General features: G+C 54.6%; 8 protein-coding genes and 2 long non-coding RNA genes across 19 annotated transcripts; 7 read left to right on the top strand and 3 right to left on the bottom strand.

Moving 5' to 3' along the window:
• Positions 1-1,018: 1,018 nt before the first annotated feature.
• Positions 1,019-33,464, top strand: LOC109439145 (granulocyte-macrophage colony-stimulating factor receptor subunit alpha-like). Of its 2 annotated transcripts, XM_088794851.1 has the most exons (13): positions 1,019-3,863; positions 6,241-6,371; positions 7,398-7,484; positions 9,509-9,651; positions 17,682-17,808; positions 17,929-18,058; positions 18,661-18,848; positions 21,238-21,371; positions 24,955-24,978; positions 26,844-26,979; positions 28,029-28,131; positions 30,009-30,090; positions 32,198-33,464. In XM_088794851.1, exons 3-13 carry the CDS (start codon positions 7,418-7,420, stop codon positions 32,357-32,359), a joined length of 1,296 nt encoding a protein of 431 aa, XP_088650977.1. In that variant the 5' UTR covers positions 1,019-3,863; positions 6,241-6,371; positions 7,398-7,417; the 3' UTR covers positions 32,360-33,464. The 2 variants fall into 2 exon arrangements, with proteins under 2 accessions (XP_088650977.1, XP_088650978.1); XM_088794852.1 differs by lacking the exon at positions 6,241-6,371.
• Positions 33,465-38,473: 5,009 nt separating this feature from the next.
• Positions 38,474-61,119, top strand: IL3RA (interleukin 3 receptor subunit alpha). 2 transcript variants are annotated; one of them, XM_088794924.1, is made up of 13 exons: positions 38,474-38,631; positions 41,709-41,837; positions 48,163-48,281; positions 50,868-50,991; positions 51,451-51,583; positions 51,680-51,858; positions 52,247-52,351; positions 53,556-53,671; positions 56,355-56,384; positions 57,425-57,533; positions 59,449-59,554; positions 60,471-60,552; positions 60,865-61,119. In XM_088794924.1, the coding sequence occupies exons 2-13, from the start codon at positions 41,738-41,740 to the stop codon at positions 60,937-60,939; spliced, it is 1,278 nt and encodes a 425-aa protein (XP_088651050.1). In that variant the 5' UTR covers positions 38,474-38,631; positions 41,709-41,737; the 3' UTR covers positions 60,940-61,119. The 2 variants fall into 2 exon arrangements, with proteins under 2 accessions (XP_088651050.1, XP_088651051.1); XM_088794925.1 differs by lacking the exon at positions 52,247-52,351.
• Positions 61,120-62,596: 1,477 nt separating this feature from the next.
• SLC25A6 (solute carrier family 25 member 6) lies at positions 62,597-65,642 on the bottom strand. The gene is made up of 4 exons (XM_074323825.2): positions 65,511-65,642; positions 64,404-64,890; positions 63,604-63,744; positions 62,597-63,163 (listed from the first exon to the last, which is right to left on the bottom strand). The coding sequence occupies exons 1-4, from the start codon at positions 65,619-65,621 to the stop codon at positions 63,006-63,008; spliced, it is 897 nt and encodes a 298-aa protein (XP_074179926.1). The 5' UTR covers positions 65,622-65,642; the 3' UTR covers positions 62,597-63,005.
• On the top strand, positions 64,354-76,836 carry LOC109439148 (uncharacterized). The gene is made up of 5 exons (XM_088795065.1): positions 64,354-64,947; positions 65,217-67,046; positions 70,825-70,897; positions 74,253-74,334; positions 76,716-76,836. The coding sequence occupies exons 1-2, from the start codon at positions 64,354-64,356 to the stop codon at positions 66,147-66,149; spliced, it is 1,527 nt and encodes a 508-aa protein (XP_088651191.1). The 3' UTR covers positions 66,150-67,046; positions 70,825-70,897; positions 74,253-74,334; positions 76,716-76,836.
• On the bottom strand, positions 69,744-89,177 carry ASMTL (acetylserotonin O-methyltransferase like). Of its 2 annotated transcripts, none has more exons than XM_074323820.2 (13): positions 89,045-89,177; positions 87,869-88,000; positions 86,783-86,830; positions 84,286-84,350; positions 83,062-83,123; positions 81,661-81,769; positions 80,741-81,086; positions 78,181-78,343; positions 76,684-76,868; positions 75,318-75,447; positions 74,431-74,574; positions 73,321-73,443; positions 69,744-70,105 (listed from the first exon to the last, which is right to left on the bottom strand). In XM_074323820.2, exons 1-13 carry the CDS (start codon positions 89,132-89,134, stop codon positions 69,885-69,887), a joined length of 1,818 nt encoding a protein of 605 aa, XP_074179921.2. In that variant the 5' UTR covers positions 89,135-89,177; the 3' UTR covers positions 69,744-69,884. The 2 variants fall into 2 exon arrangements, with proteins under 2 accessions (XP_074179921.2, XP_074179920.2); XM_074323819.2 differs by having other exon boundaries at positions 81,661-81,847.
• On the top strand, positions 78,540-91,950 carry LOC141569655 (uncharacterized). 2 transcript variants are annotated; one of them, XR_016019954.1, is made up of 11 exons: positions 78,540-78,835; positions 80,726-81,376; positions 81,693-81,789; positions 82,279-82,749; positions 83,041-83,158; positions 83,249-83,463; positions 85,011-85,298; positions 88,149-88,210; positions 88,401-89,507; positions 90,724-90,801; positions 91,817-91,950. It is a non-coding gene; the product is annotated as an uncharacterized LOC141569655 (long non-coding RNA). The 2 variants fall into 2 exon arrangements; XR_016019955.1 differs by lacking the exon at positions 78,540-78,835 and having other exon boundaries at positions 81,086-81,376; positions 82,541-82,749.
• P2RY8 (P2Y receptor family member 8) lies at positions 91,786-126,037 on the bottom strand. Of its 4 annotated transcripts, XM_019719378.3 has the most exons (3): positions 125,165-125,906; positions 111,129-111,309; positions 91,786-96,111 (listed from the first exon to the last, which is right to left on the bottom strand). In XM_019719378.3, exons 2-3 carry the CDS (start codon positions 111,236-111,238, stop codon positions 95,004-95,006), a joined length of 1,218 nt encoding a protein of 405 aa, XP_019574937.1. In that variant the 5' UTR covers positions 111,239-111,309; positions 125,165-125,906; the 3' UTR covers positions 91,786-95,003. The 4 variants fall into 4 exon arrangements, 3 of the variants coding, with proteins under 3 accessions (XP_019574937.1, XP_019574938.1, XP_019574939.1); XM_019719379.3 differs by lacking the exon at positions 111,129-111,309 and having other exon boundaries at positions 125,165-125,898; XM_019719380.3 differs by lacking the exon at positions 125,165-125,906 and having other exon boundaries at positions 111,065-111,271.
• LOC141569656 (uncharacterized) lies at positions 111,326-123,085 on the top strand. 2 transcript variants are annotated; one of them, XR_012493376.2, is made up of 4 exons: positions 111,326-112,039; positions 112,231-112,325; positions 120,788-120,865; positions 120,983-123,085. It is a non-coding gene; the product is annotated as an uncharacterized LOC141569656 (long non-coding RNA). The 2 variants fall into 2 exon arrangements; XR_012493375.2 differs by having other exon boundaries at positions 111,326-112,325.
• Positions 126,038-145,164: 19,127 nt separating the features above from the next.
• On the top strand, positions 145,165-154,547 carry AKAP17A (A-kinase anchoring protein 17A). 2 transcript variants are annotated; one of them, XM_074323434.2, is made up of 6 exons: positions 145,167-145,300; positions 146,546-146,645; positions 146,935-147,712; positions 148,257-148,405; positions 151,398-151,638; positions 152,722-154,547. In XM_074323434.2, the coding sequence occupies exons 2-6, from the start codon at positions 146,551-146,553 to the stop codon at positions 153,655-153,657; spliced, it is 2,199 nt and encodes a 732-aa protein (XP_074179535.1). In that variant the 5' UTR covers positions 145,167-145,300; positions 146,546-146,550; the 3' UTR covers positions 153,658-154,547. The 2 variants fall into 2 exon arrangements, with proteins under 2 accessions (XP_074179536.1, XP_074179535.1); XM_074323435.1 differs by lacking the exon at positions 146,546-146,645 and having other exon boundaries at positions 145,165-145,300.
• Positions 154,548-158,614: 4,067 nt separating this feature from the next.
• On the top strand, positions 158,615-174,925 carry ASMT (acetylserotonin O-methyltransferase). Its single transcript, XM_019717777.3, has 8 exons — positions 158,615-159,158; positions 163,318-163,492; positions 165,535-165,664; positions 168,612-168,680; positions 170,051-170,169; positions 171,875-172,015; positions 172,292-172,414; positions 173,870-174,925. Exons 1-8 carry the CDS (start codon positions 158,760-158,762, stop codon positions 174,079-174,081), a joined length of 1,368 nt encoding a protein of 455 aa, XP_019573336.3. The 5' UTR covers positions 158,615-158,759; the 3' UTR covers positions 174,082-174,925.
• The last annotated feature ends 71,365 nt before the right edge of the window (positions 174,926-246,290 follow it).

The raw sequence follows: 246,290 nt of genomic DNA on the forward strand, positions 1-246,290 counted from the left end.
TGTCTGTTCTATCTGTAACCCCCACAAAGAGGATCTGAGAGTACAGGTCCCTCCCCACCCTGGCCAACAGCTCTCCTTGCCTTTTTCATCGCCTCCCACCGCTTGTCTCAATGCATCTGTGAGACTGGGTGGACTTCAAAACGTGTAGAAAACAGGGATCCTGAAGAGCCCTGTTACCAGTAACATTTAACTTAAAACAGAGATTGGCTACGGTCTCATTTGCTGTTCCTCTCCTCGCTGGGAACTCTGCTTCACCTGTGGCTGTTTAACTGGTAACAGTAACCTTTTTGAATTCCGTAACACAGCCTGTGGGAAGTTAAATGTTCATAACACCCTAACTCTCCCCAAATCATCTGGCCACCGATTCCGTGTGTTTGTGCTGCAACTAAAACTTAACACACATTGCACCCATGTAACGAAACTTGTTTCTAGGTGTCCCGTGAATCTGCCTGCTGGACAAGCTCTCTCGTGATTGCCAAGAGGTATAAGGTTTTATCCTGTTACTGAGGATTAAGAGACACACGAGGTCAGACAATTACGTTCGCGAACTCATCCTAGAAAAAGTGCTACACACCTCACTGCTGAATATCACTATGGTCACCTTCCAAGTCGTCCCCTTGGGAAGCTATGCACTGACGCCAGTGCCTAGGCCACCCTTCAAAGCAATTTTGGGACTCTTTTTCTGGAATGGCCATCAGAGCTGTCGTCGTATTACCCTTGGTGTCCTGAATGTCATCCAAATGTCTGCCTTTCAATATTTCCTTTATCTTCAGGTAAAGAAAGAAGTCACTGGGGGCCAGATCAGGTGAGCAGGGAGGGTGCTCCAATACAGTTATTTGTTTACTGACTAAAAACTCCCTCACAGACAGTGCCCTGTGTGCTGGTGCATTGTCGTGATGCAAGAGCCATGGATTGTTGGCGAAAAGTTCAGGTCGTCTAACTTTTTCACGCAGCCTTTTCAGCACTTCCAAATAGTCAACTTGGTTACCTGTTTGTCCAGCTGATACAAATTCATAATGAATAATCCCTCTGATAGCAAAAAAGGTGAGCAACATTGTTGCAACAAGTTCGCAAACTTAATTGTCAGACCTCGTACAATGAACGACATGATTAAAATGTAGAAATGGATACCTTTTAACTCATACAGACACCTGTGAAACTATCACCACCATGCAGACGGTGAAACTCCAATCACCCCATCGATTTCTGGGAGCCTGTGTAGCCCCCACACACCTCCTTACCAGCCCCCATAAGGCAACCTTATGATTTTCAAATGAGGGTCGTGCCCCCTTCTCTGCAGGGGACACGTGCCAACACGCCCAGTGGGGTCCTGAGATTGTGCACACGTTACTATGTTTCCTATCCATACACACCTATGATAGAGTTTAATTTATAATTAGGCACCGTAAGAGATTAATAATAAAACTAATAAAATAGAACAATTATAATAATATACTGTAATAAAATTGTGGGCCTGGGGTCACTCATGCTGTTTCTCTGACAAAGGAATGATTCACGTCCTGGGTGGGATGGCGTGCGATTTTATCACGACACTCAGAACAGTGTGCAATTTAAAACTGGAGAATTGTTTATTTCTGGAATTTCCCATTTAGTACCTTCCAGGCGGGAGCGGACAGCAGGGAAGTGAAAGCGCGGAACGCAAAGCAAAGCCACAGACGTGGGGGGACGTCTGTGTCAGCTGACTCATCGAACATCACGTCTCCTGCCTCTGTACTCGCCAGACAAACAACTTCTAGTTTTTGCAATTATCTGAGTTATTTTCTCTTTTGCCACATGAAGTGTAAGTAAGGTTTCTCTCCGTCGAATGACTAGAAAATCCGATCACACTGCAAGCTGTCACCCTCCTTTAGTCATTATTTTGTGTTTTTTGGAGACACATCACGCGGCATTGGCAGGTGTCTTTTTAAATTTCGAAGGCACCCGTACACATATATAATGACACGTTTATAATTCGATGTCTGTATACACGACAGAGTGTCCAGCCCCAAAAGAGCAGGTTCCATCTGTCACCAGCCGAGCAACGGAATGTTACTCGGCTGTAAAAAAAAAAGGTGAAATATTGTCATTTGCAACGACAGGGATGGACCTCGAGGGTGTTACACTGAGTGAGATAAGCCAGATGGAAAAAGACAAAAACCGTACGATTCCCATTGCTTGTGGAAAGCAGAGGAAAACAGAGTTAAAACTGGGTGATGAACAGTGGTTTTTCTCATGCTGTCCCTCTGGCACGTCCTAACCCAGCAGCTGAACGGGAGACAGCCCGGTATCATTTTTTTCTAAGAAGGTCACAGCTGCCATGAACCCCAAAATGCCTCCGTTCACGAGTGCCCTTTAAAAAAACAACAAAACGCTAAAAATGACTAACCCCCGACCCCAAAGCCTGCACCCTTCACTGTGGTCTGGGCTTCCGTTGTCAACCTCGTGTGTACCGCTGTGTTCTAGAACATTCTAGACCCCCCAACACCTTGAGACCATTTCTGCTAGGCCCCCTAGCCCTCTTGGTCTCCTCGAAGCCTCCCGCTTACTTCTGGGTCCAGGAGTGAAGGAATCGTTCACCCTTAAAATAAACAGCACGATGCTAATGGCTGCAAAGTAACTGGGGACGAAAGACTGTGTCCCCTGTCAGGTACAGCCACCTGCAACGCCCCTCGCCGACACCACGTCATAACGGGGCTTGACCGGAGCAAAGGAGGGGCTGAGCATGTCTCCTGAGGACATGTGCAAACGATGGCACTCGTGTGGGAGGGCACGCCAGCGAACGGGTGTCCCATTATGCAGACGCTTGGGGACAGAAATCACGGGAGTGTCTCGGTGTTCCAACATCTCCGTTGACGAACATTTCGGTTCACAAACGCCGAAAACCCAGAAGTAAATGCTTCCATGTTCGAACACGCCTCGCACATCGAACGTGTCACGTGGCTTCTGCTGAGGGCAAGATCCTGAGGCCCAGCTGTCGGCTGTTTTCCAACATTTCAGAACGCGAATGGTCTTCCGGAAGGGGTTACATTCGGAAACCGAGGTACCAAGGCACCTACTTACAACGCGGTACCCTCGTAGGGTCCAGGGTTTCCTGCTGTGTCCTGCCCTCCTGCCCCAGGGAGCGGGGTTCTCACAGAAGAAGGAAGGCACGTGCTCGCAGGCCGAGAAGGATGCTTTACCAGGAAAGGGGAGCTTTGTCGGCCGGTCAGTAGGACTGCATGCCCTGGGGTCCGTCCGCCCAGCTCAGGGGACCAGGACGAGAAGGACACACACACACCACCTACGAGACCCTGACACTGAAGAAAACTCAGCTCCCCCTGAGTGGACAGAGCACGAGCCGGTGCTCAGATGGAGGCAGGAACCCAGACCCTGGTTTCCGGGACCACCCCACGGGGAGCAGGTGGACACGTGGCCAGACAGACCCGTGCTGCCAACAGGGGGAACTCGGGATGTGCGTGAAACGGGGCTTGAGACAGACCGCTGGCTGGGCTAAAACACTTCCTGTCCACCAAGATAACACTGGGCTGCTCACGCACCCAAAATACTCAGTTGATGGAAGATTACGTGTTTCTCAAAAGGCTGACCTAGGAAAGAATTCTTTGCAAACAAAAGAGAGAGAGAGAGACAGAGAGGAGAGGAGAGCGTGGGTCCAGACGGCCGGGCCTTCTCAGTCTCTTTTCCCTTCTCGCTGGGGAAACACTGCTGGCTGCCTCCAGGACGGCTGCCGGGGGCCCCTGGGGGAGCTGGATTCCTGCAGAGCTGTCAGCACCCTGTGCCCGCCACCCCGTGTACCAGGCAGGGAAGACAGCACCTTCAAAAAGCACCCAAAACGGCCGCGAGGGGTCCACAAGGTTGACCCACCCGTAAGTCGATTTCCCCCATCTTTACGGCACTGGTAGGATGGGGTGGGGGGGTTTGATAAGAAGGGAAAAGCTGCACCAGCTCATGGTTCACCCACGGGAAGGCGGGAGGGGAAAACGGTGGGACTGTGACCAACAGGGCTTTGGGGACAGGCGAGAAATGGGTCGGTGGACGCGTGGCATGTGTGTTGCTGATAAAATGCTCAGCGTTTTACGTGGCACGTCGTAAGCGGTCGGGTATGTGGCAGACGGTACGTGGCGTGTGTGGACCCTTATGTATCCGTGAAACATTTCCTTCTGGGATTGCGTAAGCGTGATTGTCCTCAAGGGTTGGTCTTGGATGCCGATGGGTAGAGGACCCGATGACCCGGGAACAGGTGGAGGGGACTCAGACTCCATTAGGCAGGTCTTTGTGGGCTGCACAAGCTGCCCTGTCCCCCAGCTCCCGGCGAGGTCCCAGAAAGGGTGTGGGGCGTCACCGGGAAGGAGAGAAGCGATGTCACCCACCCTCCATCGTGACCAAGCAGAGGAGGGCCCGCCCACGCCCAGCACCTGCTCACGCCCTCTGCCCCCTCAGCCAGTGGTTCCTCCAGGGGCCACACGGAAGGCCAACCTCGGTCCCGGACACAGAGAGAGCTCCATCTATGAGTGGCCGCCAGGACTAATAATGAGGGTGGAGGTATCACACAGTATCACCCTGCATTGCTTTGCTGGCAGTTCTCTGCATTCACTTGCTCAGGCGGCCATGGCAAAGGACCCCAGCCTGAGCGGCTTGCACAACAGACATGTATCTCTCCCCGTCCTGGAGGCTGGAGTCTGAGGTCCAGGTGTCCCAGGGCTGGTCCCCCCTGAGGCCTCTCTCCTGGGTGTGTGGACAGCCATCTGCTCCCCGTGTCCTCACGTGGTCATCCCTGTGTGTGTGTCTGTGTCATCTCCTCTCCTTATAAGGACACAGTCCTGTTGGAGCAGGGCCCACCCTAGTGACCTCATGTCACCTTAGTCCCCTCTTTACAGACCCGTCTCCAAGTACAGCCTCCTTCCGAGGTCCTGGGTGTTAGGGCTCCAACATATGAATTTTGGGGAGGGGGGTACAATTCAGTCCATAACAACAGGTGCCCTGGACCGGAGCATTAAAACCAGGTCTTGGGGTGCCCCTGTACCCCCACATGTTATCGCCTCCCCTTCCTTGTTGGGAAAAATTTCAGCAACTGCCATTTTTCTCTGGGGGTGCAGACCTGGAAGGATCCCAAGATGATTTCCTGAGGTCGAGTTCTGCTTCCCATAAAAGGATGAGCTGGGAGGAGTGTGTGTGGCCACACAGAGAAGGAAATCTGCTTGGAGGAGGAAGAGTCTGTGACAGCCAAGCTGCCCAGCTCGCAGAGTGGGGCTGCAGGAGGGTGGTCCCCCACACATAAAAGTAGGAAGCTGTGAGCCAGGAGGCAGGTGACGTGCCATCCCACAATGTGCCTTATTTTGAGCTAAAGGCCACCAAGAACCAGCTGAGGCAGGGAAAGCTCGTTACCCCTCCATGGCTGCCTAAAAGTGGAGTATATGGGCTCCCCCTTCTGCAAAGGAAATTTACAGTAATAAAGGACATTTCTGTTTGTAAAGATGTCTCTCTACCAAGAAGATAAGAGCTGCTCTCAGAGACAGCGCTTATCACCCCAGAGACTCTTATCTGTATAACCAGACAACTCCTGTCACCCATGCATTTCCTCCCCTCCCGACCCCTTCCCATAAGAGGCCTCACCCACCCAGAAACCCAAAATCCTTTGTTGAGACTAAGATGGTGCATAAGACTCCATCATCTGGTCACCTTCTTGAGTCATATTATTCTTTGGGTATGTATGTAATTAAAGCTAGTTTTTCTGTTAACCTGTCTTTTATCAGTTTAATTTGCAGGTACCAGGCACAGAATCTAAGAGGGTAGAGGGAAAAGGTTTTTTCCTCCCAAATTTCCACACTCCCTCTGTCTCTCCCTTTCCTCAGCCTCTTCCCTCAGTCTGTCTTATCTAGGAAGACTTCTCACTAGCTAATGAGACACAGGACACAAAGGAGCTTACCTGTTCCCAGGTATGCAGCTACATTGGTCTCTCACTGCCTGAGGTTGGCAACTGTCTCCTGAAAGGAGAACAAACACAATACCCTGAGGGTCGCCGGTGGCCTCTGACGGGTGCTGACTCTTCATCGACGGTGTCTGATTCTCGGCCAGTTCATCTACAGCCTCACTCTTGATGACCTCTGTTCAGCCAGCAAGGTCATTCCATCTCTTTGTGTTCAGCCCTTGCTAGTCTGTAGGGTTGTGAAGCTATGAGGGGGGGAAATCTGTTCAAATGAACAAAATCCTGGCGTTTTACTCACCAAAATCCTCCCTCGGCAGCGCTTGGTGTTGGAATTCGAAGCTCTTCCAGGACCTCTCACCCCTTCCACTCCCCAAACACTGCAGGCTGGGCTCTGCCACTGCCTCCACCGAAACTTTGGGCACCGAGGGCACGGGTGGCCTCCCTCCAGGTGAGGTCCTTTCCGTTTCTACCTCACCTGGCCTTTCAGCAGTTTCATCCAGGTGGTGACCCTCCCCCCCCCCCAAGGCTCCCTTCCCCTCGGCTTCTGCAACAGCTTCCTGGTCCCTCTTGGTCACCCCCAGATGGCTTCCAGGCCACACTTCTCACCACGTGGACACAGAGGCAGGTGATATCCCTAAGCCATAGTTCTTCTGCTGTGATGCTGGAAATGTCCCTACCTGTTGGGATGTTTGGGAGTACAGGAAAATGGGCACGAGGGGCTTCATGCACAAAGTGGCTGCTGTGGACCAGCAACCTCATCATACATCCCTTCTTTCACTGGGGGGCCTCACCTCTCCTGCCCCTCAGCCAGCACTTACAGACGATCACCTTAAAATCACCTTGATACCCACTCTGGGTCCCCACATACACATCTCAGAAGCAGGAATGTGGGCCAGTGATGACCAACGCCAGTGGGCTGGGAACACACACAAAGGGCAGGACCCCAACAAATCTCGATCCCAGTTTGTTGAATGCTGTCACCACAGGTGTAGATTCATTGCTGCTCTGGAGGGGGTTTCAAGCAGAGTTTAAAAAGGTGGCCTCATTTCGCCAGAGGACAGTTCCCAGGAGAAGACAATTGTAACGGCAGTCTCCCCCCACCCCCCCACCCCGCAAGCTGACAACTGGAAAAATATAAAACCCCAGCACTCTTTCTCGTCGGCACAGCTGTCCCTATCGGGCTCTGTCCTGGCAAAACTTCCCTCTGCCAGACTCTCTCTCCCTGACTTTCAATAAATCTCATCTTACTCTTGCAGAGTCTCGTAAATCCTTTCACGGTCTGCAAACGACCAGGGGTTAATTACACGCCAAGACAGTAACAGCTAGGCACTGATGGGACGTTGTAAACAGTGGGGTCTCGGGAACCACCAAAGAAAGGGCCCTTTAATTACGGAGGGGTCGTGCTGAGAAGGGCGGGCTCCTGCTGGGCTTGGAATCTGACGTCTGAGCAGGTGTCTTCTCTTTGGATGCTTAGGTGCAGCTGCGGGGCTCGGCATGGCGTCCTTGTTGGATTTTGTAACCCTCCTCGTGCTCCTGAGCTCAGCGTGCGGTGAAGTCCCTGGTAAGTGCAGGCGAGTCCTCTGGGGTTTTGTGGGACAGCCACACTCCTACCACTTGAAGGGGACCAAGGTCCCCTGACCTGGAGCCCCTCCCACCTGGTAGGGAAAGGGGTCTCCTTGCAAGTCAGACTCAGGCGGATTCTTTATCCTCCTGCAGAATCAAAGGGGAGGAGACGTCGCCTGACTCCAGTCCCAAACCCCAAACCTCAACCCCAGTGGGTGTGTCAGACCTTCTGCCCCTAGTGGGGGAAAGTCCTTACATACAAAATCTCCTGCCCACCCAGAAAACCTCCCCAAGTAGGTGGAAGAGAAAGAAAGCCATCTCATTATTGACGGAGCACAAAACCAGAGCTGGCCCCGGCAGAAAGAGTCCAGCTGGTTATGGCGCTAAGCGGGCACTGCCCATTCCCTCCGGTGGGTTTGCATTGGAGCCAGGTGCCTGCTGAAGGTGGACGTCTGTCCTCCCCAGACATGGGCACAGGCGTTCACATCTCCGAGGAGCCCATTTCCGAACTGCTCCTTGTCTTGCAGGAAACATTTTGCGCTGAGAGCCTGTCCACAGGTCTGTCTAGCCAATTCAAGGATGTCTGTCCATTTGTAAAAGGACAGAAAAACTCAGAAAGGAAAGGAGATTCGGGTGAAAGACTCTCTCCTCGTATTTTTAACGGGGAGAATTAAACCTCTACGTACTGTTTGCCTCCCCTATGGCAAGCCTGTCATGGCCCACACCCTCCACTCCGGATGCCCCCCCCCAGCTCAAAGGGGTTCCCCTGTCCCCTCCCCCATCCTGAATGCCTGGGAGGGAAGCCGCCCAATTAAATCAAAGCACGGTGGTGGGGGGCATGGGTGTAGGGGGTCAAGAGGAACAAACTTCTAGTTCTAAGGTGAGTCCTGGAGATACAGCGTACGGCCTGGCGAGTCTAGTTATACTGTGTGACACTGTATACTTACAATACTGAACTGCACATTTGAAAGTTGCCAAGACAGTGGATCTTAAAAGTTCTCATCACAGCAGAAAGATGGTGTGGGGACAGAGTCCCAGAGGGCAGTTTCCAGGCTCTCGGCCTCCCGTGGAAAGGTGCTGGCTCGGGAAGTAGCTGGTCATCAGCTGTGATTGGATGGCCATCGGCTGTGACTAGTTGGCCATCAGCTATAACCAGTGAGCCACTGGCCACTAATATAACTGCCGTGGCTGCGCTGGTTAGTTGGTTGGCAGAGAAGCGGACAGCGGATTGCAGATGGTGTGGCTTCTGCTTCCTGTGTGTCCAACCCAGGCACCAGCGAGAATACAGTGGTGTGACTCCCCTATCTATGGCTCCATGGGTGTTCCTTTTTGGCCTCACCATGTCCTGCGTTCCTGTGCGGGGAGCGGGAGCTGAGAGCCTGCGTTACAGATACTTTGTAACCCTCTGTGGTGCTGGAGCTGATCTACACTTGCCCTGGGATCGCTTCACAACATATACAACGTAGCATCATGTTGTAAACCCGGAACTAATAGGAAGTTATATGTTCATGATGTCTCAATTGAAAAACATTTAAAAAGAAGTCTAGATGTGGATGAATCTATACATCATAATTTATAGGCTGAATAGAAATAATTGACGCCCACCAGAAACACACAGAAACACATAATGGCCTGCTTTGCACCCCCACCATCAATGTACAGAGGGTCCCCATTTCTCCATATTCGCTAGAACAATTATTTTCTTTTTAAAAAGATGATGATTCTAGCTAACCTTATGGGGATGAACAGGCACCTCAGCGTGGTTTTGATTTGCATTTTCCTGATGACGAGTGAGTCTGAGAAACTTTTCAGGTGCTTATAAATTTCAACAAATTGCTCCCTTCAAAATGGTTAATTTTATCTTGTGTGAATTTGGCCTCAATCAAGAAAAAACAAAAGCATTTGATCCATCCTTCATGCTTCCAAAATGCCCCCCCACACACACACACTGTAATTATCAGTGTCACCTGGGGGGAGGGAGGGGTCTTGATGCTCGCTGAGTGTTCTTTCATTTAATGACAGCACAGGAGAATGTATCTCCCGTTATAAACATGAAGCTAGATCCAAGGAAAAAGATGTTAATCTGGAATAACAGGAGAAATGTGACTTGGCAAGAATGCAAAATAGACACGCGCCCCAGCTGTCCCACAAGTCCGATCCCACAGGTGAGTGCTCAAGGCTCATGCCTTATGGCTTTTGTCAATCTTCAGTTTCCCTGTAAATTGCCTCTTGAGTCCCCTCCCTGCTGCAGATTCCCACTCCCATTGCTCTTCTTGGAGAGGAAGGAAACATTTCCTCTATCCTCTTAGGTTCAGTGACAGAGGCCTGCAAATTAAACTGACAAAAGACAGAGGAACAGGAGAAAAGGCATACAGATTTGTTCTTATATTTCATTTTTACATACATGAAGCATCACAGAAGAGAACTGAACATGCAAAGAAGTGGTTAGACTAGGGAGCTTCTACAACTGCCATTTTAACAAAGGGCAGTGGATTGTGGAAAAGTGAGTAGATTGTGGAAAAGTGAGTAGATTGTGGAAAAGTGAGTAGACAAAGGAAAGGGGGGAAGGTTGGGCTTCTGGGGCTGATAAATTGCATGGATGTAATGTGGGAAGTGGTGGTGCCCTGGATGGGCAACAGGATGGCACAGAAGGGACTCCCTCCCATCCATGGTCGGCTGTGAGTGGACAAATGAAGCAGGTCCAATATGGAACTAGGACTGGCTCTACAGGATAAAAATTGGCCAAACAAGCTTTTGTTTGTTTGTTTGTTTCAGTTTCCTCTTTGTTCACATTGGTGTAGAAAAGCTATTTATTTTATGAACCCAGGGGGTGTCCTCATCTCATAAATCTTATGTGTTTTGGGGGGGGGAGCGTTTGCTTTTCTGAATTGTATCGCATAACTTGTAAATAATGCTACTGTGTCTCTCTTCTTGACTTTCACTTTTCATTGTGAATTTGAGATGGCTTTGAGAGTAACTAGCCTGGCATGGTCACCCATGCATTCTTGCTTTGTTCCTGGATTTCAAAAATCGAGTGTTGCAATACGAATTATGATACTGCCCGCTGAGGCAGAGACCTTCTTTGTCACTACAAGAGGTTCATTTACGTTCCTGAGCTTCTAGTGCTGCTTCCCCTTCTCTTGCACGGAACTTGTATATTCTTGAAAATGTTTCTGACATTCTCCTACAGCGTTCTTGTCTTACCGAAACAGACTCTGGACGATCTTAATGGATTTTAAAAGGAAAACAACCTTGAATTCAGGTTGTGGATATGAGTTTAGGTCTTACTCTATTTTTTTTTTTTTTTTTGTCTTACTCTATTTTTTTTTTTTTTTTTTTTTTTTTTGGTCTTACTCTATTTTTTTTTTTTTTTTGGTCTTACTCTATTTTTAAGGGAACATTTTCATTTATTCTTTGTGTCATCTCAGTGGTCTTCGATCAGAGTTTGACTAGCTCCATGAAATCGAGTGTATTTGTGCTTTTCTTTACATGTGTCAGCAGTAGACCAAAGACCCTCACCTGTGAGTTTTCAGTTTTAATAATCTCTGGTTCATTTCCTTCCTCCTGCTGTCCACAGATTTGTGTGGAAGATTTTCTCCTGGTTGGAAAAGAAAAAAAAAAAAGCCAGTTTTTGGAGCGGCGGGGAGGTCATAATTTTTTAAAATTAAATGAGTGGCTGAGTACGCCTTCCTTTTTAGTTAGATGTGTTGGGCTGACACTGGTTAGTAACATTATCCACATTTCAGGAGTGCAACTTTGTAACACGCCATCCGCGTATTGTATTGAAGGCCACCTAACTTCTCCTAGGAGTTACTTAGGGGAAGGCTAATTATTGTTTTTAAATTGTTGGACCTTTTTTTTTTTTTAACTGAGTGTTTTGTTGTAGACTCAGGAAATGGTGCTGTGCAATTTTGGGTCATGGGTTTGGGTTTCTATGAGGGTTAATTTGAGGGGATTATTTGCCAAGGCAGAAAGTCCCCAGCTTCTGCTTCCAGAAAGAGGGGAATGCACCTGGCCCAGGTCCCTTCACTGGCTCCTTCCAGCCTGTTACTTCTTCCCCTCCTGGGGACCTGGCCTGCCTCTTGCTGCTGGGGTGTCCCTAGCCTCCCCTAAACCAGACCTGATTGTCATCTTTAATGCCTTCTGGGGTGTCTTTTTACTCAGAGACCAATTGGATCCACTTAGGTGATTGGCGATGTGGCCTGTTTCATCCGTCTTCTAGGCCCTCATCTGCCATTGTCTCTTGTCACTGATTAAGGAACTCTGTCCCTGAGCAAGTTTCCTCTCTGCCTCCTGCTACAGTATCCAGTCGCCCTCTGTATCCGTGGGTTCAACCAAGCCAGGATGGAAAATATTTGAAAAAGGAATGCTACACTGTTGCTCTGTCGTTGGCAAATGTTACATTGTTCCTGTGTAGTTACGCTCTGGTGGCGCGTCTGTACTGAACAGATGCAGACTTTTTCTCTTGTCATTGTTCCTGAGATGATACAGTGTAACCACTCTTTACGCAGCAGTTACATTGTATCCGGTGTTATAAGTAACCTAGGGACGATTTTAGGTCTACGGGAGACTGTGCGGAGGGTCCATACAAATACTGTGTCATTTTCCATAAGGGACGTGAGCACATGTGGACTTTGATGTCTGAGGGGGGACCTGGAACCACGGCCTCTCCGATGGAGGCGGAGAAGGGGTGGTGTGGGGGAACAGTAAGTAGGCCTGCCTTTGCTTGTGAGTTTTTCCCATCAGTTTGGTACATAGACACCGTATGTTAACGCTACTCAGATTTCCCCTAGTTTTGAAGAAATCCCCATGTGCCTACTTCCTCAGCAGACTCGTGTCTGACCTGCCATGTGAGGGAGTGGAGGCCACGTTTATTCCCCGTCCACTCGGCCACACTTTGCCCCAGTAATCGGGGATTTCAGCCGCAGGATATGGGCATGCTGATTTGTTTTTTTTTAGACACCATACTTTTTCCTTTCACGTCATTTTTCAACTTTTATCGTCAGTTGTGTTACCAGGTTTATGATGGGCATTTAATGTGTAACATTGTATTTGGTGGGTTGCCGTCAATGCTTGTGAGAGCCCTGCCATGTGTCCCCCCTCCTGCCATGTGTCCCCCCACACCTCCTGCCATGAGTCCCCCCACCCTCCTGCCATGTGTCACCCCACCCTTCCTGCCATGTCCCCCCCTCCATCTCCTAGTTCCTCATTTGGTCCCACTCCAAGTAGGAAATTAGGGGAAAGATACTACTAGGGAAGTATAATTAAAAATAAAATCTCTTACTCAGCCATAAAAAGGCGGGAGGCGCTGACACTCGCTACATCGTGCATGGACCTTGAAAACATGCCTCTCAGTGACAGAAGCCAGACACACAAGGCCACCATGTGTGGCTCCCTTTACGGGAACCGTCCAGAACAGGCTCCTCCACAGACAGGAAGTGGGTGAGGGGCTGGGGAGCGGGCTGGGCAGGGATTGCTCTTGGGAACGGGGTGTCTTTTTGGGGTAGTAAGAATGTTCTGGAAGTAGAGGTAAGGGTTACACAACATCATATGTGCTCAGAGCCACTGACTTGTACACTTGCAAAGGTTAAAATGGTCCATTTGATGTCACGTGTATTTGACCACAATAAAAAAGTAATAATTTTTTTTAGAAAACAGCTAAAGCACAGAACACAATACAAATGCATCTATAAATCAATACATAAATGAGACCTCCTGCCAGCCGAGAAAGCAGGGCTGTCACAGAAGGAAGCAATGAAAAGCTCACGGCCATGACAGGCCACCTGCTCACGAGACCACAAGGCACAGGCCATTTCACCTGTTACATGGCCTGGAGCATACAACCCAGTACACACACATTAATGGTCTTCATCCAAAGAGAAACAACACTGGCACCTTTCCTTCCACAAGTGGAAAATTATGTCTTAGAGTAAAACCTTCACAGAGTCTGTGAGGCAGGACCCAGCTTCTGGCTCCCTCTGCAAAGGGGGTTGTGGGCCCCAGGATGCATGCCTGGGATGCAAAAGGGCCCGCAGGTCCTTCCACTTTTAAGGAGATTGACAGGCTTCTCAGGGCTAAGAGACAGCCAGGCTGCCTCACAAGTTTTCCAAAGGAAATGCTGATGAGAAAGGGAGGGCATTTCCTTTCCCTTTTGGAAGGGCAAGCTTTCATTCGTGTGTGTGTGTGTGTGTGTGTGTGTGTGTGTGTGTATTCACCCTGGCAATCCACAGTTGAGATGTTTTGGAGAGTCTTTGCTTAGCTAAGAAGGTCTTTTTTTCCTTCAGTTTGGCCACGATCACCCCCAGCTATGTTAAAACTTCTTTTGAACCCTTTTCCCCCCTAAAACGTCTGCATGGGTTGCTCCACAGCTGGCTCCTGTTTGGCAGCTCAAAGCCATGAATTGGCCGGATTTTTATGTCAATCGCACGTTTTCCAGCCTGGCTGTTCTAAGGAATTCTTGGTTATCTGGGTGGCTCAAAAGTTTTCCTCTTGCAAGGAGCTGCCTTCCAGCCAAACCCCTTTGCTTCTTCTAACATCGTGCCCTCCTTTTTTCAAAACTTACTTTTTCATTTTATTTCATGATTTCCAAGCAGCTGGGTTTTTGTTTGCTTTTTGTTTTTGGATCAAATGCTTTTCATAAGAATGGGTTTCTCTAGAAATGCAACTAGAATGTGTTCTATTTTATTTCCGTGTTCCCATGGCACAATCGTTTCCTGGACAGTCTGTTTGTAGCCTATTACTCATCTATGAATGAGGGGGGGACAACCCAGGCCTGGCATGTACCAGGGAGGGAGTGTGTGAATCTGTGACTGACCTGTTGTCACCTAAGTGTTCCCAGAACTCCCTTCCAAAAAGTGAGCTGGAGCCCAGACTCCTGAGTGCAGGCCTGGCAGGATCTCAACTGCCCCACAGCCAATTCCCTTCCATCCCTGGACACTTGTGGGGAAATACAATTAAAAACAAAATCCCCTCCCAACCCAGAAAACCCCTCCACAAAGGTTCAACAGAAAGAAAGCCATTTTACTTCTAAATGAGCATTAAACCTGTGGAAATAAACACAGACCCCACCCCCCCACCCCCAAGGAGAACAAGCAGAGGCTGTTTACTCAAAGCTGGCTCTGGAGAGAGGGGGTCAGCCATCATCACTTGCATTTGGCAGAGCCTCAAAGTCAGGTAGATGACTTCCTAGTGGTGTAGGCGTGGAAAAACACGTTTATCCACACTCTTAGGTTCTGTGAATGGGGTGTGCAAATTAGACTGACAAACGATAGATTAATTGGAGAAAAAGCATACAAATTTTATTTGGTGTTAAAATTTGTACATGGCATGGGAGGGAAGTGTTCATAGAAAGAAAGAAAGCACCCCCCCCCCCAAAGAAGCAGTTATGCTGAGAGTCTATTTTTAACAAAGCACGATCAATTGTGGTGACGTGACAAGACCCAGGAAAGGGGTTTTCGGTTTCCAAGGGCAGCATATGTGGGAGGGTAAATATGTGAGGAAAATTATTGGAAGACAAGGGTTATTTTAATTAGTGTGTAGGTCCATCCCGATGCTTCAGTCAGATAAGGGACCTTTCGGAAAAGCATCTTTCTGCAGCTGTTGCTTCTCCATTGCCTCCAGCTCAAAATAATCTTTCTGCAGCGTGACATGTTTTGGGGTGGCATGCTGTGCCCCCTCCAGTGGGAGAAAGGAAGTCTCGGCTGTGTCCTCGTGGGAGCTGTGGTGCTGGAGGAGACAGAGGCAGCTGACTCGAAGGGTGCATATTGGCTTTCCTTCGTTTGCTGCTAAGTTGGAAGTGGGAGCAACATAAGGGAATTTTTCAGTCGGTATTCAAGATATGCCCACTATGGGCCAATGGGACATCACGTTGGTCTTCCTGTTTTCACCAGTGGCAGCAGTCGGCTTTCTGCAAATCCGACTGATATGGCAGGCTGGCTTCCTGCGCTGGTCCCTGCTGGTTGTGGGTCAGGGTTTTCTCATCGTAGATGACACAGCCATCGCCCGTTTGTCTAGTTGAGCTCTCACACCAACACGTGACGTACATCCCAGGCCTTGGGCTGAGAGATTGCAAAGATGGAAGGAAAGTTCCCCCTTATGTACAAGTGAAGACACCCCGTTGCATTTGTGTCCTTGAGATGACATTGCTAACTTGCATCTATCTTCACGACTGAAGGTGGATTTTGCAATTAGGAGTCAGGTGACAGTTGAAGTCAGGTCCACTTGCTCCTGGGACATCCGGTGGGAGATGGGACATGATCTTCCTTCATGACCACTTTTCAAAGAGATGCTCCCAGGTCCTTGGGGAAACACATCTGAGTTGTGGGACTGGATGGAAGCTTGTTGAGCATTTGGCTTCACACACTGGGTACAGCTGTCAACCCAGGCTGCCCAGGCGTGAGAGGTCAAGGGTGAGCTGTAGGGCACCCAGTGCAAAGCCCTGAGCCTGGCTTCAGTGTGGGGTTGTTCAGGGAGAGGGGGGGAGACTAAAGATACTCAGTTTGGCTCTGCCCCCACGGTGTACATGGGAGCTTCTGTAGCCTGAATGTGTATATCCCCACAAAATTCATATTTTGCTGCCCTAACCCCAAACATGCTGGTGTTAGGAGCTGGAGCCTTTGGGAGGTTATTAGGTCATGGGGGCAGTCATAAACCCTCTTAGGTTCGGTGCTGGGGGCCTGCAAATTAAACTGACAAAAGACAGATGAATAGGATTAGTGCCTTATAAAAGAGACCTCCCAGAGTTCCATTACCCCTTCCTCCACGTGAGGACACAGTGAGAAAATGCCATCTGTGACCCAGAAGGAGGGTTCTCACTACACACTGAATCAGCTGGTGTTTTCATCTGGGACTTGCAGCCTCCAGAATGGTGAGAGATGCATGTCTGTTGTTGCAGCTGCCCAGTCTGAGGTATTCAGTGATGGCAACCCGAACGGACTAAGAGAGAAGTGTTCTCTCCTTGTGTCAAATCTCTGACATAGGCTTCCTGCTCTTCAGGGCCTGGGCCTTCCTCCTTTAGGTACTTTCACGGATACTTCAGTGTGGTCAGTGGAAGAGGCAGAATTAGGCCCAGTTATGCAGCTCAACACTGATGTACAAATGCGTCCTCTGCAGATGTCATCAAAGCAGGGGCTAGCTCAGTGGGCCTGGAGGTGTCAAACACACACACACACACACACACACACACACAACACAACCAGTGCACCAGACAAATTAAACAGGCAAGAAGGACTTTATTTAAGACTAGGTATTATAACAGGGGAGTGATTCAACTCAAGTGTGAATTCACCAGGGGCTGGGGATTTATAGCCATTTGATACGATGAAGGAGAGGATAGAAAATTACTGAGAGGAACTTGGTTAGGTATTGAAAGGGTGGAAAAATAAAAAGTTTTCCCTCTACTCTCCTAGGTCTGGTGCCAGGGTCCTGCAAATTAAACTAACAAAAGAGAGATTAACAAGGGGGGGCGGGAAGCACATAATTTTCATTTGATGTTAAATTGTACATGTACACAGAGGCCTTTCTGGAAAAATAGTTTAGACCCAAAGAAGTCTCTCGATCTACCGTTGTTCACAAACTACAATAAATTTGTATAGAAGTGAGAAGAAACAGGGAAGGAGGTTTTGGCTTTTAGGGACTGTAAACTGTGGGAAGGTGAACATTTGGGGAAACTAATGGAAGGTAAGAGTTGTTTTAGAGAAATTTGTTATACATATTTCCTCTTGGTGCCATCTCTGGGCTGGTAAGTGTCTAGAATTTTCTTCGGTGGTAAGATTGATTCTGCCTTTCCTGGTAGAAAAGAGGGAGGGCCCCTTCACAAAGGGAAATGTATGCTCCGTTTTTTGGCAGATAGGGGAAAAGCAGAGGGCCTTCGTATGCGTGTGTGTGCTGTTTGTCAGTTGCCTTCAGCTCAAAATAATCTTTATGCCAAAGTAGCGTCTTTGGGGTGACATTGTCTGAGCAGCTATAGAATCAAAGGTGGGGGGATTTTCAATAATCTGATGTAGTAGGATTCTTTGCCAGAACGGGGCTTGGCAGGCCAAGGCAGGACCTGGCTGGGAAGGGGACTCAGACGAGTCTGAGTACAGTTTGTCCAAGGAGCTGGGGGAGGGCGTCCCTCATGGAACTGTCACGAGATCGAACAGCTCCAAGGGAGCTGGACACACAGGTTATATAGTTATGATTGTGTCTCTTCCAGGTCAAAGGCAACAACACCTACTTCTGCATCTTTCCCAACTGTGTGCTGCATAGCGGTGCCCTCCTGACCATCAATGTCACTGCGGATGGGGACGTGTTTCAGCACAAGCTGGCCTTTCATAACTCAGGTGACGTCACCTTCGCGGGAGTCTCAGCTTTCCTACAGTGACGAGCCTCGACTCCACCGTGCAGGTGCTGGCACTGGTGGTGCCGGTGGAGCAGCCGGTGACATGTGCTTGCCTTTCCAGGCAAGGAAGGTTCCAGAGCAGTCAACTTCTCCTGCCTCATTTACAATATCCGGTTCATGAACTGCACCTGGATGCCGGGCCCAGCCGCCCCCGCCGATGTCCAGTACCAGCTATATGCCTGGACCTCCACGTAAGCCAGGCGCCTGTGGGACATATGTGTGGGCACCCTAAAGTTCAATGCTAAAGAAGGCACAGGCCGGTTCCACACATGAGGGATGTTTCCTCCAGGGCCTGGGGGCATCTCTCTGAAATGTAAAAAAAAAACACAAAAAAACAAAAAAAAAAAAACCTAGAAAGGAAATGAAAGGAAAAGCGTTTCACTTCAGCTGTCTCCTGGCTCCAAATGAAAACCCTTCTCTGGTCCTAAAGGGATGAAGAAATTAGCAACTTTATCCTGAGGACATAAAGGGACAGGAATGTCTCTGCTCAGATCAGGAAAAGGGCCAGATTTCAACCCGGTTGCAACCTCTTGGCGACCGCCTGGGAAACACATCTAATTCTGTTTTCATGCTTATTCAGGGATAAAATTGTCTCTCTCCTGGCTTTTCCTCGGTTTCTGGGTTGTGAGGAAGAGCTTTTGTTGTGGATGATATGTCCCCAACACGATACGCCCTCCACCTTTTTTTTTCTTTGTTCAACAAAGTGTAATCCCAATTATAAAAACGTGGCATTGGGTTTGTGCGATGACCGTATGTAACCCCGCCTTTTTCTTGGCCCCTTTGGAACTTGCAGGTACGAGGATGACGAGGTGGAATGCCCCCACTACCTCGTTGGCTCGACGGGGACACACGTGGGCTGCCACTTTGATCAACTTGCCGAACCCAAGTCGACAGATAATTACTTCTTCTTGGTGAACGGAACCAGCCAAGAGACGGCAATCCAGTTTTTGGACTTTACTCCATTTAAAGCCACTGAAATGGGTAAGACAATTTCTTGCCTTGCCTCCCCCTCATCTCCCCCCCATATACCCATGTGAGCCATCTGCTTTCACTGCGTTTTGGTTTGTACCAGGACTGCATGGGACGATGGGCTGGGTCCCAGAACAGCCCAAGCAAGATCTAGGATCTAGATTTGGGGTCTGGAGCCACGCAGAGAGGGGGGGTCAGGTGGGGGGGCATGATTCTGCCTTCGAATGGGATTCAGGAGAGACGTATACTGGTGTCACGCATGAAAGATGTCACATACAGCAGATTCTCATTATTTGTGGCAGTGATATTCTTGAAATTTCCTAAAACACTGAAGTAACAATCATCACTGTTAGGGAAACATACAGGATGTCTCTGGTCACAACGTTTTCATCAACTGGTCAGCATATACTGCGGCACCTCGGTTTTCTAACGTAATCCATTCCAAAAGACCGTTTCAGTTCTGAAACATTCGAAAACCGAGGCACGGTTTCCCCATAGAAAGTAATGCAAAATGGTTTAATCCATTCCAGACCTTTAAAATCAATGCCTAAAACTGCAAATTTAGCATGAATGTTACTATCTAATGATACCATAGATCCATAAAATTTATGGCATTTGTAAACCGAAATGTTTGTCAATGGAGACTTTTGAAAACTGAGGTACCACTGTAAACTTGTTTGACGTGTGTTTCTGTTTAAAGACACCTTATTGGATATACATTGTTGGTGTGTTATCTAACACATCAAAACTGTCAAACACATGTATTTCTCTGTAAGGCACCTCACAGCCTTCTTGTGCTTAGGAGTGCAAGGAAAGAAAAAAATCTTTTCCTCTACCCTGTTAGGTTCTGTGTCTGAGGAGTGCGAATTAAACTCACAAATGCTAGCTTAATAGGAGAAAAGCATATAAATTTCATTTTTATTTTTAATTCTTACATGCCCAGGATGGGGTTGGGGCTCCATAGAAAAGAAATCACACTCCTCCCCCCAAAAAAGTTTAGATTTAGGGACTCATATGACATTTTAACAAAGAGCAATGAATTGTGGTGTAGATAAAGGAAAGAGGGTCTTAGCTCCCAGAGGAAATTAATGGAAGGTAAGGGTGACCTTAGTAAGGTTTCTCTGAGCAGGCCCATCTCGGTGCTGACTTTCCACCCTCTTTTGTCCATAAAACTTGCACAGAGAGAATTCATGGCTGTCCTCACTTCTCAGATAAGGGAAGTTCCGGGCAGGCATTTTTCTACATCTGTAGATTCTGAATTGCCTTGAACTCAAAATCACCCATACACCAAAGGGTCATATTTTGAGGTGACGTGTTGCGATCTTGTACAGAAACACTAGACGGCCTAGGGGGCCATGTTCAACAGAGAAATCACCAAAGAAAAGCACAAAACTGCACTCACACACACACAACCACAAGCACCCCTTGTTGGCAACCTGAGAGCTGAAATGAGAAAGCAGAGTGTTGCCCTGGTTGATCTCAGCTGGGATGAGGCATGTCAGGTGACACATTTTCTGCCAGTCTGCAAATGTCTGCAAATAGTTGTGAAAGCCCCACAAGTACTGGCTTGGGGCTTACAAGTAAGAGAATTTGCTGATAAGGACTCTGTGAGTAAACAAGAGTGAGTGGATATCCTAAGAGTAAAGTCAGCTTGTCCCAAACGTGCCCAGGCACGAGGTAGGGAAGGTCCTGATGCCCAGGCAGTGCTTTTCTTCCTCGTATGACCTGGGCTTTTTGCGAACAGAGCAAGGTAGCAGGTCACACAGCCCCCTTGGATCTCTGGGGACCCTCTAACCCTGAGTGTAGGCGATTGTGTGTCAGAATTTCATTGGCATTCCTCGTTCCAATAAAGGCGTGTTTTTGGAAGCCGTGCTTCTGGCAGACACTGCGTCCTCGTAGCATCTGGTTCCAGACTAACCGGCTGGTGGATTGGGTGGCGTCTTTTTTTTTTTTTTAACTTAGCTGAGCTCGGGGGTGACTGCAGGGTGACAGGAAGTGAGCCCGTTTTGGTTGGCTCCGTGTAGATAGTGGTTGACTTAAGCCCTCGGAGTTGTAGGGTGTCCCAGAGGAAATGAGGGGTGGAAAAGGAGGACATTCCCATCTTCTGGCATTTCTGCGTGGGGTTCCAGAAATTCAACAACATGGAGGCAGAGGGCAGGTACCTGGGGTTTCACATAGCACGAAGGGGCCATCCTGAGATGCACGCTCAGCTGACCCAAGGAGGTCTTGCTTCCTAGGCCAGTGGTGTTTTGCTTTCATGCAGGAGAAACAAAATGGGACAAGTTACTAGTAAGCTACGTTCTGCTAGGTAGGACTCATCTACTTGATTCCACTGCATTGTGGATTTATAACTTGGCATTTTCTTATTTCTTTTTCTTTTTCTTTTTTTTTTCCCCTTTAGAAAAATACAACCCACCAGCAAACCTCACGATTAGCTATAATGGATCCCATCACATCGTTCGGTGGGACAACCCTGAAATACGATTTGACATTTCAAGTTACATCTTGTGTTATGAACTGGACTTTCAAATAAAGGTAGGGACCCCAAACCGCTGCGAAGGGCCACAGATTGATTGTGTCCAATGCTTTCTCCCATTTGCGGTCGAATTCTCGCTAAGGGACTGCATGCTGCTCCAGAAAGTTCTCCCACGTTGGTCCTTCACCCTCTCTTTGCCATGAAAGTGCCATCCGTTCTTCTTTTTTGATGAAATCCAAGGACTGGTTTTTCTTTGGTCCCTTATCCTACGGTGTCATACCCAGCGCATGAGTTTGCTTAGCCCAAGGCATCGCAATGACAACAATGTTTGAGTCTCAGAGTGGCACAGTTGGAGCTCGTACGTTTAGGTCTTTCATCTACCTCGGGATCATTTTTCTATTTGGTGTGAAGTAGGGGGTCCCACTGCATTCTCTTGCATGCGGATATCTGGTTTTCCCGGCAACGTTTGTTGAAAGGGCCGTCTTTTCCCCGTGGAGTGGTCTTGGTGCCCGTCTCAAAAATCATTTGACCATAAACAAAGGGTTTATTTCTGGGCGCTCTGTTCTCGTCTGTGGGTCTGTAGGTCTGTCTTTGTGCTATGACCACACCGTTTTGGTGACTGTAAATTTGTAGTGTGTTTTGCAACCGGGACATGTGGTGTCTCCAGGTTCGAGGCTCTTTTTCAAGATCGTTTTGGCTTCTCGGGGGCCTTGGCAATTCAATGTGGGTTTTACAATCAGCTTGTGTAATTCAGAAAAAGAAAATGTTGGTATTTTGATAGAGATTATACTGAATCTATAGATCAAGTTTTGGGGTGTTGTTATCTTCACAAGATGAAGTGTTCTGGGGCATCTTTCCATTTATTTCAGTTTCCTTTCATTTATTTCCATAACGTTCCACAGTTTTCAGCATACCAGGCTTGCTCGTCTTCTGTTAAAGGGACTCCTGAGTATTTTATTCGTTTGGATGCTCTTGTCATTGGAATTGTGTTATTTTCAGACTGTTCATTGCTTGCCCCTTTTATTAACCTTTTTTCCTTTTAAATACACTGTATTTTTCAGAAGAGTTTTAGGTTCGCAGCAAAATTGAGGGCAGAGATTTCCCATGTACCCTCTGTCCACACCCACACACATCCTCCCCCACGGTCCGCCTCCCCCCACTGGATGAGACATTTGTCACAGTGGATGAACTCACACGGACACGTCCTCATCACCCAAAGTCCACAGTGGACACGAGGGTCACTCTCAGTGGATCTTTTCACTGTCTCCACACTTCTGCGTTTTGCCAGAATGTCCTAGAGTTGGAATCATTCAGCCTGTATCCACTTTCATTATGTTTTCAAACAAAATCTGAAAGTGGGCTGGGAACAGTGACTCGTGGGGAATCCACTCCTCACTTTCAAGCTGTCCACTTCCTCCCCCCGTGTCTGCGCCCCATCCCTCCCCCTCCAGGTTAAATGAGATTTGGGAACCTGAGATCTGGACTTGTCCCCGACTCTTGGAGCTGAGGACTTCTCACCGGTCACACATGTGTTGATTTCCCATGGCCCCAGGCCTCATGCCTGCGTCCCTGTCCTGGAGGTCGCCCTCTGATTCCCACAGGGCCCCCCACAAGCCCCGGGACCTGCTGTCCTACCTGCCTCTCCACGTGGTCCACTCCTTGGCCCCTCCCCCCACGTCTCATGCCCGGGCCTCATCAGCCCCTCTCTGCACGGCCCACATCCCTTTTCATCGCTCGGTGGGGCATTCTCGAACGCTCTGCTGGTGACCACAACGTCCAGTCCAGGTGTCAAGCGCTCATCGCCAGGAGCTTGGAAAACACAAGTTGGGTTGTGTCTCTCCTGAGTGAACACCCTTCCCAGAGGTTGGGTTTGGGTCTTGCAGGAAAGTCAGGGCGCTGGATGTGACCACCACGAAGCTGCAAGGTCTGCTCCTGCCTGTGGGCAGGCACCTCGCCAGTGTGCACGTACATGACCTCAGACAGATGACCTCACCTGTGACTTCACTCAGGTGACCTCACTCAGGTGACCTCACTCAGGTGACCTCACCTGTGACCTCACTCAGGTGACCTCACCTGTGACCTCACTCAGGTGACCTCACCTGTGACCTCACTCAGGTGACCTCACCTGTCACCTTGGTTCCTCAGGTGATCCCACACTGGTTCCTCACAGGTGACATAAAACAGGTGACTTCAGACAAGTTACCTCACACAGGTGACCTCACACAGGTGACCTCACACAGGTGACTTCACACAGGGGACCTCACCTGTGACCTTACATGGGTGATCCCACACTGGTTTCTCACAGGTGACTTCAAACAGCTGACCTCACATAGGTGACCTCAGCAGATAACCTTTCAGATGACCTCACACAGGTGATGTCACACAGGTGACCAAAGACAGGTCTCTCACATGAGGGAGCTCACACAAGTGACATCAGTAGATGACCTGACACAGGTGACCTCACACCAGTAATTGCACACAGGTGACCTCTGTCAGGTGACAACACGGATGACTTTAGGCAGATGACCTCAGGTAGATGACATCACATAGGTGAGCCACCTGTATTCTCTCTGTTGTCACACCCCCATTCCCGGATCCCTGTCCCATCTGCCCCATCTCTGTGAAGACTCACAGTTTAGGGGAGCCTCTAGCATGGGCACCATTTCCTCTGACGCCAGGGCCCCACCCACAGGGGATGAGTGAATTGCCAACCTTCATGCCCAGCCGGTGTACAGCCCTGAGTGTCCTCTGCCCATCAAGCCTCAGGCACCAGGAGTGCCACGAGCAGCTCACCTTTGGTAGTAAGCTCCCATCCAGTTTCCCACATGGCACCTCATGTACACATTCAGTAAATACCCCTGACAGGATGACTGAGGGTCTACTCGTTCCTAGACGTTGGCAAGTTCACTGACGCAGAACAAAATGCTATTGTGGGCTCTCCATTCTCCTTCACTCATAATATCCCCAGAGCAGAGTTACCAGCCAGACGTAAATTCACAGGAAGTGTATTTGGTGTTGAGGAAGAAAAATGTTTCCTCAACCCTCTTAGGTTCTGCATCTGGGGCATGCAAATTAAATCAACAAACGGTAGCGTAAGGGGAGGGGGGAAAAAAAGCAAAGTTTTATTCACATGCATAGGGCAGCTCAAAAAAGAAGTGACTCCTTAAATAGTTGAAGTTAGGTACTTATCTACCTAACTTAATAGGGGAAAGGGGGGGAAGGCTTTTTTGGCAAGACAAAATGGGTTTCTTTAGGAAAGACAGAGGGGTTTCGTAGGAGAACAAACTGGAAATAAAGTGTGATAAGGTCAGTTTATGCAGTCATGAGTGATCTTTTCAATCTTCTTTGTGGCCATAAAACTCCCCAGGAGACAGAACTTATGTTAATTTCACTCAGCTTTCTTTCCCGGGAGGGAGGTGGCCCCAAAGAGGGAATTTTCAGCATTCCTCATTCCCAGAAGTTTTCTGCTTTGGGTCAGAAAAGGGAAGCTTCTGGAAGGCATTTTTTGGCATCTGTTGAACCTCAAATATCTTCAACCTCAAAGAACCTTCACACCAACTCTGGGGTTCCAAGTGGTTCCCCAGGTTTGCGTACAAGGCTGAAAACACAGCCACTTATTTATGCTTTCTGCTCTTTTTACAGGGCAGCTCCTCCAAGAGAGATCCCGTAAGTATGGTTTTTTTTTCTCTATGACATGCCTTTCTGGGGCTCTAGACAAGTTCAGCCCTCACTGTGACCACTGCACAGCGCAGCTGTGGGCCACCCCCAAGCCCCTTAGCAGTCGCCAGGCTTTGGCCTTGGCTGGCGAAGCTGTTTTCTTGATGCCTGAGCTCACGTAGCTGGTCATCTTCCACCCGTGGACAGAGAGACATCCCTCTTTGAAATGCAGCCCCCTGAACCTTTTCAGCTCAGACTGTAGTGAGAGGAACAGTGTCCCCCCAAATTCATGTCCACCTGGAACCTCAGGATGGGACCGTATCTGGAAACAGGGTCTGTGCAGATGGGACTGAGTGAGTGAGCTAAGGTGACATCATCCTGAATCAGGGGGCCCTGAACCCAATGACAGTGTCCTCATCAGAGACAGAAGAGGAGGGACACAGACACAGAGGAGACGCCACGTGGAGACAGAGGCAGAGGTGGGAGGGAGGCGGCCACCAGCCCAGGGACGCCTGGAGCCCCCAGGAGCTGGAAGGGGCAGGAGGGACCGTCCCCTGGGGCCTCCGGAGGGAGCACGGCTACCTGCCAGGTGCTCCATCACTTGGGGTCCTGTGGTCTCACCTGGCCCACGGACCACACTGGGAGTGGCCTGGAAAGTGGAAGGAAGGTTAGCAGCTGCGTGAGGCTCCCATGGGGCCACATCCATATCCTCTCAGCCTCACGTCCTGCTCAGATCATGTCTGAGGTCCAGCACAGCTGGCGTTGTACAACCAGCACGTGTGCCTTCCCGCTGCCCGGGGACCCTCCTTGGTGGCCGGGCCGCCTCTCAGTCCGTCTTCGTTGGCTGGCCCAGCAGCTCTCCAGATGCATGTCTGCCCCTTGGGTCGCTGCCCCAGGGCCATTGTGGCTGCGACCGAAGACAGCATGCGACCCGCTGGGTCTAAGGGGAGAAGCCCAGCTGATGAAACGCACAGGTTTTGGCCGCATATGTGCGAGGGCGAGAGAAACAAGCTTGGGTCCTTCAGCCGAGAGGAACAGCCAAGAGCGTGTCCAGGGTGCTTCAGGGTCGTGCAAACGGCCGTGACTATCCACCTTCAGACGTTGCCTTGGAGGAAAGGTCATGACCTCCAGAATGCAAAGGACGGCAGAACTGCGTCTGCCCTGCTCCGTCGCCTCTGTGACAGGAATGAGACTGGAGTTTGCACAGGAAGGACATGCCGTGACATTCTCAGGAAACAGCCCTCATCCGTGCATGCGTCCCCCCAGGACCTTCCCCAGAAGGACCCCCCGGATATTTCTGCTTTTCCTATCGACCACCAGTCCCCGGCATCCCATCCGTCTCTCTCTCTCTCTCCGGCCTCTGCACACTCACAAACCCTAGTGCCCTGGTGTGGATGGTGGGGCCTTCATCCAGGAGGACACCTCAGTCTGTGCAGGAACCCACTTTGTTGTCACCCAGAGCAGGAGCTGCAGTCGCCCTCCAGGGCCAACTGGTGGCGAGGGGGGATTCTGATTCACAGTCCACCTGTGCCGCCAGAATCTGTGTCTGGCGGGGTTCCCTCCCCACCTTGCCGTGTGTAGAGTCAGAGCAACTGCAACCCCAGCTCCCAAGGGCGTGGGGGAGTCAGCCCCAGATGCAGACGCTGCACAGACAGCTGTGAGTGCCAGGTGGGGAGAGGGGGCCCCCGAACATCCCTCCCCGCTGGGCATCAAGATGGGGCAAAGGAGGCAGCAGCTCTGCTGCGGCCAGGTGGTCAAGACTCTTTCCTGCCAGGACGTCCTCAGACATGATGTGACTGCCATGTCTCATGCCTTCTGCTATTTCAGGGTTTGTCACCAACGCAGGTCACAAACGACCCTCTTTTCTTTGAAAGGTTTTCCAAAGAGGAAGTGATAAAAACGTGTACCTGATTCCCAGTTCTGCCGCGAGAGCCGAGAATACCTTTCGAGTGAGAGTGAAGTACGCGTACAAAGACCTTTGGAGTGACTGGAGTGTCACACTGCACTTCGGTGGGTGCCTGTCCCTGGGCTGGTGGCTGCCTCCCTCCCATCTCTGCCTCCGTCTCCACATGCCGTCTCCTCTGGTCTGTCCCTCCTCTTCTGTCTCTGACGAGGACACTGTCATTGCTTCAGGGCCCCCTGATCCAGGACGACCTCATCTCAGACCCCTCACTTAGTCCCATCTACAGGGACCCCATTTCCAGGCCCCATTCAGGGTTTAGGACGTGGACGTGTCTTTCATCTCAGCGTCCCTGGGGCCCACCGCGGTGCCCCTGCCAGCAGAGGGGACCAGGCTGCTCCTGCCTGCTCTCTGCCTGAACACACCATCTGCAGTGCTTCCTGGTCCCCCGCACCCCCTCCCATGTTTCTGGGGTCACCCTGTAGGAAGCCTCTGCCAGACTCAACCATAGGGGCACAAGCCCCTCTGTGTTACCCACTGAGGTGTCTCTAAGGCCCCAGAGGCTGCCCCCCAGCCCCAGGATGTCACCCCAGGCGTGCTCCCACTTCCGAGGCCAACAGGGCACGAGCTCTAAGCGTGCAGCTGCTGGATGCCTAAAAGCCATACAGGCTGGTCACCCCCCAACCACCAGCACCACCTGAGAGGAGCTACCGAAGGCACACGTGAGCCTCCCAGCTGTAGGAGTGGTCCAGGGCGCACACACCCATCCGTCCTTGACATGTCACAATCATGCGTTCATTCCTTTGTGTGTTCAGTGCAATGTTGCAAGTCAATACCCGCTGAGAAGGAAGGCATTGTGCCCTCACGGGGGGGGGGGGGGGGGGGGGACGGATTTGGTGGGTTCTGTCTTGCGAGCAGGGCGTGGAGAGGGCGAGGACAGCACCCGAGGAAGGAGAAACTCTTCCCTGCCTGTGTTCCCAGCTCCCTCTGATCCTTATTTCTTGAAGTGCGCTCTGCCTCCGCTCCAGCCCTGCTTCCTCGCCCCCGGCTTCACCCCCAAACCCAGAGTCTGAAAGTGAGGTGGGTGGGGCTCGTGTATGAACCCGAGGGCCGGCTCAGTCCTGACCCGCTGCTCCTCTCCCTCCCCCGCACCCCGCAGGCCTCCCAGAGCCGGACTTCCGGGGCCCCCCTGTAGCCCTGGTGGGGCTGGTGGTGGGGGCAGCGGCTCTGCTCATCACCGTCCTCATGTTCCTGTGTACGAGGTAAGCCCCCCCCCCCAAAACAACTCCGAACATGTGCGCAGGGAAGGAGGCTTCGCGGGGCGGACCCACTTGTACGGACCGGCCACAGGGGCGCGTCCACAGACCGACGCAGGTTTCAGACCCGCTAGGGCTGGGGAGGCAGGGCGGAGGGAGCGCTGCCTGCTACGCGGTTGCCTGCGGCGTCAGCCGCCACGCGCGGCCACACATCCACAGGGGTTCTCTCCAGAGGGGAGGGCTGAGGAGTTTCACTCTGCTGCGTGCTGTGGGCTGCGCGCTGCGGGCTGCGCTTGTAAGTAATGATGCACGGAGCCCGTTTGACACGGAGCTGAGCTGCCCTCCCAGAGGGCCGGCCAGGCACGTCTGATGCCTCAAACCTGTGCAGGTGAAAACAGGGCAAAGTCACCTCAGGACGGGGCCTTAGCAGCCTGGTGTCCCAAAGAGCTGTTTGCAAAGACAACAAGAAAGCAGGTGTCGTGACTCCAGGACGGATGCCTCTGGGCTGAAACTTATAAACACTGTTTAGCATCAGCGTCCCTGTGTCACGTTACCTGCACCAATAGCAACGCCTTCCTTCTGTGATGTCACTGTCCCCTCCCTTTGTCATAAACACCCCTGGCCTTTGTGTCCCCATCGGAACACTGTCTGGGCTTCTGCCTGAGTCAACGCTTCCCCAATAGCTATTCTCATGGATCTCAGATAAACGCTGGTCGCCTCTCCCTTTGAAAGCCCCTTCACGGTTAGGTGACCACATTCATTATTTCGGGCCTGGGAGGATGCCTGCACAGTCAGTAATAGAAGGATTCCAAGTGAGACACAGAGCCAGCCGTCCCTGGGAGAGTCCACTCGTGTCCCCAGCTGGCGCGGAGGTCCCAGCACGCACAGAAATCACGAGCTCAGCACAGAGAGCGAAGGGACCCCCTGTGTGCCTCGCTGACCTTCAGGTTCAAGGGGCAGCGAGAAGCGTTGCGGTGCTCAGGACGGCCACGTGGGGGCAGCACCGAGGCCCATGCCTCCGTTGGGAGGTACAGGGCGTCGCGGTGCAAGGGGCGGGTCCGGGTCGGGCCATCAATCCCGCAGGCAGGCTCAGGGCTCCGCCCTCTTCCTGGGCCGCCTCCTCACACACGTGCCCAGTCGGGGTGACGTCCGATGAACGCCCGCCCACCCCCTGGGAGTGTCTGAAGACCCTGGCTGCAGCTGTGGATGGGGTGGGGGCCTCCCCTCTCCCCCAGGGTCCCCCGGACCATCCGAAAGGAAGGACTGAAATGACCCTGCTGGAGAGTCCTGGGCAGGGGTTTGGCAGACTCTGGGATTTTGGAGGATGTACGGAGCTAAAAAAAAGCCGTGGGTGACACTTGGAAGGACTTGGGGTCCCCTGTCAGTGCTTGGGAAGTCCTGGGGTGTCTGACATGAGAACTGTGGGCACTCGGAGGGTTGGGGTGTCTGGAGGGTGCAGCCCCCCCCCCCCCACGCCGCACTTGGGCAGACAGGCGGAGGCCTCAGGGCAGGTCTCGGGGTGACCGGACGGGGCCAGTGGTGGCCGGCTGTTCTCAGCTCCCCTGTGCACCATCTGCTGCAGGAGGGGTGCAGCCGGGTGAGGGCGGGCAGGGCTCCGTGCTGGGGGCAGGCGCTCCCTCCCGCGTCAGCGGCGCCCCTGCGAGCCAGGCTGCTGGCCGGCCCAGCAGACAGGTGCACACTGGTCAGTGCACCCGCTCCATCAGGCTGCGGCCACGCTTCGGGGCTTCTCCGTGATGGCGGCCGGGTGCATGCAAACCGGGCCAGGCCATGGACACGTGCCCTGGGTTTGTCTAGGAAGGGACAGCGCCCCCCTCAGGGCTCAGGCTGCCAGCGTGCAAACCCCGTCATTGTTTCTCTTTCAGGTTCTCGCTGAGACAGAAGCTATTCCCCCCAATTCCCCAGGTGAAAAGGGAGGTGACTGGCACGTTTGTGTTCTTGCCTGAGGTGAGTGCCTCTGCCCTCTGCGCCTTCTGGCCGTGGTGTCTTTGGGGTACGGTGCCCCGTGGGCAGGGGTCCCCTCTGCTCCCCGGGCCTGAGGGCTAGGTCCGCCCCTGTAGCTGAGGGGTGAAGGCAGGGGGCAGAGGGCAGGGGATGGGACCTCAGCCATCCACCTGCTGTCTCTGCAAATGCCCATCCACCAGGGCCCTGGTGGCAAAAGTCGAAATACGTCACATAGGAAAGAAACAGGTCTCAGAGCGAAGGACTGTTTCCTTGGTGGGAATTTCTGGCTGACCCTTGGTCTGTCTCTCTCTCTCTCTCTCTGTCTCTCTGTCTCTCTCTCTGTCTCTCTCTCTCTCTCTCTCTCTCTCTCTCTCTCTCTCTCTCTCTCGTTCTGGGATCACCGTGGAGACCTGTATCACCGTGTCTCCAGAGCCTTCACTAGTCACCTCTGCAAAAACCGTATTTCTAAATAAGGTCCATTCACAGGTTCCACAAGGATGTGATCTTTTTGAGGGGGACCCACGGTTCAACCCACGATATCCGGTTACCTGCCCTGGGGGCAACCAGACCCACCCCTGCTCCTTGGAGGTTGAGGGACCCTCTGGGGGGCGTTCGTACTTGTCCCGTTTGATATATGTGCTCCCCTGTGACAAAGGTGAGACACCCCAAAGTTCAGGCCTGAAGCCATTTCCTTGGGAAGCCCTCCCCAACCCCTGGGAGCTCCCCTGGGGTGCCAGGAAGCCTGTCTCCCCTCACAGCAGAGTGTAAGGGTCCTGGATAAAATTGGGGTGCAGCTATGGTTTTCTGGGGCTGCTTAGTATATCTCAGTGATCGACCCAGCAAGCTTTATTGAGTAGAAGAAATGAAGGCGCAGACCAGCCGCCTACCCAGGGTCCCTCTGGGCTGCACTGGCTGCCCCCCAAACCTGTCTAGGTCCCTCTTTCTCAAGTGTGGGATCCAGGAAACGCCCCTTCTGTAAGAGCCAAGAGTGGCCGGTGGGTGGATATCAGGGTCTTTCTTTCACAGTGGGCATTTGATACGTGAACGTACTGCCCCAGGCTGGCCGACGCCACCCCCTCTTAAATTTAAGGTGACCTCTTCAAGGAAAGCAGCACCCACCTGGTTCCCCGTGGCCACCGGCATGTAGGGTGGAGGAAGCCACTGCTGTCCTCAAAGGGAATTTCTCTGACCCTTGTGTCCTGGGGGCTGGGAAGCCCACGTGGGCCTTGGAGGTGGTGGCCCGGGGCCGCTGGACGGGCTGGGTGCTGGACGCTGGACCCTGGGCCAGGGGAGGGGCAGGCAGGGTGTACAGCAGGAATCATGAGCGTGAGGGTGGGACCGACTGTCCCCAGTCAGGGCTATGTGTCTGTCCCCAGAGGAAGGTGACTACCCAGCTCTCCGTGTCATTTCCAGCGGCTCAGGGACGAATTCACAATGTAAAGGGCACAAAACTCAGGGCCATTTAGTGCATTCACAGTGTCGTGCAACCGCCATTTGTAAATGGTTCCAGCACATTCCACCCCCCAAAAGGAGGCCCGTCCCCATTAGCCGTCACCCCACGTCTCCCTCCCCCAGCCCCTGACGACACGCACCCACTTCCTGTCTGTGGATGAGTCTGTTCTGGACGTTTCACGTAAATGGAGTCACACAGTGAGTGACATTTGTGACTCGTGGCCTAAGGACATTCCCCTGTGTGGATGGACCACATTTACCGTGTTTCCCTGAAAATTAGCCCCAGTTAAGTCGTCAGCCAGACGGAGGTATCTGGTACCTTATGACGATGCTCCAGAAGAAGATGACATGACTGTATTGGAATAAATGTAGACTGTTGTACATGAAAAAATAAGACGTCCCCTGAAAATACGCTCTAATGCATCTTTTGGAGCAAAAATATAAGACCCGGTCTTATTTTTGGGGAAATATGGTATAAGACCGGGTCTTATTTTGGGGGAAGCATGGTGTTTGTCCGTTCTCCCACTGGTGGGCATCTGGGCTGCGTCCATCTCCTGGCGACAGTGCACGGTGCAGCTCTTACTGCGGTGTGCTCGGTGGCCCAGCCAGGGACCCGAGTGGGTGGCCTCACCGGTGCTCTGCATTTTCTCTCTCTCAGGTTTCCTGGGATAACTATCAGCCACCTCTGGGCTCACAGGAACCCGAGGACATTCTCACGGTGGAGGAAACGCGGTCCTCTGCGAGTGGGCACGCAGAAATTGGGTCGGCCCCCCATGGCTCCGAAAACGTCCCTTCCGAGGGGCGTGCACTGGCTGTGTGAAGAGTTTCTGACGTGACTCCCCACACACCGTCCCCTCGCAGCCCCGCGGCCTTTCCGCCTGCTTGCTTCCGAGTCCGCTGACGGCGGGCGGCCACCTGGCCAACGGCTCTGAGGGCCGTGGCGGATGGGAGTGATGCCAGCTCAGATTTGGAACCACCTGTCCCACTGAGCAGTGACCACCTGTCCCACTAAGCAGCTAGCGAATGTCCAGGTGATAAGACAGGGAGACGATTGATGGGCTTCTAGAAAGTTCCAGAGTGGATCCCCTTTGGTGAGTGGGTATGCGTTGGATATCCTTGCAGGTGGTCACCAGGCTGTGCACAGTACAATGGCGGTGACAGGGTGACAGGGACGAAGGACACAGACTCCTGGTGGAGACGCCTCTGCATTCCGTCACTGGTGTCGGTGTGGGCTCCTGGGTTCCTTTTGTAAGCGATGTGGGGGTGGGAGGTACACTGCCCGACGCCCCTTTATCTCAACGGCCACATGCTGGACCGTCCACGAGGGATGTGACATAGGCGAAGCTGCAAAGGAGGAGGCAGGATGAAACGGCCAGACGTGACGTATCTCCACGGCCTCCCAGGCTTGGGACGGTCCCACCGGCTGTGGACAAGGCCCTTGTTCTGAGTTCACCATCTAAGAGGATGCAACACGCAGGAAAGGTACAGAGATGCCTGCGCTGGTGCAGGACGGTCCATAATATTCAAAGACAGCACCAGAATGTCAGGGGTGGTTTTCTTCAAACTTCAGGGAATTTGTTTGCATTTTTGACTCCAGAAGAAAAAAAAAAATCCATTTTTATAGAGAACATAGGCTAGTGCCTTGGGGAAGAAATCGCGAGTGAGAAGCAAGTTTTGACATAGGAAGGCGCAAATGACCGAATGTTAAGTGGAGACAAGCAAAGACAGTGCTGCACACACACACACACACACACACGCACACACACACACACGTACGTGCCTGTGGCTGCTGTGTCGGCATTCTCGGGTGTTCCCTGCCTTTGTGGGATTGTCCCAATTGCTTGGAATGCACATGCGTTCTTTCCGTGGTGGCCGGTGTGGGGGTGACTCCTGTTGCTATGAAATAAACTCTCCTCACAAGCGCCTTTCTCCTGGAAGAAGACATTCTGCACCACCTACTGCCCACCCTGGGGAAGTCACAGCGAGGGCAACGGGAGTCATTCCTAGTAGCAGGAAAGCAAGTGCAGAAGTGGGCACCCCGAGACCAGGAAGACGCCCGCCCAGCGGGGTTCAGCGAGTGGAGGGGCCTCTGGGGCTTTGTGCCCAGTGTCCCCACGTCCCGACTTGGTAGCTGGGCACCAGGGTCTCAGGATCGGAGGGGAAACCTGTCCCCAGAGAAGGAGGCGTGTCCGTCCCCATGTCAGAGGTGGAAGCCGCCCCGTCAGCCATAGCAAGTATTTAGTCCACATTCTCTCACCTGGCAAGTGGTGGGGGCGGGAAGGAGGTGACCTGTGTGGACCCCCTTCTACTCATGTCTGTTAGGATTCGGGAACAGGTGTCGTCTACATGTCATCTGTGTAAGTCATCTCTCAATCACCTGTCATCGCTCATCTATCGATGAATCTATGCATTTATCTATCATCTGTGTATCTGCCTTTTGATCTATTGATCTCTTTATCTGCCTTCCTCTCTGTCGCCGTCCCTCCCTCTGTCTCTCTCTCACCGAGGCACAGGGTTTCCAACAGCCGCCTGAAATAGCGGACATCGCACCCCCAGGCCTCTAGATGAGGGGCGAAGACGCCCAGCCTCCTTGCACATTTTGAGCCAGCGGCACGAGGGCGAGGGACACAGGGACAGGATGAGGGCGACCCATGCAGACCACAGGACACTGCTGTTTATGGCCACTCGCTGCAGCTACGTGCTGACCCTTTGGGCCGGGTCTGCTGGGCTCCTGCCAGGTTGCCAGGAAGGGAGGGAGGGAGGGAACGATGCAGGCAGAGACGCCGTGGGAGGTGCCTGCCCGTGTGGGGACCTCGGGGTCCCATCAGAAGTCTCAACTAGGGAGAAACGGGCGTTTCCGAGGGGCTGTGCTGCTGATAAGGAAGATTGCATTTCAAAGCATCCCCACTTAGGTCAGGACAGAGCAAAGGGCACGAACAGCCAGCGTCTTGCAAGAGACCCCTGGGCATCGAGCACAGAAACGAGGACGCCCCCATTCTCCTGGGGGTGGGGGGCGGGAGCCGCCTGCTATCACTGCGGCCGAGACCTGACGTGTCCCATGTTGCAACCCTAGCGAATTGCATCCACAAGGCGTTGTCTGTGGTAACCCCCCCTGCGCCCCCCCAGGGGCTGGTCTCCTGAGATTATGGGCAAGACACCGCAGCTTCTCTTTCTGAGCTAAAAAGATAAGTTTCTGAGGAAACACTACCTACGGCTCTGTGAATGGACATGACCCTGGGGACGGGGGGCGGGGGGGCTTTGATTTATCTGGATGGATTGAAATTAATCAGCTCCTGGGATGTCAGCCCAAGGCCATGTCGCAAGACCGGAAGCTTCCGGAATGGACGGGTCAGCTGTAGACGCGGGTGGCTTGGGAATCACACAGAGTCCCATGTCCTGTTTCCTGGGATGGGGGTCAGGGACCCAGGCTGGGTTCCCAGAGGCCGGGGTGGGGAGCAGGGCTGAGTGTGGGGAGATGAGAGAGGAAGAATGTTGTTGTTATGTGACTGCTGGGGAGGCTGAGATAAATGACCACAATCCAGGGGCCTTAAACTCAGTCACCCATCCTCCCCCGTCCTGGGGACCAGGAGTGTGCCCTCAAGGTGTCCCAGGGCCACCTCCCTCCGGACGCCCCAGGGGACGGTCCCTCCTGCCCCTTCCAGCTCCTGGGGGCTCCAGGCGTCCCTGGGCTGGTGGCCGCCTCCCTCCCATCTCTGCCTCCATCTCCACGTGGCGTCTCCTCTGTGTCTGTGTCCCCCCTCTTCTGTCTCTGATGAGGACACTGTCATTGGGGTCATGTTCTATTAGCACACGTGACCTTGTTTGGGATTAAGGTGTTTGCAGATGTGACAAAGGGAAGGATGTGACATGAGGTCGTCCTGGCTTAAAATGGGCCCTGAACCCGATGGCAGTGTCCTCGTAAGAAAGAGTCGGCCTCCGTGCCCCAAAGCTGCCTGGTAAACGGCACCAGAAGAGCTGGAGGCCCGGGAAGCTGGGCCACACAGGTGTGTCTGCATCTCTCAGAAGCCCATTCCTTGCTCCGGTCTCGGTGCTGGGTGTGCGGGCCCAGCTATGGGGCTGCTTTGGGGTGTCACTTCCCAGGGTCGTGGGCAGGGACCGGGGGCCGTTTGGAGCTGTTCAGCCGCCTGGGAGCATGCAACAGCCGTCTGGAGTGGCAGCTGGGTGGCGCTGGGCTGTCACTTGCTGTCCCTGGTGCCAGTAGACGCAACGTTTTCAGGAGGCAGGCTCCTGCAGCCCTGCCGTCCTGGCAGAGCTGGCCGTGTCCCTGTGCGGGTGTGTCATGTACCCTCGGGGCTGCATGCAGGTGCCCCTGGCTGGGTCGGAAGGCCCTGTTGTGGTGTCTTTCGCAGCCAGTGGCCGTGTCCTGGCCTCCCCCACTACCCCTTCCCATTTCCCGTTTTCTCTTCCTGTGTTGCCCACACAGGACCCTGCCCTTCGAGGGCTGGATTTTCTGCGCACAAAAAAGCTGTCCAGCCTCCAGCCCCCCATTTATTTGTCCCAATCGTCAGTTTCGCTGTCTGGTCCTGTCTGCTTGTCGGAGGCACCAAGCGGGTGACAGAGCAGCTTGTTGCAAGTCGGTGGCGATGGGAGCTCGAGGTGGAGGTGGTGTTTGGTCCTCCAGCCGGAGACGTCGGCATTTACCCCAAAGGTGGCTACACTGCCTGACCCTGGATATGCCGCCAGCCTTGCTGGGGCCCCCCGTGCAGAGATGCCCCACAGACCAAGCCCTAGCCTTCCTCGGGCTCACAGCCAACCCGAGCTGGGCTGAGCGTGTGGCTGCACCTGGGGGCCGTCCTGTGTGAAGCGGCCGTGTGACCCGTGCTCTGTCAGGGGCCCGGCCCTCACCCACCCTGCCGCGTGCCCGGTGGCCCTTGGGTCTGCACCGCCGACACTGGGCTGTGTCTCGACGCCCCCACAGCCGGGGGCTCAGCTGGCATCCTCGGGTGCCGAGCCCATGAGCCTTCGTCCTTCTGCCTGACCTGCCACAGTGCTTTTCTGTGGTGTCCTCTGCTTTCTTTCTGCTTCGGCCTTTTAGGGGGAAAAAGGGAAAGAAAAGAAAAAAGAAGGAAGAAACATAGAGGAAAAGAAAAAAAGAGAGCGAGAAAATAAGAAAAGAAAAACAGAAGAAAAAGGACAAAAGACAGAGAATACAAAAGAAAGAAAAAGCCAACAAAGAAAGAAGGAGAAAGCATGAAAGAGAAAGAAGGAAGGAAGAAGAGAGCAGCTCCTTTGCTCGCCCTGGGCACCAGGTGTGGCCGCAGAGCCGTCTGACTCAGTCTCCGGTTGTGGCCACCCCTCCCTTATCACAGCGTCCCCAGCAGCAGAGAGGAGCTGGACGGACGTGTCGTAACAGGGGGCGACCTCTCGACCTGCCTCCTTATCTCTGGGCAGCCCCCCACGTTTGCCAAAGACCCTGGTTCCTCCCAGTGCATCTGCAGGTCCCCTTGTCCGTGGTCCCCTCCCTGCCCTTCACTGGCCGGTCTCTGTCCCCGGCCCTTCAGCCTGTATGTCACAAATGATGCTGTGATATTAATCTCCCTGGTATATGACACAGTCACAAAGTAACTCATCAGCTATAGTATATACATGGTACTATCGTGTTGATGACAATAGTCTGCTACAAAGTAACGCAGTAATCAGCCAGCTACATTCATTCTATATAATGAATGACACTATTGTATCGATTACAATCGTGTTACAAAGTAACACACAGGAATAGGTGAGCTACAGTTGCACCCCATACCTCCTGTATGTAGCAGAATTGCCTGAATACTTAACCAGATGTGCAACACCCCTGAGCGGGGATGAGGGAGAGGGGGTCTGGTCCATCCCTTCAGGGGAGAATGGTTTTCGTCTCCACGTGGGCTGGTCACCCACCAGGAGACGTGATCTGTGGCAGGTGGACAGTTGTATCCTGGACCTCGAAATTGAGGGCAGGGCTTACGACCACAGGAATGCTTCCTCCCCCTGTCCGGAGACCAGGAGTCTGCCCTCAGGGTGTCCCAGGGCCACGCTCTCTCCAGAGGCCCCAGGAGATGGTCCCCCCTGGCCTTTCCCAGCTCCTGGGGCTGGCGTCAACCTTGGGGGTCCTTGGCTTGTAGACGCATCTCTGCAGACGTCCGTCTTCACGTGGCTGCGTTCGCCCTGTGTGTCTGCCTTCCTGGGGCCGTCTTCCAATGAGGGCACCGGTGACACTGGCTGGACAAGCCCCTGTTCCAGTGTGACCCCCCTCGTCACTTAATGAGCGATGCCAGCAAGAGCCTTGTCTCCAAATACGTTCTTGTTCTGAGACTCCAGCTGGATGTAAACTGAGGGAGACACCATGCAGCAGCCAGCCTCTCAGGTGAGGGCTGCAGAGAAGGGGGGGTGGAGCTGGACCCTGAGGACGATGACGGAAGAATTGCTGAGGGGGGGATGGCCAGAGGGGCTGAGCTGAGCAAAGGGAAAAGCAGATCGCAGCTGGGAAGGGAGGCTGGGGCCGTTTGGTGGGCGCCACAGTGAGGGCTGGCTGTGACGCCACAAGCCCGGGCAGCTAGTGACCTGGGGATACAGGGTTATCGCCCTGTCCCCGAGGGCGCGAGGTGGCCTTTTCCAGGGCACCTTGGAGGAAGCTGCCCAGGCATTTTGCCTGGGGTTTTGACAGCAGGAAATTGCTTAAGCAGCTCTGCTCGGTGATCGCTAATTAGGATTATAAAGAGGAACAATTGAAAACAGCACAGAAAAATACCACTTTTGAAAGGGGGTTCATTTCAGAGAAAATGAACAGCTGCCCCCACCCCACACCCACCCCTGGCTGACCCCAGATTCTGAGAGAGACAGAGCGAGCGAGAGGCCCGGAGCAGGTCAGCACTGCACTGCCCCTCATTGGGTCGGTGGTTAGGGGTGGGGCCGCACCCGCAGGCTATAAACAAAGCTCAATTGGGAAAAACCAGCTTTGCTTTCTGTTCGGTGCCTCCAGCAGAGCTGGAAACGCAAGACAGAGCGAGGGGCTCTGGCGGGGACCCCAGGCCACCTGGACCAGAGCCGGAAGGGGGCTGCTTCTCTCCCACTGGACTTGGGTCTGGACCCCAGGTAAGACAGTGGGGAGCAGGCGGGCAGGCCAGCCCCGGGGGGCGGGGGGGGGACCCCAGCATTGAGGCAGAGCTCGGTCCGTTCCACCCACTCCGCTCCGGACTCAGATTTCATGCCCAGCTAGGATGCTCCAGGCGGCGCTAGTCACTGTTACGGGGATTACGGTTTCCACGGTGAGACGCAGGACGTGTGGCGTTCCCAGTGGAGGGTTACAATGGATTTGTTGCCACGTTGTCCCATTGTGTTTCTTCCTGTTGCCGTTTTGTTTCTTCCTGTGCAAAATGTAAGCTTACTTAGGAGGCTCCCGTGCTTGCTCTTTCTACTGGAGGGCGCTGGCCCAGGCCGGCCCAGGGGCTTGTTCCCCCCGTGTCCGGGCAGCCTGTGGGAGCAGCTTGGGGACCGGGCCTCGGGGGCCGTGGTTCACAAAGGTTAGGGAGGCTGATTGTCCCAGAGCGATGGTTAAAGCACACAGCCCTTGTGGCTGTGTTATTTATTTCCAACGGCCCAAAGGTACACACAGCCATCAGTGGGTGACCAGCTACACAAAACGTGGTCCATCGACACAATGCAGTATTAGTCAGCCAGGAAAACGAGGGAGGCGCTGTCACTTGCCACCACGTGGAGGGACCTTGAGGACACGATGCTCAGGGAGTGACAGATGACAGATACCCAAGGCCACCCAGCATGTGACTCCAGACAGCGGGTCCTCCTGGACAGTGAGGGCCATGACGTGGGGGCCATATTTGGGGCGGCCCCGCTGTAGGGCGCTTACCCCTCCCCCCCGTCCCGTCCCACTGGTGTCATGGGCTGCCTCACAGTAGGGGCTGCACACCCCACTCCTGACCCCCACCCCGCCTGGCCACGGGCACGTTGAATCTTAGAGACGCGAGTCTTGGCCGCCTCTGAGCCTTGTGCCCAGGGAGCCATGTATTGGCCCGTGAATGCGCAGCCAGAGTCCCCTGCAGCCCCCCTTAGGGCCGTCCCAGGACAGAGCCCCCCCATAATCACAGCTGTTCCCATTCTCGCTGATGTCGACGTGGCCTCACGCTCCCTCTCCAGGCAGGTGGGGAGGGAAGCGTTCTGAGCCCCCCCCTCACCTCGCCCCTTCTCTGCCCACTTCTGCCCCATCTCCAGCCTCTGCTGTTTGGCGTTCGCCAGGCCCCCTTTCCTTTCATAATTTGGGGGTCAGCAAGGTATGGTGACACGGTTACTGCAGTTCGGTTCTTTAGAGCGTGGCAAGGCAAGATGCCGATGGGCAGAGGGTCACTACACTGCAGCCGCCTGTACCTCTGGGAGCTGACGTCACCACCTCTGGGAGCTGACGTAACCCCAGGTCACAGCCCCCGGGACACCCACGGGACAGCGGCTACTGGACCCGTCCTCCTTAACTAAAGACACGTCCTGGGTTGTTTCCATGCGTAAAATTCTGATCTTTGTCTCCTCACGGGCTTGTTGCTTTGACCTCCTATAAACAGTGCATTAAAATGTCACATATCAGGGTGATGGGTGAGGGGTCACCCCCTTATACGTGAGTCTCATGCCTCACTCTCCTCACCCTACTCCCTGTGATGACAAGTCCTCTGTCCCCAGATGTCCCCAACTGATGGGCCATTCCGGGTCGTAGCCATTCTCCTGTCCCAGAGAGGGGTGTCTGGGGCCTGTCCCTGGCTCAGCAAGAAGCCCTCTGAGCGTCAGCATCTAGTGTCACATTTGTGTGAAAGTTGGCGCGAGCTGGGGACCATTGCCTGTCCCACTGTGGAGATGTGAAGTCCCCTGGGAGGCCCAGGACAGGGTGAGAGGCACAGGAGAGACCCCCGATGGAGTCTGCGTGGGGTCCCAGGATGGGGGGTCCTGGGAATGAATGCCTCAGTGACGGGGAGAGTCTGTGGTCCCCTCCTCCCCCCTGGTCAGCATTGTACTGAGGGGATACTCTGAAGGGCCACGTTTGGTGTGTGATCCTGGGGGGCACAGAGAGCCTGCACCCCGGTGACCAGGCTGCCTCTGAAGCAGGCCAGCACCTCAGGCTTTACTGTGGGGTCGCTGCCTGTGTGCCAGGCCCACGCTGCCCCTGAGGCGCTCATGACGTTCACAGAAGATGACTCTGGGTTCACAGCTGTGGGCAGTGCACCAGGAGACCCTGTCACACACCACCCACTGGGCCAGGAGGCTGGCCACCAGGGGAGGGTCCAGCAGAGCCATCCTGCCGAGGGGGCTTCACGGGGACCCTGGAAAAAAGCCCTGGCTGGGACGCTGGTGCAGGACAGGCTTCCGTTACCGTAACTCGGTCCCTTCAGGAAACTCAGTCTCTGTTGATTTCAGACTTTTAATTACACTTCCTTCCACAGCTTTGTCCTTACAGCATTTCCTGGTGCTTTGCACGGTGTCTGCTTTCCTGCTTTTTGGATGGGCCGGAGCCCAGCGCGACCTCAAACCCCCGGGGCTGCTCTCTGTAAAGACAGGCTGACCTACACATGGGCACACACATGTGTACATGGCACCTGTGCACACACATGCACACGCCTGCATGTACACATACACATGCAGGCACAGGTGTGTGCAAGGCACACAGATACACACAGATGCACACACTGTATACACAGGCATGCACACACGTGCTTACACTCAGGGACATGTATGCACGCAGGTGCCTGGCATGCACACACTGTGTACACATGCACACATGCACACACAAGACATGCACACACGTGTGTACACTCAGGCACATGTATGCACGCAGGTGCCTGGCATGCACACACTGTGTACCATGTACACATGTGCACACAAAACATGCACACACGTGTGTACACTCAGGCACATGCATGCACACAGGTGCCTGGCATGCACACACTGTGTACACATGTGCACACAAAACATGCACACACGTGTGTACACTCAGGCACATGCATGCACACAGGTGCCTGGCATGCACACACTGTATACACATGCATGCACACACATGCACACACACGTGTGCAGCTAGGTGTGTGTGCAGAGACATGAGCAGGCCACACAACCTGCCACCTCCGTCCTCCATGCCGATGCCACCCCCACGGGTAACTCTCTCTCTTCTCTTCCAGCACCTGCCCTCCCAGCCTCCCGTGCAACCATGGCCTTGCTGTGGCTGGCGGTGTTTCTGGCGCCTGCCTCCTGTACGGTGCACCCAGACCAGGACGGCCAGCATGCCCAGCTCCAGGTTCTGTCTGCAGGTCTGTCCCAGTGCTTTGTGGTTTAAACTGTCTGTGTTGAGATCCCTGTAGACTCACATACAGCCGAACGAGAGAATACACAGGCTTCCCCGGGACCCCTCCTCTACCCCCCAAAAAAGGTAGGACCGTGTCAAAGCCAGGGCGTCGCAGAGCTAGGGACAGTCAGGATGGGGGTGGCTCGAGGTCTAGCGTGTGCGCCTTACGTCTGACAGCTGTCATCCTGTTGTGGGGGAGGGAACAGGCTATGGAAAAACACGGTGATGGGTGCGATTCTGTCCCCACTACATTCATGCGCTGAAGTCATAGCCTCCAGAAACGGGAGTGTGACTCCCTTCGGGCGTAGAATCTTTACAGATGGAATTAAGTTAAGAGGAGGTCATTTGGGGGGTGGGGGGCTCGTCCAATATGACTGGGGTCCTTAGAAAAAGAGGAAATTCAGACACATGTAGTGACAGGGGCAGAGATTTGGGTGATGCAGCCACGCGCGAACACACGCCAAGGATTTGGGGCAGCCTCCGGGAGGAACCAGCCCTACTCCTTCCTCCTGGACACGTGTGAGAATCTTAAGTGTTGCTTGTAAAAGGTGCTGTCCTCTCAAGCTTTGAGAGGCAGGTGAACCAAGGAGGTGCCCCACTGGTTTTAAGCCTGCGGGAAACCCCACCAGAGCCATGGGGCCCCCAGCTGTCTCTGTGCCACGAAAAGGGACTCCGCCCAAAGCCTGGGCGTCTGGGACAACAGCCACCTGCATGTTTTCAGACAACCATGCCCTGGGCGGCCAGAGCAGGCACCTGCACGGGCAGTGGTATCCTCTCCGTGGCCAACACTGGACACCACAGTCTGCCTGTTACAAGAAAGGACGTACCCCATATGTGATGCCCCAACTCAGGGCCCTCCCAAGCCCCCCCAGCATCTTCATGTGCTTTGCTTTACCTGTCGTCACCTACCAGTGAGAGGCCTTTCAGAGTGACAGGCCACAAGCGTTTATCTGAGATCCATAAGAATAGCTATTCGGGAAGCACTGATTCAGGCAGAAGCCCAGACAGTGTTCCGATGGGGACACAAAGGCCAGGGGTGTTTATGACAAAGGGAAGGGTCAGTGACATCACAGAAGGAAGGCGTTGCTATTGGTGCAGATAACGTGACATAGGGACGCTGATGCTACACAGTGTTTTTAATTTTCAGCCCAGAGTCATCCGTCCTGGAGTCACGACACCTGCTTTCTTGTCTTTGCAAACAGCTCTTTGGGACACCAGGCTGCTAAGGCCCCGTCCTGAGGTGACTTTGTCCTGTTTCCACCTGCACAGGTTTGAGGCGTCAGACGTACCAGGACGGTTCTCTGGGGTGGCTCCATTTTAAAGTGGTTCCGTTTCTATTATTTTTCTTAACACTCTTTACAGTCTGAATATTGTAGAATAAAGGAGCCGTTTTTTGAAACCTGAAAGGGTCGTCCCCATCGACTCTTGGCATCAGCCAGGATGCGGTCACAGCCACGCATTTTGCAACCGTCCGAAGTCCATTCCTTTCTTAAAGAGTAGAGACGAGCAGATGTTGTTTCGTGCTGGGCTGGGGAGGGTGTGACATCTCCCGGGGGTGCTATCTTTGTCACCTCAGGTGGCCGTCAAAAAATACCGCAGGCTGCAGTGCTTAAAAAGAGACACTTAATTTGTCACAGTTCTGGAGGCCGGACGTCCGAGATTGGGGTGCTGGCGTGGTGGGTCCCCGAGTAAGAGCCCAGATCTGGCCTTGTCTCCATGTCGTCTCGTGGAGGGGGATGAGCTCTGCTCTGTTCCCGTCACGCGGGCCCCACCCTCAGGACCTCGTCTCACCTGAATCCCCTCCCAAAGGCCCCGCCCCACAGGGCCACAGCTTCCACATATGAAATTAGAGGACACACACGTTAGCCCATAAGAGCTGGCGTAACAAAGCCACAAACCTGGGGCTTAAAACCACAGACATGCATCCTCCCCCAGGCCTGGAGACCAGGAGGGTGACATCAAGGTGTCCCAGGGCCACGCTCCCTCCAGGGGCCCCAGGGGACGGTCCCTCCTGCCCCTTCCAGCTCCTGGGGGCTCCAGGCGTCCCTGGGCTGGTGGCCGCCTCCCTCCCATCTCTGCCTCCGTCTCCACGTGGCGTCTCCTCTGTGTCTGTGTCCCTCCTCTTCTGTCTCTGATGAGGACATTGTCATTGGGTTCGGGGGCCCCCTGATCCAGGACGACCTCACCTCAGATCCCTCACTCAGTCCCATCTGCAAAGGTCCCATTTGCAAACAAGGCGGCCTCCAAAGGCCCCAGGGGTTCACAGAATGACCCGAATCCTTCCTCGAGGCTCCCATGTGAGTTTGTGGGCGATTGGTACAGGGCAGAGCTGGTGGCACCACACATCACCTCTGTCCCACCGCACGGAGCAGTCGGTCACGGGGCTACAAGCAGCGACGAGGGGGACGACAGGAGGTCCCCAGACATGTCAGAACCCCACCCCAGGACCCAGCATGATCAGGGCGCCTCTCCTGCTTTGTGCCTTTGTGGGCCCATCGAGGGCTTTGTGCCTTTGTGGGCCCATCGAGGGCTTTGTGCCTTTGTGGGCCCATCGAGGGCTTTGTGCCTTTGTGGGCCCATCGAGGGCTTTGTGCCTTTGTGGGCCCATCGAGGGCTTTGTGCCTTTGTGGGCCCATCGAGGGCTTTGTGGTCACTTCCGGCCGTGGGTAATCTAGGAACGCTGACCACAGGCAGGAAGTGAGTCGCTCTCTAAGACAGTGTGTCGAAAACTGAAGGAAGCGGCAACGTGCTCTACGATTCTGACACTTTCCCTCCCAGGTCCCTAAAGCGTCAGCCTGGGTCAGGTCGCAGGACAGCGGCCATCGGCCGAGGACACATGGGACAAAAGGTGTTGCAACCTCTTTTCCCTTGAGTGTGAATGATCTCCGGGGTTGCCATAGAATTCTTTTCCCAGGGTAAGGACGTGTGCTGTTACGCCTAGTTTGCCGAGTTTTTAATCCCAAATGGATGTCTTTTTTTTTTTTTTTTTTTTTTGGTCTGCTTCAGTTGGAAAAAAAATATCAGTTTCTGTCTCCAGGGAGAATTCTTATTTATACTGCTGGTTAAAACGAGCTTGCTTTCCTGTAGTAAGTCTCTTGGGCTGCGACATTTGGGAAGGGATTTTGTGTCTACATTTACAAGGGATAGCGGCCTCTAGTTTGCTTGTAATGTCCTTGATTTTGGCCTCCTGAAATCAGTCAGGAAATGGTTCCTCTCCACCCTGTTTTCTTTTTTCTTTTTTTTTTTTTGATGTTTTTCTCAGTGTTTCTTGGTTCATTGTCTGCTATTTTCCTGATTTGTTCTCCATTGGTTATTTTTTAGTGTCCCATTTTTTTTTCCTCTGCCATTGGCTCTTGTGGCTATAGCTCTCTGTTTCATTGATTTCATGGCTGCTCTGGGATTAAAATATGCATCGTTGATCTATCACATACTGTCCTTAGATAAAATTACGAGATGTCACCTACAACGGAAAATACTTGAAGCAGTTTGCTGTTATTTTCTGTCTCATTCTTTATGCTGTGTCATGTTTTACCTCCACCCCGCTTGTGAAGGTGACACTATACTGGGATTGTCCTTATTGAAAACAATTGTCTTCATTAAGTATTTACAAAACGACAAAATAGTTTACCGACATATTGACTATTTCTGGTACACGCCCTCTGTGTTCCTGTTCACCTCCCTGGCAAAAGATGCTTTCAGTTTTTGTTAGGCTGAAAATTTATTTTCATTTATTTCATTATTCACCTTCCATTTATTGCTGGGTGTCGAGTTCTAGGTTGACAGGGGGTTTGTAGGGTTTTTTTGTTTTTTCTGTCTTTCAGCATTTAAAGATAAAATTCTGTTATCTTCTGTGTCCCATTGTTTCTAAAGACAAATCAGCAATGATTCTTATCTTTGTGCTATAATATATAGCGTATCTTTTTTTTTCCTCCTCTGGTTGTTTTTAATATTTTCTTTACACCACTTTTTTTTTTTTTAAAAGCATTTTCATTATGATGTCTCTTGGAGTTTTTGCATGTTTGTTTGTCTCTTTTTTGTTTGTTGATGCCTGTGTGTGTGTGTGTGCACGTGTGTGTGTGTGTGTGTGTGTATGTATGTGTGTGTCCTGTGAAGGCATTTTGAGTTTCTTGGGTTTCTAATTTTCATTAAATTTGGAAAATGTTCAGCCATTCTTTCTTCAAATATTTGTCCATCCCACTCTTCTTGGCTACCCAAATGTTTGGATGCTGAACTATTTTGGATTATCACACGAAAAACTGAGGCATTGCCTTTTTTTTTTTCTTGGTGCTTCCACTTTCCCTTGCTGTGATTTTGAGTTTCAGGGAGCTTTTCTTCTTCAGGGTGTCATCTGCATTGAAGCCAGTAAGTTTTTCCATCTCAGATATTCGATGTTCTTCCTCTAGAAGTTCTGCTTGTTTCTTCCCTTACAGCTTCCAATCCTCACCATTACTGTGTTCATGTTTTCCTTTAAGTCCTTGAGCATATTTACAAGGGCTATTGTGTTGTCCTTATCTGTGATTTTCATCAGCTGTCGTCTATAAGACAATTTCCTGCCCAATCACAGGCAGCACACACACTTCTCCTTCTCTGTGTATCTAGTAATTGTTTATTGGACAGTGTAAGTTTTAGGTTGGTGAGTTTACGGGTGTGTTGTCTCCCTTTAAAGATGTGGAGGTTTGTTTTAGCAGGCCACGACTTTGTCGCTGGGTCACCTGTTTCTGAGGTTTGTTTGGATGATTTCTCAAGCCGAGTCTAAAGTAACGTTTAGTCTAGAAGTAGCTTCTCCCAGTACAAAGGCAGGACTCTTCTGGGGTCTCTAGTAACTCCTCTGGGAGTTCAACAAGGAATCTCCACCCTGTCTGCTTGGAACTTGAATGTCGCCACTTCTAAATAAATGCTCAGAATTGCTCAGCTGTTCAGAGTCCTGTATCAGCTCTTCTCCAATGTCTGAGAAGAATCGATTTATGCATTTTGTCCAGTTTTCCAGTGGCTTATGGTGACAGATAAATCTGAGACTAGTTACTTTGTCAGCTCTTGAAGAGTATTTTCCACCCATGAGCCTTTTAAAAAAGGCCCCAGGATTGAGAACCATAGCTCCATGTTTTGTTCAGAGTAGTGGATAATTGCCAGTATCGTGCAGTAAATGTTTTTTTTATGTATTTGTATTGATTGTGTTGCAATTTGTCTGTATAGATTTTCTTTTTTATCTTTTTTTTTTGCATTACAGTTTTTTGTTTTGTTTTTTTTTAATTTGTGATCCCTACTATAATTGGATGAAAAATAGTCACCAATAGTCATAGGTAGACGACTTTCTATTACATCACTCATATCTGTCTAAATGCTATTTAGTGTTGGGGCAGAAGTGAATATAAATTTTGTAGTGTAAGAATCCATTAAAATTTACATTTTCAATTTATAAGAAATTTTCCTAGGTGAGATTTTTTGTTTTTTGCTTGTTTTTTTTGTTTTGTTTTGTTTTCGTTTTTGTTTTGTTTTTGGTTTTTTGTTTGTTTGTTTGTTTTCTAAGGCATAAATTAGGTTAGGAGAAAATAGTGCCAGAAACCAAGGGTATTCCTATGGTTTGGTCTTGCTCATGCCGCTAAAGTTATTGGTCTTGACAACTAATCGTGGTACTTATAGTTAATAAACAGTTACTTCCTCGAAATCCTCTCACTGAGGGGCCACAAATGAATCCGGAAGAAGGTGCCTGATGCACTTTTGTAGCTTTGAGTTACTGGCAAAAGGTGACTGAGTAGCAGCTCCCACGTCCTTAGAGAATCCTTGCTCACAGGCGTTGGACGTGGTGAGCTGCCTGTGGAGACTTCCTTTCACGTTGACACGGGGGAATGAATATGTGGGCTTTCATTGCACTTCAAAATCTCGTCTGCCATGAAGTGATCTCTCTAATAAGACAAGCGTCCATCAGATACCCTACCAGCTGAATAATACTGAATCTTAACTATAATTTAATATATATATAGTCACAGGATGTGGGGTACAGCACAGGGAATAGAGTCAGTGGAATGGTAACAGCTACATATGATGTCAGAGGGGTAGTAGATTGGGGGAGGGGGGTTATCACTTTGTGAGGGGTGTGAAGATTGTGTTTTCCGTCACCGAGAGGCTGAGTGTTGGGTCATGGGTTCTGCCAGCTCTGGCAGTCACGTGGCCACAGAGAAATCTATGTCTCAAGGATATTGGCTCACTTGGTGGCAGAGGGACGTTCCCAGCGAGAGGCTGCTTCAAACCCCTCGGGAACCTCTCCTAACTCGAACTTATGAACATTTCAGATCCAAAGTCACCAATTGAGAACTTCAGAATGCAGACAAGAAGCAAAACGCTTTCCTGGGATGTCATTGGAAATGTTTCTAACGTTGAATGCTCCAAAAACTCCAACTCCCCCACAAAGGTAAACCACCTTCCCTGTATAACACACTAGATGGTTCCAACTCTCGGTGAACAGAGAACCGGTGGATGTAAAGGCTGAGCCTGTCTCTGGCATCATGGAGACCCCCATTCTGCCCTGGGCTCAGCTGCAGAATCTGGGGTGAGTCCTGCACAGGCTACGAGGCTCAGGGCTGGTCACCTGTACGATGTCTAAGAGGGTCACAGGGAGAGGGTTGGACCATTGCAGGTAGAGGACCAAGCCCCATTGGACATGAGTTCTCAGGAAGCACTGTTCCCCCCCCATCGTTCACCCCACCCAAGTCCCCTCCTGTGTTGTCTTCATCTGTGACCGTTGTCACAGGTCTTGGGGACTGTGACACATCTCATGGGCAGCCACATGAGAATTCAACCTATTCACAGCTCAGAGAGTCTCATGAGGAGAGAGACCCCATCGGCTTCCGTGAGAATAAAGTGGGTCTCCTCAAATTTCTCTCAGTTTCATACAGTCCAAATCAAAACCCTCACTGGTGTGCTTGGGCGGTCATAACCGAGGACCACAGACCAAATGGCTTAAACAACAAGAATTTATTTCCTCCCCGTCCTGGAGGCTGGAACCTGAGATCCAGCTGTCCCAGGGCTGGTCCCCCTGAGGCCTCTCTCCTGGGCGTGTGGACGGCTGTCTGCTCCCCGTGTCCTCACATGGCCGTCCCTCTGTGTGTGTCTGTGTCCTCATCTCTACTTATAAGGACACAATCCTATCGGATCAGGGCCCACCCTAGTGACCCCATGTTACCTTTGTCCCCTCTTTACAGACCCGTCTCCTAACACAGCCCCATCCTGAGGTCCTGAGGGTGAGGGCTCCAACCTGTGGATTTTGGGGGAACACAATCCATTCCCTGACAACCCCCAGTGAGATTTCAATAGAGCTCAACAAATTGACTCTGAACGTTTTCAGGTTTTCTTCTGCCTGACTAATCTCTGGGTCCTTCCTTCTGATTTCGGTGACATTCATTTGTTTAGGTCTCTCTCGGGTCGTTAGAGATTTTTCCCAGAATTCTGATAACCTCTGGTTATGTGCTCACGTTCAACAGTCAGGAACTAAAAATCGAATGATAGTGTCTGAGCAAGTGTCCGGTGTGAGGTCTGAGAGGTCCACTGTCAGCTGTTCTAGCTGAGCAGATAAGGAAGAAAGCCTGATATCAGAATATTTGGGGGTTTCCTCTTTGGCTGACCAGAGAGCACGACTCCCGTCTTCTTCCTGGACAGAAAAGGCTCGGCTACCAGCATGCTGGTAGGTCAAGTGGACAAGGGGACTTAGCACAGTCCAGGAGAGATGGTCCCTTATCCTTCAGCCAAGGAGAGTTGGTTTCTTATCCTCAGCCAAGCCCGGACCCCATTCTTGATGATAAGGTCTCCTTCCCTGCACCCCCCTTTCCACGAGTCCCGTGCATGAAGGCCACCGTTCTTTCCCTGACTGCTGATGCTTAGAAGCTCTGCTCAGTATACGTAAGGCGTGTGGCAAAACACCTGTCTGCCTCACATTTTGTCATTCTAAACGTTCTCTTAGACGCATTTCTCGCAGGTAATTTCCTGGGTCAAAAGATGACGGACTATGTTTGTGACACTTTCCGTGCATTATCTAAGAAAGTTTTATGGATCTGTCTTAATGTGTTAGATCACAGAGGTGCCAAGGTTGAGCACACCGTGATTTTAATCAAGCGTTGCTATGACGTGTTCCCCTCATCTTTGTTTCATGTCCGTTTCAGGTTTTATTTTACCACTTGCCATCTTTCTTTGTCTTACTTCTGTCTTTCGAAAGGCATCCTCCCTGCATTTATTCATTTAAGTGGAATTGTGTTTTTATGCACCTTTTCCTGTAGCTTCTTTTATTAATTCATAAACTTTATTATTTAGAGCAGTCGTATGTTCACAGTGAAACGGAGGGGAAGGCACAGAGTTTTCCCGTGTATCCCCTGCCCCCCACCCCCACCACGCACAACAGCCCCAAGTGAAGGGGGTACATTTGTCGCAATGGATGAACCTACATGAATTCGTTGTTATCATGAAAAGCACAGTTGACGTCAGGGTTCACTCTTGGTGTTGTAGCTTCTATGGATTTGCGCAATGTAAAATGACATGACTCTACTGTTACGCGGTCACACACCCTCCCTGTTTACCCTCCCTCCTTCCTCCACCCCCAGGCCCTGGCAACCACAGATCTGTTCATTGCCTCTGGTTTGTCATTATCCACAAAATAACTTGCTGGCATTTGTTAGAGATGACGTTGACTTTGTAGATCCAATTGGGAAGAAACGTAGTTTTTGTTTTTTCAGTCGAAATATCGGGGGGAGGGCGTGGTGGATGAGGGTAAAGGGGATCAAATATATGGTAATGGAAGAACTGACTCTGGGTGGTGAACACACAATGGGATACAGAGATGATGTATCACAGAATTGTACACCTGAAACCTATGGAATTTACTAACCGTCGTCACCACAAGAAACTTTTATTTAAAAAAATTATAAATGGAAAAAAAAAGAAGCAATGTCATCAGTTTCAGACTCATGGTGTTCTCTCAACACTGAATATATTCTTATCCCTCTCTCAGGCACAAAACAATCATTCTTGCAAGTTTTATGTCCTTCCCAAGTGTGAACTGTCAAACTACACTGTGACTGCCACAGTGGCCAATGGGGAGTCGTTTTCCACGTGGATGCAATACCCTGTGCAAGGTGAGGGGCAAACACTCTTTGTGGTGACTTGCTTTCAATCACCGGTCAGTCTTCTGACTATGAGAATAATTGCTTTTAACTTGCATGGAGCTCCAGGGATGTAGGCTGTCACTTGAAGTGACGAAGTGTAGCAATGGAGAACAGACTGGTGGTTGGCGGGGGTGGGGTGGGAGGAAAGTGGGTGACGTAATTAAGGGGTCCCATGGGAGATCCTTGAGGGACAGGGAGGGTCCTGTCTCCTGAGCGTATGTGTGTCCACATCCTGGTTGAGATACTGTCCTGTAGTTTGTTCAAGGAGCTACCTCCCTGGTGGGGTGGAGAGAACCTGGACAGAAGATTCACGGGATATCTCTATAATCGTTGCTTATAACTTTGTGGGAATTCAGAGGGCTACTGAAATCCTAACATCACTCTAAAAGGGGTGCGGTTTTTTGGTTGTTGATTTCTTTGCAAGCCCAGAAGGGAGCCCTGGAGCGGCCGCCCGAGGCCTGAAGTGCTGGGTTCATGACGTGGATTTCCTGACGTGCAGTTGGGAGGTGGGCACGGAGGCCCCCAGCGACGTGCAATATCACGCTTACTTGGAGGCTGTGACGTATGTGTGGCCTCAGCATGGCAGGGCTGTCCTGGGTGGGGTGGGACAGGGTGCAGGGGGTGGGCTGGCTCATTTGTAAACATGTCCTCCTTGCAGAACTGAAAACAAGTGGGAGTGTCCACGTTACAGCACAAATGAGCTGGGGACACACATCCAGTGTCACTTTAAAGACATCTCTGCGTTTGCCAATGTCCAATACCGTTTCCTGGTGAACGGCACCAGCACAGAGTCCGGAATTCCCTGCTCTGAATTTATTGCCTACTTATCACATATCGGTGAGTAAGGATCCAGGACTCTTCTGCTCACCTACCAGTGAGAGGCCTTTCAAAGTGACAGGTCACAAGCGTTTATCTGAGATCCATGAGAATAGCTACTCAGGAAGCCCTGATTCAGGCAGAAACCCAGACAGTGTTCCGATGGGGACACAAAGGCCAGGGGTGTTTATGACAAAGGGAGGGGACAGTGACATCACGGAAGGAAGGTGTTGCTACTGCTGCAGATAACGTGACACAGGGACGCTGATGCTACACAGTGTTTTTAATTTTCAGCCCAGAGTCATCAGTCCTGGAGTCACGACACCTGCTTTCTTTTATCTTTGCAAACAGCTCTTTGGGACACCAGGCTGCTAAGGCCCCGTCCTGAGGTGACTTTGTCCTGTTTCAGCATCCACAGGTTTGAGGCGTCAGACGTGCCAGGCCGGTCCTCTGGTCTCTTCTCCTACAAGGGCACTAATCCCCTCCCAAAGGCCCCACCTCCTGTCCCACTGGGGTGAGGGCTTCCACATGTCAATGGGGGGTGGGGGATACACACACTTTCAGCTCATAGCAGCCGCCACTGTGTTCCTTGCACTGAAGGAAGTAAAGTGCTTGTAGGGCATTTTCATAACACACATAACGATGGCTCCCTGCCTCCCCCCTGCAGGGGAGATTCACCAGGAGGCTAGGGGCTGGGGGTGGGGAGCTGATCTCACAGCCCCAGCCCCCCTCAAGGTCCTGAGTTCACATGCTGACTATAGAACCATCTTAGGAAAGCTGTGTCAGTATTCTTTCCTTTAGACTAGACTCCCCCTGATGGTGACAGCTCTGAGACCCATGAAACCTGCCCCCACCCTGGTCTGTCCCCAAGTAGTCAGGAAGCACTTGACTGGGGAGGCTGCTACCCAAGGCCGGGGACCCCTCCTTGTCTGTGGTCTGCCCTCTTGACCTGACAGCTGTTTGATTTGCATCCGTTGGAGGCTGTGTCCCCACAGGCCTGGAATGCTTGTGGGCTGGGGCACACGTGCACGTCCAGCCTCACCGGGGACTCAGTACACGCTCTCATCTGACCTCTGCGTACACGCCTGGCTCCCAGCAGGGCTGGAGGGCGCCATGGGCACGGGGGTGGGGACAGTGAGCTGTGCTGGCTCCTCACAGACCTGTTCTGGGCTGTCACAGGACTGTTCTCCAGCACGACAGACCCAGCTGCCCTTTGGGGCACCCCTTTCTTCCCACTCTCACTTCAGGACCCTGCCACTGTCCTGAAGCAGGCCGCTTGCCTTACCTACTCCCTCTGAGGGGAGGACCCCAGAAGCAAGTCAGAGGGAGGGGCTGCAAGTCAATGTCAAGCTAGAATTTGGGGAGGCTGTTGGGTCCAGGGTGATGCCATTGATGGAAATGAGGTTGGGGCGATGGCAGCTGCAACATCTGCTGAAGAAAGCTTCTGGGAAGGGCACCGGGGTGAATGGGGTACTCCCACCACCTGCTGGTTTCTGAGCGCCTGGTCCCAAGGCTGATTCCAGCTGACCATCCCCACATGCTTTTGTCACGTGTCTCTGTCTATTGGTATTTTCACCCATTGTAGGACCCTGAAATGCTTTTCTCTCCCCCCCACCCCGTGACTGTGTAGGAGGCATATTTTAAAGTATCTGTGAGAAAAATATTTTGATTTGTTTTACTGATCAGTGATTTTTTGTTTGTTTGTTTTTCTCCCCCAGAGGTGTTGAGTCCACCAAATATGACTGTCAGCTGTAATAAGTCCCATTCTGTCATGGAATGGAAAATGTCAAGCCGCTTCTACGACATGTTTCAGTATGAACTCGAAATACAAAAGGTAAACACTTGCCCCAGCATTTGGGCTTTGGGGTCGATAACACACACACACACACACACACACAGAAATATAGGAGCCATGAAAAAAAGTTAGCTTTCACAAAACTGAAAGTGTTGGTTATTCAAAAGATACAAGTAAACTTGAAAAGGCAAGTTACAGGATGGAAGAAAATATTTGCATACGTATGTGTCCAAGGAATGAGGTTCGTGGAAGATACGCACGTCTTCCGATCAGTCCTGAAAAGACATCTGTAAATGTGGGGGGAGTATTTAAACAGACATCTCCCCCTAGAAACAAAAAGAGTGCACGCTGTCACTGAAATGCTGAATCGGAAACTGAACACAACAGAGACAGACTCATAGATACAGAGAACAAGCTGATGGTTGCCAGACCGGAGGGGGTGGGGAATGGGAATAAAAAGATCAAGAAGCAGACATGTCCCCAGAGAAAATGGACAAATGGCCAACAAGCACACAAAAAGATGCTCAACGTCCTTAGTCATCAGAGATGCAAATCAAACCACAGGGAGAAGGTAGGTCTAGGGTTTCCAGGCAGGAATTCCCTCCCATTCTCAGGAAGCTTTTCCGTTTTCCTGCTCCCGTATCCTGAGATATAAACTGTTTTCTGTTCTCCACGATGAATCGTTTCCACAAAGTGATGGCCAATACTTCCAACTACCTGGGTTCAAGGAGCGATTTTCTCAATTGCCCGACCAACTTTTCTTGGGATTAAGGAACGGGAAACTGAAAGAAATTCCTGAGAATGGGCGTGAATTCCCACCTGGAAACCCTAGATAGGTCACATCAGTGAGACTGGCCTGACAGAGGACATTTAGCCAAACCGAGTGTCGGTGAGGCTGAGAGTGGAGTGGAAACCTCCTATGTGGCTGGTGACGGCTGAAAACGGCACAGCCCATTCTTTGGAAAACTGTGACACTGTCTCATAAGCCGGCAGATTCCACAAGGAGCATGAGCCGGACACAAGGTCCCCACTGAAAAATCCCATTTGTATAAAATGAAAGAACGGGGACTGACCCCTAGGGGTTGGTGCTCTGGGCGTGGGGCAGTGGTCGGGGGCACACAAGGACATTCGGGGGTGACGGAAACATTTCTTGCCTTGAGTGTCCTGGTGGTGTCACACACACACATTTGTCCAATCTCACCAAATCGTGTGTTTTCAACACGCGGTTTGCTCCATGCCAAACACGAAGGATAAAGTCAGGAGAGAAAATGACCCGGGATCTTTGAGCTCAGCCGTTCTGCACTCAATTATTTACCATGTGACCTTTTTACAGATTCCGTTTCTGTCCTCTTTCTGCTCAATGACTGGTTAGTTCATCCACCCTTTTCCTGTCAACCTAAAACTACTCCAAGAAAATAAACATGTACAGACCAAAGTGACCAAGTATTTTTGAGCTAATTGGGAATTTTTCACTCAATGATTTACTACCTTTATCATTTTATTTACTGACTTATTATTTAAACTTAATTACTGCTTATACTCGATTTGTCTATGAACCTAAAACTCCTCAAAAACATCTATTAATTAAATTTAAAAAGACCAAATATTGCTGAGTTAATCAGAATTTTATGTTCAATTATTTACTTATATTTATTATTTTTATTTACCTATTTGTATGGTATTTAGAACTCAACTGCTGATTAGTTTATACTCAATTTTCCTAGAAGCCAAAAACTGCTCAAAAAACTTAAAAATTTAGATTAAAAGAAAATGACCGAGTGTTTTTGAGCTAATTGGCATTTTACACTCAATTATTTACTTATACCTATTCATTATGTTTATTTACTTATGTATTATTTATACTCAAATGCTGCTATACTGAATTTTTCTGTAATCCCAAAACTACTCAAAAAAATAAAATCTATCAATTTTTAAAAAGACGAAGTATTTTTCAGGTACTCGGTATTTTATTCTCAATTATTTACCTATATTTATTATTTGTGCATTATATTTATATGTGATTGATACTCAAGTGATTCTACTCAATGTTTCTGTAAACCTAAAACTACTGAAAAAAAAAAGGGCTATTATTTTTATTTTAAAAAAAGACCAGGATTTTTTTTTTCAGTTAATCGATACTTAATTATTTTTTGTTTATTATTTTCATTTATTTATATCTTATATGTATTATTTGCATTCCATTACTGATCATTTTATACTCAAGTGTCTGTTGATATTTATTATTTTTATTGACTTACATGTTATGTTTATCATTTACACTCCGTTACTGATTATTCTACACCCAATTATTTATTACAGTGGTACCTCGGTTTTCGAATGTCTCCATTGGCAAACATTTTGGTTTACGAACGCCGTAAATTTTATGGAATTCTGGTATCACTAGATAGTAAAATTCACGCTAAATTGGCATTTTTAGGGGTTGATTTTCAAGGTCTGGAATGGATTCATCCATTTTGCATTACTTTCTATGGGGAAACCGCGCCTCGGTTTTCGAACGTTTCGGAACTCGAACGGACATCCGGACCGGATTACGTTCGAACACCGAGGTACCACTGTATTTGTATGTGTTGACTTACGTATGATACTTATTACTGATCATGTTATACTCAGTTTTTCTGTCACTCTCAACCTGCTCCAACAAATGGGAGCCCTTGCAGGGGACCAGAATGGGCACCCAGAGCTGTTGGCTTGTGTCTTGCAGGGCACAGAGCGTCCCTACGTACACAGGGAGGTAAGTGCCCTGCCCTCACGCCAGTGGGCATCGCAGCGCGCAAGTCCGTGATTTCTATGGCGGTCCTGCAGCTCCCACGTGGGCCACTGATACTTACAGCAACGGCCGTACTGAGGGGTGGGCAGCTGGGGTGAACCTCTCTGTCCCTCTTCCCCTATTCCCTCTGCCTCCGTCTCCACGTGGCGTCTCCTCTGTGTCTGTGTCCCTCCTCTTCTGTCTCTGATGAGGACACTGTCATTGGGTTCAGGGGTTCCCTGATCCAGGACGACCTCGTGTCAGACCCCTCACTCAGCCCCATCTGCAAAGACCCTGTTTGCAAACAAGGTCCCATTCGCAGGTTCTGGGGGACACATCTTTCTTGGGGGGGACACCATTCAACAGTGCAAAACACCCCACAGATGGCACCAGTATTCTCAGCCTCCTCGGTGCTGGCCACGGATTGCGTACCTTGCAATGATTATAAAGAACTCTGGTGACCCCAAGAGCCTGGGCTGAGATGGAAGGGGCTCCAGGGTCCCCCCTCTGAGCACCAGACATCTTCCTGCTGATGCTGACGGGGGCGGACATCGTGCTCTGGGGCGGCCGTGACAAGTCCCACAACCGCTTGTCTTAAAACAACTGAAATCCATCCTCATTCCGTCTTGGGGACCAGGAGTGTGACCTCAAGGTGTCCCAGGGCCATGCTGCCTCCGGAGGCTCCAGGGGATGGTCCCTCCTGCCCCTTCCAGCTCCTGGGGGCTCCTTGACTTGGGGTCACAGCAATGCAGTAGCCACCTGCCATTCTCCCAGTACACGTGTGTGGGCCCCAGTTTCCCTTGTTTATAAGGACAGCAGCCTCTGGGATGAGGGCCCGTTCTGCTCCATCCGACCCCCTCTTCTCACACTGGCACGGACCCCGTCTCCCAGAATCAGGTCTCCCGAGGCACTGGGGGTTAGGACGTAGGAACCCGAGGACGGCCACTCAGTCCATTGTAGGGCCCCGTCCATCCCTCCCCACGGATCAGAATGGCCTATAGCCTTGATTTTGCTTTAAACTACAGGACTCGAAAACCTCCTTGGTTCTAAGCAATCCCGGAGCCTACACGGTGCGGATTAGAGCCCGAGTGAGGTTCTACCAGACCAGCCCGTGGAGCACCACCCAGAGCGTTGGTGAGTGAGCGCCCATTCAGTCTCCCTCCTGTGTGTGCGTGGAAGGCTGCGGGCACCGCCCCTCATCTGTCCCGGACTCACGCACGCAGCCCCGTCCCTGCAGTCCGCAGGACTGTGCTGCTCTTCCCTGCTCGTAGGTGTCTGCCCCCGAAAGAGGGAATGGGTGGCACTCCGCCCGCTTCTTTGTCCCCAAACAGGGCTCTGAGGACAACAGGTGACCTTCCCGTGGGAGGGCAAAGGGTGGACACCGCCCCACTACGAGCTACCCGGGCCATGCAAGAACAGAGCTGTCCCCAGGCAATGAGTCCTTCTCTGCTATGCAAAGTCACCCTGGAAAGGAATGCGTCCAGTCAGTGCCTGATGACAAAGACCCCACCCCCACCCCCACCCCCGCCAGGATGAGAGCTCCCATTTCTCCCTGAGCAGTTCTGAAACCAACCAGTGCCCCAGGTTCCAGGAACTGTCCATTCCACACGTGGCTCAGCAAGAAACCTCAGTCACCATAGCTTCGGTCTTTTTCTCTTGGGGCCGTCAACTGATTAGACGAGGCCCACCCACAGTGTGGAGAGCATTCAGCTCACCTCAGCGTCTACTGATTTCAATATTCATCCCATATTTTAAAAAAGCTAACACCTTCCCGATGACATCCCGGCGGTGCTTGACCAACTATCTGGGTACGGTGGCCCAGACAAGTGAACACGTAAAATTTGGCACAGAAACCCCTGTATTAATTAGTTTGCTGGGGCTGGCATGACGAAGTCCCACAGCCTGGGCCGCTTGAAGAACAGACATTTGTTGTCTCAGTTCTGGAGGCCGGGCGGCCGAGACCAAGGTGTGGGCAGGGAGGGCTCCTTCTGACTGCATCAGGGTTCCTTCCACCTCGTGACTCACGGTCCTAGTGGTTCCTTGGAGGTCAGCTGGGGCCAGGTGATGCCTTCAGGCCTGGTTTGCAGACCTCCAAGCCCAAACCCATTCGGTACAGACTTTATGGAAAGGTGCAAAGGTGCAGGTAGGACAGGCTTCTCCTGCAACTGGTGCACAGCCAGCAACGGGCAACGTGCCCCTTCGGTTTCCGCTGCGCGGGGGCGTGGGGGGGGCATCACGAGGTCCCTTGCCTCCTCTCCACCCCACTTTTGGGATCCACTTCCTGGCTTCCTGGCCGACTTGCTGGTGTCACCCATGGCTTGTAGACATGGGTGTGTTTTCTCAGGCCCCGGGTACCCCTGGGGCGAGGCTCTGGCCACCGCCCCTTCCTTGCTGTGTGCCCTTGCTGGACTCAGTTTCCCCCAGGTTCCCCGTGTCTCCTGCGTCCTCTGCCTGCGCCCTTCCGTGGGGCGGGGGGCTGCCTGTTCTGCGCTGCGGGCTGCCAGGAGCTCACTGTTGCCCAAACTCTCAGTCATCCAGCTAAATCTTCTCCTGCAGTATTTTTAAAAAAATGAAAACGAATGCGAAAAATTCACGATGATCCCAATTATCAAATTCAAGGACCGAGGGAGGGAGCGAGGGAGGTGGCGTTCCCCGCAGGACAGACGCGTCTCCCCCAGTCCGCTGTCTGGACGCATCCCCTCCCCGTGGATGTGACTGACCCCTCCACCGGCTGCGGCAGCAGAAGCGCGCGCCAGAGGAGCGGGGGCTGCGTCCTAGGGTCCCCCCCACCCCGCACTGGCCATGCAGGACTGTGCCTGAAGCCGGCGCTACCAGCGCTCCGCTCCGCGCGTCCCTCGGTGGAGTCGCATCCGGCTTCTGGCGAGCGCCGCTCCGGGTGGGAGGGATGGTCGCGCGTCCCGGCGCGCAATTGGATGCACCCCGCTGCCGGCCTCCTGCCCTGGGGGCTCTGGGGAAGCGCCCGCGGCTGGGTGAAAGCGCCATGCCACCTGGCCCGGCCCCACATGTCCCCTCGGCCTCTGTTCCCTAGTGTGTCAGAAAGAGGAGGACGCGGACCTTCACTTCTGGCTCACTCCGTTAGTGATCGCGCTGGTCACGCTGCTCCTCGTGGGGTGCGCGCTTTTCCTGTGCAAAAGGTGAGGCTGTGCGGTCATTCGGCGATGCTGGGTGCGCGTTCCACCTACCGTGCGGCCGCCCCCTGGCTCCCTCCTGTATGTCTGGGTCTTGGCTGCCCGGAAGCGTGCCCGCCTGTCCCAGGCCACAGGCTGCAGTCAGCCTCCCCAGCGGGGCTTTCTGAAACGTGACCCTGGTTTTGGCCATCTGGTCACTGCCGGGTATGGGATACTTGGATGCCTGGTCCCCAGTTCAGCACTGGGCGGTGGGAACTCTTGGCTCCTCGTATCATCAGCATAGGTGTGTGTCGGGGGCACAGCCAGGCTCACTTGTGCCCCCTTTTTGCTCCCTTCACACCTTGCCCAGACTCCCCCATGAACCAACCACACCCTTCAGGTCACGGAGGCTCTGAGCCCCTTCCCCCACCCTGCAGGCAGCAGGCTGCAGTGTTCCCACGACCTTTCCCACGTGACCACAGCCCCTGCCGCTGGCTTCCTTCCTAATGCTTGGTGTGCAACCCAATTGCTGAGCTCTGCACACCCCGTGCCAGCCTTGGGGGCCGTCCCACCGGCTGTGGCTCCTGCCCAGGTGTCTGTCCTGGTTTGACCCCGGCCTCCCAGCTCCTTCAGGTCCCGCTGCGTGGCCCAGGGCCTGGGTTTTAGGAGCAGTCAGGGCACCCACCCCTGGTAAGGGACCACCGGTTTTTCCGCAGTAGTCGTTGGAGGGCGGGGTTGCCATGGCGACAGGCCCCATTTTTACCGGGTCAGGCTGAGGAGCAGGTGACTGGGGACATGCGGGTACTGGCTCCGCCCCTGCCAGGACTGGGAGCCCACAAGGAGGTCCCCGGGCTGTGTCTGCCCGGGGCCGTCCCACACTGCGTCCCTGGTGGTGGCCTGCGGCTGCTGCCGGATTCAGGGGCGAGTTCTCTCCTGCTCCCAGGTACTCGGTGCTGCAGAAGCTCTTCCCCCCGATCCCGCACATGAAAGACCCCCTCGGTAACAACACGCATAGCGAGAGGATGGTACGTCAGGGTCCTGCCTGCGTGTGTGTGTGGGGGAGATCTGGGGACAAGGCGGCCACAGCCCGGCCTAGGGAGCAGGACGCTGGTCCGTTGGCCCTGCTGGGTGCTGTGCACGGGAGAGGTGGGTTCCCAGCCTTTGACTGCGGGGCGGTGACCCGGGCGGGCCCCCCAGGAGGGCAGGGCTGGGAGCCCATGAGCTGTGTGCCCAGCTCGGGCACGTTTTGGCCATGCCAGGCCCCTGCAGCTCTCTCAGGGTGCACTTGCTGCCCTGTTGGGAGCCTTGGGCTCACCCCGACCTCCGTCACCCCACAGTTGGCCTGTGAGAGCGACAGAGCCGGGCAGGAAGAGTGTCCAGTGGCTAAGGTGCAGGTTTTGGGAGAAAAATGAAGCTGGACGTCATTTCCCCCACCCAGGGCCGGCGCCGCACAGCCTGGTGGCGTTTGGATGAATGGATGTTTGTAATGGGGCAGGGGTGGGGTGGGAATGGCGGGGGAGGAACCCAAATGCTGTTTTCAGGAGCTGCCACTAGGGAGGAAAAAACCTCAATAAAGAGCTTTGTCAACCTGCTCACTGGCCCCGGGAGGCATGCGGCCCATCACTATAAGGCCCCCAGACCCCTTCGTTCCAGCCTCCTGAGTTGGTGGCACAGACTCCCACTAACGGGTTATTCAGCGGCTCTACGTGGGTCTTCTGTCCTTAATTGTACCACATGTATGTTTGCTTGTAAGCACCTTCCAGCGCTTCTGTAAGCAGGAAGGGGCAACATCTCTGCACGAGCCCCGTGTGGGACGCCAGGGAAGGCACGCCACACACGCAGGAAAGGGGTGTTGGGTGAGGCCTGCGGGGGGAGGTGGAAGGCCGTGGTGATGGGCTTTAGCCAGGGACCCAGGCAGAGCTCCACCGCCCACAGCATCCATTGCTATCACTGAGCCCTCCTGGAAGACACCCGTGAACTCACAGAAAAGAATGCTGCCCCCACTCCCACCCCATGGGCACCCACATCTCTGAGGCCGGGCTCACTTAACACGGCACCTGGCACGATTGCTGGAAAAGTGACCTCTAACTTTTAACTGTCTGCATGCTTCACATTTCCAGAGTGCAGGGCACGCCCCACAGTACAAGTTCCCACTGTTAACATGGAGATAAGCGGCCCCAGGCAATCACGCAAACAATTTGCTGACCGCCCTTCTCAGCCAAGGGCATCGGCAGATACACACACATACAATTCCATTGGGTGAACTGCTCATTAATCCAGACCCCAGTTACCTGCCTGAGCAGGCTGGTCTCAGCCAGGTGAAAGTGAACAGGGCATGAAACTAAGTCCCAATGCAAGGCCCAGCAGTCGGCACAGCTCCAGGTAGGACAGACAGGTGGCATCCAGGTTCAGGTACCACACCCCAAAGCCAGGCTGTTAAGTGGGGCAGAAGGCAGGTTGCTCTTAGGAGCCAGGCAGGGGTCCCTCACCAGCCTGCAGGAGCCAGCTCAACTTGGGCCAACTCTGCTGGAGAATTTCATGTCTAAGCCGAGCTCCTCACGGGGCCAGAACCCAGCGTTTGCACTTGCCCAGCTCTGGAAACCTAAGACAGGCTCTGCCCGCCTGGTCGGACAGCGGGCATCAGCATCCAGGGCCCCCTCTACCCCATGTGCACTGAACAGGCCCAGAGGGGACCAGCACCCCATGTTCAGCCTGGGGAGATGCTCCGTCAGCGGTCCTGCAACGAGCACCCGCCTTGTGCAAAGCACAAGGAAGCTGACCTACCAGCATGTGTGCACCCACCTTGCAGGGGCTTCTGGGCCAGAGGTGCTGTTCCTGGGAACACCTGAGCTAGTTCCTGCAGGAAAGGGCCCCAGGAGCTGGGAGCAAGGGAGGCCAGATGTGGCACGAGGGTCCCCATACCTGTTCCCCTCACAGGACAACCAAGGGCCCTGCTGCCTCCCTCACCCCAGGTACTGAATGGGACACCCACGGACCCCTTGTGTCCATCAACTGCTCGCTGTGGCCCCGCCCCAGCAGGCCGCTCGGATGAAAACGCAACCAGCGGGAGTCTGTGTCCTGTTTTTATTGTCTGCAGCGGGATGCCCAGCAGAGATCATCGCAAGTATGGAAAGTAAGTATCGCTGTGCAAAGGAGGATGGTGCTTAGGTACAGACGAGAAACATGATTTCCTTTAAATAAATACTCAGACACAGCTTGGTCCTACAAAAGCACGTGGGCCTCCGGGTGCCAGGCTGAGCTGCCCTGATGGGGGCCCAGAGGACGTCAGGATGCCCGTCCCGGGATCAACGCGTGGAACCAGGTGCCAGGGGGCTCAGTGAGCCCCGTTTTAGAGCCTCCCCAGCCCCCCACGTGATCTGGCTGGGCGAGGACATGGGAATTTCTGGAAGGTCAATGGTCCGAACCAGTGAAGGATTCTAGCGAGCGTCCTGGTCCCCGGGGCTCGGCGGGCATGCGCCTAGATGACCTTCTTCAGCTCGTCGTATAAGACCAGCACAAAGGCGCCGCCCATGCCCCTCAGGACATTGGACCAGGCGCCCTTGAAGAAGGCCTTGCCGCCCTCGTCCTTGAAGATCTTCCGCCAGCAGTCCACGGTCCCCCGGTACATGATGTCCGCTGCGGGAGGGGAGTCATGGGAACAGGCATCAAGTGACCACTGACACACACTGAACCCCAGGCGCCACTATCGGGGGACCCCGAGTGCCGGGCCCCAGGGAAAAGCAAGGTCCTGGACCCAGCAGCTGGCTCGCGACCTCTGCTGGGGGGTGGGAGGGGATCGAACAAAGACCCAGCCACATCCACCCCCTGGATCCATGCAGGGTGAGGCCACCCCAGTGGGGTCAGAGGGCAGGACCTGGGCCACCCACAGGTACCCGGACAAGGGCCTAGAGAAAGGACACTGCCACTGAGCAGGCCTCCCCACTAAGGGCCTCATCGGATAGCTCCACGCTTAAGGGCCGAGGCCAGAAGGCCAACGGTGGAGCCAGCGCCCCCTCAGCAGCAGCCACCACCAGCAGTACCACCGCCACCAGCACCACCACCACCAGACCAAGTACCTCCTTTGCGCCCCGACTGCATCATCATGCGTCGCCTGACGGTGTCGAAGGGGTAGGACACAACTCCGGCCACGGCCGTCACCGTCTGGGCGATCATCCAGCTGACCACGATGTGGGTGTTCTTGGGGTCGGGGAGCATGCCTGCAGGGTCAGAGCAGTGTCAGCCCCAGCGCTGGGCCCCCACCCCGGCCTGCCCGGCCCTGGCCCGGCCCCCAGGAGCAGGTGACACTGGAGATGAGAGCAAAGCTGGCGATGGGGCCTGAGGCACGGAAAGCCACCTGCAAGCTGCAGTGGGGGCCAGCTTAGTCCCCGGGAGTGGCCTCTCTAGACCTGGGGTGGGGGGGAATGAGCTTTGGGGAGGAGACACAGCACACGTCTGAGGCCTGAAGCTGTTCCCTGTAGTTACCAGCAGCCCTGGGCTGGCCCTCAGGACGGCTTACTGTAAGGGGTGGAGCTATGCACTTTCAAACCCCCACAAAAGCCCCAACCCAGGACCTCAGCATGAGTGCCCCTGCAGATGCGTCATTAAGGAGATGATTAAGATAAGATGAGATGGTGTGGGTGGCCCTGATCACGTGACTAACGTCCATATGAGACGAAAACAGACATACACAGAGGGACGACCATGTGAGGTCACGGGGAGCAGACGGCTGTCCACACGCCCAGGAGAGAGCCCTCAGGGACCACCCTGGGACACCTGGACCTCAGACGGCAGCCTCCAGGGCTGGGGGACCCCAATGGTCTGCTGCTATGTCCCCGCCTGTGGCCCCTGGTCACAGCCCCAGGAGAGCAGCACGCACCTTTGGCCGTGTCGTACACGCCGAAGTAGGCGGCCCGGTAAATGATGATGCCCTGGACGGACACGTTGAAGCCCTGGTACAGGCCCCGGATGCCGTCGGACTTGGTGATCTTCACCAGACAGTCCCCCAGGCCCTTGAACTCCCGCTCGGTGCCCGATTTGCCCACATCAGCTGCCAGACGGGTTCTGGCGAAATCCAGGGGGTAGACGAAGCAGAGGGAGGTGGCGCCGGCCGCACCGCCAGACGCCAGGTTGCCGGCGAAGTACCTCCAGAACTGCGTGTGCTTGTCCACGCCCCCCAGGAAGACCTGCTTGTACTTGTCCTTGAAGGCGAAGTTGAGGGCTTGCGTGGGGAAGTAGCGGATGACATTGGCCAGGTTGCCCCTCCAGAAGGACAGCATGCCCTGCTCCTTGGGGATGCGCACGATGCAGTCCATGATGCCCTTGTACTGCTGGTCCACGGCGATCTGCTTGCTGGCATGCTGCACCTGAAGGGCGGGCGCACGGAGAAGCGTCACAGGAGCGCCCCGGCCCAATGCCCACCGGCATCCCCACCGCGAGCGTGTGCTTACAACCCGCCCTCCTGGAGCACGAGGCCGCTGCGCCGTCCTAACGCTTCACAACCTGATCAGCCCGTTCTTTTAAGCCGTTATTTGTCACCGCAACAACGTTGCAAGTGGCCCCCTTGCAACAACGTTGCAAGGAACGAGCTACACTTACAATTTCGCAACAAACGAGTGCAGTTCGTTCCCGTTTAGGAACCCAAACGACTACAAGAGGAAAGGACCAAACTCCCGCAACAGGGCCTTAATAGGGCCCCGCTCCCCGCCACCCGACCACCCGGGATCCGCTTGCACAGCACAGCGCGGGCGCAGGAAATGCGTGCGCGCCCGCCCGCGGGCCCGTCTCTGCGCATGCGTACCACGCCCGTAATGCGCGTCCAGCCGCCCCCGGAAGTCGGCGGCGCGGACAAAGCGGTGCTGCCTCGCACTTCCGGCGCCTGCCCGCCCGCCCGCCGGGCCGGTGCACGCGGCCGGCCTGGCTCGCCTCCCCGGTGCCCCAGCCCCGACCCCCTGCTCGAGTCCGGGCGTGCGCACGCCGCCCCCACCTGCAGCAGCAGCTTGACCCGCTCGATCGGGGCCACTGCCGTCTTGGAGATGGCGGCGGCGATGCCTCCGGCCAAGAAGTCCTTGGCGAAGGAGATGGCCTGTTCCGTCATGGCGGCACAGCGGGCGGCGCAGCGGACACAGAGTGGAGTGGAGGGCCGGAGAGCCGGAGAATGGGAACCGCTGGCTCAGCGCTGCCGCCGCCGGACCGAAAGGACGGGGTCACCAGCGCGCAGCCGCTAAGGCGCCGACGCCCCGCCCCGCGCCCCCGCGCGCCAGCTCCATTGGCTGCGCCGCGCGCCTCCGCCCCGCCCCTTCCGAGCGCCGCGCCCCCGCGGGCTGCCGGGAGCCTTGCTGCGCCCCGCCCCGCTGCCCCGCGCGCCAAGCCCATTGGCTGCGCCGCCGCCGCCCCGCCTCTTCCGGCGCGGCGTGCCCCGGGGCCTTTCGGGAGCCTGGCCCCGCCCATGCGCTGTGCAGGCCGAGGGGGGTTGTTCCGTGGCCGCCGTGACCTTGTCAAGGTCACGTTGGAGCCCCAGCGGATATTAGAGGTGGCGGCGGTGGCGGAGGGGGCGGCCGGGGATCACCACATCTCCGAGCCCGGCCTCTCTCCAGCCTGGACCCCGGGTCGCCCGTGGGAATAGCGTCCGGTCGCGGGCCCAGGGCCGGAGCAGGCAGGCGTCCGACACGTGCCGTGCGGCCCCCTGACGCCCACGGGGCCCCGAGCCTCCCACAGTCGGTCGTCCCGAGACGCCCTCGCTGCCCCGCCCTGCAGGGCCCGCTCCCTTCGTGCCCGGGAGACCCCGGCCCGGCCGTGTCCATTCGAGTGTCCTGCACGGTTCCCTCTTCCGCTCCAAGAGGACCCGCCCCAATGTTGGGTGTCCCCGAGCCGTGGCCCCGTGGCCCCTGGTGGCGCCGCACCGGGTCCTGGGCGGGCCCTTTCTGGGCGTCCCGCTGGCCTTTGGGTCCCCTCGCCGGTGGGGTCCCCGCCCCCCAGAGGGGCTGGAGCGCGGAGCTGCCCATCACATCCGCCCGCGCAGCCCCGGGCACATCCCTGGGGGAGGGCGGCCTCGCCGGCCCGGAAGGTGTGCAGCTTCGTGAGCTTTTTACTGAGTCGTAACTAAGGAGCACACGCTAAGTTGTAACTAAGTTAATTACTAAGTTGTCACTAAGTTAGTTACTAAGTTGTCACTAAGTTAATTAGTAAGTTGTCACTGGGTGACTTTTCACAGACTGAGTACAGCGGCGTAAGCAGCGCCAAGCTCGAGTGAACCTGCTCAGTAGCGACCCTGCAGCAGCAACAAGGGTTGTTTTCGTCCCCTGCCTCCTCTTTCGCTCTGTTCACCCTCCTGTTCTTTCTCTGTTGTGTTCTGGGTCCCCACCAGCAGGTAAAAATCCCAGGCACTGGATGGATGGGTGGATGCTGAAAACCACGCAGGAGGCCCAGGGCACCCAAGCATGCGACACGGCCAGTCCCCAGTGCCCTTGCGAATGACACACCCCCCCCACCGGGTCCTGCTCGGACCTCCAAGGACAGCCAGGTAAGGGGCGGGGCCTGAGATGCCAGGTCGCAGAGGCTGGTCCCTCGGGGGGCAGGGAGGCCCAGAGTCACGGGTGGGGTGAGACGTCTGGCCCTGGCACCACTGCTGTGGGCATGGCCTTGGAGGTTCTGGCACATTCCGGAGGCTTCAGGAAGCCGGTGGAGCGTGCACCTGGAGGGCCCATTCCGGCTCCTGCCGGCAGCCTCCAACCAAGGGGTTCTGGAGTGGAGGGCAGAGGGAGGTCGTGGCTTGTGGGCTGGGCAGGGAGTTGGGTCAGGGTCGGGGGCCATGTGTGCCCCCTGGATGGGAAAAGCATCTCCTCTCCCTTGGGTGTGTTCCCAGCACCACCCTGTCTGGGCCCGGGGGGAACGCTGGACTCGGTTGTCCCTGGTCCCCGGGCAGCAGGGGCCAACCAGCTGAAGCTGCCCACTCTGGATCACGTTGGTCGGCGTCTGCTCAGGCCTGGACTGCAGGGGGTGGCCCTGGACCCAGGTGCTTGTGCTGCAGAGGCCGTGACCTTGGTGTGGGAGAGCCCAAGGTGCCTCCTCTCCCCTGTGCCCTGCCCGTGGGGGTGGGGGTGGGGGGTTAAGCGCTGAGTGTCCCGCCCCCTTCCCCAGGCACGGGCCTGCGGGGCAAACGGCCTCCACAGGTCAGCGCTACACGGCTGCCGGCTCCGCGGAGCATCTCAGGGCCCCTGGCACCTGGGTCTGGCACCCAGCTCTGCAGATGCTTCTGGAATGAATGGGACTTCGTCCCCTCAGTGATAACTGGGGTTCAGAACATAGAACCGTAGAAAGCACTGCGTGTGGGTGTCAAGCTCAGACCCCCACCTGTCCGCCCCGTGTGTGTGTGTGTGTGTGTGTGTGTGTGTGTGTGAGTGAGTGTGACAGAGACACGACTCCCCGATCGCTAGGGCATGACTGGAGCAGGCAGTGGGGCCTCACACACGGAGCCAGTGCTAAGTGGTGGGTTGGTGGGGAGAGCAGGGTCCTCCTAGGGGCTAAGTTCTAAGTCCCCGGCGGGAGACAGACCTGTCCCCAGATTTAGTTACAGCTCAGATGGGTTACAGATAAGCCGCTGCCAGGCCAGCACACACTCTACTACCTGTATGTACAGCCTGAAAGATGGTCTGGAAAAGAGGCGGGTGTATAAAAAACGGGGCGGGGGCAAGTTTTAAAAGATTTCAGGTCTCAGCTCATGGCACAGAATGAGTCCCGAGGTGGGGAGGGGGCTGTGAGAGTCAGTCCTGAGGAGCCCACAGGCTATCCTGTGAGGCTCTGCCTGTAAGTCACTGGCCTGCTGAGTGGTGAGGGGCTGCACAGCATGGGACTTTCCTGAGACCCAGGGGGACCTGCGAGGGAACAGCAGGGGCCGAGGCCGCGCTGACTCAGTGTCCTCATGGTCAGATGTCCTGCCGCCTTCCCCGCCCCCACCAGGCAGGTTTTCCCCAGTGGGGCATCCAGGCAGCCCGTATGCAGTGGGCGCTCACTGGATCTGCTGAGTGAACACGAATGAGTGAATGAATGAATGAATTCCACCCGTGGGGCGGCGGGCAGGTCGGGCGAACGATTCCAACCTTGGGATCAGTACTGGTTCCTAGAGAATAAAAAGCCTTTACAGAAACGCACCTGTGTGTGCCCCCACCTGTATCCTTGACGTGAGACTCCCCCAAAGGACTGTTTTTGTGGAGCATTCCTAGTAAGTGGGAGGACAGGTAGTGGGTAGGTCAGTTTCTCGTTACAATTTTGACGTTTTCCTACGAAAAGTTCCTACAGACATAAAGGGATAGCAAGTGGTCTGAGGTTTCTACAGGTGGAGCCCTGTGTCCCTCTGCAACCTGGGGGGTCCTTGGTGTAAGGGCCGTCGTGGGTGTGGACATAAAATGTGTCCATCTACAATTATGTGTTTGTACATATCTGTGATTATATGTTATGTAAATACAGTATACAAATGACATGTATAGCTATGCATTTATATGTGAGACATATAGTTCATATGTTCTATATAAAATAAATTCGCACACAGAAAATTCTCTCTCTACATCTTAAGTTTCCCACGTATGTGACAATCTTCTAGTTTTAGCTGGAAAGCACGAGTGAGATATGGACAAATAGGTCACCTGTTTGAAGGTGTCCCTGTGACAGGGCAATCGGCATTTTTTCTAATAACAATGTACAAATCTACATACCAGGCAGCCTGGAACTTGCTACATACTTACTGTTGCTTGATACACGAAAGAACGTGCAGTTGCTTTTGCTCTTTTAGGAAAACAGGTCCGTTACTGAAACACAAAACGCCTGAGCCTCCTTCAGATGAGTTGTCTGGGGACATGTGCGCCCATAAACCACTGTCCCCCTTGAGCTAACATCTGGCGGGGCCAGGGGTGCCCTGCCTCCCAGACATGCAGTGACAGCTCGAAAATCTGCTCTCCAGCAGGGGTCCTGCAAGACACCAGCTGTGACATCACAGGGTCAACACATGACACGGAAAAGCATTCACAGCCAGTGTGAAGGGCTCAAGGCTGGTGGGGAGGCAGGGCCGTGTTCAGACGCGGGGTGTGTGTGTGTGTGGGGGGGCGCCCTCCGTGGGTGCACCAAGTGGTCCAGCGACGCGGCCGAGGACACACCCGGCTGGCGCTGCCACTGTGGGGACAGCTGCTGGGTCTTCAGTCGCCACAAAGGAGCCGGGGCCAGTCAGTGCTGCTGACGTTCTTTAATCTGTTGGTTAGACCCCCAGCCCCTTCCAGTCTGCTTTCCACCTGGCGTCCATGTTAAGTAAGGCACAGCCGGCCGGGGCCTCCCAGGAGACCGTCCTCGTGACCGCATGCGAGCGCGGCCCTCAGGTTGCAGGTCTGGTGGCCAGGACCACGTTCAGGACGTCCCCCGTGCGTGCCACCTGCACGTCCGTGAAGCCGTGTAGCTGCAGCAGTTGCCGGGACTTGGCCAGGCTGCGCTCCCCGCCCTGGGTCTGTAGCAGGCGGCTCAGGGACCTCAGCAGGCCCGGCTGGGCGGCCCGCGGGTCCTCGTCCAGGGCCACTTCTGCCACCAAGAGGCCACCGCCTGCAAGCACAAGCAGAGCTGCTGGGGTCCTGCGCACGCCAAGGAGGGAAGGGGCCCTGGGGGACATAGTGCTGACCAGGAGGAGAGGGAGGGAGGGGGCAGGGGAGATGGGGACGGAGCCTGGGGGAGCCTGGCCCCCTGCAGATACCGGCCCGGCTCCTGAGGGAATTCACTGTGCAGGGAACCCCGTGATGCAGCTAACGGCCGGAGAAGCCTCTGTGAGCCCATCAGGGACCAGGCCATCCATTCATAGATGGGAACCTGGGCCGGGGCTGCTTGGGCCACAGCTGGCACCAGCCACGCCGGCTGCAGGAGGCTGCATGACTTGTGGGGAAAGTGGATGTGAGAGCTTTGAGAAGTAGATGGTGTGCGTGTGACTGCGTGTGTGAGAATGAGAGTGTGTGTGTGTGAGCCTGCGCACACGTCTGGCCGCCCCTCGTGTGTGCATTTCCACAGGCAGCCCTGAGGGGGAAGGCAGGGGCGTGAGAAGCCGCCTGGCAAGCCCGGGCAGGGCAGTCCTGCGTTGCTTCCTCCTGTTCCGGTTACTTGGGAGAAGCAGGAAAAGGCGCACGGGCCTCACCCCGGAGCCCTGGCTTACACGGCGGTGACGTCACCCGGTGAAGTCTGTGCCTCTCCCTGGTGGTGCAGCCATTACCACAGTCACCAGAACTGGGGGCAGTGTGCTCACCTTCCTCTGTCACTTTTTATATTTTCCACAGTAATATGTGACGTGACTGGCTCCAAAAGGCACCACTTCCCACTCTCGTCTGTGGCGCCCCAGCCCCCACGCAGGTAACCACTGAACTCCCAGCAGGGGGGAGGGAGGGAAGGCCCAGTCCAGCCTGTCGACCAGTTTCTGTGGGGGAAACAGTCCTCACAAGGCCGACATCACGCCAACCACGTGGCATGAGGGGCTGGCAGGACTCCTGACGAGGTAACACGTGGTCTGGTCAGCAGGTCAGAGCTCCAGGCACCCCGAACCCCAACCCTTCAGAGTCAGCATCGCTTAGCAGCACATCTCACAGTTCCTCTGTCTTCCCAGGGTTGCCAGGATTCGGTTCCCGTACCCCCTGGGCCGCCGGCCCCGGGGATGGGAACGCCCGACTTCTGTGACACTTTGCTTCTGTCCATTCTGAGCTGGGGTTGGGGACACAGCAGGGAGCAAACAGGCCGAAACCCGCCCTCCTGGGGCCACAGTCTCCTGCTGGGCAGCCCGAACGTGTGTGTGTGTGTGTGTGTGTGTGTGTGTGTGTGTGTGTGTGTGTGACATCCCTGTGACCGGGTAAAACCCTGCAGCTCAGATGCCATCTGTGGCCTCGGTGACCGTGACAATGACTACAGGCAGGGGCTCACAACCACAGACCTCATGTTCCCCCAGCCTTGGAGACCGGGAGTCTGCCATCAGTGTGTCCCAGGCCATGCTCCCTCTGGAGGCCCCAGGGGACAGTCCCTCCTGCCCCTTCCAGCTCCTGGGGACTCCAGGCGTCCCTGGGCTGGTGGCCGTTTCCCTCCCACCTTTGCCTCCGTCTCCACGTGGCGTCTCCTCTGTGTCTGTGTCCCTCCTCTTCTGTCTCTGACGAGGACACTGTCATTGGGTTCAGGGCTCCCTGATCCAGGACGACCTCATCTCAGATCCCTCACTCGGTCACATCTGCGAGGACCCCGTTTCCAGATCAGGTCCTGTTCTGAGGTCCCAGGTGGACATGAATTTGGGGGGACACTCTTCATCCTGTGACACAGACCAAGCAGGATGCCCTGACTTCCCATGCAGCTCAGGTTCCTGTGTCCCCAAAGCTCGGGCCGGTGAGCCAGCGCACAGTTACCTGTCCCTACACACGCACGTGTGGGGGACCATGGAACCGCTACCCCGCCGGGTTAACAGCGCTGGCTGTGGAGAAACCCGTCCACGCCTGCTGCCTGGTCACGGTGGTGACTCGGTGGCTGTCCTCCTGAATATCAGGCTTGTCCCTGGTCCCCAATATCCTGGAACGTCCACTTCATGCGGCCACAGGTAGGGGCGGCTTCCTGTTCCATCTCGGGGCCTGGGGCCCTTGCGGGTCAGATTTCGGGCTCAAGGATGCATCCCCGAGTTGTCTCTTGTTTTCCATGCCTGTGGCCTGCGCTCTGTGTGGCTGTGTGTCCCAATCCTTGACGTCTCACTGCTCAGCTCCTTTCCAAGACCGTTCTTTCTCTTTGCTCCTCTGTTGCCGCTTTCCGTCCTTGAAGGGAGGATGGATTGACACACGCCACCCCGTCCGTCTGCAGGCGTGCCGGCTGCCACTGTCCCATGGTTCCGCCACCGCTGCTGAGTCCTAGGCACCTGTGCACCTGGGAGGACGGGGGCTCGGCCGCGACTGGCACCTCTCAGAACCAGGAGACCCCCGCCGTCAGCTGGGGGGACAGAGTGGCTGGCTGTGGAGGCCCTGGGACCCTCCGTCTGGTACCAGATGTTTCCGAGCCACCACGTGGCCCTGAGCCTTAGGTAACTGGACACACCAAGGATCAGAGCCCAGGGCTCAGTGGAAGGGACGGGTGTGATGCTAAACAGTTGGGGACGAGGTCATTCCTGGTGGAGGCTGGAGGCCAGGACGGCCACCAGGTGGTCAGTGTCTGCAAAGACCCTTCGCTGTCGCTTTGCTTTTGGTCTGAAACAGGAGACTGGGGACGACGGTGCTTTCCCCAGATGTGGGAGCAGAAGCGGCATCACAGTGTTGAAAACGATCCCAAATTGCTAAATAGTTCACGTTCCGAAATGGCACAGAAGAGGCCCAGGGTGTGCCGTGCAAACGGGGGAGACGTAGGATGCAGGCGTGAGAGCGTACATGACGGAGCCCGGGAAGGGGCCCAGGCCGCCAGGTCTTCTCCGCTGCACGGCCTCATGGCCCACGGAGACAACCAGGAAATCCACCAGTGGGGATGGGGACGGGAGACACGGCTGGGCTGTGCAGGCACATGATGGGGCATCTGGGAGGACGTGGGGCCACGACGACGACACTCAGGAAAGCCACAGCTCGGGGTCTGTTGCCATCAGGTTCAGCAGCTTGTTCCCACCACCCATGACCCAAGTGCGTCCTCAGGGAAAGAGTAAACCAGGCGCCACAGGCTGGGCGGGGGGGCGATGTGTTCTTTGGAAAACTTCCTTGGTTTTTGTTGGTTTCTTTTAATAGAAACAGACTTTATGCTTTAAAAGAGGTTATGGGGTGACAGGGGCTCACCTGGTTTGCAACTGCCTGAGATCCGGCTCAGCAACCTGTGCACTTTCTCGTCCGGCCAGTCGCGTAGGATTCCAGACAGAACATAGAGGTCTGCCTCCGGGAGGCTGTCCTTGAGAAAGTCACCTGGTTGAAAACAAAATGTCATAAACCTGTCAGGGGCACCAGAACCGGTCCTCTGCCTGAGGGAAGTGGGGACTGCCGCTGTCCAGAATTCAAAAGAGACACTACTTGTAGTGGGGACAGTGTGTCCTCCCATAGACGTGCCATGTCACAAGCCCTGCAACCTCCCAATGGGACCTAGTTAGTAAATAAGACCTTCGCAGACGGGACTGAGTGAGGGGTCTGAGGTGAGGTCGTCCTGGATCGGGGGGCCCTGAACCCAATGACAGTGTCCTTGTCAGAGACAGAAGAGGAGGGGCACAGACACACAGAGGAGACGCCACGTGGAGACGGAGGCAGAGATGGGAGGGAGGCGGCCACCAGCCCAGGGACGCCTGGAGCCCCCAGGAGCTGGAAGGGGCAGGAGGGACCGTCCCCTGGGGCCCAGGAGGGAGCGTGGCCCTGGGACACCTTGATGTCACACTCCTGGTCTCCAGACGGGGGAGGATGGGTGTCTGTGGTTTTAAGCCCCCAGTTTGTGTAGTTTGTTTTTGCAGCCATGGAAAACTAATGCCCACAAACTTTTATTAGAAGTTAAGTTATTGCTCTGTGGTTGGTAAATGTTACATTGTTACTGTGTAGTTAGGCTAACATGGCGGCGTCTGTACTGAACAAGTACAGACTTTTTCTCTTGTCATTGTTCCTGAGATGATACAGTGTAACCACTCTTTACGCAGCAGTTACAGTGTATCCGGTGTTATAAGTAACCTAGGGATGATTTTAGGGAGGCTGTGTGGAGGGTCCATACAAATACTGTGTCATTTTTCCGTAAGAGACGTGAGCACATGTGGACTTTGGTGTCTGAGGGGGGACCTGGAACCACGGCCCAGCAGAGATGGGAGGATGACTGTACAGGTAAGCACATCACACACGCACGCAGACACACTCGGGACCAGAGATGAATACGGTGGGCGAAGGGCTGACCCAAAGCAAAGACACAGCAGCATTTACCTGGCACGAAGCTGACCTGTTCTGTCTGTGGTCCCGAGGGTTGAAAGCACGCGACGTGCTCAATGACCTCTGGGAGGTCAAACACGGTCACCTTCAGACGTGGGTACTCCTGGGCGAGCTCGTGGGCCAGGGCACCCGTGCAGCCTGTGGATTGCAAACACACACTCTATGATCCGACCCTCCCAGTGCTCAGGAAACACTGGGTGGGTCGCCAGAGTTCGACCTCAGCAAAACCAAAATGATGTTCTAGAAAAATGGATTGAATCCAGCGCTGTGACGTAAAGGCAGGTGGAGGTGTAGATGGCTGGTGTCTCAGGTGGGCCTTGGGGCCTCCCAAAGTCGAGACCAGCAAGCTGCTGTGCAAATGCAGATGAGATGGCTGGTGCCACAGCAGCCACTCTGGGCCCCCAGAAGGAAGGCTGTGCACAGAGGACGGGGATATGTAAGCTGCCAGCTCAGGACTGCTCTCAGGACCTGATCGCATTATACCCCCCAGGCATGCGCCTGGCGGGGATGGGGCCAGAGAGAGGCATGGCGAGGCCCCTGTTGCTCCTCCCTTCACGGTCCTGGGCCGAGGTGGGGTGAAGGGCGTGTAGGCCATAGTCAGACCAGATAAGATGGGGCAGTGTAGCCATCTGTCCCCTCAGCAGCCACCAGGAAGGGCCCCATAACCTCTACAGAGACCCTGGACCGCCCCCAGGACCTCCTACACAGTGGGGCTACGTGGCCAGACCCACACACCTGGCCCAGCCAGATGTGTTAGGGGATTTGTTCAGAGAGAAGCCCGTTGTTACAAGCCTTACAAGCAGGTGATGGGCCCATGATTTCATACAAAGAAAGAGGCCCCCGGAGTCGTTTGTGCCCGAATCCAGGAGGGGTGCATGTACCTCCCAGATGGCAGGCGGAGGAGAATCGGGACAGGTCCAGGGCTGTGGCCACCTGGCGAGCAGTCAGCTTGGCGAGGCCGTGCTTGGCCCTCATGAAGCACAGCCTTGCATCCCGGCCCGGGCAGGAGTCCTACAGTAGAGCAGGGTCTGAGCAGGCACCAGAGGCCCAAGGGTCCCGCACCCCAGACGCTGCAGCCACCAGCATGGCGGCATGGGCTGAGGGGTCCCGTAGGCGGGCAGCTCCATCCAACCCACGTGGTCCGAGACACCTGGTGTCGCTGAGGCTGGGCTGCAGTGGTCACAGGGACGAGCTCCAGGGGCAGCCGGCACGGAGGCACCGTGTCTCCTCACCTCACCAGCACCTGTGTTCATGCTACCCCTCCCTGTCTGTCCATGGCCCCCGTCCATGCCTCTGTCCCCTTGCTCTGGAGGACAGAACAGCCTGGCTCCTGCAGGGTCCCACGGCCGTGGTCTGAGCTGTCCCCTAACACCACAGCCTTGCTTGGCTGATGTCACACAGCCTGGCCCCCGCGGCTGCAGCCCTGACCCACCCCCGCTCACACCCCATGGCCTGAGCTGTCCCCTCCTGCCTCTGCCAAAACCCTGCTCGACCCACCTTGCGCTGACCCGAGCCAAGGGGGAGCTGCCAAGCCCCCCACAGCGTGTTCTCAGCTTCCTGCCGGCTGGAGCGTTGGCTGCGGTTTGCTGTGTGACACACTAAGGACCTGGCCTCCCCTGGGTCCACCCTGGGCCACGATGCTGGGACAGCCTCACCGGCTTCTGTGTGACACCTGTCTTGCTGTCTCTCCCTGTCTGTCTCTCTCCCTCCATCTCTGTCTCTCACTGTCTCTCTCTCTCTGTGTTTGTCTCTCACTGTCTCTGTCAATTCGTCTGTCTCCCTCTGTCTCTCTCTGTCTGTCTTGGGTCTCTCTCCTTTGTCTCTGTCCCCTCATCTCTGGCCCTGTCCTCCACACTTGACATCAGCCCCACATTCCGTCAAGTTCATTTCTGTCATGTGTGCTCTGCCTCAGCGGACGCAGCTGGGGAATGGCCTTGCCCCCCAAAACCACCATCCGTACTGCTCTGCAGACCCAGGACCCCCCACAGAGGTCTAGCCGGAGGGGGTGGGGGGCACTGTGCAGCCTGAAACCCCAAGTGCTTGTACTGTCAATGCCGCTATGACCGGACAGCACCCTGCTGTCCCCCACCGCGGCCGGTGCACGGCCCCCCACCAGGACTCCTGGCACCGAGCACACAGACACTCTCTCAGAGTCCCTGCCTCTCCCCAGTCCCCCAGGGATCCCGAACCCAGCCGTCCTTTCACTAAACACATGTGGCCTGAAAGGGGGGCCATTCAGGACGGTACCTGAAGCAGGCCTTCTGCCTCGTCTCCCACAGCCTGGTGGTCCCGGCTGCTGCCCTCCCGGACGGCAGACTCCAGGTGGGTAAAGGCTGCCCAGGTGTGTCCGTCGTTCAGCTCGATGAAGCCACGCAGGGAGAACTCGCTATCCGACAGCAGGTACAGGGCGGCCAGGTCACTGTTACTGTAACCTGAAGCCACGGGCCGGGTCACGTCCGGCAGGGACGCCCACGCTGACCTGACCCCAGGGCAGTGGTGGGAGGGTCACGTACATATCACCCCCCTGGCCACAGCCCCGACCTGCGTAAGTTCCCCAGATGGACTTGTATTCCCACAGCCCATTCCTGCTGAGGCCCTGGGATGGCCATGTCACCGGCTACAGGCCCCAGTGGGTCAAGCCAACCCCAGGCAGCATGTTGCCACAGAGGTGTGTGGCAGATGTCATCACCGTGGGCCATCATCTCACTGTAGGTAAAGACACCACTCGCTCACGATGGGGGTGGGTGGGCAAGACGTCTGCTGGCAAGGCTGGAGGAGGCTTCCAGGGCCCAGGGAGGGGCTGCAGGTGGCCCCTTTGTCTGCCCTCACTCATGCTTTTCGGGGCACAGGAATATGACTAAAAGCACCCGTCTCGGGAGGAAGGGCCGCTTTCTGTGCTTCAGACCACGGGCATGTAGTCGAAATCCTCTTGCCTGAAGAGCAGATTTGGGGGCCTCCACCAGCACCCCACTTTATTTCTTCTCACAGAAGCAAACCTGCCTCTCCTGTCCTGGGGCCTTCTGCCCGCTGCTCATACCAAACTTCTCAGCAACCGTCCATGGGAGCCTCTACTGCGAGACCATGCTCCAATGTTCTGTTCAGTTCCTCAAACACGTATCATCCATCATCCATCCATCCATCATCCATCCACCCATCCATCCAACAATTCAGTTGTCTAATCTGTCATCTATTATCTATCCATCCATCCATATCTTCCACCATCTATCATCCATCGATCAATCATCTATCTTATCTACCATCCACCCATCACCTATCGATTTATCCATCCATCTACATATCCATCCATCATCCATCCATATCTTCCATTATCTATCTATGTATCTACCTACCTACCTACCTACCTACCTACCTATCTATCATCTGTCTATCATCTACCCACCCTCCATTTCATCTATCTAAATAAGTAAAAACAAACATCTACAAGGAAAAACAAACACACACACATATATCCTGTTGGTCCTGTTTCTCTGCAGAACCCTGACTATTTGAGCGCCTCTAAGACCAGAGCCCATAAGAAGTGGCTCTCTTAACACACATGTACACAACTGCCTCTGTTTCCTTTCTTCCATCCGTCCGTGCTTCTCACTGTCTGGGGAAAAGTCACGTTCCCGAGGGGAGACAGTCGGGCCCTCCCTCCCTCAGCTCGGAGGCGCCCTTTCACCCAGGGACTGGCATCTTTCCGCCTGCTGAGAGTCTTAGCAAGTCACCTGAGAGCGCCCTTACCTCTCTCTGTCTTCTCCAGTAACCCCAGGGCCACACAGACGTCCAGCAGACGTCCAGTCCCACGCTCAGAGGTGTCAATTTTGCTGGCGATATCCACGGCCTTCAGTGGGGCCTCACGTTGTAATAAATCAAACACCTTCAGCTTACAAGCCGTGAACAGGGCCTGTCGATGAAAAACAGGAACAATTCGACTTACCACGTGACTTACCCAATGCCTTTTACCCCCACGGACTCCAAAGGTGGAGGTTAGAAGTGACAAAAGTGTGTAATCATCAACGGACCCCTCTTCTCCAGAGAGGAGTGGGTTTCGGCTCCAGCTGGTACCAGGTTTGCAGAAGGTGAAAGCAAACTGGTGAGTGTCCAGCAGAAAGACTGTCCCCTAGGAGATAAGCCACTATGCTGCTGTCTGCGGCTGAACGGTGTCCCCACCCCCACCCCAACATCCGTATGTTGAAGCCACACGCCCAGGACCTCAGAATGTGACTGCATTTGGACACAAGAGGTCCGTTCCCAGGCTCACTGGCTCCTTACGGGGCTTGGGACGCCATCACGTGACACTGAGAACTGTCAGTCAGGCTCTCACCTCGTAACGCAAAAATCCTCTGTGACAACGGAGGCCCTTCCGAAAAGGGCAGGACACAGGCGTGTGTAGAATGTACGTGATTGACCTGGAGAGGTGACACATGACCCGTGACTCCCTGCAGCCCCCCGTCCCCCTTGGTCAGTATGTGCAGCCAGTGGGAGACCTGTTATGTGACCTATGTAACAGGTGGGTGGACGGATAAGTAGGCAGGTAGATGACAAACAGGTAGGTAGATAAATGGATGGGTGGGTGGATAGATGGAGGATGGATAGATATGCTACATGCATGATGATAGATGGATGGATGGATGGATAGATGGATGGATAGGTGGGTGGCTGGATAAATGGATGAGGATGCAGAGTTGACAATGCCACATACATAGACGATGGATAGATGGCAGTGGATGGATGACAAAGGACAGACACATGCGGAGACCACAGTGCAGCTCAGGTGTGGCAGTGGGATGCACGGTGGAAGTGCTTTTCTTGTTACTATGTTTAGGTAACAGAGACTCTGAGGCCCGCACAGCATGACCACCTTTCTCTCCTGATCACTGCAAACTCTGTCCTGATGACGGAGGTGGCTGAGGTCCCGTGTGGGAAGGGGCAGCCTGAGCCCAGCACCCAGCACCTGCCCCTGCCCTAGCTGTGGCTGTGGCCCCCACTGGGCCCCAGGGATGGGGGGAGCTGCCACTGACTGTCCCCAACTCCCCCAGGAGCTGGAGTTGCAAGAGCAGCTGGCAGGTTGGCCTTGTGGGGAAGGCGGGGAAAGCCAGAGCTCATGTCAGAGCCGTGTCACAGCCGTGGGGCACGAAAGGGTAACTGCAGTTGCTCACGGGCCAGCTGCTGGCCGAGACCCTCTCCGGTCTGGCCAGAGCCCCTCTGGGGGCTGTGTGAGTGGCTGCACCACTCAGGTGACTGTGCAGGACGGACGGGGGACTGCAGCTAAGACTGCCCGCTGTCAGCTGGTCCTTGCTCCAGCGGGAGGCTGTCTGGCTGGCACAGCTGAGCTCACACGGGGACCGAGGACACAAGCTGAGCTGGTGGGCCTGCTTGCACCTGCTGACCTGTGCCACAGTCCACCTGACACCTGGCCAGCTGGACCGGAGGGCGCCCCGAGCCTGCTGCATGGTCAGCGTTCCGGCCTCACCTCCTGGGGCCTGCAGGCCCGTGAGGACGGCTCGCCTTCAAACACACAGAGACCCGGGCCGGGCCGGACACTGACCACAGCCCCCTCGGCCCGAGCATGGGCCTCACACAGCAGGGTGTGCGTCCTAGGAAGTCTGGGCCGATGACTCCACCCCCTGCCAGTCTGGGCCGATGACTCCACCCCCTGCCAGTCTGGGCCGATGACTCCACCCCCTGCCAGTCTGGGCCGATGACTCCACCCCCTGCCAGTCTGGGCCGATGACTCCACCCCCTGCCAGTCTGGGCCGATGACTCCACCCCCTGCCAGTCTGGGCCAATGACTCCACCCACTGTGGATCACAGAAGTCCCTGTTCTGTCTCGAGTGACTTAGGGTGGCAGCACGTCAGTCGCGACACTGTTACGGTGGCCTCAGAAATACTGAGGTCCTGTCCCCAGAAATTGAGAGCGGACCTTATCTGGAAACAGGGTCCCTGCAGATGGGACTGAGTGAGGGATCTGAGGTGAGGTCGTCCTGGATCAGGGGGCCCTGAATCCAATGACAGTGTCCTCATCAGAGACAGAAGAGGAGGGACACAGACACAGAGGAGACGCCACGTGGAGACGGAGGCAGAGATGGGAGGGAGGCGGCCACCAGCCCAGGGACGCCTGGAGCCCCCAGGAGTTGGAAGGGGCATGAGGGACCGTCCCCTGGGGCCCAGGAGGGAGCGTGGCCCTGGGACACCTTGAGGGTGGACTCCTGGTCTCCAGGGCGGGGGAGGATGGGAGTCTGTGGTTTAGGCCCCGGCATGCGGTCACTAGTTCCGGCAGCCCCAGGAGTTGCACGGGTACCTTGGATGCTTGGAAGCCGGCTATCAGCTCCAGGAGGCCCGTCGGGAACGGGGGCAGGCTCTCCGCTGTCCTGGCGTGACCTGCGTCCTGCGTGCCCCGAGCCTGGGACCCCCTGCGGTCTAGGCCAGCGCCCTCCTCTTCGCTGAGGTTTTCGAAGGTGTCCACGGCGGGGATGGAGTCGTGCTTCACCCGCTGCAGGCCCACGGCGCCCGGCGGGAAGTACAGCTCGGCCAGCTTCTTGCAGAAGTGGTTTAGCGGGAAGCCCACCACGTTGAGGAAATCTCCGTGGATGGATTCCACCAGCATGCCGCCCAGGGCCTGGATGCCGTACCCTCCGGCTTTGTCCCTGAGCGGGCGGGCAGGGGCCAACCCAGGGAAGGACACAAAGACAAAGGTTACAGGACGCAGCAAGGTCCCTGGGTCACAGCGGCCAGCGCAACTGTTTCACTGCAACCAGATGTGACGCATGGACCAAACCCAGCGAGCCGTCTCCAGCCTGGGTGGCATGCTGTGGGGGAGTCCGGCTCCGGGCCCCAGTCTCATGTGGTGTTTGGTCCTGACCGGGGGCCGTCCCACGGCGGCCCCACAGGGAGCTGTCCTCCACACCTGGTGCCCGGTGGTCACTGGGGGATGCCCGTAAGACCCCAACCCCCTCCTGGTCCTGCTCTTCTGCACACGGCACCCCTGGCCTAGGTGGCTCATCCTCACGTCTCTTTATGGGGTCCTGGGCCCTGGTCTTTCCCGGGCACCTCTGCTGAGACCCCCTTAAGGGGAAGGGGGCCCTGAGCCCCCAGCACTGTTGCATCCAGGCCTGCTCCCTCCCCGAGACCCAGGCCCCGATAAAGGCAGCAGCCTTTTGTTGTGCCGTCGCGGGTGGTGGGAGTGGGTGCCCGTGGCCTGCAGACCCTGCACACACTCACATGGGCTCCCCGCTGTGGATGTATTCCCACAGGAGCTCCTCTGACAGCTGCGAAAACATCACCACCGTCTCCTCGTAGAACTGCGAGATTTCCACATCCAGCTGGCCGTCTGCAACGACAGCTCTGCAGGTGAGGGCACGGCCGCGCGTGGCCTCGGCGTCCTTGCACACGGGGGCGGGGGGCTTGCCTGAACTTGGTGTGCAGTTCAGATATTAATCGTGCATAGGCGTAAAAAGGTTTGTTTTAGACAAGGGAAAGAAGCATGAAAATTACAGACAACACAAACAAAGTCAGCAAAGAGGAGAAAAGGCTGCAGACTGCACGAGATGGCCTCTTGGTTTTCTGCAATAATTTGTGGAGTGGAACTTCTGGGTCGCCAGGCCTCACCTGTGGGGTTGGGAAAGCCCCGGGCATGGCAGCTTTGGGGTCACTTGGGAGATTCCCCAAAACTAGCTGTCTTGGGGTGAACGGCATCCCCCAGAATTCATTTCCCTTGGAGTCTGTGAATGGGACTTTAGCTGGAAACAGGTTCTGTGCAGATGTGGCCAAGTGAGTGAGCTAAGGGGACATCGTCCTGGATCAGGGGGGCTCTGAGCCCAATGACAGTGTCCTCATCAGAGACAGAAGAGGAGGGACACAGACACAGAGGAGATGCCACATGGAGACGGAGGCAGAGATGGGAGGGAGGCGGCCACCTGCCCGGGACGCCTGGAGCCCCCAGGAGCTGGAAGGGGCAGGAGGGACTGTCCCCTGGGGCCCCCAGAGCGAGCGTGGCCCTGGGACACCTTGATGGCAGACTTGTGGTCTCCAGCACGGGGGGAGGATGGGTGTGTGGTGGTAAGCGCACAGGTGAAGGGTGACATGGAATCTCTTGGGCCAGGGCTTTGTACCCAAAGGGCCCAAATGAACATCCCTGCTGGACAAGAGGGTAAAGGTGGCCCCGTCGCTGATAAGCAGACGTGTGACCGGCCATTGGTGAGATACGGCAAGGCAGCCCCAGGGCAGGAGGGCAAAGTCTGTCTTGGGGGCCTTTCCCGACCCACAAGGACTTCAGAGTAGCTCTGACATTAATTATTCCTCAGGATTTCGGTGCATTTTCAAAGACTTTTCATCGCCGTGGCATAACCCACACCCACCCGCCTGGGCCCACCCCCTCCGCCGTCCAGACCCAAAGATCTCAAAGGAAATGCATGTGGGGCTCGTGTTGGGTGGGGTCTTACGAGTGGGGCCATGTGTCTGCCACTGGACACCGCACGTTGACTTCCACATTACTGACTTTCCCCGGTGGGGGGGAGGGAAGGGCTGTTGCCCCAGTGACCTCTGAGTCTATCCCTCAAGCCCCGGTCACCATGAGCGCCCCAGGTCCCCCCTCGTCCCCAGGGAGGAGGTGGCCGTGAGTACCTTGGCTGAAGCAGTGGATGATGGCGACACCCGTGAACACACTATGTTCTTTTCCGTTCAACCTGCAAGACACAGCCGCACACACGACACATCTCAGGTGGGAGCCGAGACATCAAGCATGCTGCCTGCCAGCCACAGGCTACACCCTGCTATCTGGCTCAGGTCCTCACTCCCTGTCCTCTGGCAGGTCTCTGCCCCCAGCGTCCAGCCACTGCGTCTCCCAGGAAACCTTCCCAGAGGCTGGTGTAAGTGATGTCAGCGGTATCAGCAGGAGAGACCACCAGAGGTGTCACTTACAAGACTCAAGGTCTGGGTCATTGGAGAACACACGACCCCAACAGGAGAGGCCAGCCATGCAGGCAGGACCCAGACGGGGCAGCTCTCTGCCGGCTCTTTCTGGAGGTCTGTTTGCTTTCCTGAGACTGAAGTGATATGCCAACCCTCTAGACACAGCACGCTGACCCAGGCCCATCTCCCCGTCACCTGGGCAGAAGCTCAGATGTGCTGGGCTGTGGAGAAAGCTGGTCACATGTACACAGGCATGGGGAGGATGCCAGCGGAGAAGGATGACAAGGAAGCAGAGATGGAGGTGATGGAGGGAGCAGAGAGAAGGTGATGGAGGGAGCAGAGAGAAGGTGACGGAGGAGCAGAGAGAAGGTGACGGAGGAGCAGAGAGAAGGTGATGGAGGAGCAGACAGAAGGTGACGGAGGAGCAGAGAGAAGGTGACGGAGGAGCAGAGAGAAGGTGACGGAGGAGCAGACAGAAGGTGACGGAGGAGCAGACAGAAGGTGACGGAGGAGCAGAGAGAAGGTGACGGAGGAGCAGAGAGAAGGTGACGGAGGAGCAGACAGAAGGTGACGGAGGAGCAGACAGAAGGTGACGGAGGAGCAGAGAGAAGGTGACGGAGGAGCAGAGAGAAGGTGACGGAGGAGCAGAGAGAAGGTGACGGAGGAGCAGACAGAAGGTGACGGAGGAGCAGACAGAAGGTGATGGAGGAGCAGAGAGAAGGTGATGGATACACAGATCCCAGACGGAGCCCGGGTCTGCCCAGGACACCGCATATGTCCGGTGGGGAGATACCAAGGGCACCAGCTCCGTCCTGTGACCTCACCTGGGAGGGTGAGCAGGTGGTGACGCACTGATCCACCAGGACCCTGCCCCTTCCCCCACCCCGGGCTCTGAGGCAGGGCTGGTCCCTGGCAGGCCGGCCACAGGGCACCCACCGGGACAGCATCCGGTACGCGTCCTGCTTGTCCACGGGCTTCTCCAGGATCAGGCCCTCGATGGTCTGCAAGACAAACGGGAGGGACACGGTTGTTTCCACACCTCCAGCTGGGTCTCTGCATGCCACCGTCCACGTTTTACACTCCTGCTTTCTTGTGTTTGACGTGAGAGTCACGTAACATAAAATTCACCATTTTAAACAGTTTGGGGACATTTTAGCACATTCACAATGTTGTAGTAGTATCACCACTCCCTTGTTCCAGAACATCTGTCCCGCCAAGGAGACCCGTCCCCATGAGCAGTCACTCCCCCTCCCCCACCTGCTCCCCCAACCCACTTCTGTCTGTGGAGGAGCCTGTTCTGGACGTTTCACATAAATGGAGTCACATGCTGGGCAGCCTTGTGTGTCTGGCGTCTGTCACTCGTATCCTCAAGGTCCCTCCACATGATGGCGAGTGTCAGTGCCTCCTTCCTTTTCAAGGCTGAGTCATATTCCACTGTGTGGCTGGACCCCCTTGTGTTTATCTGTTCAATGGTTTATGAGTATTTGGGTCTTTCTCTTTTCAGCTATTGTAAATAATGCTGCCATAACCATGTGTGTACAAGACTTTGTTTGAATGCATAAATATTTTCCCCATCCCCTTACCAGCCTCTCCTTTAGCATCTATCAGTTTGTTTTCTATTATCTGTGGGTCTGTGAACGTGTATTTCTTCTTATTTTTAGTACGTACGAGCTCTGACAATTAAGTTCGTGAACTTATCCTAGAAAAAGTGCTACACACCTCACTGCTGAATATCACTACGGTCACCTTCGAAGGGCTCCCCTTGGGAAGCTATCTACTGATGCCAGTGCCTAGTCCCCCCTTCAAAGCCATTTTGGAACTCTTTTCTGGAATGGCCATCAGAGCTGTCGTCGTATTACCCTTGATGTCCTGAATGTCATGAAAATGTCTTCCTTTCACTATTTCCTTTATCTTCAGGTAAAGAAAGAAGTCACTGGGGGCCAGATCAGGTGAGGAGGGAGGGTGTTCCAATACAGTAATTTGTTTACTGGCTAAAAACTCCCTCACAGACAGTGCCCTGTGAGCTGGTGCATTGTCGTGATGCAAGAGCCATGAATTGTTGGCGAAAAGTTCAGGTTGTCTAACGTTTTCACGCAGCCTTTTCAGCACTTCCAAATAGTAAACTTGGTTAACTGTTTGTCCAGTTGGTACAAATTCATAATGAATAATGCTTCTGATATCAAAAAGGGTTAGCAACAGTGTTACAACAAGTTCGTGAACTTAAATGTCAGACGTCCTACATAAGAGGAGGTATGAGTTTTCTAGGGCTGCCGGAAAGCACCATAGGTTGGGCAGTTGACCCAACACACATTTCTCTCTCCCGGTCCTGGAGGCTGGAGGTTGAGACCCAGGTGTCCCAGGGCTGGTCCCCCTGAGGCCTCTTTCCTGGGCGTGTGGACGACCATCTGCTCCCCGTGTCCTCATGTGGTCGTCCCTCTGTGTGTGTCTGTGTCCTCATCTCCTCTCCTTATAAGGACCCCAATGCTATTGGATCAGGGCCCACCCTAGTGACCTCATGTTACCTTAATCCTCTCTTTAAAGCCCCATTTCCAAACACAGTCCCATTCTGAGGTCCTGTGGGTCAGGGCTTCAACCTGTGAATTTTGTGGGACACAGTCCAGCCCACAGCAATGGAACTGCCAGGTCACGTGACAATTCTGTCCTTAACTTTTGGAGGAACCAGCGTTGTTCACTCTTAAACTTCCATGTAGAAACACCCTTATCCATGAACGAGAAATGTGTCTGGTTCTCGGCAAAACCACCAAGTCGGGCTGCAAGGACCATGCAACAGCAAGGTGGGCCCTGGGATCACTCTGTCTGGATATTTTCAGACCCTGGACTGTGTCAAGATTCAAACGGGTGACCCCTCGCCAGGAGACTGTGGTGGCACCTTGGCACTTAGGCCAGCGGGCCAGTCGGGGGTGTGGACAGAGGGCTGTGCCCAGCAGAATTTCAGTGAGGACCGATCCACGTGACCTGCCTTCACGGAGCACAACTCTCAGGCCCAGATCCGTGTCTCTGGTATAGCGGTGTTGCTCCCCCCACCCTCCCAATGTGTCCAGGTCCTCACCTCCGGCCCTATGAGTGACACAATGTTTGGAAACAGGGTCTCTGCAGGTGTAATCTAAGTTAAGATGAGGTCCTACTGAAATCGGGGGAGGGGGGAGGCCTCAATATTATGACCGGTGTCCTTACAAGAAGTGGACCATTTGAACACACACAGAAGGAGAAGCCACATGAAGCCTGAGGTAGACGACAGGTGACACCGCCACAAGCCCAGGTACACCAAGGGCTGCCGTGAACTCCAGAAGCTGGGAGAGGGGCCTGTGCCAGACCGTCCCCAAGGCCTCCAGGAGGAACCAGCCCCACCCACACCTGGAGTCCAGTTGCTGGGGACACGTGAACCAAACGGGAGGCCAGAAGTGGGACTCACCACGATAGTGTCTGCTCCGATGATGATATCGGGGGCCCTGAGGTCTTTCTGCAAGAAACGCAAAGTCAGCTTTAGAAGGGAGGCCCTGCGTGTCTTACAGAAACACTTCTGTGACGTGATGCACGTGAAACGTCATCAGCGGCAGGAAGCCAAGCTTAGAAACCGAGACCTACGTGTCCTCTCTGTGCCGAGTAGGCCAGGAGAGGAATGCAACCGTGACATGATCACCTGAAATCTGTATGCAACCTTGAACCTGGGTTGCTCTTAAATACTACCTGTCTGCTGTCGAATATCAATGTCAATATCCTTTTATTTATGCCAATAATTCATGACAGCATTAACTACAATGCATTTATTAATTGCTATAGGATGTTCTTATAATACATAGTAATAGATAAGCTATTGATACATTAATTCTATGTAATAAATGATGCTATTATAGTAACTATATTAGTATATAGTAACACACCATAATAATAGGCTACATTAATTCTATATAATAAATTAGCATATGTGAATCACAGTGGAATATTACAAGTAACAAAGTAACTCATGAGCTATATTATATAAATGATACTATTATGTTAATTACAATAGTCTGTTACAAAATAACACAGTAATAGATAAACTACGTTAATTCTATATAATAGATACTATTATATTGGTATAATCACAATGGTATATTACACAGTAACAAAGTAACTCATGAGCTATATTATGTAACTGTCATGTTTATTACAATAGTATGTTACAAAGTAACACAGTAATAGGTAAGCTACACTAATTCTATGTAATAAATGGCATTATCATAGTCATATTAGTATATTATATAGTAACACAGTAATAGATAAGCCACATTAATTTGCATTGTAAATGGTACTGTTATATTAATTACAATAGCATGTTACATAGTAGCAGAGTACTAGATCAGCTCTGGAATGGTACACTGCACTCTAACCCTCAGCACTAAGCTCCATTCATTGCACATTGTATTAATAACTGGCACTTATTTATAGCACGTCTGTTTGAAACCTGGAAAGCCTTCCTGGCCAGAGAACCCAAGGCAGCAGCAACCCAAGCCCTTGCCTGGTGCATTCTGCGGGCCACATCCAGTGCTTTCTGCTTCGCTGTTTCGATGGCATATGCGTGAGGGGTGGGGAATGACGCTTTATTCAGCTTCTCTTTAAACCTGGAAGGCACCACCTCAAATCTGAGACCCTACAACAGGAGAAAAGGGGTATTGAGACTTTGTCAGAAGAGCGCAAGGATGGGGGACAGAATGTGCCAGGGCTACAACAAATGTGGCCTTTTCCACGCGCAGTGGGTCTTCCTGACTATCTCATCTGTTCTCTGAATTTTCACTCAGTGCCACGCAACCACCAGACTGGCCGGGGCTGGCAGACCTGGAGGGAAGACATCTGCACACAGGTCAGTCACATGAAGGCCGGGGAGGGTGGATATTGATTGAGGTGCAGATCCTAGGGGTCAAAGAGCTCCCAGAGTGTCCCAAAGGCCAGTGCTGAAAATATCCTGCCCCCAAGAATTGCGAAAAAAAAAAAAAAATGCTACGTGGGAGAAATATGGCTGCTTTAACTTGCTCCCCTCACACTATCAGCAGGTAAGACAATCGCTGCAGGAGACTGGTCGTGGAGAGACTGATGTCCCAGGGTTGGGAACATGGGCCTTCAGCAGAGAGGGTAAAACTCCCCGTCCCCTTGGGCAGCCCGACAGAGCACCCCCTGTCTGTGTGCCTCCCCCACCACCAGCTCCGGGACACTTGGACCTGGCGTGGCCTGGCAGCCCTGCACACTCACTAGGCCACCAGGCCTGGCCTGAAGGGGGTCACCCCCAGATCACGTGGACTCCTAGTTCCCCCAGCCCACAGACCTGGAGCCGGTCACTAAGTCCTGGCCCGCAGACCCCAGCCCGGTCACTGGAGGCCAGTCACTGGGTCTCAGCCTGACGACCCTGGCCCTCAGACCCGGTCAGTAGACCCACGCCTGCAGACCTCAGCCCCCAATCACCGGCTGGCCCTCGCTCCACTCACTGCACCCCCTGGTCACTAGGCCCCAGGGTCCTTGGGCCCCAGGATCCCCAGGCCTAGGCCAGCAGACTTCGCCCCCGGTCACTAGGACCAGGCCTCCAGTCAACAGGACCCGGGTCACTAGGCCCCAGCTGGACACCCCGCCCCCTCCCATACCCGCCTCCACCTTCCCAGGCCCCGGCCACAGACCCCAGCCCAGGGCCGCCCCGGGCGCACACCGCTTGGCTGAGAATCTCCTGCCGGCGCGGGGAGGCGCTGGCCAACACCACGCGCTTCTGCTGCAGCTTCCGGATCACAGGGTACATCATCCTCGCGCCCGACCCCGCGCCCGACTCCTGCACCCCAGCCCGCTCCCTGCCCTGCGCAGCGGTGCGCGTGCGCTAGCGCGGCTCCACAGCTCCGAACCAGGCCCCGCCCCGCCCGCCGGAGCCCCGCCCCGGGTGAAGCTCCGCCCCTGGGCCCGCCCAGCACCGCTTCAGAGCCGGCTCCAGTGAAGCCCCGCCCACGCCTGAGCCCCTCCCAGGATGAAGCTCCGCCCCCGGGCCCGCCCAGCACCGCTTCGGAGCCGACTCCAAGAAGCCCCGCCCACGCACGAGCCACGCCCCGGGTGAAGCTCCGCCCCCGGGTCCGCCCAGCACCACTTTGGAGCCGACTCCAACGAAGGCCCGCCCACGCCCCCAGGTTGGGTGGGGGGAAGATTCCCCCAGAACCCCCACGTCGCGAGGTCCCTTGTGAATCGGTGGCGGGTCCCCGGGGCGCGGTGGGGGGCGGAGATGAGTGGTACCATATCTATAGATAGATAGATGATAGGTAGGTAGGTAGATAGATGAGAGATGACAGATGAGAGGTAGATAGATAGGTAGATAGGCAGAGTCTCTCGTGCTAACGCAGGGCTTCTCAACCTCAGCACTGGACCTTTGGGGCCACCTCATTCGTGCTTTGCAAGATATTTAGCAGCATTCGTGGTTTCAGTCCAGTAGATGGCAGCACCTTTTCTCCAAGTGTGACAACCGAAAATGTCTTCAGACACCGCGATTTGTTCCCTGATAACAGAATCACTGTCAGTTGAGAACCACGTCTGGAGATAGATGATAGACAGATTGGATGGATGGGTGGATGGATGGATGGGTGGATGGGAGGGTGGGTGGATGGGTGGGTGGGTGGGTGGATGGGAGGGTGGGTGGATGGGTGGGTGGGTGGATGGGTGGGTGGGTGGATGGGAGGGTGGGTGGATGGGTGGGTGGGTGGATGGGTGGGTGGGTGGGTGGGTGGGTGGGTGAATGGGTGGGTGGGTGGGTGGATGGGTGGGTGGGTGGGTGGGTGGGTGGATGGATGGGTGGGTGGGTGGGTGGGTGGATGGATGGATGGATGATGGGTGAATGGATGGATGATGGGTGAATGGATGGGTAGATAGGTAGATAGGATGGATTGGCAGATCCATAGATTGCTAGATATTTATAATACATAGGTAGATGATAGGTTGGTAGGTAGTGTAAGATAGATACATAGAGAATGATAGATAGAGAGTGATAGGTAAATAATAGCAGATAGAAAGACATGATAGATACAGACACATGGTTGACAGACAGGACGGATGAGTCTGACGTCTGGGGCTGGGTGCCTGCTGTGGGGCGTCCGGGGCCCTGTGGGGCTGAGCAGCGTCCCTGTGGGTGGGCATCCACCCAGCATATGCCAGGAGCACCCCACTGTGACACCCCAGTGTGATACCCCAGTGTGACAATGATACAGATACACACATATGCATGCATGTGTACATGTGTATGTAGGTGTGCATGTGTCTGTATGTACACCGTATATGCGTATGTTTGTGGAATCCTATTACATGTCTGACGGTATTGTTACCTCCCATTTTCTTTCCTTAACCTTTGGCACTCAGTGGTCCCCCAAAGGCATCGGATTGTCCTTCACACCAGGCTTTGATGCCTGCAGACCATGCCCTGATACAGAACCAGAGGTCAGTGACGGGTCTCAGTGGCTTCCTTGTGGGTTGGGGGCTGGTGGGGGGACGACCATGGGCCCTGGAGCCAGCGACCCTATGCCCTTGACCCTCACGGCTGAGCTTTCAGCCTCAGAGCAGACCTGAAGGTCCCTTGGCCTGTCCCTGGTGCTTTCCCTACACAGCTGTTCCTTCCCCCTCCTGCACCATCCCTGCCCCTGTCCACCCCGGGCCCCCAGACCTTCACACTGACCCCCTCCTGCTGACTTCCCCTGGGGGAGTGACCGCCTGCTAAGCAGTTTCTCAAAGGTGGGTTCTGAGCCACCATTTGGCCTCACCGGGGAGAGCCTGCCCCAAACATCCCATGTATCGGGGGGTCATTTCCCAACTGACTGACGTTTATGTTTCCTCCAGATTTGAGAAATAATAAGTTATTATCAAATAGTTATTACATTAGACACGAATTATGTGTCATTCACATTTATCATCAACTACCCAATCAATTAAACGTTAACCATTCATATTTAATAATAGCAATGATTATTTCTAGGGACGGCATTCAAGGAGTACCTACAGCTCAATTATGAAGGGTTTGTAACCGACTCAGCTCTCCCACGGCGATTTGGGAAGTTTGAGATAAGGGGTACGCCCCTCTTTCACATTGCGCACCAGAGATGGGGTCCAGTTGCCCTCCTGCCAACTGAGTTTGAGGGCCCCCCTCTCATTTCTCCATGGCCAGCAATAGTCTCACTTAAATGTCATTATGACAAAGAAAACAGAGCATATATTTCAAAGAAAACTCTCCTAACTGTTTATTGAAAGACCCACGTTTTCGATAACTGGTGCCTTTTCCCCCTCTCCCGACCGTGCTTGAATTTCGCCAGTTTTGACACCATCCTGTCGGGACTCAGATGGTGCTATGCCACTTCTCGGATGTCCCAGCTTCCTTGTGTGTCAGGATTGCTGAAGAGAAAGGCAACAAAGCCGACTGGCATTTCATCATGTGTTTACTTTGTGTTTATTTGCACTCCAGGATCATGACAGTGAAATGACGCAACGAGAGGCAGACCATCAATGCAACGAAGAAATGGCAACAAAAAAATCTTTACAATTAAAACACAAAGAAGCGAAGGTCCACATTTGAAATTTTCCAACCACCAATCTGAACCTGGATGATTTCCACTTTGGTCAAACACCCAACAGTGACGTTCTCCAGGCCTGGTGAATCTCGGACATGCTTTCTGCGCCGTCTCCTCCAGAAAGGGTGGGAGGAAAAAATGTGTGTGTGGCCCCCCATCGCAAAAGGGAGGGTTTGTGGTGCCGTGGGCACATCGGCTTGTAGGACAGACCCCTACACACAGGGAGACCATTGCTGGAAGCTGCAGCTTCTGCATTGAAACTGCCGCCATGCCAAAGACCCTGTGGGTCCCCTAGTAACTTGAGTGGCACTGAGGGTGGGTCCCCTCCCCGACACAGAGCTAATGGGGGTGTTGGCCGCCCTTGCTGGCCGAGGGGCTGCAGAACCAAATAATAATAGTAATGTGACAAAACCCCGTGACTGGGATTGCAGCACCCCGCGTATGTGGAGGGACAGAGGGACCTGGTGTCCTCAGAGGACATTATTACCCGCACAGGCCTCTCTGAATTCAGGCTCTGCACCTGTTCACAAGGCAGCAGGGGCGACCAGTGCAGGAGGAGTAAGGTTTTTCACAGCTTTTTCTGCATTTGACACGCGAGGCCCACGCCCAGGGCTTGGGTGAGGGCGTCTCGCTGGCTCAGGGTTTCCCACGCTGGGTGTTGCTGAGATGACATTGCTCTCTAGGGTTCAAGTTTGCAGCAGTTGGGAAGAGCAGGTGTGACACTTTCGTGGACAGGCTGGCTGCCCAACGCTGGCCTGTTTGCCAGTCGCCTCCGCCTGTCTTTTGAAGTCCTTACTCGGGTGTAAGGCCGTCCCACGTGTGTCTCAGGCCGTCCCACAAAACCTCCCGCTGTGGCTGTCAAGAGTCTGCAAACTGGTGGACATTCACGACTGACTGGCTGGGACACCGACCCCTGTGGGGATGGCCCGGTTGCAAGGCTGTGTGTGATGGTCTTGTGCATCCCTGGCCTGTGGCAGAAGGCAGTTGAGGGGACCCTGAGGCCACCTCTCGGGTCCCAAGGGCGAGTGTAGCACAGGGTCACGGACTCTCTCCCTGCACATGCCTCTGACCCCCAAAGGACACGCGTGGGCAGAGGGCAAAGCGGGAACGTGGGTTTGATCCTAGGACAATGCACAGGGAGGGGCATGGAGGCTTCCGTGGGTGGGTATCGGGTCCCCCATTTATAAACTAACCTTGGGGTCCACAGCACCCAATACGCAGACTCAGAGTAGGAAACCCCAGGTCCCCTTCCCTCTGGGAACCCCTGTGCTTCACAGTCTCCTTCCTCAGAACTGCTGTCAGTGTCCCTGGGGACGCCACATGGAGAGTGCTCAGCTTGTCCACACAAGAGCCCTCGCCCTGACACAGGTGTGGTCCAGGGACGGTCCCTCCTGCCCCTTCCAGCTCCTGGGAGCTCCAGGCGTCCCTGGGCTGGTGGCCGCCTCCCTCCCATCTCTGCCTCCGTCTCCACGTGGCGTCTCCTCTGTGTCTGTGTCCCTCCTCTCCTGTCTCTGATGAGGACACTGTCATTGGGTTCAGGGCACCCCTGATCCAGGACGACCTCACCTCAGATCCTTTACTTTATAACATCTGGAAAGTCCCCATTTCCAGGTAAGGTCCCATTCTGAGGTCATGGGTGTTCATGGATTTTGGGAACACTAATCACCCCAGTACAGGTGCATCTTTTTTGTTCCAAAGCAATGGTGTCAGAGGTCAGGCACTCCCAGAGTCCCCCCTCCCCCACCGAGTGGCAGCTCACAACCCCATCAGCATCTGGGGCCCCGTGGGAAGGCTGCCTGCCCTCCATCTGCCACCAGGCCTCCCTGTTGGCCCCTGAGCCCGGCTCTCTGGCCCCTCCCAGCTCTCGCCTTGCAAGCTCCAGGGCTGCTCCGTCCCAGAGAAGCCCCGCACCCAAGGCGGTGTGTCCCCCTGTGATATTCCAGGAAAATTCCGAGGTCCTGAGCGCCCACTGTTTTGGTATTCGGGTCACTCCAGGGGCGAGTGTCCTCATCTTCCCAAAGCAGCGTAGGTATGGGGCTGGTACAGGTTCATCCGGGTGCAGGAAGCCCGTCTGCTGACCTGGGCAGCGGGCACAGAGAGGCTCGGCCGCTGACACTCTCGCGGGCTAGTGCAGTCAGCGGTCTTACAGGCGCCCGGTCCCAGAAGGGGTCCTGGGTCCGGCTGGGTGCAGGCCTGTGGAGAAGCCACCTCGATCTGGGAGGGCTTGCCGTGGCCCTGGGCTCTCAGGTAGGGGCGGGAGCAACAGAACGGCCACAGGGAGCCCTCCAGGTGAGCTGCACCCCCAGACATCACGGGGATCCCCCCTGTAGCCGGTGGACACTGGCCATCCTTCACACAATGTCCTCAACAGCAGCTTGCCCGCCTGGAGACCCTCGGCCGCCAGAGGTGGGGGTGGGCTGACCCACACCTACCGGACGTCCTTCCTTGTCACTTGTGACATTTCAGTAGCACACGAGCCCCCACCAGTCGGAGTGACCAACATCTCCACAAGACCCTGTGCTTGGCTCCCAGGGGGACAAGGTGACATGAAGAGACCTGTGAGCTTCCTGCACTTTGGGACGAAGAGGTCTGTCCACGGTCATCCGGTCCAATCCTGGCACCCAGGGTGACCAAGAATGAAACACCAAGGTCTTGGGTCCGTCAGGCTGGAGGAGCAGGGGGTCCGGTGGGGGTCCCAGGCTCGGGAGGTATGGAGAATGAGGCAGGCAGGCGGCCCACTGGGATGTTGGGGACCGAGGCGGACACAGCTGGGCTGGCTGAGCGCTTGCTGACCCTCAGGAGGGGAGAGGCTGGGCCATCATCCTCGGGAAACAGGAAGAAGCCTGCCTGCCACACCGCTGCCACTGTCTCCCGAAAAACCACGGGATCTGTATGAGCCGCTGCTTCTGTCCCTGGGCCAGCAGTGGTGTCTGGACGCTGGGAGACGGGGCTGGCCTGTGACACAGCCTGGGGACCCCTCCCTGTGGCTCCTGGACTGTGGCGGCAGTGGCAGCAGCAACAGCGGGAAGCAAGGGAGGGATGTCGCCGCCGCCTCCCAGCTGTCCACCTGGATTGCCCAGCTCAGAACACACTCTCCTGTCTCTTGAGGCAGGGCCGGACGGCCGGCTCCAGCCCATCGGCGTGGCCGCCGGACATCGAGGGCGCCGACAGTCTCCTGCCGGACAGCAGGCTCTCCCTGTGCGTCGGCAGGCTGTGCGCCGACCTCCCCGAGCCCAGGTAGCGCCGCAGCCGGAGCTGGAACTCGCGGGAGGCAAAATAGTAGACGAAGGGGTCCAGGCAGTTGTTGAGGCAGCTGAGGCAGAGCGTGAGCTTGTACACGTGGTAGAAGCTCCTGCCCAGAAACAGCCGGGCCACCATGTGCGCCAGCAGCACGAAGTTGTTGGGCGCGAAGCAGGTGACAAAGGCCAGCAGCACGACGGTGGCGAGGCACACGGCGCGCCGCCGCTGGCCGTGGCCGTGGGGGTCGGGCGTACGCAGGAGCTTGAGGATGGTGGCCGTGTAGCAGGCCACGGTCACCACGAAGGGGATGAGGAAAAGCGCGATGAAGAGCGTGAACAGGAACATGGCCCACATGGCCACGCTGGGCAGCATCGTGGACTTGAGCACGTCGAAGCACGTGACGATGCCCAGCTCCTCCACGGCGTAGGTGAGGTCCGTGCGCGCCAGCGGGGACAGCGCGGCCAGCAGCAGCAACCACATGGTGGCGCAGGTGGCGACAGCGTAGCGACGGCGCCGCCAGGGGGCGGACGCCAGCGGGTACACCACGCCCAGGAAGCGGTCCACGCTGATGCACGTCATGGTCAGGATGGACGAGTACATGTTGGCGTAGAACGCCACGGTCACCACGTTGCACAGCCACTCGCCAAACACCCAGTGGTTCCCGTTGCAGTGGTAATAGATCTGGAAGGGCAGCACGCTGGCCAGCGTCAGGTCCGTGACGCTCAGGTTTATCATGAAGATGATGGATGGGGACGTGGGCCCGATGTGGCGGCACAGCACCCACAGCGAGAACAGGTTTCCCGGGATGCTGACCACCACCACCAGCGAGTATACCACCGGCAACACCGCGGCGATGACCGGGTCCTTCAGCATCATGATGGTGGCGTTGTCGGGACGCGTCACGTTCATGTCCATCGTGGAGTGCGTCCGGCGAGGGCTCGGTGAGGATCTGGAAGGCAGAAGACGGGGGTGACAGGGTCAGAGGAGGGAAGCCCGCGATGAACCCACAGACGCACGGACAGACGGGGGCCACCCAGTGCTGGCTGGGGAGGCAGCTCCACCTTCCTCCCTCTGTCCTCCTCTCTCCTCCCAGGGAGCCGGTGTGTCATCATCTCTGCCAGGGACAGAGGACACGGGACTCTTCCTCTGACGGCCCACGACCCTCGTCACTGCACACCTGGCCCTTCCTTCCCTAGCAACTTCCTTCGTTCCTTTTCTTGGACGCACAGGGAGCGTGCTGAGAGGCGTGGAGCAGTGGCTTCACCATTGAGGTCATGAGGATGAGGGCAGCACTTACAAGGTTACAAAGTGACCAAGTGACTCATCCTGCAAGAGACCCTGTTCCCAGCTGCAAAGCAGTTTCTCTCTCAGACTGCTCCTAGCCGGGTTGCCTCATTTGCGGCGGGTGAAGTAGGGGTCTGCCCCCAGGGCCATGTTGGGTATCACCTGCTGCCCTCCCCAACCACAGGGGGACACCGTGCCACCGCCATTGCTGTCCCAGCAGATTCCTTACACTATCTATCATCTTGTACCTGACCTCCCTCCCTCATTCTCCTGCTGATAACAGCTCATTGTCCGGACACCATGGCTTCACCCAATCCTGGGGTGCTCGTAGGGGGGCGCTCCTTAGGGGCTGAGGTCACCTTGGAGACCCCCCAAGACATCATGCCTTGTCCTCCCTCCCTGCTGTCCCCCTGGGATGCTCCAAGGCATTTGAGTCGATGGCCACAGTTGGAGGGAACATCCCGTCGACGCTTCAAGTCCATGCTTCAAGGTGAGACACCAGTGCACCCTAGCTGACTAGTGTTACGTCTCCAGTGTGGTTTGGAAGCCGAGCGCCCACCAGCCTCCCAGGAGGGCACAGTAACACAGGAACAGAGCTGCGTGGTGACTTACCACGACCTGCCCGCCTCCTGTGAAAACCACAGATCGCAGGGCACCTGACTGGCCTCTACAGTGCCATTAGCATCCTGTGTCTTTCCTCATTTCTTGTTTTCCCAAATTAGCACCGGTCGGTTTTCCCGATCATGTAATTGGCTCTTTGGGCAGAGAGCCATGCTTCTGAACACGCAATAACAGTGGGGGAAACTTCAGACTCGGGATTTCGTTTACCCACGGTTTCAGCGAACAGTGATTTATTGGTTTGGCTCCCAGGTTGCTCTAAGCCTTCATATCTCACCCCTATGGCCCCCACCAGGTTTCCAGATCCCGTCCCACCTGTGGCCTGTCTGTGAACTGGTGCTGACCACACGGAGCTGGGCCTGCTGAGGGCCCGGGTGGGGGAGGGGCGAGTGTGCCCGTCCTGGGCTCTGCCCACCCTGGGGGGTCAGCCCTGTCTGGTCAGCAGTGATTTGCAAACATGGCCTTTCGTTTTCTGCCTCTCACTTGCTTCTGGAGGGTTCTGCCAGACCGTTAGACACAACGAAGGGGGGAGTTTCCACAACGTTTTCATCAGCCGGAAGGCGATGACAATGTGGTGGGAATAGATAGAGGCGGAGGTTGCACAAGACTGTGGGTGTGCAAGGACCACGGAGCTGTACTCTTTGAAGCGACGGATATTATGAGCATTTCGCTCCAACGGGGAGGAAGGGATAAAACAGGAAGGAAGGCTTCAGCATGCTATTGCGTGCATTTGCATGTATGCGTGCGTGCATGCATGTATACACACAGTCCTATTGTGTATATATTCTGTTGTGCACGCATGCACATGCGTGTCCTACTGTGCACCATGCACACGTGCTGCATAGATGCTACTGGACGTACAGGTGTCTGTATACAGACTCCCATCACGTGTCCTATTGCATGTATATGTCCTATTACATGTCTGTCTACGTATATTTATCTATGTCTATATCTATATAGCTATGTCTATATGTATGTATTTATCTATCCCTGTGTCTACATGCATCCTCTCTCTATGTCTATCTGTATATGTCCTGTTACATATCTACCTATGTTCCTTTATCTAGGCCCATCTATACCTCTAGCTGTACATGCGCATGGCTACCCAGCTAGGAGTCAGCTGTGCGCTTGTATATGTGTAAGGATCTATCTGTATCTATACATCTCTCTATATACCTGTACTTATTCTTACACACCTATCTGTCTCTATCGTCTACGTCTCTCCATAACTGTACCTGCATGTACGTGTACGTCTATGTGTACGTCAATGTGTGTGTGTACGTCAATGTGTACGTGTACGTCAATGTGTGCGTGTACGTCAAAGTGTACGTGTACGTCAATGTGTGCGTGTACGTCAATGTGTACGTGTACGTCAATGTGTACGTCAATGTGTGCGTGTACGTCAAAGTGTACGTGTGCGTCAATGTGTGCGTGTACGTCAATGTGTACGTGTACGTCTACGTGTATCTGTTCGTCTACGTGTACGTGTACGTCAAGGTGTACGTGTACGCCAATGTGTACGTGTATGGCTACGTGTACGTGTACGTCACTTATATGTGTATGCCTACGTCGACGTCTGCGTGTACGTGCGCGTCTACATCTCTTGTTGTTCCCGGTTGCGTGGAGACGGCCGTCTGACGCACGGCGTGTCCCGCCCTCTGACGCACAGCGTGTCCCGCCCAGGAGCCCCGGGCGGCTCGGAGGACCTTCCGTGGAGGTGCGTGCCCTTTATGCCCCCTCGTGTTAGGAGCCTGGGGGCAGCGCGGCCCCTCGCGGGCCTCCCCGTCGCCCGCCTCTGCCCGCCCTGCAGGTCCGCGCAGACGCCCGTCCCCGCTGCTTCCTGCCTGCGCGGAGCCCGTGCAGCCCTGGGGACGGGAGCCCCTGCGGTGCCTGCGGCCCGGCCCCCCGCGCCTTGCTCGTCGCCGCGCTCCCCTCGCTCCCTCCGTCATCACGCGGAGGCCGCCGGCTGCGCTCGGGCAGGCGCTCGCCCTGAGACGCCCCGTGTGCGCGGCCCCGTGTGCGCGGCCCCCGGCACCCGCCCCGCGCCGGGACCGGGACCGGGACCCGGGAGATGGGAAGATGCTCCGTACGCGCAACCCTAGCCTCTGGCCACAGGTCCTCCGTGAGCGCAGGCTGATCCAGGGGCCCCACGGCGTCCGTCCCCCCTTCGCGGTGTCCTTGGGACCCGGCGCCGTGGGGCCTGGCGGGGGCAGGGGCGCCAGCCTGCGGGCTGCTGCGGCCGCTGTGCCCGGGCCCACGGGGGGACCTTGGGCACCTAGGGCTGCGAGCGCCTGCCCGGTGATGCGTGAGCTCCGAGGGGCCGGCGTGGGGGGCCTCGCAGCTTCCAGGGGCTGAGCGACAGACTTGCAGTCACCCACGGACACGGGTGGGGTCCCTGGGAAGCCGCGCGCGCTCCCCGCTGGCTTCCGCTCGCTGTGTCACAGCCGGAGAGCGCACGGGGTCGGGGTGAGCGGGGCCGTCCCGCCGCTGTGACGTGGAGGCCGCGTGGGGCAGCCCCGCGCCCGGGGCCAGGGCGCACCCAGCGGGCGGGGCCTGCCTGGGCCGTCCGTCCGCTCTCCGCCTTCTCTGCGCCGTGGGTCCGGGTCCACGTTCTTTGTACCTGCAGCTCAGACGGCGTGGGTTTCGGGTCGAAACGGCTGGGCTTCGCCTCGGTGACGCACTTCGTCCCACTTGTAGCCACCTGGACTCGGGTCGCTCCCTCTTTGAATAAATGCTGGAGAAACAAAGAACCTTCCCGTGTCAAGGAGGGAAAAGAAACAGAAAGGCACGGCGGTGTGTGTTTTCTCGTTTTCCCAGATGACGGTCCCATCGGGTGACCTGCAGTCAGCTGCTGTGCCACGTGGAGGACACGTGGGGACTCCCGGTGCATGTCCAGCTCTGATTTTCTCACCTTGCTTCCTGCTTGAAGCCCAGCACTGGGTCCGTGCTTTGCCGGGTCGCAGGAGGCAGAGGCTCTGCTTTGCCTGTTGGACCCCAGTGGGTGCGAGATCGGGCTCCTGACACCGGGCCGTGGGGCTCAGGGTTCAGCCAGGCCTCAGGTGGCCTCAGACCACCGTCCTCACGTCTGGCTCGTCATCCAGCACACACAGGAGCCCCAGAGCCACCTGCTGCTCCACGGTCGTCCCCGCTGTCACTGGGCTGGCCCCAGTGGGGGAGCCTGGACCTCGGTGTTTAGTTGTAGGTGTGTGTGTGGGGGGAAAGGGGGATCCTTCCTGACTGTCCGTCATCAGGAAACAAGGTCCATGTGCTGGACAGCCCCTCCCGCCCCTCCTACCACATCTAGGTTTCCACTCACATTTGAGTCCGTCCCCGACCTGGTGTGTCTTCCTCTGGAGAGGACGCCCCATCTGTCACCAGTGTCTGCACCATACAGCTTCCTCAAAGCCATTTTAAAACGTCCCAAGTTTCGCTTTGAGTGAGCACCTTCCGCCCCCTCACGCACGCCCAGGTGCAAACCCCACGGTTATCTGTGCGCCAGCCCTGGTCCCCGGCCACCCGGGTCCATCCTGGCTTCAGGGCGAAAGGGACCTATGCTTCTGCGAGTCCCCGTGGAGCCGTGGGTGGACACCCAGGAGGGACACGGTGGCGGCTTACAGGCACAGCGTGGGGGTGGGGGCTGCGTGTGCTTCCAGGACAGGACACAGGAGCACGGTGCCTCTGAAATATGTGGTGCCGAGGGCGGGCGCATTTGGGGGAATTCTTTCCATGTCTGCTCCAACCCTGTGGCCGGCCGGGGTCTGTGGTTGTCGCGTCCAGCGGGGAGCTTCTGGAGAGGGCAGATGTGCATGCCACATGCTGTGACAGGTCCCCGGAGGCGAGCCCAGGCAGGTGATGGCGAGGAATGGCTGTGGAAAGCCCTGTGGGCGTCGCAGGCCCCACTCACCGTCTGCAGCCTTGAAGGAGCCCTTCCCCAGCTGGCCATGTGCTCTCATCTGTGTCCCCTCTTTTCAGACAGGCCGCCCGCTCTGCACCCATAGCACCGGCATGTGGCCTGGTGGGTCCGGCCCTAGGAGGACAGCCCAACGGCTGAGCAGCACGGGTGGTTATTAATAATGGAATTGCCTTCACAGACACGGCTCACTCACACTGTGCTTGTGGTTTGCAGGGGGCCCCGGCGGCAGGATGGAAATTTTGTGAAATGAGCACAAACGGCTGCTCTCGGTGGCCGCCAGACACTCTGTCAGGCAGGCGCTGGGCAAGCGGAGGTAGCTCTTGTAAAAGCACGGGTCTGGGGCTGCCCGGAGCGGCAACCGACCGACCGCAGACGGGGGCGGGGGGCTGGCAGGCGGGAAGATGTGTCTGCTGCTCCACAGGACAGTGCACACAGGTCTGAGAGCCAGTCCAGCTGTGTGTCTCCGCTCCCATCTAGGTTGTTTCTTTTGTTCTTAACAGCTTTCTTGAGGTATCATTTACATACCATAAAGTTTACCCGTTTAAAGTGTGCAATTCAGTGGTTTTCGATACCTTTGCAGATGTGCAGCCGTCATCACAGTGCCATCCCGCAATATTTGCATTGCCCCCAAAAGAAAGCCTGCATACCACAGCCATCACCCCCCAAACACCCCACCCTGCCCTTATTTATAAACATTTTCAAATGGAGGTCAGCTTCAACTATCGTCACCATTTCAGTGTGAATGACTCAGTGTGGTGTTTAGCACGGTCGATGATGTTTGCAACCATCACTTCTATTTGTAGAAAGTTTTCATCATCCTAAAAGGAGACCCATCCCCATCAGCTCTCGCTCCCCACTTCCCTTCCCCCCTTCCCCTCCCCCTAACCCACTTCCTCTCTCTGGATGTCGCTGTTCTGGATGTTTCACATAAATGGAGTCATGCACTGCGTGGCCTTGTGTGTCTGCTTCTGTCGCTGAGCGGCATGTTTTCAAGGTCCATGCAAGTGGTCGCAAGTATCAGCGCCTCCCTCCTCTTCATGGCTGAGTAATATTCCACTGCGTGGACGGGCCCAGTGTGTTGATGCAGTTGCCCTCTGATGGACAGCTTGTTTCTGATCCTTGCCTACTGGGAACAGCATTGCTTCTCTCTAAACCCCCAAGCTCTGGGACCCCCATCTGAAGGCTGAGGATGCTGCTGCAGTGGTCCTTTGGGTTTGGTGGGCGTGGGTCTTAGGCAGGATGGTGGAAAGGCAGCCAGCCAGCAGAAGCACAGTCACTGAGGACTGCTCCTTTCGGATCCCCATAGCGTTCTTTCCAAGCATAACCACCCATGTTTCCTGAGTGCTGGGGGCTGTCCCGGGGGCTGAGCTCACCTCGGGGACAAGAGGGTCCCGTCTCCAGGAAGCCATCAGCCGGCCAGTGCAGTGTGGGTGGGTCTCGCCTCTGGGTTTCTTGGGTTTTTGTGTATCCAGGTTGTGGAGCTCTGTCAGGGCAGCCCTGGGAGGCCAGGCAGCCCCAAAGCTTTCAAGGGCCTCTGCTGTGGGCAGCAGGCGACGGCCGAGAATTCCAGCGCACGGTGCCTCTTATATAGACCATAACATCCCGTCGCTCGCTCGCACGCACGCGCTCAGCTCCCAGCGAGTGACAGCCTCAATTTCTTTCGCTTCCAGGACAGCGCTCATTGCGCAGGTGTACACAGGACACTCGCCATGAGGGGTGCGGCTATCCTGTCCTCACCAGCTGCCTAGGCGGGAAACACTGGTGCGGACCCCGGGCGAAGCTGTGTGTCCCCACCAGCGGCCGCGTCTGGGACGCCCCCTTCTCACCCACAGCCAAGGAGGTGGCAATGCTGTGATCTTGCCCAGGAGAAGAAGCTGCCTCGGGTTTTCTGCTCAATCATGGGCAACTCACAAAAGACACAAGACGCTCTGTGGCTGTCACGGGCTGAAATGTGTCCCCCACATTCACATGTTTGAGTCCTCACTGCTCGGACCTCAGGATGTGACTTGAGTTAGGAACGCGGTCTTTGCACATGAGGGCCCACTGCAGTGGGGCGGGATCTGAGTCCAATAGGACGGTGTCCTTCTGAAAGCGGGAATTTGGACAGAGACATGTGCACACAGGGACAATGGCACGTGGACATGTAGGCAGCGACCAGGTGGTGTTTCCACCAGCCCAGGAGCAGCAAGGATTTCCAGCAAACACCAGAAGGAACCAACCCGCTCAATCAACCTTGAGCTCAGACTGCTTGTCTCCGGAGTTGAGAGACAATACATTCTGTGGTTTAAGCCCCACCCCACCCCCAGGTGGCGGTACTTTGTTACCGCCAGGAAACTGATGGACAAGGAAAGACAAGATGGGCTTCGCCTGCAGACTCCACAGAACCGAAGAAATGAGGGAAACCATGATCGTGTGAAACAAAACCCAAGGAAACGCCTCCATGAGAAGATAAAACAGGAAAGGGTGAGATGGTAACTGAAAGCGAGGGTAGAAATAGTCAGGTACAAGAACTGGATTGCGAGCAACGATAACAGCAAAATGCGTCCGTGTGACCCCCTCTTCTGGCCAACATGTGGGGGGGCAGAGTGTATACACGATGACAGGCTTTGAGGGAACCGGGATGAATGGCTACAGAACATCCTTCCCCACCAGGCACCGCGGAGCTGCCCCCTGGAACAGCAGAGAGACTACAGCTTCTGCTGCTGCTCAGTCCTCCACCTCCCCACAGTTGGTGATGTGTCTCGGCCCCCCCGGTACCCCTTAGCAGGATCTTCAGGGCTGGGACACCCCACAACCCAGACACAGCACCCCTTCCAGCCCTAGTGGGGGAGGGGGACAGACCCACGCTGGCCTCCAGGAGAATTCAGCTTGGGGCGACTCAAGACTGGGATGGCCAGGATGGTAGGACACGGTCCCACGGTCACTCACTGCTCCGAGCAGACTCTCCATTACGGACTGAGAAGCAGGAGGGAGCATCTAGACGGAGGAGCGGTCCTGCACGGCTGCAGGAGGTGGACGCAGCCCACAGGTTCTCGCCCAACCAGCTTTGCCATCCCTGCCAGGGGACACTCGGTGGTGTCTGCACATCTCTGTCTGTCACACCGGGAGAGTGGGAGCTCCTGGCACCTGGTGAGTGGAGACCAGGGACACTGCTCCCCTACAGGGCCCAGGACGCCCCACATCAGCGCGTCATCTGGCCCCAGATGTCAGTGGTGTGAGGTTGGGAAAGCTGCCTTACTATGAGAGACTGTCTGTCTATCTGTCACCTGTCTGTGTGCCTTATCATCTATCTAATGTGTATATTTACTGTGTCTTATCAGTTTATTAATCTAGCTATCCATCATCTAATATCTGTTGATCCATCCCACTCATATCTCATGTATCTGTCTCTATCGTGTCTATGAATCTATTGATTGATCTGTCTGTCATCTATCGATCTATCTGTCAATCACCTATTTTCTATCTTAGTGGATAGCAAGTCGGGATAATTCTGCCCCCTAACTGCCCACTGTCTTGATTAAGTCTTGACATTGGATGATGTCTGTTCTCTAACTTTGTTCTCCCTCAATCTTGTGCTGGTTACTCTCGGTCCTGTCAGCTTTCCTGTCATATATACTGCAAACGGTTCTCCCTACCTGCCCTTCATCTGTTAGTTTTCGTAGTGTCGTCTCACGCATCCGTCCCGTTTTAGATCTTTGTGCCACAAAATCTTTCCCATTAAAACGTCTTTTTGCTTAGGAACACCTTTTCCGTCCCGTAACTAGAAACGGTTCTCCTCCCTCTTCATGGTTTTTATTTTCCGAGTCTCACCCTCATGCTGTTGCCCAAGCTGCATCATGATTGTTCCTGCTGTCACACACAGGGATTGTCACCGTGCCCACTCTTAGCAGAGGCTCGGTGTCTGCACAGCAGTGCAGAGGGCGTCCAAGAAAACGGAACATAAAGTCACAGACTCTCAGAAACCAATGGTACCAGAGAGATGCCTCAGCTCAGGTAGCCATTGAGCCTAACTGTCCCCTGAACTGGGGCTGTGCGCCCTCACCTGGAGGTGCTATGCTTTGGATGGGGTACTGGAGACACACCTCCAAGCCTAAGACCTCCTTACAAGATGTGGATATCAACCACCTGATTCTAGAGTTTATCGAGAGGGGCGAGAGACCCGGAGCAGCCTACATGACACTGACGCGGAAGCACAGAGTCAGAGGATTGACCCGGCCCGGCTTCAGGACTTCTTATAAAGCTGCAGTAATCAGGCCCGGCTGGTGTTGGCGAGAGAACGGATGAGGAGATCCGTGGAGCAGAACAGAGAGCCCAGGTATCCACATCATCAATATAGTTGGCTTCTCTGACAAAGAAGCAAAGACACCATGACACCTAGAGGGTCACCAACAAGCGGAGCTGGAACAGCTGGACAGCCATGTGCAAAAATATGAATCTAGATTCAGACCCACACGTAGCCTTTGGGAAAACCCAGCCTGGGTCACAGACCGAAATGTGAAATCCCAATGCACGAAACCCCTCCAAGGTAACACTGGAGAAAAGCTAAGTGACCGTAGGTGTGACGATGGCCCATAGACACAGTCCACGAAAAACATCATTGAAAAGAAACACTGGCTCTATAAAGAATGAGAAGACACACCACAGACTGGGAGAAAATATTTGCAAAAGACACATCTGAACAAAGACCGGTCTCTCAAATATAGAAAGAACTCTTCAAACTCGATAATAAGAAAACAAAACAAAACAAAAAATGAATTTAAACATGGGCCGAAAACCTGAACAGACGCCTCACCAACAAAGACACACGAAAGGCAAAGGACCATATGAAAGGACACTTCCCATCCTGCGTCATCAGGGTCTTGCAAAGTGACACGGCAAGGAAATAGCAGCTTGCAAGTGTCAGAATGACAGAGATCTGAGAACTGACACCACTGAGCCTGCAGAAGGAGGCCGCACGGGAGCTGTCACTCAAGGCTGGACCGTGTGAGACTGCCCTTGCATCACAGGTGGCCTCCCGGTCACTTCAGAGGCTGTCGTCACATTGCCTTTGAGTGACACCCCTTGAGTGCTTTGACGCCTGCCGCCCTCAGCGTCTCCTATCTGTGTAGACCCGAGACTCCCACACCTGCTATCTTGTGTCCGAGGGAACAGTCTGTTCTACTGATTTCAAAGTGATGATGAAGCAGCAGCCACCGGGCCGCTGGTGGTGACCTGGTGGTGACGGCAGTTAAAGGACCTGCCGTGTGCCGTCTCCGCAGAACCCTTAGATCGCAGGGTGAGAGCGTTGCCCGTGGAGCACAGACGCATAAACAGCACTCTTATCTCTGTCCCCTCGTTCATTTTCCTCGGGATTGCACAACCCAAGCACCCAGCACCGGGTGACCGGCTCACTGTTGTTTGTCTGCGGGCACATAGATTTTGATGTCTATCTCTTGCAAGACGGTATCCTGTTCGGGGCTCTTGGCCTCCTGTCTGTCTCTGCCAGTGTAGTTACGGCACAGCCAGACGGGTCCCTAACTAGCCAGAGCCCAGATTCTGGGAAAAAACAAGCCCCTGCCTTCAGTGGGCCACACACGGCTTGTTTTCCATTTTCAAGCTGCACCCCTCCCACCCCCCGCACATGTTCCTCTCAGCGGCCGTCTGACCTGGCAGCTGCAAAACCTGCCTGTGTGTGTAAGGCAGGAAGCTGGCCCAGGCAGATGCATTAATTAACGCGAAACACCATTCTGTGGAGAAAAAAAAAAAAAAGCCCAAGAGGGCCTGGCGGCTGCGGCCTGCCTAAAAATAAGAGTTTGCAAGTAGCACACACTCTGCCATTCAGTCACAGGGAGCAGGAATGAGCCAGACAGCGGCATGAACGGGTGGGGAGATTTGCTTAACAGCGTGTGTGTGTGTGTGTGTGTGTGTGAGAGAGAGAGAGAGAGAGAAAAGGAGAGCGAGAGAGATGATAGATATGGAGAAAGACAGACAGAAAGTGAGAGAGACACAGAAAGAGAGACAGGTAGATACATACATACATACATAGCCTAAATCAATAAATGATGGATGGATGGATGGATGGATGGATGGATGAATAGATGATAGAGAGATAGGTGATAGAGACGTGATAGAGACATGGATGGGTAGGTGGATAGACTGATAGATGATAGATACATCGATAGGTGGAAAAGTTAAGCACCATTACCCCGAATGTTTGCCTGTTGATGGTCTCATTTCAGTGCAAATTTGTCATCTCCTTTAAGACAGATCTCACCTGGTAATTGAACCCAATCTGTTCTAAGTGTCAGCAGTTAAAAATTATATGTTATTACATATTTGTTGTTTCATGAAAAGCGCAATGTCATCAAATGAATGGAAGGAGAACTGAGGGCGGTGACTCGGGGGTGGGGGGAGCGGAAAATCCCCAGAACGGACCCATTTGCCCTTACGTTCCATGTGAAACAGATGGCCTGCCCCATCGTGCGTCCACGCCTCCAGGGTGGCTCGCTGCTGAGCAGTGGACTGCAGGGTCAGCATGAGCGGGTGTCCAGTGCTATCTCTGTGCATGGGGAGCTGGGTGACCTCAGACAGAACCTTCCCTCTGCGAGCCCCGTGGGGTCCCTGGAAGGCAGGGACTCCATGCCTTTCCTGTGGTTACTTGAACAAATGATCACAAACTGGGGGCTTAAAACAACGGAAATATATTCTCTTCTAGTTCTGAAGGCTGGAAGTCCAAAATCAAGGTGTCCGCAGGGCTGCGTCCTTCTGGAGCGAGGTTCAGTGGACAAGTGAAGTCTTTTTTTAAATAAGATGACAAACTGTGCATTGCAGTGAGACAAGCAAGGGGGAAACATTCGAAGCAAATGAGCTGAACTTTTCCACCCATCTGTCTGTCTAGAGAATCCACCCACCTATCCATCTGTTATCTGTCTGTCTATCAATCATCTATCATCTATGTTTTAGCTATCTAACCGTGTCCTTTCTCTAGACTTTCCAATCTCTGCCTCCGTCTCCACGTGGCTTCTCCTCTGTGTCTGTGTCCCTCCTCTTCTGTCCCTAATAAGGACACTGTCATTGGATTCAGGGCCCCCCTGGTCCAGCATGGTCTCATCTTGAGATCTTGAACTTAATTAAACCTTCAAAGACCCTCTTTCCAAATAAGGTTCCATTCAGAGGTACTGGGTGGGACATGAATTTGGGGGCACACGATTAGCACAACACGGGCGCTGATAACCCAAAAGATGGTTGTAAGACCTGAGTCAGATCGTCCCCAGACTTTGTGTGTTCCCTCCCAGGACAAAATTCTTCACACATTGATTGATTATCATTACTTCAAGAAAAGCCTGGGCTCTGGGCTCTGCAGCAGGTTGGCCGTAGGTGACGCCCCACCATCCAGGTGTGAAGTGTGGCCCCCGATGAAGTAGGAAGCCTTGGCACTGTGAGCAAGGACCCGACTCAGCCCTGAGCAAGGAAGCCCGCCCACGCCTCCCTGTCTGCAGATTGCTCCCTGGGAGCAGTCGGGTGCTGCGTCCCTGAAACAGCGTTGTATGACCCAGCAATTCCGCTCTTAGGGGGAGCCCAAGAGCAGTGAACACACACGTCCACACAGAAACATGTACGTGCAGGAGCATAGCAGCGTTATTCAGTTGCCGAAAGGGGGAAACAACCCATGTGCTCATCCGTGGACGAAGGGCTGAACGGAACGGGGTCCATCCAGACAGTGGACTATCACTCAGCCATGAAAAGGAGGCAGGCACTGACACTCGCTGCCACGTGGACGGGCCTTGAACGTGCGGTGCTCATGAGAGACGCCAGACGCACAAGGCCACCTGTTGTTGCATCCCATTTGCATGAAATGCCCCAAACAGGCAAAGCTATAGACACAGAAAGTGGATTAGTGGTTGCCAGGGGCTGGGAGGGGAATGGGGGTTGGTGGTTAGTTACTTAATGGGGACAGAGTTTCCTTAGCCGGAGATGAGAATGTTCTGGAACTAGAGAAGGGGGTTACACAACAGTGTGAGTGTGCTCGAGGCCAGGGACGTGTGCACTTTTCAGGGTTAATTGGATGTTGTGGGAATTATATCTGCACGACAAAAATGCCTCTGTTTGCAAGGAAAAGGCTGACGCCATTTCTGTTTTACTTCCCTGTGTCTTGGTGGGCCTCTTCACCCTGGAACGCCTGGCTCCTTGCTCACCCCACATTCTGAGGCTTCCACCCTTTGATTCCAGCATCCTCACCCCTCGGGTCATTGCTGTTGTATCGGGAACCGGCCACTCTGTGTGCACTGAGGCCGACTGACTCGCAGTGGGGACCTGAGTCAGGAGGAAGGTGGCCTGGCCATCTCGCTGATGACATAATGCTCTCAGCCAGGAAGTCAGTGTTGGCCAAGACCCATTCCCAGGGGCTCCTATTGTCGCATTTCCTCCCTTTCCCAAGGCCGCAGACAGCTTTCTTCCTGGCACCAGGACCTGGGACGGCTCAGGCCAAGCGTTCTGTGAACTCTCAGACGCATGCACCACGTGAAATATTGGCAAACGTTTTCTCCTGGGGCCTTCCTGGGCAGGCGCACTTCCCATACGAGGAGTCGAGGCACAGAGGGCCGAAGGGACTTGCACTCAGGCCCCCGTGACTGACCAGCCCCACTGTGTGTGCAGCCCCACTCGCCCTCCGTGATCCTGGCCCGCTCTGCTCTCTGAGGCCCGCTCCCTGCACCGTGTCTCAGCCTGGGCTCCTGGCGGGGGTTTCTGGGACCACACTGTGTAGAGAGGGTTCCCCAAGTCTACATTCTCCATAAATGCAGACTAAGTGAGTGAACAATGCACAGAGCATTGTCCATAAAAGCAGAGTAAGGGATGGATGGATGGATGGATGGATGGATGGATGGATGGATGGATGCCACATACGACAGTGGCCATCCACGTGGAAAGAATACAAGGTGCACAGGTGTTCTCCCTAAATGCATGGATGAATGTGTGGCTGAGTGTACAGAGGGAAGGGGGCAGCGTGGATTTCGGCCCCGCCCCCCCCTGTGCCCTGCACGAGGTTCCCAGCTGCCCCCTAAGGTGCCCCTGCTGCAGTGGAACCTGGTGTGCTGCTCCCCCACCCCAACCCGATCCTTCCTGAGCTCTGTGGTCTATGAGATTGTCAATCACAGGAGTCAGATGCGGCCCAAGCCTGACCAATCACAGAGGCCCCTCACTCTGTCCACATAAGGATTGGTCCAATGAGTGGTCATCCCACCCTGCCAGGGCCAATCAGAACCTTCAGGAGGTGTGGCTCGGGTGCTGGGAGAGAGAGACAGGGACAATGTCTGTTTTCCCTTTCCCATAAAGATGCAGGCAGACGCTTCCAGGGACCACCTTTCCCTCCACACAGAGCAAGTGCCCTTCCTCAAGCGACACTAAAGTCTGCAGCTGTGGGAGGCAGGGGAAGGAAGAGGGGGCTGAGACAGGGAGGAAGAGCAGGAGCGAGAGCCGGTGACCACCACAGCTCCTGGGTCCAGCCATGCCTGAAGCTGCCTTGGAATACCTAACTGTCCAACGTAGCAAATTCCGCACTGGCCTAAGCTCACACCAGTCCTTCCTGTTGCTCACCACCGAAAGTTACGACTCACCCAGTAGGAGCCAGCGTGCCCCCAGTCGGGGGCAGACTGCAGAGGGGCCACCCACAGGGCCCATGCCTCCTGCCTCTCCAGCATGGACAGTTCCAGGGTAGCCAAGTGCCTGAGGCACCCAGGACCCCCCTCTGCCCCTGTCTGGATGTGGGTGTTGGGGAAATTCCTGAACTCCTGCGATTTCCTGGTTCAAATGACTGACAGGTGCAAGAGTGAGGGATTTCCATGGCAACCGCAGCCATCGCGGGCACCCCCACCCAAGTCTCGGGATTCCTTTGCAGACCCGGTGTTCTCTCTGCACGTCCCACAAACACTTTGCAGGACTTTGGGGTGCCCGGGTTAACACAACACCCTGAACGTGAGCTGAACTGAGCCAAGGCACTTTCCCCTCCAGTTAAAAGGCATCTTTCAAACAGACACGTCCCCTCGCCTGGGTCTGCCCTGCCTCCCAGGGGACTCCGTCCTGCCTGCTCCTCTCGGGTCCCGTGACTTACGGCTGAGGTGTTGGGCGAGCTGGACCCTCGGAGCTGGTCTGAGCCGGTTGGCGGGGAGCCTCACCTTGGTGTGGACGAGGTGGACCCTTCAGAGAAAGCTCCAGACAGGAACCGGGCCCGGGCACAGCTTCCCGCTCTCCTGGGGACCCCGCTGCCGGTCCCCCCACCGGACATGCGACTGACACAGCCCCCAAGCCTCTAGGGACCAAGCGGGAGGCTTGTAACGGCAACCTGTCATCTGCAGACTTAATTAAATGCACAAAGGTTACGAAACAAAGAGTCACAATGGATTGAAAAGTTCCTCTTTTTCACGGTGGGGCCCAGGGTGGAGGGAGGTCAGCAAATGGGACTTTACATATTTTTAAATTATATTTTTCAAACGAGGGATTCAAAAAATAAGGTCCCCCTCAGTATATACACACGAATCATTTCATGAGGGTTACTGTCTGAGGAGAACATTTAGTGTGAGTGAAAGACGCGTGGCTTTCTTTGACTATGTTTAACATTAGTTTAGTTTTTAAGTTAATTTAAGAAAAAACTATGTTAATATTAACGTCTGAGAAGCTGTTAAAGTGTGATGAGCATGTTAGTTATTCTCAAGTAGGCAGCTGGGCGCTTACATATTTGCTGACGTTTCCCCGTCATGTGCCGGATTGTATCCGCCTCCCGCACCCCCAAAAATATTTCACATCTTGAAGCCCTGACCCCCAGGACCTCAGGATGGGGCTGTGTTAGGAGACGGGTCTGTATAGAGGGGACTCAGGTGACATGAGGTCACTAGGCTGGGCCCTGATCCAACAGGACTGTGTCCTAATAAGAAGAGGAGATGAGGACACAGACACACACAGAGGGACGGCCATGTGAGGACACGGGCAGCAGACGGCCGTCCACACGCCCAGGAGAGAGGCCTCAGGGGGACCAGCCCTGGGACGCCTGGGTCTCGGACTCCAGCCTCCAGGACTGAGGGACATACATGTCTGTTGTTTGTCCAGGCTGGGGTCCTTTGTCATGGCCACCCTACTAAACACACACATTGGTCTTTCTCCAGTTAAAAAAACAATTAGAAACAAACTAATCCCACAACAACTTTGCTAAGATCCTTGCAAAGCAAAGGATAAAACTCCAGGCTTATCTTTCTTTCTTTCTTGCTTTTTTTTTTACTTTAGGGAGAAATGACCTCGAAGGAGTGTAGAAAACTGCGTGGGACACCGCCTTCTGCACAGTAGGGGACGTGGAGATGGTGGCATCTCTCCGTTGGGGGGTAAGTCAAGCAGACGTTTACGTCCGCTCCCCCCAAAGTTCTCCTCAGGGCCCTGAAAGTTCAGACGCCCCTTCGCAGGCCCGTGGCTTTGCAGGTTGGTGTTCATGCCGGCCTGTGCCTGCCCCGCCGGCCTGTCCGGGGGCTGGTCTCCCTCTGGGGGAGCTCCGGTGCAGCCCTGCCCGTTTGTTGTCTGCCACTCTCCACAGGACCGGGCTGGAGGGAAGACCTTCACCTCCATGTGGTCAGGGAGTACAGGGACCTGGGGCGAGCTCGCTCACAGCTCCCCTCGACAGTTCTTATTGTAAGTTAGCACTGGAGAACCTAAGTCACTGCCACCTCCAGCCCCGTGGAGGGAGAGACACTTTACATGATTATGTGGTCAGTACTGTGTCCTATTTTTAAAGGGTGGCATTCCCACTGCAAGGTACGGGCGGAAACGCAGCCGGGAGAGAGGCCAGGGCGTTGGTTTCCTGTGGCTGCTGTGGCCCAGTGGCTTAAAGGGGCATCTGTCCTCTGCTGGGAGGTCCCGGTCTGTCTCTGCCTTTGTGCAGCTTCGGGAGCCAGTGAGGCCTGGCCGCGAGGCTGCAAGCAGCTGCATAGTCTTCTGCCTGAGTCTCTCTGTCCTGCCTTCCTCGTCCTCGCTGAAGGACCCTGATTTGTCACTGGGCGCCCACCAGATCCCCAGGTCCCCTGCCCATCTCAGGGTCGGCCACCTCAACGCCCCCTTCACCGAGTAACAAAACGTCGCTGCAGGGGTAGGATGCATGGGTCTGGGCGGGTTCTGTGCTTCCACGGGCAGGGCCGCGCTGAGTCCATTTGGAGCCCAGCGGTCAGCGGGTGCCTGCCTGTGGTCATTGCCCTGTGGGCGAGCGGGCAGAGCAGTGGGCAGGGACGCAGGGCGGGAGCAGGAAGTACAGTGAGAATACGGTGGGGGTGCCCTTGTCTGGGGAAGCGCTGGGGCAGGACCGGCCTGAGGTCAGTAGCCCACACCTCCTGGAGCTTCCCAGCCTTTCGGGACGCCCCTGGCGAGGACGGTTAGAAGGCGGCCTCCAGGGGCTGTGAGGGCAGCAGGACACAGCAGACCTGTGCACAGGGCAGGGGGCCTTGGGTTGACAGTGGCCTGGGGAGAAGGGGCGAGGGTGCAGGAAGGGACAGAGTTAGGGCAGCCGGGGGCCTGTGAAGGCGTGGCCATCTCCATGGGGTGACGGCAGCCAGGGCCACTTCTTGTGCCTACGGGGCAGGTGTCTGTGTGTCTGTGTGTGTGTGTGTGTGTGTGTGTGTGTGTGTGGAGCCCTGGGGCCCTGGGGTGGGCAAGACGAGGGGCCCTCCCTCAGACCTCTGGGAATGGCTGTAGTGCCGCGTGACGCTGTGGAATGGGGGTGCAGACAGCTCCTCCCGGTCCTGACGTCAGTTATTTTGGGGGTTTCTCCAAACTGGGAGGTCTGGGTCACATGGCAATTGTATTTCTAACCATCCAATGAACGGATAAACAAAACGCAGAGGAAAGTCTGACACCTGCCACAGCAGGGATGGACCTTGGGGACAGTATGCTCCGCGACATCGTCAGACGCACAGGGACAAATCCTGTAAAGTGCACCCATCTGAGGTCCCCAGAGGAGACAGGAAGCAGGATGGAGGGTGCAGGGCTGGGGTGGGGGGAAGGGAGGGGAGCGAGTGTGTAATGGGGACCGAGTCTCAGCTTCTGGGGACGGTGACACACCTGCAGCTGTGACGTACAGCGTATTGCCTTTAGCTATCGATACTTCAAGTTTGCTAAGAAAGTAGGTCTCCTATGAAGTACTCTCACCATAGAAATAAAGTAAAATGAACCAAAACAAAGTGCTATCCAGGTGGTTCCCCTTGGGTGGAAACAAGGGAATTTCTACACTGACGGGAGGGTAACCGCTGGCTTGCTGAGCCGAGAGCAGGATGCTGCCCACACAGACGTGCGTCTTTCCTGGTCAGGGGCTGCCCTGAGATGGGGGCTGCTTCTGGGCCGTCCAGTGGCCCCGGGAGCTCCCAGCTGTGGTCCTTATCGGTGCCCGAGACGGGACAGCTGAATGCTGCTGGTGACGTCTGAAGGGCAGGAGCTGCTCCGGGTTTATAAGTCAAGCCAGGCTTCAGGGACGTGCTGGTGACATTGTGTCAGTTCCCTGCCCATGTGCCCACAGCCAGTGTGACAGTGGGGACCCCCTGGGCTCCGTGTCCGAGCCCTGGCCTCCCTGTGCCATCCAGCCGGACACACCCAGGCAGGCGAGTTCATCCTGGAGCCCAGCGAGCCTCAGGCTGTAGCCACGAGCTGTCTGGGAGAAGGGACTTTCAGGGCTAGACCGGGAGACTCCCCAGCAGCAGGGACAAGCCACTCACCCCTCTGGGTGGCAGCCGCCAGGGAACATGGGGAGGGAAGTGACCCTTGCCTACAGCTGCCAGTGTGCCAGCCACCATCCAGCGTGTGTAGCTACTCTCAGTTCTGTCCTGGGAGCTGGGAATTTTCAACCCTGACCTTTGAACGGGTCATGAGACTGTGCCAGACCCAGCGTGACAGTGTGAGGCGTCCCTAAGACCCTGGGCTGGCTGGTAGCTCTGCCCTGGCCCTTCCCTGGGTATGGCCTGCAGTGTGTGTCTGTGTGGGGGGACACGGTGTTGGGTGGCAAGTGGCGGAAATGTCAGGCGCGGGAAGACGTTTGCAGCGACCTGGGAGGGACCTTTGTGGGCCCGTGAGTTTCGGTTTGGCTTTCATTTTTGTGTTTGGAAGTCCAGTCATTTCTAGGCTGGTGATGGTGGAACCACCGCAGAGCGGGACTTCCACAGAGAACGCATTTCTTGGTACCAGCCCTTATCCTGCCTCCTTCCCTCCCCCACTCCTGACATGGAGTTTGTGTTGGTGACAGTCAGACGGGCCCCACCGGAGGTAGTTCCTCTTTCTACTCAATCTCAGGGGACCGTGCTAGAGGCCCCGTGCCTGCTGCCACATACCCACCTGTGCAGCCTCAACCTGTTGTCCCTTCCTGACACAGGCCTCACCCAGGCGCCTACAGGAACGAAGCCACGCTCACAGCCTGCATGCAGCGAAGCTGAGTTGTGGCTTCCGGTCGTGTGAAAGGCTGAACGGTGGACCACAAAAGATGTGTCCACGTCCTGAACCCCAGAACCTGGGGATGGGGCCCTGTCTAAAAACAGGGTCTCTGCAGACGGGACTGAGTGAGGGGTCTGAGGTGAGGTCGTCCTGGATCAGGGGGCCCTGAACCCAATGACAGTGTCCTCATCAGAGACAGAAGAGGAGGGACACAGACACAGAGGAGACGCCACGTGGAGACGGAGGCAGAGATGGGAGGGAGGCGGCCACCAGCCCAGGGACGCCTGGAGCCCCCAGGAGCTGGAAGGGGCAGGAGGGACCGTCCCCTGGGGCCTCCGGAGGGAGCGTGGCCCTGGGACACCTTGATGTCACACTCCTGGTCTCCAGGCCGGGGGAGGATGGGTGTCTTGGGTTAAACCCCTGCTACGTGGTCCTCCATCCCCGCCTCCCTGGGGAATTAGCTCGGAAGGCTTTCTCTGCACATTCGAAAGTAATTTCAAGATCAACAGCTAATATTCTAAGTTGTAAGAGATGCAAACGATTTCCGACACATCGGGAACATTACTTAAAAATACCGCTGCTCGGGGTCCCTGTGGAGGGTCTCGGGCAGCCTTGGGACTGGATGGGTGTTAGAAACGCTGAGCTGGGGAGGGGCTGCTTGTAAAGATGGGGGATCTCGCACCCTGCCCTTCCCTCCTGGAGCGCGTTTCATGTGTACTTGTGTTTCCGGGTTCTGATCGCAGTGTCAGGTGCAGTCTTTTGTTTCAAATGGTTTGAAACCATCAAATTGTGACGACAAAAATAGGTGTGTACCTGGAAACGCAGACACCTGCTTCGTTTCCTGTGCCGTGAGGCCCCCCCACGCGTAACAGCTTCTCCTGACTAAAGGGTCATGTGAGCACAGCAGATCCAAGTGAAATAAAGGTATGGTCGCTTTCACACACAACCATTGAACGTAAACGTAAACTCCGACGTGGTGGCCGCTGCTTTCTCAGCGAGGTGACCCCCGCTCACCGTATCCTGACCCGTCTAGTGAAGGGGACGTCCCTACAGCTTGTGCACCTGCTGAGTCGGCCCCCCACCATCCCCGCAGAGGTCTGCCGGAGGCGGACGCGGGGCCCTCTGGGATTTGGGGGACCTCGGCTGAATAATAAGGGGGGTTCCCATTGTTGGGGTCCTGAGGACACCCAGAGTAGGAAGTACCCTGGGTGAGGGGCGCTTGTTTCCTGTTCCCCCAAACTTGGACAACTTGCTTGAACTTGTATTTCAACTGTAGAAGATCTGAACGCTCATCCAAAATAAAAAAACTGGACGGGGTGACGAGTCAGGGACTTTGAAGCATAGGTCACTGGGACGCTAGGGCGCCTGTGCACCGCAGGGGAGCTGAACGCTGATTGTCCTGAGAACCAGTGTGGAGTCTGGTGACGGTCGAGGCGTCCAGGCTACACAAGGAAATCCTGGAGGCCTGGGGCCAAGGCCTGGCCACATATCTCCCTGTGTCTTCTGACCCACAGGCTGCCCAGCTTCCAGGGACGACGTAAAAGAAGACTCTGCAGAATGACATGTCCCTCTGTCCCAGACATGGCTGCAGCTATGCATGGCCGTGGGTACAACAGGTGTCCCGAAAGCCGTGCCCAGGCCACACTTACTACAGAGACCAGCGCGAGGCGTGGGGGCAGAAGCACCGCCCAGCCTCTCGTCCCAGAGTGGTCACTCCTTTCCAGGAACGACAGCTTAGGACGAGGAGCAGAGAAGAAAGCAGTGGCCGGGGTCTCAGTGCTGTGTAGGAACGCGTCCCGTCCCATCCGTGTGGGTTTCCGGGGCTGCCGGAAACACAGGGGCACAGACTGGAAGGGATTCTCTCACAGAATAACAAACAGAAATGTGTGCACGTCCAGATTTGAAGACCAGAAGTCTGAGATCCAGGTGTCCAGGGCGGGTCCCCCCTGAGGCCTCTCTCCTGGGCGTGTGGACGGCCGTCTGCTCCCCGTGTCCTCACGTGGCCGTCCCTCTGTGTGTGTGTGTCCTCATCTCCTTTTCTGATAAGGACACAGTTCTATTGGATCAGGGCCCACCCTAGTGACCTCATGTCACCTTAGTCCCCTCTTTACAGACCCTATTGCCAAATAAGGTCCCGTTGTGGGCACTGGGGCTTCCACCAGCGACTTGTAAGGCACAGTTCCGCCCATCCATAGCCCGTGTCTGAGCGGTGATGTCTCTGCACCACATGGGGACTAGGTATCTCATGATCCTGTTGCTTCCCCAGTGAATGAATGACGTAACACTGCCCCAGGTACCCAGTGTTTGGCTCTTAAGGACTGGAGGTGTGCTTCTGCAGACACAAAATATCATGCCCAGCCTCCCACCTCCAACCCTCAGCGCCTCTGAGGGAGAAGGGCTGGGTTTCCCAAATGGGAAAGGCCCCTGGGCCGAGCATGGGAAGCCTAGAAGCTCCTGTAAAGCAGATCTTTATCTTTCTATGAAGGGACTGACAACCACCTCACAGCAGGCTTTCCTGTTTATCTTGGGGTCTTAGTGATCGGCTGGATGCTTGCTCTGCTGCTTGCACAATGCATTTCCTGGCCTTGGACAAGGTGGGGATCGAGACATTGAGTCAGTCTGTCCTGACACTCTTTGCAGAGGTAAAGAAAGATGTCAGTTGGCCTGTGACCACAACTTTCAGAGTGTTATCAGTTAGCAGAAGACGTAAAAAGAAAGTGGGAAGGGGTTTGCAAACGAGGCAGCTACAGTTCTTGATTTCTAATCCTGGCTGAGGCTCCTTGAACTTGCATTCTGTCATTGTTTCCCTCCTCGGAATGTTACAACAGAAAGCTACATGGACCCCTATGAAACAAAGTATCCTTTCCTTCTTAGAACACAGAGCCATGCACACGAGGTCGAGGTCGGAAATAACTCACCCTAGAAAAAGTGCTACATCCCTCATTGCTGAATGTCACTACAGTCACCTTCCAAGGACTCCCCTTGGGAAGCTGTGCACTGACACCAGTGCCTAGTCCACCCTTCAAAGCAATGTTGGAACTCTTTTTCTGGAATGGCCATCAGAGCTGTCGTCGTATTACCCTTGATGTCCTGAATGTCATCCAAATGTCTTCCTTTCAGTATTTCCTTTATCTTTGGGTAAAGAAAGAAGTCATCGGGGGCCAGGTCAGGTGAGTAGGGAGGGTGTTCCAATACAGTGATTTGTTTACTGGCTAAAAACTCCCTCACAGACTGTGCCGTGTGAGCTGGTGCACTGTCGTGATGCAAGAGCCATGAATTAATTGTTGGCGAAAAGTTCAGGTCGTCTAACTTTTTCACGCAGCCTTTTCAGCACTTCCAAATAGTCAACTTGGTTAACTGTGCATCCAGTTGGTACAAATTCATAATGAACAATCCCTCTGATACCAAAAAAGGTTAGCAACATCGTTGCAACAAATTCGCGAACTTAATTGCCAGACCTCGCATATTATATCATACAAAGTTACGCGTCAATTATATCGCAACAGAACTGGGGAAGAAACAAAAAGCTATGTCCACACAAAGACTTGTACAAGAAAACCAACACAGCCACGTTCTCTCGTGCCCTTACCCACCCCCTAAGATGAGCTGGGTGGTCAATTGCTTGGGCAGGAGGGTGAAGCTCACCTACTTAGTGATGACTTTGGGGGCGCCCCCAGCCCCCAATTCCTGAGGCCCCTTCTCCGAGCCCCTCTCCATGCTCACACAGTGACAGAGGCTTAGCCACCTCACCATGGCACTCAGCATTTCTGTTCCCTGGGCATTGATGTTCCTTGGGGCGTGGGGAGACCCTGCACATCGGATCCGGGGGGGCAGCTGAAAGGAGAGTAGGGCTTCAGCCTGAGCAGCGAGCCTGGGGTGGACATCGCATGGGCGGGCCTCATGGAGAACACAGCAGAGACTCGGGAGGGTGGCTGGACCCTGGGAGTTGGGCACGGCTGGGTGAGTGGCAGAGTGAGCCCTGAGCAAGGTCCGGGAAGCAGGTGTCAGCCAGGTGGTTGCTACCAAACTGTGTTGGTGTCACCTTGGCCAGGCCGCCATATCCAGATAGGGGGTCAAACAGCAGTCTAGATGCTGCTGTGAGGGTATTGTTTTTGGGTGAGATGAGCATTTAAATCGGTGGACTTGGAGGGAAGCCATACTGTGGGTGGGCCTCGTCTAATCAGTTGAAGGCCTGCATAGAGCCAAGCCTGACCTCCCTCCTCTGAGGGAGAGAGAACTCTGCCTCCAAGGCCTCTGGATTCGAGCTGCAACATCAGCTCTTCCCTGGGTCTCTGGCCTGCTGGTCCACCCTGCAGAGTTGGGACTTGACAGCTTCCATAGTTCTGTGAGTCAGGTCCTTAAAGTAAATTCCCTCTCTCTCTCTGTCTCTCTCTCCCCGCCCCATCCATGTATGTATGTATGTATATATGTGTTTGTCTACCATCCATCTATCTGTTTCTACGTTTCTGTCAATCATTTATCATCTATCATCTATCTGTTTCTATGTTTCTATCTATGTTTCTATCTGTATCTGTCATCTATTTATGTTTCTATGTTTCTTTCTATGTTTCTATCATCATCTATCTATCTATGTGTCTATCATGTATGTATCTATCTCCCTCGACCCCCTTTTGTTCTCTCAGGCCGCCAGCAGATTGGACGATCGATGGGGACCACCCACACCGGGGAGGGCTGGCTGCCTTACTCAGCGTCTCCATTCAAATGCTGGTCTCACCCAGAAACACCCTCACAGAATTATCCAGAATCCTGTGTAACCAGTCTCTGGGCCCCCTGCGGCCCTGCTAGGTTGACACATACAATCCCTGTTTCTGTGGAGAACCCCAGTACGCAAACCCTCAGACCAGCAGAACCCTGGCAGACGCTCCGGACTTTCCCAGCGCGGGGCCAACGCGCCTCTCTGACTCCTGAGACAGCTTATTTCCAAAGACACACTCCCCCCCACGTCTGAACCGACACGTTCTCCGCCCACCAGGCCCCTGGAACTTCAGCGCCAAGACCCTCCATCACTGGCAGAATCGGGTCACTTCCAAGCACACGGCATGAATGACAGATGACGATGGGGTGATACTAAGAAACAGTATTTCTAGGTGTGGCAGACTCGGGGGTCCCAGCTGCCTGGCAGGGCCAGAGACGACGTCTTGGGCCTGGGCATGATTTGAGGGACCGGCTCCCTCCATGTTGGGATCAGAGGCCGTGCGGGTCACGGGCCCCACCCATCCCACCGCCACGAGCAGAGCGCGGGGGTCGGGAGCGAGGAGACACGGGCTGTTGTCCTGGGCAGAGTGCTGAGAATATTCACAGGCTGCGGCTGGCTCACCTTGACTCGCCTGCAGCATGGAAGCTGAATTCCACCCTATCCTTGCAGACATTTGAACACCACCTCCTGAGTCCTGGAGGAAAGGAGCCCCGGCCCACCCTCGTCACTCATCAACCAAGTTGTCGGGTGAGGAACCTTGGGAACCCCTCCGCGCCCCCCCCCACCCCCACCCGCCGCCTTCCTACTAGAAAGATGACTGAGCTGAGAATAACTATTTCCTAATTTACGTGTCTTCCACGACAGGCACGCAGCTGATTTAACACACAGGCCTGCAGCAGCGACACACCCATTGTATGGATTGCTAAACTGAGGACAGTGCGTCCTGAGCCAGGAAAAGGGCCCAGACCTCCCCACTGAGCCCCACCTTGGCGGCGGCGGTGCTACCGTTCAACGTCATCTCGTTTCATGGGTGGACACGTCGTATCTGTGCAGCTCGGTCCTTAGGGACGCCTGATTATCAGCACAGCACCCTGGCAATGCAGGCAGGGAATCTATGGCTTTTCGAGGTTGTCAGAAGAGGAAATTGAGGTTAAGCCATTAGGTCGCGACCTAGCCATGGTCAGACGCACCGCTGGTGATGTTTAAAGACACACGTGCAGGAGGCGAGCCCACGCCCGGCCCACCACGCACGCCCGGCCCATTACGCACGCCCAGCCCACCACACACCGCCAGCCCTAGCACGCAAGCCCGGCCCACCACGCACCACTGGCACACCCGCCTCCTCGTGGCCCACCACGCAAGCCCGGCCCATTACGCACGCCCGACCCACCACGCAAGCCCGGCCCACCACGCACCACTGCCACACCCGCCTCCTCGTGGCCCACATCGTGACCCTAGAGGTGGCCCCGTGGTCCCACTTCCCACCTCCTCGACCTCATGCGGCGCAGAGGCCGTGTCTGAGGCACTGTGACCACCAGCCCCAAAAAGACACCTGTGGGTTTGGGGGAGAAACCGACGGCTGGCGCGCTGTCCTGGGAAGCAGTGTGCAGTCACTGCAGTTGCAGCCACGTTTCGGAAGAGGGCTGCTGTAGCCCTTACGCTGCGTCGTGGCAGGGCGTGGGGTGGTACTGGGTCACAGGTCACTCGGTGTTTATACGGCGGTGTGTCCTGGGCTGTGGCAGGGCCACCGCACAGCCACATGTCACAAGAAATGGGCACAGAGCCAGGGATGGACCGGAACCCTGAGCTGGCACTAGGGAGTGGGGAGGCGGGGCCGGGCGCTCAGCGCGCACCTGGTGGCCAGGTGAGAGTGGCGGTGCTGGGCTGGGGCTGGGTCGTGCGTGTTGGGTGTGAAGCTGCACATTCGGGGGGTGGGGGGCAGTGACCTCTGAGGACAAGCCCTGACCCTGCCACACACGTCACCCGTCACGTGGAGGGCGGCACCAGGCAGGGGTGCAGCGAGCCACCCAGCCCTGCCTCACCCCTGCGCCCCACAGAAGCCCAGCACGTGCCCTGGTTCCGATGGCCCGCTCCCCAACCCCCCTGAGTCTGGGGACCAAGTATAAGGCGCTGAGGAACTTGTCTGAGTCTCTGAGTGAAAGGGCACCCACTTTCAGTGGAGAAACAGGGTGTGCGGCTGGTCTGTGTGCTGGGCTTTGGCACACACGAGCTTTCCTGGGTGGGGCCGTCCAGCCCGGGCACAGACTGCCCGTTAACATCTCGGGGTAACGTGGACTCGGCCACGCCGTGACCCAAATGAGATCCCCGAGGGGTGGGCAATGAGGCCGAAATCTTCGGTGCGGGCCCCCAATGATCTGCCTGGTCCCCAGTATTTTTTCTGGTCCCCCAGTAATCTCGTTGGTCCTCGGTAATCTCTCTGGTCTCCATATTCATTCTGGTCCCCCGTCATCTCTGTAGTCCCCAGTATTCCCTCTGGGCCCCAATAGCCTCCCTGGTCCCCCTTTCACCTCTGGTCCCCAATATCCCCTCTGGCCCCCAGTATCCTCTCTGGTCCCCAACATCCCCTGTGATTCCCCGTCTCCCATCTGATCCCATCATCTCTCCCATCCGGCACATTTTAGTCAAGGGCGATTCGGACAAAGGCTGAGGTTATTAACAGCAGCCAGCATGGCCCCCGGGGGTGTTGTGAACTGGGAATCCAAGCCACCAGCAGGACCTGCTCGCCCAGCCTCACCCGCCTCGGGATGCCCAGGGCGGGATCCTGGCCCTCCCCTCATTTGCATGGCCCTCATTTAGAACGGGGCCCGCGGTGTTTACTTAGAAGGGAGCTGTGCAGGTGGACAGGCGCCCAATGCTGGGCTCTCAGCAGCACACTTGGGCGGGCTTCCTGTGAGCATGACTCGGAAGCCAGAGCAAGCAGAGCACCTTGCGAGCTGTGGGGGCTGAGGAAGTAGGAGCGGCCATCAGATGGCAGCTGCTCTGCTTCCCTCTCTGACTTTGTCAGATCGAGACACAGCCCCTCATTCAGTGGCATCCGCTGCATTCACCACATTGTGCAACCACCAGCTGTGTGGGGTTCTAGAACATTCCCCCCCACACACACGGACGGGTCTTTAGCTTTAAATACGGTCGTCAGACACAACACTCAGAATCCTCAGGCATGAAGTGATGATGGTGATAATGTAATAATAGCAGGAACAGGAGCAGGCAGTGTAGACCACTGACTGGGGGCGGGGGGTGACCTTGCATGTGTCGCTTCGTCTCTCTGTGCCTCAGTTCCCCACGTATGATGTGATGCCAGCGACTTCCTCACAGGGCCATCGTGACCATTCTGACTCATCTGAGTTACGCACCCAGAACCTGCAATCCTGAATGGTTTGGGATGAGCCCCCCAATCAGAATGACATTTATCAGGCACTTACTCTCCACGAACAACACCCATCCATCCATCCATCCATGCATCTGTCAATCATGTATCATATCCATCCATCCACCCATCCATCTGTTAATCATCTACCCATCCATCCATCCATCCATCCATCCATCCATCCATCCATCCATCCGTCAATCATGTATCATATCCATCCATCCATCCATCCATCCATGCATCTGTCAATCATGTATCATATCCATCCATCCACCCCTCCACCCCTCCATCTACCCATCCATCCATCCATCCATCCATCCATCCATGCATCTGTCAATCATGTATCATATCCATCCATCCACCCATCCACCCATCCATCCATCCATCCATCCATCCATCCATCCATCCATCCATCCATCTGTCAATCATGTATCATATCCATCCATCCACCCATCCACCCATCTATCCATCTATCTGTCAATCATCTATCCATCCACCCATCCTCACATCCATCTATCCATCTGTCAATCATCTATCATATCCATCCTCCATCCTCCACCGACCCACCCATCATCCATCCAGCAAGCCAGCCAACAGTTACAAGTGCTTGGTGATCCCTTGTGGTCTCATTTACAAAGTCACAGACACCGGCCCATCCTACCCCACACGCCTACCGCACAGGCATGAATGCCTGCCGGGCTGCCTGCCGGTTACTCCCTGTCTTCAGTGTAGGGGTGGTCTTGTGTATTAAACACCTGGCAATCCCAGGCCTCCAGCCACAGGCTTCCCATTTGTCTCCTGGGCAGGGGGTGGTCACTAGGATTTGGTGACCACGTCCTAGGTGGACATCACCCTCCCTGCACGACCTGTGGCCTTGGCGGTGCCCAAGGGGAAAGCATTCTTCCCGCATGCAAACGTCTTAAAAGGCAAAAAATGTATGGTGACATCCGGCCCACGGGCCTGATGCACATTGCAGCTGAAATGCACATTCCAGCTGCACCGCTGGGTTGTGAGCGGGGCAATGGGAGATGGTGCCACCTGGACCCAGTTCCTGCGTTTCCTGCATTAGAGCCCCGCTTCTGACCATGCATATGACAAGGACGGGGAAATACAACAAGCTGTCCTGTTTGAAAACAGAAGCACGCGCTCTGTCTGTGGTTCCTCCTCCCGGGACTGGGAGCCACACCAGTGCAGCTGGCCTGCCTGTGTGGCAGTGGGAATTCCCAGGCCGGCTCCCCAGGCAGCACGTGGCAGGGCTCGCCTCCTGCCCAGAGTCCTGGGGGACGGTTTTGAACATGTACCAAGAAGCCGCGCTCCTAGGTGACACCGCGTCCGTGAGCCACCTGAGGTGTCCGGTGCTCAGCGGCCCCCTTCGTGGCGTAGAACCCTAGCAGCCCGCCCACCGCCCCCTTCCCGGGGCGTCTGGCTGAATGGGCTTTGAAGGGCAGTGGTTTTATTGTCCAGCTGACTGGCTGGCAAAGCCTTTCTGGAGGTTTTCCTTGTTCCGTCTACACCACAGACAGGAGGGTGCTTGTTTGTTCCTGGCACTGCCCGTTTATCCCACCTTTGCACCTTAGGACCCTTCCTGGACACCCCCCCAGACACACACACACCCTGTTCCTGACCGTGCACTTAAGCAGAAGGGGCAGAGAACCCACCTGGAGCAGCAGCCGGAGCGCGCGCAGACCACAGAGTCAGGGGGCAGCGTGCAGCCGAGCCTCAGAGCCCGCTCTCAGGATGCCAGCTGTCATTCCGCACGCACAGCCCTCCTGTGCACAGGGCTCCGCGTTAGCCTGGGTTCCCACGCACGGCAGCAGTCCCAGCGGCCGTCGGGTGCCTCCTGCACGTTGCAGAGGTGGCATGGTGCCCTCACCAAATGCGAATTCTCTGAGGTCCTCCTCGGAGGTCACGGCCCGCGGTGCAGAAGCAGGGCAAGCACAAAGGAAACCCGCGTTGACGTTTCCTGTATAAATAACGTGCATGTGCCAGCGTGGAGGGCCCAACCCTGAGGGCCCCCGCCTGCTCTCTGGCGCCTGCCGCCTCAGGACGACTGTCAGGCGGCTGCAGGGAGACGCTCCTGGCCAGGGCGACGGACGTGTCCCGGACGTCACAGCAGCCGGGACACTGAAGTTCCACTCCCAGGCACGACCAATTCCTGTTTTGATTTTTCTCTATTATTAAAAAAAAAGTAAAAGAAGAACGTTCTAAGAACATATTTCCTTTCCTGTTCTAAAGCTGTGCACATTGCGACATCTTTTGGTCTGCAGCCGGAAGGTGACACGCTGCAGGCCAGAGGCATAGATGCTGTGTGTATGTGTCACCCGTCTGTCAATCACGTGTGCATTCTATATACTGTGTACACGTGTATCCATCCGTCTATCATTTATACTGATCTACATCTATTTATTATCTGTAATTCGTCTGCATCTGTCTGCGTATAATCTGTTCTTCTACTTAGGTGTATCTATCGATTTATATTTACCTGTGTATCATCTGTCTGCCATCCATCTATTGATCTCTCCATCCATCCATCTGCCTATCGTGTATTTATCTGTCCATCCATCCATCCATCCATCCATCCATCCATCCATCCACCATCCATCACCTACCTATATCTATCATCCATCCCCCCATCTATTTACATCTATCCCGCTTGCACAGTCCATGGAGCTCCTATGTTGGAAGTTGCCAGCTAATGCTCACCTTCTGGGGGATCCTAGGGCTTGGAACTCCAACATAAGAAGGGAGGCAGCCTACAATTCTGCCCGTCACACATGATAGTTCAAATGATTCGTGTCTTGAGTTAGCACAGGATCTGCATTTTCAGAAGCACTTTTTCCTGGTCAGGGCTGAAGAATCAAGGCCATTCTGGGGTGGGTGGGGACACAGGTCCACCCGTAATGGGGCCACTCAGTCACTTGAAGGCAGGTACAGGATGGCTAGGCTGAACATGGGGATTGGTCTCTGGTGGCTGATTTCAGAAACGCCTTATGAGGGAGGCCCCCTTCCAGAGGGCTCACGCTTGAGGGGTCAGCATGGTGTCTTGTGCTGAAATGGGGCGTCCCCGTGGCCAGGGCACCGTGTGTGAGAAAGGGACCGTGTGGATTGGGAGTGCCCGGGCGTGGTCACAGGGCTGACGGGTCCCCACGGCGCAGCACCTCTGGCTGCATGTTCCGGGTCCCCGCTTGTCAGGACCCTCGCTGTCCTCAGTGAGGCAGCCCCCAGGCGGCCCTGCCACCATGGTTCCCAGCCAGGCTGGTTTCCCTCGTCACCTTCCTGATCCGTTCTCTCGTCTCTAAACACGCCAGGGGGCATTTACCTGTGGGCAGTGCCCCGCGGACGCAAAGGGGGCGGTTTCGAGTGGCCAGTGATAAAACTATTGTTCACAAAGAGTTAAAAGTGTATAAAATGACGGGGTGCATGCGTCTTTGCTGGGCCTTCTTAACCCAGCAGAGTCGTAAGGGGCTGAATGCATCGGGGACCCTGCAGTGGACCCGAGACCTGTGAGTGGTCGGCCGTGCAGCTGTCAGGCAGGGTTGCAACACTGTCCGTAAGGAGGAAGGTGGGAAATCCTTATGCTTTGAGGTCCATACAGTCTTTGTTGAGATGGCTGGACTCTGCGGCTATAATAAAAGCAGCCAGAGGTGATATGTGACTGAATGTGCACAGCAGCGTTTCGATAAAACTTTATTTACAAAAGCAAGTTGGGGGCCGATCCGGCCTACAGGCCTGGGTTTCCCCACCACTGCTCTGTGGCCCCAGGGAGGTGATTGGTCTCTGGTCGATCAGCGGGGACCCCACAGTTGCAGGCTGCACCCCAGGGTGGTGAGCTGGGCTGGTTCTGAGCCCCACGATGCCGTAAGTCATGCTGTGTATGTGGGGAAATGCAAACATCTCTGTCAGTGGGTCGTGGAGGTGTCCTGGGTCCCAGGGCCATGGCAGGATTACTCTCGGCTACTCAGGAAGTTGCTGGGCAGGGGCCCGGGTAGGCGCCGCATTTCTGTTGTGTGGAGCTGGCTCTGAGGAGGGGAGGGAATCCCTGGGCACTGGGGACACAGAGCTGCAGGTGGCAGGTGACAGGGAGGATGGAAGGAGACGTCCCGGCCCTGCCATCTGCCCTCAGAAGCCAGCCTTGGGCTCCAGAGCATCCTGTCACGTGTGCTGTGGACACACGGGGCCTCAGACTGCTGACCGCTCACCCAGACGCTGACTGACGGACACAGGGCAGGTGTCCGGGGCTGAGGTCTGGCTGGGAGCCGCTGCACCCCAAGCCTGAGCCTTTCAATGCCAGGGGTCCCCTCTTCCAGGTCTGTGTCACCCCCACCAGCTCGTCATTGTCACCTCCACAGGTGGTCATGTTTGCCCGTGACTCTGCTTAGTCCGTAGCCAGCAGCACGCCCACCAGAGCAGGGGCGCTCCCCACCCATCCCGTCCGTCCCCTGGAACCTGCACCTCCTGGAAGGGCTCTGGCGACGCTTGTCATACGAGGGCTCATGGAGGCGGCCTCTGTGGGCTGGGCGGGCGGGCGGGCGGGCGTAGGAGGGAACGTGCGCTTCTGCGGGAGGCAGTTACCGGCTGGGAGGTGGAGGGCAGCTGGGATGCAGGGCCCTGGAGCTGATGGGCTCGGGGCGTCTCCTGGGGCGTCGGAGCTTGTGCTGACGAGCCCAGGGCAGTCACTGATCGGGGGCGTAAGGAAACCCAGGGGAACAGGCAGAGACCCGGTCCCTCCTAGCGGGCGAGGTCCTCGGTGGTCGGGCATCGCATCCCGGTGCCACCTGGACGTGGACAATGGCGCTGGGCGATGAGCGGGGTTCTTCATATCCAGAGGCGGGACTCACCCAGCGCTGGGCAAGCATGTCTCTTTCTTCTGCGCAAACAGCGATGCTTGCTTAACAAGGGTTTGGGCAGCAACTCACGAAGCGGTGGCTTAAACCACAAGGAGGTTATTATTTTCTTTACTTAATAAGAAACCCAGAGACGAGCCCGCGGGGTGGGGTTGACAGCTGCATGACGTCATCAAGGAGCCCTCTCTTTTCTCTTTTTCTCAGCCTGTTCTGCTCTGCCTTCCTCACCTCTGTGCCTCCGTAATTCTTGTTAGAATTTCAGATACTGCTATTTTTTATTTTTATTAGTTTTTTTATTTTTCAATGACAATTGACATACAATATTATATTCCAGGCGCACAGCATAGTGGTTACACATTTATAAAACTTACGAAGTGGTCACTCCAATAAGTCTAGTCCCCACGTGGTGCCCTACAAACTTATTACAATGTTATGGACTATATTCCCTGTGCTGTCTTCTATAAATCAACAAACAACAAGTGCTGGCGAAGATGTGGAGAAAAGGGAACCCTCGTGTACTGTGGGTGGGGTTGCAGATTGGGGCAACCACTATGGAGGGTCCTCAAAAAATTAAAAATAGAACTACCTTATGACCCAGCAACTCCACGTCTGGGTATTTATCCGAAGAAATCCAAAACACTCATTTAAAAAGATATGTAGACCCGTCTCTTTTTATGTTTCTCCACCACCCTCATTAGTATCTTAGCGTCCTGACCTTTGTTGCCTCATGGCCCAGAGTGGTTGCCAAGGCACCAGTCATCACATCTGCGTCTTGGGCAAGACAAGGAAAGGAGCTCTGCCAGCCCGCTCTCCTCTGAGCATGGCCTGTTGGCAGGAAAGCAGCATCTTTCTCAACACCCCTCCGCTGATTTACTCTTATACCACACTGGTCAGCAGCGGGTTCCCTAGCAATGTCCAGTGGCCAGGGACATTGGGAACCGCAGCGAGCAGCAGTGGTCGGACCTGGTATCCGTGGCCGGAACGGACACCGCACAGAAGGGACGCCCTGTTGGGACTGCCCCTGCTTCTCTGCGTCTGAATCGCCAGGAGGCAGCCTGGGCTGTGAGCTGCTGCCCTTCCATCACAGTCATGTGTCTTGGCGGCCAGTTGGAAGGGACAATAAAGATAATAATAGCAATTCCTGTGGTCAGAGCTCTCCGGCACTTCCTGGAATACTCAGTGTCGTCTGTCCCTGCTTGCAGCACCCTCAGCTCAGCTGACCGCTCCTCCTTGAGGCCGCAGGGGTGACCTGCAGTCACGCTGTGTCCTCTCGCTCAGCAGGACGACCTGTGGTTGCTTTGTGGGGCATAAGAGTTCTCGAGCGAAGGTGTGCTGGTGCCACAGACACGTCCTTGTCCCAACCCCTGGAGCCTGTGAACAGCCCGTATCTGGAAATGGCGGCTTTGCAAATGTGAGCAAGAGAGGGATGTGAGATGAGGTCGTCCTGGATCAGGGGGCCCTGAACCCAATGACAGTGTCCTCATCAGAGACAGAAGAGGAGGGACACAGACACAGAGGAGACGCCACGTGGAGACGGAGGCAGAGATGGGAGGGAGGCGGCCACCAGCCCAAGGACGCCTGGAGCCCCCAGGAGCTGGAAGGGGCAGGAGGGACCGTCCCCTGGCCCTGGGACACCTTGATGGCAGACTCCTGGTCTCCAGACCTGGGGGAGGATGGGTGTCTGTGGGTTTAACTCCCCAGTGGGGGGCACTTTGTCACAGCCGCCCAGGACACTCTCACATAGGGCTGCCCTGGGGTGCCATCTGGGCACGAGTTTCCGGGAGGTTTGCTCACCCCCCGGGCACCCACCCCCCCTCAGCCCCCCTGTGAGGAGGCTTCCTGGCCGCCCGTTCCTCAGAAGCAGAGGGTGAGACCCAGGCGGCCTGGAGACCAAGCAGGCTGCAGACGTGTGCACCTTCCGGATGGTTCCTGCCTGCGATGGCGCCTGCCACGCAGTGCGAGGGCCCAGCCACCTGGGAGGCGAGGCTGCTGAGGGGCACGGGGAGCACGGTGGGGCCGGCGCGCAGACTCAGTGCCTGGAGCGGCCCTGGCAGCTGGCCGAGTCTTGGCTCCCCTCCGTTGGCCCAGCTGTGAGGGATGGGGGTTCTTGACCCACGGGACCCCGATTCGGGCCGTCCGGCCAGGAGTCTGGCTACCTGTGTGAATCGGGGAGTGGGCGTGGACCGTGGGGCCAGGGGACAGGAGCTAAGGGTGAGCCCAGGGGGTGTTGGGGACAAGGGACTTCCCTTTCCCGTGCCTTGGTGAGTGTGTGTGCATTCAGGTGACATTCACACACTGTGCGTTACTAAAGGAGAATTCAGAGGCATTTAGCACGTTCACAATGTTGTAGTATTAGCATCACTCCCTTGTTCCAGAACATTCCATCCCCCGAGGAGACCCGTCCCCATGAGCTGTCATTCCCTCTCCCTCCCCCAGCCCCTGATAACAGGCACCCACTTCCTGTCTGTGGTGCAGCCTGTTCTGGACATTTCCCGTAAATGGAGTCACACGCTGGGTGGCCTTGTGTGTCTGGCGTCTGTCACTCCCTGAGCATCGTTTCTTCAGGGTCCCTGCGTGTGGTGGCGAGTGTCAGCGCCTCCTTCCTTTCCAGGTCTGAGTGACAGTCCAGTGTGTGGACAGACAGACCCTCTTGTGTGGACCCCTCTCCCAGCCCATGGGCGTTGCGGTTGTTTTCTGTCGTGAATGGCGCTGTAAGATGCATGTAGGAGTGTTTTGATTGAATATCTGTTTTCAGTCCTGCCGACCACATTCCCCGAAGTGAGGTTGCTGGGTCGTAGGGTAACCGCACGTGCCCCACTTTGAGGAACCGCCAGCTTCTTCTCCAAAGCGGCTGCACCAGTTGGCATCCCACCTGCCCTGCCTGGGTTTCTGACCCCTGCACACGCTCGCCCACGCTTCCTGCTTTGGCTCGACACCCCAGGACCAGCTGCCGTAGACGAGGTGCAGGCCCTGGGAGGTTGGGAGTCTCGGCTGGGAGGTAGAGGTCGTTGTCCGCCCCCCCCCCCCGTCACGCCCCTGGGGGGCCGTACAAGGACAGGTGGCACCAGTCCTGGGCCCATCAGCACGTGCCCGCTGCCGGCCTGCTGCTGTAGACTTGGTCCCTCTGGAGCCTTCCGCCTGGGGCATGTGCCCCTCCTGTCCTCAGCACACGGAGGTGACAAACCCTAGCCTCGGGTCCCTGTGGACCCTCCGTGGTGTCGCGGCTTGCTGTGGGGACCCTGCCGACCTCACATGCTCCCAGGTTCAGGGCGGGTGCATTTCACCCTTGGCACGTTCCATGTTTGCGAATACGCAGATTTGTGACATGGATGCATGTCCCCCAAACCCAGCCTCGTGGCGGTTTCCCATCATGTGTGTCCCCAGCTGTGCTGTCACAACATGCCGCCGAGACTGCCGACAAGTGTCCCTTCGGCAGTTTCTGAGTGCCGTGTGTTTTTGCATGTTGGTGCTTTGGGGGGGGGGGTGATTTTGCCGTGTAGAATCCCCCGCAAACCACGGTGCTTGGTGCTGCCTGGTGCCTCGGAGCTGGAGAAGGCCACCGAACCACACAGCGTACGTGGGAAACTATGGAACACAAGGAGCCGATCACGCCACAGCTCCCTCCTGCAACGCGTGGGGTGAGGGAAGACGGTGTGCGCGGGCGGGCGAGAGAAACGGTCCATGTGTGAGCCCCTTCCTGGGCCCCAGAGGACTGAGCGTTTTCACACCCAGGCATGACACATTCACACCCAGTCCTGGGCAGACAGGTGTCAGTTCTCCGTGGGGCCCCGCTGTCCTCCGCCTGCTTTGTGGTGACCGGAGGGTGACATGGGGCCAGTCCAGCCCTGCTCCCTGAACCCCAAGCCCGTCCACCAGAGGCCTGTCCTGCAGGCAGAGAGGCTGCTGTGCCTGACACATGGGGGGGCTGGGAGGACAGTGCACCCCCAGAAGGGTGAGGAGCGCCGTCAGTGTGCCTGTGTGTGCGTGTGGGGCGGGCAGGCGGCCACATTCCTTGGCCATGAGCACCAGAGGCCAGTCCCGGACCCCTGCCCTGCACGCTGCTCTCAGCATGGCCTGTCATAGTGCCCGGCCCCAGGGCTTTGCAGCAGCCACATTCCGGTTCTCAGGAACCGGCCCCCAGCCCTGTTCTCTTCTCTGTAGCCGCAGCCCCGGGTGGACCTGCTGTCACTTACAAAGGAAGCGACACACCCCGGACCTCCTGCATGGCAGCAGGCAGCAGGCAGCACCTCTCTGGGCCCCTTTCCTCACCCCACCCTACCCCCACCCTCACGGGCTGCTGTTTGTCTCCAGAGCTCGTCTCTTATGCAACCTCGATAAACAAATAGGGCCCAGGCAGGCGGTTTCACTTCCCTGCTGGTGGCCAAGCTCTGGGGTCTCCAGTGACATCAGCCCTCAGAACGACCCGGGCCCCATTCCCACAACCCCGAGGGGACCGCTTTGTGCAGCTCAGCCCTCCTGGCCCAGTGGGTCAAGAAGAGGCCGACACTGGACGCTCCCCCCGCACTGTGTGCAGTGGACACCAGGTGGGAGCAGCAATGGTGGGCGGACACTCACAGCGGGGTCCGTCTGTCCACACACGAGACTGTCACTCGGCCCTGGAAAGGAGGGAGGCGCTGACACTCGTCACCACATGCAGGGACCCTGAGGACACTGCTCAGCGAGTGACAGACGCCAGACACACAGCGTGTGACTCCATTTAGGTGAAACGTGCAGAACAAGCTCCTCCACAGACAGGAAGTGGGTGACTATTGTCAGGGGCTGGGGCAGGGGAGGGGGAGTGACAGCTCATGGGGACGGGTCTCCTCGGGGGATGGAATGTTCTGGAACCAGACAGGTGGTGCTTACACAACACTGTGAACACGCTACGTGCCCCTGCGTTGTGCACTTTAAAGGGTGAATTGTGTGTTCCATGAATTCCATCTCAGTTTTCAAAAAGGAGAGTAAGACAGCCTGGCCTGTGTCCCCAAGAATCCTGGCCCCACGGGGGTCCCCCAGCGTGCGCCCAGAGAGCAGAAACACACCCGCGCACACTGCCTGCCGGGACACAAGGAGTGTTTGTTGCAGGAATCAGGTCCCTTTCTCTCCGTCGTTACCCTGAGAAAAGGACCCAGATGGCGAACAAAGAGTAGACTCTACAGATAGTTCTTTGAAAACAAAAACAAAAAGCAAAACAGACTCAGAAGATGTGTAACAAACAGCACGTTTAGGTTTCTCAGGAAGCACCCCCCCCCCCCCAGGCTTGTTTCTAAGGTGTGGCCGGGTGGGCTCCCCGGGAGTCTCTGTGAAATAAGCCCTGGAACCAATGGATGTCTCAGCCCAACTGGACTCACCTGGGCCCTGGGGACCTGTCAGGCCTTCCAGCCGAGGACCCAGCCCCAGGCCAGCAAGCGCTCAGCAGCCAGGCCACTCGCTTCCCTGCCGGACTCCAGGCCCCTGATTTCTCTCCAAGCACAAAGCACCTGAAGCTTCCATGTGTAACACCCGGCTGTGTGAGTCCTGGGGCGGCCCAAACAAATGACCACAAACTAGGGCTTGAAACTACAGACACCCATCCTCCCTCATCCTGGGGACCAGGAATCTGCCATCAAGGTGTCCCAGGGCCACGCTCCCTCCGGGGGCCCCAGGGGACGGTCCCTCCTGCCCCTTCCAGCTCCTGGGGGCTCCAGGCGTCCCTGGGCTGGTGGCCGCCTCCCTCCCATCTCTGCCTCCGTCTCCACGTGGCGTCCCCTCTGTGTCTGTGTCCCTCCTCTTCTGTCTCTGATGAGGACACTGTCATTGGATTCAGGGCCCCCCCGATCCAGGACGACCTCATCTCAGATCCCTCACTCAGTCCCATCTGCAAAGACCCCGTTTCCAAAGTCAGTTCTGTCCAGAATGTCATGACCAAACCAAGCCAGAGGGATAGCAATTTAATTTCACAAACAGAATTTTTTCCAGCTTTCTTGAGGTGTGACTGACAAAAATCGCATCCATTTCAGGTGGACACGTGGCGATTTGATGGACGTGCACGCTGTGGCCTGATTTCCACCAGTACGTCCTTGGGACTTATTCCTGTTATAACTGGAAGTTTGTCCCTTTGATCTCCGCCCGTCACCTGGAGGGTTACTGTAGCTCATCGCACAAACACGGCTTTTCTTATTGTTTTTGCAGTGACCTTACATTTTAGAGACGTAGAGAAAATCAGAGACAGGGGTGTTGCCGTGTCAGCGTGTATAGAAAGGGATCTGGATCATAGTCCCGCGTGGAAAGAAGGAGCAGGCAGGGAGGAAAGCCGCAGACCATGTGTGAGCCGTTGGCAAGAGTAAAAATCTGTGTTTCCGAAACCCTTAATGAGTGGGATTGCTAGGCTGCCGGCCCCGTAACGGACGCCACTTGGGGACCTTTGCGTGGCAGCTCTGGGCTGCGGAATGGAGACTTTCTGGACATTTCCATGCATGGGCGTGAGCTGAAGCACCAGCCAGGAGGAGCCTGCAGAGGGTCTGGGAAGGTGGGGGTGGGGGGGGGGGGAGTCCCAGTGCCAGAAAAGTCAGGCCGTGTGGTCAGTTTGCTGAACCCACCGAGCAAAGTGAAGTGAGGGCTGGAGAATCCAGGCCGGTCCTCTGCCTGTGACTTGGGGATTCCTCATCCCGCGTCTGCACTTCTCTCCGTTGGGAATGAAGTGGACACGTGAGTGGAGAACGGCATCAGCACCTGTCTCAGCAATGCCAAAGGAGTGACTCTCTAACGTGGAATTGCAGGGCCACGGCAGCTGCACTGAGCGTGGCGGTTTCCCGCCCCACTGCAGTCAACCCGAGCTGGGCCTTGTATCCGGACGGATGCAGTAGCCTCTTGAACACGGGCCTTTGGCAGGAAGCTGCCCTGCAGGCAGGATGCACGTGCCGTGCCGGCGCTGGGTGGGGAGGGGTGCTCGTTTCTGCTCACGTTACCCCCTGTCTACAAAACGGCCATCTGCTGCAGCTTCCTGTTGCAGGCGTGCAGATGGGACGAGATAATTCCCCAGCACAGCGTGCGCTGCATGTACGCACTCCCCTCCAAAGCGCACAATGGAAAGATGGAACCGTAGTAACCTTACAGCAGACGCCTGACAAACACACCTAGGCCAGGGGCCCGAGGTCGTACCCAGCGCGCTGTCACGTGCAAAGCAGACAGCTGGACATGGCAAGATGGGAAGGGCACTTTGCCGCTGGGGTCTTCCTCCCCCCAAGCCCACAGCACCCGTCTAACCGTGAGAAAGAACATCAGGCAAAACCCACCAAAGGGGCATCCGTCCTGCACCTGCTTCACCAGCCGATGTGCCTCAAAGTGTCCAGGTCACCCAAACAGGACAGGTCAGACTCTGAGACACTCTGGGGAAGAGCCCAGAGAAGCCAGGGACACTCGACAACCATGTCACGTGGGGCCTGGGTGGTGTCCTGGGACAGAAGGAGGACAGTCAGGAAAACCTGAGATGATGGGAATAAAATCCAGACGTTGGTTAATAACAACGTATCACTATGGGTCCATTCATGGTAACAAATGTATCAGACCCGGGTCAGTGCTAAGAGCAGGAGCTGTGCTGTGTGTGGGGGGGAGGGGAGGAGGGTACTGGGGACTTTTTGTCCTGACTCTCAGCCCCCCCACCCCTCCCTCACGCAGGGCCCCAGCACCAGCTTCCAGGACTAAATGTGGGCCCTCCTGTGTGTCCCCAGGCGTGGCGCCCGGAGCTGTGGACGGCTGGGGCTCTGTGTGACCCTCGTGAGGGGCCGTCTCCCCGCCCCGCTCCTCCCGGAGGGGCTGCCCTAAGCCCACAGCCCCCAGGGCTTCCTGCACGGGAGGGGGCGACCCGGCTTCCCGGGGTCTCCCCTGGATCACTGCTTGCTTTGCTGCGGTAAATGGGTTAATGCAGAGGCACTGTGGGGGTTGTGGGCCCCCCTACGTAGGGCACCCCCACCCGTGCGGTTTGGGGTTTTCCTCTGGGCCACCCCACGTCTATTCAGTTCTCATCAACTTGAAAACACAACTGTGCAGAGAGGAGCTGTGTTTCCTTCCTTCTGAGACTCCCCGGGTCTCAGCAGCTCAGAAAGAGGCAAAGGACCGCATATCCATCTGTCTCTATCTCTCTTTCTCTCCCCCCACCCGATTATTTATCGGCCAGTCATCTATACCTATATATTCTCTCTCTCTCTCTCCCCCGTCTATTGATGATTTATCAGTCATTTGTATCTATCATCTATCTCTGTCTATTGATGATTTATCTCTCAATCTGTATCATCTATCAATTAATCGATCAATATCAATCTATCATCTATATATCTAATGTATCTACATGCGTGTGTCATCAATCATCTATGTCTTCTCTACTATCAATTGTCAATCAATCAATCAGCTCTCCAATTTAATTGTCTGTCACCTGTCTTTACATCTGCACCGGGTGTCCAGGAGAAATAAGCGGATCATTGCACAAAGCCAACAGTTCTCAGGACAAGACGTCACCTTGCAGGTGTAGTCTCAGGTTTGCACGATTCAGGACTCGCCCCTTAGCTTGCTGTGTCCTGCTTTTGACAGCAGCCTCCCCGATGGCTGTAAAATGCGGACATGTCTCTTTACAGGTTGTCTGTTCCTTCTTTTCCATGGGTCTCAGAGACACGTGTCCCCCACAACCCCCCCCCCCAAACATAAGAGGAAGCTGACATCCCAGGGGATTTGTGTCCCGTCCAAGGTCATGGGCCAGCAAGGTGGCCGTCTGAACCCATGTAGTCTGGTCTGAGGTCACAGGGCAGCAAGGTGCCTGTCTGAACCCATGCAGTCTGGTCTGAGGTCATGGGCCAGCAAGGTGCCCGTCTGAACCCATGCAGTCTGGTCTGAGGTCACGGGGCAGCAAGGTGCCTGTCTGAACCCATGCAGTCTGGTCTGAGGTCACGGGGCAGCAAGGTGCCTGTCTGAACCCATGCAGTCTGGTCTGAGGTCATGGGCCAGCAAGGTGCCCGTCTGAACCCATGCAGTCTGGTCTGAGGTCACGGGGCAGCAAGGTGCCTGTCTGAACCCATGCAGTCTGGTCTGAGGTCATGGGCCAGCAAGGTGCCCGTCTGAACCCATGCAGTCTGGTCTGAGGTCATGGGCCAGCAAGGTGCCCGTCTGAACCCATGCAGTCTGGTCTGAGGTCACAGGGCAGCAAGGTGGCCGTCTGAACCCATGCAGTCTGGTCTGAGGTCACAGGGAAGCAAGGTGGCCGTCTGAACCCATGCAGTCTGGTCTGAGGTCACGGGGCAGCAAGGTGCCTGTCTGAATCCATGCAGTCTGGTCTGAGGTCACGGGCCAGCAGGAGGGCCATTTGAACCCGTGCAGTCTTGTCTGAGGTCACGGGCCAGCAAGGTGGCCGTCTGAACCCGTGCAGTCTGGTCTGAGGTCACGGGCCAGCAGGAGGGCCATTTGAACCCATGCAGTCTGGAGGACACTGGGCTCCTGCCATCCCCTCCTGGGGCCCTTGTCCCTGCCTCGGGTGTAGGCTCTTTACTTCCTTCCCTGAGTGTCCAGGGGCCATTGGGGGCAGCTCACAAGCCACATGTGACAGCTGCCCGGGACAGGAGGACGACACAGTGACTAGTAGGGAACTGTCAGGTTATAGAGAGACCGGGCACAGGGGTGCCGAATACCCCAGGGTGGGAGGGAGGGTGACGCAGTGCCAGCACCTGTGCCAGCTCTAAACATCCCTACAACTCTGCATGGCGGTCGTGTCACAGTGGCCACAGGATGCCAGTGCATGATGAGGTGGAAATGGAACCAGATGGATGAACACAGGGAGAGAGCAGCCAGCCCCAGGCCCCTTCTCACCGCGGGGTGGGGGCGCTGGATGAAGAAAGCCTCACCTCTGAGCAGGGCCCTCATGCAAACAGCCCCTCCAAGTGGCCCCTACCTGCACTGCTTGGCTGACTGAGAGGATCGCAGCCCAGCTACTGCAGAAAACAAACAAAACCAAACAGAAACACTGGGTGAGACTTTCCCCGTGTTTGCTGATTGCATCTCCTTAGGGATGCAATAAAAATGTGTGTCCCAAACTGACTCACAAACATGATGATGGTCATTCATACAATATTTAAAAACAGTAAAAATTGATGCAAAAATGCACGGTGAACCAAACCCTGCCCTATTAATGAGGCCAGGACCAGGCAGCTGGCATTCATGAAACATTACGAAAGGTTGGTGGCCACTTGGTCAGGAGATGTCGTGAAACGTGGCACTTCTCTCGTTTGAAAATGACATGAGAGAAGAGGGCAGTTTGAGGATAGTTTTGAGGAGCTTGCTTCCATTAAAGTCAGCAGAGGAGAGACATAAAAAGGATCGGTGTGTAGGTGGGTGGATGGATGGATGGATGGATGGATGGATGATGGATGGATGATGGATTATTGGGTGATGGGTGGATGGATGGATGATGGATGGATGGATGGATGATGGATAATGAATGGATGGATTGATGGATGGATGGATGGATGGATGGATGACGGATGATGGATGGATGGATGGATGATGGATGGATGGATGGATGGATGATGGATGGATGGATGGATGGATGGATGGATGGATGGATGATGGATGGATGGATGATGGATGGATGGATGGATGATGGATAATGGATGGATGGATGGATGATGGATGGATGATGGATGGATGATGGATGGATGGATGGATGATGGATAATGGATGGATAGATGGATGGATGGATGACGGATGATGGATGGATGGATGGATGATGGATGGATGATGGATGGATGATGGATGGATGGATGGATGATGGATGGATGATGGATGGATGATGGATGGATGGATGGATGGATGGATGGATGATGGATAATGGATGGATAGATGGATGGATGGATGACGGATGATGGATGGATGGATGGATGATGGATGGATGGATGGATGGATGATGGATGGATGGATGGATGAATGGATGGATGGATGGATGATGGATGGATGATGGATGGATGGATGATGGATGGATGGATGATGGATGGATGGATGGATGATGGATGGATGGATGGATGATGGATAATGGATGGATAGATGGATGGATGGATGACGGATGATGGATGGATGGATGGATGATGGATGGATGATGGATGGATGATGGATGGATGGATGGATGATGGATAATGGATGGATAGATGGATGGATGGATGACGGATGATGGATGGATGGATGGATGATGGATGGATGGATGGATGGATGATGGATGGATGGATGGATGAATGGATGGATGGATGGATGATGGATGGATGATGGATGGATGGATGATGGATGGATGGATGGATGGTGGATGGATGATGGATGGATGGATGGATGGATGGATGGATGGATGATGGATGGATGATGGATAGTTGGAAGAATGGATGGAGGATGGCTGGCTGGATGGATAGACAGACAGACAGAGGATAGATGGATGGGTTGATGGACAGATGGACGAAGAGGACAGAGGTGGCCAGTTCTCTGACTCTGGCCCCAGTGCAGTTAAGTGGTCACTGGGATTCCAGGTCCTAGTGACACTTCCTGTCCCCATCAGGACCCGGCCATTGGAGGTGAGCCCCAGTCGCTGAGTATGAGGACTTGGCTGACGGACCTTCCAGGCCTGCCTCCCTCCCCTCCTTAAGGCCCTGAGGGTCTCTGGCCGGACTCACTTGTTAGAAGCCGCTGCTCTGGGCCTCCCCCCGTTGTCCCAGCCACTGGATCCTCCCAGATGGCTGTGCCCATCACTGCCCAGTTTGTTCTGGAAGCTACGCTTGGAGCTGCTCATGCTGACTGAGCACTCGACCCTGTTCTGAATTACGGCTCAGTGATCCTGAAGAGAAAAGGGAAGGCCAGCGCAGCAGTGAGTCATGTGACGACCTCGTTTCTCATGGGCGGGACACTTCTGTATCTCAGTTTTGCATCTGTATCTCCTGTTCTGAGGTCGCCCTTTGATCTGATCTTCACAACATCTGATTTTGTGCTCTTCACATAGGAAATAATACCTCCCTCCCCCTGCCAGTGGCATAGCTCCTTACAATATCATTTGTGCATCAACAGCTAATTAGTTCCTGGAACGTGCATTTTCTCACCGGGCTGTTTTCAATGAAATTTATCTCAAATTGCTACCACCCGCCTCACTGGTTATCGCAGATCCTCACGGGTCCCTGGAATCCCATCCCGAAGTGGTAGCCTTGGTTCTTTCTCAGAAAGGCTCTTTCATTCTTGTGGTTTTATCATGAACAGGGCTGAGCACACACCCTCTTTCCTGGCGGCCCCCCGCCCCACCCCCAGGCCACTTCCAGTGACTGGGGTGTCTTCTCTCTCCCTTCAGCCGCCCCTTTGTCCCCTCACCTCCAAGCCACAGGTCTGTGCTCACCACCATACAGTGCAGTGGAGGAAAGAGGAAAGGAGGGTGGGATACAGGAAAGAACGTGACTTCCACGTCTCCTTGCAAAGACTTAAAGAGGTAAGGCTGGCACCACTTATTAAAAAAGAAAAAAGCCAGTGGTGGCTATGCAGATTTGGGGGGAAGGAATGGAGAAAGCACCCATGCCTGGAGATGCATCTCTACAAAGCAGTGACAAACCATGCTGAGAACACAGGCAGTCTTTGAAGGAACCGCACTAACGTTCCACTCCAGGAAACACCTTGCTTCTCTGTAGGATCGCGTGACGGGCCACGTGGGCAAGGGGAAGTAGCAGTTGAGATTGATCTTAACCCTGCAAGAAGCAACCAGACCTTCCACCGGGATTCTCTTCCCTGGCCACCTCACAGGAGGTTGCTGGAATCCCTCCCGTGGAAAGTCCCTCAAGCACAGCCAGTGCACGGGCTGCTGCTCTCCACCTGGAGGCTGGTTCCCCTCAACTTCCTTCAACAAACTGTGCGACCCGCCCTGCTCTCCTGAGGGGACCACACCCTCGCCCTGCCATATCACCTCTTCACATCTTCCTTCCCGTACTGCGAAGCACTTGTGTACGTTGTTTCCATGCAACAAAGACTTAGTCTGACTCACACTGAGGTCTGCATTCCCCCTCTGCTCCCCTGACAAGTGGTCTGCAGGTCCCGCAGTGTCCTGGTAGATAAGGGTCTCCTGGCTTGCCTGGGGGCTTTGGCCACTGGACAGTTTCGTTATGGGATTTCTGATGGGGGCTCTGGAACGGCCTGTATCAGTTCCAACGTCCAAGAGTGGATGGAGACTAAAGATACTGTCTAGAACCCCAGCGTGGGCCTGGAGACTAATGGGCGGCCACATGGATGGATGGATGGATGGATGGATGGATGGATGGATGGATGGATGATGGATGGATGGATGGATGGATGGATGGATGGATGAAAGGATGGATGGATGATGGATGGATGGATGGATGATGGATGGATGGATGCTGGCTGGCTGGCTGGCTGGCTGGCTGGATGATGGATGGATGGATGATGGATGGATGATGGATGGATGGATGATGGATGGATGGATGGATGGGTGGATGGATGACGGATGGATGGATGGATGACGGATGGATGGATGGTGGGTGGATGGATGACAGATGGATGGATGATGGATGGATGGATGGATGGATGACCAATGGATGGATGGTTGGGGGGATGGATGGATGATGGATGGATGGATGGTGGGTGGTGGGTGGATACTGTCGCCGTAGCTCCCAGTCCTTTGTCCCCACCCCATCCCTCCTTCATCCATCTTCTACAGTGCTGTGGACCCAACCTGCTGGTCCCACACTCTGAAATCACCTTTGAACACCCTGTCATCACAACAGTGGGGCTTTAGCACACCTGCAGCACATTCTCTTCCTGCCATCTCCAATGCTGCCAGAAGCATTAATTATACATATACCTTGTATACCTGCATACAAATACCCACATGTATTTTATTGTGCAATATAACTTACACATAGACCTTTGTATAACTGGGCAATAATTCTACAGGGTGACTTACCAGCACTGGCATTACCAAGTCAGAGAGAATGTGGGCACAGCAAAAATGGCAATTAGTAGGCTGTGTGGAATTTCCTTTAGAAAATCAGGCTAATGGACACAAGCAGTGCCAGTAGAGGAGACTGTCTCCAAGTCCTGGTGTGGCTTCCTCGAGGCCTACGTGACACACTTTTCTTTGGATCGTGCTGCTGAGAACTTAGGTACATGGTGCATGAAAAGTCCTGGGGTAGATAAAGAACTACCTAATAAGAGCACGAGTTGCAAAGGGCTGATGTCCTAAGGAGGGTAACGTTCATGGGAAAACCACTGGGCTGATGTCTTTGCTGAGGACAGATGTCGGGTTAACGAACCCCTGGCTTCCGGACCCTACCACAGGGTTAACCAGGCAGTTCCCTCTGGGGTTCATGACATTGGTGGGCACGCCCCCTGGCGGAAATGAGTTGTTTAGGTTTGAGAGGCTTGTTTAATATTAATATGTCTGAGGTGTATGGATGGACGGAGGGAGGGCTGGGTGGAGAGGTGGTAAGTGGGCGGGTAGTGGATGGATGGATGGATGGGGAGACATAGCTGGGGTGGGTAGAGGATGGATGGAGGGATGGGTGGGTGGGTAGATGAATGGACAGATAAATGGATGGGTGGATGGGTGGATGAGTGGATGGATGGATGGATGGATGGATGGATGGATGGATGGGGAGACATAGATGGGGTGGGTAGAGGATGGGTAGAGGGGTGGGTCGGTGAGTTGATGAATGGACAGATGGATTAAGGTGGGTGGGTGGATGGACGGGTAGCTGGATGGGAATGTGAATGGATCTATAGGTGGATGGATAGATAACCAGTCAGATAGTTATACTGCTAGATGGATGGATAGATAGATAGATAGATAGATAGATAGATAGATAGATAGATAGATAGATAACCAGTCAGATAGTTATATTGCTAGATGGATGGATGGATGGATGGATGGATGGATGGATGGATGGATGGATGGAGATGTCAGCCAGGGCCGGGCTCTCACTGGAGGCTTGGTGGTGGGGGGGGCTCTTCTAAGATCCCCAGTTGTTGGAAGAACCCAACTCCTTGTGTGGTAGCATTGAGGCCTTCATCTCCCAGGAGCCCCCCCCCCCCCGCCAATTCCTGCCAAGTGATTGTCTCTATAAGGCAGCCAGCTGTGTCGCTGCTGCTTCAAATCTCTGACTTCTTAACTCTGACTTCTGCACCTGATTACGCCTGGCCCACCCTGAATAACTTCCCTTTTGATTCACTTGAATCCATTGATTAGGCACTTTAATTACAACTGCAAAATTCCTTCACCTTTCCCATCTAATCCTGGGGGTGATATCCCATCATGTGCCCAGTTCCATTCGATAGTCCACAAGAGTGGTTTATACAGCCATCCACTTACCACATTGGGACCACAGATTATGGCCGCAGGTAACCTGGAACTTTGTTTTTCTATTTCTGAGGTGCACCCAGAGGAGGGGTACCTTGCTAAAGACTGGAGCAGGAATCTCCTCAAACATTTCCCCAAGTACTGTAATCATCTCTTGGGCTTGCTGGTGACCAAGGACTGCGCGTCTCATTTCTTCATTTGCTTTGCAAATGTCTCTCGGAGAGCAGAGTGGAAATATCGCTTTCAAATTGAACAGTTCCCCAGGGAAACAAACACGCAAGCAGCCTCAGAGACGACCGTTGTAAAGAGAACACCAAACCTCTCTGTCTTCCCAAGAAGAACAAGAAGGTACATGAAGACAGTGGGAAGCCTGCCTGGGTTCAAAGACTGGGCCCCCTTCCTGGGGGAGCCTGCACCCTCCCTTTCCTCCTTGTCACGTGGAGATCACGGTCATACTTGCCTCTAGGGACGGTGTGTGGACAGGACAACATGACCCACACATAGCAGACACCCAGAAATTATCCAGGAACCCCTTCCTGTTTAAAACTCCGTTGGTAGTTGGGGTCCCTTCACTCCCCCTCGCCCCTCTGATGCTGATGGGTTGGAAAACTATGTTGAACAACGGAAGGTTCCCTCTTGTTTTCCGACCCTGGATTTTCAGGGTGGGGGCTTGGACACGGGTGGGGCAGCAGAAGCCCACGCCTTGTGCAGCATCTGCCATAGTACGGGAGCCTCATACATTGTAACGTGCAAATTTCTAAGTACATAATCATCTAAGCATATGCTTATGTAAAAAATACTGTATATGATGTATAGTTACGTGAAAATATATGTAAAATAGAGTTGCCTTTCAATCTCGTTATTAAAATAAATGTCATATAAAGTATGAAATATAAACCATTGAAAACATTAAAATATTATATATTTTATTGTATTATATATTTATTTGTGTTACATATTTACGTAAGAACGTAACATCCCCTGGAAGGAAGCGTCTAATCTAGACATCAATATACATAATAAAGTAATTAAGCTACTAATAAATGCTTGATGAGAGAAATGCATAATTTATCATTGAATTGTATAAGTATGTTAACCTGTGATGTGTAATTAATATGCATAGTAAATACAACAAATGAATGCTTGGTTCGACCATAATTTACAGGTAACTTATATTAGTAGCTTATGCATGATTATCACAATAATTTAGGCGCAAACACCAGGTACCGCTCCGGTTTATCAACAGCCCACGGTGGCCCCGGTGCGGCCTCGTCCTGGACCTGGGACCTGGGCACAGGTAGCGGCGTGGGGGCAGGGTGAGCTCGCGCACGCGCAGTGCACAGCAGGGTCGCCCCGCCCTCGCCCTGGGCCCCCGGAAGTCCCGCCCTGGGGGCGGGGCCAGGGCCCGGAGGAGAAACCGGCAGCCGCCGCGCGGCCGCTTCCGCGGGCCCGCACACCGGAAGCGGAAGTGCGTCACAGCGGCGGGCGGCGGCGGGCGCATCGGGGGGTCTCGGGGGGGAGGCTGTTCCTGCCAGGGTCGTCGGGGGACCGCGGCGAACTGGGGCCAGGGCGGCGGCGGCGGGGGACACAGGCGGAGTCCCGCGCCGGTGAGCACCGCCCGCACCCGCTGCCTCCGGGAGCCGGCCGGGGTCGGGGGCCGGGGTGGTGCGGGGCCGGGGCTGCGGGGTCCCGGGCCCGGGACACTGGGGGCCCGGGGACACTGGGGGGCCGGGGCACTGGGGGCCCGGGGACACTGGGGGAATCGGGGACTGGGGGATCCCGGGGCCCGGGGACACTCGGGGGCCGGGGACACTGGGGGGCCGGGGCACTGGGGGCCCGGGGACACTGGGGGAATCGGGGACTGGGGGATCCCGGGGCCCGGGGACACTCGGGGGCCGGGGACACTGGGGGGCCGGGGGCACTGGGGGGTTGGGGGAATCGGGGGCCGGGGGATCCCGGGGCCCAGGGACAGTGGGGGGCCGGGGACACTGGGGGGTTGGGGACATTGGGGGGCCGGGGGCACTGGGGCCCGGGGACACTGGGGGGCTGGGGACACTGAGGCCCGGGGACACTGGGGGGCTGGGGGATCCCAGGGGCGGGGGGTCCCGGCGGTCGGGGGGCCCTGGGTCTGAGGTGGGGGCAGTACCGGGGTGGCCTAGGAAGGCCTGGGGCCTGGGGGTTACCATGGAGACCGAGGGTTCCCGGGGAGTCTCCCTTTATGAGGGGCCGGTGCTAGGGGCCAGGACAACGGGGGTCTAATGAGGGCTGGAAATCCGGGGTACCAAGGGTAATGGGGGTGTACCTGGGGGACAGGGGGCAGTTGGGGGGACACAGCGAAGCCCCACAGGCAGCTGCGTGGGGTGGAGGTGCGGGGGCTGAACCCGGGGACTGGGGCGCCTGGGGTACCAGCGGCAGCCAGGCCCTCGGGGATGGGGGTGGGGCACAGGGGTAGCTAGGCCACCAGAGGGAGACCCTGCCGGGGGCAGTTCTGGGGTCTCTCTCGGTCTGGGGGCTCCGCCTGGGCCGCAGCCCCTCGTCCACCCAGGTGGCTCTTCCATCCAGTTCGGAGCCTCCTGGCTTGGGGCCTGTGGGGAAACCTCCCACCTGAGCTGCTGGGCAGTGGCCGGATGGGCCACCTGTGTTGTTTGGGTGCATGGTGTCGAGGTCGCGGCTGGAACCTGCGCTCCGGGAACGCGTGGGGACCAGCAGGGAAGACCAGGAGGGCAGTGAGGGGAGGGAGACGGTGCTGATGGCTCCCAGCCCCCAGCTGGGGAAGGACGGGCAGTTTTCACGTGAAGTTGGGCAGAGACAGGCTTGGAGTGTCTTCACCCTGAACCTTCCTGTTTGACCAGGGCAAATGCCAGGCCACCTGCTGCACAGTCTTCCCAGGTGCCTGAGCGGCCTCCTGCTCTGTGGTTTCGCCGCGGCCTGTCTGCAGCTCCGGGGAGTTAGGTGGGGTCTCGCGTGCCTCTTCCCACTGCACAGAGGGTGGGAGCCAGCCCGCTCGGCTCTGGCCCCGGGAGGGCTGCTTCTGGGTGCCGGGTGCAGGGCTCGTGGAAGCTTTTGTCCACTCAGTTGTTTTCCCCTTTGGCGTCACCTGATGGTTTCAGAACAGCCATGTCAGGTGATGAGGGAGGGCTTTCAGCCAGGGGAGCCCACGTGCCCCCGCGAGGCGCACAAGCAGCCTCGCGCACTGGCCGGCCCGGGCGCCCGCCCCTGACTGTGTGCGTCTGCGTTCCAGGCCCCAGGTCCCGGCTATGGCCGCGGCCACCATCGTGCACGACACGTCTGAGGCGGTGGAGCTGTGCCCCGCGTTCGGCCTGTACCTCAAGCCCATCACCAAGATGACCATCAGCGTGGCGCTGCCGCAGCTGAAGCAGCCGGGCAAGTCCATCTCCAACTGGGAGGTGATGGAGCGGCTGAAGGCCATGGTGCACAGCCACCAGTTCTCCACGCTGCGCATCACCAAGAGCACCATGGACTTCATCCGCTTCGAGGGCGAGGTGGAGAACAAGAGCCTGGTGAAGGCCTTCCTGGCCTGCCTGGACGGCAAGACCATCAAGCTCAGCGGCTTCTCCGACATCCTCCGGGTCCGCGCCGCCGAGTTCAAGATCGACTTCCCCACGCGGCACGACTGGGACTCCTTCTTCCGCGACGCCAAGGACATGAACGAGACGCTGCCGGGGGAGCGTCCGGACACCATCCACCTGGAGGGGCTGCCCTGCAAGTGGTTCGCCCCGCGGGACGCGGGCTCCGAGAAGCCCAGCGAGGACGTGCTGGTCAGGGTGTTCGAGAAGTTCGGGGACATCCGCAACGTGGACATCCCCATGCTGGACCCCTACCGGGAGGAGATGACGGGGCGCAACTTCCACACCTTCAGCTTCGGGGGGCACCTCAACTTCGAGGCCTACGTGCAGTACCGCGAGTACGCGGGCTTCATCCAAGCCATGAGCGCGCTGCGCGGCATGAAGCTCATGTACAAGGGCGAGGACGGCAAGGCCGTGGCCTGCAACATCAAGGTGGGCCTCCGCGGGCGGGGGCGTGGCGGGGGCGTGGCCTGCAACATCAAGGTGGGCCCCTCCGCGGGCGGGGGCGGGGGCGTGGCCTGCAACATCAAGGTGGGCCTGCGGGGCGGGGGCGTGGCCTGCAACATCAAGGTGGGCCCCTCCGCGGGCGGGGGCGGGGGCGTGGCCTGCAACATCAAGGTGGGCCTCCGCGGGCGGGGGCGTGGCGGGGGCGTGGCCTGCAGCATCAAGGTGGGCCCTCTGCGGGCGGGAGCGGGGTGCTTTAGCGCTGAGGGCCCTCACCAGGTTCCCGTGCGGCGACGAGGCCGCCAGCCTCCGAGAGAGCCGGGCCTCTGCCCATCAGCTGGCCACCCGGTGGCGGCGGTGGCGGTGGTGGCGGCGGTGGTGTTGGGGTCGGCCGGGGAAACGCTGGGGCCCTGGGGAGCGGGAGGGGCAACCGCCTTGTGAAAGGGGCGGCTTGGTTCTTGTCAGCACACGGCGAGGCACATGTCTGGGAGCGTGGCCACGTCATGCCGCCGTGCCCTGTGTCCTCCCGCAGGTGTCCTTTGATTCCACCAAACACCTGAGTGACGCGTCCATCAAGAAGCGGCAGCTGGAGAGGCAGAAGCTGCAGGAGCTGGAGCAGCAGAGGCGGGAGCAGAAGCGCCGGGAGAAGGAGGCGGAGGAGCGGCAGAGGGCCGAGGAGAGGTGCGCAGGGAGGCGGGGCCTTGCACGCGCGTGTGCATGTGTGTGCTTGTGGGATGTGTGTGTGCGTGCGTGTGCATGCAGTCTGCACGTGTGTGCGTGTCTGCACGTGTGAGTGTCTGCACGCAGCAGCCGCTGGAGACACAGCAGGGGTGTGTGTCCGGGTGCTAGCGGCCACTCCCAGGAACTCAGTCCCACCTGTGACATGGCCTGGGCTGGCCCTCCAGACCCGCATCTCTTGTCCCCCCCACCCCGCATCCTGCCGAAGCCACCACTGTGTCCTGGCCGCTGTCCTGTGTGGCATTTACGTTGGCATTACGTTAATATGAGGTAGAGAACGGACAATGTCAGCCAGGCTTTAGTAAGAAACGGTTCCCGGTAAAGACGCAGTAAAGTACTAGGCGTCTGCGGCCAAGTCTGGTCCTGCTTCTCCTCCTTCCGTCCTGTGTTTGTTTGGTCTGAGCCGAACGTAACCAACGGTGTGACCTAGATCGTGGGGGAAAAGGAGGACTTCTTCCCGTCAGTGCCACGCGTTGGGCATTCCTAGCATTTCGTGTGGGTGTCACAGGACCGTTTTCTGCTCTGATTTGCTGGCTGTCGAGGCTCTGGCTCGGTGGATTTGGCTGGTTTCGTTCCTGACCAGTCTTTTTGTCACTCCCTGTAGAGTCGAGTGTCCCCCACGGCTGGCGCCTGTGTTGTTTTCCACTCTTCCCCCAGAAGCGGACGCGTGTCTGCATTGAGCTGTTTGGATGTTTGCTGCCGAGCACGATGTTAGGTGTGGCAGGTGTGGACCGTGCTGCCCTGGGGGGCCGGTTGGTCTGCTGCCTGCCCGCCCGGGGAGGATGGTGTGGGTGTGGTGGCAGCCCTGGCAGCAGCGTCTGGGGCCTCTGTGTGGAGCAGGTGGCCTGGGGAGCGTGCAGCATGCTCACGCACAGCCAGAGGCCCGGATGTGCATGGCCTCACACGTCAGCACGCTTCCCTTGGCAGAAGCAGGGAAAGCGAGCAGGAGGCTCATGGGAGCCGCGACCTGCAGCGTGTAGACCAGCCCGGCCCTCGTCCACAACGGGCCGTCCCCGCCCTTCCAGGCGCCCACCGTGACCCGCGGACGCTGCTGTCATCCTGCAGAAAGGCCCCCTCAGCGCTTCACGCAGCAGCTGTGCGGGCTCCTTAACCTTGACAGCAGGAAAGAGCAGGCCAGGGAGTGGGCCGCATCCTGGCCCTGAGGACAGGCCACCATCTGTGGGCCACGTGACAGACTCCGTCCCGGGAGGCGTGGTGGGGGCACAGGGTCCCGTCCACACACTGGCACGTCTGCCATGCCATGGAACGCTGGGAAGGGCCGCCGTGAGGTGCTGACTGCGGGTCTGCCGGGGGCCTGGGTGCAGGCTGGGGAGCTCCTGGGGGCCTGGGTGCACGCTGGGGGGCTCCTGGGGGCCTGGGTGCAGGCTAGGGGGCTCCTGGTGGCCTGGGTGCAGGCTGGGGGGCTGCCGGGGGCCTGGGTGCAGGTGTCCCACTGCCCTTTCTCAGCCTGAGCCTGCAGGCCCGACCAGGCGCCCCTGTGTCTTCCCCCGCAGCTAGCGTGCTCGTGTGGGTGGTTGGGTCAGGACAGAGCGTGGCTGTAGCCGTCATGTCGTGGCCTTGCAGACGGCAGGCCTGGGCTTCGGCTGGTTCCCTGCAGAGCTGCTCACTTAGGGGCTCACGAGGCCGCCTGGGGCCTCTGCTCTTGAAGCGTGTGGGGCCCTGTGTGCTGGAACCCCTGGGACGGGCCGTCGGCACTCGGCCCCGCTCCCTTCCCGCACCTGGGGGGAGGGTGCACCCCCTGCTTCTTCCCCTGCCCCTCCCCCCCCATGTGCGGGTCATGTCCTTGCTTCTCTGGGTCTGTGTCACCGTGGACCTGCTGCCCTCAGGTCCCACTCCTCCCCCAACGTGAATCTCTGTGCTGCGTGGAGCTGCTTTGCCTTTGTCACTGCGTCTGTCGGTCATTTGGGTGATTTTAAAGCTGAACAGCCCAGGAGGGTGTGCTGTGTTAACAGGCCTCGTGCTTCTTCCAGACTTTTCCAGGGAGATGATTAGTTCTGGTCGCATTCGGATGCTCATTTTGGGAACCCTCCCCCGCTAATAGGAAACGGTGTTAGGAGCGAATTTGTTGGGGCTCGGGCGTGCTGTGCGTTCATTTTAAAGACGAGTCGCCACGTCCAGGGCGCCTGTGTTTAGTGACCTCGCAGGATTTCCGTGAGACAGTGTGTGCTCTTACGGACCCCTGATCAGGGCACACCCCAGAGCGAACCGTCCTTGGTTTGTTGTCCTTGTGGGTTTGCCTTTTCTGGAAGAGGATTGTACAGTACGTGGTCTTCTGTGTTTGATGTTACCCCTAGCGTGACGCTTCCGGAACCTTCTGTGGCCATGCACATTTGTGTGTCATGCTTCCTTTCGGCCCCGCGGTTGCCTCCGAGAGCCCCAGGGATGGGCCTTCCTCTCCACGGGAGCACGTCTGGCACTTACCTGCGTGTTAGAACTGAAGCCTCCGTGACCTCTGCTGTCCTGAGTCTGAGGCCCGGATGGCTGTGTGTGGAGCAGTGTGTCACGGCGCTTGTGCCCGCGGTGGCAGTGTCCCCCTGCGACGGGCCCCGCCCTCCCGCCCCTCTGGGTCGCTTCTCGCTGTTGGCCCTTGACCTGAGCTGCTGTCTGTGGTTCAGAGCTAACCATCGATGCCGTCAAACCCATCGGCCCCCTTTTCCGCGCCTCACGTTTGGGGCGCGCTTGGCAAGGCCGTCCCTCCCTCCAGAGACTAAAACACTCACCCTGTGCCCCTGCCGCTGCTCGAGTTTCTGGGCTCAATGGGAATTTATTTGTGGACAGAGTTCAAATGATTAATGGTGTGGATACCTCCCTGCCACCCGTCTTCCCCGCTTGCTTAGAAGCCACCTGTGCGAGGTACCGAGTGTTCCCCTGCCACCCTGTCTTTGCTAATGGAGCCTTCGTGTCTTTTGCACAGGAAACAGAAAGAGCTGGAAGAACAGGAGCGAGAGAGAAAGAGAGAGGAGAAGCTTCGCAGGAGGGAGCAGAAGCAGAGGGAGCGTGAGCTCCGCCGGAGCCAGAAGAAGCTCGAGAAGCTCCAGGCTGAGGAGCAGAAAAAGCTGCAGGAGAAGATCAGGCTGGAGGAACGCAAGCTGCTGCTGGCCCAGCGCAACCTGCAGTCCATCCGGCTCGTCGCGGAGCTGCTCAGCCGTGCCAAGGTACCGCCGGGGCACGGGGGCGCCGGGCCAGGCCAGGGGGCCGTTAGGGCGCTGGGCCCGGGACCGCGGGGGCACTGAGCCGGGCTGAGGCACCGCCGAGGGGCTGAGCCTGTCCTGCCCACGGGAGCTATGCCTCTGCTCTGAGACATGGGCCACGGTCACGGTCCCTGTTTGTCGGCTGGTGGTATCCACCACCGAAAGGAATCAGGCTTCCCAGGGAGGGTGATCTGTCAGCTGGTGTTGTGCAGGCTCTCTGCGTCATTCCGGATTTCAGGCTTAGGAAGCTGGTAGGACGGTCACTTAGTGTGACCTGTGGTCAGGCCTCCCCGGCACCAGCCCCACAGCCTTGGTGTGGCCAGGGCTGAGGGTCACTGTGTCCCTGGGAGACGGAGTGGCAGCGGTCGCTGAGGGTCACCCGGCCCCCTGTGGCTCTGCTCGCACCTGGGATGCCCTGGCTGGGCCTCCTCAGGTCACCGGGCCTTGTTCTGACCCCTGCAGGCCAGTGGCAGGGGGCGGTGGGAGGAGGGCTGAGCCTGGTCCCAGGGGAACCCAGGGTGCCCCCCAGAGCCTGGCCTGCTGCGGTCCCACTCTGCAGCTGTGCAGCTGACGGTCCTGGGCCGCTGCTATGTGGACGTTCCCTAGAGCCGCCTTGTGCCTCTTGGAGGCCCTGCTGGTCACTCCCGAGAGCTGGCCGCGGACAGACGTGCCGGGCCCTGCCTGAGCTCCGAGCCGCGTGCCCGTGCACGGTGGCGCCGGCCACCCCGTAACCTGTTGTCTAATTACAGTGTTGATAAGGCCCCGGGAAGGAGCATGGCAGGCGCGCCGAGACGTGCGGCAGCTCATTTCTTGTCTCATGGTGAATATTGAAGACACTGACCCAGGCTAGGCCCAGCACGCCCCGCGGCCGCCTGTGTCTGCGAGTCCTGGCAGCCGCGGGGGCGCCCAGGCCGCCCCTGAAATGCACGCCCCGGGCGGGCTGTGCCCAGTAGCTTTGCCGCGGGGTCCCCGCCGGGCGTGGCCAGGCCGCCCCTGAGCGTCGGGCGCGGAGGACGCCCTCTGAGCCGCGCGCCCTGTCTCCCGCAGGCCGTCCGAGTGCAGGAGCAGGAGCGGAAGGAGCAAGCGCGGCGCCTGCAGCAGCTGGAGGAGCGGCGCCGGCTGCAGGAGGCCGAGCTGCGGCGCGTGGAGGAGGAGAAGGCGCGCGCGCTGGGGCTGCAGCGGCGGGAGCGCGCGCTGCGCCAGCGGCTTCTGAGCATTCTGCTGAGCAGGACGGCCGACGGCCCCCGGGCGCGCGCCCCGCTGGCCGGCGCCCACGCCGACCTGCTGCAGCCGGTGCTGGACATCCTGCACACGGTGTCGGCCGGCGGCGGCGCCGTCGCGTCCTCGCTGCATGGCCTCGGGGGCCAGCCACCCCCCAGCGCCGCGAGGGACACCCCGCCGCGGCCGGACGGCGACCGCTCCCCCGGAGACGTGAACGGGAGCGTGGCCGAGGAGGGCCCGGGCGGGGACCGGCAGCCCGCGCGCCCCGTGGCCCTGGACGACGCCTCGCCAGAGAAAAGGTGCCCGGCCGTGCTTTCCTGCATCCCCGACAACAACCAGCAGCCCAAGGGCGTCCCCGCCGCCTGCGAGCAGAGCGCGCCCAGGAAGGAGGCCCGTTCCGAGCAAGACAAGTGCAACCGTGAGCCCAGCCGGAGCCGGGCCAGCGGGGACCACGGCGCCGAGCACCGACACAAGCGGGAGAGGAGCCGGCCGCGGCGGGCAGGCAGCCGGGAGGATGGGCGGCCGCGGAAGGACGGGCGGTCCCAGCAGAAGCGCGCGCAGCAGGAGGCCGGCGCCCCGCGGCGCAGCGCCAGCCCCGACCACACCCCTTCGCGCAGGTCCCACAGCAGAGAGCGTTCTGGCCGCAGGGACCGCAGCCGTGACCGCAGGGGTGGCTCAGGCAGGAAGCGCAGCCGCCACCGCCGCGGCGACAGGTCGCGCTCGGGGTCCCCCAGCCGGCGCCACAGCTCTTGGAACAGGTAATGCAGGCCGCGGCGTCCTGCTGCCGCCCAGAGAAGGTCGGACGAGCGTGCGGCCTCCTCCCACCGCCGCCGCCCCCGGAGCGAGCGTCCAAGGAGCCGCCGCATGGAGGAGGGCGGCGCGGTACGAGTCTGCTGTCATTGGCCGCTGGTAGCCTTGGGTCCAGTCTGCAGCCATCAGCCACTAGCTTTAGTTCCTCTTGAAACCTGTTGATCTGATAGCTTTAATATCGCCGCCAGTCCTCGCAATCAGGAGAAGCATCTGGAAGGACAGTCCTGGGGACAGCAGGGCACAGGGCAGAGCTCACTGCCCACGCTCCGTCGCGCCCACGCACCTGGGAGGCGCGCTGCACGGCCGGGGATGGCTGGTCCGAGCCGACCCGCAGCGCCTCCCACAGGGCGCGGGGAGCCAGCCTTGCTCTTGGTGTTTGGTTTTTCCCGTTTTTCTTCTTGTAATCTTCACTGATGAGAAGCTCACTTTGGGTGGAGATGCCCCAAGAGCAAGGGGGCAGTGGCACAGGAAAATGGAAACACCAACGTGCCGTCCTTTTAAGACGCCGGTTTGCGGGGGCGCTGTGACGCTCGTCAACGTCAGACATTCACTTTTTACACGTTTGAGTAATTAAAGCCGAGGAGAGGTTGGTCAAAAGCTTTGGTTTCTAGTCAAGGGTAGCGTGTGTGCTTTTTTTAAGAAGCTGTTTTGCTAAATTATTTTTACTTGGAACGTTTCCACCAGATTTAAGGCGGCAAAGTTGGTAAATTTTATAATGGTCGGCTTCTCCACATGAAGCACAGAAATCCTTAAAAAAAAATAGCTGTACTGTTTGCATTAGAAAAGGTGGTGTTGATTCCAGTTTGCATTTTTATGGTGAAATAAAATCCTTTTCCAGTGAACGAGTATTTTGCATACTTGGTCTGTTTCAATTTGCCTAGAAGGGCTGATTCGCAGCGATGGGTGGGTTCCACGGCGCTCGTGTCACGCGTCACCCCTGCAGGAGATGCGTGGCTCCTCAGAGAGGGGCCTGTCATTAGTTTAGCGAGAACCTCGAGTTTAGCCAATCCACTCAAGCAGTCGTTCAAAGCCTAGAGACACTTTTTCAAAACGAAATCAAGCAGAAGTGATTTTTACCCCACCGAGGGTCGAGGTAGTGGGTGGCTGGCCCTGCTGGGACCATAGACCACGCTGCTCCTTCTCGGTGAAAACGCGTATCTTCTCGGCCTGTGGACGGCCAGTTGCGCCTCTACCGCCCTGGCTTGCGGTACCGTCACCGCTGAGATGGGCACAGCAGACCCGCACTTTGCTTTCTCCCGGATGGCTCTCTGTCGCCTGCCCAGGTGTGGGTACAAGCTGTGCTCAGACGCCGGAAACGCCCCTCGAAAACCCAGTGCGGACACCCCGGGGTCCCGCGCCGCAGTGAGCCTGGGCCGGTCAGCGGCTCTGAGAACGCCCTGGGGTCGCACTGGGTACCCACCGCGCGGTGCTCGGTAAGACGGGGCTCCCTGAACCCTGGGAATCCTGAGGGAGCAAACGGGAGGAGAAGGCCGAGTGGTGGTGAGGGGCTGGGGGCCGTCTCTGAGGTCGGGGTGTCTGCGGTCAGCTGAGGTCTCTGACGTCAGGCCGTCTCTGAGGTCCAGGGGACACCTCTGGGAGGTCCCTGCGTCCCTGTCTGGATGGCGCACGCTAACACAGTGTTCCAGGCAGGGTTCTTTATAACGGGACTGAACGTGACGTGGGTCCAGGATCAGGAACCGGTCACAGTGGCCAGGAGGTGGCAGCAGGGCCCGGACCAGGTCACAGGGGTCAGACTTCACCTGCAACCTGGTGGGAAGCGGCAGGAGGGCGGGTGGCTGGGCCTGAAGCCAGAGGGGAGGAGGGCTTGTGGCCACAGTTGGTCTGCTGGGGGCCTGGGCGGGGCCACGGGCGGGGGCGGGGCCCGAGGGTGTGGCCTGCTGGGGACACGCCCCCAGAGCTGTAGAAAGGTGCCCTGCGGGAGCCCCAGGGCTCTGCATTGTGAGACGCCCTGTGTTGGTCTTTGCACACTCACCCCCAGGACCAATGCGCTGTAGACGGGCTGCAGTGGCAGCCCTTCTGTCTGCCCCTCCCCCACCCCCATCCTGCTGGCTCTACCTGCTGGCTCTGGGCCACTGAGAGGGCTGGTGGTGATGTCCCCAGCCAGAGACTGGCCGCCCCTTTTCTCCTTGCGGTCCCCTCAGTTTTTGCCTTTGTCCCCGTGACGCTCTGGGGTGAGGGGACCCGTTGAGGACGGTGGTGTCTTCCAGGCGAGCTGACGCCTGGGTCATTTCTATGCCCTCCTTGACCCTCGGTCGTTTTCCCGGTCCTGAGTTTGTTCAGTGCCAGTGGGGAGTCAGGGAGTCTGACGGCCCTGACGGCCTGTGGTCGGGGCTCCTAGACACGCACACAGGACCTCCCCGGTGTCAGGAAGAGGACAGCTGCGGGGTGGTGTTCGTGTCCGGCAGCAGACAGGGACAGCTGTATGTGGCTGTGCCATTGCAGTTACTTCTAGTCACCGCAGTGACACGGTGGGGTGTGGAGTGGGGTTCGGAGGACAGTGCCTGGATTTGTGCGGTTTCCCCACACGGCCAGGCTTTGGTGGTGGGAGTGGGAAGGGGGATGGGCGTGGGGACCAGCAGCCACGTGTCTCCTGGGGTCCCCTGCGTGTGGGCTCCTCTCTCTCTCTCTCTCTCTCTCTCTCTCTCTCTCTCTCTCTCTCTCTCTCTCTCTCTCTCTCGCTCTTTCTCTGTCTCTCTATGTCTCACTTACAGCATTTTGTCCTAAGCCACTTCCTAGGACACTGAACCATTATCTCATTGTGAGTCAGTACAAAAAACCACCCCAATGTATCTCAGTTGCCCCTGGCTGGCAGTCTGTGAGAGCAGAGCACTTCCTGTGAGATGACGGGAAGAAACGGAGCTGTGCTCCATGCCCTTGGAGTCAGGGTGGCGTCCTTACCACGTGCTGTGCTGCCGCTGTCCCTGAGCCTTCAGGTGGCTCCTTGGCGGGCCCCTGCCTGTTGCCAAGAAACTCCCCACACCGACTGTGGCCTGTGTCGCCAGCCCTGTCCAGCGTCCTCTGCGTTACTCCCCCGGATTTGGGGGTCCGCAGTGGCTGCCTGGCACCCCACTTCCTTTGGCTGTGCTCTTGGGGGGACTGGGCAGAGCTACTCTGCAGACCTGAGGGGAGGGGTCCCCAGGGGTATGGGCTGTGCCATGCAGCGGGTCGGGGACGCTGCCGCCTGTGTCCCTGGCACCTGAGGACCTGGCCTCCAGGGACGCTGGGAAGGCCCCATGCTGGGAAGTGGGGCGCCCCGGGAGGACAGGGTGCAGAGTGAGGTCGGGACATTGGTCCACCTGCACGGCCGCTCCACCCACCCGAGTCCGCAGCAGACGATGGCACACGCTGCTGCTTCCCCTGCAGCTTACATGCTGCCGATGAGGACCCTGGAGTCACATCATCCTCGGTGCCCTCACGTGCTCTGTGCCCTGGGCCTGCCTCACCTGCTCACCTGTGCCGCCCTCTGGCTGCACCCCCCAGCCCTCCCTGCACCCCCCAGCCCTCCCTGCCCCCGCCCTGCGGCCCCCGCCTGGTGTGGGCTCCATGGCTTCAGGCCAGCTTTCCACCTCCTTAGCCCACTGACCGCTCGGAGGGGGCCGGGCCTGTTTCTAAGCCCCCAGCTTCCGTGGGCTCACCCTCGTCACAGACCTGCCTGGGAAGGTACCTTGAGCCTCTTTCTCCTCCCACGTGTGGGCAAGAGATGGGCTGTGTCGTCCGCGTGACGGAAACGAGCCTCCAAGGAGCATGTGCTCACCGGCTCCGACCTGGGCAGTCACAGAGGGGCATGCACCCCAGGCCTCTGGGACCCACAAAACACAACCCCTCACGAGGGGCAGTGACCCCCACGCGAGCTCAGAGTCTTAACCGTCCTGTAACGCGTCCCCAGCTTTCTCTCCCCACCTCCACGTCCTCGCTCCCCGCCTGACTCTCAGGCACATAAAATCAGCCGCACAACCATCTTTCTGTGGGGCATTTGGGGGTGTGTCCCCCGTTTGGCCCAGATAAACTTGTACAGAAATTGTGGGCGCTCCTCCCAGGGACGCCCCTCATCCCAGGCAGAACCCTCGCTTCCGTCCTTTCACTCAGGCTCTGCTCCCTGAGATGGAAACACCTGCAGGGCCCCAGGGTGGCCCAGGAACGGGGCCCTGGGGGTGAGACGGTGACAGTGGCTTCTGCCCCTGGCGCTGTCCTGCGCTTCGCTTGTCCGGACACAAGGAGGACCTGCTGGGGTCACAAACGCAGCAGAACGACTTCCCCAGGTCCTCACACTCAGGAGTCCCCCAAAGGGTGGCTCTTCTTTCCTTATGGGCGTGGGGACCCCTGGAAACACAGCAGGTGGCTCGAGTGTGCAGAGAGCAGACGGGGTCTCTCCAGCACGCCCGCAGGTGTGGTCACCTGACGCTGGTGACCCTGCGTCTGTCCCAACTTCCCACACACGCTTTCCACTTTCCAAACAGCCTCACTGGGGTCGCTGTGTATGGGTGAGGATGGGGTACGCGGTAAAAGAGAAAAAACGTTTCTGTATTTTTCCCTGCAAATTGCGCCGTGAGGCTACAAGTCTTCTGAACACCGTGGAGGCGTAAACAAAAGAAAGCAGCCTCACTGAGATAGAATGCACGTAACCAGAAGCCCCCCGCATGGAAAGGGGGCCACCCAGCCCTTTTCCCCGTATTATCTACAGCCTCGCACAAGCATGGGACCATCAAATGTGAGGACGTGTCCCCCCCACACCCTGCAAAGAACCGCTCAGCCAGGTGCGCTCGGCCACAGAAAGTATCACCCGCTTTAACCCTGGCCGCCGGGCGTCTGGCCTAATCCTTGTGTCTGGCCAGCTTCGTTTGGAGACTCTGCCTCAGGCAGGTGGCTGTGTGCCCTGACCTGGGATTTCATGCGTGACACCCGTCTGGTCTCTGGGGGGTGTATCCTGGCCTCTCACCACCCCATCTCCTTTCTAAAGTAATCGCCTTAAGGGAGATTGCAGACTCCCTGCAGTGCTGGGGATTTGGCTCTTAGGAAGAACTGCTCATATTGTCATGAGCCAATGGGGCCGATGGTCCCTCCCTCGGCCCTGCTGTACGTGGGTCCCAAAGCTTCTCCACATCTCCCGTGGGGGTTGTGCCCCCCTCAGCACACCGGCCTGGGTGTCCCCTAACCCACGGCGCTCGCTCAGCCACCAGGCACACCTGCTTCTCACCCCGCGGGGGACGAGGTCCCACCTGAGCGTCCCTTTGGCTCACTCCGGGCTCCAGCAAGGAGCTTCTGGCAGCGGCATGAGCAGCTGGCCGTCCCCAGCTTGCGGGCAGCCCAGCTCCCTGAAGCCAGCACAGCCGGGGGCCCTGCAAGCCAGGCAGGCGTGGAAGGAAATGAGTTCCCCGGACACCGAGGCCATGCGCCTCCTGCATGAGTTCTCCAACGGCTTCATGGTGTCCCAGGTAGGAACGCAGGGAGGACGCCCCCCTGGGCGATGGGATCCATGGCGGGGAGCTGGGGCTGGGCCATGGTGATTGCCCGCTGCCCGGGGACGGGTGTCCGTGGGGTCCTGAGAATGTTCTGGAACAGCGAGCACAGCCCTGGCCACGGGGGCACGGGACCCTTGTGGGGAGGGGGCTGTCAACACCCACAGACCCCGTCTCAGAATGACGTTTCTAAAAGCTTAACGTGACGCAGGATTACCAAGGGGACAGTGGCAACTGAAATGCAGCTGCTGAAATCTTTGGCGCATTTTGGGATGGAGTCATATGGGTGCTCGTCGGTTGACACCGGAAAGCAAGGCAGTGGCTCTCAACACGGTGACCTCGAGTGACACGGGTTTGGAGCCCGCGGGGCGTCTTATAGGCAGAGTGGTTTTGCAATACGTCCTGTCAACGTCATGTCTCTTCCTGATGCGCTTTTTAACCCCATTGTCTTTTCTCAAGCTCCCTGGATTGTAAGAATACCGTCTACAATAACACACACAACATACAAAATGTGCGCTTGCTGACCGTCGGTGTAAGTGGCGAAGCTTCCGAGCAGCTGCAGGCGCTTAGTGGTTACGTTTTGGGGAAGTCAAACGTTATATGTGGATTTTTCACCGCCTGGTGGTGCTGGTGGTGGTGGGGGGAGGGGAGGGCGGCGTCCCGGACCCCACGTTGTTCAAGGGGCCGCTTGGTGTCAAGGTTCTTAGGTTCATCCACGATGGAGCAGGTATCAGAGTTTCACCGCTTCTTCTGGCTCAATAAACACGTGCTGAGTGACAAAGCCAGACGCGGAGTGTCACACAGAGTGTGAAGTGTCCCCAACAGGCAAATCCTCAGAGATGCAAAGTAGATTAGTGTCGCCAGGGGCTGTGGGGAAGGGGTGGGGAGTGACGGCTCATGGGGGCGGGGTCTCTGGAGAGGTGGAATGTTCTGGAACCAGCTAGAGGTGCTTGTTGGTCGTAGGCACTGAATGTGCTCAGTGCCCCTGCGTTGCTTTCTTTCCGTGGTTAATGGTGAATCCTATGCTTTGGGAATTGTAGTCCCATGAAAAAACCAGGCCCGTTATATTTTATCTTTTCACGACAGGTCAGTGTCAGGATGGTTGGGTGGGGACACGAGCAGTGGCCGGTGGTCCTTGGCGAGACACATGCGCCTTCCTTTGGAAATGCAGTCAGTTCTGGTTCTGTGCTTGGGGTGCCGTGTGGAACCCCTGCGCGTGTGTAAACGTGCCTGAGTGCCATGGAGACACAGTGTCCCTTGCTTGTCACTTGCCTCACGGGCTGGGGTGGCTGCCCCCATGGCACAGCGGGCATCCCCCAGGCTCTTGGGAGTGAAACTCTGAGGGACGGAACACGCAGCTTTGCCAGCTGGCGGCTGAGTGAGCAGGAGACACACACGTGCCCGGAAAAGGACCGTGGGTCCAAACCCACCAGCACCGTGGACTCACGTGGCACACCGATGGCATTTCGAGGTCCCCGCCACAGCCGGGACGAGACGTGAAAATGCTGTGGCTCGTCTTGTCCCAGAGTGCCGGGAACGGGGACACGGTGTGGTTACACCTCCTTCCGAGTCGAAGCAGGTGCTGCCATTTCCGTAGACGTGATGCAAGTGGAAGCTCACAGACTGCCCGAGTCCCACCCCGACACCCCGTGGGCACAGAGCTTTCACAGGCTCCGGGGGATGGGACGGGAGCGTCCTTCCCCAGAAAACGTACTCGTGTGTCCTTTCCCTGGTTTAGCCATCGTCCTACAAGGCCAGCTGGGGCGGCCTGCCGCTTGTCCCATGCCGCTGGCGCTCGGTGTTGGGTCACACGTCTTAGGAGGGAGCTCATTCACTCCACATTCATGATAAGACCCCATGTCCTTTAGTTATCACCACTTTAACCCGACGAGGGCTGGTGCAACGTTCATGACATAAAACGGGATACAAGCTTAACAGAATGAGACTACGTCTCAACAGAGCAGGAATTCGTATAATCTTAACGGGACGAGAGTTAATACAACCTTAATCCAAGAGCTGAAACAATTGTTAGCAGAGTAAGAGTTAATGCAGCCTTCGTAGGACAAGAATCGTAACAGAGCAACAGCTAATACGACCTTAATAGGACAAGTCGTAATACGACCTTAATAGGATAGCGTTAATACGACCTTAATAGTAGGATAACATTAGTCCAACCTTAATAGCATAGCGTTAGTACCAGCTGGACACAGTCAGAGCGGGTGTCACCTTAATACAACAGCTCACGCAATCCTCCCAGAACCCGAGTTGATGAAACCTAAGCAGACGCAGAATTGATACGCCTTTAACAAAACAACCCCTTCACGGAATAAAATTCAACACGACCTGAATTAAACCACTGGTTCGTGCACCCCTAGTAGGGTAAGGGTTAATCCAACCTTTAGGGAATAACAAATAAGACGCAATTGAGTGTTAGTCTGACCTGAACAGTAGGAGGTGATAGAACTTGAATACAGTGTTTCTCAAACAGGGACTTTGCCCCCAGGGGACATTTGGTGATGTCTGGGGAGGGGGTGCTCCTGGCTTCTGGTGGGTGGAGGCCGGGGACACTGCTCTACAGCCTGTAGGGCCCAGGACGTCCCACCTCAGAGAGCCACCCAGCCCCAGACGGCAGAGCAGTGAGGCTGAGAACCCCCGACGGTGTCCTGTCCCCCACGTGCCTCCTGCAGCATTTCCAGGTGGCAAAGGAAGGACCGACTTCCTGAGTGAAGTAAGGGACCGGTCTTGCTTTCTTCTCTGTCCGCGTGCTGTTGACACAACGCGAAATAACCGCAGCTGTGGCCTAAGAGCTGTGGGAGGCCCGTGGTCTCCAGAAGGCATCGTGCATGTGGGACGGGTGTGCGTTCCTCTGTCGGGGTCTCCCCTCCCAAACAGCGTGTGCAAGAGAAAACACGCTTCACGCGTGCTTCGGAGGTGTCACGTGTCAGCTTCTGTACATGAGACAGAATCAGAACACCAACCGACCGTAACACTCTAATACCGCTGCACAGGGATCGCTGCTGAAACCTTACAGAGAGAAAAAGGAGCGCACACATTTCCTTGTTTGGAAAATGAAAACAACAGAAGGGAAAGGCTCACCCTGCAAAAGCCTTGCCTTCCCTGACTTCCTGTCCCCTACTGGGGTCACCGTTCACCAAGAGAGACCAAGAGCAGGATTTGGAAAACTCCCGTGTTTGCCCGGGCGTGTGTGCGTCCCTCCGTTATTCAGCGGGTCTCCCCTTTGGGGACCGTAGAGTTCCCTGGGGAGGGCGTTTCTTTCCCGGAAGACTTTCCATCCTGGCTCGTTTGCAGGGCTTGACGGCAGGTGTATTGAACAACGTCTGAGGATGGCCTGGGAGCGGGCAGGCATACTGCACAAAGCTGGGCCTGCCTGGCCTCCCCGTGTCTCCGCCCCTCCCAGGCTGACCAGCCGACAAACAGCCCTGTTGGACCCTGCGTGGACGTCGCAGCCCCCACCAAGGCCTGGCCCTCACCGTCCCTGGGGTGCAATCCATGCACAGATGGCAGCGCCCCCCAGGCATCCGGCCTACCCAAAGCAGCAGCCGTGCCCAGTAGCTGCAGTGGTGGGCAGACCGGCTGCCTCCATGCATGGTGCAAGCACCATTTAAAAAACTCACTGTGGTTAAATAGACGTAACCCTGACTGTTTTAATCCTTCTCAGGGGCACGGTTTAGTGGCATTAAGCACATTCGCGTGCGGTGTAGCCATCCCCACCATCCATCCCCAAACTTGCTCAGGGTCCCAAATGGAAACCCTGTCACCAGCAATCACTCGCTCCCCTCCCCTCCCCCAGCCCCTGGCACCGGCTACTTCCCGTGTCTGAGAATTTGTGTCTCTAGAGACTTCCTATCCAGAGGAACCTTACAGGTTTGTCCTTTAGTGTCTCACTTATGTCACTGAGCATAACGTCCTCTGGGTCACTTGGCGTTGTAGCAGGCGTCAGAATTGCCCTCCTGTTTATGGCGGTGTGATAGTCCATGGTAGGGATGGGCCCCATTTTCTTTACCCATCTGTGCCTCCGTTGATGGACAGGGCACAGCGCCCGCCTTTCGGCAAGTGTGCTAATGCCGCAGGGGGTACCAGCGTGTGTTCCAGCCCCTGCTTTCCATCCTTTGAGGTGCTCTTTGCCGCCTGTGAGCTGGGAGTGTTTGACCTTCTTGCCAAGGCCCCGGAGCCCCTGGGCTCAGCTGCAGTGGCCGCACGTCTGGGTGCCAGCTGCCGGGGGACACAGCTGCTGCTGGACGCCTGTGTGTCCCTGAAGCTGCTTCAGGTGGAAACAAGAGGAGGAGAAGGTAAGCTGCCCGGGCGCTTTGAAGGAGGCATTTTCTCCACGCACATTCTCAGCACACTTTTTCTGTAAAGGGGCAGAAAGGAAGCATTTCCAGGGGCGTGGGGTGTGTGGTCTCTGCAGCAGCGTCTCAGCTCTGCCTGTGGAGCCCCCACGCCAGCCAGACACAGGCGGTGAACAAACGGGCATGGCTGGCTCCCAATAAAACTTCTGTGACAAAAACAGGCCGGGGCCAGACACAGTGGGCCTCAGCGTGCCGACTCCCGAGCTTTCCACACGCTGGTGTGGACAGGGGTATGCACGGAACAAGACAAAAACGTGAAAAAACATCACCACAGGGTAGTTTTCCACCATGCTAGATCTATTCAAGGGTTGCCGTTCCTTATGAGATTATATTCTTCTTATTTTGGTGTGGAACTGGCTTTTCTCTTAGGGAACATGGTGACAATCGTTTGGTTTTTTTTGTTTGTTTGTTTTTTGTTTGTTTGTTTTTTATGTCTTTCCTTTGCAGAATTCAAAAGTGTTAACCCCAGGTTGAGCTGTTAGACCATTTTTAGAATTTTGCCCGTCTGTGAAATTGCAAAGCCTGGAAGGCCTGGCTCAGGCTGGTGCCCAAAACACAGGGGTGTGTGGCCCGGCTGTGCGGGCGCTGGGCACTGCGTGGTGGGCTTTTGGTTTGCAGCATGCAGCCATGTGCCGTCCGGGGTTCTGGGGTGCAAATGCTGGGGGCCGTTAACTCCATCCGTCAGGTGTCCTTTGGGAGGTGACAGTACTCAGATAGCCAGCCAGGTGTGGACATCGAGCAGGTACCGGGCTGCAGGTGAGCTCAAACCACACTGGCCACACCACCGACCGCCTTTGCAGACCAGCCCCAAACGCCCTCCCTCCTCCATGCAGGCTCCGCGAATGACGCTACTGCAGCCAGTGCAAAGGGGCAGTTGTCACGGACGCTTTGTGTCCTCGGCTCTGCTCCCTGTGTCCTGGGGCAGCTGCTGCTCGGGGCGTGGGAAACCATCCGAGCTGTCGCTGAGCCCAGGTCCTGGGGGGAAACGGAGGCTGCTGCCGGCACTCAGCCCAGGCCGGTGAGGACACAGGGAAGCGTGCTGGATGGGGGCCCTCGGACGCTCGGTGGGGAGGCTGCTGGACAGTGTGTTCCGGTGGTGGGTTCTGCTTCGGGGCCCACGTGAGACCTGCAGGCATGGGGCAGCGGTGACAAGTTGTCCAGAGGTGGCTACAGGACAGACCTTGTTGTCCATGAGCGGGGCAGGCTTGTTGGCAGAGCTGCTACTCCGGGAACAGGACCATGGGCGCTGCCGTGCAGAGCACTGGGCCCGTGAGAGGGGGTCCCTAGGGGGGACACAGGCTCGGCTCGGCCGCTGCAGTGACCCTTTGCCGTGTGGCCCTGGGCGGCCCAGGTGCCTCCCTGGGCAGGATGAGGCCCCTGGTAGGGGAAGTGGGTGGGGAAGGGCGAGCTCACAGCCAGGCCGCCTACTGGCTAGCGTCTGCCCAGAGGCCCAGGCTGCCTGCCACGCAGGGCTGTGTGCCCTCCTGCCACGTGCTGTGAGGTGCGGCACCCATCCAGGCAGGGTCGCCTGCCGCTCAGCCACACTCGGCAGGAACGCGGCCCTTTCTCCCCATCTTTCTTTCCTTTTCCAAATCAGGGCGTCACCCCCCACTTCCCTATTTTAAACTAAGTTGTTATTTAAAAGTGCACAGACCCTCATACAGGTTTCCTGTCAGGCTCATTTGGCCTGTACACCTGCTTCTCCAGACCTTCCAGTGGGGTTTGGTTTGTCAAAATGGATCCCAATAGGTGTGCCACCTGCTCACCGGTCACCTGTTCCTTCAGGACAAACCCCCAGCCGTGGGGACCTGCCCACAGCTCACCCCGTTCCTTCAGGATAAGCCCCCAGCTGTGGGGAACTCTAGGCACACAGGTGACGATCACACTTCAATCACCATGGCAGCAGTGGTGGTGACAGCAGGCGGCAGTGACCTGAAATGTAACTGGTTATTTTGTCGTTGTCCTTTTTTGCTTCTTTTCAGCTCTATATGAAAACACAGAGCTGTCCAGCACCTACCTGGCCAGGGCCAGCCCCACGTCCCAGCATCACATGCTGCTGTACATGGGCAGGACGACCTACCAGTGCTGGGGCCACCTGGCCGAGGCCGTGAGGTGGGTGTGGTGCTGCCGGGGGTGGCGGGGCGCGTCCCAGGGCGTGGAGGAGTGCACATGCCTGGTTCCCTGTAGCAGCAAACATGACACTGCGATGTTTGGATATCAGAGCAGATGTCACATCAGAGCAGGTGTTGGCCTGTGGACGTCACTGACGTAAATACATTGGGACAGGAAGGCCTTCCTGGTGCTCCCAGAGTCTCCAGGGAAAGTGGTGGGTTCTGAGCAGGGAAGGAGCTTCAGAACACAGGGGTGGGAGCACAGGGGTGGGAGCACAGGGGTGGGAACACAGGGGTGGGAACATGGGTGGGAGCACAGGGGTGGGAACACAGGTGTGGGAACAGAGGGGTGGGAACATGGGTGGGAGCACAGGGGTGGGAACACAGGGGTGGGAGCACAGGGGTGGGAACACAGGGGTGGGAGCACAGGGGTGGGAGCACAGGGGTGGGAGCACAGGGGTGGGAACACAGGGGTGGGAGCACAGGGGTGGGAACACAGGGGTGGGAGCACAGGGGTGGGAGCACAGGGGTGGGAACACAGGGGTGGGAGCACAGGGGTGGGAGCACAGGGGTGGGAGCACAGCGGTGGGAGCACAGGGGTGGGAACATGGGTGGGAGCACAGGGGTGGGAACACAGGTGTGGGAACAGAGGGGTGGGAACATGGGTGGGAGCACAGGGGTGGGAACACAGGGGTGGGAGCACAGGGGTGGGAACACAGGTGTGGGAGCACAGGGGTGGGAACACAGGGGTGGGAGCACAGGGGTGGGAGCACAGGGGTGGGAGCACAGTGGTGGGAGCACAGGGGTGGGAACACAGTGGTGGGAGCACAGGGGTGGGAACATGGGTGGGAGCACAGGGGTGGGAACACAGGGGTGGGAGCACAGGGGTGGGAACACAGGGGTGGGAACAGAGGGGTGGGAACATGGGTGGGAGCACAGGGGTGGGAACAGAGGGGTGGGAACATGGGTGGGAACACGGGTGGGAACACAGCGGTGGGACAGAAACCAGTTGCTGCCTGAGTTGTAACTGTTCACGCCACCCAGGGTCTCTCAGCCTCAGCACCACTGGTGTCTGGGGCTGATGACGCTCTGTGGGACGTCCTGGGCTCTGTGGGGCTGAGCAGTGTGTCTGGTCTCCACCCAGCAGATGCCAGGAGCACCGCTTTCCCAGTTGTGACAACCAGAAATGTCCCAGACATTGCCCAGTGTCTCCTGAGGGCACAATCCCCTGTAGTTGGGAACAACTGAGATAGATAGATAGATAGATAGATAGATAGATAGATAGATAGATAGATAGATAGATAGATACTAGATAGGTATAGCTAGCTAGCTAGATGCCAGGGAGACAGATGGGTAGATAACTGATAGATGACTGATGGATAAATAGATGACAGATCATATATATAAATGATAAATAAGTAGAGATAAAGGTTGGATGGATGGATGGATGGATGGATGGATGGATGGATGGATGGATGGACGGACAGACGGACGGACGGACGGACGGACGGACGGATGGAAGGATGGATGGATGGATGGACACAGGGAGGGAGATGATAGAGAGAGTCTCTGATGCTGCACTAGGGCTTCTCAACCTCGGCACGACCGACACTTGGGAGTGGACCATTCCCAGGAGTGGGGCCCCGGTAGCAATGTCAGTAGCAGTCACCCTCCACAGTGTGACAAGCAGAAGTGTCCCCAGACATTTTGTTTTCATACATGTCCCGCAGGGTGGCAGTGGGGAGCAGGACAGAGTTGCCTCTAATCGAGAATCACTGCTCCACATGTTCTTTCTTAATTTAGCTTCAGGCACATCGGGCACTCACAGTAACTGTGCTGTGAGATACGGGGAGTGAGTTTCACCATTTCTTTTGGAATTTCTCGTTTTCACGCTTATAATCATTATTGGCTGGATAGTTACATTCCCAAATTACATTCATTCGACAGTCACCTCAGCTGAGTGTCGCTAGGGGGCGAAGGCTGGGGCTGCAGGTGGGAAAAGGCGGGGTGAGGTGTGGAAAGTGCCTGAGGGAGGGGTCCCAAGGTGGGTGCCATGGCCACGCTTGGTAACTCTGTGAATGAGACCCACACTTCAGGGCTCTCATGTCACAGCCAGACGTAGTTTCCTGCTGAGAAAGCTCCTCGTTCCTTCTTTTCGACATCAGTGTCTCCTGTGCTCCTTACTCCATCTCACTAAAGCTGCCCGTGGAGACCTGTCTGTCGCCACAGGACAAAGGTGGGCAGTGGCACGACAGGTCACGCAGGGCGGCATAGGACGGGCGAGGGGTTTGGTGGGACAGTGGCCCACTGCAGAACGTGCGCCCGTCTGAAGGGCCGGCCCCTGTCACCTCGGCCTGTGTGCCCCTGTGGTCATGGGGCCACGGCTCTTAATGATTTTCATGTTTTACAAGAAGGAGATCTACATTTTAAGGTGACACCTCCCAATTTTTTTGACAACAGAAATCGAGAGGACCAAAGAGAGTGTGGCATGAGCGGGACTCAGCCTGGGGCTGCCCACTGGAAGCAAATAGCAGATGACCCCCCCAGATCTCTCGGGGTCTTGCTGGACCGTCTGGATTTCAGTCCCTTGTGCCATGTGCAAAGGGAACCTAGTGTTGGGACAATGGAGAGTGACGCTGGCGTTTTTCTGGGTGCCACACCCGAGGCATTAATTTCTCCTTTGTGTGTGTTTCTTTCTCTCCTCCTCACTGTCTCCTGAAGGTCAAGTGGGAAAGACGCACGGCTGGGTCATCTAACTGTGTATCAGTGAAAGCACTGGGGGCTGGTTTGGGGGTGTCAGGGGCTCGATGGAAGGGACAAGCCACACGGGGAGACATTCGCTTAGCTTTGCTTCCTGCCTGTCCCATCTGTGACTTAAGGAGATCTGTGACTACCTGTGTGGCTTAATTGATGAAGAATTTGAGTGACGCCGTCTTCTCTGTTTTCAGAGAAGGGAGGAACCAGTACCTGAAGGCATTTGGGGTTCCCTCAGAAGAGCTGTTTACAGCCATCTACAGGTAACACCAAACACCGGCTCTGATAGAATGATACTTATTTGAAAAATACTTACTGGGCTGAAGAAATGTGTCCAAAGACAGCAAAACAGAAGGAAGTTGATATTTAAAGTGAAAAAAAAAAAAACCCAAAAACAACAACAACAGCCCCAAAACCATTTTGCTGTTCTTATGTTGGTGTAGATTAATTTCCTGAGTAGATGCGACTGACCAGACGCAACTCCATTTAAGTAGAAAACGGAGGCACCCTGTTTGGTTTGGTCAGTTACCCAGGGAGTAACTCAGTGCTTTGCTTTTCTTTCTGTGCGTAGACACAGATTTGGCTTTTTACATGGAGCTCGGGTACAAACACTCTGAGATGGTGATGAAACGAAGGCTGTTTGTAGTGTTTCTCACGGGCCCAGGGGTGGAACAGGCCGAGGGGAAAAGGGTGGGGAGGGCGGTGTATTTCCTGCAGGCTGGTACCTGCCCCTTCCCTCCCCGCTGCTCCCCTCTCCTCCTCTCTTTGTAGATAGGAAGATAGATATTGATAGATGTGTATTGATAGATTATAGATAGATATTGATAGGTGTAGGTAGATAGCAATTGATGATAGATAGACACTGATAGGTATCGATAGCGGGATAGATGGATGGTATGCAGATAGACGTGTAGACGGAGCTAGTTGATCGAGGTCGATGGATACGTAGATGGTGATGGACCGTTGGATGGATAGATGAGGGAGGGAGGGAGAGAGAGAGGGAGAGAGAGGCGTTAAGTCTGTAATGCTGAGACGAGCTTTCTCAGCTTAGGCCTCAGTGACATCTGCTGCTGGATGACTCTTTCTGTCCCTTGTGGTCTGTCTTTCCCTGCCCTGAGCCCACACCCACTTAATCGGCTCAGGAGACGAGACAGAGGAGAGAGGACTATGAGGAGGGGCAGGGGAAGCACCCACACGCCCGGAGCCTCCGGCTTCTCACCCCACCACCCTCCCGGGCTCCTCACCTCTGCCTTCCTTCCAGGACCCTTTCCTCCCAGAGTCGCTTCCCCAGCACGTGTGTGGACCCCCCTCCCGGACTTGCAAAGCAGAGCAGGTGACCTTGCATTCTGCCGTGTGGGGTCGGGGAGCCATGCTTGACGCTCCTGGTGAGGAAGCTTCTGTGATTGGGGACACACTCCCTTCGTGGCTTCAGGAGCTGGGGGTGGGTTGGTGGCCGACCCAGGGCTCTCGCCACCTGGGACGACACACTTCCGTTCCACCTGGAACGGGACAGCGGCACAGATCCCATGTCACCTCGCCAGCCTGACACACGTGCGTGTGGGACACGTGTCCTTGCTTACAATGAGCACCCTGGATGTTGCCTGATTCCGACAAGCGCGGTTTCACGTGCCAGGTCGGAGGACGAGTGTCTGCAATTCATGCAAGCCCTGCAGGCCATCTGGAGTGTCCACGGGAGGAGTGTGATGGCTGCCTTTGACCTGTCCCTGTTCCCTCGCATCTGCGACCTTGGTGGTGAGTGTCTTCTCCAGATGCTGGGGCTGCGTTCCGATTCTGTGTGGGCCGCATCTTAACCCGAGTCTTAACGGTGCCCCGTCAGCGTGTGCAGGAAGGAAACGGAAATCCCGTTTTGCACAGAGGGGAAGGCCTTCCTTTCACATCCCCAAGGCTCTCAGGGTTCCCAAGGTGAGAACCCCTGCGGGACCTGCCGCATCTCAGCCACAGGGCCCCACCTTCTCAGGCTGTGACCCAGCACGTGTGGGTGGGACCGAGAATCTGAGTTCCCGGTTAGCCCCCAGGGACACTGGCGGGGCTGGTCTGTGGACCACGGCCACCGGGACCCTGGCACCACTGTGTGTCAGGATGGCTGCTTTCGGGACTGGCGGCGTCCTCTGCCCTCGCCCAGCGGCTGGAAAGCAATTTGCAGAGCCGTTGAGCCGACACGTGTCATGGCACCTTCCTTGTGGAGGCAAAATACTGTCTGAGTCTGTGGGTATCAGGCCAGTTTGAGGGCTCTGGGGGGGCAGATATCACTCTTAACTTAGGAGCCTCTTGTTCTTGTGCTAATGGGGATAAGAAGGGGACCTGGCCGTGTCTGAGCATCCTCTGTGGGTCCCATGCCAGGCAGGGGAGACCCTAGAAGAAGCAGGCGGGGGGTGGGGAGTGGCTGTTCGCCCTCCCTGCCTGACAGGAAGGGAAAGAACGGGGGGCTCAGTGAGGTGGGCCGCCCCTTGGTCTGTATTAAGCAAATCCTCTTGCTCCCACACCTCCCCCGCTGTCTTGCCGTAGAGAAGGCACAGAAAGCACGAGCCCCCGATAGGATTTGGGGTTCGGAATACCTGCCTGGTGCACCTGCTGGGGTAACGCCAACCCGAGGAGGTCCCCCCAAAGTGGGGGGCCTCCATCCATGAACCAAGTGAAGGCTGAACTGCCTGGAAGACGTCAGGGTGTAAGGCACATTCAAGAGCCCCTCGGTCCTTGGTCCTTCGATCTGAGAGGTGCCCCCAAATCCCGTAAGACGGTGGCACAAGTACACAGGTCTCCCTGACGGGGACCCTCCCTGGCCGACGTCCTTCCTGCCACTGTCCTCAGGCAGCAGGTGCCACTGTTAGGAGAGTTCAAAGTGGCTCTGTCCCCAGCTTGCTACGCGACTCAGGCAGGGGTCTCTGTGCCTCAGTTTCCCCGGGAAATGGGGGTAACTCCCAGGGACTAAGCGGATCACTCCGCAGTCCTCCTGGGGCTCAGGGCTCTCTCTGTGGAAGGGGCAGCTCCTCCATGGTCACGGGTTCTGTGAACAAGAGCAGAACGCAGAGCTGCCCTCTCTGGGGGCACCTGGGGAATGGACATAGGGGACAGGAGCCCCGGGACAGAGGTCCAGGACCCAGGACGAGCCTGTGCTGGCATCTGGAGCGGTTGTCATCAGGGCGTCCCCTGGAAATGTCCTCCTCGGGGCATCTGCCTGGGGCCTCCTGCGTCCTCCCTCCTCTGCCTGCTTCCTGGCCTTGGGTGGATGGACGCCCTGACCCCAGGTCGCCACAGGGAGCTCAGACATTGCGTTGGAGGGTACAGCCCGGTCAGTCCATCCACGAAGACCCCTGGACTCGGGCTCCTAGGTGACGATGTGACTGTGGAGACCATGTCCCCACCTTGGGCCCTCGGGTGTCGATGGCGGCGGCTCACAGGCTCCTCTCTGCCCGTGACTCTCTGTGTCCCCTTCCAGGCTGTTCGGGGGCTCTGGCCAAGGAGTGTGTGTCTCTGTACCCTGCATGTCACGTCACGGTTTTCGACATCCCGGAAGTGGTACGCACGGCAAGGAAGCACTTCCCATTCCAGGAGGAAGAACGGATTGGCTTCCGTGAAGGTGGGTTTCTTTTCATGGGCTGTGTGTGTCCACGGGACCATGGGAAAGGAAGGGAAAATGCCCCACGTTCCAGATCCGAGGGAGGGAACGGGCCCTGGCCATTGTTTGGCTTGTCTCTTGTGTTCACTGGGACTTCTGTTCGAGAGGGTCTGACCTTCACAAGCTGGGAAGGTTTGGGGAAAGCGTGGTCTGCTCAGGTGACCCGTCGCGCTCGGTGCGGCTTGCGTCCAACGGCATCGGGTCGCAGGCTGACCCAGGCCCTGCCCTGTGTTACAGGAGATTTCTTTAAAGACCCCCTTCCGGACGCCGATTTGTACATCCTGGCCAGGGTGCTGCACGATTGGGCCGATGACAAATGCTCACAGCTGCTGGCGAGAATCGCGCAGGCCTGCAAGCCAGGTGGGTGGTGTGATGGGAGAAGCCCCCGCTGTCCTCTGAGGCCCCCCATCCTGGGGGTCCTCGGGGACGTGGGCACAGCTGTTAGGACAGCTGCCCCGTAGCTGCAATAATAAATAAATCCCACAACACGCCTGTGTAATGGGATTGGTGACTAGTAACAGCTCCTTGTTTCAGGTGAGAAAACTCGAGTCTGGGAGATTTAAGAGACCTTCACAATGGTCTACTCCAAACATTGCATTTGGCACAGCCGTACTGCAATTAATGTGTTGTTGTTGATCTGACATTCGGACTCTCCGGGCCGCCTGCATTTCCGTTTCCTCCCTCTTGCTGCCCGGAGGCCTCCTTGCTTTCTGTTCTCACCACATCCCGGCTCCCTGCCTACGCTCCTGCTCTGGAATCAGCTTTTGTCCTGGAAATGTTTGTGGCTCTGTGAGTGAGGAGTCATTTTCAGAGACTGAGGTGTGGCGTGGCACTTTGCAGGGGGGGGGTCACCGTTTCTAGACCCTGTCCCTGGAGACACCTAGGACATGCATTTAACGATCATGGATTCTTTTTACATTCTAAGTCATGCGTGTTGGGTGGCGGTGACTCTTATTTCCACCAAATGGGACAGGCCGAGGCTTCTGGGTGTCGTCGTGGGTTCTGTGGGTGACGCTGGCTTTTGAAAGGGTGGGCACCGCACTGGCCTCCATTGATGAGAGCTGACCAGATGCTGCCAGTTCGTGGGGGGCCTGTCACCCTCAGCTACTTGTTACTTTGTCACCAGCGTCTTCGTTCTTCACGCCTCCCGTCTGTCACCAAACTTCCCTGGTGACGACAGAGGACCAGTAGATGCAGATTGAAATGTAAAACTACGTAGGGGTGAAAAATACCGATGTGGACAGAGGGTGCAGCTGAGAGATGGTGCAACTGGGAGGGTGCCAGGCCACGCGCCTGCACACCACGCTCCCGGGCGCCTGGAGACACTCCAAATGTTTGATCTCAGGGTGAAAAATTAACTCTTCTGTTTACTGCTTGAAATCTGGAGGTGACCGTCACCTGCACTTCACAACCCACCCTGGAGGGAAGAGTGACGGCTTGTCAGAGCCACGGCAGGACACGTTTGGCTCCAAGTCTTCTTCCTGCCCTGAAGGTGGTGTGGCCAGCCACCTACCTGTGCCTTTACAGCCCCTGGTCGCCCTCTGGTGACAGCTGTGCCTTCCATGCTTTTTACCTGGTGGCCAGGACGGGCGGCTCCTTGCGTACATACACAGCTGGTCACACGTGCTGAGCCGGCCAGCACCCAAGGGCCACGCCCGGGCGAGCTGCAAGGAGTTACGGGTCCGGTTTGGGTCCACTTGCAGATGGGGACAGGTGCCAGGGCCGTGGGAGAGCCAGCGGGGCTGGGAGCCTGGAACAGGGCCGGGGACACGGTGTGGGCAGCGTGCCCCTCGCTCACGCGCCCCTCCCTGTCAGGTGGCGGCGTCCTGGTGGTGGAAAGCCTCCTGGATGCAGAAGGCCGGGGCCCGCTGACCACGCAGCTGTACTCACTGAACATGCTGGTGCAGACCGAGGGCCAGGAGCGGACGCCCGCCCAGTACCAGGCACTGCTGACTCCCGCCGGCTTCCGGGACATCCAGTGCAAGAGGACCGGGGGCATTTACAGTGCCATCCTGGCCAGGAAGTGACGCCCCTCATGGAGCCGCAGCCGCCCTCCCAGCACAGAAGTCGTTCTGAAGACGGGGTCTCGGTGACGCTGCTTGTGTTTGCGGCTCGCCCGGCGGGGGTGGGGTTTCGGGGGACGGCTGACCCCTGCCCGTCACGGCGTGGGCTGTCTTGTTCTGTTCTTTATTTTGTTGTGTTTCATTTCATTCCCCTCCACTTCACTGCGTTCTAGTCTATCCTACTCTCGTCTTCTCTCTTCTCCTGTCCACCACACGGGGGTCACGACAGGTCGTCTCTGGGGCCATCGCTGCGCTGACCACAGGGAGCCCCGTGTCTGCTGCAGCAGTTCCTGAGACGGCCACCTTTGTCACTGCTCCCCTGTCCCCTGCCCAGCCTGTGGGAAATGGGCCGGCCCCCTATTTGGATACGTGGGGACCCTGCCTGCGGCATCTCGGACACCCACATTCCCGACCAGATGGCCCACTTGTGTCCATCGTGGGGGCCTCGTGAGGGACCGGACTTCGGCAGAAGTGCTGCCATGGGGTTGACATCAGGTCGTCTGTGACTGTAGAGGAAATGGTGGCCCCTGCGCCCCTCAAAAGGGCCATTGATCCAGCATCGCCAGAGGCACAGGGGGTCCCCTCTGTGGTGGTGGAGACCTGGGGATGCACCTCGTCGAGATTTAGGGCCCCACCACAAACACCCCGCAATGTGAAGGTCCTCTGTGCTGGACGGGGCGTGCACTCACCCCTCACCCCAATATCACCAGGGAGGAGCACTCACCCCTCACCCCAATATCACCAGGGAGGGGCACTCACCCTCACCCCAATATCACCAGGGAGGAGCACTCACCCCTCACCCCAATATCACCAGGGAGGGGCACTCACCCCAATATCACCAGGGAGGGGCACTCACCCTCACCCCAATATCACCAGGGAGGGGCACTCACCCTCACCCCAATATCACCAGGGAGGGGCACTCACCCCAATATCACCAGGGAGGGGCACTCACCCTCACCCCAATATCACCAGGGAGGGGCACTCACCCCTCACCCCAATATCACCAGGGAGGGGCACTCACCCTCCCCCCAATATCACCAGGGAGGGGCACTCACCCCTCACCCCAATATCACCAGGGAGGGGCACTCACCCCAATATCACCAGGGAGGGGCACTCACCCTCACCCCAATATCACCAGGGAGGGGCACTCACCCCCCACCCCAATATCACCAGGGAGGTAGGACAAGTACATCCACACTTTTATTTTGGGATTTCCCAGTATTTTTTTCTTTCTCTATTTACTCCAGGCGACAAGGCGCGATGTTTTGTGGCTTTTTTAGCTGTTATTATTATTATTAAACAAATTTGAATGCCTTTAATCTAGCCTTTAGGATGAAATGGCAATTACTATGTATTTATTTATTTTATGAAGGTGTAATTGACATATAGCATTCTGTTAGTTTCAGCTGTACAATCTAATAATTCCTTATTTGTGTATATTGTGACTTGGTCACCGTAAGTCTAGGTAACACCCAACACCTCACATCGTTACAATTTAGTGTTCTTCTTGCGATGAGAACTATTACGGTCCGTTTTCTTGGCAAGTTTCAAATACGCGACACAGTGTTAACGTGCGTCACCATGCTGTCGGTTGTGTCTAATACCTTCAACGCTTATTTATTTTATAACGTGAACTTTGTACTGTTTGATCTGCGTCACCTGTTTTACCCCCCTGGCCTCTGGCAACCACCAACCTGCTGTCTGCAGCTGCGATTTCGGTGTTTGTGTTTTCAGATTCCGCACATAAGTGAGGTCACACGGCATTAGTCCTTGTCTGTCTGACTTATTTCACTCAGCATGAAAATGGGCATTTTTATGTCTTTTATTGTGGCAAAATAAACCTAACCTAACACTCGCCAGTCTAACCCTTGTCCGTGCACAGTTCGGTGGTGGGGAGTCCAGTCACAGCCTGGGGCTACCCTCCCTACCTTCCACCACCTGCATGTTTTCATCATCCCAAACTGAAACGCGTCACCCTTACAGAGCAACTGCTCACTTCCCACCCCCCAGCCCCTGGCACACCCACCTCCTTGTACCCAGAGCAGCAGGAGGGGGAAGGTGCTAGAACCAGTCCCCAAGGAGGCTGGCTCAGGACCCCAGGAGAGGGACCTAGAAGTGGAGGAGGGGCCACAGGAATGGGGAGGGGGGGCCATAAAAATGGGGAGGGGCCACAGGAATGGGGAGGGACTGTAGGAATGGGGAGGGGCCATAGGAATGGGGAGGGGCCACAGGAATGAGGAGGGGCCACAGGAATGGGGAGGGGCCCTAGGAATGGGGAGGGGCCACAGGAGTGGGGCGGGGCCACAGGAATGGGAAGAGGCCACAGGAATGGGGAGGGGCCACAGGAATGGGGAGGGGCCACAGGAATGGGGAGGGGCCACAGGAATGGGGAGGGGCCACAGGAATGGGGAGGGGCCACAGGAGTGGGGCGGGGCCACAGGAATGGGAAGAGGCCACAGGAATGGGGCGGGGCCACAGGAATGGGGAGGGGCCACAGGAATGGGGAGGGGCCACAGGAATGGGGAGGGGCCACAGGAATGGGAGGGGCCACAGGAATGGGGAGGGGCCACAGGAATGGGGCGGGGCCACAGGAATGGGGAATGGCCACAGGAATGGAGGGGACATAGGAAGGAGGGGACATAGGACCGGGGAGCCCCAGCAGAGACCTGTGCAGGTGGCACGATAGGACTGGGAGACAGAGGTGTCAGTTCCAGGAAACCACATCCCAGAGGATTTGACCAGCTGTGAGCAAGCAGTTACCACAACGGGCAGCAGGGGGCACTGTTGCCCCATCGTCTTGTTAATCTGCTGTTCAACTAGCGGGTTTCTCTCTGGAAATTCATGAGGGAGAGAAACGCTTTGCCTGTTGTGGGTAAACAGATGTTGCTTTCATGGGAGCTGACATGCTGGCAGTCTCCCCGCCCCCTTTTAAAAATCTGTGCTGAGAACTTACTAACCCACAGTAGCTAAGGTGACATCTCCCTGTGTCGGCCCCTCCCGAGCCCTTGCTTTTTTTCTTCTTGAGTGTAACTGCCTTTGTATCTTAGATGCTCACGCCTGACAGTTTGCAGAGCATTCATTAGGACGACGGGAAGATTTCCCAGCACCTTGGGTGATGTGTGGCCATCGGTACATCCCGGCCAGTGGATTCCGCCTTTGAAACGTACAACGATCCCGTAACGTGGGTGGTGGTGGCTAGGACCCCATGTGTCATTATCATCCACAGAAGGTTGGCCCGCGTGGCACCCAGTGGGAGGAGATGACGCGGGTGACATTTAAAGCTGTTGAAGTCATCCGAAAGACAGCACAGCTGGGATGGGAAGGCAAGGGTAGCAGGCAAAGGCCAGGCAAGACTCACTGTCACAGGCGGGGGTCCCTAAATCAAGACCTCAGGGAGACAGAGCTGGCCTCGAGGACAGAGTGCCATCTGGGCCACCTCCCTGCTCAGGAGGTAACACGGCTGATGGCAGCACCTCAGGTCACCAGGACAGGCACTGGCGACAGGAATCACGTCCCCAAGTATTCCCTGTGCCTGTGTGCAGGTGGAAGTGAACGGCGACTGGGTGCAGCCAGGGCAGTAAGGTACCGGCTGGAGGCTTTCCCAGGTGTGCTGGTCAGTGTCGGTCCTGTCCACTCATGCTCGGCTGGTGCTTCCTAACCCTTCACCTGCTGTTTTGTGTTAGAGACTGGACCCAGTGTTAGCAGATGAACGAGGTCAGACAATTAAGTTCATCCTAGAAAAAGTACTACAACCTCATTGCTGAATATCACTACGGTCACCTTTGAAGGACTCCCCTTGGGAAGCTATGCACTGACACCAGCACCTAGTCCACCCTTCAAAGCAATGTTGGAACTCTTTTTCTGGAATGGCCATCAGAGCTGTCGTCGTATTACCCTTGATGTCCTGAATGTCATCCAAATGTCTTCCTTTCGGTATTTCCTTTATCTTCAGGTAAAGAAAGAAGTCATTGGGGGCCAGATCAGGTGAGTAGGGAGGGTGTTCCAATACAGTTACATTGGTACCTCAGTTTTCAAACATAATCCGTTCCGGAAGAACGTTTGAGTTCTGAAACGGAAAACAGCCGACAGCTGGGCCTCAGGATCTTGCACTCAGTGGAAGCTGCATGAGATGTTCGACTTCCGAGGCGTGTTTGAAAACTGAAGCATTTACTTCTGGGTTTACAGCGTTCGTAAACCGAAATATTCGTTAACGGAGACGTTGGAAAACCGAGGTACTACTGTATGTGTTTCCTGGCTAAAAACTCCCTCACAGACAGAGCCGTGTGAGCTGGTGCATTGTCGTGATGCAAGGGCCATGAATTGTTGGCGAAAAGTTCAGGTCGTCTAACTTTTTCACGCAGCCTTTTCAGCACTTCCAAATAGTCAACTTGGTTACCTGTGTGTCCAGTTGGTACAAATTCATAATGAATAATCCCTCTGATATCAGAAAAGTTAGCAACATCGTTGCAAGAAGTTTGCAAACTTTATTGTCAAACCTTGTATATGTGTTTATATCACATGTTTACATATGGTCGTATATACTTGGGAACGTGTGGCCGTCTGTGTATGTCGCCATATCGACCTCTGTGACCACGCATGTGTGTCTACGTCCGTCCAGATAGGACTCTGTGTGCTTCCCTGCAGTCATATACTTGTCTCTGAGAGCAACGGGATCGAATGGAAAGGCTACGGAAGTTGGAGGCAGGGGGTCTGTTCCCCGGAAGCCATGAAGAACGCAGGAGCTCAAAGAAGCGACAAAGAAAACAAAACAAACAGAACAAAAAACCCCAAAACTCCCAAGACAGAAATGTGGGTACCTGCAAGAAGGTACAAGGCGAGTGAATCCCAAAGTAATGATACGAATTGAAAGGAGCCACAACAACACCACAACAAAAATGATCCCATTTGCAGAAAATATAGAGTTCTAGAAAGTCCATTCACAGAAAGTTCTAGACATAGAACCTTCTAGAAAGTCCAAACAATGCCAGGAAGTAGATCAGTCGTTGTTCATGCCTTGGGGAAAAGGAGAGGAGGACGCTTTGGGGCAGATGGTCACTTGCCTGTATTATCTTTTTTTTTCTTTCTCCCCCCTCCCCCCTCCCCCTCCCACCTCCCCCTCCCCCTCCCCTCCCTCTCCCCCCTCCCCCTCCCCCTCCCCTAACCCCCCTCCCTCCCCTCCCCCTCCCCCTCCCCATCCCCTCCCCCTCCCCTCCCCCTCCCCTCCCTCCCCTCCCCCTCCCCTCCCCCCTCCCCCTCCCCCTCCCCCCCTCCCCCTCCCCCTCCCCCTCCCCCTCCCCTCCCCGCTCCAACCACCTGAGCCACCGGGCTGGCCCCTGTCTGTATTATCTGGGTTGGCCCTTTCTTGGGACTTTCCCTGGGGGCTGGCCACACAGTATCCAGGGAGGGCAGATACTGTGCTTTTTAAGTCCAGGCTGTGACCATTAAAGGGAGAGATCAAAGGGGGTGACAAAGGTTGTGTCGGTCTAATGAAGCGTCCGTGAGCGGGAGAGTGAGTTTGATCCCTGTAGGGGTTGTTTCCGCAGGAACCTCGACCTTTGATTACCCGCAGCTTGTGCCCCAGCCTTCTCATTAACTCTGGCTTCCCTTCCCTGCGGCTGAGCTGACCGCTCCATGTTTATTTTCGGCACCAGTCACGAGTCTCCCTGAGCAGGTGAGCCCGGACCTGGTCAGCCCTGGTGTCCCCTGTGGTACCGCAGGGCAGTGTGTTAGCTGGGCCAGCAGGAGGCCTCCGGGTCAGCCAGCCCCATCCCTGCCTTGTGCTGTGAATTGCTAAAGGAGCTCGCGGTGCCCTCTTCCCGGCTTGGCTCCTTCCTGGGTTTCCTCACTGGGTTCCTCCTTATTCTCCTGGTGTGCACAGGTCCCCATGGGGAGCTGTCTTCCTCTGTAACTCATCTGTCCTCTCCCAAGGTCACGTTTGCACCACCCAGGCAGTTTCCTGTTAAAAGCTTTTTCTGACACTGCAGCTGAAGCCTTTCAGGGGGCCCAGGTGTGTGTATTGCAGCCAAAGACCCAAAGCTGGGAATGTTTGTGGGTTTTCCTTGTGACCCCCCCCTGGGAGAAGAGTCTCCAAGCTTGTGACAGGTCTCCCCCAGACGTCCCTCCATGTGCCTCTTCCCTTTGACGATTTTGCTCTGTATCCATTCACTGTAATAAATCTCCAGCGTGACGTCAGCTGTAAGCTGAGTCCATCACACGTGGGGGTGGTTTGGGGGCCTCCAGACACAGCATCCAAACCTGGATCCAATTCTTCGTTTTCATAGGAGCCGGGATACTCCTAGGGAGTCCGGACGGCCTGCCCGGGTCATGGAGTCTGTGGACGTGGTACCTGCTTCTACCTTCGTGGGTCGTAAGCCTTTCGGCTCACCTGTGCAGCCCCTGCTCTTCCACGTTTATTTCTGGAGCCCACAGACACGCGTCATCAAGCTCGCATCCACCTTCTCTGTTTCTTTTGTGGTTGCAATGGGCTCTTCCACCCCTCATCCGCCTGCACCCCTCCAGCGTTTAAACTTTGAAGCCCGCATATTTCATTTTCTTCTTTGGTGTTTCTGGTTAGATGACCCCGTCTCCGTGGCTACTTTTCTCCCCAAATAAGCGAGTTTATTTATACATGGAAACGCTGAGTGGTAGTATTTGAAAAAGGAGATTTATTACCTCCGACACAGGTTTGGGAATTGATAAACATATGCCCCAAATGCAGATCTTGCCACTTGTACTGAAACGGAGGTTTCATGGAGTCATGGGCTGATGGGTTCCAGGAATATATACATTGGGCCACAGGTGGGTTCCTCAGGTTGACTTGTTTTCGGTCATCGCAGAAAGCAATACCCGTCTTTCTTGCTGATGGTTTTGGCTGCTGCGGAGAGTGTCAGAACGTCTGGACGCGTTGGTTCTGTGCTTACAACAAGGCAGTGAGAGGGTGTACTGGGTGGAATGGTGGCCCCCCCACAAGAGATGTGTCCCAATACTTATTTCCAGAACCTGTGCATATAAGCTTGTTTGGAAACGGGGTCGTCACAGATGTGACTGAGTGAGTGAGGGGTCTGAGGTGAGGTCGTCCTGGATCGGGGGGCCCTGAACCCAATGACAGTGTCCTCGTCAGAGACAGAAGAGGAGGGACACAGACACAGAGGAGACGCCACGTGGAGATGGAGGCAGAGATGGGAGGGAGGTGGCCACCAGCCCAGGGACGCCTGGAGCCTCCAGGAGCTGGAAAGGGCAGGAGGGACCGTTCCCTGGGTCCCCCGGAGGGAGCGTGGCCCTGGGACACCTTGAGGGCAGACTCCTGGTCTCCAGGCCTGGGGGAAGCATGGATTTCTCCTTTTTGGACACCAACTTTGTGGTAGGCGGTTACAGCAGCCCAGGAACAAATCCAGGGAGTGGGTTTCCACGGGAGCTGTCCTTCGCAAACATGCTGCTACGTTCTGCTCAAGGCGTCCCACACCCTCAGGTCCTGGCCCACCGAGGACCCGTTGGGGTACAGAGTGACTCGTGGGCCCTGGGACAGGAAGCGACACACATGTAACACCACCCGCTGTGTGGTAGGCCACAATGCCCCACAGCTGTCATGTCATGGGGCTAACCTGCACTTTTCGTGTTTCTCCAGAAGTCTTTCAGCCACAACAAGAAGCTCCTGAATGATGACCAGCCGACCTTCACCGGGGTCCAGCCAAAGCCCGCTGGGGGCTCCTTCTCATAAAAGGGGCCTGTTTCCGGAGGAAGGACCCAGCGCAGTTGCTGATGCATGAGCAGGGCTGGAGGGAGGAGATGGAGCAGACGGCCAGTTGTCACTGTAGACAGGCAGGTGGACACCTCAATGCGATGAGAGAACATTCTGGAGGACCCCCCCCTTCCTTTTTCTGAGCTCTGTTGTCACATCACCAGTGTCCTTCATTGTCTGTTTCAAAGCATTTGGGATTTCTTCCAAGATGACACCATGGGACGTGACCGTGTTTCCAATTGCTCGTGGGAGCTGTTATTCCTCCGGAGGCTTTTCAGGTTTACAAAGACTCAGGGGACCATCTTTCCTGCCTCTCTTACTGTATGATGAGCCCATCACACTCGGGGACACGGGGCTTCTTCTCCCTCCTGTGGATTCCATGCTTCTCCAGGGACAATGGCGCCACCCGGCCAGAAAGGGACGGGGGCATTTACCATCTTCATTTCAGTCTTGCCTAAAAATGTGGTCTAGGTTTGTGACACATCAGGGACAGACACATCAGAAGAAATAGATTTGTTTTCTTTGTGTGTGCTTTATTTAATAGAAAGAAAATAATCCTTTCATGTTGGCATATCTCTCTCTCTCTCTCTCTCTCTCTCTCTCTCTCTCTCTCTCTCTCTCTCTCATACCTTCTATCGATTCACACATCTTACTGGTTCTCTTTCTCTGGAGAACCCTGAGGGTGCTGGGAAGGGAACTGGGGAAGGGAACAGAGGGTGTGTGTGGAGGGTGGGACCCAGGACCCAGGACCTGTCCTGCAGGAGGATGGTGGTGATGGTGGTGCTGTCCGTGGCCGAGCTGCTTACAGGATGAGGGGAGAAGGGGGAGCTGGGCCCTGGCAGGAGCAGAGACAGTAAGAGGAAGCAGGCAGACCAGGGGTCAGGGAGCGGCAGGACTGTCCCGGGTGGTGACGGGAGAAGCCACAGCACAGACACCTGGCTGGCAAAGAAGTGAGCGGCTTCCTAGCACATACACTCACTGCACCTTTGGACCAATGCAGGGTCTTCAAACCCATTGTCCTTTTAGGCTTTAGGCATCACAGAGGCACTGAAAATCTCTTTACGCATGTGGCAACTTTTCCCGTCCCGATTTTTTAATCCTGTCACATATGTTGGTGAAACCCTATAGATTTAGTTTAAGAAATGATGCACCAGGGCCCCAGATAACATTTTTAATTCTCTTTTGGATTTTATGTTGTTCATGATATGTTAGTTATGAATGGCATAATATATGTAAAATACATACTGCAATATATAATTTGCATATAAATTATATATAAAAATAACAGACTCTTATATTGTTATGTATTATATAATATTGAATACAATATAACAGTATAATATATTATATATGTTTAACTATATATAACATAACAAAGTAATATATAATATTAATTAATATCAATTTAAAATATACCATTATGTTATATATAATATATGCTGATTATAATTATGTTACAATACATAAGCACATATATAGATATACAATTGTAATTTTGTACAATCAGAACATATCATAAGTAATAGATTACATCGTTTTTATATACAATACGTCCTATGGTTTATACACTATGGGACTTACATATAATTTACGTATAATGCATCTTAGAACGGCAGCCAGCTTGCATGCCCAGTGTAAGGGGGTGTGCAGTGTTGAGAGAAGCCGTAGAGGTACCTGCAGAGGTGAGAATCCCACCCCCTCCCCAGCGTTTAAAGGGCCGCCATAGAATTTGAACGGCAGGGGTGAGTGAGTGTCATGTGAGAGACCCTGCTCGCTGCGCCATTTGTCATGCGGGGCGGCCTGCGGGGTCTCTGCTCCCGCTCCCCACCTAAGAACGCAGGACATGGTGAGGCCAAACAGAAACATCCACGGAGCCATAAGTAGGGGAGTCATATCACTATATGCTCGCTGGCGGCATCAGCCTCTCTGCAATCCGCTCTTGTTAGCTCAGCCGCCATCTCCTTGCTAGCCCCCATTTTTCTGCTAGCGTAGCCACAACAGTTATATTAGTGGCCAATGGCTCACTGGTTACAGCTGACGACCAACTAGCCACAGCTGATGGCCATGCAATCACAGTTGATGGCCATCTACTCCCTGAGCCAACACCTGTCTATGTGAGGCCGAGAGCCTGGAAACTGCTTTCTGGGGCTCTGCTCCCACAGTGAGGTTTGGCATCTTTGCATACGATGTTCGGTTCTGCATTCCTCCGGCCCGCTGCCGCTGGGCCCCAAGGACAGTTTGTCCGTCTTGCTCACACTTAGTTCCTTTAAAGTCTCTCTGCATTGGTTATCTCATCACCAGTGTCTGAGCCTCGTTCATCAGCTGCAACGCCACCTGCCCCGCCGTGAACGCCATGGGACCTCCCCACCATTCACTGCACTGACCTCCGGGGTGGAATATGCAACCCGGCCTCCTCGCTGAGGCTTCTGGGTCTGATTTCTGGTGTGCTCTTGTCCTATTTTTTTCTGGAGAGGGGCAGCTTGCTGGGAGGGTCCCTCGGGATTCCAAGCAAAGGAAAACATGTCATCGTGGGAGGTCTGGCTGGCCAGGCTGTGGGCCTTTGGCGACCTCACAGGTAATACTAGTGTCCCTCGTCCAGAAACACTGTCCTTGCTTTCTGGTAAGGACCAATGGGAACAGTTCCCATGGGTCATCAGATACCCCCAGCACAAGCCTGTGTTCAGTCACCTGCAAACCCTGGCACAGGTGAGTCATACGCATTAGTACACACCTTAAGAAAGTGAGAGGTCGCTTGATAAGGACCATCCGGGGCCCAGACCAACAGTGGACACAGGTGGGACTGCGAGAGCAAACTCGGCCAGGTGGTGATTACGCCGTGCCCTCCTGCCCTGTTCACGTGCTTCCTTCCGAGAGTATCCAATCGAGCCCTTGAACTAGAATCGATACACGTGTCTACTCCTTCCTTTCCTGTAGTCTGCAAAGTGGCGTAAAGTCCTTATTCAGGAAGATGCTCGTAGTTCAGCTTTGTGTCTGGTCTCCTGACAAATAAACCCTTCTCTCTGCAAACAAACCCGTTGCCTCAGAGCTTGTCTCTTCTGGGCATGACAGGCCATGGACACACCTACTTTTTTGGGTGACAGTGACGTCTGAGATCCTAGGAGGGGAAGGTGAGAGCCAAGGACTGTAAGGCAGGTCTGCGCCCACGTCCTTCTCCAGAATCCTGCTCCAGGCCCGTGTTGCTCTGAATGGGAGACCAGCTGGGTTCTGCTCATAGTCTCGTTTTATTTTTGCTTCCAGGTTTCCTTCTCAACACACACTTGCAGAAGTCCGTACAGAGGCCTGATTCTTTTTCCCCCCTTTTCTTCCACCTCACCCCCTCCCCACTCTGGTTCAAGCCGTTGTTTCTCAGTCTAGTTGTGTAGGACACAGCTCCCTGGCCCACGCTGGTGTTATGAGCCTTGTACCCCCCCCCAGGCTGAGGCAGTCGGTCGCCAGTCGTCCATCAGCCACTCATGGCCTCTCTTGCCAGCTGCCGGCTGCTCTCGCTGGCTCCTGGCCACTCACGCTAGCCCACAGCAGCCCACAGTAGCCCACGGCAACACACAGCAGCTCACACCAACCTCTGGCTGGTCACAGCAGCCCAGCTCCAGGGAGAGCCATTGTTCACAATCTTAGCTGTAGAGGGCGCAGCTCACTGGCCCATGTGGGAATCGAACCGGCAACCTTGGTGTTAGGAGCACAGCGCTCCAACCACCTGAGCCACTGGGCCAGCCAACGCCTGACTCTTGAGCACTGAAGTGGTGCTTTCACTCATTTGCTGTAACCGAGCCGTCTTGGGTGGCTGCTGTCCCCTGCTAAACGTCCCTTGCCACCAACAAGGGTTCCATTCAGGGCAAAGCTCTGCCAACAAGGAAAATGCAGACCTTTCCTATTACATAAAGCTTGACGTCGGGGCGATTGTGCACCTCACCCAGGTCTGTGAGCGATGTGTTCCGCCCTTTCACCTTCATATTTTACAGCATGATAACACACGTCACTTAGATGGCTGGCATATGACAGAGATGCACTAGAGTGACAGTACAAAGCGGTCTTACCTCCCAAGAGAGCAAGACTCCCGAGCCCGACCATCACCAGGGAGAATTTATGAGCATCGTAAACCCCCTGGGGTCGGAGGTGGGGGTGGGGTGGCCCAAACCTTCTCTGCACAGGGCGGAGCCCAGGTCACCTCACTCAGCAAGAGTCAGGCCCACTGGTTCCGTGGTACGTTGTCTTTGTGACACAGAAAACGTCCCACACTCTGCGGTGAGGATGAAGAGTCTGCCTCCTGTTTGGTCTCCAAACGTCGTCCAGGACCGGCTCCTGTAGTGGAGAGGGCGGCAAGTACCCAGCCCCGGCGATGTCTGCATGTCCCCATTTGCCATCTGTCCTGGTGACATTCCCGTGTCCACAAGGCCAGACTGTGCTGTTCAGGCTCCGGGTCAGAGCTTGCTGACAGGTGTGGAAGAGAATGCAGTTGAGTTACCAGCCAGGAGGGTGGCCGTGGGAGAGAATGCCTGCATCTTCCTTCCTGCAGTGGAAAAACTGAGTGTGTTCCATGCTCTCGGGGAGCCCCAGCTGCCCCCAAGGGCAATGTCCCTCCTTAATTGTCATCCCTCCACTTCCTGTCCCAGCCCCGACTCCAGTGGCACAAAAGACATGGACAGTTACTCTCTGCACCTGATTTCTGGCACACAGCTCCTGAAACCGTTGGAGTCTCCAAAGTGATCCTGTCTTTTTGCAAGCTAACGAGGTGGCAGATGGCTTCCGGTGGCCTCAGGTTGGGGGCTTGTCACCGAGGGGAGGCGAAACAGCCTGGAGCTGAGTTTAATCATCAGTGGCCAGTGATTTAATGAATCATGATACACCATGAAGCCTCCATAAAAACGCTGGAACTACAGGCTTTGGAGGAGTCTGTCCGTGAACCCACGGAGGGGCCGGGAGGTGGCACGGTCCTTGCTACACAGCACCCCTCGATATTTCTATGTACGCCCCCTTGCAGAGGTGAATAACTGCAACAAAAGCAAAAACATGTACTCGGTCTTAGAGGTCCATTCACATATCATTCACCTGCAAGCGTACCAGCTGGGAGACGGAGACGGATGCAATTCAAGAGCCTCTGGCTATAAATCAAATGGTTCCACTGGGGGGAAAAACAAAAAAGAAACATGAACTGCTCACATCGTGTTGGTTTATCAGCTCGTAGCACCGATGTTCCTTAGAGCACGCTCTCCCATAATTCCTCAGGTTGGCCTTGACGGGTGCCGTTAAAATGCAAACGCGCTTTCCACATATGCTTTATGGTTATGATTCCAATCTTGATGGTCTTGGAAGGGGCTCCAGCCTGGAATGAACCTAGGTGCAGATGGAGCATAGGAGTGCAGCCGCCCTCCTTCAAGGTCATCTCAATGTCACAGAGCTTATGGGGACACAACCGTCCGCCCATCTCCTCCAGGTCATTTCGCCAAAGGAAAGAACACAGGATTCTCTATTTTCCCTCCGGGCATCAGCAAATCCTAGTCAAAAGTGTGAACAAAAAGGAAAGACCCTTTTCTCCCCAGCAAGATGCCTGCTCCATCTGCTGGGGTGGTGATAATTTATCCTGCACCGCCTGGGCAGGGGTGGCAGGCCGCAGGGATGTCCCAGCACCGACTCTGCAGTGCCCCTCCTGGATCCAGGGGCCCCCTGCTCCCTGCCCACGAAAACCATCAGAAGTGTTTGTCTCAGTGAAAGAGGTGGGAATTCTTCATGAACCAGGTGTACTTCTAATTTCTAGGACTATGCATAGATACGTTTATTTCAAAGAAGCCACTTCACTGACGTGTGTTATCATGCTGTAAAATATGAAAGTGAAAGGGTGAAAAATATCGCTCACAGACCTGGGTGAGACGTGCAATCGCCCCGACGTCAAGCTTTATGTAATAGGAAAGGTCTGCATTTTCCCTGCTGGCAGAGCTTTGCCCTGAAGGGAACTCTTGTTGGTGGCAAGGGACGTTTAGCAGGGGACAGCAGCCACCCAAGACGGCTCGGTTACAGCAAACGAGGGAAAGCACCACTTCAGTGCTCAAGAATCAGGCCTCTGTATGGACTTCTGCAAGTGTGTGTTGAGAAGGAAACCTGGAGGCAAAAATAAAACGAGACTATGAGCAGAATCCAGCTGGGCTGCCATTCAGAGCAACACGGGCGTGGAGCAGGATTCTGGAGACGGACGTGGGCTCAGACCTGCCTTACAATCCCCCGGTTCCCACCTTCCCCTCCTAGGCTCTCAGGCGTCACTGTCACCCGACAAAGTGGGTGTGTCCATGGCCTGTCACGCCCAGAAGAGCCAAGCTCTGAGGCAACGGGTTTGTTTGCAGAGAGAAGGGTTTGTTTGTCAGGAGACCAGAGACGCTGAAATACGAGTGTCTTCTAAGGAAGGAGTGGGAATTTATTTAAGATCTGTCCAGAAACCTCAAAAAGAAAGATCATGTCTAATTTATTTAAGAATTAAAGAGACATATTGTTTTGAATTATTTGGGAACCCCCCACTCCTTTTTTTTTTTTTAACAGATTTATGTTTGTTTTTTCTATTCCACCATCTTGGACCTTCTCCACTGTTGAGTTTATCCAAATTTATGGTGTTTTTGATATGAAAATAAATGAAACATGTTAGTAATGGATCAATCGAGTCTGCAAAATATCACCATAGTAAATGCAAATATGGTCAAATAAAGAAAGAATGATTTCAAAAGTATCCACTTCCCCTGCTTTTTCTTTCACCTCCCCCCCCTCCTCCGGTTCAAGCCGTTGTTTCTCAGTCTGGTTGTGTAGGACACAGCTCCCTGGCCCGTTGCTGGTGTTATGAGCTTGTGTTCTCCCGGGACTGAGGCAGTCGGTCGCCAGTTGTCGGTCGGCGGGTCACGGCAGCTCATGGCAGCTCATGGCAGCTCACAGCCCCTCACACCACCCTCTGGCTGCTCACGGCAGCCCAGCCCCAGGGAGAGCTGTTGTTCACAATCTTAGCTGTAGAGGGCGCAGCTCACTGGCCCATGTGGGAATCGAACCGGCGACCTTGGCGTTAGGAGCACAGCGCTCCAACCACCTGAGTCATCGGGCCGGCCCCAGTAGCCACTCCTCTCACTACTAAACGTGCTGCATGAATTCCATGCAGAAAGGGCGGTGTTTTAAGGAAACTGTCAGGGTGACATGGCCGCACATAGCTTGGTATTGTTGTAATGAAGGCCATGCATCCGTCTCCAGCTGTCTGTTCAGAGCAGATGCTGCTGTTTTATCAGTCGGGTGTCTTGGGAAGCACTGAGCGGGGTCTGTGGAGGGTGGTGGCTTCGGGGGCAGTTCAGTATTGGCTCATAAACTCGTTAACCTTTGGGGGCTCACACTTACAGCTGCCTTGCATGCACACTTCCTGGGTGTCTGCAGCTCCGCTCGGCTCCCGCAGAATCCCTGGTGTGACTGACACAAAAACTCTGGGAAGGCTTGTCTGTCCCTGGAGTGAGTGTGAGCAGGGGACACTCACGATGCAAATAACCCAGACAGCCGCCTTCAGCCACAGCGCTCCCCTTGGGGGAGCTTGCTTAGTTCTTTCTAAAGGTGTCAGAGACTGGGACAGACATGGGGCCGGTGAGATAGGAGAGCTGAGGACGAGGGCTGGGGGTTGAGGTGGGGGGCGGGACAACTCTGCATGTGTCCCAGGCTTCCTGAAGGAACACACATTAGTCATGGAGCTGCCTCCTGCCTCTTACAGCTGAGCTGTGTCCCCCAAAACCATATGGTGAAGCCCCAGGACCTCAGAATGTGACTGGATTTGGAGACGGGTCTATAAAGAGGGGACTAAGGTAACATGAGGTCACTAGGGTGGGCCCTGCTCCAACAGGACTGTGTCCTTATCAGAAGAGGAGACGAGGACACAGACACACACAGAGGGACGGCCATGTGAGGACACGGGGAGCAGACGGCCGTCCACACGCCCAGGGAGAGGCCTCGGGGGGGACCAGCCCTGGGACAGCTGGGTCTCAGCCTCCCTCCTCCAGGATTGGGAGAGAGAAATGTCTGTTGTGTGAGCCGCCCCATTTGGGGTCCTTGACAATGGCCACCCCAGGCGATCAACACACCCCTTTAAAGCCCTGTAACTATGCTGAGTTGGAGATTATAGGGGTGCAGCGGAAGTCAAGACCCCAATTACACTTCTATTTGAAGGGAGATTGGGGCTGTGCTAATTTGCGGGGAACCTCCTGTCACTTGAACATTTCCCTCCTCGAGTCCGTGACTTCATGCTAGGATCCATTTCGTCACGCAGCAGATATGAAGCATGAGGCCTGTTTATGAGGCTGCTGTAATTCCACTTTCACGTCCCCCTGCCATTTTTAGGGTAAGGGCATTAAAACAGGGGGCACTGAAATTCAAAATGATGTGGGATTTTGAGACGGTTGTTTGGTTGGGCTGTTGACATCTGTTCTGTTTGGTGTAGCTATCACTGTTTTTAATCACAGAAGTGTGGTGGGGAATTCGTTTCAAACATGTTTGTTCATTGAGAGCCTTGGGTTTCGTGTCACAGGCAGAGCAGAGTGTTTTTATTCCCCCAAACCCCATAAAAGCCAGCGATTGAATTTTCACAGCCTTCTCCCAGCACAGAGCTGGCCCTGGAAATTCTGGATCAAGATGACACTATTTTCTGATTTTTTCTTTCTTTCTTGTATTACTGGATTCCTCCCTGGAGCTTCTGTCTTTTTCTTTCTGCTGTTACTTTTTCCTTACAGTATATTTTTTAATCACTTATACATGTGGCTCCCTTGGTGGAGGAAGGTCCCACTTTCCAAGTGCAGTGGCCTTGGGCACCGCTGTGCTGAATGAACAGGAGTAGAAGTGAGGTGTGTCACTTCCCATCCGAAGCGTGAAGAGCAGACGCCTGTCTCCCTGCACGTGTTGTTCTCTGTGCCCCCGAGACTGGCCGTGTTCCAGCACTGGCTGCTCCATCACCCTGAGTCCTGGCCTTAAGGTGCCATGAACTGGAGCCCTCATTCATGGGTAGGTGGCATGAGTGAAAAGCAGACTTTGGCCACGGAGATGTCAGGGCCGTTTGTCACAATGGCATTGCTTACACTCATGAATGGTCTCCTTTCACTGGGATGCTTGGCTCAGCTGTCTGCTACCAGGAGGGAAGTGCCCCCTTTGTGTGGAAACAGTAGCCGAGAAGATGGACCCCTGGGTCCCACTGCTTTTGTTACCTTGCTTGGCTCGGCACACTGGTGTGGGGAACCATTTGCCCATTGCACCAAGGATATTTATGCAAAGAGGCAACCGCTGCATTTCACTTGTGTGTCCCAACCATTTCGCTTATGGTGTTCAAGAAGCAGAGTGCGCTGAATGAAACAAACGCTCCAATGAGCTGGCGGGTGTGCTGCTGGGGGGAAGGGGGACCACCTCTGAGTTGAGGGAGGCAAGAGAGAGACCAAAGCCAAAAACCGCCTTGAGGGTCCCCCCCAAGGATTCCAGGTTGAAAACATCCCACCGAAACAGGGTCTTTCATGCCGGTTGCTTCTACCGATGACTTTGTGATGAAAGTTTGAGCAGACATGGTGGGAAAAACGGAGGAAGTCCCCAGGGATGGCTGCCAGGGGGCAGGCCTAGGTGGGCGCCATCGGTGGCTGGGGGCCTGGCATTCTGAGAGCTACAGAGAGGGGAGGCCGTGCAATTCAGGGTTGGGGGTGGCAAGGACAGTCCCAGTGGTTATCTACCCCACAGAGCTGCCCGGTCTGAGCTGCTCATCCCTCTGTGGATTTTATAGTTCAGGGTATCTTGGGGAACTGGTGGCAGACGGTATCGTCCTTAGTAACTGAGATAATAGTGGCGGTACTTGAATTGAAGCAGCTCTTGCTGTGTCTAAGAGGCCACGCCAAGAGCTTCATTCAGGCCGACTGCCTGTCTAATCTTACAGCCTACCCGGAATGGGCGCACGGTTATTATCCAAAGTTGCACGTGTGCAGACGGAGGCCTGCAGAGAGCTGCCCTACTAGCTGGGTGATCCTGGACAAGTGAAGGGCACAGCTGCCATTCCAGCTGCAATCTGTTTGGCTGAGACTCGTAGCCACCGGCGGGGGGAGGCGGGAGGTCTGCCTACCTGAAGGCAGCAAGCAGCTGTCCCCCTGGGCTGCGCAATAATGTTGGTTCTGACTCTTAAGTGGCAGTGACACATGTAGGTGACTCGGGTGTCACCAGTACGGTGTTTACCTGGTGTAGCTTTCATGGTGACTATAAGGTCAGCTTTTCAGTCGTGTTGTGGCCGCCCTTGGAATCACCTGTGATCCACAAGACAGTGAGTCACCACCTCCCAGGTGGGCAGCCAAGACCTTCCAAGCTTCTTGTGTTTACCTCCTACAAATGTCAGATTTGGAGGTTCAGCGCATTTGTCAGGGGGCGTGACGTGTCTGTTAGGTGGCACCTCAGCAATGACATTCCTGAGTCTCAGAGAGAGGGAGCCAGGCCCTGCAGCGAGTGTCACCCCCGAATTTCAGCACACAGCCTGCCTTCCCATGCCAGGGAAGGACCTGCCACTCAGTCCCGTCGGCCCCACAAGGCCAAGAGAGAATCTGGGCTTTGCTAAATATTCAGGTCATAGCAGATGGACCTCACACATTTACTGCTCAGTCGTGTTTCAATTATGCGTCCAGGCAAAAGGGACAGGTTGGACTATGTGACAAGCGTCCAGGGAGGCAGTCCATCCGTATTGGAGAGTGACTTCTCCTGAAGCGTCTGCGTCTTTTTTTTTTGGCACCGGGGACTGAGAGGGACATCCTCAAACTTGTGTCCAAAGATCCTGCATCAGAATATAGGACGCAGCCACTCCAGCACCAGATGGGTGCGTTTCTGTCCTTGTCATCACGGTGATAAATGCAACTGTTGGTGCCGTAAGAGAGAAAGTCTCAGAACGCAGACCCTGCTGGACACAGTGGGCAGGACAGGGTGGGGGGAGAGTGACCCTCTCTGCTCTGCTCCCTGCAAGCCCAGCTGCCCCGGTTTCCCCCAAGTGGGTCCAGCAGAGAAAGGGCAGTCTGTCCGTCCACCACTGTGCTATTAGAAATGCAGCTTTGGTGGGCTGTCCCCTCGGGATAACGTAGATGTCAGATGTGTGATGGCAGGGGGCGGGGCGGCTAGGTCATTAGATCACACTGGCCTCTGGCTTAATTTGTTTAATTGCCCAATAGGGTTGCCCCACCTTTGGGGACATAAGGGGTTCTTCATTGATCGTGTGTTGCAACGATAGCTCAGCCCCTGGTGGTGTCGGGGGCCGGACAGCCTATTCCTGCCCAGCACGTGCCGAAAAGGACCTTGGGTCCTAAGAGCCCAGAAGGTTAGTTGTGAAATAATGTGGGAATATGGGGAATATGGGAACAACAATCCCACCTTGGTGTCAGCTTTTGGACGACTTGGACTAACAGAGCAAACATTGTTCTCGGTTCTACTGTGCAAACTGTTCTCATAAATATGAAAAGGTACTGGTTTAAAATGCTGCCAGGTCCACCAACCTGGGATATCACTTCCCATATCACTTCCACCGGTGGAAGCTACCCACCAGATTTGTCACCAGCTCTCCCTTGGTCCCACTCCCACTCTCGGAAGGTCCCCACGGCCGTCCCAGCACTACTAGTCTGATTTCTAACACCGCTGACGGCTCTGCCCTTTTTTGGGCTTTACATGAATAAATCATAGAGTTCGTGCTGTTTTTTTGGGGGGAAGGGCGCTGGCTGCCTCTACCCACTGTGTCTGTGAGACTGTTCCATGCCCTGGTGTGTCATTCGTGGTCATCAGGATAAACATCCCCATTTCTTTGTTCCCTTGGCTGCGGGTGGGCGTGTGGGGCGTTTCCCGCTGGGGACACGGCGCCAAGCATTGTAGCTACGCCTTAGTTCCAGTTGTGGGTGTTTATGTGGGGTGTCCGGGCAGAGGCTGTGGGGTGCACGTACCTTCCTCTCCGTGTGGGGGGCTCTTGCGACAGAATGTAGGCTCAGAGGAAAGAGGAGATGATGGATCACAAATGTTGACAGCAGAGACGTGACAAGGGGCGAAGGAAGAGGTGTCCTTGCCCAAGGGCTCATGTGCAAGACCCTGAGGCCGCTCGTGTCCTCCCGTGTCACGTGTTCTAACGGGGGCTTGGATAAATCCCAAGGAACGGGTAGCTCTCTGGTAGGGTTGTCAGAGGGGCTGAACGCATGCGAGCGACTGACGTACTGGGAACGCCCCTCAGTAGGGTCTCACGATGTGCTAACTGCTCATTGTTCTCCAATGACCGAATTTTGTGTCCACACATTCGTTCCTCAAGGGCCCACCCAGTTCAGCCTCTAAGGTGTGGCTTTCTTTTCGGGGACCGTGCAACAGTGTGCACTGCTGCGGCTTCTTTACTGTGGTACTGGGAAGGTGTGCTTACGACCGCCGCTGTGACCTGGGGTGGGGTGTGACCTTGGGTCTGTCTCTCCGGGCACTGCCCCTCAGCTCTGCCTGCACGTAACACTCCCGTGGAGGCTTTAAAAAATACCGATGCTGGGGACCCGCCCCCCAGAAACTTGGATGTATTTGATGGGAGGTGGGAGCTGGACAAAGGAATTTTAAATGTCCCCAGGGGACAGTGAAGCTAGGTAGGCAGCCCTCCCCTTACAATTCCCGTCCCTCTTGTCGTGAAAACACCACTCATTAGATTCAAAGGCCACCCTACCCCACTATAACCACATTTTAACTAATTACACCTGCAATGGCTGTATTTCAACAGAATTTCTGAGTTTTCGGGTGGACCTGAATTTTGGGGGGATGCTGTCCAACCCACGACACATATTGAGAAATACTATGTGGAATTACTTTAACAAGAGCCAACCTACCAACATTATTTCCATTCTGAGAAGACCTAGCTTTTCAACGGGTAATTAAAAAAATACAGTTACCAATAAACTCATGAACTCATGTTTGATCCACACGAACAATAGCAGAAATTCAAATGAAGACAATGTGCAACCTAAGTGCCCATCGATAGACAGTTGGATAAAAAAAGGGGTGGTACATATACACGCTGGAATATTACTCGGCCATGAAAAAGAATGAAACCTTACCATGTGCGTCAACATGGGTGGATCTAGAGGGTGTGATGCTAAGTGAAATGAGTTAGACAGAGAAAGACAAATACTGTATGATTTCACTGATATGTGTTATCTCAAAACCAAAATAAACCAACAAAACAGACTCCTAGATGCAGAGAACAAACTGACAGTTGCCAGATGGAAGGGGGTGGGAGGCCGGGTGAGAAAGGGGAAGGGATTAAGAAGTACAGATCGGCAGTTACAAAACAGTCACAGGGATGTAAATACAGCACAGGGAATAGAGTCGATAATATGGTGATAACTGTGTGTGGTGCCAGGTGGGGACGAGACTTACGGGGAACATCGCTTTGTAAGGTATATAAATGTCTGACCATTATGCTCTACACCTGAAACTAATAAAAAATAAGGCTGAATGTCAACGATAATTGAAAATAGAGACGTAAAAATGAATAAGTAAATACATACACAAGTAGATCACCAAAGGTTCTTTCTTGTGGGTTCAGAGGCACCTAAGCCAGCTGGCCCCCCCCCGCACGCCGTGTGTGGGGGACACGCTGACCCTGCTTCAGAGCAGCGCTGAGGAAGGGCCCAGCCGCTCCAGGAACGGGGAAAGGGAGGGGCTCCGGGAACAGGAACGGCCTTTCCTTTCAACGGCCCCCGTGACGATGGAGCCGGCCGTAATGAGCCCCCTGTGCCCTGGGCTCTGGCTCACAGTTGTCACCATCTCCGTGGTGGGGAGAAGGGGACCCAACCTGTCACGTATCTTAAACAGGATACTGAGCTTGTGTCCCTACGAAGTGTCAGCTTTTACTACGGATTTAGCCCCTTCACTTTAAGGAGCTTCTCCCCCCTCGCTGGGTCACAGAAACAGATCGGATTTTTGGTTCTAACAGGACTGGTCCCATCGGCGGGGTTCCCACAGGGGCAGTGAACATGGGCACAAGTCCACGGGAATCTGCAGGAAGCCGACTGCCCCACAGCTGCAGGTGGAGGCCGTGCCCGCCTGTCGGCTCCAGATGGGCGGAGGTTATAGATTATGGAGAAGCTGAAACCCCACCGTCCCCGTCGACTCAGCCTCCCCTCTCATTGGAAAATGACACACAGTTTTCACATTACAACAGTACCTCTAATCTCTTCATTTTGACACTCAAACTTAGAGAGAGAGACACACAGATAGAGAGAGAGAGAGAGACAGAGAGAGACACACACACACACAGAGACAGAGAGAGAGCTGTGTGCTTGGTAAAGAAAGAGCCTTCTGAGGCAATTCTTTCAGCCCCCAGTCAGAGCATATTCTAAAATGACTGTCTGCTTTGACATGTTCACCCACACATACTCTGGGTGCAGGCAGCGCCTGCATCAGACAAAGGGGATTATTGCACAGACTTGGGGTGTGGAGAAGTGTACCCACGCTTCCCACAGTCAGCTGTGGAAAACAATGCCTTAGAAATACTAAATATTTATACTGGGTCTGACAATCAAGTTCGCGAACTTGTTGCAATGAGGTTGCTAATCTGTTTTGATATCAGACGGATTATTCATTACGAACTTGTACCAACTGGACAGACAGGTAACCAAGTTGACTATTTGGAAGTGCTGAAAAGGCTGCATGAAAACGTTAGATGATCTGAACTTTTTGCCAACAATTCATGGCTCTTGCATCACGACAATGCACCAGCTCACAGGGCACTGTCTGCGAGGGAGCTTTTAGCCAGGAAACAAATAACTGTATTGGAACACCCTCCCTACTCACCTGATCTGGCCCCCAGTGACTTCTTTCTTTACCTGAAGATAAAGGAAATATTGAAAGGAAGACATTTTGATGACCTTAAGGACACCAAGGGTAATACGACGACAGCTCTGATGGCCATTCCAGGAAAAGAGTTCCAACATTGCTTTGAAGGGTGGACTAGGCGCTGGCGTCAGCGCACAGCTTCCCAAGGGGAGTCCTTCGAAGGTGACTGTAGTGATATTCAGCAATGAGGTGTGTAGCACTTTTTCTAGGGTTAGTTCACAAACGTAATTGTCCGACCTCGTAAGATGGCGTTTCCACCTGCTCAGGTGCCATTGGTCCTCGTGTGGACAGGTCACCTCTGCTCATTACATCACTCCTCAGGAAGACCATCCTTAGAGGGACCTAAAATATTACAGGGGACACTCCCACGATGCCACGACACTTCTATGAGAACACAGGAAACAGGGCATGAGGGAGATGGCTACCGCGTCATTTCTGGATACCCATCGTGTGACGGGTTGAATTGTGCCTGAAGCCCTGACCCCCAGGATGTCAGAACGTGACCTGATTTGCAAATAGGCTCATTCCTTACAGATGTAATTACTTATTTTTGGAGGAAGAGGTCACATTGCAATAGGCTGGGTCCCTAATCTAACAGCATTGCCATCCTTACAAAAACGGGAAATTTGGACGCACACACAGGGGACGAATGCCACCTGACGGTGAGCGTCATGCTGCCGTTAGCCAGAGAAGTCCCAGGACCTGGGAGCCCCTCCCCGGGAGCCGCTGGGGGGGACGTGGTCCTACAGACACCTTCATCTCAGACTCCCACCCCCAGAACTAGGAGAGAATAAACAGCTGCTGTTTAATCCCCTCGGTTTGCTCTATGTGTTGTGGCTGCCCCAGAAACCTGACACACATCACTGACAAGTCTCACCGGTTTGTTCCTGCACCTAAGAACGGAAGCCCTGCTGGGAAGGAGTCAGTGGGTGTGGACAGCCTTTCCTCCAAGTATCGCCCATCCTCGTGCCCGTAGCCCTGGGGACATGACGTCTCTCTCCACGTGCGTGGCACTTGGGTAGCTCACCACCGAAAACGAACCTCAGAGGACAGACATGGCCTCGATTGAAACACGAAGGCCAACACAAGAAATAAAGCAGACGCAAGACTCTGAACACGACGAGCCCCCGGCAAATTGCATGGGGAGACGGTACCTATTTCAACATCACCGTCTAAACACTTGGCAACAGAAAGGTTTTCTTCCAGGAAATGCCGTGCTGTGCTTTCGACGCTTACCATTTCCACAAGGATGTCTATGTCTGTGATGCATGGAAAGAGTCATTTTCCTAACTCTGTGAGACCAACCCCACCCGTGGAAAACAGCACATAACAGAAACGTGACGATGGCTTTCCTACATCACAGGCCTGTCCACGTCGCGAGGCCACAAGCAAATGTTAGAGCAGAGCTGACGCCGGGATCTGCCGTTTTCTCACTCACCTTCAGCCTCTGAAATGCCTCAGGGTACATCTGCCTGTACAAACGCATGTGGAGACGGGCGATGGGACCTTCTTCGGAAAAAGGGTCTTTTGCAGATGCCGGCTCTGGTTAGACCAGTAGGGCGGGACTGAGGGTCGCTTGCCTGGCTGACCCGTTGGATTGTGTCCTGCTCGGACGTCTGCACGGGAGTGGAATTCGGGGGCCAGCGAGGTCCCGGAGTGGACAGGATAGCATGAGTGTGCTTTGTACGATCTCCAGGGGTACGATGTATCGTCGATCCAGTCACCACTCCAGCTGGGGATGACGTCGCTTGCCCCCGTGTACCCTAATCTGCTCAGGTAGCATGTTGGGTGGCACCAGCAGGGCAGAAGTCAGTTAGGGAGAAAGGAGAGATGGGTGCTACCTGGAAGGAGATGCAGCAAAAACACAGGCCGTGGGTGGACCACCCACTGGCCCCCTGGTGGTTCCTGTTGGCAAAAGAGCCAGCGACCCAGGGAGTCAGCACAAGGGCTACGAGAGAGGAATCTGGACACCGAGGAACGGGGGGGCTGACATCTGCTGGGACACCAGGCTAAGGATGGGGTCAGCTCTGTAGGGTGGCCATCGTCCTCTGTACCGTTTTTCTTAGACTTGTCCCCCCATCATGGTCACAGTGAAGGAAGGGAAGCCAGGCTGCAGGTTGGCTGTGAGCTCTGGACAGTGTACGTCCAGAGTGAACAGTCTTCGCCACGCGGTGGGTGGCACGCGTTGGGGGCTGCCATGCGTTGGAATGGCTTTTAGAAGATGACATTCAAGAAGTTTATTGCATGGTGGCAGCTCAAATGGTCATGTGCCTCGTTCCCCCAAAGCCACAGCTCCTGGGGGAGTTGGAACCTGTGTACCTGGTTTCATTGAAAATGTTGGGGCGGCCCGGTGGCTCAGGCGGGTGGAGCTCTGTGCTCCTAATGCCAAGGTCGCCGGTTCGATTCCCACATGGGCCAGCGAGCTGCGCCCTCTACAGCTAAGATTGTGAACAACAGTTCTCCCTGGAGCTGGGCTGCGTGAGCAGCTGGAGCTCGGTGTGAGCTGCCCTGTGCTGCTGTGAGCTGCCAGGAGCAGCCGGTGGCCAGTGTGAGTGGCCAGCATAAGCGGTTATGAGCTGCTGTGAGCGGCCGACCGACGACCGGTGACCAATTGCTTCAGCAAGGCTCATAATACCAGCATGGGCCAGGCAGCTGTGTCCTACACAACTAGACTGAGAAACAACGGCTTGAACCGCAGTTGGGGGGGAAGGCGGAAGAAGGGGGAGAAAAATGTCAACAGGGGGACTGTCAGAGTCCCTTCCCCAAGGAACGGGAGAGAAACCAGCTGCCTGCGTCGCGTAGGTGCCCAAAAGGCAATGCAAACCTTTCCCCACCTTGCAAAGCAGATGGAAACGTGCTCTTTTTCTCCGGATCCACAAAAGAAATCCACCCAAAGCAGACTTTTCAATCTTTTCCCTGGGGTTTCAAACTCAGGTGTGAAATGTCTTCGCCTACACTTTTCTTTGTTTCTTATTACAACACTTTCTATGAGAGACGGCAGGGCACTGATAAGACCCCAGCAACAGCCGTGAGAGTGAAACTCAGCGCAGGGAAACAATAAAGGAAGAAGTCTCCACATGCTCCGTCCCTTTATCTTGCTCGTGTGGCAGACAGGCCAAGGGACACAGGCGGTTTTCACGCCACTGCATTGTATTTACGCAGAGGTGAGTGACCGTCAGATGTTGGCACACGTCCGGCTTGTAGGAACGAAGATATACAATGTGATTAACAACCGCAAGTGGGGAAGGAAGAGACAGACATGATGATTTGAATGCTCTGATTCCTTCATGCAAGAATGCGCCTGTGGAGCACGTACGCATTAGCCCCGGGAAAGCCTTCAGGGCCGGGACCGACTGCCTCCGCTTTTCCCTGCCTAAGGCCAGCAGCACGACTCAGGTTGTTCCAAGGAAGAAACATCCGAGACTCTCTTGTCCCACGTTCCCGTCTCCTGCCGATACGGGAGCATCGTGTGAAGTAACGTGAAAGCCAGAGGGCAACGGAGCCTGGGGGAAGCAGGGCCGGTCCCTCTGCCTCTGGGGGCACAGAGAGAGGCAGGAGAGGATGGAGGCTGGACAGGCGGCGAGTTCATTGCATTAGTTCTTCCCACTTGCTTCTTCCGGCCTGACTTTGCCCCGGCTTAACCTTCACGAAAGGACCACGCGTCCCCACTCCATGACTTTCAAGCTGGCATCCAGCCTGCGCTGGTGGAAGGCAGGCGAGCAGAGCTGCTTCCGTGCTTCCGTTTTCTCTCTGTGCATCTACGTTCCAACGTCCGAAGGGTGTCCCTGCAATAACCACAGGTTCCCAATAATGGTGTGTGTCTGGGGGGTAGTCATGGCTGTAAGCGGGCACACCGGGTTCAGCTTAGCCTGGGGGGGGGTGCCTACATCAGCCAATGCCAGCTGCCCCACAGACCCACCAGGGGACAAACACACACATTTATTATTACGGGGCAGGGACGCTTAGCAGCGTCTGTGATGCACCATCATTTAAATTATTGATACAGAAAACCACCATGTTCAAATCTAACGTACCTTGGTGCTTACCGGACTGGGACATTTTAACGTTTTGTTACGAAAGATATTTGGATGCCTGGGATAGGAATGGATTGTACGTAAGCTACTTGCAGCCCCAAATTACTCCTTTACCCCTCCTCTCAACAGAGGCCGTTACTGTAGTGATATTAGGTTTTCTCTCTCACATGTGTGCTTCGGCTTTTTGTCTATATATGTGCATATCCATAAAAACATAATCGAAAGTATATTTCACAACAATGGCAACCCATTCCTGTCCGTAGTCACTCCATGCCACGGATAATCATTCAAAATCCTTTTGCTTTCCCTGAAACGGTCACTGTGATTCCCCCGCTTTCCAAGTGCCAATGTGATAAACTGCGTTTTGTTTTTTTGTCTGCTGAAGGGAAAACACTACACGAAGCGTAATGGTCACTTTCCGGTGGCAAATTTGAAGTGTTGCTCTCTGCTTCACTGAAGACAATTTTCTGACTCCAGAAAGAAGTTCTTTTCCAAAATGATATTCCCCCCCTTCACCGCAGTGAACCTTCCTCTAATTAAAACCACCCAAGTGGCTTAATTCAGAGGCTGATAGTGTCCAAGGTGTACGCACGCTCTGTTTGCTTGAGTTTGATTTTCTGGACATTTGGAGGAGAAAGAAAACAAATGGGACATTTCAGAAACCAATGCAGTGGCGGCCACTGGTCACTGAGCTCTGAAGAGATGCTTTTGTCAATCGGATTGAAGCCTAAATGCCCCCCCAATCCAATTAGATACGCATTGGGGGACAGTCGTGCTGCAAACGCCCAAAGCTGCTTTGTGATGGGGCTGCAAGGGAAAACTCGGCTCTGAGCGGGTTGCCTTTGGAACCAGCTGCCGTCCCTCTGGCCAGAGGTCTGGTCTCCTAACAGGGCTGAGAGGACCCTCCGTGCTCAGAAACTCTGGGCTGCTCTTCTGCCCGCAGTGGGTTAGAAAGCTCTGATTTCCAGAGGTCCTGTGCTCACGAGAGGTTGGCCTGGATAATCCAGGGTTGTTTTCCTGCTCCAGTCAGCAGAGGGGTAACCTTGAGGACCTCCATAACGGCCCCTCACCCCCGAACATAGCAGCTTGGCAGGTGGGACCCCAGGGGAGGCAACATCCGCCCAGCTCATAAGAAAATGAATCACTGAAGGAGGAAATGGGAGGTGAGGTCCTGAAGGCGACTGAGGAGAAGAGAAAGGGAGATCGGTGGAAAGCTGGAGGCTTGGGGCTTTCATTTTTGTCTAGAGATTTTCCAGAATTTGGCTTAACCTGAGCTGACCTCAGCGGAAGCCACAACTGGCGACCAAGCTCACGGTGTGAACAGGCTGCATCGCCAGCCAGCTGGGGACCCTGGGGAAGTTACTTAACCTCTCTGTGCCCCGGGGCCTCGATCGATAAATGAGGGTGACACTCGGGAACGACGCTGGGTGTCTGCGAGCCTGAAATCAGTTATTGTTTATACAACATCCACGGCAATGTGTGGCGTGTGGCAAGTGCTCAGTGAATGTAAGCTGCTATTGCTTCCAGGAGGGTAATAATAGTAATAATAGTATTATTAGTAATAATATCACTGCTGTGAGAGTAATAATACTACTACTACTTCCGTGAGAGTAATAATACTGCTTGCATGAGAGTAATAATAATATAATGCTACCATGAGGGTAATAATAATTAATAATAATATTGCTACCATAAGAATACTACTACTACTAACACTGCTCCCTTGAGAGTAATAATAATACTGCTTCCATGAGAGTAATAATACTACTACTACTTCCGTGAGAGTAATAATACTGCTTCCATGAGAGTAATAATAATATAATGCTACCATGAGGGTAATAATAATTAATAATAATATTGCTACCATAAGAATACTACTACTAACACTGCTCCGTTGAGAGTAATAATAATATTGCTTCCATGAGAGTAATAATACTACTACTACTTCTGTGAGAGTAATAATACTGCTTCCATGAGAGTAATAATAATATAATGCTACCATGAGGGTAATAATAATTAATAATAATATTGCTACCATAAGAATACTACTACTAACACTGCTCCCTTGAGAGTAATAATAATATTGCTTCCATGAGAGTAATAATACTACTACTACTTCCGTGAGTAATAATACTGCTTGCATGAGAGTAATAATAATATAATGCTACCATGAGGGTAATAATAATTAATAATAATATTGCTACCATAAGAATACTACTACTAACACTGCTCCGTTGAGAGTAATAATAATATTGCTTCCATGAGAGTAATAATACTACTACTACTTCTGTGAGTAATAATACTGCTTGCATGAGAGTAATAATAATATAATGCTACCATGAGGGTAATAATAATTAATAATAATATTGCTACCATAAGAATACTACTACTAACACTGCTCCCTTGAGAGTAATAATAATATTGCTTCCATGAGAGTAATAATACTACTACTACTTCCGTGAGTAATAATACTGCTTGCATGAGAGTAATAATAATATAATGCTACCATGAGGGTAATGATAATTAATAATAATATTGCTACCATAAGAATACTACTACTAACACTGCTCCGTTGAGAGTAATAATAATATTGCTTCCATGAGAGCAATAATACTACTACTACTTCTGTGAGAGTAATAATACTGCTTGCATGAGAGTAATAATAATATAATGCTACCATGAGGGTAATAATAATTAATAATAATATTGCTACCATAAGAATACTACTACTAACACTGCTCCCTTGAGAGTAATAATAATATTGCTTCCATGAGAGTAATAATACTACTACTACTTCTGTGAGAGTAATAATACTGCTTCCATGAGAGTAATAATAATATAATGCTACCATGAGGGTAATAATAATTAATAATAATATTGCTACCATAGGAGTACTACTACTACTAACACTGCTCCCTTGAGAGTAATAATAATACTACTTCCATGAGAGTAATAATACTGCTTCCATGAGAGTAATAATACTGCTTCCACGAGTAATACTACTACTACTACTTCCGTGAGAGTAATAATACTGCTTCCATGAGAGTAACTGTGATACTGCTATCTTGATAGTAATAGTACAATACCGCTCCCATAAGAGGAGTAGCAGTAATAATAATAATAATAAAACAATGCTTCCATAGGAGTAACCATACTCCTGCTATCATGAGAGTAACACGCCAATGTTTGACGAAGGGGAGGGTTGGGTGAAATTAAACAAAAAATAAAATTGAGGAACAAAAGCTAAGAGGGGGAAGGCAAACTCGGGAGAAGGGACCCGATCTCTGGTTTTTCCAATGAGGTGTAAATTGGCACCTGTGACCCACCCATCCCAAGCTCTGTTTCCCCATTTGCTTTATTTCCTCCCAAACTGGAGCCAGTTCAGGACCTGACGACGCTGTCAGGTTTCCTGCGTGAAACCAGTAATGCTTCTAAAATGCAAACTGAATGCTGACAATGAGGCTCCACTTTTGTCCACGGGATCTTAAACGCCAGTCATTAAAAAAAAAAAGACAACTTCGGATATTACTCCAGAAATTCAAGTTGACATCAAACTAACTATTGGTGCAAGAACTGGGAAGGATAAACGGTCTTGAAAATCTACAGCAACATGACATCACCGCAACTCAACAGCACTTAAATAAGAAAATGAAACCTCTTTCAGCGCTGGCAGTTTTAAAGTTGGGAGGGGAGGGGAGGAAGGGACGAGCAACACCCCAAAAGATCAGTCTCCTTCTAACCAACAAAACGTGGTCTTCCTTCCAAGAGGGAAGAAAGCACTGGGATAAATGCCCAGATTGGCACGGCGTTCCTGCCTTCTGCCAAAAGCAACGCCGATTTTCACGTCTCTGTGGGCAGATCCTGGAAACACAAGAGCCGTCGCTGCCGGGCGCACTGGGGGGAAAACAGCTACCAGGGTGACGCTCAGGATTTCAATAGAAATGGGGGTGATTTCCTGGGGCCGTCTTCCTGCGAAGCCATTGCCGCAGCCGGCGGCAGGCTGTTCTGTGTTGTATCCGTGACCAGTGGATGGAATGTGACGGTTCAGAAGTGACGCCTTTTTCCATTTCCTCTGCAGCAAATGCAGAGAAAGGAGATGGAAACACATCACCCAAGGCAGGGGATGCTGGGTATAGGACGGAGAAGGGCAGCAGGATGGGGTTCGCCCCTCTGAAACCCAGAATTAGACAGACAGCCCGGTCCAGGGTGAGCAGACTCCCCAGAAGGGCAAAGAGAGAGGGTGAGGTTCTCCTTCCAACCCCCGTCAGGTAAACCCTTCTTATTCCCAGGTCACAGAGCAGGTTCTGGGGGCACAAATATTGCATATTTACTAGGACGTGTCCCTACCCCCTTCGGATGGGTCCCTCCCCACCTTTGGAACCTCATGCAGACGCTCAGGCTGATAAGATCCAGAGCTTTTTGAACAAAATCTTCAGAGCTGACAACATTGCCTGGACCTGGAGCTACGATGCAGCTGGCATGGTGTCAAGTTCCAAGACTGTGGCTACGGCTGGGAAGGCCAAAGAAATATGGTGGGAATCGTCCAGTCGCTCACACCGGTTATCAGCCACCCCAGTCGCTCATGTCCATCCCTGCCCGTCTTGGTTAGTTTCAGGCTGTCACGAAGTCACTCAATACACTGGTTAATCAGTCGTGGGACAACCCGGTCAGGACGAAAGCTTGGCATACGGCACAGCGGGTTTCTCCAATGGGTGAGGCCCCCTGGATGTCCTCAGCAATGTCATAGAGGGTGACCGCTCGGGACACTTCTGTTTAACTGAAGTTGACTATCCGAGAACACCTCAAAATGCATCCCACTGTGTGGGAACACACGAGAAGGCCACCGGAAAGGTCAGATGCGAGATGTGAGAGAAAAACCAGTGGCTTCACTTGGTGACCGAGTAATCGGATTGTCAGGCCCGGTCGTTGCCGAAAACAACCGATTTGAAGATGATGAGACCTGACCTGGATCTTGCAGCGTCCGGGTTTGTTTCGGGCGGCGCGTTCCCCACCACACACAGCAAGCTGTGCTCATGGCAGCCCTCCGAGCGTCTCCCTAGATTAGAACTGAAAGACGCTGGCCAGAGGGCATGATTCTCCCCTCCTGTGACCAGCCCAGGAAAGCGATTCGTAGATTTTATGGACGGAACGGAATCAGTGCCTTCGGCAAATGCAGAAGGACTTTCCAAGGGCTTCCAAAGCAAGAAGCCGTATAAGAGAAAGTAACCGTTGCATGCTGCCTGTACCGTGATATTTTAGGGATGAGCATTGGCTTTTAACATGCATCACTTCCCGCGGACGGCACTCCAAGGCCGATTGCATACACAGCGCCAGCGCTCGAAAGCATGAAGCCGTGAGAACTTGCAAATGACGGAGACACACAAAGGCGCTTTAAGATCCAGTGATAAACTTTCCCAACCTTCCCCTCCTGTGTCCTCACACCAAGACATTTTTCATTTTCCCTTCTAAAGAGTTTACTGATATTCTTTCTGTGTTAACATTTTAGCCTTCCCAGAAGGTAAAACAAACGTTTAAAAGCTCCCCATTCGAGCAGGGTGATAGAGGGGAATACATTAGGAAGTACAAACTGGCAGTTATAAAACAGTCACGGGGACGTAAAGCAAAGCATGGGGACTAATCAGTAATATGGTGTCAGGTGGGGACCAGATTTATCGGGTATATCACTTCATCACGTATATAAATGTGTGACGACTATGCGACACACCTGAGACTAATATACTATGGTACGTCGACTGTACTGAAAAAAGGGGGGAAAGCTGAAGGGGAATCGGGGTTCAAATTTGCAGCTATAAATAGGTCATGGGGATGTAATGTACAGCGTAGGGATTACAGTCATAATATTGTGACAGACATAGTTTAGTGGTTACCAGAGGGTAAGGGGGGTGGGGGGTGGTAGATGAGGGTAAGGGGGATCAAATATACGGTGATGGAAGGAGAACTGACTCTGGGTGGTGAACACACAATGGGATTTATAGATGATGTAATACAGAATTATACACCTGAAATCTATGTAACTTTACTAACAATTGTCACCCCAATAAACTTTAATTTAAAAAATATTGTGACAGCGTCATACAGTGTCAGATGGTTGCTGGGCTTATGGTGACCACTTCTTTAGGTCTATAAGTGTTGAATACCTGTGGTGGACCCCTGAATCTAATGTCATAGTGTAGGTTAGCTAGAGTTTAATCAAAGTCTTAAAAAAAAGCTCCCCATTCAACTCGGTAAACTTGATCAACAGTAAAGCCATTTCTTTTGGCAAATCACATCTTTGAAAAACGACACGTACCGGGGACTATATAAAGAACTCTTGCAACTCAACAATTTAACGGAACATATAGCCCAGTTTTTAAAAATGGGGGAAAGACCTGAAGAGACGTTGCTGCAAAAAAGATACAGAAATGAAAAGCACAGTCATGAAGGCCAAGCAAAATCGCACGGAAATATCCCTTCCCACCGCGTGGGATGCCTAGAATCAACAAGTCAGACGAGGAAATATTGGCGAGGGTGTGGATGGAGACCCAAACCCTCCGACGCTGCTGGTGGGGGTGTCAAACGGTGCAGCCACTTGGGAACACAGTCGAGGACTATCTCAAAGAGTTAAACACAGATTTTCCAAAAGACCCAGCCAGTGCACTCGTAAGTACATATATATATATACACCCAAGACAAACAACAACATACATGCGTGAGAGCGTTTGGACCCACACGCCCGTAGCATTACTATTCGGAATATGTAACAAGTGGAAACAACCCACAGGTCCACCCGATGACGAATGGATAAATAGAATGAGATGCATCGTGCAGGAGAATATTACTCAGCCACGAAAAGCAAGGAAACACAACGTGGAGGGACCCTGAACACACGGGGCTCAGTGAGAGACATCAGACACACAGGGCCACCCAGCGTGTGACTCCATTTATGCGAAACGTGCAAACAGGCTCCTCCACAGACAGGAAGTGGGTGCGTGTTGCCAGGGGCTGGGCGAGGGGCGTGGGAAGGGACTGGTCATGGGACGGGCTCTCCTTTTGCGATGAGGAAAATTTTCTAGAAATAGATAGAGATGGTGGCTGCAAACAATTGTGACTCACTGAATCACACTTGAATCGTTCCCTTTATAATGGCCGATGAATGTCGTCCAAAAATGCTTGTCCACCTAGAACCTCAAAGTGGGACGTCACCGGGAAAGCGGGTCTTTGCAGGGGAGTCACTGGCACTAACATGAGATCATCCAGCAGGAGGGTGGGTCTCGAGTCTAATGCGTGGTGTTGTCATAAACTCAGGGGCGACACAGAGAGACACAATCAGAGGACAAATCCATGAGATGTCGGAGGCAGAGACTGCAGATGTCTGTCTGCAAGCCAAGGAACAGCGTCTGTTGCTTTAAAGCACCCACACGTGGTCATTTGTCACGGCCGCCCCAGGAAACAGATACAGGTGTGACACACGCAGGTCTTGTTATCACACAGCGCGGCCTCGCCATGTGTGTGTCAGCAGCAGCCAGAGTTCAACTGATGGACGCGCAACGCGTGACCCAATGCAATTACCTCCCGCCCTTCCAGACAAGAGCTTTCCATCATGTCCCTCAACTCAGGTTTCACCCCCCCCTGACATTCCCCGTCTCCTGTCTCATCCCCTGTGAGAAATGCCTCTCAATTTCGCAAGGACTCTGGCGGTGACTGATAGAGGGACAGGAGTCCCACTGAGTCTTATCGGCACTGCCACACGTCCGCGGCTGACGGCCGGCAAGACAAATCACCATTTCTCGTTGTTCTCCCCCAGACACACAGTCTTGATAGGGGATGCTGCCGATTTAGACATCACTTCGCTCAAACGTTTCCACTCCATCCTGCCTGTGAGGCTTTCCATCAACAGGGCAGACTGTGGGTGGTGCAGCAGGGGCTTTCGAACCTCTTTCCTCACTTAATTCCCTCCAGACAGCAGGAGGTAGGAAGGCCCATCACTATCTCACTTTGTCACACGTGGGACTCTGGGGCTGAGGAAATGACCAATAAGGGAGTGAGGGTTTTATACCCAGGTCTCTGCTCTCCTTAGTGAAGCAGTAAGTGGTTCCGTGGACTGGCCATGTGTCAGATTCACCCCAGACACCCCAGAAAAATACACATTCCAGGGCTCCGTCCCCTGAGGCCGTGACTCAGTGACATATCTGGTCCCTCATACTTTTAACAGGTTCCTCTGACGGTTCTAATGGTGGCCCCACAGACAGGCGCTCCGAGACAACAGGACCAGAATTCGGCATGAGATTGTGTGTCATTTGGTCTTTCCCTGGGTGGGTTAACAGACGTCTCTCAGCCACGGTCCCGCTGGTGGAAGAAAGAAGTCAAGAGGCATTTTCTTGGCACGTTCAGGATGCCAAGTAAACAAGCGGAGGCTGCAATAAGTAGAGACGACTGTTTGTCGCCATGTCCCGTGTCAGGTGTGATTTTGGGAGTCTGCCTTGGGGTCGCGTATCCCCTGCTGAGTCCCCGAAAGAGAATGTATCCCGGTCAAGTGTCACAGCACAAGCGTTACGTTGCCAAGGCCCCGTCCTAAGGTGACTTTGTCCTGGTTTCACATCCAAAGGTTTGAGGCGTCAGACGTGCCAGGCTGGTCCTCTGGGACAGCAGGTCCAGCGCCATGTCTAAGGGGCTCCGTTTCTGTCACTGTTTACACCCCCAGCCAGGCCCACACACTAGCCATGTTGGGGACTGTGGTTACAGGTTGGACTTTGAGTGATGGCTCACATATGCAACGAGTAAATAACGCCAGTTCTCCAGGCGTTGGTGGGGTCCACGGAGGAACAAAGCCTGATTGCAAGGCCTCTGTGGTTACAGTAGACAGACGCGAAATGAGCCCATTCCCAGGGTCTCACTAGCAATTCGGATTCATTATTTTACGTACAACGTCAGCCTGCACAACTCCAGACCTCCTGGGCACCGTAATTCGCATAATTTTGGGAAGGCAGATTGTTTCTGGACGTCGTGGGTACTATACGCAGTTGGCTGTGGATGCTGTTTTGGTTTTTCCTACCTTTTCATCACAGAGCACAGCTGGGTCAGCCTTAGGAACACCAAGTCAGCCGGCCGTGCGCCATTTTCGTTGGCAACATTGTAGGTCAATATTTGTATTGACGTTTTGGCGCCAAAGGAGATAAACGCTTTTCAGTTCAAATACACAAAAATCACAAAAATGCAACCTTCGCTTAGTATCGCGTACAGGCAGTGTACGTGTCCACATATATTACGGGGTACCGCAAGGTGCTTTTAAATTTTCTCCTGTAATGAGACTCTGGTTGAAGCCACGGGAGCTGTCAGATACACGAGGTGACAATTAACTTCACAAACTCACCCTAGAAAAAGAGCTACACACCTCACTGCTGAATGTCACTATGGTCACCTTTGAAGGACTCCCCTTGGGAAGCTATGCACCGACGCCAGTGCCTAGTCCACCCTTCAAAGCCATTTTGGAACTCTTTTCTAGAATGGCCATCAGAGCTGTCATCGTATTACCCTTGATGTCCTGAATGTCATCAAAATGTCTTCCTTTCCATATTTCCTTTATCTTCGGGTAAAGAAAGAAGTCACTGGGGGCCAGATCAGGTGAGTAGGGAGGGGGTTCCAATACAGTTATTTGTTTATTGGCTAAAAACTCCCTCACAGACAGTGTCGTGTGAGCTGGTGCATTGTCGTGATGCAAGAGCCATGGATTGTTGGTGAAAAGTTCAGGTCGTCTAACTTTTTCACGCAGCCTTTTCAGCACTTCCAAATAGTAAGCTTGGTTAACTGTTTGTCCAATGGGTACTAATTCATAATGAAAAACCCCTCTGATATCAAAAAACGTTTAGCAACTGTGTTAATGGCACACACTTTTCCTTCACGGCCGCCCACAGAACGTGGTTCTGAACTGTGTCGAGAGCCGTGAGAACGTCCACATTCTGACGTGCTGCGAACTTTTGTCTCCACTCACAACTGGTTTTGCAGGCGTGTAATGCTCCCCGGACGTAAGAAGCCTAAAAAGCAACGGTGATGAAGGATGGAAGCCAGGAGCTGGACGCTGTGACGGACACACAGTGCCCTGTGCTAGCAAACATTCAGCCACGGGAGGGGGTTTGGGGACATGGGGGGGCTGAGAGGGAATGACCCCCCAGTCATTGCATAGGGTCCTGTGGACGATGTCCTAGGGTCTGGAAAGAACGGTGGGTGTTGCGTGAACTAAACCATTTAGCAACGCTCAGGTGTTCATTTCCTGCGTTGCTAAACCAACAGAAGAGGAAGCACGGTGACATTAGGGACATCCTATTGCTGTCACCCAGCTGACCAGAGCCTGACCCCAAGCCTAACCCTGGATGGACACCTGAGCAGCACGGAACAGAAAACAGAGCAGGTGCCCAGGGGTGGGGACCCCGGGAAGGTTAACAGACAGCCTGGCGTCTGCACAGGTGACCCAGTTTTGTGCCCAGACAAATAAACACACTTTCGTAGCTGAGGAACGCTGGCTGGGGACGCTGCTGTTATTACAGCGTTTCAGGAGCCCGTTTGGAAATCCGCAAGAATCTCTCTCAGTTATGGACTGAGATGGACGCTGGTAAGGACGCTTGCCTTGCGATGAACGGGCAATGCCCTTCTGGCCTCACCCTTTTGCTAAAGCAGCAATGCTGCTTCCTTCCTCTCCTTCCTCTCCGTGACTTCCGTTGCCCTCTCCATTCAGGCACAAGGGAATTAGCCCACGAGGTGGAAACGGCACGGACGCGGGGAGGCTGGAGGTGAAGACGTGTCAGCGTGTTCTTGTTTGGGGTTGTCCATCACGGAAGGGCTGTTGTGCTTTTCCCACTGGCTGACACTCCCGAGCCGCGTAACTTTTAACAGACTCCTGAGTGATGGTTTCATACACATGACCCCAGTCACCCCGGGAGCTGTGCACGAGTCCGCAGGAGCTGCAAATGTCCTGTGTGACCCCAGGGGGCAAGGAGCAAACTGGTGAGGACACCGTGGCTCCAGCAACTGTAGTGACCAGCTGGCATGAGTCCTTTAGTCCTGAAGCGTTTGGGCTCAGCTCATTCCAGATCTCTTGGCTCCGAAATTCGGAGTCTGATCCCAAAAGCATCGCACGGTGGTTTGCTGCCCGGGCACGGCCATCGCGATCACTCATTTTATCCTTGCTGGGGTCCATTGTTCGATGGCACTCAGCCTGGCCACCCGCAGGGGCACTTGGTGTCATCTTGGTTTCCCACGTAACGACTTCTCGGCTGTATCTTGTGAAATCCGCTCAGAGAAACGGGCCCACAGTAATAGTTACCACAGCCCTACAGGGCCGGTGTCTCCCGTGGGCTGCTCTTAAGTCAGGGTCACCGATCGTCCACTCTGTGGTTCCCCAACATGTCACCAGGAAGGAGTGATGAAGTCCATTAGTGGTGACACCTCATGGAGGTGGCTGGGTTTCTTCTGGCTGCAAGTTCCCATTCCTCCTGCGTCACGGGGGTCCCGGGCATCTGGTGAGAAAAGCTCAGAGGCTGACAGTTAGAAATGCCGTGACAGACACAGTTTAATCCGTGAGTAGAGGCGGTCATGTTGTTCCAAGGGCATCACACATGGACCATTTCATCGCTTCCTGCGTGCGACTCCCGTGACCCCTTTGCAAAAACGTTCAAGAATCAGCATCAGACATTATCGTTCCTGGGTTTATTCCCCCAGAAAGAGGGAGATGGAGATTCTAGGGGGTGCAATATGACAGTGAACCTTGACCCAGGCACGACACGGAGAAATGAATTGTTTTGCCGTCTTCCCTCCCTCCCGTGACTGGGCTGGGCTGAGTTGGCTTTGAAAGTACGGTTGTTTTCCAGTTATTATCGGGAGACAAATGGTTTCTTCCAAATAGCTAATTGCTGTAAAATGTATCTGAGAGGTTCCCCAATCGAAACCACTTGCTGTTTCCATCAAACGATCCCAGCGCTCACGTAAATGACTTGGAAGTCCCTGGGGACGCTGTCTGCGCTTCTCCTGGGCAATCGGAACGTGGAAACCCTACGGTCTGGGGGACAGTGGCTAAAATCTGGATCAACGTTCCGAGCCCTCGATCACCCCACGGTTCCCACCACCACCAGTAACCACTTTGCAGGCAGCCGCCCAGACCCAGGGTGCGAGCCCATCACCCTGCACAGACACATACAAAGAGACTCACGCAGCTACACACACACACTCCCTTCATCAGCCTCCTGAAAAACGTCTCTTTGAAGGACAACACCACACCTTCTGGAAATTTTTCAGTAGCATTCTCTGACGTATTTTTCCTTTAACCCTACTTTCTTAGAACCGGATTTAATCCTTGCTCTTTGCAAGACTCTTTTGGGTTTCTGGCATGAAGGAAACCAAAGCCAGATGTCTCTTTTCGGTAAATATGAAGCCCACTGTGCCCGCAGCACAGAAAGCAGCCCACAGCCACCTGTTCACGCTTTTCCAACAAGCCCTCCCGAGGACCCAGGGGAGAATCAATGGCAGAGCTGTCCTCTGGTATTTTCTGGATATATTTACACGAATGTCTTAGGGCAGAGCATTTCATTTACCCAGTAACACCAGTTCTGCCCTTTCTCAGAACCCCCGGCATTTGTCTGAGTCCCAAGCAGCCTGTACAACAGCTTAGTCACGGTCAAGAAAACCTGTCCCTCTGTCATCAGCTGTCATCAAGCCCCAAACCTCACTGCCTCCGATCCCTGGCCCTAATTGTGTCAGAAAAGCACCCGAGACGATGGGCTTTTCGTAGGATCAGCGGCCCTCCCACGTGTGCATCTGCTGTGCACAGACATGCAAGGACCACGGACGGGGTTACAGGAGGGCAAGGCTGAGACGTGTGGGTTGGCCACTCAACTGCCAGGTGGGCTCGGCAGATGGCTTAATGTTCCCTTTTCCCGGGAGCGTTGCAGGATGCCGGCTGGAAAGCTCTTAGAGTAACTCACTGAGTGGCGGTGATCGAGTTGGGATGGGGGATAAAGGGTGCCACCAGCCAAAGGTGTTTCCTGCCGGCTCAGCGCAGGCCTGAGAGGGGAAATGTGCACTTTAGAATAACACTGGATCATTTCATCGTTTTAATGGCTCTCAGACATCCCTGATGACGAGCTGGAGCTTTGCAGACAAATGCTCATGCCCCGTTTTTACCTGGTGCCACGGGATGGGTTCCACCCAGCTCTGCCCCTGAAGGTCACTGCTTTGATCCTTTGCAGTGAGGATTACAAGCAAATCTGATTAGGGACATGGCTGAGCTGCCTTCAGAGTGGTGACGGTGGACGGCTTAGAGGGCGTGCAGGGACGGTGGGGGGGCAGGAATTGTTTGCAGGGTGCATGGAGCTTGAATGCTGCCTCAGGGATAGGTGTGGCAGGCACAGCAACCCTGAGACAAGAGTGCTGGCAAACAATGGAGGTTTGATGCTCTCTCACGTGCAAGGTGGTGCAGGGGGCCTTTGTGTGACACAGCCCTCAGAAACCAGGCTCCTTGCGACTTCCTGCTCCTGCACGGCTAGTAATGGCCCCTGTCCTCCTGGCTCAAGGCGATGGCTGTAACATTCTGGGGGCAAATGGGAGAGAGGGAAGAAGAGGAGAGCAAAGGGCAAGCTGGTTCTGTCTCTGAAGGAAGGTTTCAGCATATGGTACTGGTACTGGGCAGAGACGGGAAAATCTTTGCCCTTGGAGGTACTGGGTACAAGGGATGGTGTCACTAGTTATTAGCTCGGTGACGCTGGGCAACACTCGACTTCTGTGAAACTCTCCTGTAACATGAGAGTGATAATGGTGGTGATGGTGGTGATGGTGGTGATGGTGGTGATGGTGACGGTGGTGACGGTGGTGACGGTGGTGATGGTGGTGGTGACGGTGGTGATGGTGGTGACGGTGATGGTGGTAGTGGTGGTGATGGTGATGGTGGTGATGGTGGTGATGGTGATGATGGTGATGGTGGGGATGGTGGTGATGGTGGTGATGGTGACGGTGGTGACGGTGGTGACGGTGGTGATGACGGTGGTGATGGTGATGGTGGTGGTGGTGGTGATGGTGGTGGTGATGGTGGTGATGGTGATGATGGTGGTGATGGTGATGGTGGTGGTGATGGTGGTGATGGTGGTGATGGTGGTGATGGTGGTGATGGTGGTGGTGGTGGTGATGGTGGTGATGATGGTGGTGATGGTGGTGGTGATGGTGGTGATGGTGGTGATGGTGGTGATGGTGGTGATGGTGATGATGGTGGTGATGGTGGTGATGGTGGTGGTGATGGTGGTGATGGTGATGATGGTGGTGATGGTGATGGTGGTGGTGATGGTGGTGATGGTGGTGATGGTGGTGATGGTGGTGGTGGTGGTGATGGTGGTGATGATGGTGGTGATGGTGGTGATGGTGGTGGTGGTGGTGCTGATGGTGGTGATGGTGATGATGGTGGTGATGGTGGTGATGGTGGTGGTGATGGTGGTGATGGTGGTGATGGTAGTGACGGTGATGGTGGTGATGGTGGTGGTGGTGGTGATGGTGGTGGTGGTGACGGTGATGGTGGTGGTGGTGACGGTGATGGTGGTGACGGTGACGGTGATGGTGGTGATGGTGATGGTGGTGATGGTGGTGGTGATGGTGGTGATGATGGTGGTGATGGTGATGGTGGTGATGGTGGTGATGGTGGTGACGGTGATGGTGGTGACGGTGATGGTGGTGATGGTGATGGTGGTGATGGTGATGGTGGTGATGGTGATGGTGGTGATGGTGGTGGTGATGGTGGTGATGGTGGTGACGGTGGTGACGGTGATGGTGGTGATGGTGATGGTGGTGATGGTGGTGGTGGTGATGGTGATGGTGGTGATGGTGGTGGTGATGGTGATGGTGGTGATGGTGGTGACGGTGGTGACGGTGATGGTGGTGATGGTGACGGTGGTGACGGTGATGGTGGTGATGGTGATGGTGGTGATGGTGATGGTGGTGATGGTGGTGGTGGTGATGGTGATGGTGGTGATGGTGATGGTGATGGTGATGGTGGTGACGGTGATGGTGGTGACGGTGATGGTGGTGATGGTGATGGTGGTGATGGTGGTGGTGATGGTGATGGTGGTGATGGTGGTGATGGTGATGGTGGTGATGGTGATGGTGATGGTGATGGTGGTGACGGTGATGGTGGTGACGGTGATGGTGGTGATGGTGATGGTGGTGATGGTGGTGGTGGTGATGGTGGTGATGGTGATGGTGACGGTGATGGTGGTGTTGGTGGTGGTGGTGGTGATGACTATGTGGGCTGCCTCAGGACTGTCAAAACAGACAAATGAGCTAAATTACGCAGTCCTTTGAAAATGACAGAGTTACACAAATGATAGTGAGCATTCACTATTTGTATGTTTGTTATGCATGCATGTATTTAGCTATCAGGGGAGGTATATATCAATATATGCCCATTGAATTTTATCACAGAGATTTAAAAACACTACTCAGAAAAGAGCCGTTGGATTTCCCCAAACTTGTTTTCAGATTAGACAGACGGTGCAATTTTCTACTGTATCCTGTCTCTTTGCTCCATATGTTCACATACCTGGCACGGGAAGTACGGATTTCTGTCTCCCTAGCACCTGCCTCGGTGTCTGACACCTACAAGGGCCTCCACAAAAGCCTTGAGTTGAATTAAATTCTGCAAAGCTGGTAATGAACCGGACGGAGGGGATGGGGTTGGGGGAGAGCTGGATACGGCGGGGAAGAAGAGGGAAGAAACAGAACAATCTGGAACGCGATAGCTTCAGTGAGGAAACGAGAAGCCCAGACAACCACACGGTTCTCCCGATCTAGTCACGTAATTCAGTAGCAAGCCTCCACATGCCTGCTTGTCCCCTCGCCACCTCTGTCTCCAGTCTGGCCCAAGTTGCCATCAGCTCGTCCTGGACAACCACCCACACATCATCCTCTCAACATCCCCTCCTGCATCTCACCTATTGCCCACACAGCAGAGCGATTCTTTTCACACCTGGCTCAGGTATCTCAGTGGTGCTCCTCCCAGAAGACTCTAGGTTGGACAGAATGCAGGGAGGGTCACAGATCTGACAGGTGAGTGGGGAGGTGATCCAGGAAGGAAGTCAGCCCGTGAAGGGGGACTTATCAAGCCAGCTACCCGGTGAATGATTGGAGTGTCATCTCATGGTGACACTCCCGGACGCAGCATAAAACACCCTCCTGGGAACTGTCCTGGCTGAGAGCTGAGGGACCTGGGGTACGAGTACCCTACACCCGTCTGTAACTGGTGGGGGTAGATGGATTTCCTGCGTTTCCGTCTTGCCCCTCAGATGGGCGACGTGTGTTCCAGCAATCGGAGGACGGCCCTCCAACAAGGAGGCAGGACTGGCACTGCAAGGCAGTCGCTGTTCATGGGGAAATGGCAAGGCATTCCCCAGGGGTTGGCCGGGCCACCAACACGATCTGGTCCATCACAGCAAAACCTCCTGCAGCCCCCATTTCACTCAGAACAAAGCCCAACGTCCAAGTCAGGTGAGATCCCGCCATCTCTGTGGTCTCAGATTTCACCTCCAGCGTCCTGCACATGCACCCCTCCCCCCAGTGCTGTCCACGCAGCCGTGCTCTGTTCCACCATCTACACAGGTGGCTCCTGGTTGGGGCCCACCTGTCCCTCCCTGTCTCCTCAGCCAGGTCTCTGGGCAAATGTCAACCCTCAAAGACGCCTGCTGTGGCCCCAGCGCTGCCACGGCCCCTGTGGTCACTCTGTCCTTGGAAGAAGAGGGGTGTGTGTTTCCACCAAAGCCTTAGGGGAGGGGTCTGTCCACACGGGCCATCATGTCACCGTATGTGGTCCCTGAGCTGTGCTGCACGCCCGATTGCACAAACAACGCAGAAGGCACCTGGGCGGCCACGTCCGTCCAGCACACCAGACCCCCAGGGGTCTGAGCAACACTTTGCTCTGCTCCCCTCCTCCATCTGACCCGCCCTGGTAACTCATCGATGGGACATGTCCAGCAAAGCCTCCATGGACAGGCTATGGTTCAGAAGCAAATGGGCTCCAGGCAGCTTGGCTGCACTGCCCCCGCCCCACTGCACCCCTCCTGGGTCTGAGTCCCATGGGGACCAAAGAGAGCACATCATTAGGAAACGCCTCAGCTGAATCTCCGTCTCAGGGGACCCACAGGATAACAGGCAGGGGATCCCCTGTCACGTCCCCCCAAACACCCATAGAGCAAGGTCAACACAATAGTCTACGGAGCACACACACCACCTACACCCACGCACATGCTCATCAAATTCGTGCACGGCTGGACGTCTGTCTCTACGGATCACCCAGTTCCATCGCCCTGGTTTCAATAGGGTCCTCCATCAAGTCAAGGCACTAAGCGGAATTTCTGAACCGAGAAAGGACACACATTTCAGAAGATACACGGACGTACCCAGTTCTTAAAATAGCCCACCTTAGATAGGTCTCTTTCCCAAACAAACATCATGGTTTTGTTTTTTTTGTTTTGTTTTGTTTTCTCTTTTTGTTTTTGTGTGTGTCAAAGAGCATTTTGCAAATCCTTTCATCAACAAGCAGGTTTTCAATTCTACGTTTTAATGGGGGGAGGCTTTCCCTGTCATTAAGTGGCACTCACCTACAGAGGAAAGTATCCCCATTTAAATCACTCGCTGCGGTTTTCTCTGGCAGAGAGGAACCTGCAAACGATGTATATGCATCGTTAGAAAATCCTGTGAAAATTACTGTGCTTGAGATCTGATGACACACGCCAGTTGGCTGTACCCCGCGTTTCGCGAGACATTTGACCACGATAGTCTGTTTTGCTTTTGGGTTTTGATGTTTTTTGATGTGTGGATGAAGAGTCACGCCCTCTTTACACTTTCTGCCTGCTCTGAAGGCAGCCGTCAACCATGACAAAAACGGTTTGATTTAGGGGGTAAATCTATTGCTCTGCCCAATTCGTTCATTTACCTACAAAGTGGTTTCCTGTCGCCACTTGGGTTTCCAGCCCTGCAGCATGACTGAGTGAAATGTCGTTCGTAGGATTACGTATAATTAAAATTATTTTAACCTTATTTTAACCTTATATGGGGAGAAATCGATAACCCTACAATAGCCTCACTGTGGGATTCTGGGTAATATTATTTTTCTTCCTCAGTGGGGGGTGACCCCATCTCACGGCACCATTTCTTGGGTCTGAGAAGAAATGAAGCCAAACCACGAATCCTTAGAGTTTGTTTTTATGTTTGTTGTCTGACAATCCTACCAGGATGTGTCTAGAGTTGATTCTCTTGTAAAACTTTTACCGAGAACCGAGCCTGTAGTCGCTTTTCTGACTATTTCTTTGGCTGACAACATTTGTCTTCTACTGTTTCTATAATTACTGCTTCTGGCCACCTATCCCATCTTCCTGTGCAGGAAATCATATTTCTGGTGAGTTGGCTTTGGGCATCTGCTCGGTGTCTCTGAATTCATCTTTCTTTGTTTTCCCCCCGTATTTTACGATTCCCTCTGCATGCTGAAAACATTTCGTTGGTTTTCTACTTCCCCCAAAATTTCATTTCTCACAGTACAAACTGCCCACACTGGTACTTTCCACTGAGCGGTTATGTTTTTTATTTTTGCAAAGACATTTTATCCCAGTGTGTTTATTTCTTAGGATCGACTATTGCAATTTCCTCTGAATCCTGTAAGTCTTATAAATCTGTTTTTGGGTTTTTTGTTTGTTTGTTTGTTTGTTTGGTTTGTTTGTTTCATTTTGTTTTAGTAAAATTTCTTCCTCCTTTTTTGATAAGTCTGGTGTGTGTTTCGTGCGGCGAAATCCCTTCCGTGGTTTTGGTAAAGGAGCGCGACTCACACTTGCTTCTCAGGGGTGACAATGATCGGAGAGATACATTGTGAACAGAAAGAGAAATGAATGACGAAACCGCATGACTGTGTGTGTGAAGGGAGTAAACGAAGGCTGGGAGAGGTCCCCGTGAATAGAAAAGCTGGGGCAAAGCGCTCTGAGGGAGTGGCATTCATCTTGAACTTTCTGAGAAAGAATGACACACACACACACCCCCCACCACCCCGGAAAGAAGCATGTGAGACCACAAAGGGCTAGGTGGGTTCAGGAAGCGAGAAATGCTTGCTGCTTGGAAACAGGAGGGCAGGCGAGAGGCGGGGTGATGGGAAGCAGATCCCGCCGGGTCTTGCAGGGCACAGCGGGGGGACTGGGGACCTCTTTATGCTCTGCGGCTTGGCAGCCAGGGTGTGTGGTTGGATGCATGACGGCTTTTTCTCTTTCCTCTCCACGTTTGATTGTTCCCTTTCCTGCCGAGGTGGAAATGGACTTCCCAAGTGGCCCGCGGGAAGAAATCACGGCCACGTCACATCCTGCTTCCCTGTCTCCAGGCTCAGGGACACCTGTTTCCCCCTTTCCCCTCAGGGAGGCTGGAGTGTCCGTCATGTTCTCTTCGTGCTCTGGGTTCCCGCGAAGACGGTCTGTTCTGGATTCCGGGAGAGGCTGTGTATCACAACCGATGGCTCTCCTGGGGCCACTGTTGTAGGATCCGAAAGGTTCTGCCCTGACCTGGGCACACAAAGGTGACAGGGACGGTGGGAGCAGCCTTCTGAGCGACACAGAATGGAGACGCGGCTCAGACACGACGCCTGCAGTTCCACGGCCTTTCCTTTCTCAGAACGGAGGGTCTCTGCCCTACAGTTCCTGGGAAATGAGTAGTGAGTGTGTTGAAACCACCCACAAAATGCCCCCATTCAGTGTGGACCCTGCAGAATGGACTGTGGCCAGTTCCTTCACTTTCTGCCCCGCAGCTCTGCCAAGCCTTAGCTGCGGTGTTGGGGAGCCGTGGCTGGGTGAGAAATGCCCCCCAACTTAGCAACTAACCAGCACTATTTCCCAGTGGCTGGGGGGCAGCATTCCCAGTGGGTGTGGGGCGATCAGGGTCGCCGCCATCTTCAACCAGGACACCCGCTGGGGCCGCCTTCTCTCTGAAGGCGGAGGTCGTCTTCCAAGGTCATTCTTGTCGGTGGCAGAATTCACCTTCTCTGACACGGGTCCGTGGATGAGGTCAGGCCCACCAAGGTCATCTCCCTTTGAGGACGTCAAAAGTAACTGATTGCAAATGTCATCGTCGCTCACACTCCAGGGCAGGGGGTCACACAGGGCGTGTACAGCAGGGCACAGAAATCGTGCAACCACGTCAGAAAGCCACCTACGCAGCTGTGCCTCTGGGATCCCAGCGTGCCATCCCTGATGTCTGACACCCAATATCTCACAGGTGCCCCTTCCGAGCTCTCTGGTATGTCCAGGCCTATTCCAGACACACCCCCCCCCACGCCCTCCGATCTACCAAGGGGAAAATCTAACACAGCTGGATCGGGGCGTGTGGCCCTGGGAGGCGGCATTGGGACGGCGCTTCTCAGGGGACAGAGAAGTGTCTGCAAGGGGACGGCTTCTTAAAGCACGTTGGGCTGGTGCAAGCAGACGGGGTGGGGGTGAGGCTGAGGGAAAAAGGCGGCAGCAGCCAGCCCCTCACGTCAAGCAACGGACCAAACACATGGGGCACGGCAGAGGGCAGAGAGTCTCACACGTTGTACTGCACTGTGGCTTCAAACCGGGGACGAGGAGGGTAAAAGAAGCTGTGACCACTGTGACGCTAGTGTTACCCCCGCCCCTGGCCATTCTGTGCCCTGTGAACCAGCTTCGCCAGGAGCAGCCCAAACTCAGGGAGTGCAACGTACCAGCCATCGTTTTCATGGTGGGATAGTGACCTCCCTTGTCTACTGCTCCCTGCACGGGAGATTTCTTTATTCTCCCCATGACGTCTGTATTGTCTCCCTGATTTATACCAGCACGAGTGGATGCCTCTGTATTTTAGACATTGGATTCCATGGCAACCCTACCTTTTGATTTCGTTGCTCAGAAAAGAAAGGATTAATTATATATCTTGGAAGACTGCCCTGTACTGTTCCGTGACACCTATGTTTTTCCGGGGCAGGACGGCAATAGAAAAAGATTTCCACCGTTTCGGCTTCTACTCAGGGCTCGCTTTTTTTCAAACAGGACCTGACAGGATTTGTGAATGACACCTCGGGAAAGACGGGAAAACGTGATGTGACACCATCGCTGGGAAGGCATCTGATACCTGAGGTTATCACGGGAGGTGTTCAAGGTTAAGATCAGGCTCTAAGAATGTGGGTGATAAAACTCAGAACCATAATATCCGCTTCTACGAGACATTTATAAAAATAGCTACTCACATGCTCACCGACCAAGGGGGAAACGATAAAAGAACAAGAAAGGGTCTCTAAGCCTTCTGGGGAGACCAGACATCATCGTGCTGACCCTTCTCTGAAGGCTGGTCGTGCGTTACTGTGAAGGTACATGGCAACCTCGGGAGACGACAACCAGCCACAAACGTACCTTAAATTCTACCGGTGCCAATTGTATCCACACCCATTTATGGTCATGGCTCTTATTCTGTTATGTATACAGACCTGTTGATGTCGGAGACACAGAACAAGAAGCAAACCATGAACGTGGTCCACCCACCCCTGCGCGTACAGATACGTGACATACCCTTTGCCACACGGCTGACGGCACGAGAGACGAACAGGATGGAAATGCAACGCCTGGATTGAAGAAGCCCAGTGTCCTCAGCAAACCAGGCAGTTCTGTGTTTCACACAAATGTGCTTGACGGCGTTTCAGGGGGTTGGTTCCTGCAGGTGTTCAACGTCTAAGGGTTTTGTCAACTTGGGAACTTGATACGGTCTTAATATCTTCCGTGTTGGCAGTGACTGAAAACACATGGGAAACACGCATCCTTCAGTGAGTTGATTGTTGGGGAAATGGAACGAAGTAATAATGAAAAGCGGAGAATGGCATCGGTGCCGCTTTTTCTGGTAATTACGTATTGAGTGGTGTGTGACAGATTCAAGGGACCACGGAGCATCATGAGAAAAATCCCACCTGAAGTTGAAGAGTTTGCAGTTACTTATACATGAGTATTACACCCAACACTCAGTGATGGATGAGATCTTTGCACCAGAAGAGATAACACCCCAAGCTCACAATTGGGGTTATCTTTTTGCTTTTGTTGGGAGGAACATTTATTTGTTAGACCAGCTGTGCTCTCCGGTCGCCTAAAAATAAAAAGGCCTTTCAAACTGAGAGGCGACAAGCGTTTCTTTATCTGAGATCCATGAGAATAGCTATTCGGGAAGCACTGAGTCAGGCAGAAGCCCAGGCAGTGTTCCGATGGGGACACAAAGGCCAGGGATGTTTATGACAAAGGGAGGGGATAGTGACATCACAGAAGGAAGGCGTTGCTATTGGTGCAGATAACGTGACACAGGGACGCTGATGCTAAACAGTGTTTTTAATTTTCAGCCCAGAGGCATCCGTCCTGGAGTCACGACTCCTGCTTTCTTGTTGTCTTTGCAAACAGCTCTTTGGGACACCAGGTTGCTAAGGCCCCGTCCTGAGGTGACTTTGTCCTGCTTTCACCTGCACAGGTTTGAGGCGTCAGACGTGCCAGGATGGTCCTCTGGGAGGGCAGGTACGACTCCATGTTAAAGGGGCTGTTTATTTTTATTTCGTTTTATTTTGACATCTCAACTCTTCACTGTCGATGTCGGTTTGTTCAGAATTCCTGGACGTGGGACTGAGATGGACAGAAGTCCATCTAAGCTCATTTTCCTGGGGGACTTTTTGGCAGGGAGACAAGGTGAGCAGACCTTGTACCTCTTGTGTCTGTCCTTCTCAGATGGTTAGTCTGACAGCCCCACTTACTGATGTACAGGAAGCCAACACGTCGGCATTACATGTTGCCATTATCAGGAAGCACCTCTGCTTCTGTGTCCTGTACACATGCGTTCCTTACGTGTGTGCATGTGTTTTTTCTTTCTTTCTTTCTAGAAAATACCCACCCTTCTTTGTTTCTCCGAAGGGGATGCAGAAGCAAAAGGTTAACGCAGGCATCACCACAGGGCTTCTCTCTCTTTGTAAAAGTCACCCTTGCTTCCCACCCATCCTCATGGCGTTACGTATTTCCGTCAAAAAGAAGCCACGTGGAAAACAGCTTCCCTTCTTTGGCACGGCTCGCTGGCGACACGTCAAGACCTGCGACTGACATTTCCAGCTTTCCTCACGTGTGTGAGGACGGCACACAGGGGTACAGCATTCTTTCCAGGGACAGCAAGCTATGAATTTGGGGTCTGAAACGTGGAGACAAAAAAGAGTGGGCATTCGGTGTCATGAGCAACACGCACTCTGAGCAAACCAGACCCTCTGGAAAATCACAAGGAAGCAACAGCGTAGCTAGAACACAGCAAAATAATTGTCTTTTGGAGGCGGACCCAGGGAACCACATTTTCACACGAGAAAGGCAGAGAAAACCAGGAAATCAGGTTACGTTTTCTGGGGGGGGCGTGCTGTGTATACCACCTGGAGAAATGAACACCACCGGTGACAGACTCACACCCTGACCAGCACTGAGAACCTTTCCGTCTCTCAACTCACATGAAGGATGTAACGAATTGTGCCCATCTTCCTCGCCGCGGAGAGGCCACGATTGACAGCTATAATTACAGGTTTGCACAGCCCCAGTGTGGGGCCTTATTTTCACTTCTCGGAAACAAGCAGTGGGCGTGCATAAATTAATCTGGAGATATAGCACAGCCAATAATTAGGCACGCTGCCAGGGAAAAGTACGGGCTTGCTGGCATGTGTCACAGAATCTACAATTTTCTCTCGACCTGGCGCACAAAATACCTCGCTCCTTTGTGGTGGTGACAACCCAAACCATAAAGAACGAACGACAACAACAAAAAATCCCCAAACCAACACAGCGAGAGCTGTATGTGGCTTAGATGTCCACAGGGGAGCCTGTCACGGCCGCCTCTGTGGCAGTTCTCCGATTAACGGGCACTGGGACAGTGGGGCCCCTTACTTCCAATCACTCTCTTAATGCGTGACTCTCTTAATGCCTGTGTTTTCACTGATGTCGTCATCTGTGTAGGTCAAGCGATGCCCAGATATGCTGTAACCCAATCGCCCTACATGTCTCGTTTAAAATTAGTAAGCCAGGGCGACCATCACAAAAATCAGAAATGCACAAAGCAGAAGAATGTAGGTTCCACATTTACTTTTCTATTTTAAAGGAGAGGTGATATCAGGACTAAGGAGAGGTGACAGCAGGGCTACACGTGCACACACACACACGCATGTCACAATTTGGAGGCAAGAGTGAATTTGAGAATTGGTTCAAAATAATTAGCCTCGCCCCTAATTTTATAGGTCTGGGGTCTGCAACCTTTCTGCCGGCCACTAGCCATTACAATTGGCTTCCAAAGGGGGCCACGCCCAATTAGGTGATGGGGACTGAAGGAGGACAAAGGGGTCCCCAAATGCCATCTGTTTATACACAGACAAGCCAGGTGTATAAGTCAGGGTTCTCAAAGGAAACAGAACCAAGAAGGGGTGTGTGTGTGTGTGTGTGTGTGTGTGTGTGTGTGTGTGTGTGTGTACGTTGAGAGACAAGAGAGAAAGATATTTATTTTCAGGAACTGGTTTACAAGATGGTGGAGGCTGGCACATCTGAAATCTGCAGGGCAGCCTGGCAAGCTGGAAAGTTGGACAGGCTCTCTATGTTCCAGTCTTGGGGCAGAATGCCTTGTTTTCCAGGAAACGTCCGTTTTTTCCTCCTAAGACCTTCAACTGATTGGACGAGGCCCACCTGCCACGTTGAGGGTGAGCTCCTTTACTTAGAGTCAACTGATTGTAGATGTCACCCCCATCTGCAAATACCTTCTGAGCAACCCCTAGATGAATGTCTGACTGCGTCACCAGGCACCAGCACCCATCCAAGTGGACACGTTGAGAGTAACCATCACAGCAGGCCGGGAAAGCTGAGGATGGAGGCCAGGTGGGAAGGGGCCATTCTGCAGAGGCCCCCACGTCTGTTAAGCATGATTTCTGGGTGAATCTGAATGTGTTTCTGGATGAGATTAGCATTTGAATGTGTGGACTGAGTAAAGCAGATTGCTCTCCGTAGTGTGGGTGGGCCTCGCCTAATCAGGTGACGGCCTGAATCGAGCACAAAGGTGGAAGGAGGGAGAACTGGCTCTGTCTGCCTGACTGAGCTGCGACGTTGGTCTTCTCCTGCCCTCAGACTAGAACTTACACTACGGGGTCCCCAACTCTCAGGCCTTGTAATTACACCACCGGCCTTCCTGTGTCTCCAGCTTGCAGACAACGGGTTGTGGGACTTCTCAAAGTCCATAATCATGTGAAACTCATGACAACATTTTAATATCTATCTATCTCTCTCTCTCTCTCTCTCTCTCTCTCTCTCTCTCTCTCTCTCTCTCTCTCTCTATCTATCACTTATTGGTTCTGTTCCTCTGGAGAACTCCGAACAATCCCATTAGCATCACACTTCACCATCTCAACTGGTTTTCACACACTCTAATTTCCAAGGAGATGTTCAAGGTCATTTGCACTTTGCCTTACAATTTTCACGGAATCACGCCATGGTAAATACGATTCACAGGCACACTAAAAAGTGAAAACTAAAGCAAGCAGAGCAACGTACAGGACAATATCACTCATGCCTTGTGCAGGGTCCGGTGATAAGACGAGGAGCCACGCCTGAGACCGGCGCTTAGCAAAGAAAGTCACCCATGGAAAAGAGCTGAAAATAACTGTGAAAACGTACGGACTTTACACGAGTAACACGACCAGCACATGACGTGTTATCAGGGGGTATTTCCATCCCAGGGGACAGATCAGTGTTGATCCTTTATGACCCTAAAGTTCCATCTCGGTACAAGGTCTGCTCTGCTGGGATGTTTGGGAATGAAATTTGCGAGATGACTTAGATGGTACAGGGTATACTAAAGCCAAAGTGCCTGTGGTGGGTGGACACACACACACACGCACCCACACACCCACACACACTAACAGACACAGAAGCCCCTGGAAAGTACAAGGAGCCTTTTCCACTTATCGCTGACGTGACGACTGGCTTGCTAAACCCACCATACTTCATTTCCTTTCTGACTGGCAGTGGGCTGTCCGTCCGTGCTAAAAGCCACCTCGTAGGAAGACGGACGCTTTGTTGCGCATGACAAAGGGGAGCCTGTGGTTGCAGAGGACGGGACTTGAGAAATGACGCGGAATTCTACCCGTCAGATGAGACGATCCTACAAGATACGGTCTCTTTCCAGGAGCCAGGCTTCTTATGATGAAACATTCTATTCTGATTATTCCCTTGCTGGTTAGTTTACTGGAAGGGTTCAGAGTGGTAAGAGACCAACATAGTTGATGGTCTCTCATAGATGGCATGTCCACTGCTCAATTATTATTACTTTTTAAATTTACAATGATTTTTTTTCTTTCAGTTTGGGAGCTAGAATGAAATGAAGGTGCAACCCCACTGCAGAATCAGCTTTATGCAGCTCACGTTCCTGTATGCACAGGGGTCCTAAGAACCCCCATTTCACAACAGGGGGTGCTCTGACATGTGGAAAGCCAGCCTGAGTGTCAGCACTCGTGAGGGCAAACTCATGGGCGCCTTTTGGCACTTGCCTTGAATCACCTTTCATCACCCAGGGCAGATGTGTCTGGGAAGATGAAAAATGTTCAAGTTCCTTCTTCCTTTGCACCCTTCGTTGTAAAGGACATTCAATGTTTCCGTAGCATAAATCATTTCTCAGCAGAAGTGTCTTCCCCTGTGGGGAAAAGCTTCTGTTCCGACGGTGATTTCCACATCAATTTATATCCTAGTCCCATTGCATTGCGACTGATATCTTCCTTGAATAAACCTTTGGTAAAACTAATAGGAACTGATGGGAAAGTGGGGAAACGTGGATTTCCCCCCACTTCTTTGGAAAATAGTGAAGTCACCACCACCTTGTTTATTCAGCCGATATATGTGGGACATGGGCATCGTGCCAGCCCAGAAGGTACAGGCTGAGCAGAGGGCGAGACGGGAATACGTGTGCCCTTTTCTGAGGGAGCTAAGAGTCTGCAGTCAGAAATACGATGTCCGCGGAGATCAGGCCATCTCTCCAGGCAGCAGCGTTTCAGCACGACAGGCACGGGGCAGGTTGGATTTATGGTCCAATGTCATGGCTTCGTGTCGTATGCCTCCTGTCCGGCAATAACCGTCAGGATTGGACAGGAATACGGCAGAAAATGCACCCGGGAGGAGCCCTCTGTCAAACTCAGACAAAGGCAGAGCTTGCTAAACTTAGGACTCCACGCTTACCCACGCCCAGGGGTGCCAGCCTGGCTCTGACCCATAGCACTTCCTGCAGGTACATGAGTGCAGGTGCGAGAACCCACTGCTGCGACCACAAACGCCTCCCGGACCTGGAGCTCACCGTCCCCAGACACGGAGGGTCCTCGGATAATGTCCTTTCGCTCAACGGCGTTTCGTTAGAACACTGCTGAGGCGCTGACTCTTGTTTCTATGGCTCAGCCTGTGGAACAGTGATTTTGTTCCCGTTAGTTTCGCTTCAAGTAAAAAAAAACCTATGGATGATGTCACGTGAGGATTTACCATATTCTATTTTTGTTTAAGCTAAGCAATCTTGGTTGGTTCTGTCCTAGTTATATGATATTCTCTCTCTCTCTCTCTCATTAAATGCTGCCCAGTTATTGGTCTATGGTTCCCCAGTGATACTAAAAAAAAAAAGTTATCAGTGGAAACAGTTTCATTCATTTCAGTAGTGCCACCAGAGTTAGGCGATGAAATGCTGATGAGGGATGGCTATGCCGACTGCACTGGGTTTGTCAGCCTGGCTCTACGTTCCAGACACGCGTTCCAAGCAGCACGGCTAGCGTCAGCCAATCAGCACGCAGCACACATACTCAAACTTACAGTTTGGAAAAACAGCACCTACTTTTTTGTTTGTTTGTTTTCTCTTAGTATAAGTATGTTCCCAACTGTCGTGTTAGACGTGCTCAGACTCCAATGGGATTGAGTGTTTATCATGCAATGGTTGGTATATACTCATACAAACAACAGATGTCTATAAAACATTCACATGTTACCTGGAGTGCTGTCATTTAATCTGGAAACTCTACTTCCAAAGCCACAGTCTGATTCTTAGTGGCGGAAAAAGAAGAGACACAGGCAGTCAGCTGTCAGCAAAATGTCCACGCAGTGTGACCAGGAAACCCTTCTCCTCAGTTTACTGTAAGTAAATGATGTGTCTGTCTATCCAACAGAAGTGTATTTTCTTATTTGCTAAAACATTATGCCGCTATCAAAAATGGAATGGAGAAAGCCACGTGTAAAAAAAAAAAATCTAATGACATTAGAACAGTGTGATTACAAACACATTTACACGAAGAATTACTCCAGAAAAGACTCAGAAGGACAGGGCAATCGGCTTGTGTGGGGGGAGTTGTTTCGTTTTAACATTTATGCCTAAATTATTGTATTAGAGAGAGAGACAGAGAGATATATTGATTTAGTTTAAGAAATTGGCGCATGAAATAATGGAGGCTAGCAAGCCCAAAATCAGCCGTTGTGGACCAGCCCGCAGGAGCCCCCAGAAACAGATGACATTGTAGTTCACGTCCAAAGGCTGTGTGCTGCAAAACTCCCTCTTGCTAAGGGGAGGACGAACTTTCGTTCTATTCGGGCCTTCAACTGATTAGACGAGGCCCACCCACAGCACGGCGGGCAATCGGCTTTACTCAGCGTCCACCAATTTAAATGTGAACTTCACCCGTAAACACCCTTACGGGGCGACATGGCCCAGTCCAGGTGACACATCACATCACATCAACCATCACAAGTATGCCGAAAAGGAAATGCTTGAAAAGAAGAGGAGGAAAGAGGGTGAAGCAAGGACCTCAAAGTGGCCAGGGTGAGTTATTGATAAAGCGTCCATATAAACGGGAAGGCACGTGTAGGCGACTGCAAGGTTAGGGCAAGCTCTTGCAGGATGGGGTGGCGGGCTATGTTTGTGGGTCAAGAGAAGAGACTAAGGGACATATCCCCAGTGCTGACCTCTTGCCCACCCCAAGCCAGGCACTGCTGTGGGCTGATGGCAGAAGGGGAAACCCCATGCACACAACTGTCAGCCCTCCACGGTGCCGACTTTTGTCTGCTTTGGATCAGCGGCTGCAGGAGAACAGAACCTGTCCTCATAACTCTCTTTCAAGCATCGACGACGTCTAATTCAAGCCAGTCGGAAACATGTGTGTGTGTGTGCCACCAGGAAAGGACTCAGCAAGAATGAAAGATGCACAACTAGACCGTAGGTGAAAAAGTAAACCTCACGGGTGTTACCTGGGCCAGCTTTTCCCAAGACCCGATGGCCATCATTCATTCATTCAACAAACACTATAGCACCATCTTGGCTGTGCTTTTCTTGTCACGCCCCTGGCTTCTCGTGCAGTCTCGACAACCAGAATGGGCCCACTCGACAAACAAAGCAATGGGTACATGACTAATTGCTGTGTCCCATCCTCCCTTACGAAATCCTGAACAGAAACTCTGGACAAGTATTGGTCTTTTCACACAGGACCTGATCTGATTTTGTGAGTGGTCTGAGCTTCATAGCTTAGCAAATAGCAACATCCACCATCACCACCATCACCACCGTCACCACCATCGCCCGCCACCATCGCCACCATCAGAATCTGAATCCCATGTGACGAGACAACAGAGCTGTCACGTGGGCTCCTGAGAGGACACTGTGGCCTGAAAGGACCTACCCTTCTCTTCATCCCAGCAAGACAGTGATCTGACTGATGTTTTTTTGGGCAGAGAGATGGAGCGTCCTTGGTGGCCTAGAAACAAGGAAAAGGGGAGATCGAATTTCCTCGTGAGACAGGCTCCGCGTGTCCTTTTAACAAATTGGTCTGGTTGGAGCCTCTTACGTGGTGCTCAGTGCAGTTTCAGTTCCTGTAGCCTCATTTGCTGAGCTGTCACTCTGCGGCTCCTTGGGAATCAAGTAATGAGAAGTGACCTGAATGTTGAATCTTTCTCTGCTTTCCCTTCCCTTCAACAAGCACCCGGCTTCTCGCTGGAGGAACATACTGTTCTGAGCAAGTGTGGGCTTAAAAATATTCACTTCTGTCACTTTGCCCTTCTGGGAAAAACAACAGGGCTGAGGACGCGGCATCTCTGGTTACGGCCTTCTGGGAAACAAGACGCTCGCTTGGCCCCTTCGACTGATTTGGAAAGAATGACCCGAGCCGCACAGTGCGCTTCTGAGACACTCAACTGAGGCACAGGTCACAGAACGGCTCCGACAAAGCTGTTCTGGGAAAACACGCGAGGACAACGCGTTGGGGGAGAAAATTAAGACCTGTGGTGTGTATTTAAATCAGATGTGATTGTGCTCCACTGGCCCAAAGACACAAGTGTTCTCAGAGCCACAGCGGATGTCATGCCTGGGTCCCCGGGGGCAGCAACAGAAAAGCAACTTTGTCAGTAAGTTCTGTGCTGCTGGGGCTGACGGTTTGTTTGGTCCCAGAAATGGCACCTGGCAGGGAATTCTGAGCACAGTCAGAGCCTGAGACCCAGACCTTAGGGAACCTGGGAGGACGGACCAGACGACAGCTGGGGGCTCCACAGGTTCAAATAAGTATTGAAGTGGATGGATGCCGTCAGCCTGTCAAGGTGATACGGCCAGGTGTCTGTCCAGGTGCATGGAAGCTGGTCAGGGAAAGCCAGGCAGGAATACTTCAGAAATCAAAGCAGAAAGACTTTTGCCATTTGGTGAGCCATCCATCCACCCGCCTATCCATCCATCCATCCATCCATCCATCTATCCATCCATCCATCATCCACCTACCCAACCACCCACCCATCCATGCAACACGCATCAGGGTGTCAGGAACTTCCACAGTCTTGGGGACACAAACACGGAAAGATACGGTCCAGTCAGCAGAACTGCAGGCTCCCAGTCAGGGTTGCAGCTCCAGGAAGAAAGAATTTGGAGACACAGGAAGGGGAGACGGGCCTGAGCTCAGTAACTCAGAGGCAGCCATGTCTCACTTTAGAACGATGGACCAGAAAGGGCAGGATGGACGATGCAGGCTCAGCTCAACATCTGGCGAGAAGCAGCGAGGCACCCTGTTCCCAGGCAGGCGAGTGACAGCGGGAACACAGTCCTACCGTCTCCACAGAGGCGCTGGCACCAGGAGGGCTTTCTCATGGGGCAGCTTTAACGCTCCCTCGCTCAAGTCCTGCTCGATCTAGGAACTGACGTGGGAATGAGCCTCTGAGGGGAGAAGTGGGATGCGGGGCATCGGGGCACCTTTGGGTAAAGATGAGGTCAGGGATGCAGACAATGAAACGCAAAGGTGACAACGAAAGGTAAGACCGAGAGGCGAGTGGGCCCTGAAGTGGAGGCTGGAATGAGTGGAGCGTTTGCACTGGTGAAGGGCACAGAACAAGCTCCCAGGCAGGTGGACGTTAGGAAGCAGACAGCAGCCGCTATGGATGAGGGTCTTTTTCGGGGAACAATTCGGAACTGCAGAGCAGCAGCAAGACGCACAGCGGGTCACGGTGGACAGGCGATCTGCGGAAGCCTGAGGACAGAGGCCGGTGACAGACGGGCAGAGGGGTGAGAGATGGGTCTTCTGCCTCACGTGAATTCCAGGGGGAGAGACGAGGTGGGCACAGCGGTTGGGAGAACTTTGCTGTAATTCGGCTTTGCGAACAGCCGCTCACAGTGGAAGGGTGACAACAGAGAAAGGAAGGAACAAGAGCGATTTTGAAAAAAAGGGGACACGTCATTCACGAACGTTGCAAGCTCGCTCCCTCCAAACAGGTGGTGGTGGCATTTTATCATTTGTTTCCTCGGAAGAAATGACGGTGTTCCCGTGACCGAGGACACGGACAGAAGACATGGGTCATGGGACGAGGGGTCGATGTTATAATTGAAATTACCGTGTGAACAGGAGAGACGCCTCACTGAGAAAATGAGACCTGTCCCCAAAGAGGCGTCCGAGGGACATTCGGACTTTGAGAGACAAGTGCCCCCTTTGCAATCCCGCCTCAGCCTGTGACCGGGCAACAGAGCACACGCAGCCAGTTATTTCTGAGGAGCTGCGTGTCCGTTTAGTCATGAAGCACAAAGAATGGCGTGTCTCTAACAGAACGTCCAAATGTGTGAGGTGACGTCAAGCACGGGAGGAACGAGCTGGCGAGAGGGGCGGTGGCATTGGAGACACAGGTCTCGCTTCTAATGATGGTGAAGACACGTCAAGTTGGGCCTTGGGCTGTTAGGGCACCATCTCCACGTTCTAACACCCGCTGAATTAACAGACAACCAAGAGCTGCTATCAGCGAACACCGTTAGAAGTGGAAAAGTGGAGGAAACGGGCCTGAATTTCCATTCCCATCAGTGTGGGACGAAGGGGGACAGAGCACATTGAGCTGTTTCTTATGCAGCAGTGAGAGTCTGGAGGGGCTTTCTGTCGCTGCAGGAAAGGAGGACAGAAACAGTCTTCCGATCGGCTGAGGTGCAGGTGGGAGCATGTCTCCGGCACGTGCACCTGAGAACTGGCTACTTCAAGAAATAACTCCCCCTCCGGCCCTGCCAGAGTGAGAACAATGACACCCACACCCACGTCTCACCGAGTGGACACAACCAGCCACTGACTGAATACAAAGCCGGGCCCGTCGATAGCTGCTTCGCTGAAGAGTTGGGGAAGCCCCCAAATTCCAACGAAGATGCCCAGGTCCACACGCCTGGAGGCAGATGGCGTTGGAACTGTGGCCTCATTCGTGAGATTCCACGTAATCACATTATTCGGAGTGTGGGGGGGAGGAAAAGAAGAAGAAGGGACACTAGTATATACGAGGTCGGACAGTGAAGGTCGCGAACTTGTGGCAACACTGCTTCTAACCTTTTCTGATATCAGAGGGATTATTCGTTATGAATTTGTACCAACTGGACACACAGTTAACCAAGTTGACTATCTGCAAGTGCTGAAAAGGCTGCATGAAAAAGTTAGACGACCTGAACTTTTCGCCAACAATTCATGGCTCTTGCATCACGACAATGCACCAGCTCACACAGCACTGTCTGTGAGGGAGCTTTTAGCCAGTAAACAAATAACTGTATTGGAACACCCTCCTTACTCACCTGATCTGGCCCCCAATGGCTTCTTTCTTTACCTGAAGATAAAGGAAATACTGAAAGGAAGACATTTTGATGACACTCAGGACGTCAAGGGTAATACGACAACAGCTCTGAAGGCCATTCCAGAAAAAGAGTTCCAACACTGCTTTGAAGGGTGGACTAGGCACTGGTGTCAGTGCACAGCTTCCCAAGGGGAGTCCTTCGAAGGTGACAGTAGTGATATTCAGCAGTGAGGTGTGCAGCACTTTTTCTAGGGTGAGTTCCCGAACTTAATTGTCAGACCTCCTGTACGGGGCTGTCACCGTCCAGGCCACCCCCACCCCTGCCTTCACCCCAGGGCAGGTACCAGACAAGGGGGGCAACCCCCGCCCCCTACAACCTGCTGAAAGGATTCCCACTGGATGGTCCTAAGTGTGCTCACCCTGCCTCACCCGTTCTTCCCCGTGGAGCCCACAGTAAAGAGTCTTGCCCATGTCGCTCCTTCCTCTGCGTCTGCTGACCCACGTGGTGCTGCCCGGGGCCCCGGGTGACATGCGAGCTCCTCTTGGGAGCTGTGGAGAACCAGCGCTCTCTTCTCGCCATCTCTATTGCGGTAAAATTGATCAATTAAAAGCCTGTATATAGTGACAGTGTACGCGTTGATGTTTCGGTGTGCATAAAACACACACGGTGACGTGGTCATCACCGCCAGGGTAACTGCCAGATACCCCTCATGTCACCTAGCCACCAACTTCTTTTTCTCGCTTGTGGTGAGAATGCTTTTAAGATCCACCGTCGCAGCCCATTTTCAGTAAAACGACCCAGTCCTGAGAACCAGTCCCAGGACCGGGGCCTCCTGTGCAAACCACCTTCTCCGTGGCAGCCGTCTCCCGATTTGCTGGGCATCATGCAACCTGAGTGATCACAGAAGCTATATTTTAAAACCCATCCTCGGCCTGACATGCCTGCTCAGAGCATCGTGAAGTCGTGTCGGAAGCAGACGGTATCATCCTGATGACATCGCCTGTCATCTGCCATCAGGGTTCACCCGGGAGCCATCTGCTCTGAGCAGCTGCCGATGTCACTCACTGTCAGTCACTCTGGACAGCACAGCGACTTTCCACTGTCAGAAAACTCACACACGGCCCCGCGGCTGCCGTTTACCGCAGTGTTCTCAGAACCAGGCCATGCAAAGTGCCCCCAAAGCGCCTACTTCTGTAGACGTGACTCGTGATGTATTATTTCTGTTTTGTTTGAAAAAGAATGGCCATGCATGCACAGTGGCCACATACTAATTAGCAGGGAGATTTGCCATTTGGGCAGCTCTTTGCATCCATAGCCGCTGCAGACACTTCTCACCCTCCTCCCCCGGTCACCACCTCCCTTCCATCAGGGACCTACAACCTTCCCCCGAGGGCCCTTTGTCTGCATGGTCTGTGTCACGCTCCCCTCTCCTCCATCAGCTCAGTGCTAGGGACGTTCTTTCCTACAGCAGGTATAGGTTTTAAAATGCACATTCTCAGCTCTGAGTGTTGGAACTGGTCCGCTCGGGAAAGCTTTTGGCAGAGGGCTGCTGTGGGAACCCTGCCCTGTTACCGAAGGGGGTCATCCATGCAAACAGCTCTGGGCACCTCTCCGTGCCCGCTCAACACGCCCTGGCCCGGCCATGCCACCCGGGCTCTGGCCCCACAGGGGTGCCTTGCATTCAGGCGGTGCTGGAAGGTCTCACGAGCGCAATTTATTGAGCAACAACACATGTCAATGACTAAAGGCAGGGCGCGGAGAGTAAACTGAGGAAAGGTGACCTGTGTCAGAGAGCTTGGTCTCCTCGGGCAGTCACCAAGTGTGACAGGCTAAATGCTGTCCCTCTAAAATTCCTATGTTGAAACCCTCACCCCCAGGACCTCAGGATGGGACTGTGTTTACAGATGAGTCTGTAAAGAGGGGACTAAGGTGAAATGAGGTCACTAGGGTGGGCCCTGATCCAACAGGACTGTGTCCTTATAAGAAGAGGAGATGAGGACACAGACACACACAGAGGGACGACCACGTGAGGACACGGGGAGCAGACAGCCGTCCACACGCCCAGGAGAGAGGCATTGTGGGGGGGGGACTAGCCTGCCCAGACCTTGACATCACACATCTAGTCTCCGTAATTGAGAGAAAATAAATTTATGTTGTGGAAGCCGCCTGGTCTGTGGTCCCATATCACGGAAGCTCTACCAAAGTCATACGCCCATCAAGGGCTATGGAACAAGACGTGTCACCTACCACGGCCGAGAGAGGAGGGAGAAGGTGTCAGACAGGCTCCCACTTACAGGAAGCACCATGGTTACCAGTTTTCACAGCATGGAAGTCGTAACCCTTCCCCTTCTTGCTGGGCGAACACGGGGCTTCCACCAGGGGCCCCGGGCCAGCTTGTCTGCTCCTCGTAGCTTTCCACACTCCTCCCAAGGAGGGACCCACAGCTCATCTCAGCGACGAGGATGAAGGACCCTATGGCCACGGGCCGTAGAGCATGTGGGACGGCTCAGGGCCTGGCATCCCTCTGCTTCCGTCTGCTCAGCCTCCACATGGCCCCCAGCCTGGGTGGGACTCGGCGCTCCTGCCTGGTGGGGGACACAGAGGGGCCTGGTGGGTCTGCCGCTCAGAGCGGTGGCAGGAGGGCTCCCTGTGACGCCAGGTCCCAGCTGGGACAGGCTCCCGTATAGATCCCAGTTGCCATCCGAAGGCCATTCAAACACAGAGGACAAAAGCCATCATGGCGTTGGGGGTGAGGGGGACAGGGGGGTTGTTTAATGCATCAATTGTTCCAGTGTTTCAAGAAGAAAGGTGCTGGGAGCTAGATAAGTGAGGACGGTGGCACGGCAGTGTGAAAATATACTTAAAGCCACTGGTGAAGGTGATACATTTTACGTCCTGCTATTTTAGCACCATAAAAAAAAAATAATAATAATAAAAAGAAGGAGAAGTGTTTAAAAAGTCAGACAGGTTCCAAGTCAGAATGGCTAGAGGAAGAAAGGAAAGACGGCTGTGGACCACGCTGGAGACATTGCTGCTTTCAGCTCAGACCTTCTCGAGGCGACAGTGTATCTGCCCAGAATGCAGCAAGCTAAGACGCAGCCGTGACACACACAGGACAAACGCACAGAACAAAAGCACATTATGCAAACGTCCACGATTGGTTTCCACCGGGCGCCATGCTGCAGTATGACCTTGTAGAGACATATGACATCCAACTTAGGATGCGAAAACAGCTCAGCTCGTGTTTCCCAGCTGGTGAGGCAGAGCCTGGGCATACGAACGGTCCACAGGACTGCTTTCATTTCATCAAGATCAATAGCCTTTTACAAAAGAATCGCTGTGCATAAGTGCTGTTTGTGCCTTTCTCTTTGACCTTCACACACAGCAACAAAATGAGGTGGGTGTTTTCACCCCCATTTTATGCGAGCTGGTATTCAAACTCAGGAATGTCTCATTCTGCGATGCCAGAGCCGCATGACGGGGCCACAGGGAAAATTAAATGGGCATTTAAGTCTCGACAATGAATGCAGGGGACAATTCCTCTGTCACTTTCCTCAGTGTCTGTTACCTGACAGCAGCTTGATGGCCTTAGGAAATGAGCTGTGAATGCACCTGTTAAGGACAGAGAGCTGTGGGAGGGAAGGTACCATTCGGCAGACTCTGCCCTGCTGTCCTGGTCCCTTCCTAATGAATGCAGATGTCACAGCTCAGACGGCAGAAGCCCCAGGCAGTGGATTGAGCAGCCACAAAACCAATGTGCTGCCGTGTGCAGAGGGAATTTCTGGATACACTCTGCCTTCTCAGCCACTGCCTCAGATGAAAGGCTGCGCTGTTGGCTGCTGATTTTTGAAACCAGAACAGGATAAAATACTTTTACCCAATGCTTTCCATCTCACAGAATACGGTAGGCATTTCTTACGGGCATCATTTCTCGGGTTTATGCTCCATGACGCTGAGAATCTGAGCTAGTCACCGGCAGCTTGAAAGTCTCCATTTGCTGGTCCACATGGTGATCACAACAGTGGTGATGGTGGTGATGGTGATGGTGATGGTGGTGGTGGTGATGGTGGTGAAGGTGGTGATGATGGTGATGGTGGTGATGATGATGGTGGTGATGGTGGTGGTGATGGTGATGGTGGTGGTGGTGGTGGTGATGGTGATGATGGTGGTGGTGATGGTGATGGTGGTGATGATGATGGTGGTGATGGTGATGATGGTGATGGTGGTGGTGATGGTGGTGATGGTGGTGGTGATGGTGGTGATGGTGATGGTGGTGGTGGTGGTGATGGTGATGGTGGTGATGATGATGGTGGTGATGGTGGTGGTGATGGTGATGGTGGTGATGATGATGGTGGTGATGATGGTGATGCTGATGGTGGTGATGATGATGGTGGTGATGATGGTGGTGATGGTGATGGTGGTGGTGGTGGTGGTGATGGTGATGGTGGTGGTGATGGTGGTGATGGTGATGGTGGTGATGGTGGTGGTGGTGGTGATGGTGATGGTGATGGTAATTTTGACAATGGCTGCTGACAGATTTGGATCCCTTAGTATACACGTGACTCTCACAAACCTAAGAGTTCTGCATCTTTATTTCATACAACTTTATCCTGTCAATAAGACCAAGTTCAACCATCCTATGTAATCCTATAATCGGTACCCCATGCCTAGCACTCAGGATCCTTCAACCCTCATCTACGTTTTCTTTGTCCTGTAGTCTGAGCACCTTCTCCATGTATAATTATTACATAAAATTGTAACTATTATGTTTATTGTTCACTGTCTCCTGCTCGTCATCAGCATGATGGGGACAAGAGTCTTTCGCTGTTTGGTTCACGGGTGGTTCCCATGTGGCATATATTAGATGCTCAACAAACTCGGGATGACGTGAATCTTTACGAAACTCTTAAAGTACCAAGGAGGTGGTAAAGTTATACTTCCCATGTAGCAGATAAGGAAACAATGATAAAGAGTCAGCAATGCTAAAAAGGCAACATAAGAATTGGAGCCCACGCCCTCAGTCCTCTGTGTGCTCTTCACACATTTGTCTCAGAAGCTGGGGGAGTATGGGATTCGGTGGTTAGGATGGTTTGAGGATTAACACACTTTCTACCCACATTTCAGGGTTAAATACAAGTCAGAAGCCCAACCTTAAACTGCACTGTCTAAACCCACAGGACCACCAACGGCGACTGATGAGACGGGCTCCTGTCATAGTGGACAAGGATCGAGTAGGAAGCCAGGGCCGTACTGCAAACGTGAAGGTGCCTTACTTCCCAGTCGCACACATACATGCACACACTCACTCACACACACTCACACACACACAGACTCACACTCGCACATATACACTCACCACTCTCTCACACACACTCACCCACTGACACACTCACACACACACTCACACACACAGACTCACACTCACACATTCACTCACTCCACACACACTCACACACACTGAGTCACACACACAAACACACACCCTCACACAAACTCAGTCACACACACACTGATACGTATACACTCACACACACTCACACTCACAAACACACAAACACACACACTCACACACAGTCACACACACCTACACACACTCAGTCACACATACACACACACTCAGTCACACACAAACACACACACCCACAGAAAACACCAATGGACATTTTTTAAAAGACGTTCAATATCATTAATCATTAGGGAAGAAAATATGAATAAAACGCACGATGAGATGCCACCTCACAGACACACACACACCAGGACGGTTTTGGTTAATCAGACGGATAATGGCATGTGTCAGAGGGTGTGGAGAGATGAGAATCTTCACACATTGCTGGCACACATGTAAAAACAATACAGCCACGTGGGAACACAGCTTGGCGGTGCCACAACACGTTCCTCATGGAATTACCATCTGACTTAGCAATTCCACTCCTAGGCACGTACCCCAAAGACGTGAAACCTGGTGGTCTCTTTTTTTTCCAATTACATTGACATTCAACATTATTTTATATTAGTTTAAGGTGTAGAGCATAGTGGTCAGACATTTATATCATTTAAGAAGTGATATTCCCCGATAAGTCTAGTCCCCACCTGGCACCATCCACAGTTATCACCATATTATTGACTATATCCCTTGTGCTGTATTTACATCCCTGTGACTATTCTGTAACTGCCAGTTTGCACATTGTTGTCACACTGGGTAGGGGAAGCTACTAACGTGTGGCAGATGGAGACCAGTGATGTAACTCAACGTCCCACAGGTCACAGGACGCCCTACATCACAGAATCAGCCCGAAACAAATGTAAGTATTATATACGAGGTTCAGAGGTCTGCCTTAGCATGACAGATCCTGTCTGTCTGTCTGTATCTATCTTATCAATCTATCTATCTATTTATCTATCGATGATCATCTATCCACATCTACTGCCTATGACAGTAGTTAGCAACTGAGCAAGGCTCTGCCCCCCCCCACCCCAGGGGACACTTGGCATGTCTGGAACATTTTTGGTGGTCACACTGGAGACCCGGCTTCGCAGGACAGCTTGCAGGACCATCAGTTACGAATGACGTCCTCAGCACAGCCCCAGGACCACGGTCTGGTGGCATGGCTCCTCCGTGCCCACGGCCCGGGCTCGGCCCCAGCACCACTTGGGAGGAAGGTCTGACGTCTCCCTGCACGAGTACGTCATTTCCAAGGGTTTGGCAGAAATCCTGTTGCAGCTGATCTCAAACAGGGAGGGATGGGAAATGGAGGACCAAGGCGGGGAGCCTGGATATGACTGACGAGGAAAGGGGGAGACCTGCTCAGCAAGGGACGGGGAGACCACAGGGGAGGGATGGCACCAAGACCCGTTCTCACCGACAGGCTTCTTGGTGGGTGGGCTCTACTTGCAGGGAGTTTGCTCTGGCCTTTCCGTCGTTGGGTTCATTTCCACACGGTTCCCTATGAATGGACAGCAAGAGCTCAGGAGATCATAAGACGCGTCCCGTGAGAGGGGACATGTGCTGTTCACTGTCCATCCCCAGCCTGTGCAGGACACGGGCACAGGGACACGTGGGAGCTGTTTGGGTGTCCTGTGGCTGCCGCTGTAACAAATCTCCCAACCCAAGTGCCTGCACACACACAAACGCGTTCTCCTGCAGCCCTGGAGGTCCGAGCGTGACGTGGGTCTCGCTGTGTGCTGGGCGGGGCGGCGTCCTTCTCTGCCCAGGGCCTCCTGTGGGGCTCAGGGGCACGAGTCCACGTGTCCTTTCTGGTCTGGACCACAGGGGTCACTCACTCGGAATTCTAATGGGCTCTCCAGCTCTGCAATTTTCCGCTCTAATGCATACGGCTGTAAGTGCTTTGGACAATTTAGTATGTTGGGTGTCCTCCACGGCTCACTTGGTGATTCTGGAGATGTTTTTGGTTCTCACAATGGAGAGCGGGGCTGAGGCTGAGAAACCCTGACTTAGCACGAGAAATCCTTTCTTCTTTTTCCTCCCTCCCTCCCTCCCTCCCTCCCTCCCTCCCTTCCTAGCTAATATATCTATTAAATCTAATCTACCTTACCTATCAGTTTATCAATCTATCTAGCTATCCATCTTTCTAATAACTATCTATCGTCTATCTACCTATGTCTCTATCTATCTATACATATCTATGCACATGTATCCATCCATCCATCCACCATCCACCCATCCATCCATCCTCCATCCATCCATCCATCCATCCATCATCCATCCATCCATCCATCCTCCATCCATCCATCCATCCATCCATCCATCATCCATCCATCCATCCATCATCCATCCATCCATCCATCCATCCATCCATCCATCCATCCTATATATGGCAGTGATTTGCAGCCAGAGACAACTTTACTTCCCAGGGGACAGCTGATGATGCCTGGAGACCCTTTTTGGTGTCACACTGGGGAGGGGGTGCTCTTGGCATCTGGTGGGTGGAGACCAGGGACACTGCCCAACGCCCCCCAGGGCCCAGGACGCCCCACATCACAGACTGAATGTACCCCACACATCACTGCTGTCCAGGGGGCGGGCACCTGGGTAGTCAATGACATCATCCCATGTAACTCACACTTTCGTAGCTTCTCCTGAAACAAATTTGTGAAACACCTCCAGTCATGGCACCGGGCCACTTGCTTGTTTACTGTCATAACCTCATGCTGGCGATTTGTAAAAGGCAGAGACACGTCCCTTTCCTGGGTTGGCACATTGGTTCCCCCCTCACTTATTTTGCGAACAGAGTCGCCACTCGATTTGCCTGGCGGTGCCGGTGGTGGACACTGTCATGGGGCAGGTATTCTGCGTATGTAACTTAACCATGAGCTGGTTTCCCTAGCACCCAAGGCACATCCTGAAAGCAGGTCCTGGGCTTTTGGCAGCTTCTCTCCAGCCATGGGAGGCTGCCCTGTCATTTGTGCTATGTCTCCAGGGACCCTCCAACCCTCGCCAATCGACGGTCGCATTTCCCTCTGCGTTGAGACTTCACAAAAACTCCGTGGGAAGAATTTCAAAGACGTGTAGAAAACGCTGGGACGCAATTGAACCGATTCATTTCCGTTTTGAAGGTTGCTGGGGAATCTGCCTTCATGTCTGCCCCCTTTTCCTCCAGACGGAGGAACGCAGAGTTTCCAAATGAAGCAGGACGTCTGCTGGAAGGGAGCACTGAATGTGCCCGCCTGTCAAGGGTGTCTGAAGGGCAAAGGAAGAACGTGACACCTTGGCAGCCCTTTGTGTTCAGATCTACGGCCCGGCTACGAGTGGTGGTGGACGCTAAACACTGCTACTTGGAGAGGGAGCCGGTCGCCTTCAACCAGGGGCAGTTCTGGGATTACACTGCCCAGAGGTTTCTCTCCGTAAACCGGGGTGAAAATCAGTGCCATTGGAAGGCACGTGAGACCTGGAAGAGGGCGTGCTACGTTTTTCTTCCCAGGACCCAACTGTACGTGCAAATGAATGTTTTGATGGGACTTTGTGTTTGAAAAGCCAGATGTGCCTCCTTGGTGCATATCCTGAAAGCCCCGTTTGAAGCGTCGAGCATGGAAACGCCGTGCATGGAGATGGGGTCTGCAGGGCCCAGTGGGCAGGGACCTGGGAGCCCAGAGGGGGCTGCAGAGCCCCTGTCACCTTTCTGTCCTTCTGCTTCCCGTTGGCAGGCTGTACAGGTGGGTCTGTGCAATGATGTTGGAAACCTCTTGGCATATGAAACAGGGGGAATAGGGGGAAGCCACGTCCCCACTTCTTGGGACCCGGCCTGTTCTGAAAAGGCAACTAACACCTGTATTATTTTTTATCAGACTGAACCAAGAGACACATGAGCTGGAGGGCTGGTCCGTCTCTGTGACAAGCACTGAGCTTGGGGCGGGGGGAGGGGGAGAGTTGGGCGTACACCCCGTTCTTGGAAAGTCAGGATGGTCTCGGCAGCTCGCGGATTCGTCAGCGGATGGAGCCAACGCGATAATTACTGGCCTGGCCATCTCTGCAAACACGAGCTTGCCCTGCTGCAAATCACTGCTCAGAAAAGCTGCCCCAAGGGGTGAATTCCTTGTGCAATCTGAACGTGACGGACTTAGGAGAGGAGCTTAGCACTGAGCAGTTCAGTCCAGGTGAAAGCAGCCCCCGTGAGCAGCCGGTGTGTGTGTGTGTGTGTTGGAGGTGTTGTGGGGGGAGAAGAAAGGCCTAGCCAGCCGTGAAGGGGCTTTGTGTCCTCCTCACGACGCATTATTTTATTGACGTGAGAGTCACATAACCTAACATTAGCCACTCAAGTACACAGTCCAGTGGCATTTATCATGCTCCCAATGTTGTGTGACCATCACCTCTGTCTAGTTCCAAGACATCACCCCACAAAGAGACCCTGTCCCCAGTCAAGTGGTCACTCCCCTCCCCTCCCCCAGCCCCTGGTAGCCGCTAGTCCACTCCCTGTTTCTCCTGGATACTTTGTAGCAATGGGATGTTACCACACATGAACTCTCATGCATGGCTTCCTTCCTGTATGATGTTTTGTGGTTTGTTTGTTTTTTCAATTTAATTCGGGAATATTGGGGAACAGTGTGTTTCTCCAGGGCCCATCAGCTCCAAGTCATTGTCCTTCAGTCTAGTGGTGGAGGGTGCAGCTCAGCTCCAAGTCCACTCGCTGTTTTCCATCTTTAGTTGCAGGGGGTGCAGCCCACCATCCCATGCGGGAATTGAACCAGCAATCTTGTTGTTCAGAGCTCGTGCTCTAACCAACTGAGCTAACCGGCCGCCCTGTATGATGTCTTGGAGGTCCGTCCACGGTGTGGCGTGTAGCAGCCCCTCCTTCCCTTTTCACAGCCACATAATATTCCATTGTACAGACACGTGTTAACATGTTTCGAAGGCCCCCTTTCCTCTCCTGAGACGAAGTGACAGAGGCGATCCCTACAGACACATTTAGTAATCACAGATAACGTCCGCAGAATGCAATTTATAATACAGTGTCCTGCACGTGACCATGTCAGGGCTCAGGCCACCCTCTGGAGACAATGAAGAGGTAAGGGTCTGTCCGTGAATGCTGGATCCCCAGGGAGATGCCAGCTGCAGACAGAGGCGGCCCCAGGCGTGCTATTCTGGTAACTCAAATGCCATCAGCTGCCACCTGCATTTCCCAAAATGCTGAACAAGCTCCCTGAGGACAATCTATTCATGGATAGGTCACTGGCCTGGAAAACTCAGTCTCGGGCACTTATGGATGAACAGAGTATGGTTCTAGGTGTCAGCTAATGACAAAGAGGTTTCTTGCCTATGTGGCAGGCACTGAGCAGTCACAGGGGTGTGGCGACGCTGTACCCCTGTCCCGTGCTTGTGACAAGGCTAACACGCTGGCCTCTACCCACTAAGTGCCAGGGGGAGGTGTCCCCACCTTTCCATATACCCCGCAGACAACCGCCATCGCTGACAGCACCCTGTGACCTCGGGAAGGGAGGCCAAGTCAATCGACGCGCGTGACTCGGACGGAACACACCACGGCAGCAGGACTCACGTAGGAAAGACCCTTTGCAGCCTTTCAGGTCCACCCTCTGCTCTGAGTCTTAGAACCATAAGAAGGCCCGTCGAGCAGACGGGATGACACTGTTACACCTAGTTATGCAGCTGGCGAGAGACATTGCATGGTGCATGTGTGGATCAAAACCATACACGCAAAACACACACGCTTTGGACCTGCCACTCATACCTCCATAAAACTAAAACAATAAAATAAAGTGAATATTCTCCTCCCTAAAAAAAAACAAACAAACATGGTCTTCTCAAGTTCCCACGCTACCCTTTTTCCCCCAGGGTATTCTGAATGAAAGTTTTGCACGGCACCCACACACGTGGCCCCACGGTGGGGGACGCATCCCACGGGGTCTTTGAAGGAGAAGACACAGAGGTCCTGGGTGAATTAGAAAACACGGACTTCTTAATACGTTGCCGGACACACACCAGTAAAATGACTATTTTTAGTCCTACGTATTTGGAGATTTAAAAGTACCCTTTGAAGAAACCATGAGCTAGAGAGGAGAGAGAGAACCAAGGACTGTATTCCACATCTTACAAGATGTACCCAAGGGACGGGACAGAAATGAGGAACACGGAAGGCTACGACTAGAAATATAAAAACCGCAAAATAGAGGAGCATGCCATCTTTGGTACGTGTGTACCATCGCCTCTAGCTGTCCCGGGCTCTCCTCTCCTCCTGGGAGACAGCCAGGTCTCATGTCCTCTTAGCCAAGACGACAGGCCCCCATGTCCCATGTTCATGATATAGACACACACAATGTGGTTGGCGTCTCGACAAAAGGAGCTCAAACTGAGACGTGTCCTGCGCAGACCAACCTGTGCAGCACCAATGTTCCCTATTGGAAGTTCCCTGATGGCACACAGAGGGACGGCCCCAGATTCCAGGGTGAGGACCTGTCATCTCCGGGGGCCATCAATCCGTCCACCACAGGCCCCAGCTCCTGGAGGACAAACCGTTCACACTCTGAGCTGAGTGGTTCCTCAGAGCTGGCTGTGTACTCATGGTCAACACACACTTGCTGAACAAATGAGTGAATGAAGGGTTGGGTGAGAGAGTGAGGTGGTCCCTCCCACTGCAGGACCTGAACAAAACTGACTGATGTCACACGAGGGGGACACACAAGAGCTGACTGACTGACAAGCCACACACATCACAGGTACAAGTATTGGATCAGTCTCACCCAGGGGTGAAAATCCCTCCATTCTGGGACATGGAGGCTGCCTCAGGTGCATGGGACATCAAGGACAGGTGCAAACCCAGGGTCCCCAGTGCCCGTCATGCTGCGAATTTAGCCTTACGTGCTCTCTGCAGAAGCTGGGAAGTGTCTCTGAGCTCCAGGAAGGTCTGATCGGGTGTCGAGGGGCACACGCCAACTTCTCAGAACCA

Source organism: Rhinolophus sinicus, chromosome 18 (assembly GCF_057876585.1).
Source record: "Rhinolophus sinicus isolate RSI-liver-muscle chromosome 18, RSI-T2T, whole genome shotgun sequence".
Classification (NCBI taxonomy): Eukaryota; Metazoa; Chordata; class Mammalia; order Chiroptera; family Rhinolophidae; genus Rhinolophus; species Rhinolophus sinicus.

What these genes read in the sequence shown, in the direction of transcription:
- P2RY8 (XM_019719378.3), bottom strand. Translation starts at nt 111,238, where the DNA reads ATGTCCGGTGGGGGGACCGGCAGCGGGGTCCCCAGGAGAGCGGGAAGC. An exon ending in TCCACCTCGTCCACACCAAG is followed by an intron (nt 96,112 to 111,128) that starts GTGAGGCTCCCC and finishes TCTGCCTTCCAG; the next exon opens with ATCCTCACCGAGCCCTCGCC.
- AKAP17A (XM_074323434.2), top strand. Translation starts at nt 146,551, where the DNA reads ATGCCAGGCCACCTGCTGCACAGTCTTCCCAGGTGCCTGAGCGGCCTC. An exon ending in CTGCAGCTCCGGGGAGTTAG is followed by an intron (nt 146,646 to 146,934) that starts GTGGGGTCTCGC and finishes TCTGCGTTCCAG; the next exon opens with GCCCCAGGTCCCGGCTATGG. An exon ending in AGCTGCTCAGCCGTGCCAAG is followed by an intron (nt 151,639 to 152,721) that starts GTACCGCCGGGG and finishes TGTCTCCCGCAG; the next exon opens with GCCGTCCGAGTGCAGGAGCA.
- ASMT (XM_019717777.3), top strand. Translation starts at nt 158,760, where the DNA reads ATGAGCCAATGGGGCCGATGGTCCCTCCCTCGGCCCTGCTGTACGTGG. An exon ending in GGAAACAAGAGGAGGAGAAG is followed by an intron (nt 163,493 to 165,534) that starts GTAAGCTGCCCG and finishes GCTTCTTTTCAG; the next exon opens with CTCTATATGAAAACACAGAG. An exon ending in CTGTTTACAGCCATCTACAG is followed by an intron (nt 168,681 to 170,050) that starts GTAACACCAAAC and finishes TTCACGTGCCAG; the next exon opens with GTCGGAGGACGAGTGTCTGC.
- SLC25A6 (XM_074323825.2), bottom strand. Translation starts at nt 65,621, where the DNA reads ATGACGGAACAGGCCATCTCCTTCGCCAAGGACTTCTTGGCCGGAGGC. An exon ending in GGGTCAAGCTGCTGCTGCAG is followed by an intron (nt 64,891 to 65,510) that starts GTGGGGGCGGCG and finishes CCCGCCCTTCAG; the next exon opens with GTGCAGCATGCCAGCAAGCA. An exon ending in CGTGTACGACACGGCCAAAG is followed by an intron (nt 63,745 to 64,403) that starts GTGCGTGCTGCT and finishes CTGACCCTGCAG; the next exon opens with GCATGCTCCCCGACCCCAAG.
- IL3RA (XM_088794924.1), top strand. Translation starts at nt 41,738, where the DNA reads ATGGCCTTGCTGTGGCTGGCGGTGTTTCTGGCGCCTGCCTCCTGTACG. An exon ending in ATGAACTCGAAATACAAAAG is followed by an intron (nt 53,672 to 56,354) that starts GTAAACACTTGC and finishes TGTGTCTTGCAG; the next exon opens with GGCACAGAGCGTCCCTACGT. An exon ending in GAGCACCACCCAGAGCGTTG is followed by an intron (nt 57,534 to 59,448) that starts GTGAGTGAGCGC and finishes TCTGTTCCCTAG; the next exon opens with TGTGTCAGAAAGAGGAGGAC.
- LOC109439145 (XM_088794851.1), top strand. Translation starts at nt 7,418, where the DNA reads ATGGCGTCCTTGTTGGATTTTGTAACCCTCCTCGTGCTCCTGAGCTCA. An exon ending in CCACAAGTCCGATCCCACAG is followed by an intron (nt 9,652 to 17,681) that starts GTGAGTGCTCAA and finishes TGTCTCTTCCAG; the next exon opens with GTCAAAGGCAACAACACCTA. An exon ending in CTCATGTTCCTGTGTACGAG is followed by an intron (nt 28,132 to 30,008) that starts GTAAGCCCCCCC and finishes TTTCTCTTTCAG; the next exon opens with GTTCTCGCTGAGACAGAAGC.
- LOC109439148 (XM_088795065.1), top strand. Translation starts at nt 64,354, where the DNA reads ATGTCCCCGCCTGTGGCCCCTGGTCACAGCCCCAGGAGAGCAGCACGC. An exon ending in CCCCGGCCCAATGCCCACCG is followed by an intron (nt 64,948 to 65,216) that starts GCATCCCCACCG and finishes GGGCCTTAATAG; the next exon opens with GGCCCCGCTCCCCGCCACCC.
- ASMTL (XM_074323819.2), bottom strand. Translation starts at nt 89,134, where the DNA reads ATGATGTACCCTGTGATCCGGAAGCTGCAGCAGAAGCGCGTGGTGTTG. An exon ending in TCGGAGCAGACACTATCGTG is followed by an intron (nt 84,351 to 86,782) that starts GTGAGTCCCACT and finishes TTTGTCTTGCAG; the next exon opens with ACCATCGAGGGCCTGATCCT. An exon ending in CTCAGGCAGTTGCAAACCAG is followed by an intron (nt 70,106 to 73,320) that starts GTGAGCCCCTGT and finishes TTGTGCTTGCAG; the next exon opens with GCGGTGGCCTCTTGGTGGCA.